Raw genomic sequence first — 288,358 nt, 5'->3', positions numbered from 1 at the left:
GGGATGGGTGAGGATACAGTAGGTCAGGGTACAGCAAGTCGTGCAGCTTTATGCTGGAGCGATGGTTACCGCAGATTGTATGCTTTTCACAAGAAGTGGGCCTTCAGCTTCCTTTTCAAGGTTTCCATGGTAGGCGAGAGTCTGATGTGTTGGGGTACAGAGTTACACAGTAGCGGAGATGCACGGGACAAGTCTTGCATGCGATTGTGACAAGAAGAGATAAGAGGGAAGTAGAGAAGGAGATCTTGGAAGGATGGGAGGTTGTGTGCAGGTAACTAGAACAGGGAGACTAGGTCACACATGTATGGAGGAGACAGCTTTTCGATGGCTTGGTATGCCAAAGTTAAGCTTTTCAACTGGAGTATCTGGGCAACAGGGAGCCAGCACAGGGATTGACAGAGGGTAGAAGCCTGGGAATAGTGGGGTGACAAGTTGATTAATCGGCCAGCGCAGAGTAGGATAGATTGGAGGGGTGCGAGAGTGGAAGAAGGGAGTCCACAGAGCAGGAGCTTGTAGTAGTTGAGGTGGGAGATGATGAGGGCATGCACTGGTGTTTTTCTAGATTAATGGTTGAGGAATGTGTGAATCCCCGAGATACTTTGGAGTTGGAGTCAGCAGCAAGTGGAAAGGGCTTGCATCTGACGTTTGAAGGACAGATCAGAGTCAAGCTTGCAGGGGGGCATGTCTAACCACTGAGGGAGAAAGTCACACTTTGCAGAGCTCCCAGTTTGAACCCTATTTTTTAAACCTTTTCTGGGTTTTTCTTCCCAATTGGACCCAATCGGGCACCTCAAGAGTCACTGTGGGCTCATCTGGCCCTGTATAAATCTTTTTTTCAATAGAAATCCCGCTTTGAAATTTTGGGCCTACTGAGAAGCCCGGGACCACAGCCTTTCCTGCGATTGTGCGCACACCGGAAGGACGACCCGTGGGATAGAATTAACAGCTACGTGGGTGGTTGACCTGACCGCTGCCTGGTTTGACATCCAGTGATCAGAGAAAAGCTGGCCCAGTGACGCTGCTGCTGAGCGCTGCTGCGGAGCACTCCTGCCACCCAAACAGCCTGGGACACGTCTGGCTGAGACAGCAGGAAGGACCCGGTACGTGCGACGGCGGCCCCGTCCTCAGAAAGCTGCGACTACCCCTGGATCTAGACAGAGCCTGGGAGATGCCCGACGCAAGGTACCACAACCCCCGCTTCCACCCCACCACCATCTGCCGCACAAAGACCCGAAAACAGGAGGCATAAACTTACCTATTCCGGTCCCTGCTGCTGCAGAGGCCCACGCTGGGACTGGTGACATTGGTGGTTTGCCTGGGAGAGGTGAGGCTGACGGTCCGGTGAGTCCTTGCAGGATTGATTTGCCCGCCCTGCCTTGGCTGTCTGGAGCTTTTTCCCACCACAGGAACCGCCGCCATCTTAGAAGCGCCAGAGCACATAAGGGAGAAGGGCCCTGAACCACAAAAATAATAAATAAAAGCTGAAGATCATTAACCCTCTCTAAGACACATATAGAAAAATAGAGAGGCCTCAGCTGTATATCCATTCCTCCCTTCCTAACTCCTACAGATGTTCTTCATAAAACCCAGTCCTTTGTGGAGTTACATGCAAAGTGTAGAAGGATGACCCTCCCCCACCACAAACATCACAAACACCATGAATACAATAAATAATTTAGAGATCTAATCAATCAGAATCTTACCTTTTTTTATATAAACCTATAGATCTGACCAAGAGACATTGACTTTTTCTTATTCCTAATTGGAAACAGCATTAAAAGCCAGCAAAATTAATGTAGTAATAGTCTCAATTTACCAAAGCATCCTACTCTAAAAGATCTCTGGTGGCATCTAGTGGCTGAAGTTTGTTCTTTACAAAACAATTTTTCATCCCTCTTTTCTACAAATTTACTATTTTCTCTGAAGTGTCTCCAATTTGCTCCCTTCAGAAGAGGAAAAGTAATAATAATTAACAAACAACAGCCCAGATATCTCCTCTATGCTAACATCATGGTCTGAGTCACCACGTGGTAATTTGATGTAACTTCTAGAACCGTCCACCTCAAAAAAAGTTTTTTACAACTCAATTACTCTTCTTCAACTCAATTGATAATATGTGAACTTTACAAAATTCAACATAGAACTCTAATATTAATCTATAACTGAGGACCTCTTGCAAAATGGTCAAAATAGGAGGAGGACCCTCAAGAGACGCAAACCTACACTCAAAGAATGTGAAAGGAGACATGGAAAGATTTATTAAAAAATCTAATATTCCTCCTTCAGTGTCATCTAACAAAACTTCACCCCCCTTGAAAGTCTCTACTCCAACTTTAAAAAGTTCTTTAAATGAAGACCAAGATAGTGACACAGAAGAGACTGCACAGGATACAAGACCGGTGTCTCACTACTTTATTCACAAAGCTCTTCAATCGGCACTTGATCCTCTCATGAAGGAAATAAAAGATCTAAAGCAAGAAATCACACAGGTCGGATCCAGAGTAGATACACTTGAAACAACTCAAGAGTCTTTATGCAGCTTCTCTGTAGCAACTGTGGACAGTCTCCAGAAATGCCAACACTATCTAAACTCGGCCTTTGAAGCCCTTGAAGACCAAGAGAACCGAGGTCACCAGAACAACCTCCGAATTAGAGGCCTCCCAGAAACCATCCTCCCAGAATCCATCCCCTCTACGATAAAAAACTTCTTTATCCAAATCCTAAGTGAGAACTACCAGGAGGAGATCGTAATAGAAGGAGCTCATAGGGCTCTGAGGAAAAAACCTAAACCCTCCGAACCACCTAGAGACATAATATGTTGCCTCCTGAACTACAAAGTTAAAGAGGACATCCTTAAAAGCTCCAAGAGTTCAGACTGCATTTATTTTGAAGATACGCGCATCCTGATCTTTCAAGATATCTCCCCTCAAACTCTCCAAACTCTCCAGAAAAGAAGGATCTTGAAACCACTTACAGATGCCCAAAGACAAAAGAAAATTCTTTATTCCTGGCTATTCCCTTTTCGCATCTCATTTACTGTAGAGGGGAAAAGAATGATCATTCGCACTAAGGAAGAGTTGGAAGAGGCTCTTACACGCTTAAACCTCCCAGATATCCACATAGAGAACTGGAATATCGTGCAGGACCTGGCGACTTTGCTTCCAGTCCCTCCTCCTGCATGTTGACACTGATGACAGTGTGAATTTACTCTAATGTTTTGCACTGTATCTTTAAGTGCCCTTAGTTATACAAGAAACTTAATCATATGTTTTCTTATTAGATTCAATGTTCCTGCTGAACAATGGTTTGCTTTTCTCCCCCCCAACTGTCTACCTTCCTACTTTTCCCAATGCCTGTTCCCTCTCCTCTTGACCTCCCAAACAGTCTGATTTTCTATTACAAATAGATATATCCTACCCCGTCAATCAAGGATGCCGAATCATCAAATGCACTCAGATTGTCGCTTCTCTCTACACCTTCACTCAGAACACTCATCCAGCCGTCCCGAGAATCTTCTAGACCCACACTTATGTAAGTATGGCGAATGTTAAAATTTTGTCTTATAATATTAGAGGTATTAATTCCCCATCTAAACGTGGCCAAGTCATTAAATACCTAAAAAAAAAGAAGTCAGACTTCTGTCTAATACAAAAAACCCATTTTAAAGACGGACACATCCCATCCCTTCCCAACTCTCCTTTCTCCAAGTGGATACACAGTCCCTCTATATCAGGGAAGTCAAAAGGAGTGAGCATTGGTATAAGCAACCAAGTACCTTTTACCCTTCTTGACCAACTGAAGGATAAAGATGGCAGATACGTCTTTATAAAAGGCAAAATAGGTTCCACCCCTTTAACAATTGCAAACATATATGCACCAAACAATGATAAGATTAATTGGCTTATTAAAACCATTGATATACTTCAAGAATTCTTAGAAGGGATCCTAGTTCTGGGAGGAGATCTAAATATTGCCCTTGAACCTAATATTGATGTCTCCTCAGGAAAATCAGCTATCTCTCAGAAAGCGCTAACCAAACTTAGACACAAGCTTCATAATATGAATCTAGTTGATCTATGGAGACTCGCTAACCCCAAAATTAAGGATTTTACCCATTTTTCAGCCCCCCACAACTCATACCAAAGGATTGATTACATTCTGGTACAAACACAATATGTAAACCAATTCTCTAACCTGGAAATAGGTTCCCATATATTCTTGGACCGTTCCCCAATCGAAGTTCATCTCTCTTTCCCCCACTTGCCAAAGAAAGAATTTTGTTAGAAATTAAACGAATATGTGGCGCCCCTGAGGGTTCAGTCGCCACAGAGGTACTGCACCTCACCCAGAGGTGTGGTGTCTCCTTCTCTCAGGTAAGGAGGGAGTGCTGCCCGGAATCCCAACACCTGCATCCAACACTACACTGCTCCAGGCCGGCTGGAGGGGCAAGACGCAATGTATGTTCCTGCTGAGCCCTTACCCTGGCTGGAGTGGGGGGAACCCAAAGGTAGGGGGAACCAGTAGTGGGTGTGGGTGGAGGAAGTAGTTAGGGGGGGCACTTTAGTAGGAGTATAAAATAGGGAAGCCATCTTAGGGTGGCAGACTAGTAATTGGTGAACAGTCCGGGAGCAGAGTCTCAGTAGGAGCTCTGCTCCACAAGTAGGGCCTAGTGTCAGAGGTCCTGGAGGGGAGCAGGGAGTAGGCTCCGTTCTAAGAAGGGATCCTAGGGGGTACGGCAAGTGCAGGAAGGCACCCGTACGCAACGCATCGGTCAGAAGACAGAGGGATCATAGGCCACAGGAAGGGGACCGGCCCCTGGCCCAGTCGTGTACTTCAAGTCCCGGCTGGAAAAACTGGAGGCTCCTGGTTTATATAGTCAGTTGCCGAAGCCTCATTCTAATCCCCGTGAGGGTCAAGCAGGTCCAGGAACTCCGACGGACAGGAGGGACTTCAGAGTACCCGAGCAGGATTGAGAGTGGGAAGTGCAGGGCAGGAAGGAGAAAGACCCAGCGTGAAGACGGTCTAGATAGGAACACGCGAAAGTGGGGTTCTGCCAGGTACCCCTGATCTACCTGAGGAAGTGCTGAACCCCTGCCTGGTGAATGCAGCAAGACATGGGAGGCTGACACCTGTACAGTGCACCAATGGAACCATCATAAGAACTGTGAGTAAAAACTTGGATGACTGCACCGCACTGCCTCCGTCCATTCTTTGATCTGCACCACCGTTCCCTCCCTGCACTACAACCCCCAGTGCAACCCACACCACCTTACACTGCCCTGGAGCTAGCTCTACCTGTGGAGAGCCACACCATCCCTGCTGCCGTAACAACAGCTCCAGAGGACTGCTCCTCAGCAGCGGCACCCTCTAGCCGCAATCCACAGGTGGCGTCACGAAAAATCCCCAAAACCCCATATAAAAATATTCCCCCTTATACTGACCGCCCTGGGTCACGGACCGGGCCAGCCACCGTGATAACCCCCGGCAACCAGAGGCCCGGCTGCCGAGTACCCCACGGCCCTGGGGGCGCATCAAATACATCCTAAAAGATATAGATAATTGTAAAGAAATAACCCAAAAATTAACAGAATTCTTTCAAATAAATGACAACGGAGAAGTTTCCCTCCAAATGGTATGGAAAGCCCACAAGTCCTTTATTAGAGGAGAATTCATCTCACTTGCTGCTTACAAAATAAAGAGAGAGAAAGAACAACAAGAATTACTCAACAAAATTCAACACATTGAAAAACAACATAAACAGACCCTGCTTCTCTCCCAATATACCCAACTAAGCAAACTCAGAACCAAACTATGCAATCTCTTAAATTTACAATCCGCTAAAAAACTATTTTTACTCTAAATATAAATATTATGCCCACGGTGACAGACAGACTAGGTTTATGATGGCTCAAGTCAAACAAAGAAAAGCGAAATCTTTTATCCCCCGGCTGAAATCTGATACCGGATGTACTGTTTTTAAAACAGATGAGATAACATACGAATTTAAAAAATACTTTGAGTCATTATACAATCTAGGCGCGCAATCTCAAGAACTCATTAGTGATAAAAAAGACAAAATCAAAAAAAAGTCTCAGATAAGTACCCTCTGCTCCCCGATCACAGAAAAATAAGTTGCTGATGTGTGTGGGACTTGTTCTATTAGTCCATCTATACTAACCTCCACCAGGTTGCAAATTCAATATAATTTTAATCTGCATCTAACCCAGCCAATACTTTTGGGCTAATACCACAGTTTGGCCACTCAGCTCTGCTCGGTTCCCATCCACTGTTTTTTGTGCAAACGACTCCAGAGTTGTGAATTAGTTAATCACCAAAATGAGTGGAAAAAGGCCTGCTGCTGGTGGAAAGGGGAATAGGCGTGTTGGGAAGGGAAAAAAAGGTTGTGTCCGTGGGGTAGGTGTTAAAGCAATAATAACATCTGCAGAAGAAAGACCATCTTCCAGCCAAACTAAGATGTCTACTTCTTTTAGCGGACAATGTGATAAGATCCCTTTCTTACGGCCACGCCAATCGCTACAAATTCCAGATGAGGCACAAAAACAGCAGGTGCTTCAACGGATATCAAGTGCTCCTTTAAGTGGGCTCTCCTCCACCTCAACTTCAACATCACAAATACTCCAGTCCTCAGAGGTGTCACCCCAATCGCATTTGCTTCCTCACAGCTCCCAAGTCTCCAGCAGCCCGTCTGAGTATGGGGTAGAACAGATGGTTGAGTCTGCAGAGCTGTTTACTCATACTATAGCCTGGGAATCAGAGGTCAGCTCCAGAGCTTCTGTGAATCCAGACGAGGAAATGATCTGCACTGATGCCCAGACTCTTTATGAGTCGGATCCAGGACCAGACGCAGAAGGTTCTGACCATAATGTAGACCCTCGTTCCCAAACTGTAACTCCTGTTGGTGGAGACAATGAGGAAGACGATGATGAGTCTCAAATACCTGATTGGAGCGACAACTTTAGTTTTTTGTCAGGGCAGGAAGAGGTTGGCTCTGAGGACGACGGGTGTGATAACACACAGGGTGATGATGACGAGGTTGGAGATCCCACTTACTGTCAACCCACAGTCAGCCAAGAGATGAGGTCAGCAGAGGAGGTGGAGGAGGATGCTAGTGACGACGAGGTCAGGTTGCGCCTTCCTGGACAGAGACGTAATACTGGAAGCACGTCAACAACTGCATCCTCAAACACAACTCTGCCTCTGACCACAAGTCGTGGTGGCTCTTCAGGTCGCATGGGTGCTAAGCCTTGCATAGCCTGGGCATTTTTTCAGATCGATAAAGATGACCCAACTCGTGTTATCTGTAACATTTGTCAGCAAAAGCTAAGTAGAGGCCAAAAAATACATAGTTTGAGTACTTCATGCATGAACCAGTACATGGATGTGAAGCATAAGTTGCAGTGGGAAGCTCACTGTGCTACAATGCGGCCTAGCCGGCGGGGCCAACCACCATCTGCCACATCTTGCTCATCCGTGGCCTCTTCATCCTCTGTGACTGGGGGGACAGCAGTCACACCTGTTTTGGGTCGCAGACCTGCCACCTCTTTACCCGCAACAGCCAGCGTGATTGGCAGGTCATCATTTTCTTTGGAGGTGGAAACACCAGCTGGTGTTCAGCGCTGTCCGACATCGATAGCACCACCTTTGGATCAAGGCAACCTAACATGTCCGCCTGCATCTTCCTCACAGACCGTCAGTTTGCCGGGGACACCCTTCTCAACCCCGTCTAAGCACAACAGCCAGCCCTCGGTCCCTCAGATGTGGACAAGTAAAAGACCATTTCCTCCTAGCCATGAGAAATCTAAGAGGTTGAATTTCACCATCTGCAAGCTCTTGGCTACAGAAATGCTGCCTTTCCGCCTGGTGGACACAGAGGATTTTCGAGACCTTATGTCCGTCGCCGTGCCCCAGTACCAGATGCCCAGTCGGCACTACTTCTCAAAGAAAGGTGTGCCTGCGCTCCACCAGCAGGTCGCACACAACATCACCGCTTCTTTGAGAAACTCTGTGTGTGACAGGGTGCATTTCACCACAGACACTTGGACGAGTAGGCATGGACAGGGGCGTTACATGTCGCTGACTGGGCACTGGGTAACTATGGTGACAGCAGGACAAGGGGCTGCTGTCCAAGTCTTGCCGTCCCCACGAGTTGTGCGTCAATCCTCTTTATCTCGAAGTTCCTCCACTGCTTCTGCCTCCTCAACCGCCTCTCGGACCTCCACCTGCACCCAAAGCCTGTCTGGTCATGTCACAAGCTTTCTAACTGCGCAGAAGGGATCCTGCACACCTCCTTACTATGCTGGCAGCAGGGCTCAACGTCATCAGGCGGTTTTTACTTTGAAATGTCTGGGAAATGTGAGTCACACAGCTGAGGAGTAGTGGTCAGCTCTGGAGAACCAGTTTCATGAATGGTTGTCTCCACTGGACCTGAAACAAGGGAAGGCCGTGTGCGACAATGCTGCAAACCTGGGTGCGGCCCTTCGCCGGGGCAATGTCACACACGTGCCTTGTATGGCTCACGTGTTGAACCTGGTTGTCCAGCAATTTTTAGCCCACTATCCCAGACTAGATGGCCTTCTGCAGAGGGCACAGTCGCTGTGTGCTCACTTCCGCCATTCGCATCCCGCAGCTCAGCGACTTACATCTCTACAGAAGTCGTTGGGCCTGCCACTTCACCGGCTAAAATGCGATGTGCCTACCCGGTGGAATTCAACTCTGCACATGTTGCAGCGACTGTGGCAGCACCGACAAGCCCTGGTGCAATACGTTGTGACGTATAGCCTGGGCCAACGAGATCCAGAGGTGGGATAAATCACGCTGGAGGAGTGGTCTCAGATCAGGGACCTATGCTCCCTTCTGCACAGTTTTGAAATGACGACGAAGATGTTTAGTGCTGACGATGCCATTATCAGCATGACTATTCCGGTGATTTACATGCTGGAGCACATGTTAAACAGAATTTGGAGTCAGGTGGTGGCACAAGAGGAGGTGGAGGAAGTAGAGGAGGAGGAGTTGAATGCGGAAGGGCTAACATCTGCAAGGTCCAGACGGTCGGCAGCACCATGGCGGCAGGCATGTGAGGGTGGGGGAGATGGTTTTACCAGGGCGCATGGTAGCAGCCAAACTAGTGAGGAAGGTGCAGGAGCCCAGGAAGAATTGGAGGACAAAGTGATGGAAGACTCATCAGATGAGGGAGACCTTGATCACATTTCTGTTGTGTGAGGTTGGAGGGAGAGGGCAGGAGAAGGAAGCATGATTGTTACCTCGCCACCAACACAACAGGGACTTGATGCTCCTGGATGCGCAAGGCACATGAGTGCCTTCTTGCTGCACTACCTGCAACATGACCCTCGAATTGAGAGAATTAGAACTAATCCTGACAACTGCGTTGTCACACTGTTAGATCCGCGGTACAAAAGTAAATTTGCAGAAATTATTCCTGCCATAGAAAGAGATGCACGCATGCAGGAGTATCAGCAGAGACTGTTGCAGAATCTTACATGTGCTTTTCCCAAAAACACTAGTGGTGCACGTAGTGAATCTCACAGTTCCAACTTGCCAACCGTGGGACCGTCGAGTGTTCAGCACTCAAAACGTAACAGAAACACAGTATCTGCTGGTAACATCAATTTAGCGGAATCATTTCACCACTTTTTTAGCCCATCCTTTGCAAGGCCACAGGAGACAAGAAGTCTGACACATAGTCAACGCCTAGAGACGATGGTACAGGAGTATCTCCAAGTAAACATTGAAGCCATGACTGTGTCACTGGACCCTTGCTCTTTTTGGGCTTCCAATCTGGATAAATGGCCGGAGCTCGCCACTTACGCCTTGGAGATCTTGTCATGCCCCGCAGCCAGCGTTCTGTGTGAACGTGTGCTCAGCGCTGCTGGTGGTGTGCTGACAGATAAGCGCACGTGGCTCACCACTGATAATGTAGACAGACTCACGTTCATAAAGATGAACAAATCATGGATCCGAAACGACTTTTCGACCCCTGTGTCATCCTGGGGAGAGTAAAAGCTTGATGATTTGTTAAAATCACCTCACCAACCGTTTTAAGCTTTCAAATTACTAATCATGTTTATCTGTATCTTGGCTGGAAAATAATTTGGGCCTTGTAGCAGTGTGCAGTACTGATTCTATTAGGCCATCTATACTAAACTCCACCAGATTTAAAATTACTAATCATGTTTATCTGTATCTTGGCTTGAAAATAATTTGGGCCTTGTAGCAGTGTGCAGTACTGATTCTATTCGGCCATCTATACTAAACTCCACCAGATATAAAATTACTAATCATGTTTATCTGTATCTTGGCTGGAACATGATTTGGGCCTTGTAGCAGTGTGCAGTACTGATTCTATTAGGCCATCTATACTAAACTCCACCAGATTTAAAATTACTAATCATGTTTATCTGTATCTTGGCTGGAAAATAATTTGGGCTTTGTAGCAGTTTGCAGTACTGATTCTATTAGGCCATCTATACTAAGCTCCACCAGCTTTCAAATTAATAATAATATTTAGCTGCATCAAGCCCGGAAAATTATTTTGGGGCTCCTAAAAGTGCAAGACACATGAGTGCCTTCTTGATGCACTACCTGCAGATTGTCAGAATTCGAAATAATCCTGACTACTGGGTTGCCATACTCTTAGATCCCACACACTCTTCGATCAATCTTTTCCTTTTAATAAAGAACAAAAAAATGGTCATTTTTGAAATTATATGTAAAGAGAGGAGAGAACAAGGCGCAATGGGTGACTCAGTATTGCAATTGTTAGAGGGGTGTGAGGATGGCTACTAACCTTATGAAGTTGTGCACCTCTGCACAACCCCAGTGTAAAGCTCCACAAGCTCCGCTCTGTTGGTGGCTGTCATCTATTTCCAGCGGCGTTCACAGATCCTGATCTCTCGGTGGTGGATCACGTGGTCAGGTTAGTTGCATGTAACGCCGAGATGGACGCCCAGCTACACCAACACCCCCGGCAGCGTTCCGGAGGGGTTAGGGCAGCGCAGCTTGAAAAACCAGGGTAGTGATTCTAATTAAATTCCTCCCACAGGTGAAAGAACAATAAGTTAAAGGCAGCTCTACCGCACCCCAACAGGGGGAAAGGGACAATAAATGGATATGAATAGCGGTACCTGAGCGCCAATAACAGGGCAAAAATATTAAAAGGACTGATTTATTAATATACACACAACGCGTTAGTAACGGCTTTCCCCTACATAGTGTTTCTAATCATTTCTTAAAAGAACATCAAAAAAATCCTAATAACCTAAAACTAACTATCATTGATCATATAGTTGATACACACCCTGATAGACTAAATCGTCTCATTACACGTGAAAATTATTGGATTTTCAAAATGGGAACCTTGTCTCCTGAAGGTTTGAACCTTAATATAGAGAAGACAACTTTTTAAATAATTGTTTTCATATTTTAGCAAATTTATTATATATATCTTTTATATGTAGGAGGAGGGGGGAGGAGAGAGAGAAGGAGGGAAGAGGGGAAAGGAGAGAGGGAGGGGATGAGGGAGGAGAGAGAGAGAAGGGAGAAAAAATTTAAAGAAAATTTTTTATTTTTTTTATTATTATTTTTTTTTTATTTTTTTTTTTTTTTATTTTTTTTTTTTTTTTGGGGGGGGGATTTTTTTTTTTTTTTTTTTTTGGAATTTTTTTTTTTTTTTTTCTCTTTCCTTTCTTCGTCTACTTTTCCTAATTATAATGATAGAAACTGATTGTAATTTTATACTTTATATTTATGCATTGTTTTATGTTGTATGTAAAAATTATTATTATTTTTTTATATAATCTAAAATATAGGGTGGTAGATGACAATATATCCTATGAAGTATTAAGATTATAGGATTCACAAGTTGTTGTTTTTTTACAGCGAATCCTTTTTATAAGAACCCTATATGCTTCATTAGGCATTATTTTATAACAATCCTTTTTACTCTATTGAGCATATATGAACTCAAGGGGTTAATATAGAGGTATTACTCTGTATCTGGCCCCGCCCCTTTTAAGTAATTGTATACCTAGTCAAATGTATATAAGGATCAATTGTTTGCTGCTTGTCACACCTGATGAAGGTGGCTGTGTCCACCGAAACGCGTTGTGTGTATATTAATAAATCAGTCCTTTTAATATTTTTGCCCTGTTATTGGCGCTCAGGTACCGCTATTCATATCCATTTATTTTTGAAATTATAAGCATTAGCAGGTTATTACAAACTGAAATCAAACAGTTTTCAACTCAAAACTTTATTCTAGGTGATGTTACATTTGCACATAGGACCCCTTGTTCGAAAGGAGCTTCTGAACTCTCTCGTCCATTGAATTTGTCAGGTTTTGGGTGGTTTCTGCTTCAATTGTTTTGCATGAGGACAGAATACCCTCCCAGAGCTGTTGCTTAGATGTGAACTGCCTCCCGCCATCATAGACACTCCTTTTGATGATGCTCCAGAGGTTCTCAATCGGGTTGACGTCAGGGGAGCATGGGGGTCACACCATAAGTTTGTCCCCTTTTATGCCCATATCAGCCAGAGATGCAGATGTGTTATGTGCAGCATGAGACGGTGCATTATCATGCATGAAAATGATCTTGCTGCAGAATGCACGGTTCTTCTTCTTGAACCATGGCAGGAAGTGCTGTTTGAGAAACTCCACATACATTATGGAGTTCATCTTTACCCCTTCAGGGATCCTAAAGGGGCCGACAATCTCTCTCCCCATGATTCCAGCCCAAAACATTACTCCACCTTCTTCTTGTTGGCTCCGTAGCCGTGTTTGCGTGGGGTGTTCATCAACCAGCCATCCTCCACTCCATCCATCTGGACCATGGAGCATTGCACGGCACTCATCGGTGAACAAAACAGTTTTGAAGTCAGTCTTCATGTATTGTTTGGCCCACTGGAGCCGTTTCTGCTTGTGTACAGTGGATAGAGGAGGTCGACAGGATGGCTTACGCACAGCTGCAAACCTCTGAAGGACCCTGCATCTTGTTGTTCGGGGGACGTTGGAGGCACCAGCAGCTTCAAAAACTTGTCTGCCGCTATGTCAAGGCTTTTTTGCCGCTGCTCTTTTAACCTGACGTAAGTGCCTGTAGGAAAGAGTCCTCAATTTTCCCTTATCAGCACGCACATGTGTGTACTGTGTATCAGCTACATACTTCTTGATTGTGCGATGATCAGGATGAAGTGTCTTGGCAATGTTGATTGTAGTCAGGCCTTGACCTAAACACTCCACAATTTGTTGCTTTTCAGCAGCCGACACATCCTTTTGCTTTCCCATTTTGGCAGAAAATGTGGGCTGCTTAATAATGTGGGACAGCCTTCTTAAGTAGTCTTGCCTTTCATTGGACACACCTGCCAAACTAATTAGCACAGGTGTCTGCAATTGCTTACAGAGATATGAAGAACCCTGACACACATCACCATCAATGAGTTTAACTGACAAACAAAAAAATTCTTCCCTTATCACTCCTAAACACTTTTTGCATAATAATTTGGAACACAGTGTACATGTGCTTTTCCACAAAACATCAGTGGTTCACGTAGTGAATCTTACAGTTCTAACTTGCCAACCGTGGTCTGTATGGAGTTGTTCAATAATGGGCCCAAAATTAAGATAACATAGATAGGAGATGTCTCTATGAATATGAATTCATAAGTATTTGATACCCTGTGAGGGCCAGGCAAAGGGAAAGTTGGACTGGATGGAATCCTGTATGGATTTGGGGAGGGAGACATCGAGGGCCTCAGACTTCGCTGCATTGATTTTAAAATTTGACCATGTAACAAAGTGATCTATTTCAGCCATAACAGCAGGGATGGATATATTTGATTGAGTGATATATACTAGGACATCATCAGCAAATGCAGAGCACTTGTACTCGGTGCCTCCCACCTCCATCCACCTAATATTGGGGTTATGGCGAATTGATGAGAGCAGATGCTCCGTCACTAGGATGTATAAGAGAGGGGACAGAGGACATCCCTGCCTTGTCCCATTGGTGATTATGAAAGGTGATGAAAATGTTACATTTATCTTCAGCCTAGGTGACGTATTACGATACAGGGCCGTGATTTTGCCTATAGAAGGGTCCCCTAGACCCGTACCCCAAGCTTTTTAAGAGAATAATATATGGCATGCCAGGAGACTCTATGGAATGCTTTCTCAGCGTCCAACGAGAGTATCTAATTACAAATTTTTAACTGCATCTAGCCCAGGAAATACTTTGTGCCTAGTAGCAGTGTCTGCTAGTCAGCAGATTATCCCAGCTGTTAAGCAAGCTACACCACCTGTAGTTTGGACACTTAATTTTTTCAAAGGAAATGCTTCGGGCCCCTGGGACACTCAACGAAGAGCATCGGGAGGCACCCTAAGGCACAGGGGCTGGGACTGGCGGTAGGACGCCTTGCGGTGGACCGCCAAGCTCGATCCTTATAAAAGCTTTTTAACTGCAGCAGCTTTAGTGGACGCTACTGGAGTTGGAATTCCCGCAGCTGCTGGCATCAGACTTGCCCTCCAATAGATCCTTGTAAAAGGATTTAAAGTGTACTCATTCAAATTAGAGAGACAATTTAAGTTAAAAAGCTTAGACCTGCCTCCACCGCAGGGGGGCTCGCTCGACCCACCAGCGGACAGGCACCAGTATTGGGAGAGGGGGGCTAGCCGTCAGGGTCCACCGCAGCTCTGGCACAAACCCGGCGACACGGAGGTCGCACGGGCAGGAACGGGCTGGCCGTGTCGGCTTCGCACTTTTTTGGCTTTAGAAGGGCATGACATGCCTATATCTGTGTCTCCCCCTCCTTTTACTCTTCCACCTCTTTTCTTTTCGCATGACTATATGTACTTGTCACTTTTCCATGTGTTAGTTGTGTCTTCTGAGCAGTTTGTCAGGTTTTGGACACCTTTGAAGGTGTTTTCTATGTGCTTCTATGTGTTTTTGTTTGCCTGCCATTGGTTTTAACGGTGTTCGAAGGTGTTCGTCGAACAGTTCGACGAAGAGTTCGGCGAACATACGGGTGTTCGACGAACCGAACCAAACTCGAACACTACGGGGGTGGCTCAACACTACCAGAGAGGTAGATCAGTTAGTCATCAGCATAGAGGTGCTACTGAAAGCCGTGAGACCATGAGCGGTCCCAGGCGGAAGGTGTAGATGGAGAAGAGCTTGGGTCCTACAACTGAACCTTAGGGGACACTGACACATGGGGGTGAGATGAGGTGGTGTGTGAGTGGGAGACACTGAATGTCCTGTTGGTTGGGTATAAAAAAATCCAAGACAGGGCCAAGTCTGTGATGTCGAGAGATGAGAGTCTGTAGTAAGAGGGTATGGTCTACTGTGTCGAAGGCAGATGCCAGGTCTAGGAGAAGGAAGACAGAGTAGTCTGGCTTGGATTTGGCAGTTAGTAGGCTGTTGGTGACTTTAGTCAGGGCAGTTTCAGTGGAATGGTGAAGTCGGAAGCCTGATTGTAAGCAGGAGGAGAGGTGGGAGGACAGTTCAAAATAGCCGTGTTGATCCAGTAATTTGGAGGCATAGAGGAGAAGTGAGATGGGGCAATAGCTAAACATAGGATGGGTCAAGGGAGGGTTTTTGGAGGATTGGTGTGATCAAGGTATGCTTGAATCAGGAGGGGAAGATGCCAGTTGTTAGTGACAGGTAGAAGAGGAGGGTTAGGCTTGGGATGAAGACTGTGGTACGGTTTGGAATGAGGTGGGATGGTATTAAGTCAAGTTCACAGGTGGTGAGATGTGATTTGGAGAGTAAAGATGATCTTCTGTAATGGCGGAGCAGCTGGTTTTGGAGGAGGAGAGTTGAGTCGTTATGAGAAGGGGCTGTTGGGATTTTAAGAAAAAGCTTTGCCCTATGTTGTCAATCTTCTGCTTGCAGAATGAGGTTAAGTCTTCAGCTGAGATGAGAGAAGAGGAGAGGGGGGGGCTGGTGGGCAGAGGTGGGACGTGAAAGTAGTGAATACCTCTTTAGGGTTGTGAGACACGTATGATATGAGAGATGAGAAGTTAGGTTTGTTTTGCTGCATTGAGCAATTGTGCAGCATTTTGAAAACTTCTGTTACTGGACTCCACTCCATTTCTTTGGCAGTCGCACAGCAGTACACCTTGTAGATGTTTGGCAGGAAGAACATGTGCTCCAGTAGATGACAAGCGCTGCATCAAGTGGCCTCTGCTCCTCTTCCTCCACCTTAACATGAGGTGCCACCCCAATTACCCTTGTTTTCACCCACATCACAACTCTCCAACCGGCCCACTCTCTATGGGGAAGCACATATTGACGAGTCTGCAGAGCTGTTCACACATTTTATTCCGGGCCATCAGAGGTCTGATCCAAAGCTTCACAGACTCAAGAGGGGGAAAGCATGTGTAGCGATGCCCAAATTTTTTTTCAGTTGATCCAGGCCCGGACGAAGTAGGGTCCGAGAAGAATCCAAACCCTCGTCACCACACGTTAACCCCTGGGGATGGGCATGGATGGTTTGGAGAAAGAAATAAATACACACCAGAACATGGAGAACTAAACTAATATACAACAGGGGTTGGAGATCTAAACTACTAAACAGCTAAGGTTGGAGAATGAAACAAATACACACCAGAATATGGAGAACTAAACTAATAGAAAACAGGGGTTGGAGAACTAAACTAATAAGACAAAAGGGGTTGGAGAACTAAACTACTAAACATCTAAGGTTGGAGAATGAAACAAATACACACCAGAACATGGAGAACTGAACTAATAGAAAACAGTGGTTGGAGAACTAAACTAATAAGACAACAGGGGTTGGAAAACTAACCTACTAAACAGCTGGGGTTGGAGAACTAAACAACTTCACACCAGGGGATGGAGAACTAAACCACTAGACACCAATGGGTCACTAGACAGCAAGTGTTGGAATCCCCAAAGCTTGTGGGACAAACCTCTGTATCTAACACTTCCTCCAGTGCTTCAGCATTTTCCACCTCCTATAGGGCTTCCACCTGCGCCCTCAACCTCTGCTTTACTGAGACACATGTTCCAACAATGCAGAGATAATCACTCACACCTCTGTACTGCACAGCCAGGTCTCACCACAATCAGGCAGTGTTAAAATTAATATGCCTTGGAGATCGCAGTCATACAGCTCAAGAGTTGTGGACAGCTCTCCAGGTCGAGTTTGAGCAATGGCTGTCTCCACTGAACCTGGAGCAAGGGAAGACCATGTGCGATAATGGTGTAAACCCGGTGATGGCCCTACGCCGGGGCAACCTCAGACATGTGCCTTGCATGGCTCGCATCCTCAACCTGATGGTTCAGCAATTTCTCCTCCACTATCCCAGCCTGGATGCACTGCTGCAGAAACCACGGTCTCTGTGTGCTCACTTAAAACTATAAAAATGAGCAAGATCTTTAGTATAAAAGTCAGACTACTAGACAACGAGCAAACTCCTTAATGATGGAGGCCACCATCTCCTTATCTTGCTGGTACTTTTCTGTGAGAATGAGCTTGTCTCCAACCAGCCAGGAATATCCAGTGAATGGCACACCACGGTTTGGTATTAGCACCCAGTACAAGATGCAAAGCCATCCACAATTTCCATATTCAGGAATTTTATTTGGTACACTGGCTGAGCAAACATTAGTTTCTCACAAAGAAGTTGAAAACACTGAGTGGCAGTAGGTGCAAGTTTCTCCAGCATGACCTGTTTGTTATTGTTCGATATCAGAGGGAGAACATAACTGGGCTTTGCCAAGGTGCTATATTGCATCTTCAGTCTTATAGACCATGCACTTGCGGCCTTACATTGTACAGGATGGCGGGGAAGGATACAGTAGGTTGTGGAGTTGCATTAGCTTCGGTGGTGTTAAGGTAAGGTGACAGCGAGGCAATGGCAGGCTGTAGGTTGTCTTGAAGAGATGGGTTTTCTGGTTGTGTCTGAAGGATCCGAATGTGGTGGCTAATCGGACATGTTGAGGCACAGAATTCCAGAGGATGGGGGATATTTGGTATACGTATTGGAGGTGATTGGGTGAGCAACAAATAAGTGTGGAAAGAAGGAGGTCTTGGGAGGACCGGAGATTACATAAGGGAATATATTGCGAGATTAGTTCATAGATGTATGGAGAAGAAAGGTTATGGATGGCTTTGTACGTCAGTGTTAGTAGCTTGAACTGGATACGCTGGGCAATTGGGAGCCAGTGAAGAGATCTTATAGATTGCATTCATATGGATTGCTGGAGCCAGTCTACAATAAAAAAGCAGCCATAGAGTGTCTTGGAACCTTCCCACACACTTTTCTTAGCCAGGACTGCTTCTCAGCAAGGTTGGACGGGCCCACCAGAGAACCAGAGAATCTTCCGGTGGGCCCAGGATTCTCCATCACGAAAGTTCATAGCACAAAACTTTCAGGTTCTGATGATGATGAGGCCATCCATCTCCTTAGTTTTCTGTTACTTGAAATGGAAGCGCAAGTATGCAGCCAGCCACCCACGCTCCCACAGGCCGCAATACTAAACTGCCATATTTCAGGACAGCTGCTTGCACTTGAAATGTTGCCTTTTAGGCTTGTGAAAGCGGAAGCTTTTCACAACCTCATGGCGGCGGCCGGGTCTCCATACTCAGTCCTCAGCCGCCACTATTTCTCCCGGTGTCGTCACCACCTTCCACAAGCACGGGTCCCAGAACATTACCCATGCCCTCCCCAGTGCACTTACTGGGAGGGAATGGTTAACCAGAAACATGTGTACAAGTGAATGTGGCCAGGGACAGTACAAAGCCAGTCCACAGTAAAAAAAACAGCCATAGAGTGTCCGGGAGCCTTCGCATATACTTTTCTTAGCCAGGGATGCTTCTCGGCAGAGTTGGACGGGCCCACCAGAGAAACGGAGAATCCTCCGGTGGGCCCTGGCTTCTCCTTCAGGAAAGTTCATAGCGCAAATCTTGTAGCTGCTATGGGGCTTTTTAGTGGGGGAGAAAGGTGGTCCCTCAGAATCAAATCATCTGGTGGGCCCAATGTTCTTCAGTCTGACGCTCCCAGCATCCAAAATGCTGTTTGTTGCCGTTTCTTTTCTGTATAGATCCGTCTTGATCATATCGTCCGCATCTCTCCGGATCATAATATCTAGGAATGGGATGTAATTCTTAACTGTTCCTTTGCCGGGTTGATATACTGCTTGGAATGTACCTGTGGACTAAAATATGTGGGGAAGACCACTATAGACTTGAAAACTCGGGTGAGGGAACACATCAGGAGTATTATTAATTTTGATAAAGATGAGCATATGAGTCGGGAACAATGAAGAGTCTTCACACCTACCCCCATCGCGAGATATTTTAAGAATAAACTTGACCTGGGGTGGAAAGTACTTAAGGGGTGGGCCATCTACCAACCGAAATTAAACATCAGGGGCGGAGACTTGTACTCAATCCTTGAAGAAGGAAAGTGAATGGATTTTCAGGTTAAATTCGGTTAGCTTTTACGGACTAAATGAGAACTTTAACCGTGAGCCCATTAGCAGACTGTAGTGGTACTAGGTGATCAATGCTGTTGGAACATTACCTGAGAATCCTTAACTTACCTACCTCTGCGGTTCGATAAGAACCCTTGAAATGAACCCTTAAAAACCTCTCATGCACAAGCACTATGCTAGCACAACTGTTAAAAATGCTGTAGCTGCCCCGCAACCACGTAACCACACAAATTCGTCGAACGTTACCGATTTTCCCAAATGTAACAAATTTTGCTCGCCTTTCTCATCATGAATCTGAATGTGCCGCATTAGTGTCGAACTTCAGTTTGGAGATCAGATTTCGAACATATTCGCTCATCACTAGTCAGTAATAACAGTAATAGGATGGACAGCCCCTCCAACCAATGTCGCCATTCTTCGAACGCCAATTTGATCGCCAAAAGTTCCCTATTACCCACATCATAATTTCTTTCAGCCGAAGATAATTTTTTAGAAAAGAAGGCGCATTTACCAGGAGATTGACCCTGAGACAACACAGCCCCAACCCCCACATCTGACGCATCAACTTCCACAATATAGGGTTGGGAAACATCGGGCTGATTGAGTATAGGTACAGTGGCAAAATGATTTTTTAAGGAAGATAAAGCCTGGAGGGAGGCATCCGACCATTTGGAAAAATCAGACCCCTTCTTATTCATGTCAGTAAGGTATTTCACAACTGCTGAGTAATTTTGGATGAATTTCTAGTAAAAATTAGTAAAGCCCAGAAAACGTTGTAGAGCCTTCAAGTTCTCGTGATAGTCCCAATCAAGAACTGCACAGATCTTCTCAGGAACCTGAAGATGACAAGTACCCCAAAAACTGCACCTCCTGAACAGCGAAAACACATTTCTCCAGTTTGGCATAAAGTTTGTTATCCCTTTATATCTGGAGCACCTGTTTAACATGCCCCTGATGTGTCTCAAAATCAAGTGAGTAAACCAAAATATCATCCATATAAACCACCACAAACCTCCCCACCAAATGATAGAAAATATAATTTATGAAATGCTGGTATACTGCAGGTGCATTGCTCAAACAGAAAGGCATAACCAGACTCTCAAAATGCCCTTCCAGGGTATTGAATGCTGTTTTCCATTTCTCTACTTCTCTGCTTCTAACCAGATTGTAGGCTCCCCTTCAATCCAACTTGGAGAATACCTTAGCTCCTACAACGTGGCTGAACAAATCAGTAATCAGAGGAAGAGGGTATGGATCACAGATAGTAATTTGATTTAATTCCCGGAAATCTAAACAGTGACTGAGACCGCCATCTTTTTTCTTCACAAAGAAGAACCCTGCCTCCATGGGTGAAGATGAGGGTCTGATATGTCCCTTCTCCAGACTTTCTGCAATGAAATCCTTCATGGCTTGTCTCTCAGGGCCAGAAAGATTGTACAGTCTGGACTTCAATAGTTTAGCTCCGGGGGTCAGGTAAATAGGACAGTCACATGCATTTTGAGGAGGCAAATCCTGACACCCCCTCTCAGAAAAAACATTCTCAAAACCAGACAAAAAAGCAGGTAATATTTCTGTAGAGATAGTAACAAGGGAAATATCTAAACAGTTCTCATGGCAGTAATCTCCCCATTCAATAATCTCCCCGGTTTGCCAATCCACCAATGTTTCACCAGCCAGGGAAAACCCAAAACAATAGGTGTGGGAAGACTGTCCAGGACATAGCAAGGGATTATTTCACAATGAACCGACCCCAGCCACAGTTTTACATTCTGTACAATCTGAGTAAATGCTTTCTGTGCAAGTGGCGCCGAGTCGATGGCGAAGGTGGAAATAGGTTTAGCTCAAGTACAGCAAGAAAGACCATGAGTTTTCACAAACTCAGCATCAACCATGCTGACTCTGGCTCCACTATCAACAAACACAGAAATTTTCTCGGTTTTTCTCTCTAGCACCACCTCTGCTGTCAGGACAAACCAGGAACTACAGGTTGGCAACAAATGCACCCCTTGTTTATCCAAATCCAGACTACCAAGCATTAATCGAGTCTCCTTTTGTTTAAGAATTGAAGGACAGGTCACAATAAAATGTCCCTTTTTCCCACAAAAAAACACCTTTTTTCTTGCGAATCTCTGGGGAATTGTATGATGTCGAGGCACCCCCTAACTGCATGGGTTCCTCCATCTCCCCCAGTACTGGTTTACTGCCAGACCGCTGCCCGGCAGAGGTACATAACCTCGAAAAGAAGGCCCTGGAGAAGGTGTTCTCACTCGCCTATCCCAAAGGTGTCTATCAAGACATATGGCCACGACATGGCAGCCTCCAAGGACTGAGGGGTTTCATATACTACCAAGGCATCTTTCAACCTTTCAGTAAGACCCTCACAAAATTGACTTCTAAGGGCTGAGTCATTCCATTTTGAATCTGTTGCCCATCTACGGAATTCAGAACTGTACATTTCCACTGATCGATTCCCCTGCTGAAGACGACATAACCTAGACTCAGCCAAGGCGACTCAGTCAGGGTCATCATAGATGAGGGCCAGAGCCCCGAAAAACCCCTCTACAGACTGGAGACAAATCGAATCCTGTGATAAAGAAAATGCCCACGATTGAGGATCTCCCTACAGTAGAGAGATCACAATTCCAACCCTTTGCTCCTCATTTCCAGAGGAGTAAGGACGAAGTTTAAAATACACTTTGCAGGCCTCCTTGAATACAAAAAACTTGTCCCTACCTCCTGAAAACCTGTCCGGGAGGGCAACCTTGGGTTTAGGCTAGACAGGTCTACCTTCAGAGACCCCTACATTAGCGACCTGTAGCCACTGATGCTGTTGCTGAACCTCACAGTAGAGGTCATTCCCCTCCAGAGACAGACTGCGTAGCCGCTCTGCGAGCTCAGCAACTGAACACATACCAAGGGAGAAAGAAAAAAAAAACATGCCCGAAAAAAAGCACACAAACCCAAGTGTCAGGTTTGTTTTTTTCTCTAAATGTGCATGGCCGGTGATAATGTCACACACCGTGTAGGAAAGACAAAATGCTACACGAAGGGATGAGGGGAAGGAAGCCCAGACCCTAAGGACAGAGGGGGTGGAGACCTCCTAGTCTGATCTGATATCACCCTGTCCTTCCCTACCAACCCTTTAATGGTTGCTGACCAATCGCTGAGCAGGAACCTAAAACACTGTCTCTCCCTAGAGCTAGGGTCTGGCTAGGGAACGGGTGGGATGAGCGCTAGCCAGTCTCCACTAACACTAAAGCTAGCAAGGGGAGACAGATAGAGGAGAAGTAGCTTAGCTTGAGTTGACTTCAGAGAGATTGCACACACGTCCTCTTAGCACCAGAGAGGAAGGAAGAACTGCACTTGCTTCAAGCCTTCACAAGGGGTCACGTGAATATCACCAGCGCCTCCCTATTGCGAAGTGAAGGTATTTATACACCCAGGCCAGGGTGTTAATTAGCAAAAGGATGGTAGCCGCTGGGTCCTAGAGTGAGACAGATCTAAGAAGGTGTCTGTAATGCCAAACAAAGAGATCTCCTGCAACCAACTGCAGGGCGACTGTCTGTCACATCTGACACACCAGTGACACCTACACAGTACTGACATAAAATGGCCTTCCTTGGCCAGCCCCCATATTTTATACTGCCTGTGATAGCCCCTCTGATTGGCTGTAGTACACCATGTGATCAGATTGCTGTAAGGCATCACGGGAAAGCCAGCACTGCTGCATCAAATGCCATCAGCCTGCTCACTGAGTGAGCAGCTTGTGTGTAATAGAGCTGGGCAGTTTTTTTTGCCGCTGCTCGCAAATAAAATTGCAGATTGTATGAATTTGCATAGAACTGCGTATTTCATAAAATTCTACTTGAATTCGATCCTCTTATTTCTGGGATGGAGCCATAACAACACAAGTCCATTCACTGTGCAGTGGACAATTTTGAGAACTGCAACTCAGCCTCTACTGAAGTGAAAAGGAGCTGAGCTGCAGTATCTGCGTACAGCCACCTCAGTATGCCGCCTTTGTACATTGTGTATGTCCAGCTGTTGGTAGCACTCCAAACAGCCGATCAATGGGGTGTCGGGTCAGCACCCAGCTAATGATAGGCCTTCAATAACTAGGCAGCGCACATCCCCTTTAATGTGTGATGCTATTTGACCAACTATTATGTGAAAACTATTATGTATAACATTATTAACCCGTTCAACCCCGAGACTGCTTTCACCTTTCAATTTATGTGGTAATAACTCTGGAATGCTTCAAAGTACCACAGTGACTCTGAGAATATTTTTTCAAGAAATATTGTTCTTCATGTTATTGGTAAATTTAGGCCAATATTTTTTTTGCGTTTATTTGTGAAAATATCAGAATTTTGATGAAAATGTTGAAAATTTTGCTATTTTCAAACTTTCTTTTTATATCCTAAAACCAGATAGTTATATCACACAAAATAGTTAATAAATAACATTTATCACGTCTACTTTACATCAGCATCATTCATTAAATATATTTTTTTTGTTGGGAAATTAGAATCAGCAATTTCTCAATTTTCCAGCAAAATTTACTAAACCAATTTAGGGGGAAATTAAGGGCCGCAACACATTTGAAGTTACTTTGAGGGTTCTACATGACAAAAAATACCCAAAAGTGATACCATTTTAAAAACTGCACCCCTTAAAGTACTCAAAACCACATTCAATAAGTTTATTAACCCTTCAGGTGCTTCACAGGAATTAAAGCAATGTGGAAGGAAAAAATGAAAATGTTCCTTTTTCTCTCAAAAATGTTGATTTAGCCTTAAGTTTTGCATTTTCACAAGGGTAACAGGAGAAAATAGACCATATAATTTGTTCTGCAATTTCTCCTGAGTATGCTGATACCCCGCATGTGGTGTAAAACTACTGTTTGGGCACACAGGAGGGCTCGGAAGAGAAGAAGCACCATTTGACATTTGGAACGCAAAATTGACTGGAATGCATAGTGTATGCCATGTCGTGTTTGCAGAACCCCTGACATGCCTAAACAGTGGAAACGCCCCACAAATTACCACATTTTGGAAACTACACCCTCAAGGAACTTATCTAAAGGGGTGGTGACCACCTTGAAGGTGCATCACAGAATATTACAACGTTGAACAGTGAAAATGAAAAAATACATTTATCCTGCAAAAATTTTGGTTTTGCCCCAAATTTTTAATTTTCACAAGTATAACAGGAAAAAATGGAATATACAGTTTGTTGTGCAAATTCTCCTGAGTACGCTATATGTGGTGGAAAACTACTTTTTGGTCGCACAGTAGGGATCGGAAATAAAGGAGTGATGTTCTGGAGCGTAGACTTTGATGGAATGGTCTACTGGCATCATATCGCGTTTGGAGAGCCCCTGATGTGCCTAAACAGTGGAAACCCCCCAGAAGTGACCCCATTTTGGAAACTAGACCCATCAAGAAATGTATCTAAATGTGTGATGAGCAACTTGAACCCACAGGTGCTTCACATAATTTACAACATTGAGCCCTAAAAATGAAATAATAAATTTTTTCTGCAAAAATGTTGGTTTTTGCCCCAATTTTTTAATTTTCTCAAGGATAAGAGGGAAAATGGACAATGCAATTTGTTGATCAATTCCTCCTGAGTTCAAAAATACACCATATGTGGTGGAAAGCTACTGTTTGGGCACATGGCGGGGCTTGCTAGCGAATTAGCACCAACAGCATTCTGGAGCTCAATTTTTCAGGAATAGATTATGGATGCCACGTCATATTTGAAGAGCCGCTGACATGCCAAAACAGCAGAAACCCCCACAAGTGACCCCATTTCTGAAAGTATATCTCTCAAGAAATTCATCTAGGGTTTTAGTGAGAATTTTTAATCTTCAGGCAATTCACAGAATTGTATAACATTAACCTGAGTAAATGGAAAATTTAAATTTTTTCCGCTAAAATTTTGTTTGGCCCCAAGGTTTTAATATTCAAAAAGGATAATAGGAGAAAATGAATGTATAATTTGTTACTGAATTTCTCCCGAGTATTGCAATACCCATATGTGGTCAAAAATGACTTTTGAGACATAATGCAAAGCTCAGAAGGGAAGAAGCACCATATTGGAGTTCAGATTTGGTGGAATGATTTGAGGGTGCCATGACAAATTGGCAGAGACCCTCAAGTGCCAGAACATTAGAACTCCTCCATAATTGACCCCATTTTGCAAACTGCACCCTCCAATTAATTCACTAGGGTGCATTCACCATGTTGACGCTATATGTGCCTCTCAGAATTTTATACCATTGGGCGGTAAAGAAAGAATAATTACATTTTTACAACTAAAATGTTGTTTTAACCCCAAGTTTTTAATATTTTTAAGGGCTTATAGGAAAAAAATTACCTCATAGTATGTTGTGCAATTTATCTTGAGTGCACTAATACCCTACATTTAATCAGGAAATACTATTCAGGCACAATGGAAAGCTCAGAATTGAAGAAACACCATATTATAGTGCAGATTTTGTTGATATGTGTGCGGGTGCCATGTCACATTGGCAGAGCCCCTGAGGAGCCAGAACAGCAGAACAACCTCAGAAGTGACCCCATTTTACAAACTACACCTCTCAATGTATTCATCTATGTGTGCAGTGATCATATTGACATTATGAGTGTATCACATAATTTTATATCATTGGGCGGTAAAGAAAAAATAATTACATTTTTACCACCAAAATTTTGTTTTCGCCCCAAATTTTTCATTTTCACACTGAAATGGGTAAAAATGGCACCAAAATTTGTCACACAATTTATGCTGAAATATCCCACATTTGCATGTCCAGTACTGCTTAGATAGACAGCGAGACTTGGGAGGGAAGGAGCGGTATTTAACTCTTGGAGAACAAATTATCATAAAATAGTTTGCCGACTCCATATACAGAGCCCTTAAGTGCCAGAAGTGTTGAATCACCTCTCCAGTGACCCCATTTTGGAGAGTACACCCCTCTTAGAATTTATCTACATGCGTAGTGACGGTTTTGACTCAATGGGTGTTTTTGAGAAAAAAGCAGCAGTGGATGTTGCGGAGTGAAAATTTAAAATCTGCCAGTGTAGTGCCCAGTACATTGTAGTGTCCAGTACATTGTAATGCCCATACATTATACCCAGCACGTGATTCTGGAATCATGCACCTATAAATTAAGGGGGGTCCCATTGCTACAGAAATGCCAAACATGTAGATGCTAAATGTGATTTAGGTACACTGTGGGGCTCAGAAGGGAGAGAAACATTTGAATTTGGGAATGCAGAATTTGCTGGATTTCTTTTGGGGGACGAGGAGCCATAGCACTTTTCCAGAGTTTTTGTATTGCCAATAACGTGGAAGCCCTTTTTATTTACATTGATGATGGACCTAAGTGGGCACTTGCTGTTTTTGTAGATTGAGTTGAAGCTTTTATTGGGAACATTTTACATAACATTTTGGATCACATTTGTCCAATACTCTATGCTGAGCACTTACATAGCGGTTTCAATCTAAATCTCCGAATGACGAGATTCAGATGAAACCCCGAGGGATCCATTCACAATAATGAGGCAGCACAGTTACTCTGTACTCTGTCTGGCTTCTGTTCAGTGGGGTCCTTCTTTTCAGAGGTGCACAAAAATATGACCAACCGCGCTTTTATGCACGCATAAAAAGACGGACACCACTGGATCATAGGTCAGATGGCATCCACAGTGTTTCCATCTGCCTCATTATAGAGAATCTTCCATCAGGGATTCCGTCTGAATCACGTAATTCAGAGATTGACATGGAAACCCTGGTCTAAGCGCAGAATAAATGTGGGCCGAACCTTACTGCAATCTTTTGGGAGACAGGATGAACAAATCAAAAGCAGGTCAAGAATTTGTTCTATTTATTTTTTACCCCATTCCCCATGCGGTATAATTGATTAGACTACTTTATTCTTCGGGCCAGTACGATTACAGAGATACCAGATTTATATAATTTTTTTTTATCTTTGGCTGCTACCAAACACTAGTGTTGAGCCACCCCCGTAGTGTTCGAGTTCGGTTCGGTTCGTCGAACACCCGTGTGTTCGCCGAACTGTTCGTCGAACTGTTCGTCGAACACCTTCGAACACCGTTAAAACCAATGGCAGGCAAACAAAAACACATAGAAACACATAGAAAACACCTTCAAAGGTGTCCAAAAGCTGACAAACTGCTCAGAAGACACAACTAACACATGGAAAAGTGACAAGTACATATAGTCATGCGAAAAGAAAAGAGGTGGAGGAGTAAAAGGAGGGGGAGACACAGATATAGGCATGTCATGCCCTTCTAAAATCCAAAAAGTGAGAAGCCGAGACGGCCAGTCCGCTCCTGCCCGTGCCACCTCCGTGTCGCCGGGTTTGTGCCAGAGCCGCGGTGAACCCTGACGGCCAGCCCCCCTCTCCCAATACTGGTGCCTGTCCGCTGGTGAGTCGAGAGAGCCCCCCTGTGGTGGAGGCAGCTCTAAGCTTTTTAATTTAAATTGTCCCTCTAATTTGAATGAATACACTTTAAATCCATTTACAAGGATCTATTGGAGGGCAAGTCTCATGCCAGCAGCCGCGTAATTCCAGCTCCAGTAGCGTCCACTAAAGCTGCTGCAGTTAAAAAGCTTTTATAAGGATCGAGCTCGGCTGTCCACCGCAAGGCATCCTAGTGCCAGTCCCAGCCCCTATGCCTTGGGGTGCCTCCTGATGCTCTTCACTAAGTATCCCGTGGTCCCGAAGCATTTCCTTTGAAAAAATTAAGTGTCCAAACTACAGGTGGTGTAGCTTGCTTAACAGCCGGGATAATCCGCTGACTAGCAGACACTGCTACTAGGCACAAAGTATTTCCTGGGCTAGATGCAGTTAAAAATTTGTAAGTAGATACTCTCGTTGGATGCTGAGAAAGCATTCCATAGAGTCTCCTGGCACGCCATATATGATTCTCTTAAAAAGCTTGGGGTAGGGGTCTAGGGGACCCTTTTATAGCCAAAATCACGACCCTGTATCACAATACGTCACCTAGGCTGAAGATAAATGGAACTGTAGCACCGAGGGCTCGGTTGCTACAGACGTATTGCACCTCACCCAGAGGTGTGATATCTCACTCTCAGATAAGGATGGAGTGTGGATCAGGACCCGACACCTGCATGCATTACACCACATTGCCGTGGGGCAGGGCGACCAATATGCCCCTGAGATGGGCACGACAGTCCCTGTCCCTGGCTGGAGTGGGGGGAGGGAACACTGAGGAAGGGGAACCCTGCAGTGCAGGAGCAGGGAGGAAGCAGTTCCTGGGTGCATTGAGAAGGGAGTATAAAAGGTGGGCACCATCTTAGTTCAGTGCAGAGAAGTCTGAGCAGAAGTGGCAGGGAGCAGGGGCTCTGCATGAGCTCTGCTCCGGAGGCGGGCCTAGTAACAGAGGCCCAGGCCTGCAAGAGGGAGAAGGAAGGAAGAGGAGCGGAGAAGGCTCCAGGAACGAGGAATGAAGGGATCCCAGGGGTGCGGACGGGCGAGTCGCCACCGTACGCCCGAATCCACCTGCGTGGAGGGGTCAGGCCAAAGGGGGAGACCGGTCCCCGAACTAGTGGAGGCAGGAAACGACCCTCAGCTAGAAACCGGAGGCTCTGACATTTTATGTGGCGCGGCCCCTTGCTCCACCCGCTAGGAAGGCACCACATAGGGTCAGGGAAACTGGCGCCAAGTTTACCAAGAGGAGGCCCGAGGCAGCCGGACAGAAGTGTTGGTAAGAAAGGCCAGACAAAGGACACACAAAGGGGGTCCTGTGAAGCGCTCCAAAGTTATCTGGGAGTTGTCTGAGCCCCTCACCTGGTGAGCACAGTACGACGTGGGCAGCCGTTACCTGCAGACGTGGTCTGGATAATAAGAACTGTGAGTAAAGGCCCTGAACTGCATCACTGACTCCGTGTCGTTACTGCTGCTGCCCTGCACCATCACCCCCATCCTCCGCATACACTGCCCTGAGGCTATACTCCTCCCGTGGGGAGTTATGCTACGCTCTGCTGCACCCACAACACCAGCCTTAGTGGTCTGCCCTGTAGCGGCGGTTCACTCTGACCGCAATCCACGGGTGGCGTAGTCGGACATTTAAACATTAAAACCACATAAATAGTTCCGCCACTGGTTTGACCGCCCTGAGCCACGGAACCGGATCGCCGCCACGAAGACTACAACCACCAGCATCCACCAAAAAGGGTCCGGCTCCGGGTGTCCCAAGGCCCAGGGGGTGCGTCAGAACATTTTCATCACCTTTCACAATCACCAATGGGACAAGGCAGGGATGTCCTCTGTCCCCTCTCTTATACATCCTAGTGACGGAGCACCTGCTCTCATCAATTCGCCATAACCCCAATATTAGGTGGATTGAGGTGGGAGGCACCGAGTACAAGTGCTCTCTATTTGCTGATGATGTCCTAGTATATATCACTCAATCACATATATCCATCCCTGCTGTTATGGCTGAAATAGATCACTTTGTTACATGGTAAAATTTTAAAATCAATGCAGCGAAGTCTGAGGCCCTCGATGTCTCCCTCCCTAAATCCATATAGGATTCCATCCAGTCCAACTTTCCCTTTGCCTGGCCCTCACAGGGTATCAAATACTTAGGAATTCCTATTCATAGAGACCTCTTCCATCTATGTTATCTTAATTTTGGGCCCTTTATTGAACAATTCCATACAGACCACGGTTGGCAAGTTAGAACTGTAAGATTCACTACGTGAACCACTGGTGTTTTGTGGAAAAGCACATGTACACCGCGTTCCAAATTATTATGCAAAAAGTGTTTAGGAGTGATAAGGGAAGAATTTGTTTGTTTGTCAGTTAAACTCATTGATGGTGATGTGTGTCAGGGCTCTTTATATCACTGTAAGCAATTGCAGACACCTGTGCTAATTAGTTTGGCAGGTGTGTCCAATGAAAGGCAAGACTACTTAAGAAGGCTCTCTCACATTATTAAGCAGCCTACATTTTCTGCCAAAATGGGAAAGAAAAAGGATGTGTCGGCTGCTGAGAAGCAACAAATTGTGGAGTGTTTAGGTCAAGGCATGACTACAATGAACATTGTGCGATGATCAGGATGAAGTGTCTTGGCAATCAAGAAGTATGTAGCTGATTCACAGTACACACGTGTGCGTGCTGATAAGGGCAAATTGAGGACTCTTTCCTACAGGCAATTACGTCAGGTTGAAAGAGCAGCGGCAAAAAAGCCTTGTCATAGCAGCAGACAAGTTTTTGAAGCTGCTTGTGCCTCCAACGTCCCCCGAACAACAAGATGCAGGGTCCTTCAGAGGTTTGCAGCTGTGCATACGCCATCCTGTCGACCTCCTCTATCCACTTCACACAAGCAGAAACGGCTCCAGTGGGCCAAACATTACATGAAGACTGATTTCAAAACTGTTTTGTTCACGGATGAGTGCCGTGCAGCGCTCGATGGTCCAGATGGATGGAGTGGAGGATGGCTGGTTGATGGACACCCCACGCAAACACGGCTACAGCGCCAACAAGGAGGAGGTGGAGTAATGTTTTGGGCTGGAATCATGGGGAGAGAGATTGTCGGCCCCTTTAGGATCCCTGAAGGCGCTAAAGATGAACTCCATAATGTATGTGGATTTTCTCAAACAGCACTTCCTGCCATGGTTCAAGAAGAAGAACCGTGTATTTCACAGCAAGATCATTTTTCTGCATGATAATGCACCATCTCATGCTGCACATAAAACATCTGCATCTCTGGCTGATATGGGCATAAAAGGGGACAAACTTATGGTGTGACCCCCATGCTCCCCTGACCTCTACCCCATTCAGAACCTTTGGAGCATCATTAAAAGGAGTGTCTATGATGGCGGGAGGCAGTTCACATCTAAGCAACAGCTCTGGGAGGGTATTCTGTCCTCATGCAAAACAATTGAAGCAGAAACCATCCAAAACCTGACAAATTCAATGGACGAGAGAGTTCAGAAGCTCCTTTCGAACAAGGGGTCCTATGTGAAAATGTAACATCACCTAGAATAAAGTTTTGAGTTGAAAACTGTTTGATTTCAGTTTCTAACAACCTGCTAATGCTTATAATTTCAAAAATGACCATTTTTTTGGTCTTTATTAAAATGAAAAGGTTGATCGAAAAGTTTGGGGGATCTAAGAGTGTGGCAACCCAGTAGTCATGATTACTTCGAATTCTGACAATATGAGGGTCATGCTGCAGGTAGTGCAGCAAGAAGGCACTTATGTGTCTTGCGCATCTCGGAGCCCCAAAATTATTTTCCGGGCTAGATGCAGCTAAAAATTATTTTTAATTTTAAATCTGGTGAAGCTTATTATAGATGGCCTAATAGGATCAGTGCTGCACACTGCTACAAAGCCCAAATTATTTTCCAGTCAAGATACAGATAAACATGATTAGTAATTTGAAAGCTTAAAACGGTTGGTAGGGTGATTTTAACCAATCATCAAGCTTTTACTCTCCCCAGGATGACACAGGGGTAGAAAAGTCGTTTCGGATCCATGATTTGTTCATCTTTATGAACGTGAGTCTGTCTACATTATCAGTGGAGAGCCGCGTGCGCTTATCTGTCAGCACACCACCAGCAGCGCTGAACACACGTTCAGACAGAACGCTGGCTGCGGGGCATGACAAGATCTCCAAGGCGTAAGTGGCTAGCTCCGGCCATTTATCCAGATTGGAAGCCCAAAAAGAGCAAGGGTCCAGTGACACAGTCGTGGCTTCAATGTTTACTTGGAGATACTCCTGTACCATCGTCTCTAGGCGTTGACTATGTGTCAGACTTCTTGTCTCCTGTGGCCTTGCAAAGGATGGGCTAAAAAAGTGGTGAAATGATTCCGCAAAATTGATGTTACCAGCAGATACTGTGGTTCTGTTACGGTTTGAGTGCTGAACACTTGACGGTCCCACGGTTGGCAAGTTGGAACTGTGAGATTCACTACGTGCACCACTGGTATTTTGTGGAAAAGCACATGTAAGATTCTGCAACAGTCTCTGCTGATACTCCTGCATGCGTGCATCCCTTTCTATGGCAGGAATAATTTCTGCAAATTTACTTTTGTACCGGGGATCTAACAGTGTGGCAACCCAGTAGTCAGGATTATTTCTAATTCTCACAATTCGAGGGTCATGTTGCAGGTAGTGCAGCAAGAAGGCACTCATGTGTGTTGCGCATCCAGGAGCACCAAGTCCCTGTTGTGTTGGTGGCGAGGTAACAATCATGCTTCCTTCCTCTGTCCTCTCCCCCCAACCTCGCACAACAGAAATGTGATCAAGGTCTCCCTCATCTGATGAGTCTTCCATCAGTTCGTCCTCCACTTCTTCCTGGGCTCCTGCACCTTCCTCACTAGTTTGGTTGCTACCATGCGCCCTGGTAAAATCATCTCCCCCACCCTCACATGCCTGCCGCCCTGGTGCTGCCGACCGTCTGGACCTTGCAGATGTTAGCCCTTCCGCATACAACTCCTCCTCCTCTACTTCCTCCACCTCCTCTTGTGCCACCACCTGACTCCGAATTCTGTTTAACATGTGCTCCAGCATGTAAATCACCGGAATAGTCATGCTGATAATGGCATCGTCAGCACTAAACATCTTCGTCGCCATTTCAAAACTGTGCAGAAGGGTGCATAGGTCCCTGATCTGAGACCACTCCTCCAGCGTGATTTGCCCCACCTCTGAATCTCGTTGGCCCAGGCTATACGTCAGAACGTATTGCACCAGGGCTTGTCGGTGCTGCCACAGTCGCTGCAACATGTGCAGAGTTGAATTCCACCGGGTAGGCACATCGCATTTTAGCCGGTGAAGTGGCAGGCCCAACGACTTCTGTAGAGATGTAAGTCGCTGAGCTGCGCGATGCGAACGGCGGAAGTGAGCACACAGCGACCGTGCCCTCTGCAGAAGGCCATCTAGTCTGGGATAGTGGGCTAAAAATTGCTGGACAACCAGGTTAAACACGTGAGCCATACAAGGCACGTGTGTGACATTGCCCCGGCGAAGGGCCGCACCCAGGTTTGCAGCATTGTCGCACACGGCCTTCCCTGGTTTCAGGTCCAGTGGAGACAACCATTCATGAAATTGGTTCTCCAGAGCTGACCACAACTCCTCAGCTGTGTGACTCACATTTCCCAGACATTTCAATGTAAAAACCGCCTGATGACGTTGAGCCCTACTGCCAGCATAGTAAGGAGGTGTGCAGGATCCCTTCTGCGCAGTTAGAAAGCTTGTGGCATGACCAGACAGGCTTTGGGTGCAGGTGGAAGACCGAGAGGAGGTTGAGGAGGCAGAAGCAGTGGAGGAAAAATGACATAAAGAGGATTGACGCACAACTCGTGGGGACGGCAAGGCTTGGACAGCAGCCCCTTGTCCTGCTGTCACCATAGTTACCCAGTGCCCAGTCAGCGACATGTAACGCCCCTGTCCATGCCTACTCGTCCAAGTGTCTGTGGTGAAATGCACCCTGTCACACACAGAGTTTCTCAAAGAAGCGGTGATGTTGTGTGCGACATGCTGGTGGAGCGCAGGCACACCTTTCTTTGAGAAGTAGTGCCGACTGGGCATCTGGTACTGGGGCACTGCGACGGACATAAGGTCTCGAAAATCCTCTGTGTCCACCAGGCGGAAAGGCAGCATTTCTGTAGCCAAGAGCTTGCAGATGGTGAAATTCAACCTCTTAGCTTTCTCATGGCTAGGATGAAATGGTCTTTTACTTGTCCACATCTGAGGGACCGAGGGCTGGCTATTGTGCTTAGACGGGGTTGATAAGGGTGTCCCCGGCAAACTGCCGGTCTGTGAGGAAGATGCAGGCGGACATGTTAGGTTGCCTTGATCCAAAGGTGGTGCTATCGATGTCGGACAGCGCTCAAGACCAGCTGGTGTTACCACCTCCAAAGAAAATGATGACCTGCCAATCACGCTGGCTGTTGCGGGTAAAGAGGTGGCAGGTCTGTGCCCCAAAACAGGTGTGACTGCTGTCCCCCCAGTCACAGAGGATGAAGAGGCCACGGATGCACAAGATATGGCAGACGGTGGTTGGCCCGGCCGGCTAGGCCGCATTGTAGCACACTGAGCTTCCCACTGCAACTTATGCTTCATGTCCAAGTGCCGGTTCATGCATGAAGTACTCAAACTATGTATTTTTTGGCCTCTACTTAGCTTTTGCTGACAAATGTTGCAGATAACACGAGTTGGGTCATCTTTATCGATCTGAAAAAATGCCCAGGCTATGCAAGGCTTAGCACCCATGCGACCTGAAGAGCCACCACGACTTGTGGTGAGAGGCAGAGTTGTGTTTGAGGATGCAGTTGTTGACGTGCTTCCAGTTCTACGTCTCTGTCCAGGAAGGCGCAACCTGACCTCGTCGTCACTAGCATCTTCCTCCACCTCCTCTGCTGACCTCATCTCTTGGCTGACTGTGGGTTGACAGTAAGTGGGATCTCCGACCTCATCATCATCACCCTGTGCGTTATCACACCCGTCGTCCTCAGAGCCAACCTGTTCCTGCCCTGACAAAAAACTAAAGTTGTCGCTCCAATCAGGTATTTGAGTCTTATCATCGTCTTCCTCATTGTCTCCACCAACAGGAGTTACAGTTTGGGAATGAGGGTCTACATTATGGTCAGAACCTTCTGCGTCTGGTCCTGGATCCGACTCATAAAGATTCTGGGCATCAGTGCAGATCATTTCCTCGTCTGGATTCACAGAAGCGCTGGAGTCGACCTCTGATTCCCAGGCTATAGTATGAGTAAACAGCTCTGCAGACTCAACCATCTGTTCTACCTCATACTCAGACGGGCAGCTGGAGATTTGGGAGCTGTGAGGAAGCAAGTGCGATTTGGGTGACACCTTTGAGGACTGGAGTATTTGTGATGTTGAAGTTGATGTGGAGGAGAGCCCACTTAAAGGAGCACTTGATATCCGTTGAAGCACCTGCTGTTTTTGTGCCTCATCTGGAATTTGTAGCGATTGGCGTGGCCGTAAGAAAGGGATCTTATCACATTGTCCGCTAAAAGAAGTAGACATTTTAGTTTGGCTGGAAGATGGTCTTTCTTCTGCACCTACCCCACGGACACAACCTTTTTTCCCCTTCCCAACACGCCTATTCCCCTTTCCACCAGCAGCAGGCCTTTTTCCACTCATTTTGGTGGTTAACTAATTCACAACTCTGGAGTTGTTTGCACAAAAAAACAATGGATGGTAACCGAGCAGAGCTGAGTGGCCAAACTGTGGTATTAGGCCAAAACTATTGGCTGGGTTAGATGCAGAAAAAAAATATTTTTAATTTGCAACCTGATGGAGGTCAGTATAGATGGACTAATAGACCAAGTCCCACACACCGCTAGAAGCCCAAATATTTTTTCAGAGCTAGATGCAGAAAATTTTTTTATTCAATTTGCAACCTGATGGAGGTCAGTATAGATGGACTAATAGACCAAGTCCCACACACTGCTAGAAGCCCAAATATTTTTTCAGAGCTAGATGCAGAAAAAAATTATTTTTAATTTGCAACCTGATGGAGGTCAGTATAGATGGACTAATAGACCAAGTCCCACACACCGCTAGAAGCCCAAATATTTTTTCAGAGCTAGATGCAGAAAAAAATTATTTTTAATTTGCAACCTGATGGAGGTCAGTATAGATGGACTAATAGACCAAGTCCCACACACCGCTAGAAGCCCAAATATTTTTTCAGAGCTAGATGCAGAAAAAAATTATATTCAATTTGCAACCTGCTGGAGGTCAGTATAGAAGGACTAATAGAACAAGTCCCACACACTGCTAGAAGCCCAAATATTTTTTCAGAGCTAAATGAAGAAAAAAATTATTTTTAATTTGCAACCTGATGGAGGTCAGTATAGATAGACTAATAGACCAAGTCCCACACACTGCTAGAAGCCCAAATATTTTTTCAGAGCTAGATGCAGAAAAAAATTATTTTTAATTTGCAACCTGATGGAGGTCAGTATAGGTGGACTAATAGAACAAGTCCCACACACTGCTAGAAGGCCAAATATTTTTTCAGAGCTAGATGCAGAAAAAAATTATATTCAGTTTGCAACCTGATGGAGGTCAGTATAGATGGACTAATAGAATGATGCTATGCCCAAAAGATTTTACTTCACTAGGTGCAGTAAAAAAATTGGTATTCTATACACAGGTGGTATATCTTGCAACACAGATAGGCTACTCCACTGACTAACACACTCTGCAATAGGCCAAAAAGGATTAGCTTTGCTAGATTCAGCCAAATGCTGTGAAAAAAACTTGCACAGCACTGGCACAGACCTGCCTGGCAAAAACTGATAGGAACTGATGTAACCTAGTCCTGAAAAGGACTCCAATTACAATTAGTCTTTACTCCCACAATCTATCTATTTAAGAGCACAGACCTGCCTGATAAAAGTCGTAGGAAATGCTGTAACCTAGTCCTTAAAAGGACTGCAATCACAACTATTCCCTACTCCCAAGCTATCTGTATATTTGTGCGAAAATTGGCTTGAAATTAACAAGGTATAGCGCACACAGCAACAGCGGTGCCGTCTAACACGCAGCTGCAGCAGTGAGAAAATGGTGGCGACGGGGAAAATGGCTTGGTCTTATAGGGCAAGGACATGTGACATACACTGCCAATCACACATGCCCTTGCTTGTGTGAAAAAAAGCACTTCGTTCCGTGTGTGCGCTGCTGATAGGCTGACAGATTGCACCTCCCCACTGCAAATGCGGGAAAGAGAAAAAAAAATGGAGATCTTCATTGTTCCTGCAGAGATCCATCCCCTGCCCCTCCCCCCGCCCCGCTGTACACTCAAACTGCGTATTAACATTAATTTTCATCATTACTGAGAAAAAATCCAGTTATGATTTTGGTGCACGAACAGTTATCGAACATAACCTCGAACAGCCGAATTTTTCTCAAATTGTTCGTGTTCGCCGACCGGCTCGAACACCGCCCAAAACAGCTTGAATTTGAGATTGGCGAACAGTTCGAGTAGAACAACGCTCATCTCTACCAAACACTAAAATATGCTTTTTTTTGCAAAATAAAGTTCTTGCATCACCATATTTTGAGAGCTATAATTTTTCGATATTTCTGCCGACAGAGCCATAAGAGGGTTTGATTTTTGTGGGACGAGTTGACAATTTTATTGGTACCATTTTCGGACACATAAATGTTTTTGATCTCTTTCTATTCCAACTTTTGGGAGGCAGAATGAACAAAATTGTTTTAATTATGTTATTTTTAATTATGTTGTCAATAAAAATTCATTGATTTTATTTGATGGATTGCTTCGTGGCTCAGTCTTTATACTTTAGCTGAGTTTTGTGGTAACTGTGATTAGAAGTGCCTCTGGTATTTTGAGAACATTTTTCTTCATATGGAGGCTTCAAAACATCTGCACTTGGTTAGTTGAGTATTTCCTTTTCTCCCCTCCCTATGTTTAATTCACTGATGGAATGTTTGTGAACTCAGTATGGGGAGCGAGGGTGATGGTATGTGTGCGGACACAGTATGGGAAGTCGGGGAAATGTGTGAGGAGAAAGTATGGAGAGCGAGGGGGTAAATATGTGAGGAGACAGTATTGTTTGCAGGAGAAACATGAGAGGAGACAGTATGAAAGAGGGGAAAAAGTGTGAGGAGACTATTGAGTGGAATAGTGTGAGGAGACAGTATTGGGAAGAAAAGTGTGAGTGGGCACAGAATAGAGACTGAGTAGTGTGGGGGGATAGCATGGGGGGACAGTGTAAGTGCACAGCCAGGAGGGGACAGTATGCTAAGGAGGGGGAGTGTGATGAGAGAGCACAGTATAGAGACTGGGCTCTATAGGGAGGACACAGTGTGAGAGCACAGTGTGAAGAGGGGGCCCATTATTGAAAGGAGTGGGCAGTGTGGAGAGCATGTACAATAAGAGGGACAGTGTGGGGGTCATATTTTGTGAAGAGAATATAGCGAGTGGCAATTATTTATTCAGGGGTTCAGCATAGGGCAGATATTTTTAATAAGTAGCATTATAATGACACTGTTATCTTTAATGTCATTGTGTGGGGATGAGCTGTAGAAAACCAGAGGAGATAGAAGTCTGCAGAGACAAGCTGTGGATGAAAAAAGTCATCATGGCGTCTGGACAAGAGGAAGAAAAGAAAGAGAATGACTCCAGAGACAACGTCATCTATCAGGTACCTGGATGTAAATGATTTTTTGTGATACTGACTAATGTTCATGTTTTTATTTATGTTAAGAGCATTAGAGGGGTTGTCCACATTTGTGATGAGTCTGCAGTCATTCTATGTGACTGCAGACTTCTGAATTTTCACAATGCGCACTGCACACTGTCAGGATTCTCTCATGCCTGCGATTTGCATACATGCATTCACATGCCGACTAGACATGTGTGGCCTCACTCAATGAAAATGAATTGAGCGAGGCCGGACAGGTCTAGTGGGAATGTGGCCAGAAGTATACAAATCACATATTTGTGCTGATATGAGCGTCCACTCTTGCCACTAGCAAGGGATAATCCTAAAAGAGTGCAGTGCCTGCGCTGTAAGAAATCAGAAGCCTGCAGTCACATAGAGTGACTGCAGACTTTCATCTCAAACCTGGACAAGCCCCTTAATTCTAAAATGAAGCTCTGCAGCATACCAATCCTAACAGCATGTGGTATACTCACTGTCAGGATTCAGCTGTGTTTGCTGGTACCATCAGTCATCACATGGCTACTTCACTCATATGCGATTTTCATACTGAATTCTTGCCCCCGATGCTAGAAAACCTAGATATACCTCTGGGTTTAAGACCCTTAAGGAGACTTACAAATATAGTAAAAAGTGGAAAAAAAAAGGTTTTCAAAATATTCAAAAATTAATCCCCCCCCCATTTAAAGATCTTAAAAGAATAAAAAATCACATATATGGTATGAGTATCAATAGGTCCATAAAAGTCCAATCTATCAAAATATAAAATTAATTAACCCACTCAGTAAATGCTGTTAAAAAAAATCAAAATGGCAGAATTGCAGTCTTTTTGTCACCACAATGCCTCAAAAAATGCAATTAAAAGTGATTAAAATGTCTTATCCACCTCAAAATAGTATCAATGAAAGCATTGGGTCACCCTGCAAAATACAAACCTCACACAACTCTATCAAAATGAAAAAGTTGCAAGCCTTGGAAAATGGCGACATAAGCAATTTTTTTCCTATAAATGTAATTTTTTTTTTCACCATGTAAATTAAAAAAAACTATGCAAATTTGGTATTCCTACTGACCCGGAGAATCAAATTTGCAGGTTATTTTTAGTGCACAATGAACACCATAAAAACAAAATAAAAAAAAACAAATATGGGATTGTGAATTTTTTTCAATTAAAAAAGATATGGCTCTTGGAAGAATGAGAGGAAAAAATTGAAAGCACAAAACTCCAAAAAAATCACCCAATCCTTAAGAGGTTAATGTAGTAATTTAATCACTTTTTTAATATACCATAACAAAACTTTCCCTTTTGTTCTCTCTCTGTTCTTGTTTTTTTTTTAATTCTGCTCTCATGATGTTTTATTTGTCATTCTCCAGTGCATGCTGTGATACTGAAATGGGATGCCTTTGGGGGCTGGGGTTGCCTTTCCCACTCAGAAACAAAGCATCTTCAGTGATGTCTATTTGAGAGGCTGGGCCAGTCTTTGCTCTACTTTGCTCACTCACTCCCTAGTTGGGTCTAATGAGAAGTGACGAGCCAGCAAGAGAGCACACTGTCAGTGTGCATTGAAAAGGAGAGAATGCAGTGAGCAGGAAGAACAGTGACCAGCCCCGAAATCAGACCTCACTGACAGACTGACAACTGTTTTGGGGGCTGAGTTGGTCTCTGATCACCCAGCTCACCGCATTCTTTCTTTTTATATGCGCACTGACAGTGCACTCTCTTGCCAGCTCTTCACTTCTGATTAGACGTAGCAACAAAGCACCCTGTCACTGCACATTCAAAGAAATATTGACCAATGAGTAGGGACTGTAAATTGAGCATGCATTGGAATTGACAATCGACACATGCCCAGTAGAGCAAGGACTAGACTAGCCCCTGAAATGAACATCACTGATGATGCCTCCTTTCAGGGTGGGAAAAGTAGCTCCGGCAGTGACAGCAGAAATGGCAACCTGGGGATGTATTTTAGAAGTGAGTTATTTATTTTACTCACTTATATAGCGTCATTAATTCTACAGCGATTTACAGACATCAGCATCTAGCCCTGTCTGCTGGCAATTCCAGTTTTCGGGCCTGGATATGAATGGAATGATAGGCAGCTTTGGTAATGAGTAGAGATTAAATGAGCTTGAGTCGAATTTCCTGAAATAAACAGATTCACACAAATTCAAACATTTTGAGATCCAATTTGTGCTTCACAAAAAAAACGTACTCGGTACCATTTACCTTACGGCTGAAGCATCAGAGAGCAGGCTGACATCATTTTAAGTTGCCGTGCGGGCCTCCCCATAATTCCCTGCAGTTATGACATCTGATAGATATCATACCTTGTCAGTATGGTAGGTCAGTATCTGAGCCAGCTGAGATTACCGGTAGTGTTGAGCCACCCCCGTAGTGTTCGACTTCGGTTCGGTTCGTCGAACACCTGTGTGTTCGCCGAACTGTTCGTCGAACTGTTCGTTGAACACCTTCGAACACCGTTAAAACCAATGGCGGGCAAACAAAAACACATAGAAACACATAGAAAACACCTTCAAAGGTGTCCAAAAGCTGACAAACTGCTCAGAAGACACAACTAACACATGGAAAAGTGACAAGTACATATAGTCATGCGAAAAGAAAAGAGGTGGAGGAGTAAAAGGAGGGGGAGACACAGATATAGGCATGTCATGCCCTTCTAAAATCCAAAAAGTGAGAAGCCGACATGTTCAGTCCGCTCCTGCCCGTGCCACCTCCGCGTCGCCGGGTTTGTGCCAGAGCCGCGGTGAACCCTGACGGCCAGCCCCCCTCTCCCAATACTGGTGCCTGTCCGCTGGTGGGTCGAGCGAGCCCCCCTGTGGTGGAGGCAGCTCTAAGCTTTTTAATTTAAATTGTCTCTCTAATTTGAATGAATACACTTTAAATCCATTTACAAGGATCTATTGGAGGGCAAGTCTCATGCCAGCAGCCGCGTAATTCCAGCTCCAGTAGCGTCCACTAAAGCTGCTGCAGTTAAAAAGCTTTTATAAGGATCGAGCTCGGCTGTCCACCGCAAGGCATCCTACTGCCAGTCCCAGCCCCTATGCCTTGGGGTGCCTCCTGATGCTCTTCACTGAGTATCCCGTGGTCCCGAAGCATTTCCTTTGAAAAAATTAAGTGTCCAAACTACAGGTGGTGTAGCTTGCTTAACAGCCGGGATAATCCGCTGACTAGCAGACACTGCTACTAGGCACAAAGTATTTCCTGGGCTAGATGCAGTTAAAAATTTGTAATTAGATACTCTCGTTGGATGCTGAGAAAGCATTCCATAGAGTCTCCTGGCACGCCATATATGATTCTCTTAAAAAGCTTGGGGTAGGGGTCTAGGGGACCCTTTTATAGCCAAAATCACAGCCCTGTATCGCAATACCTCACCTAGGTTGAAGATAAATGGAACTGTAGCACCCTGAGGGCTCGGTTGCTACAGAGTTATTGCACCTCACCCAGAGGTGTGATATCTCACTCTCAGGTAAGGATGTAGTGTGGATCAGGACCCGACACCTGCATGCATTACACCACATTGCCGTGGGGCAGGGCGACCAATATGCCCCTGAGATGGGCACGACAGTCCCTGTCCCTGGCTGGAGTGGGGGGAGGGAACACTGAGGAAGGGGAACCCTGTAGTGCAGGAGCAGGGAGGAAGCAGTTCCTGGGTGCATTGAGAAGGGAGTATAAAAGGTGGGCACCATCTTAGTTCAGTGCAGAGAAGTCTGAGCAGAAGTGGCAGGGAGCAGGGGCTCTGCATGAGCTCTGCTGCGGAGGTGGGCCTAGTAACAGAGGCCCAGGCCTGGAAGAGGGAGAAGGAAGGAAGAGGAGCGGAGAAGGCTCCAGGAACGAGGAATGAAGGGATCCCAGGGGTGCGGACGGGCGAGTCGCCACCGCACGCCCGAATCCACCTGCGTGGAGGGGTCAGGCCAAAGGAGGAGACCGGTCCCCGAACTAGTGGAGGCAGGAAACGACCCTCAGCTAGAAACTGGAGGCTTTGACATTTTATGTGGCGCAGCCCCTCGCTACACCCGCTAGGAAGGCACCACATAGGGTCAGGGAAACTGGCGCCAAGTTTACCAAGAGGAGGCCCGAGGCAGCCGGACAGAAGTGTTGGTAAGAAAGGCCAGACAAAGGACACACAAAGGGGGTCCTGTGAAGTGCTCCAAAGTTATCTGGGAGTTGTCTGAGCCCCTCACCTGGTGAGCACAGTACGACGTGGGCAGCCGTTACCTGCAGACGTGGTCTGGATAATAAGAACTGTGAGTAAAGGCCCTGAACTGCATCACTGACTCCATGTCGTTACTGCTGCTGCCCTGCACCATCACCCCCATCCTCCGCATACACTGCCCTGAGGCTATATTCCTCCCGTGGGGAGTTATGCTACGCTCTGCTGCACCCACAACACCAGCCTCAGCGGTCTGCCCTGTAGCGGCGGTTCACTCTGACCGCAATCCACGGGTGGCGTAGTCGGACATTTAAACATCAAAACCACATAAATAGTTCCGCCACTGGTTTGACTGCCCTGAGCCACGGAACCGGGTCGCCGCCAAGAAGACTACAACCACCAGCATCCACCAAAAAGGGTCCGGCTCCGGGTGTCCCAAGGCCCAGGGGGTGCGTCAGAACATTTTCATCACCTTTCACAATCACCAATGGGACAAGGCAGTGATGTCCTCTGTCCCCTCTCTTATACATCCTAGTGACGGAGCACCTGCTCTCATCAATTCGCCATAACCCCAATATTAGGTGGATTGAGGTGGGAGGCACCGAGTACAAGTGCTCTCTATTTGCTGATGATGTCCTAGTATATATCACTCAATCACATATATCCATCCATGCTGTTATGGCTGAAATAGATCACTTTGTTACATGGTAAAATTTTAAAATCAATGCAGCGAAGTCTGAGGCCCTCGATGTCTCCCTCCCCAAATCCATATAGGATTCCATCCAGTCCAACTTTCCCTTTGCCTGGCCCTCACAGGGTATCAAATACTTAGGAATTCCTATTCATAGAGACCTCTCCCATCTATGTTATCTTAATTTTGGGCCCTTTATTGAACAACTCCATACAGACCACGGTTGGCAAGTTAGAACTGTAAGATTCACTACGTGAACCACTGGTGTTTTGTGGAAAAGCACATGTACACTGCGTTCCAAATTATTATGCAAAAAGTGTTTAGGAGTGATAAGGGAAGAATTTGTTTGTTTGTCAGTTAAACTCATTGATGGTGATGTGTGTCAGGGCTCTTTATATCACTGTAAGCAATTGCAGACACCTGTGCTAATTAGTTTGGCAGGTGTGTCCAATGAAAGGCAAGACTACTTAAGAAGGCTCTCTCACATTATTAAGCAGCCTACATTTTCTGCCAAAATGGGAAAGAAAAAGGATGTGTCGGCTGCTGAGAAGCAACAAATTGTGGAGTGTTTAGGTCAAGGCATGACTACAATCAACATTGTGCGATGATCAGGATGAAGTGTCTTGGCAATCAAGAAGTATGTAGCTGATTCACAGTACACACGTGTGCGTGCTGATAAGGGCAAATTGAGGACTCTTTCCTACAGGCAATTACGTCAGGTTGAAAGAGCAGCGGCAAAAAAGCCTTGTCATAGCAGCAGACAAGTTTTTGAAGCTGCTTGTACCTCCAACGTCCCCCGAACAACAAGATGCAGGGTCCTTCAGAGGTTTGCAGCTGTGCATGCGCCATCCTGTCGACCTCCTCTATCCACTTCACACAAGCAGAAACGGCTCCAGTGGGCCAAACATTACATGAAGACTGATTTCAAAACTGTTTTGTTCACGGATGAGTGCCGTGCAGCGCTCGATGGTCCAGATGGATGGAGTGGAGGATGGCTGGTTGATGGACACCCCACGCAAACACGGCTACAGCGCCAACAAGGAGGAGGTGGAGTAATGTTTTGGGCTGGAATCATGGGGAGAGAGATTGTCGGCCCCTTTAGGATCCCTGAAGGCGCTAAAGATGAACTCCATAATGTATGTGGATTTTCTCAAACAGCACTTCCTGCCATGGTTCAAGAAGAAGAACCGTGTATTTCACAGCAAGATCATTTTTCTGCATGATAATGCACCATCTCATGCTGCACATAAAACATCTGCATCTCTGGCTGATATGGGCATAAAAGGGGACAAACTTATGGTGTGACCCCCATGCTCCCCTGACCTCTACCCCATTCAGAACCTTTGGAGCATCATTAAAAGGAGTGTCTATGATGGCGGGAGGCAGTTCACATCTAAGCAACAGCTCTGGGAGGGTATTCTGTCCTCATGCAAAACAATTGAAGCAGAAACCATCCAAAACCTGACAAATTCAATGGACGAGAGAGTTCAGAAGCTCCTTTCGAACAAGGGGTCCTATGTGAAAATGTAACATCACCTAGAATAAAGTTTTGAGTTGAAAACTGTTTGATTTCAGTTTCTAACAACCTGCTAATGCTTATAATTTCAAAAATGACCATTTTTTTGGTCTTTATTAAAATGAAAAGGTTGATCGAAAAGTTTGGGGGATCTAAGAGTGTGGCAACCCAGTAGTCATGATTACTTCGAATTCTGACAATATGAGGGTCATGCTGCAGGTAGTGCAGCAAGAAGGCACTTATGTGCCTTGCGCATCTCGGAGCCCCAAAATTATTTTCCGGGCTAGATGCAGCTAAAAATTATTTTTAATTTTAAATCTGGTGAAGCTTTAGTATAGATGGCCTAATAGGATCAGTGCTGCACACTGCTACAAAGCCCAAATTATTTTCCAGTCAAGATACAGATAAACATGATTAGTAATTTGAAAGCTTAAAACGGTTGGTAGGGTGATTTTAACCAATCATCAAGCTTTTACTCTCCCCAGGATGACACAGGGCTAGAAAAGTCATTTCGGATCCATGATTTGTTCATCTTTATGAACGTGAGTCTGTCTACATTATCAGTGGAGAGCCGCGTGCGTTTATCTGTCAGCACACCACCAGCAGCGCTGAACACATGTTCAGACAGAACGCTGGCTGCGGGGCATGACAAGATCTCCAAGGCGTAAGTGGCTAACTCCGGCCATTTATCCAGATTGGAAGCCCAAAAAGAGCAAGGGTCCAGTGACACAGTCGTGGCTTCAATGTTTACTTGGAGATACTCCTGTACCATCGTCTCTAGGCGTTGACTATGTGTCAGACTTCTTGTCTCCTGTGGCCTTGCAAAGGATGGGCTAAAAAAGTGGTGAAATGATTCCGCAAAATTGATGTTACCAGCAGATACTGTGGTTCTGTTACGGTTTGAGTGCTGAACACTTGACGGTCCCACGGTTGGCAAGTTGGAACTGTGAGATTCACTACGTGCACCACTGGTATTTTGTGGAAAAGCACATGTAAGATTCTGCAACAGTCTCTGCTGATACTCCTGCATGCGTGCATCCCTTTCTATGGCAGGAATAATTTCTGCAAATTTACTTTTGTACCGGGGATCTAACAGTGTGGCAACCCAGTAGTCAGGATTATTTCTAATTCTCACAATTCGAGGGTCATGTTGCAGGTAGTGCAGCAAGAAGGCACTCATGTGTGTTGCGCATCCAGGAGCACCAAGTCCCTGTTGTGTTGGTGGCGAGGTAACAATCATGCTTCCTTCCTCTGTCCTCTCCCCCCAACCTCGCACAACAGAAATGTGATCAAGGTCTCCCTCATCTGATGAGTCTTCCATCAGTTCGTCCTCCACTTCTTCCTGGGCTCCTGCACCTTCCTCACTAGTTTGGCTGCTACCATGCGCCCTGGTAAAACCATCTCCCCCACCCTCACATGCCTGCCGCCTTGGTGCTGCCGACCGTCTGGACCTTGCAGATGTTAGCCCTTCCGCATACAACTCCTCCTCCTCTACTTTCTCCACCTCCTCTTGTGCCACCACCTGACTCCGAATTCTGTTTAACATGTGCTCCAGCATGTAAATCACCGGAATAGTCATGCTGATAATGGCATCGTCAGCACTAAACATCTTCGTCGCCATTTCAAAACTGTGCAGAAGGGTGCATAGGTCCCTGATCTGAGACCACTCCTCCAGCGTGATTTGCCCCACCTCTGAATCTCGTTGGCCCAGGCTATACGTCAGAACGTATTGCACCAGGGCTTGTCGGTGCTGCCACAGTCGCTGCAACATGTGCAGAGTTGAATTCCACCGGGTAGGCACATCGCATTTTAGCCGGTGAAGTGGCAGGCCCAACGACTTCTGTAGAGATGTAAGTCGCTGAGCTGCGGGATGCGAACGGCGGAAGTGAGCACACAGCGACCGTGCCCTCTGCAGAAGGCCATCTAGTCTGGGATAGTGGGCTAAAAATTGCTGGACAACCAGGTTCAACACGTGAGCCATACAAGGCACGTGTGTGACATTGCCCCGGCGAAGGGCCGCACCCAGGTTTGCAGCATTGTCGCACACGGCCTTCCCTGGTTTCAGGTCCAGTGGAGACAACCATTCATGAAATTGGTTCTCCAGAGCTGACCACAACTCCTCAGCTGTGTGACTCACATTTCCCAGACATTTCAATGTAAAAACCGCCTGATGACATTGAGCCATACTGCCAGCATAGTAAGGAGGTGTGCAGGATCCCTTCTGCGCAGTTAGAAAGCTTGTGGCATGACCAGACAGGCTTTGGGTGCAGGTGGAAGACCGAGAGGAGGTTGAGGAGGCAGAAGCAGTGGAGGAACTTTGACATAAAGAGGATTGACGCACAACTCGTGGGGACGGCAAGACTTGGACAGCAGCCCCTTGTCCTGCTGTCACCATAGTTACCCAGTGCCCAGTCAGCGACATGTAACGCCCCTGTCCATGCCTACTCGTCCAAGTGTCTGTGGTGAAATGCACCCTGTCACACACAGAGTTTCTCAAAGAAGCGGTGATGTTATGTGCGACATGCTGGTGGAGCGCAGGCACACCTTTCTTTGAGAAGTAGTGCCGACTGGGCATCTGGTACTGGGGCACTGCGATGGACATAAGGTCTCGAAAATCCTCTGTGTCCACCAGGCGGAAAGGCAGCATTTCTGTAGCCAAGAGCTTGCAGATGGTGAAATTCAACCTCTTAGCTTTCTCATGGCTAGGAGGAAATGGTCTTTTACTTGTCCACATCTGAGGGACCGAGGGCTGGCTATTGTGCTTAGACGGGGTTGATAAGGGTGTCCCCGGCAAACTGCCGGTCTGTGAGGAAGATGCAGGCGGACATGTTAGGTTGCCTTGATCCAAAGGTGGTGCTATCGATGTCGGACAGCGCTCAACACCAGCTGGTGTTACCACCTCCAAAGAAAATGATGACCTGCCAATCACGCTGGCTGTTGCGGGTAAAGAGGTGGCAGGTCTGCGCCCCAAAACAGGTGTGACTGCTGTCCCCCCAGTCACAGAGGATGAAGAGGCCGCGGATGCACAAGATATGGCAGACGGTGGTTGGCCCGGCCGGCTAGGCCGCATTGTAGCACACTGGGCTTCCCACTGCAACTTATGCTTCATGTCCATGTGCCGGTTCATGCATGAAGTACTCAAACTATGTATTTTTTGGCCTCTACTTAGCTTTTGCTGACAAATGTTACAGATAACACGAGTTGGGTCATCTTTATCGATCTGAAAAAATGCCCAGGCTATGCAAGGCTTAGCACCCATGCGACCTGAAGAGCCACCACGACTTGTGGTGAGAGGCAGAGTTGTGTTTGAGGATGCAGTTGTTGACGTGCTTCCAGTACTATGTCTCTGTCCAGGAAGGCGCAACCTGACCTCGTCGTCACTAGCATCTTCCTCCACCTCCTCTGCTGACCTCATCTCTTGGCTGACTGTGGGTTGACAGTAAGTGGGATCTCCGACCTCATCATCATCACCCTGTGCGTTATCACACCCGTCGTCCTCAGAGCCAACCTGTTCCTGCCCTGACAAAAAACTAAAGTTGTCGCTCCAATCAGGTATTTGAGTCTTATCATCGTCTTCCTCATTGTCTCCACCAACAGGAGTTACAGTTTGGGAATGAGGGTCTACATTATGGTCAGAACCTTCTGCGTCTGGTCCTGGATCCGACTCATAAAGATTCTGGGCATCAGTGCAGATCATTTCCTCGTCTGGATTCACAGAAGCGCTGGAGTCGACCTCTGATTCCCAGGCTATAGTATGAGTAAACAGCTCTGCAGACTCAACCATCTGTTCTACCTCACACTCAGACGGGCAGCTGGAGATTTGGGAGCTGTGAGGAAGCAAGTGCGATTTGGGTGACACCTTTGAGGACTGGAGTATTTGTGATGTTGAAGTTGATGTGGAGGAGAGCCCACTTAAAGGAGCACTTGATATCCGTTGAAGCACCTGCTGTTTTTGTGCCTCATCTGGAATTTGTAGCGATTGGCGTGGCCGTAAGAAAGGGATCTTATCACATTGTCCGCTAAAAGAAGTAGACATTTTAGTTTGGCTGGAAGATGGTCTTTCTTCTGCAGATGTTACTGTTGCTTTAACACCTACCCCACGGACACAACCTTTTTTCCCCTTCCCAACACGCCTATTCCCCTTTCCACCAGCAGCAGGCCTTTTTCCACTCATTTTGGTGGTTAACTAATTCACAACTCTGGAGTTGTTTGCACAAAAAAACAATGGATGGGAACCGAGCAGAGCTGAGTGGCCAAACTGTGGTATTAGGCCAAAACTATTGGCTGGGTTAGATGCAGAAAAAAATTATTTTGAATTTGCAACCTGATGGAGGTCAGTATAGATGGATTAATAGAACAAGACCCACACACAGCTAGAAGCCCAATATTTTTTCAGAGGTAGATGCAGGAAAAAAATATATTCAGTTTGCAACCTGATGGAGGTCAGTAAAGATTGACTAATACAACAAGTCCCACACACAGCTAGAAGCCCAATATTTTTTCAGAGGTAGATGCAGAAAAAAATATATTCAGTTTGCAACCTGATGGAGGTCAGTATAGATGGACTAATACAACAAGTCCCACACACAGCTAGAAGCCCAAATATTTTTTCAGAGGTACTGTAGATGCAGATAAAAATTAGTTTTAATTTGCAACCTGATGGAGGTCAGTATAGATGGACTAATAGAGAAAGTCCGACACACTACTAGAAGGCCAAATATTTTTTCAGAGCTAGATGCAGAAAAAAATTATATTCAATTTGCAACCTGATGGAGGTCAGTATAGATGGACTAATAGAGAAAGTCCGACACACTACTAGAAGGCCAAATATTTTTTCAGAGCTAGATGCAGAAAAAAATTATATTCAGTTTGCAACCTGATGGAGGTCAGTATAGATGGATTAATAGAACAAGACCCACACACAGCTAGAAGCCCAATATTTTTTCAGAGGTAGATGCAGGAAAAAAATATATTCAGTTTGCAACCTGATGGAGGTCAGTATAGATGGACTAATAGAGAAAGTCCCACACACTGCTAGAAGGCCAAATATCTTTTCAGAGCTAGATGCAGAAAAAAATTATATTCAGTTTGCAACCTGATGGAGGTCAGTATAGATGGACTAATAGAGAAAGTCCCACACACTGCTAGAAGGCCAAATATTTTTTCAGAGGTAGATGCAGAAAAAAATATATTCAGTTTGCAACCTGATGGAGGTCTGTATAGATGGATTAATAGAACAAGTCCCACACACAGCTAGAAGCCCAATATTTTTTCAGAGGTAGATGCAGAAAAAAATATATTCAGTTTGCAACCTGATGGAGGTCAGTATAGATGGACTAATACAACAAGTCCCACACACAGCTAGAAGCCCAATATTTTTTCAGAGCTAGATGCAGAAAAAAATTATATTCAATTTGCAACCTGATGGAGGTCAGTATAGATGGACTAATAGAATGATGCTATGCCCAAAAGATTTTACTTCACTAGGTGCAGTAAAAAAATTGGTATTCTAAACACAGGTGGTATATCTTGCAACACAGATAGGCTACTCCACTGACTAACACACTCTGCAATAGGCCAAAAAGGATTAGCTTTGCTAGATTCAGCCAAATGCTGTGAAAAAAACTTGCACAGCACTGGCACAGACCTGCCTGGCAAAAACTGATAGGAACTGATGTAACCTAGTCCTGAAAAGGACTCCAATTACAATTAGTCTTTACTCCCACAACCTATCTATTTAAGAGCACAGACCTCCCTGATAAAAGTCGTAGGAAATGCTGTAACCTAGTCCTTAAAAGGACTGCAATCACAACTATTCCCTACTCCCAAGCTATCTGTAGATTTGTGCGAAAATTGGCATGAAATTAACAAGGTATAGCGCACACAGCAACAGCGGTGCCATCTAACACGCAGCTGCAGCAGTGAGAAAATGGTGGCGACGGGGAAAATGGCTTGGTCTTATAGGGCAAGGACATGTGACATACACTGCCAATGACACATGCCCTTGCTTGTGTGAAAAAAAGCACTTCGCTCCGTGTGTGCGCTGCTGATAGGCTGACAGATTGCACCTCCCCACTGCAAATGCGGGAAAGAGAAAAAAAAATGGAGATCTTCATTGTTCCTGCAGAGATCCATCCCCTGCCCCTCCCCCCACCCCGCTGTACACTCAAACTGCGTATTAACATTAATTTTCATCATTACTGAGAAAAAATCCAGTTATGATTTTGGTGCACGAACAGTTATCGAACATAACCTCGAACAGCCGAATTTTTCTCAAATTGTTCGTGTTCGCCGAACGGCTCGAACACCGCCCAAAACAGCTCGAATTTGAGATTGGCGAACAGTTGGAGTAGAACAACGCTCATCTCTAGTGCTGAACACTTGACGGTCCCACGGTTGGCAAGTTGGAACTGTGAGATTCACTACGTGCACCACTGGTATTTTGTGGAAAAGCACATGTAAGATTCTGCAACAGTCTCTGCTGATACTCCTGCATGCGTGCATCCCTTTCTATGGCAGGAATAATTTCTGCAAATTTACTTTTGTACCGGGGATCTAACAGTGTGGCAACCCAGTAGTCAGGATTATTTCTAATTCTCACAATTCGAGGGTCATGTTGCAGGTAGCGCAGCAAGAAGGCACTCATGTGTGTTGCGCATCCAGGAGCACCAAGTCCCTGTTGTGTTGGTGGCGAGGTAACAATCATGCTTCCTTCCTCTGTCCTCTCCCCCCAACCTCGCACAACAGAAATGTGATCAAGGTCTCCCTCATCTGATGAGTCTTCCATCAGTTCGTCCTCCACTTCTTCCTGGGCTCCTGCACCTTCCTCACTAGTTTGGCTGCTACCATGCGCCCTGGTAAAACCATCTCCCCCACCCTCACATGCCTGCCGCCTTTGTGCTGCCGACCGTCTGGACCTTGCAGATGTTAGCCCTTCCGCATACAACTCCTCCTCCTCTACTTCCTCCACCTCCTCTTGTGCCACCACCTGACTCCGAATTCTGTTTAACATGTGCTCCAGCATGTAAATCACCGGAATAGTCATGCTGATAATGGCATCGTCAGCACTAAACATCTTCGTCGCCATTTCAAAACTGTGCAGAAGGGTGCATAGGTCCCTGATCTGAGACCACTCCTCCAGCGTGATTTGCCCCACCTCTGGATCTCGTTGGCCCAGGCTATACGTCAGAACGTATTGCACCAGGGCTTGTCGGTGCTGCCACAGTCGCTGCAACATATGCAGAGTTGAATTCCACCGGGTAGGCACATTGCATTTTAGCCGGTGAAGTGGCAGGCCCAACGACTTCTGTAGAGATGTAAGTCGCTGAGCTGCGGGATGCGAACGGCGGAAGTGAGCACACAGCGACCGTGCCCTCTGCAGAAGGCCATCTAGTCTGGGATAGTGGGCTAAAAATTGCTGGACAACCAGGTTCAACACGTGAGCCATACAAGGCACGTGTGTGACCTTGCCCCGGCGAAGGGCCGCACCCAGGTTTGCAGCATTGTCGCACACGGCCTTCCCTGGTTTCAGGTCCAGTGGAGACAACCATTCATGAAATTGGTTCTCCAGAGCTGACCACAACTCCTCAGCTGTGTGACTCACATTTCCCAGACATTTCAATGTAAAAACCGCCTGATGACGTTGAGCCCTACTGCCAGCATAGTAAGGAGGTGTGCAGGATCCCTTCTGCGCAGTTAGAAAGCTTGTGGCATGACCAGACAGGCTTTGGGTGCAGGTGGAAGACCGAGAGGAGGTTGAGGAGGCAGAAGCAGTGGAGGAACTTTGACATAAAGAGGATTGACGCACAACTCGTGGGGACGGCAAGACTTGGACAGCAGCCCCTTGTCCTGCTGTCACCATAGTTACCCAGTGCCCAGTCAGCGACATGTAACGCCCCTGTCCATGCCTACTCGTCCAAGTGTCTGTGGTGAAATGCACCCTGTCACACACAGAGTTTCTCAAAGAAGCGGTGATGTTGTGTGCAACATGCTGGTGGAGCGCAGGCACACCTTTCTTTGAGAAGTAGTGCCGACTGGGCATCTGGTACTGGGGCACTGCGACGGACATAAGGTCTCGAAAATCCTCTGTGTCCACCAGGCGGAAAGGCAGCATTTCTGTAGCCAAGAGCTTGAAGATGGTGAAATTCAACCTCTTAGCTTTCTCATGGCTAGGAGGAAATCGTCTTTTACTTGTCCACATCTGAGGGACCGAGGGCTGGCTATTGTGCTTAGACGGGGTTGATAAGGGTGTCCCCGGCAAACTGCCGGTCTGTGAGGAAGATGCAGGCAGACAAGTTAGGTTGCCTTGATCCAAAGGTGGTGCTATCGATGTCGGACAGCGCTCAACACCAGCTGATGTTACCACCTCCAAAGAAAATGATGACCTGCCAATCACGCTGGCTGTTGCGGGTAAAGAGGTGGCAGGTCTGCGTCCCAAAACAGGTGTGACTGCTGTCCCCCCAGTCTCAGAGGATGAAGAGGCCGCGGATGCACAAGATATGGCAGACGGTGGTTGGCCCGGCCGGCTAGGCCGCATTGTAGCACACTGAGCTTCCCACTGCAACTTATGCTTCATGTCCATGTGCCGGTTCATGCATGAAGTACTCAAACTATGTATTTTTTGGCCTCTACTTAGCTTTTGCTGACAAATGTTACAGATAACACGAGTTGGGTCATCTTTATCGATCTGAAAAAATGCCCAGGCTATGCAAGGCTTAGCACCCATGCGACCTGAAGAGCCACCACGACTTGTGGTGAGAGGCAGAGTTGTGTTTGAGGATGCAGTTGTTGACGTGCTTCCAGTACTACGTCTCTGTCCAGGAAGGCGCAACCTGACCTCGTCATCACTAGCATCTTCCTCCACCTCCTCTGCTGACCTCATCTCTTGGCTGACTGTGGGTTGACAGTAAGTGGGATCTCCAACCTCATCATCATCACCCTGTGCGTTTTCACACCCGTCATCCTCAGAGCCAACCTGTTCCTGCCCTGACAAAAAACTAAAGTTGTCGTTCCAATCAGGTATTTGAGTCTTATCATCGTCTTCCTCATTGTCTCCACCAACAGGAGTTACAGTTTGGGAATGAGGGTCTACATTATGGTCAGAACCTTCTGCGTCTGGTCCTGGATCCGACTCATAAAGATTCTGGGCATCAGTGCAGATCATTTCCTCGTCTGGATTCACAGAAGCGCTGGAGTCGAACTCTGATTCCCAGGCTATAGTATGAGTAAACAGCTCTGCAGACTCAACCATCTGTTCTACCTCATACTCAGACGGGCAGCTGGAGATTTGGGAGCTGTGAGGAAGCAAGTGCGATTGGGGTGACACCTTTGAGGACTGGAGTATTTGTGATGTTGAAGTTGATGTGGAGGAGAGCTCACTTAAAGGGGCACTTGATATCCGTTGAAGCACCTGCTGTTTTTGTGCCTCATCTGGAATTTGTAGTGATTGGCGTGGCCGTAAGAAAGGGATCTTATCACATTGTCCGCTAAAAGAAGTAGACATTTTAGTTTGGCTGGAAGATGGTCTTTCTTCTGCAGATGTTACTGTTGCTTTAACACCTACCCCACGGACACAACCTTTTTTCCCCTTCCCAACACGCCTATTCCCCTTTCCACCAGCAGCAGGCCTTTTTCCACTCATTTTGGTGGTTAACTAATTCACAACTCTGGAGTTGTTTGCACAAAAAAACAATGGATGGGAACCGAGCAGAGCTGAGTGGCCAAACTGTGGTATTAGGCCAAAACTATTGGCTGGGTTAGATGCAGAAAAAAATTATATTCAATTTGCAACCTGATGGAGGTCAGTATAGATGGACTAATAGAACAAGTCCCACACACAGCTAGAAGCCCAAATATTTTTTCAGAGGTAGATGCAGAAAAATTTTTTATTCAGTTTGCAACCTGATGGAGGTCTGTATAGATGGATTAATAGAACAAGTCCCACACACAGCTACAAGCCCAATAATTTTTCAGAGGTAGATGCAGAAAAAAATATATATTCAGTTTGCAACCTGATGGAGGTCAGTATAGATGGACTAATAGAGAAAGTCCCACACACTGCTAGAAGGCCAAATATTTTTTCAGAGCTAGATGCAGACAAAAAATTATTTTGAATTTGCAACCTGATGGAGGTCAGTATAGGTGGACTAATAGAACAAATCCCACACACTGCTAGAAGGCCAAATATTTTTTCAGAGGTTCTGTAGATGCAGATAAAAATTATTTTTAATTTGCAACCTGATGGAGGTCAGTATAGATGGACTAATAGAGAAAGTCCCACACACTGCTAGAAGGCCAAATATTTTTTCAGAGCTAGATGCAGATAAAAATTATATTCAATTTGCAACCTGATGGAGGTCAGTATAGATGGACTAATAGAGAAAGTCCCACACACTGCTAGAAGGCCAAATATTTTTTCAGAGCTAGATGCAGATAAAAATTATATTCAATTTGCAACCTGATGGAGGTCAGTATAGATGGACTAATAGAACAAGTCCCACACACAGCTAGAAGCCCAAATATTTTTTCAGAGGTACTGTAGATGCAGATAAAAATTATTTTTAATTTGCAACCTGATGGAGGTCAGTATAGATGGACTAATACAACAAGTCCCACACACAGCTAGAAGCCCAATATTTTTTCAGAGGTAGATGCAGAAAAAAATATATTCAGGTTGCAACCTGATGGAGGTCAGTATAGATGGAGTAATAGAACAAGTCCCACACACAGCTAGAAGCCCAAATATTTTTTCATAGGTAGATGCAGATAAAAATTATTTTTAATTTGCAACCTGATGGAGGTCAGTATAGATGGACTAATAGAGAAAGTCCCACACACTGCTAGAAGGCCAAATATTTTTTCAGAGCTAGATGCAGATAAAAATTATATTCAATTTGCAACCTGATGGAGGTCAGTATAGATGGACTAATAGAGAAAGTCCCACACACTGCTAGAAGGCCAAATATTTTTTCAGAGCTAGATGCAGATAAAAATTATATTCAATTTGCAACCTGATGGAGGTCAGTATAGATGGACTAATAGAACAAGTCCCACACACAGCTAGAAGCCCAAATATTTTTTCAGAGGTACTGTAGATGCAGATAAAAATTATTTTTAATTTGCAACCTGATGGAGGTCAGTATAGATGGACTAATACAACAAGTCCCACACACAGCTAGAAGCCCAATATTTTTTCAGAGGTAGATGCAGAAAAAAATATATTCAGGTTGCAACCTGATGGAGGTCAGTATAGATGGAGTAATAGAACAAGTCCCACACACAGCTAGAAGCCCAAATATTTTTTCATAGGTAGATGCAGATAAAAATTATTTTTAATTTGCAACCTGATGGAGGTCAGTATAGATGGACTAATAGAGAAAGTCCCACACACTGCTAGAAGGCCAAATATTTTTTCAGAGCTAGATGCAGATAAAAATTATATTCAATTTGCAACCTGATGGAGGTCAGTATAGATGGACTAATAGAGAAAGTCCCACACACTGCTAGAAGGCCAAATATTTTTTCAGAGCTAGATGCAGATAAAAATTATATTCAATTTGCAACCTGATGGAGGTCAGTATAGATGGACTAATAGAACAAGTCCCACACACAGCTAGAAGCCCAAATATTTTTCAGAGGTACTGTAGATGCAGATAAAAATTATTTTTAATTTGCAACCTGATGGAGGTCAGTATAGATGGACTAATAGAGAAAGTCCCACACACTGCTAGAAGGCCAAATATTTTTTCAGAGCTAGATGCAGAAAAAAATTATATTCAGTTTGCAACCTGATGGAGGTCAGTATAGATGGACTAATAGAGAAAGTCCCACACACTGCTAGAAGGCCAAATATTTTTTCAGAGGTAGATGCAGAAAAAAATATATTCAGTTTGCAACCTGATGGAGGTCTGTATAGATGGATTAATAGAACAAGTCCCACACACAGCTAGAAGCCCAATATTTTTTCAGAGGTAGATGCAGAAAAAAATATATTCAGTTTGCAACCTGATGGAGGTCAGTATAGATGGACTAATACAACAAGTCCCACACACAGCTAGAAGCCCAATATTTTTTCAGAGGTAGATGCAGAAAAAAATATATTCAGTTTGCAACCTGATGGAGTTCAGTATAGATGGAGTAATAGAACAAGTCCCACACACAGTTAGAAGCCCAAATATTTTTTCATAGGTAGATGCAGATAAAAATTATTTTTAATTTGCAACCTGATGGAGGTCAGTATAGATGGACTAATAGAGAAAGTCCCACACACTGCTAGAAGGCCAAATATTTTTTCAGAGCTAGATGCAGATAAAAATTATATTTAATTTGCAACCTGATGGAGGTCAGTATAGATGGACTAATAGAGAAAGTCCCACACACTGCTAGAAGGCCAAATATTTTTTCAGAGCTAGATGCAGAAAAAAATTATATTCAATTTGCAACCTGATGGAGGTCAGTATAGATGGACTAATAGAATGATGCTATGCCCAAAAGATTTTACTTCACTAGGTGCAGTAAAAAAATTGGTATTCTATACACAAGTGGTATATCTTGCAACACAGATAGGCTACTCCACTGACTAACACACTCTGCAATAGGCCAAAAAGGATTAGCTTTGCTAGATTCAGCCAAATGCTGTGAAAAAAACTTGCACAGCACTGGCACAGACCTGCCTGGCAAAAACTGATAGGAACTGATGTAACCTAGTCCTGAAAAGGACTCCAATTACAATTAGTCTTTACTCCCACAATCTTTCTATTTAAGAGCACAGACCTGCCTGATAAAAGTCGTAGGAAATGCTGTAACCTAGTCCTTAAAAGGACTGCAATCACAACTATTCCCTACTCCCAAGCTATCTGTAGATTTGTGCAAAAATTGACTTGAAATTAACAAGGTATAGCGCACACAGCAACAGCGGTGCCGTCTAACACGCAGCTGCAGCAGTGAGGAAATGGTGGCGACGGGGAAAATGGCTTGGTCTTATAGGGCAAGGACATGTGACATACACTGCCAATGACACATGCCCTTGCTTGTGTGAAAAAAAGCACTTCGCTCCGTGTGTGCGCTGCTGATAGGCTGACAGATTGCACCTCCCCACTGTAAATGCGGGAAAGAGAAAAAAAAAATGGAGATCTTCATTGTTCCTGCAGAGATCCATCCCCTGCCCCTCCCCCCACCCCGCTGTACACTCAAACTGCGTATTAACATTAATTTTCATCATTACTGAGAAAAAATCCAGTTATGATTTTGGTGCACGAACAGTTATCGAACATAACCTCGAACAGCCGAATTTTTCTCAAATTGTTCGTGTTCGCCGAACGGCTCGAACACCGCCCAAAACAGCTCGAATTTGAGATTGGCGAACAGTTCGAGTAGAACAACGCTCATCTCTAATTACCGGTTCCTAGTGAAGCATAGTTTGTATGGTAAAGTCGTTTTCCATCTCCAGAGTCACTGGGTAACTCTCTATCCTGTAGAGTTCAAACTCTTAAGGTTAGTGGAGTCCTATCTTTCTCTCTTTCCTGTAGAGTGCAAGCTCTTATGGTCAACAAGGTCCTCTCTTTCTCTCTCCTGAGGAGTGTAAGCTCTTATGGTCAGCATGATTCTCTCTTTCCCTCTCTCGTGTAGCGTGTAAGCTCTTATGATCAGTGGTGTCCTCTCTCTCTCACCTGTAAAGTGTAAGCTCTTATGGTCAACGGCATTTTCTCTATTTCTTCTCTGCACAAAGTGTATTTTCCAAGTAATTACAAGCTTTCCAATGTTGAGATACATGAGAAATTATTAACTACAAATCAAATTTTGGGGAAAATTCAGTCAGTGAATTAACATTTCAAAAGATCTGCTCTGCTCATCTTGAGAAGTGGGGACTGTTATTTCTTTTTTTTTCTGGCCTGGTTTTATCTCTAGCCCTTCTTAGAAAGATGTGCACTTTAGTTGTCTGAAGAGGCATCCAAAAGTTTCTGTTGCTGAGGTCTGTGTCTCCGGTTGGTGCTATTGATGTGAGGTAACACACAATTCTTTGTTGGGTGGTGGGTAGTAAACCACCTGTATAGTCAGGAAAGCTGATGTAAAGACTTTGCATATATTTTGCACATCAACAATACAAATACTAAAACAGCAGAAGCCCTGTTTGAACCAAACCTCTGTGATACTGTCTGATTGCATTGATCCCATTTTGCATATTGTTATGCAGCTAATCATATATATATTGTGTTTGAACAAAGGCAAATTAAAACAATCTAGAAGGGAATCTGTCAATAAGTTTTACGTTTTCACCTCATTGGAGAGCAGTATAATGTAGAGACAGAGACCCTGATTCCAGTGATGTGTAATTTACTGGGTTACTTGCTAGAATTTTGATAAAATCACTATTTTATCAGAATGAGATTATCACTAGAGGACTAGTAAACCGGCTGCCATGTCATTCTCCATATTCATGAGCTCTGTATAACCCCGTTCTTATCAAGCTGTCAATCAGTGGTGTGGATGAAGTTGAATAGAGCTCAGCATTAAGAGAATTTATTATATTTTATTTTTACACAGGGACACTGCGGGAGCAGACTACTACTACCATCATCATTGTCCCTGCTGGTGCTGATCACAGCGCCGGCAGGGAACCATGATGAGGACAGTGTTCAGCACCCAGCGCTTGATAACAGCGCTAACTGTAGTGCTGATTCCCAGGCGCCGGAACTTGTCACATGGATGACACACGGATGTCATCCGTGTGAGACGTTTTGTGGACCGTGCATCCGCAAAAAAACGGACATGTCAGGGTGTGGAGCACATGGACACAAGGTCTTTGGAAACACACTGACGTGTGTGCATGTGTCAGTGTCTCCAATACATGTGGAAACTGTCACCACACAACCTGGAAACACGGACGTGTGAAAGCAGCCTTAGAGAGATAGAGTGCTTTTCCAGCAACCAAAAAAATTAAACAAGTTAATTCACACATACCCAGTCAGGACTGACCAGGACCACAGTGCTGCACCACTCAGTAGGCCCAGAAGTAGTGACTACGATGCTATAATTTACCTAGTCGTGCACCCACCTAGTGCGGTCACCAAGCTTTAACCTGAGACTCTGGAACAATCAAATGAATGTCTGGGATGGCCTATTGGTGATGCAGCACAGCAGCTCACAAACTTAACGAAATGATTCTAAATTCATCTCTCCCCATTGGTGGGTAAACAAGTAGTGCTCAGCCGAAGTTGGTAGGCATGGTGGGAGGGGGGAACTCTCCTAGGTAGCCAAGGTGCCAACAATTTTGCCCTGCCCATTTTTGGGGTTTTGTGTGAAATTATGTCCAATTTTCCCTTTTTTCTCAGATTTTTTGTGTTGTTCCAATATATACAAAGGAAATAAGCATGTATAATTGTAATAATTTTCTGGGAGAAATACTTAATTTTCTGGAACAATTTCAAGGGTGCCAACACTTTCAGCCATAACTGTGTGTATGTATGTATATATATATATATATCTCCTATACACAAGTTCCAACAAAGAGTCTATAGAGGAGTAATGGGAAATAGTGGCCCCCTATCTGTGGCCGGTGGTTAGAACTGTAGACAACTAGTGTTCTTAATGTCCATGCAGTGCACCATATACTGTACATTGCTATAGAAAAAGAACAGCAGCTGTAAATAGAATGCTAGTGTCATGCAAGCAGTTAATGGTGGGTGACAAGTCAGTGGCATATTCCCCATCACATCACATATACACATTGTCAGCAAAAAAAACACAAAAAACATTAAGGTTTAATACAGGATATGATTCAAGTCTGGTTTCAATCTTTAGGCTCAAAGCAAAATGGTAACTATAGCGTCAATGCAATTAAACAAAACTGATAAATCAGCAAAAATGAAGATGTACGCTCAAAAAATATAATGTGGCCTTTGTAGTGTCAGTAAAGATTGCATTGGTCATGTCACAATAAAGAGAAAGTAAACCTTTGATATATAACATATTGTATGGGTGCCATTTCAATTTCAATCAGATCAGAGAAAATCACAACAGACCTCGGTTAAGTGTGCAGCTGTGAAGACTAGAGCGCACAGCCCCTGTCTGAGAGCACACACTGAGATGAGTATGAATACAATAGAAAGCATAGCATATACGCACCTTCAGGTTGGAGCTGTTTGCTCCTTTTTCCTGAGCTGAGCACATCTCGAGGAGGGGTGAGCGATTGACCCCCACCAATCTACTTGCAACTAAAAGGGAACACTTGTAAAAAATAAGGTATCACATTTTTCCTTAATTTTTTAATTCTTTTGTGTTTCCCACATAGCCATTTTAATAGTATGTCCGTTGTTGTCCCAGCATCATCCAACCTTAAAGGGGTTTCCAGTTATAGAAAATCCTTGTCCCCATACATATTTTTTTTTTATAACGCTATACTTTACTCACACTCCCCAGGTCCAGCATTGAGTCTTCGCTGGTGCTCCCATTGTCTGTTATTGTCTGCAGCAAGGACATCACATCAACAGCGCTGCTGCCAATTAGCAAGCTCAGCAGCCTCTGAGCAGCTTGTGTCATCTACTCTGCCAAAGCTCAATGTCGGAGAGCTTCATTATATTGATGGTACCATGAATTCACAGATGTACTGCTCTAATTGAAAGAGAAGAAGCTATCATCTCTCCGTGCCCTTGGTAGACGTGCACTTTTCCAGAAACCTATGGCAAATTCTGATTTCTGAAGAGACAAGTTGAGCATCACTCTCCATCCAGAATCCAGGCTGTAAAAAAGGTCATTCTTGATGAATGGAAAAAGATAGATGTTGCAGTGTGTCACCAACATGTCTATTTCATGCCTAGAAGAATTGGTGCTGTCCTTAAAATTCATGGCAGTCATACTAAATTCTAGATTTAGTTATTTTTGATGTGGGGTGTATTAATTTTTTGTATCAACTAATTTGAGTAAAACTAAAGATTTTGAAATGAAAGTTAAATTATTAACCTTACTTTCATGTTATGGGGTAGAAAATTTTGGAAATAGTTTTTGTGTTCAGTAACATATTGATTAATATCTTACTCTTAAAAGGGGGTGTACTCATTAAGCTACGCACTGTACATGGCAATATTTTATTCTGATTATCTGAAAATATACACTGCATAACAGAAAATTTGCATCGTTTGGGTGATTGCATACACTGCGTCTTGCTACATGCATACATTCTGAAATTCCGCCCACTCAGAACACAATTTTGAAAGTAAATCATTCAGCCACAAGGTATCATGGTGGCTAGAGTTTCAGATGCATGCATGTCTTCATGTAGCCGAGGCCTAAAATACACAGTATATTGTTGCATAAAGCTACAGTTTTGATTTTAATGATACATAATAGTGCATTCCATCATGGTGGGCTCGTCACGTTCTTCTTACACTCTTTATTGACCAGTTGTTCTAAGTTGATGTTTGAGAAGTGGAGATGATGACAGCTGCTTTCCAAACACTGGAAAAAAAATGGAAACATAAATTGTTCTTCTTTGGTTGTGTCTTTTTCTCAAACGAGAATTAAAAGAGGAGTCTAAAACTGTATTAGTACAGCAATATTTTGGCTTCATCCAAATGTTCAACAGTATGCTAAGATTCATTCTGAAGGTTAAGCAGAGATGTCAAAGATCATGTTATAGTGAGAAGAAAATCATCTTTCAGAGAGACGGTTATGGAATAAGAGGTATCTTTCAATATTTTTTTTTATGATAAGAGGCCATTAGTGATGAGCAAGCACTAAAATGCTCGGGTGCTCGAAGCTCGGGTCGAGCACATTGGAATACTTGGGTGCTCGACCCGAGCAAAGAGCCCAATGTAAGTCTATGGGAAACTCGAGCATTTTTCTGACGGTCCCCCCCGGCGGTCTGCAGAAGGTCAAAAATTGCCCAAATCGATGGGAACAGTGCTCAGTCAGGCAGAATATATAGGCAGACAGGCAGGGTATATAGGAGGGTGCATGAAAAACATAGCAGGGCACTTGGAACACACTAGTGCCCTCCGATTTTCATGCACCCTTCTCTTTAAAAAAGCCGGCAATTCAGCAGCGGCATACACCGGTACCCGACAATTTAGAACAGAAAGAATAGAGCATCACACATAGATTAGATAGATAGAAACATGTCAGTCACATATATAATAATTACAGTGACAGTGTTGGTTACTGTACTTGTCATTTAGTGTTAAAATAAAGGATTTATTAAAAAATAATAATAGTGTTTTCATGCACCCGTCTCTTTGTCAAAAAGCCGGCAATTCATCAACGGTACCCAACAATTTAGAACAGAAAGAATAGAGCATCACACATAGATTAGATAGATAGAAACATGTCAGTCACATATATAATAAGAATAGTGACAGTATTGGTTACTGTACTTGTCATTTATTGTTAAAATAAAGGATTTATTTAAAAAAAATTGGCGTGGGGTTCCCCATAATTTTAGTCTCTAGTGGAGGTTAAGCAGACAGCTGGGGCAGATGTTTGAAGCCTGGGAAGGGAGTAATACCCACGGAGCTTCCCAGGCTACTAATATCAGCCCCCAGCTGAATACCTAGCCTTTGCTAGCTATTAAAATGGGGGACCCCAAAAAAAATGACTTGGGGTTCGCCCTATTTTAATAGCTAGCAAAGGCTAGGCAGACAGCTGGGGGCTGATATTAATAGTCCAAGAAGGGTGCCATGAATATTGACCCCCTCCCAGGCTAGAAACACCAGCCGTCAGCTGCCCCAGAAATGGCGCATCCATAGGATGTGCCAATTCTGGCACTTAGCCTCGCTCTTCCCACTGCCTTGTAGCGGTGGCAGTGGGGTAATAGGGTTGGGGTTGATGTCAGCTTATAATGCCAGCTGACATCAAGCCAGGTTAGTAATGAAGAGGCGTCTATAAGACACCGCCATTACTAACCCCATAGTCAAAGTTAAAAAAAACACAAACACTCAAAATAAAGTCCTTTAATTGAAATAAAGACACATTCCTTTAATGTTCTAAATTAAACCCTACTTACCGTATCACCCATTCCACCCGAAGCCAACGATCTCCTGCAATAAAAATAAAATAATAAACCAACCTCATTCTTACCTTTCCATGGTTCCCAGGACAGCTTCAGCTCTGCTACATTGACATGACAGGCTGGAGCGCAGCAGAATGCTGCCATCCAGCTTGCCATGCCGCAGACACTGAGAAGCTCCTCAGTGAAGCTCCTCAGTGTCTGGCTGTGACGGCATCCAGATGAGCCGTGTTCATGTCCAATGAACTCAGCTCACCTCATGCACATCACTGACAGCGTGGGAGAATTCTCCTGCGCTCACTGCTTGAGAAGGAGAATTCTCTCAAGCTGGGATGGCATTGAGATGACAAGCTGGATCGCAGCAGAGAGCTGCCATACAGAGACACTGCAGATTTTAATAAATCCTATATTTTGACACTAAATGACAAGTACAGTAACCAACACTGTCACTGTAAATATTATATATGTGACTGACATGTTTCTATCTATCTAATCTATGTGTGATGCTCTATTCTTTCTGTTCTAAATTGTCGGGTACCGGTGTATGCCGCTGATGAATTGCCGGCTTTTCATGTTTCACTGTGAGCACTGTTCCCATCGATTTGGGCAATCACTGTAATGCCACAACCACCATGGCTGCGGCATTAAAGTGAGTGGTAGACAATCCCTGCATGATTAGTGCTCTAAATAGCGCCAGACAAGCAGGACGGGGACCCGAGCTCCCGCCCGAGCATCTCAAAAGTACTCGGCGAGCTCCGAGCATCTCGAGTACTGAGATGCTCGGGCGAGTACCGAGCAGTGGCGAGCATGCTCGCTCATCACTAGAGACCATCAATGCCACCCATAGTCCCATAAATATGATTGTGGCTATCAGGGTACATGGGATCTGTTCCTTGTGCTGTTCTAACTTAGGTCCCTAGCTATCACTGTACTCTCACAGATGCCAAGGCAGGTAGGCTTTGAAAGGGGAGCACTCTCTTTGTTGATGGGCATTTAACGTTACTCTATGGAAATGGAAAAATGTAAAATGGGTTGCCCACTAAAGGTCAACCAGGTTGCTGCATAACTACTGGTGATGTTCATTGCACTTAACTCTGTGTCCCCAATCGCTCTCCTGACATAAGCAGTGTCAACCTTTACATATCCAAGTAGAAGAAACAGGAGGAAAGTATTGATTTTATTTAACGTATGCAACATCCCTGGGCCAGTAAAAAGGGATTGTCCAGTATTCGACAACCCCTTTAATACTAATGACTTTCTTATGGCTTAGTATGCAAAAACTGATATGTGCAGTGTAGCAATGTTGATCCAATAATAATGAAAACAGAACATGAATGATTATGTAGATAGAAGGTGATCCAAATAGTTACCCTGCAAATATTCTGTATTATTGCACACATTCTTTTCCAGAACAGGAAAAACATTGAGAAGGTCCAGGTCCCCAGCAACCATCATCAGAACATAAAGGATCACATATTTTTCCTTCAGCATCTAGGGAAAAGTAATATAAATATTAAAGCTAATCTTACGTGAAAGTATAAAGTCAGTGCTCAGTAGTAAAATGTACTCAAAGAGGACCTTTCAAAAATTTGGACATATATTGATCACATCATGGCAAAGTGGCTGCAAAACTGGGTAAAACATAGTTTTTATTTTCTAATTTCTCTTCTCAGTTGCAGAGATATTAGCTTGTAAAGTTTAGGTTATTATAATTTATGATAAGCCCAACTGGGCATTACAAGAGCCATATCTTTGGCGGTGTGTATTTCTTCCCCTGTGTGAGGCTGACCAATCATTGATTGTCATGCAGGGGAAAAAGACCACTTAGCCAGAAGGTCAGAAGAGCATGAATTCTTCTGTATGTAACGATAGGCAGGTCTGCTCACAGCCCTGATTTCAGCAGCTACTGTGTAGTTGATTGTGATTATAAGGACTTTCATCCTTCAACCTCAGGCAGACAGTGTGGGGGTAGTACCAGTATATTGAGCAGCCCGCCATACTATTTTGGACCAGTCATTTCATGAGATAAGAACCCATGACACCAGTGCTGTAGTGAAACAATGCTAACCAATGATTCACCCAGCTATCTTCATTTCTACAGCACTTGCTTTTCATTAAAATAAATAGACTCACAACAAGTTGTTGTTACTACAATATTATACATGTGAACTTGTATAGTACAAAAATACATTACAACAAAGGATCACTTACCACATTCTTCTGGGCTTTTGTTTGACATTTTTATTTTTTGTTGTTTTGTTCGGAAAATTTTAGTCCAGTTAATGGTATCAGAGTAGCAAAGATCCTTATTGTGTCTTATAACAACATCACCATCACTCACTTCTTTAAGCGATTTTAATCCCAGTGAAGATATAGATACACTTGTTACAGCAAGTGCATATTTCCAACTAAAATGCAAAAAAAGACACATTGAGAGTCTATAAAACACAAAACTAATGTTTTTCATTTTTGGGTAAATGTGAATACTTTTTGGACCACAACTTTCCAAACTACAGCTGTCATCTGAGGCAGTGCTCATCTGTGAGTTTTTCCTCAGCTCTAATCGGATGGAGAAAAATATTGCAGCATGCTGCGATTGCACTGGTATATGGAACTAGACTCTCCAATGCAAGTCAATGGGTGCGTGAAAAAAATCGAGCGGCACACGGATCATGTATTTCCCCTCCGATTTTTACGCACGCATCTCATAGGAACCACGAAATTTCATCAGTCAAGTTTAATAAATTCATAGCCAGAATCCACGGAATAGATAGAAGATCAACAGATAGATAGAATAGATACATATGATAGATACATAGAATAGATAGATATACAATGGTTTGTGAAAGTCGCCCTCCTTGGCTTTTTACCTATTTTGTTACATTACAACCTGAGTTTAAATATTTTTGTAAACCGATTTGTGTGTGATGCATCACCCCTAAATAGTCTACGTTAGTGAAGTGAGAAAAATATAGGCATAAATTAAGCTTATGGTATCAAATAAATAAAAATTGGCATGTGTATATGCATTCACGCCTTTTGCTATGAAGCCCCTAAAAATTTCAGGTGCAAGCAATTACCTTCATAAGTCACATGCTTAGTGAAAGGAAGTCCACCTGTGTGGAATCTAAGGGTCACATGGTCTGTTAGTATATACACACCTTTTCTGGAAGTCCACAGAGGCTGCAACACCATTAAGAAGCACCACTAACCAAACATCACCATGAAGACCAAGGAGATCTCCAAACAAATCAGAGACAAAGTTGTTGAGGAGTACAAGTCAGGGTGGGGTTATAAAAATATATCCCAATCTCTGATGATCCCCCAGAGCACCATCAAACTCATTATCATCAAATGGAAAGAACATGGCACCACAACAAACCTGCCAAGGGCCGCTCACCAAAACTCTCCACCCAGGCAAGAGCATTAATCAGAGAGGCAGCACAGAGACTAAAGGAGCTGCAGAGTTTCCAAGCAAAGACTTGAGTATCTGTCCATATGACCACAATAAGCTGTACACTCCATAGAGGTAGCCTTTATGGAAGAGTGGGCAGAAAAAAGCATTTACTTACACACAAAAATTGTAAGGCTCATTTTGAGTTTCCCAAAAGACATGTAGGAGTCTCCCCAAATGTATGGAGGAAGATGCAGTGGTCAGATGAGACCAAAATTGAACTTTTTGGCCACCAAGGTAAACGCTATGTCTGGCGCCAAACCAACACAGCTCATCACCCCAAGAACACCATCGCCACAGTGAAACATGGTGGCAGTAGCATCATGCTGTGGAGATGTTTTTCGGCAGCAAGGACAGGGAAAATTATCCGAGTCGAGAGGAAGATGGATGGTGCAAAATACAGGTATATTGTAAATGTTTTGGAGCGGCCCAGTCAAAGCCCAGACCTTAATTCAATTGAGAATCTGTGGTAAGACTTGAAGATTGCTGTTCACCAGAGAAAACCATCTTACTTGAAGGAGCTGTAACAGTTTTGCCTTGAGGAATGGGCAAAAATCCCAGTGGCAAGATGTGGAAAGCTCATAGAGACTTAACCAAAACTGTTCATGCCATGAAAGGAGGCTCTACAAAATACTGACTTTAGAGAAATGTATAGTTATGCATACTGATGTTTTCTGTTATTTTGTCTTATTTGTTGTTTGCTTCACAAGAAAAATGTTCATAGTTGTAGGCATGTTCTTTACATGAACTGCAAACCCTCAAAAAAAACTGTGAAATTCAAGGTTGAGAGGTAGCAAAACACGAAAAATGCCAAGGGGGTGAATACTTTCGCAAGCCACTGTAAATGTTGCAAATGGTAGCTAAGTGCCTTTACATTGTACATATATTACACACAGCTCAATTACTTACGATAATTTTGGTCTGCCACGGATAACTTCAAGATTTTCAAAAAGACTTAGATCAGTGTACATTTCTGGCAACCACATAACCACTAAATGACCTGCAACACAAAGGCTGTGCATTATTGATCTATGTCTATTAAGCCATGATAGACTGTTGCAGTTCACATTCATCGAAAATGCTGTGGATTTTCTTTCAGATTTCCAGGCAGTGGAATACAGTAGAAGTGGATGAGAAAGATGGAAAGATATATACATGTACAGTACAGACCAAAAGTTTGGACACACCTTCTCATTTAAAGATTTTTCTGTATTTTCATGACTATGAAAATTGTACATTCACACTGAAGGCATCAAAACTATGAATTAACACATGTGGAATTATATACTTAACAAAAAAGTGTGAAACAACTGAAAATATGTCTTATATTCTAGGTTCTTCAAAGTAGCCACCTTTTGCTTTGATGACTGCTTTGCACACTCTTGGCATTCTCTTGATGAGCTTCAAGACGTAGTCACCGTAAATGGTCTTCCAACAATGTTGAAGGAGTTCCAAGAGATGCTTAGCACTTGTTGGCCCTTTTGCCTTCACTCTGTGGTCCAGCTCACCCCAAACCATCTCGATTGGGTTAAGGTCTGGTGACTGTGGAGGCCAGGTCATCTGGCGTAGCACCCCATCACTCTCCTTCTTGGTCAAATAGCTCTTACACAGCCTGGAGGTGTGTTTGGGGTCATTGTCCTGTTGAAAAATAAATGATGGTCCAACTAAACGCAAACCGGATGGAATAGCATGCCGCAGCAAGATGCTGTGGCAGCCATGCTGGTTCAGTATGCCTTCAATTTTGAATAAATCCCCAACAGTGTCACCAGCAAAGCACCCCCACACCATCACACCTCCTCCTCCATGCTTCACGGTGGGAACCAAGCATGTAGAGTCCATCCGTTCACTTTTCTGCGTCGCACAAAGACACGGTGGTTGGAACCAAAGATCTCAAATTTGGACTCATCAGACCAAAGCACAGATTTTCACTGGTCTAATGTCAATTCCTTGTGTTCTTTAGCCCAAACAAGTCTCTTCTGCTTGTTGCCTGTCCTTAGCAGTGGTTTCCTAGAAGCTATTTTACCATGAAGGCCTGCTGAACAAAGTCTCCTCTTAACAGTTGTTGAAGTGTCTGCTGCTAGAACTCTGTGTGGCATTGACCTGGTATCTAATCTGAGCTGCTGTTAACCTGCGATTTCTGAGGCTGGTGACTCGGATAAACTTATCCTCAGAAGCAGAGGTGACTCTTGGTCTTCCTTTCCTGGGGAGATCCTCATGTGAGCCAATTTCTTTGTAGCGCTTGATGGTTTTTGCAACTGCACTTGGGGACACTTTCAAAGTTTTCCCAATTTTTTGGATTGACTGACCTTCATTTCTTAAAGTAATGATGGCCACTCGTTTTTCTTTACCTAGCTGCTTTTTTATTCCCATAATACAAATTCTAACAGTCTATTCAGTAGGACTATCAGCTGTGTATCCACCGGACTTCTGCACAACACAACTGATGGTCCCAACCCCATTTATAAGGCAAGAAATCCCACTTATTAAACCGGACAGGACACACCTGTGAAGTGAAAACCATTTCCGGTGACTACCTCTTGCAGCTCATCAAGAGAATGCCAAGAGTGTGCAAAGCAGTCATCAAAGCAAAAGGTGGCTACTTTGAAGAACCAAGAATATAAGACATATTTTCAGTCGTTTCACACTTTTTTGCTAAGTATATAATTCCACATGTGTTAATTCATAGTTTTGATGCCTTCTGTGTGAATGTACAATTTTCATAGTCATGAAAATACAGAAAAATCTTTAAATGAGAAGGTGTGTCCAAACTTTTGGTCTGTACTGTATATTGGAAGGTTGTGGGGATTTTAGCATGCCAGTTCTTTCTGTGTGTTGGTCACGGGTTTGTTTGCAGATTTTCCCCATGGAGTTCAATAGGAAAGTGAAAATTTGCAACAATCCCAAGTTATGGCAGATTATTGCAGATTAACTGTGGATTTGCAGCAAAATCTCAAGTCCAGAAACAAAATTCCTCTTTCTTTCAAGTTTTAAATAACCCCCTCCCTCCCATCACTATACTCCCCTCCCCTGGCCTCCCCTGGCTCTTGAGTAACTACCTTGTCTGGTGGCCTGCAGGCTCTAGCTCTTTTATTGTCAACCTCATTGCCTTCCATGATGTCTCATTTTATGTGACCACCGCAACCATTCATAGGCTGCAGCAGTAATGGGATAAGATGACATCACAGGCAGCAGTGTTCACAAGGTGACATCACATCAGGCCAGGATGTAGAGAAGCAGGAAAAGAAACAAACAAGAGAATCACAGAATTATAGTGTCTGTTTTTGGCTTGTTCGTTTTTTTATTTTACAATCTCTGACCCTTTGCAGTTTTCTGAATTTAGCAGCAAAATCTACAGACTACTATCAACATAATTTAGTAAAACTTTGCCTTTGTGGATGTTCCTGCAAATTCTTGTAAAATTCTGCAGTTTTCTTTTGCTATAGACTGCTACAGAAATCCTGCTACATAAGCAAGTACCCTTATGTTTGGATTGTTTTTCACAGATTTTCTTAGGGAAAACACCTGTTGCCGCTTTGGCAACATTTCCCTTTTTCTCTGTTTCTCACAGTTACTGTATCTGTATCTCCAGTCTCTAGAGATAATTATGTACAGCCAGCCTCCACAGATAATGTGTCATCTTCACATGTGACTGCTGCAGTCTGTGACTGGCTGCAGCAGTCAAGTGGTGATACGACACATCAATGCTGTATAACCAGAAAGAAAAGTATAATGTAAAGGTTTTAATATCTTCCATGTTTTGGACCCACTACAGATTTTGGCCTACAAATACCAATGAAAAATTTTGACCAAAATATGCTTATGCAAAAACAGCCTTAAAAGGGTTGTCCATCTTAATTTCATTTTAATCTCACATACTTTCTCTGAAATTAACAACGTTTGCTGTACTTCACAGCGACATCATGTGACCACTGCAACCAATTAATGGACTCAGCCGTCTTTTGCTGTCTACATCGGCATCATCAATGAGCCGAGTGATTGGCTATAGAGGCCATGTGATGTTTTCATGACATTACCACGGCTGCCAAGAGGGGGCATGTACCGCTCACTTGAGTCACTTTGTTATTTTTACAAACATGAAGCCTATGGAATTAAAAAATCTAAGACGGACAGCTCCTCTAAAGACAACCTGTCAACTCCTCTACCCCACCATGACTGTATATAAGCTTATTGTAACATTACATCAATCTTCTTCATGTGTTATAAATCTTGTTTGTGCTGAGCAATATAACCAGGACATTGATTCCCTCAGTCTAGACTGGCCTTCAATCTTGTAAGCACACCCTCAGGCATAATTGACTTCCAAAACAGCGACGACATCACCATTGTGTTCCTGCGTGACGTACTGCCTCCCTGAGTACACAGTTATTGAGTGTATGTACACTCTCTGGCTTCATTGGCACATTGTGCAGGACAAGTGAAGCAGAACTTAAAGCAAGGATTGATTTCATTGTCGCTGCTGTGCTTAATGTCCATCACACTCCGGGTGTCACGCCAGGTGTGGTAAAGACTTAGTGCAACACAGAAGGAAGAGGGAAAGGGAGCCCAGACACAAGGGAAAGGGGGAAGTGGAGACCTCCTAGTCTGGTCTAGTGTCACCCTGTCTCAACTACCGTCCCTATATTGCCCCTTCAGATATCGCCGCATGCGTGCCTCGCCCTGTCTTTCCCTGGCATATGGCTAAGGCTATGGAAGAGAGGAGATGAGCACTGGTCGATCTCCACTAAACTCTATAGACAACAAGGGTAGTCAAACAGGGGGTAATGCTTAGCTTTAGACGACTCCAGACAAATGCGCACACGTCCTCAGGCTCCAGAGAGGACGAAGTACTGCTCTTGCTAAGGCTTCACAAGTAGAAATGAATATAGCCGGCACGTCCCTCCACACCAGATATATATACACCCAGGCCAGGGAGCTAATTACCAGAGGGATGTAGCCGTTAGGTCCTAGAGACAGCCTCTCATCTAAGAAAATGTTTGTAATGCCAAACGTAGAGATCTCCTGCAACCAACTGCATGGTGACTGTCTGTCACCTCTGATACACCCGTGACACCGGGATTGTGATTACAAGGACTGAAGACAGACTAGTCTGGGGAAAACAACGCCCCACCAAACTAGTCATGGTTAATTTGCATAACGCAAGTGAGATTTAAAGTTCAAACAATTAGATCTTAAAAAAAAATTTCCATCTATAAATTTGTGAACCCCTTTGGCTTTCTGTTAAAAATAATTTAATCAGCTGTACTCTCCTTCCCCTGTTGCAGTGCTGCTCTCTTCCAATGCTCCCAGTGACTATTTTCAGGCTGTGGCAGTGACACCACAACCACAGTGGACATGACCGCTGTTGTCAGCCACAGGGCTCAGCAGTTCTGCCAATGTAGATGGCATATGCTGCTGAGAAGCGATTGGCTGCAGTGGTCACACAATCATGATGTCACTGCTGCAGCTAGTAAACAATCACTGGGAACAGTGGCAGAGAGCCAGCACTGGAATAGGAAAAAATTAACACAAGTGATTTTATTATTTTTTAAACTACAGCAAACTAATAGGTTTAAGAAAAGAATAGATGGAAAACCCCTTTAATGCCTCAAAATACTTAGAACTAAGAAATGTAAAAAAGATTTATATTTGTGGAAAAGCAAAGTTTGTATAATTATTTCTAATGTAAATATACACTTAATACAATAATAACTCCTTCATGTGTTTATCAAGTACAAATAATATATAATATCGATCTTGTTCTGTAACTAACCTGTTATTTCTCGAATACTTCTTAAGATATTTAGTTTTGCTGGGTCTATTACAGGAGTTTTGGTGAAAGCGTCACTAAAATAAATATAAAACTACATTTTAGTAATTGTGTTTGTATTATTTAAAACAAAATCAATCATTTATTAATAGATGATAACCAAAATAAGACAAAGATTAGCAAATCATATGGCTTGTGCCATAAGACACATGAATGTTGTAGCAAGGGATCTCATGTTTGGAACCCCCTATTTGGTGCAGCAAAACAGAAATTGTCAGGCTATGTTCCCACAATGAGTTTTTGGTGACTTTTGTACTTTTCGAAAAAATTCAAGTAACCTATTTTACTTAATGGATGCAGAAATGGTGCAAAAACCCTGCAGCACCAAAAGCTCATTGTGGGAATGTAGCCTTATTCTTTAATGTCCATTCACTAAGCTGTGCTGAAACTCCTACCACACTACCCACTAACAAGAGGATTGTCATGCAGCAGAAAATTCTTAATGCTGCACCAATCCCACTAGAGTCATAGTGTAACATCTGTGCCGTCTCCTGTCCTTTTTGTTCCTACTTCAGCCTTCAAGGCGGCGCCATGCCTTTGTTGCGGGTGATGCGTGACAGCATCAGTCCTGTTTTATTTCTAGGATTGGTACTGCCAGATCAGGGAGATATGGGGTTAATTGGCTGTTTTTTTTATTACTCCTTTCTGAGAGCCTTGGACAGGGCTGACTGCTACTTATCCCCTGGGTCTCTGTATTCCACTGCCGGTCAATTGGTTTTGCTACTTGCCTTGTGCTATAGTCCTTGTTTTTGTTGTTTTCTTGATTACTCCAGTTTTCTCACCTCGGCGTGAATTTGAGACCATCCTCTTGTCTTTATGATTCTATTCCTGACGTGACTTCCTGGATCTGACCCAGCTACCTGACTATCCTTGCCAGCTTGCGCCACCAAACAGCAGCTGACTCTATGGCTCTATGGCTCTTGCCTAAGGACCCCTTTGTAAGTCCAGATCCCTGTACAGGGGTTAAAGGTTGAAGGCCAGGGCAACCTTTGGAGCTGCCAGGTGACACATACAATCTCCGAATAAGATTGACTACAAATTAAAAATTAAAGATTTAGAAACGCCATCCTAAGAAGTACAGTAATTGTATAACGCTTCACTTCTCAAAACTTGATTGCTATGAGCAACAGTTATCTACAGTCCACGGAGGTAAATGATATCCATATTGAGAGAAATACTCACTCTCCTCCATTGTGACAATTGAAGCTCTCCATCTCTGCTGTTTATATCAGATCCTCTTTAAAAAGTGTCACACATTCAGTGGTAACTAGTGTTGAACATTCCGATACTGAAATATCGGGTATCGGCCGATATTCGCGGTATCGGAATTCCGATACTTAATTCCGATACTTTTGCAATATCGTATACCGGAATCGGAAGTTCCCATAATGCAATGAGCCATTTTCATTTTATTCAGCCAATGAGGATCCTAAGAAGTGTGGGCACATCCTGTTAGGCATGTAGGCATCTTAACTAATGGCATGGCTGTGATTGGCTGCTGAAATGATGTCATGATGCACTATAAAAGCCGCCGCCGCCATTTTGAGCTCACTCTGCTGTGAATTCAGTTAGGGATAGGATGCTGTTGTTCTGAGGGACAGTTTTAGCTACCTATTTGGTCTATTCTGCTTTACCCAAGCTACTTTATAAATCGCTGTGCCTTGCAGCGCTAGTGCACAGTTCTCTGTGCTGTTCACCGCTTTCTGCAAGGTCTCTGTGTGTGAGTGCAGCTCACCCTGTAGTGTGTGCTTCAGCCACGTCTGGTTGTAGTGCACTCAGTGTGTGTCACTGCCTCATACATTGTCCTTTTTTGCCAATTCATAATTTTTCCTGATATCTCCTATTAGTGTGGTGGTTCCATCCGTATTCAGCTAAATTGGTTCCAAACACACTATATAGGAGTAGATAGAGAAATTTTTTTGGTCTTGCAGCGCTAGTGCACAGTGCTCTGCATCTGTACAGTTCACCGCTGTCTGCAAGGTCTGGTGTGTGAGTGCAGCTCACCCTGTAGTGTGTGCTTCAACCACGTCTGGTTGTAGTGCACTCAGTGTGTGTCACTGCCTCATACATTGTCCTTTTTTGCCAATTCATAATTTTTCCTGATTTCTCCTATTAGTGTGGTGGTTCCATCCGTATTCAGCTAAATTGGTTCCAAACACACTATATAGGAGTAGTTAGAGGAGCCTTTCTGCAGCATTGGGCCCTGCAGCCCCAGCCAGATTAGTATTAGCCTATTTTTTGCAGCCTCATCTATTGCATTGTAGGTTACCTTCCTACATTGTAATAGCTACAAAAAGTTTGTGATACTATCTTTATTACATCTTTAGGCACATCCAGTGTCTTTTTGTGACAAAAAAAAACTAAATAAAGTTCACCAAACACTCCACTTTACAGTTGTGTAGGCCACATTAGCTCATATTAAAGTCTAGTCCGCACTTTATAAAATTAGTGTTTCTTATACCTGTTAGCAGCTGTTCAGGAATAAGCACACTAAGCCCTTAGTACTTTTCTGCCTATCTTTATCAGTCTACCAAGATGAAGAAGGCAGGGAGTAAGGCATGTGGTCGTGGGCGTGGGCGTGGAGTTTCTGCAGGGAGAGGACGTGAGGATTCTGTGCCTGCAGGGAGAGGACGTGGGGATTCTGTGCCTGCTGCGGGCACTAGTGACTCAGCATCCCCCAGTTTTACCAGGGAACAGTCCTTTATGCGCAGCTTTGTAGGAGCTAGCCGTACCCCACTGCTGCGGGAGGACCAAATTGAAGCCGTTGTTGGATGGATGGCAGCTAACGCATCGACTTCAATTAGTTCCAGATCCTCTCAGGTCCTGAGCACTGAAGAGTAGAGATGAGCGTTGTTCTACTCGAACTGTTCGCCAATCTCAAATTCGAGCTGTTTTGGGCGGTGTTCGAGCCGTTCGGCGAACACGAACAATTTGAGAAAAATTCGGCTGTTCGAGGTTATGTTCGATAACTGTTCGTGCACCAAAATCATAACTGGATTTTTTCTCAGTAATGATGAAAATTAATGTTAATACGCAGTTTGAGTGTACAGCGGGGTGGGGGGAGGGGCAGGGGATGGATCTCTGCAGGAACAATGAAGATCTCCATTTTTTTTTCTCTTTCCCGCATTTGCAGTGGGGAGCTGCAATCTGTCAGCCTATCAGCAGCGCACACACGGAGCGAAGTGCTTTTTTTCACACAAGCAAGGGCATGTGTCATTGGCAGTGTATGTCACATGTCCTTGCCCTATAAGACCAAGCCATTTTCCCCGTCGCCACCATTTTCTCACTGCTGCAGCTGCGTGTTAGACGGCACCGCTGTTGCTGTGTGCGCTATACCTTGTTAATTTCAAGCCAATTTTCGCACAAATCTACAGATAGCTTGGGAGTAGGGAATAGTTGTGATTGCAGTCCTTTTAAGGACTAGGTTACAGCATTTCCTACGACTTTTATCAGGCAGGTCTGTGCTCTTAAATAGATAGATTGTGGGAGTAAAGACTAATTGTAATTGGAGTCCTTTTCAGGACTAGGTTACATCAGTTCCTATCAGTTTTTGCCAGGCAGGTCTGTGCCAGTGCTGTGCAAGTTTTTTTCACAGCATTTGGCTGAATCTAGCAAAGCTAATCCTTGTTGGCCTATTGCAGAGTGTGTTAGTCAGTGGAGTAGCCTATCTGTGCTGCAAGATATACCACCTGTGTATAGAATACCAATTTTTTTACTGCACCTAGTGAAGTAAAATCTTTTGGGCATAGCATCATTTTATTAGTCCATCTATACTGACCTCCATCAGGTTGCAAATTGAATATAATTTTTTTCTGCATCTAACTCTGAAAAAATATTGGGCTTCTAGCTGTGTGTGGGACTTGTTCTATTAATCCATCTATACAGACCTCCATCAGGTTGCAAACTGAATATATTTTTTTCTGCATCTACTTCTGAAAAAATATTGGGCTTCTAGCTGTGTGTGGGACTTGTTGTATTAGTCCATCTATACTGACCTCCTTCAGGTTGCAAACTGAATATATTTTTTTCTGCATCTACCTCTGAAAAAATATTGGGCTTCTAGCTGTGTGTGGGACTTGTTGTATTAGTCCATCTATACTGACCTCCATCAGGTTGCAAACTGAATATATTTTTTTCTGCATCTACCTCTGAAAAAATATTGGGCTTCTAGCTGTGTGTGGGACTTGTTCTATTAATCCATCTATACAGACCTCCATCAGGTTGCAAACTGAATATATTTTTTTCTGCATCTACCTCTGAAAAAATATTGGGCTTCTAGCTGTGTGTGGGACTTGTTCTATTACTCCATCTATACAGACCTCCATCAGGTTGCAAACTGAATATATTTTTTTCTGCATCTACCTCTGAAAAAATATTGGGCTTCTAGCTGCGTGTGGGACTTGTTGTATTAGTCCATCTATACAGACCTCCATCAGGTTGCAAACTGAATATATTTTTTTCTGCATCTACTTCTGAAAAAATATTGGGCTTCTAGCTGTGTGTGGGACTTGTTCTATTAATCCATCTATACAGACCTCCATCAGGTTGCAAACTGAATATATTTTTTTCTGCATCTACCTCTGAAAAAATATTGGGCTTCTAGCTGTGTGTGGGACTTGTTCTATTAATCCATCTATACAGACCTCCATCAGGTTGCAAACTGAATATATTTTTTTCTGCATCTACCTCTGAAAAAATATTGGGCTTCTAGCTGTGTGTGGGACTTGTTCTATTAATCCATCTATACTGACCTCCATCAGGTTGCAAATTGAATATAATTTTTTTCTGCATCTAACCCAGCCAATAGTTTTGGCCTAATACCACAGTTTGGCCACTCAGCTCTGCTCGGTTCCCATCCATTGTTTTTTTGTGCAAACAACTCCAGAGTTGTGAATTAGTTAACCACCAAAATGAGTGGAAAAAGGCCTGCTGCTGGTGGAAAGGGGAATAGGCGTGTTGGGAAGGGGAAAAAAGGTTGTGTCCGTGGGGTAGGTGTTAAAGCAACAGTAACATCTGCAGAAGAAAGACCATCTTCCAGCCAAACTAAAATGTCTACTTCTTTTAGCGGACAATGTGATAAGATCCCTTTCTTACGGCCACGCCAATCGCTACAAATTCCAGATGAGGCACAAAAACAGCAGGTGCTTCAACGGATATCAAGTGCTCCTTTAAGTGGGCTCTCCTCCACATCAACTTCAACATCACAAATACTCCAGTCCTCAAAGGTGTCACCCCAATCGCACTTGCTTCCTCACAGCTCCCAAATCTCCAGCTGCCCGTCTGAGTATGAGGTAGAACAGATGGTTGAGTCTGCAGAGCTGTTTACTCATACTATAGCCTGGGAATCAGAGGTCGACTCCAGCGCTTCTGTGAATCCAGACGAGGAAATGATCTGCACTGATGCCCAGAATCTTTATGAGTCGGATCCAGGACCAGACGCAGAAGGTTCTGACCATAATGTAGACCCTCATTCCCAAACTGTAACTCCTGTTGGTGGAGACAATGAGGAAGATGATGATAAGACTCAAATACCTGATTGGAGCGACAACTTTAGTTTTTTGTCAGGGCAGGAACAGGTTGGCTCTGAGGACGAAGGGTGTGATAACGCACAGGGTGATGATGATGAGGTTGGAGATCCCACTTACTGTCAACCCACAGTCACCCAAGAGATGAGGTCAGCAGAGGAGGTGGAGGAAGATGCTAGTGACGACGAGGTCAGGTTGCGCCTTCCTGGACAGAGACGTAGTACTGGAAGCACGTCAACAACTGCATCCTCAAACACAACTCTGCCTCTCACCACAAGTCGTGGTGGCTCTTCAGGTCGCATGGGTGCTAAGCCTTGCATAGCCTGGGCATTTTTTCAGATCGATAAAGATGACCCAACTCGTGTTATCTGTAACATTTGTCAGCAAAAGCTAAGTAGAGGCCAAAAAATACATAGTTTGAGTACTTCATGCATGAACCGGCACATGGACATGAAGCATAAGTTGCAGTGGGAAGCTCAGTGTGCTACAATGCGGCCTAGCCGGCCGGGCCAACCACCGTCTGCCATATCTTGTGCATCCGCGGCCTCTTCATCCTCTGTGACTGGGGGGACAGCAGTCACACCTGTTTTGGGGCGCAGACCTGCCACCTCTTTACCCGCAACAGCCAGCGTGATTGGCAGGTCATCATTTTCTTTGGAGGTGGTAACACCAGCTGGTGTTGAGCGCTGTCCGACATCGATAGCACCACCTTTGGATCAAGGCAACCTAACATGTCCGCCTGCATCTTCCTCACAGACCGGCAGTTTGCCGGGGACACCCTTATCAACCCCGTCTAAGCACAATAGCCAGCCCTCGGTCCCTCAGATGTGGACAAGTAAAAGACCATTTCCTCCTAGCCATGAGAAAGCTAAGAGGTTGAATTTCACCATCTGCAAGCTCTTGGCTACAGAAATGCTGCCTTTCCGCCTGGTGGACACAGAGGATTTTCGAGACCTTATGTCCGTCGCAGTGCCCCAGTACCAGATGCCCAGTCGGCACTACTTCTCAAAGAAAGGTGTGCCTGCGCTCCACCAGCATGTCGCACATAACATCACCGCTTCTTTGAGAAACTCTGTGTGTGACAGGGTGCATTTCACCACAGACACTTGGACGAGTAGGCATGGACAGGGGCGTTACATGTCGCTGACTGGGCACTGGGTAACTATGGTGACAGCAGGACAAGGGGCTGCTGTCCAAGTCTTGCCGTCCCCACGAGTTGTGCGTCAATCCTCTTTATGTCAAAGTTCCTCCACTGCTTCTGCCTCCTCAACCTCCTCTCGGTCTTCCACCTGCACCCAAAGCCTGTCTGGTCATGCCACAAGCTTTCTAACTGCGCAGAAGGGATCCTGCACACCTCCTTACTATGCTGGCAGTATGGCTCAATGTCATCAGGCGGTTTTTACATTGAAATGTCTGGGAAATGTGAGTCACACAGCTGAGGAGTTGTGGTCAGCTCTGGAGAACCAATTTCATGAATGGTTGTCTCCACTGGACCTGAAACCAGGGAAGGCCGTGTGCGACAATGCTGCAAACCTGGGTGCGGCCCTTCGCCGGGGCAATGTCACACACGTGCCTTGTATGGCTCACGTGTTGAACCTGGTTGTCCAGCAATTTTTAGCCCACTATCCCAGACTAGATGGCCTTCTGCAGAGGGCACGGTCGCTGTGTGCTCACTTCCGCCGTTCGCATCCCGCAGCTCAGCGACTTACATCTCTACAGAAGTCGTTGGGCCTGCCACTTCACCGGCTAAAATGCGATGTGCCTACCCGGTGGAATTCAACTCTGCACATGTTGCAGCGACTGTGGCAGCACCGACAAGCCCTGGTGCAATACGTTCTGACGTATAGCCTGGGCCAACGAGATTCAGAGGTGGGGCAAATCACGCTGGAGGAGTGGTCTCAGATCAGGGACCTATGCACCCTTCTGCACAGTTTTGAAATGGCGACGAAGATGTTTAGTGCTGACGATGCCATTATCAGCATGACTATTCCGGTGATTTACATGCTGGAGCACATGTTAAACAGAATTCGGAGTCAGGTGGTGGCACAAGAGGAGGTGGAGGAAGTAGAGGAGGAGGAGTTGTATGCGGAAGGGCTAACATCTGCAAGGTCCAGACGGTCGGCAGCACCAAGGCGGCAGGCATGTGAAGGTGGGGGAGATGGTTTTACCAGGGCGCATGGTAGCAGCCAAACTAGTGAGGAAGGTGCAGGAGCCCAGGAAGAAGTGGAGGACGAACTGATGGAAGACTCATCAGATGAGGGAGACCTTGATCACATTTCTGTTGTGCGAGGTTGGGGGGAGAGGACAGAGGAAGGAAGCATGATTGTTACCTCGCCACCAACACAACAGGGACTTGGTGCTCCTGGATGCGCAACACACATGAGTGCCTTCTTGCTGCACTACCTGCAACATGACCCTCGAATTGTGAGAATTAGAAATAATCCTGACTACTGGGTTGCCACACTGTTAGATCCCCGGTACAAAAGTAAATTTGCAGAAATTATTCCTGCCATAGAAAGGGATGCACGCATGCAGGAGTATCAGCAGAGACTGTTGCAGAATCTTACATGTGCTTTTCCACAAAATACCAGTGGTGCACGTAGTGAATCTCACAGTTCCAACTTGCCAACCGTGGGACCGTCAAGTGTTCAGCACTCAAACCGTAACAGAACCACAGTATCTGCTGGTAACATCAATTTTGCGGAATCATTTCACCACTTTTTTAGCCCATCCTTTGCAAGGCCACAGGAGACAAGAAGTCTGACACATAGTCAACGCCTAGAGACGATGGTACAGGAGTATCTCCAAGTAAACATTGAAGCCACGACTGTGTCACTGGACCCTTGCTCTTTTTGGGCTTCCAATCTGGATAAATGGCCGGAGCTAGCCACTTACGCCTTGGAGATCTTGTCATGCCCCGCAGCCAGCGTTCTGTCTGAACGTGTGTTCAGCGCTGCTGGTGGTGTGCTGACAGATAAGCGCACGCGGCTCTCCACTGATAATGTAGACAGACTCACGTTCATAAAGATGAACAAATCATGGATCCGAAACGAATTTTCTACCCCTGTGTCATCCTGGGGAGAGTAAAAGCTTGATGATTGGTTAAAATCACCCTACCAACCGTTTTAAGCTTTCAAATTACTAATCATGTTTATCTGTATCTTGGCTGGAAAATAATTTGGGCTTTGTAGCAGTGTGCAGCACTGATCCTATTAGGCCATCTATACTAAAGCTTCACCAGATTTAAAATTAATAATAATTTTTAGCTGCATCTAGCCCGGAAAATAATTTTGGGGCTCCGAGATGCGCAAGACACATAAGTGCCTTCTTTCTGCACTACCTGCAGCATGACCCTCATATTGTCAGAATTCGAAGTAATCATGACTACTGGGTTGCCACACTCTTAGATCCCCCAAACTTTTCGATCAACCTTTTCATTTTAATAAAGACCAAAAAAATGGTCATTTTTGAAATTATAAGCATTAGCAGGTTGTTAGAAACTGAAATCAAACAGTTTTCAACTCAAAACTTTATTCTAGGTGATGTTACATTTTCACATAGGACCCCTTGTTCGAAAGGAGCTTCTGAACTCTCTCGTCCATTGAATTTGTCAGGTTTTGGATGGTTTCTGCTTCAATTGTTTTGCATGAGGACAGAATACCCTCCCAGAGCTGTTGCTTAGATGTGAACTGCCTCCCGCCATCATAGACACTCCTTTTAATGATGCTCCAAAGGTTCTGAATGGGGTACAGGTCAGGGGAGCATGGGGGTCACACCATAAGTTTGTCCCCTTTTATGCCCATATCAGCCAGAGATGCAGATGTTTTATGTGCAGCATGAGATGGTGCATTATCATGCAGAAAAATGATCTTGCTGTGAAATACACGGTTCTTCTTCTTGAACCATGGCAGGAAGTGCTGTTTGAGAAAATCCACATACATTATGGAGTTCATCTTTAGCGCCTTCAGGGATCCTAAAGGGGCCGACAATCTCTCTCCCCATGATTCCAGCCCAAAACATTACTCCACCTCCTCCTTGTTGGCGCTGTAGCCGTGTTTGCGTGGGGTGTCCATCAACCAGCCATCCTCCACTCCATCCATCTGGACCATCGAGCGCTGCACGGCACTCATCCGTGAACAAAACAGTTTTGAAATCAGTCTTCATGTAATGTTTGGCCCACTGGAGCCGTTTCTGCTTGTGTGAAGTGGATAGAGGAGGTCGACAGGATGGCGCATGCACAGCTGCAAACCTCTGAAGGACCCTGCATCTTGTTGTTCGGGGGACGTTGGAGGCACAAGCAGCTTCAAAAACTTGTCTGCTGCTATGACAAGGCTTTTTTGCCGCTGCTCTTTCAACCTGACGTAATTGCCTGTAGGAAAGAGTCCTCAATTTGCCCTTATCAGCACGCACACGTGTGTACTGTGAATCAGCTACATACTTCTTGATTGCCAAGACACTTCATCCTGATCATCGCACAATGTTGATTGTAGTCATGCCTTGACCTAAACACTCCACAATTTGTTGCTTCTCAGCAGCCGACACATCCTTTTTCTTTCCCATTTTGGCAGAAAATGTAGGCTGCTTAATAATGTGAGAGAGCCTTCTTAAGTAGTCTTGCCTTTCATTGGACACACCTGCCAAACTAATTAGCACAGGTGTCTGCAATTGCTTACAGTGATATAAAGAGCCCTGACACACATCACCATCAATGAGTTTAACTGACAAACAAACAAATTCTTCCCTTATCACTCCTAAATACTTTTTGCATAATAATTTGGAACGCAGTGTACATGTGCTTTTCCACAAAACACCAGTGGTTCACGTAGTGAATCTTACAGTTCTAACTTGCCAACCGTGGTCTGTATGGAGTTGTTCAATAAAGGGCCCAAAATTAAGATAACATAGATGGGAGAGGTCTCTATGAATAGGAATTCCTAAGTATTTGATACCCTGTGAGGGCCAGGCAAAGGGAAAGTTGGACTGGATGGAATCCTATATGGATTTGGGGAGGGAGACATCGAGGGCCTCAGACTTCGCTGCATTGATTTTAAAATTTTACCATGTAACAAAGTGATCTATTTCAGCCATAACAGCATGGATGGATATATGTGATTGAGTGATATATACTAGGACATCATCAGCAAATAGAGAGCACTTGTACTCGGTGCCTCCCACCTCAATCCACCTAATATTGGGGTTATGGCGAATTGATGAGAGCAGGTGCTCCGTCACTAGGATGTATAAGAGAGGGGACAGAGGACATCACTGCCTTGTCCCATTGGTGATTGTGAAAGGTGATGAAAATGTTCTGACGCACCCTCTGGGCCTTGGGACACCCGGAGCCGGACCCTTTTTGGTGGATGCTGGTGGTTGTAGTCTTCGTGGCGGCGACCCGGTTCCGTGGCTCAGGGCGGTCAAACCAGTGGCGGAACTATTTATGTGGTTTTGATGTTTAAATGTCCGACTACGCCACCCGTGGATTGCGGTCAGAGTGAACCGCCGCTACAGGGCAGACCGCTGAGGCTGGTGTTGTGGGTGCAGCAGAGCGTAGCATAACTCCCCACGGGAGGAGTATAGCCTCAGGGCAGTGTATGCGGAGGATGGGGGTGATGGTGCAGGGCAGCAGCAGTAATGACACGGAGTCAGTGATGCAGTTCAGGGCCTTTACTCACAGTTCTTATTATCCAGACCACGTCTGCAGGTAACGGCTGCCCACGTCGTACTGTGCTCACCAGGTGAGGGGCTCAGACAACTCCCAGATAACTTTGGAGCACTTCACAGGACCCACTTTGTGTGTCCTTTGTCTGGCCTTTCTTACCAACACTTCTGTCCGGCTGCCTCGGGCCTCCTCTTGGTAAACTTGGCGCCAGTTTCCCTGACCCTATGTGGTGCCTTCCTAGCGGGTGTAGCGAGGGGCTGCGCCACATAAAATGTCAGAGCCTCCGGTTTCTAGCTGAGGGTCGTTTCCTGCCTCCACTAGTTCGGGGACCGGTCTCCCCCTTTGGCCTGACCCCTCCACGCAGGTGGATTCGGGCGTGCGGTGGCGACTCGCCCGTCCGCACCCCTGGGATCCCTTCATTCCTCGTTCCTGGAGCCTTCTCCGCTCCTCTTCCTTCCTTCTCCCTCTTCCAGGCCTGGGCCTCTGTTACTAGGCCCGCCTCCGGAGCAGAGCTCATGCAGAGCCCCTGCTCCCTGCCACTTCTGCTCAGACTTCTCTGCACTGAACTAAGATGGTGCCCACCTTTTATACTCCCTTCTCAATGCACCCAGGAACTGCTTCCTCCCTACTCCTGCACTACAGGGTTCCCCTTCCTCAGTGTTCCCTCCCCCCACTCCAGCCAAGGACAGGGACTGTCGTGCCCATCTCAGGGGCATATTGATCGCCCTGCCCCACGGCAATGTGGTGTAATGCATGCAGGTGTCGGGTCCTGATCCATACTCCATCCTTACCTGAGAGTGAGATATCACACCTCTGGGTGAGGTGCAATACGTCTGTAGCAACCGAGCCCTCAGGGTGCTACAGTTCCATTTATCTTCAGCCTAGGTGACGTATTGCGATACAGGGCTGTGATTTTGGCTATAAAAGGGTCCACTAGACCCCTACCACAAGCTTTTTAAGAGAATCATATATGGCGTGCCAGGAGACTCTATGGAATGCTTTCTCAGCATCCAACGAGAGTATCTAATTACAAATTTTTAACTGCATCTAGCCCAGGAAATACTTTGTGCCTAGTAGCAGTGTCTGCTAGTCAGCGGATTATCCCGGCTGTTAAGCAAGATGCACCACCTGTAGTTTAGACACTTAATTTTTTCAAAGGAAATGCTTCGGGACCATGGGATACTTAGTGAAGAGCATCAGGAGGCACCCCAAGGCATAGGGGCTGGGACTGGCAGTAGGATGCCTTGCGGTGGACAGCCGAGCTCGATCCTTATAAAAGCTTTTCAACTGCAGCAGCTTTAGTGGACGCTACTGGAGCTGGAATTACAGCGGCTGCTGGCATGAGACTTGCCCTCCAATAGATCCTTGTAAATGGATTTAAAGTGTATTCATTCAAATTAGAGAGACAATTTAAATTAAAAAGCTTAGAGCTGCCTCCACCACAGGGGGGCTCGCTCGACCCACCAGCGGACAGGCACCAGTATTGGGAGAGGGGGGCTGGCCGTCAGGGTTCACCGCGGCTCTGGCACAAACCCGGCGACACGGAGGTGGCACGGGCAGGAGCGGACTGGCCGTGTCGGCTTCTCACTTTTTGGATTTTAGAAGGGCATGACATGCCTATATCTGTGTCTCCCCCTCCTTTTACTCCTCCACCTCTTTTATTTTCGCATGACTATATGTACTTGTCACTTTTCCATGTATTAGTTATGTCTTCTGAGCAGTTTGTCAGCTTTTGGACACCTTTGAAGGTGTTTTCTATGTGTTTTTGTTTGCCTGCCATTGGTTTTAACGGTGTTCGAAGGTGTTCGACGAACAGTTCGACGAACAGTTCGGCGAACACACGGGTGTTCGACGAACCGAACCGAACTCGAACACTACGGGGGTGGCTCAACACTAGTGCCTACCCGGTGGAATTCAACTCTGCACATGTTGCAGCGACTGTGGCAGCACCGACAAGCCCTGGTGCAATACGTTCTGACGTATAGCCTGGGCCAACGAGATTCAGAGGTGGGGCAAATCATGCTGGAGGAGTGGTCTCAGATCAGGGACCTATGCACCCTTCTGCACAGTTTTGAAATGGCGACGAAGATGTTTAGTGCTGACGATGCCATTATCAGCATGACTATTCCGGTGATTTACATGCTGGAGCACATGTTAAACAGAATTCGGAGTCAGGTGGTGGCACAAGAGGAGGTGGAGGAAGTAGAGGAGGAGGAGTTGTATGCGGAAGGGCTAACATCTGCAAGGTCCAGACGGTCGGCAGCACCAAGGCGGCAGGCATGTGAGGGTGGGGGAAATGGTTTTACCAGGGCGCATGGTAGCAGCCAAACTAGTGAGGAAGGTGCAGGAGCCCAGGAAGAAGTGGAGGACGAACTGATGGAAGACTCATCAGATGAGGGAGACCTTGATCACATTTCTGTTGTGCGAGGTTGGGGGGAGAGGACAGAGGAAGGAAGCATGATTGTTACCTCGCCACCAACACAACAGGGACTTGGTGCTCCTGGATGCGCAACACACATGAGTGCCTTCTTGCTGCACTACCTGCAACATGACCCTCGAATTGTGAGAATTAGAAATAATCCTGACTACTGGGTTGCCACACTGTTAGATCCCCGGTACAAAAGTAAATTTGCAGAAATTATTCCTGCCATAGAAAGGGATGCACGCATGCAGGAGTATCAGCAGAGACTGTTGCAGAATCTTACATGTGCTTTTCCACAAAATACCAGTGGTGCACGTAGTGAATCTCACAGTTCCAACTTGCCAACCGTGGGACCGTCAAGTGTTCAGCACTCAAACCGTAACAGAACCACAGTATCTGCTGGTAACATCAATTTTGCGGAATCATTTCACCACTTTTTTAGCCCATCCTTTGCAAGGCCACAGGAGACAAGAAGTCTGACACATTGTCAACGCCTAGAGACGATGGTACAGGAGTATCTCCAAGTAAACATTGAAGCCACGACTGTGTCACTGGACCCTTGCTCTTTTTGGGCTTCCAATCTGGATAAATGGCCGGAGCTAGCCACTTACGCCTTGGAGATCTTGTCATGCCCCGCAGCCAGCGTTCTGTCTGAACGTGTGTTCAGCGCTGCTGGTGGTGTGCTGACAGATAAGCGCACGCGGCTCTCCACTGATAATGTAGACAGACTCACGTTCATAAAGATGAACAAATCATGGATCCGAAACGACTTTTCTACCCCTGTGTCATCCTGGGGAGAGTAAAAGCTTGATGATTTGTTAAAATCACCCTACCAACCGTTTTAAGCTTTCAAATTACTAATCATGTTTATCTGTATCTTGGCTGGAAAATAATTTGGGCTTTGTAGCAGTGTGCAGCACTGATCCTATTAGGCCATCTATACTAAAGCTTCACCAGATTTAAAATTAATAATAATTTTTAGCTGCATCTAGCCCGGAAAATAATTTTGGGGCTCCGAGATGCGCAAGACACATAAGTGCCTTCTTGCTGCACTACGTGCAGCATGACCCTCATATTGTCAGAATTTGAAGTAATCATGACTACTGGGTTGCCACACTCTTAGATCCCCCAAACTTTTCGATCAACCTTTTCATTTTAATAAAGACCAAAAAAATGGTCATTTTTGAAATTATAAGCATTAGCAGGTTGTTAGAAACTGAAATCAAACAGTTTTCAACTCAAAACTTTATTCTAGGTGATGTTACATTTTCACATAGGACCCCTTGTTCGAAAGGAGCTTCTGAACTCTCTCATCCATTGAATTTGTCAGGTTTTGGATGGTTTCTGCTTCAATTGTTTTGCATGAGGACAGAATACCCTCCCAGAGCTGTTGCTTAGATGTGAACTGCCTCCCGCCATCATAGACACTCCTTTTAATGATGCCTCAAAGGTTCTGAATGGGGTGCAGGTCAGGGGAGCATGGGGGTCACACCATAAGTTTGTCCCCTTTTATGCCCATATCAGCCAGAGATGCAGATGTTTTATGTGCAGCATGAGATGGTGCATTATCATGCAGAAAAATGATCTTGCTGTGAAATACACGGTTCTTCTTCTTGAACCATGGCAGGAAGTGCTGTTTGAGAAAATCCACATACATTATGGAGTTCATCTTTAGCGCCTTCAGGGATCCTAAAGGGGCCGACAATCTCTCTCCCCATGATTCCAGCCCAAAACATTACTCCACCTCCTCCTTGTTGGCGCTGTAGCCGTGTTTGCGTGGGGTGTCCATCAACCAGCCATCCTCCACTCCATCCATCTGGACCATCGAGCGCTGCACGGCACTCATCCGTGAACAAAACAGTTTTGAAATCAGTCTTCATGTAATGTTTGGCCCACTGGAGCCGTTTCTGCTTGTGTGAAGTGGATAGAGGAGGTCGACAGGATGGCGTATGCACAGCTGCAAACCTCTGAAGGACCCTGCATCTTGTTGTTCGGGGTACGTTGGAGGCACAAGCAGCTTCAAAAACTTGTCTGCTGCTATGACAAGGCTTTTTTGCCGCTGCTCTTTCAACCTGATGTAATTGCCTGTAGGAAAGAGTCCTCAATTTGCCCTTATCAGCACGCACACGTGTGTACTGTGAATCAGCTACATACTTCTTGATTGCCAAGACACTTCATCCTGATCATCGCACAATGTTGATTGTAGTCATGCCTTGACCTAAACACTCCACAATTTGTTGCTTCTCAGCAGCCGACACATCCTTTTTCTTTCCCATTTTGGCAGAAAATGTACGCTGCTTAATAATGTGAGAGAGCCTTCTTAAGTAGTCTTGCCTTTCATTGGACACACCTGCCAAACTAATTAGCACAGGTGTCTGCAATTGCTTACAGTGATATAAAGAGCCCTGACACACATCACCATCAATGAGTTTAACTGACAAACAAACAAATTCTTCCCTTATCACTCCTAAACACTTTTTGCATAATAATTTGGAACACAGTGTACATGTGCTTTTCCACAAAACACCAGTGGTTCACGTAGTGAATCTTACAGTTCTAACTTGCCAACCGTGGTCTGTATGGAGTTGTTCAATAAAGGGCCCAAAATTAAGATAACATAGATGGGAGAGGTCTCTATGAATAGGAATTCCTAAGTATTTGATACCCTGTGAGGACCAGGCAAAGGGAAAGTTGGACTGGATGGAATCCTATATGGATTTGGGGAGGGAGACATCGAGGGCCTCAGACTTCGCTGCATTGATTTTAAAATTTTACCATGTAACAAAGTGATCTATTTCAGCCATAACAGCATGGATGGATATATGTGATTGAGTGATATATACTAGGACATCATCAGCAAATAGAGAGCACTTGTACTCGGTGCCTCCCACCTCAATCCACCTAATATTGGGGTTATGGCGAATTGATGAGAGCAGGTGCTCCGTCACTAGGATGTATAAGAGAGGGGACAGACGACATCCCTGCCTTGTCCCATTGGTGATTGTGAAAGGTGATGAAAATGTTCTGATGCACCCCCTGGGCCTTGGGACACCCGGAGCCGGACCCTTTTTGGTGGATGCTGGTGGTTGTAGTCTTCGTGGCGGCGACCCGGTTCCGTGGCTCAGGGTGGTCAAACCAGTGGCGGAACTATTTATGTGGTTTTGATGTTTAAATGTCCGACTACGCCACCCGTGGATTGCGGTCAGAGTGAACCGCCGCTGCAGGGCAGACCGCTGAGGCTGGTGTTGTGGGTGCAGCAGAGCGTAGCATAACTCCCCACGGGAGGAGTATAGCCTCAGGGCAGTGTATGCGGAGGATGGGGGTGATGGTGCAGGGCAGCAGCAGTAACGACACGGAGTCAGTGATGCAGTCCAGGGCCTTTACTCACAGTTCTTATTATCCAGACCACGTCTGCAGGTAACGGCTGCCCACGTCGTACTGTGCTCACCAGGTGAGGGGCTCAGACAACTCCCAGATAACTTTGGAGCGCTTCACAGGACCCCCTTTGTGTGTCCTTTGTCTGGCCTTTCTTACCAACCCTTCTGTCCGGCTGCCTCGGGCCTCCTCTTGGTAAACTTGGCGCCAGTTTCCCTGACCCTATGTGGTGCCTTCCTAGCGGGTGTAGCGAGGGGCTGCGCCACATAAAATGTCACAGCCTCCGGTTTCTAGCTGAGGGTCGTTTCCTGCCTCCACTAGTTTCGGGGACCGGTCTCCCCCTTTGGCCTGACCCCTCCACGCAGGTGGATTCGGGCGTGCGGTGGCGACTCGCCCGTCCGCACCCCTGGGATCCCTTCATTCCTCGTTCCTGGAGCCTTCTCCGCTCCTCTTCCTTCCTTCTCCCTCTTCCAGGCCTGGGCCTCTGTTACTAGGCCCGCCTCCGGAGCAGAGCTCATGCAGAGCCCCTGCTCCCTGCCACTTCTGCTCAGACTTCTCTGCACTGAACTAAGATGGTGCCCACCTTTTATACTCCCTTCTCAATGCACCCAGGAACTGCTTCCTCCCTGCTCCTGCACTACAGGGTTCCCCTTCCTCAGTGTTCCCTCCCCCCACTCCAGCCAGGGACAGGGACTGTCGTGCCCATCTCAGAGGCATATTGATCGCCCTGCCCCACGGCAATGTGGTGTAATGCATGCAGGTGTCGGGTCCTGATCCACACTCCATCCTTACCTGAGAGTGAGATATCACACCTCTGGGTGAGGTGCAATACCTCTGTAGCAACCGAGCCCTCAGGGTGCTACAGTTCCATTTATCTTCAGCCTAGGTGACGTATTGTGATACAGGGCCGTGATTTTGGCTATAAAAGGGTCCCCTAGTCCCCTACCCCAAGCTTTTTAAGAGAATCATATATGGCGTGCCAGGAGACTCTATGGAATGCTTTCTCAGCATCCAACGAGAGTATCTAATTACAAATTTTTAACTGCATCTAGCCCAGGAAATACTTTGTGCCTAGTAGCAGTGTCTGCTAGTCAGCGGATTATCCCGGCTGTTAAGCAAGCTACACCACCTGTAGTTTAGACACTTAATTTTTTCAAAGGAAATGCTTCGGGACCATGGGATACTCAGTGAAGAGCATCAGGAGGCACCCCAAGGCATAGGGGCTGGGACTGGCAGTAGGATGCCTTGCGGTGGACAGCCGAGCTCGATCCTTATAAAAGCTTTTTAACTGCAGCAGCTTTAGTGGACACTACTGGAGCTGGAATTACGCGGCTGCTGGCATGAGACTTGCCCTCCAATAGATCCTTGTAAATGGATTTAAAGTGTATTCATTCAAATTAGAGAGACAATTTAAATTAAAAAGCTTAGAGCTGCCTCCACCACAGGGGGGCTCGCTCGACCCACCAGCGGACAGGCACCAGTATTGGGAGAGGGGGGCTTGCCATCAGGGTTCACCGCGGCTCTGGCACAAACCCGGCGACACGGAGGTGGCACGGGCAGGAGCGGACTGGCCGTGTCGGCTTCTCACTTTTTGGATTTTAGAAGGGCATGACATGCCTATATCTGTGTCTCCCCCTCCTTTTACTCCTCCACCTCTTTTCTTTTCGCATGACTATATGTACTTGTCACTTTTCCATGTGTTAGTTATGTCTTCTGAGCAGTTTGTCAGCTTTTGGACACCTTTGAAGGTGTTTTCTATGTGTTTCTATGTGTTTTTGTTTGCCTGCCATTGGTTTTAACGGTGTTCGAAGGTGTTCGATGAACAGTTCGACGAACAGTTCGGCGAACACACGGGTGTTCGACGAACCAAACCGAACTCGAGCACTACGGGGGTGGCTCAACACTACTGAAGAGCACCCATCTGTCTCTTCACCACCTGCCAAATTGCTCAGGCAGTCAGAGAGCCCTGGACAGGAGCCATCTGTACTTCTGTTCTCTGAATCTCTTGGCTTGGAAAGAGGGGGCCAGCCAAGCAGAATTCGAGAATTTGAAGAAGAGGTAGTATGCAGTGATGCGCAACCGTTTTGTCTCTCTGAATCTGAAGAGGCGGGTGGGCCAGTGCCTATGGTCAGCAGCACACCTCAGTACGCATCTGATGATGAGACTCAGGTGCCACTTTCTGGTGCGTACTGTGCTGTCGAGACTACCCAGGAGAAGCAGTTGTTTGAAGAGGGTGGTGTAGATGATGAGGTCCTTGACCCATCATGGCGTGAGGGACAGGAAGGTGGTGGGAGCAGCTCTGAGGAAGAGATTCCCCGAACAGCCCAAAAGGAGGGAGTGGGAGGGGGCAGACTTGGTTGCCTGTAGCCTCCACTTCGGCACCCATTAGGAGCATGGATCTTCCAAAATCCAAAGCGGGCGCTCCCAAGACTTGCAGTGCCTGGTCCTTTTTTGACACAGTTGCAGATGACATTTGCTTTGTCAAATGCAAGCTGTGTAATCAGAAGGTGAAAAGAGGGAAAAGTGTCAGCAACCTCAATACCACAAATATGTGGAAACATGTGCGGACCAAGCACGTGGTGGAGTTACAAAAACACACTGAAGACCTAGGCCAACCTACAGCGCCACCTACCACCTCTTCAGCTCATGTTGTAGCCTCTTCCACCAGCTCACACACAGCTGGTTCGGCTTCCTCACAGGATCGCCATGGAAGAATCTCTGGCACTGTTGTACAGAGACACAGTGTAATTCCACCCACAGCACCACTTTCCCAGTCATCCTCACACTCCCAGGCCAGTCTACAGCCATCATTAGCACAGGCATGGGAGAAAAGGCGCCCATACTCGGCAAACCACCCCCGAGCACAGGCTCTGAATGCTGGCATTGCTAAACTACTGGCCCTTGAAATGCTATCATTCAGGCTGGTGGAGACTGACACATTCCGTAACTTTATGGCATTGGCAGTCCCACAATACAACGTGCCCAGCCAATTTTATTTCAGCAGGCAAGCCGTCCCTGCCCTGCAACATCATGTGGAGGGAAAAATTAAACATGCGCTACAAAACGCCGTCAGTAGCAAGGTCCACCTGACCACCGATGCGTGGACCAGTAAGCATGGACAGGGACGATACCTTTCCCTCACTGCCCATTGGGTAAATGTTGTGGAGCCGGGTACAGATCTTGAGAGTGGCGCTGTACGTGTTCTGCCAACTCCAAGGATTGCAGGAATCCAGTCTGTACACATTGACTCCTCCTCACACTCCAGTTCCTCTGAATCAGCGCTGCAGGAGCCGTCACGGTCTACCTCCACATCGACCCGTGAACGGTTACCTGTTATGGTGACCAATATGAGCACAGCCGTGGCCAAACGTCAACAGGCCGTATTAAAATTAATTTCTTTGGGGAATCGAAGCCACACAGCGCAGGAGCTCTGGAATGCCATCAAGCAGCAGAGCGACGTGTGGTTTGTGCCAGCGAATCTCCAGCCAGGCATGGTAGTGTGTGACAATGGCCGAAATCTGGTGGCAGCTCTGGGCCTAGGCAACCTCACTCACATCCCATGTCTGGCACATGTGCTCAACTTGGTCGTGCAGAGTTTTTTGAGGGACTATCCGGATCTTGATGCACTGCTTCACAAGGTCCGCATAGAGTGCGCTCACTTGCGGCGTTCCAGCAATGCAAGATCACGCATTGCAGCTCTGCAGCGCCGATTACGTCTTCCAGAACATCGCATCATATGTGACCTACCCACCAGGTGGAATTCAACGTTACATATGTTGGAGAGGTTGTGTGAGCAGCAGGCAGCAGTAATGGAGTACCAGCTGCAGCAGGCACAAAGAAGTCGCAGTGCGCGCCGTTCACACTTCACCACCACTGAGTGGGCCTCTATGAAGGACATTTGCCACGTTTTGCGTGCCTTCGATTATTCCACGCGGATGGCGAGTGCAGATGATGCACTAGTCAGCATGACTATCCCCCTTATCTGCCTGCTTGAAAAAACACTGCAAGCACTAAGGGACGAGGTTTTGGAAGAGGTGGAGGATGAGGAGTCACAAATGCCATCTGCTTCTCTACAGTCTGCGCAACGTGGTTCCTCACAAAGGCCTAGGCAGGGGACACTTTGTGAGGAGGATGAGGACGAGTCAATGGATGAGGAAGACATCTGTCCAGAGGAGGGAGGTACACAATGCTCTAGTAGTCAGTATCTAGAGCGAGGGTGGGGTGATGCAGAGCAGGCAGAGATCACGCCTCAAGCAGGGGACAGCGTTTCTTGGCTAGTTGGCAGTCTGCAGCACATGGTTGATTTCATGCTGCAGTGCCTGAGAAACGACCGCCGCATCGCCCACATTCTCAACACGGCTGATTATTAGGTGTCCACCCTCCTAGATCCTCGCTACCGGGACAACTTACAAAGCCTCATAACACCGTTGAACCGGGAGCGTAAAATGCGGGAGTACCAAGACGCACTGGTGCATTCCATCATGTTCTCCATTCCAACCGAGAGCAGTGCTGCTAGTGCTTTACAAAGCAGCTCAGTGCGTCGAGGCAGTGGAGGAAGCTCTGCACAAAGAGGGAGCAGAAGCAGCGCCTCAGCACAAGGCAAGACCAGTATGGCCGAAATGTGGCAAAGTTTTGTGTCCCCGCCGCCACAAATGTCTACACCATCACAGATGGCTCCAGTCAGCAGGAGGCAACGTTTCCGTCAAATAGTGACAGACTACATGTCTTGCCCTCTTAGTGTACTCCCAGACGGCTCTTCTCCCTTCAAGTTTTGGGTCTGTAAGCTAGATACATGGCCAGAGCTAAGTCAGTATGCATTGGAGGTGCTAGCTTGCCCTGCTGCTAGTGTATTATCGGAACGCGTCTTTAGTGCCACAGGTGGTGTACTAACAGACCGTCGCATGCGACTATCCTCAGATAACGTTGACCGGCTTACTTTTCTCAAAATGAACAAGGCCTGGATCTCTCATGAATTTGCCAGTCCTCTTACAGAATAAATAATTGTTGGTAAAAGTATCCAGGTCTCCTGTTCTGTTCATGTTTCTACCACCTGAACTGTAATCCCTGAGCTCCAACACCGCCAGTTGGCGCTCGGAAGTGCCGTCTGCACAGTCAACACTTGCTGCCGTGTCATTGGGGTTCAGTAACGTCAGCTGTTCCCCGGCTGTGCGGACGACAATTTCTCCTGCTCTGTCCACATTCTCACTACTACAGATTTTAAAGTTGCTCCAATTACACCTCTGGCTCCTCTGTTTTCAGTATTATCCCTGAGCTCCAACACCGCCAGTTGGCGCTCGGAAGTGCCGTCTGCACAGTCAACACTTGCTGCCATGTCATTGGGGTTCAGTAACGTCAGCTGTTCCCCTGCTGTGCGGACGGCAATTTCTCCTGCTCTGTCCACATTCTCACTACTACAGATTTTAAAGTTGCTCCAATTACACCTCTGGCTCCTCTGTTTTCAGTATTATCCCTGAGCTCCAACACCGCCAGTTGGTGCTCGGAAGTGCCGTCTGCACAGTCAACACTTGCTGCCGTGTTATTGGGGTTCAGTAACGTCAGCTGTTCCCCTGCTGTGCGGACGGCAATTTCTCCTGCTCTGTCCACATTCTCACTTCTACTGATTTTAAAGTTGCTCCAATTACACCTCTGGCTCCTCTGTTTTCAGTATTATCCCTGAGCTCCAACACCGCCAGTTGGTGCTCGGAAGTGCCGTCTGCACAGTCAACACTTGCAGCCGTGTTATTGGGGTTCAGTAACGTCAGCTGTTCCCCTGCTGTGCGGACGGCAATTTCTCCTGCTCTGTCCACATCCACTGTACTACTGATTTAAAACCTCCTCCAAATACACCTCTGGCTCCTCTGTTTTCAGTATTATCCCTGAGCTCCAACACCGCCAGTTGGCGCTCGGAAGTGCCGTCTGCACAGTCAACACTTGCTGCCGTGTCATTGGGGTTCAGTAACGTCAGCTGTTCCCCTGCTGTGCGGACGGCAATTTCTCCTGCTCTGTCCACATTCTCACTACTACAGATTTTAAAGTTGCTCCAATTACACCTCTGGCTCCTCTGTTTTCAGTATTATCCCTGAGCTCCAACACCGCCAGTTGGCGCTCGGAAGTGCCGTCTGCACAGTCAACACTTGCTGCCGTGTTATTGGGGTTCAGTAACATCAGCTGTTCCCCTGCTGTGCGGACGGCAATTTCTCCTGCTCTGTCCACATCCACTGTACTACTGATTTAAAACCTCCTCCAAATACACCTCTGGCTCCTCTGTTTTCAGTATTATCCCTGAGCTCCAACACCGCCAGTTGGCGCTCGGAAGTGCCGTCTGCACAGTCAACACTTGCTGCCATGTCATTGGGGTTCAGTAACGTCAGCTGTTCCCCTGCTGTGCGGACGGCAATTTCTCCTGCTCTGTCCACATTCTCACTACTACAGATTTTAAAGTTGCTCCAATTACACCTCTGGCTCCTCTGTTTTCAGTATTATCCCTGAGCTCCAACACCGCCAGTTGGCGCTCGGAAGTGCCGTCTGCACAGTCAACACTTGCTGCCGTGTCATTGGGGTTCAGTAACATCAGCTGTTCCCCTGCTGTGCGGACGGCAATTTCTCCTGCTTTGTCCACATCCACTGTACTACTGATTTAAAACCTCCTCCAAATACACCTCTGGCTCCTCTGTTTTTAGTATTTACCCTGGGCTCCAATACCGCTAGTTGCTGCTCAGAAGTGCCGTCTGCACAGTCAATGCTTGCTCCAGTGTTATTGGGGTTCAGTAACGTCAGCTGTTCCCCTGCTGTGTGTCCGGCAAATTCTCCTGCTTTGTCCACATCCACTGTACTACTGATTTAAAACTTGCTCCAATTACACCTCTGGCTCCACTCTGTTTTTAGTATTTACCCTGGGTTCCAGCACCGCCAGCTGGTTCTCGGTAGTTCCATTTGCTCTTGTACCTTCTACTATCCATCCGGGTTCCAGTACCGTCAGCTGGTTCTCGGCAGTGCCTTTGGATTAGGTGCCTCCTTCTCGTTATCCAAGTTCCACCAACGTCTGCTGGTCCTTGGTAGTGCTTTCTGGCACAGGTACCTCCTGCTTAGTAACCGAGTTCCAGTACCGTCAGCTGGTCTTCGGCAGTTCCATTGGCTCTTGTACCTTCTGCTACCCATCTGGGTTCCAGTACCGTCAGCTGGTCCTCGGTAGTTCAATTTGCTCTTGTACCTTCTACTACCCATCCGGGTTCCAGAACCGTCAGCTGGTTCTCGGCAGTGACTTTGGCACGGGTACTCCCTCCTGCCCAGCCTGGTTCCAGCACGCCAGCTGTTTCCGGGTAGTGTCAACGTCACTTTGCCTCCAATGCGTTGTCCTGTCGTGTTGCGGTCGGGTTAGCCGACTCTATGGTGCCTGCAGTTTAGGTGACTCCTATGTGGGCTGCGGGATCTGGCAATGAAGGCTGGTTCCATAGTGCCAATAGGACAAGCACCCCCTGTAGGACTGTTGGTTTTGGTAACTGCGGCCGGCTCGCGGCCTTGAACTTTTTTTTACATGGGTACCTTCTGCTACCCATCCGGGTTCCAGTACCGTCAGCTGGTTCTCGGCAGTGCCTTTGGATTAGGTGCCTCCTTCTCGGTATCCAAGTTCCACCAACGTCTGCTGGTCCTTGGTAGTGCTTTCTGGCACAGGTACCTCCTGCTTAGTAACTGAGTTCCAGTACCGTCAGCTGGTCTTCGGCAGTTCCATTGGCTCTTGTACCTTCTACTACCCATCCGGGTTACAGTACCGTCAGCTGGTTCTCGGCAGTGTCTTTGGCACGGGTACTCCCTCCTGCCCAGCCTGGTTCCAGCACGCCAGCTGTTTCCGGGTAGTGTCAACGTCACTTTGCCTCCAATGCGTTGTCCTGTCGTGTTGCGGTCGGGTTAGCCGACTCTTTGGTGCCTGCAGTTTAGGTGACTCCTATGTGGGCTGCGGGATCTGGCAATGAAGGCTGGTTCCATAGTGCCTATAGGACAAGCACCCCCTGTAGGACTGTGGGTTTTGGTAACTGCGGCCGGCTCGCGGCCTTGAACTTTTTTTTACATGGGTACCTTCTGCTACCCATCCGGGTTCCAGTACCGTCAGCTAGTTCTCGGCAGTGCCTTTGGATTAGGCGCCTCCTTCTCGGTATCCAAGTTCCACCAACGTCTGCTGGTCCTTGGTAGTGCTTTCTGGCACAGGTACCTCCTGCTTAGTAACCGAGTTCCAGTACCGTCAGCTGGTCTTCGGCAGTTCCATTGGCTCTTGTACCTTCTGCTACCCATCTGGGTTCCAGTACCGTCAGCTGGTCCTCGGTAGTTCCATTTGCTCTTGTACCTTCTACTACCCATCCGGGTTCCAGTACCGTCAGCTGGTTCTCGGCAGTGACTTTGGCACGGGTACTCCCTCCTGCCCAGCCTGGTTCCAGCACGCCAGCTGTTTCCGGGTAGTGTCAACGTCACTTTGCCTCCAATGCGTTGTCCTGTCGTGTTGCGGTCGGGTTAGCCCACTCTATGGTGCCTGCAGTTTAGGTGACTCCTAAGTGGGCTGCGGGATCAGGCAATGAAGGCTGGTTCCATAGTGCCAATAGGACAAGCACCCCCTGTAGGACTGTGGGTTTTGGTAACTGCGGCCGGCTCGCGGCCTTGAACTTTTTTTTACATGGGTACCTTCTGCTACCCATCCGGGTTCCAGTACCGTCAGCTGGTTCTCGGCAGTGCCTTTGGATTAGGTGCCTCCTTCTCGGTATCCAAGTTCCACCAATGTCTGCTGGTCCTTGGTAGTGCTTTCTGGCACAGGTACCTCCTGCTTAGTAACCGAGTTCCAGTACCGTCAGCTGGTCTTCGGCAGTTCCATTGGCTCTTGTACCTTCTGCTACCCATCCGGGTTCCAGTACCGTCAGCTGGTTCTCGGTAGTTCCTCAGCTTTCTTGTACCTTCTGCTACATTTCCAAGTTCAAGCTTTTTGAAATGGTTCTTGGTAATCACTCTGGATCTCCCTGACGAGGACCCTGAAGACGAGGACCCTGAAGACCAACCCTAAGAAGACAAGGACCCCGAAGACAACGACCCTGAAGACGAGGACCCTGAAGACCACCCCGAAGAAGACGAGGACCCTGAAGACCACCCCGAAGAAGACGAGGACCCTGAAGACCACCCCAAAGAAGACGAGGACCCCGAAGACGAGGACCCAGAAGACCAACCCGAAGAAGACGAGGACCCCGAAGACGAGGACCCCCGAAGACGATGACCCTGAAGACCACCCCGAAGAAGACCAAGAAGATGACCCTGAAGAAGTTGACCAAGAGGACAAAGAAGAGAAGACAAGCACCAAGATACAGAAGAACAAGAGACAGAAAACCAAGAAGCAGAAATACAAGAAGCTGCAGAACAAAAAGCGGAAGAACATTAAGCATAAGACTAAAAATCAGAGCAAAAGATAATATCTAAATTATAAGCAGAAGATGACTAAGCAGTGTATGGGGGTGAGTCCGTTCCTCCTCGTGGTGCCCCTGGAAAAGACCTGCTGCTGTAGGCCAAACTGAACGCGGACAAATCTGGTTGTAAATCTTTTGTGACGGGCAGAACGAAAGGTGTAATGTCCAACCTTTTATAGATAACAACTACAGGAATGCCTGTCACAAATAAGAATATGATGAAGTAGAAGAATATGAAGAAGATGAAGAAGTAGAATATGAAGAATGTAAAAAAAAAGAATAATACGAAGAAGGTGAAGAAGAAGAAGATGAAGAAGGTGAAGAAGAAGAGGATGAAAAAGATGCTGAGGATGATGAAGGAGAAAGTGTGGGAGAAGTAAAAAAGAAGGTGAAGAGCATGGAAGTAGTGAAACATAAATATCTGACAAAATATAAAAATACTTAACATAGTCAATATTTCCGTAACTCAGAACGTCTTAAAAAAAATATTAATTCCTGCTATTCCATTTGATTTGGCTAAACCTCTATGCCTTTATTGTCTCCCCCACCTCCTCCAATACATTCTACATTATTCTTAGTTGTTTTCCTTCATGTAGAATTAACCTACAAGGAAAGAAAGGGTTTATTTTCATTCCGATATTTCTGTCCCATTGACTTGCATTGGTTTCCGGTATCGGAATCGGCGATATCCGATACTTTTTCGGTATCGGTCCGATCCAATCCGATCCGATATTTCCCGATATCGGAAGGTATCGCTCAACACTAGTGGTAACACATGCAGGGAAGGAGATTCCCACGCCTCCCATCCAACATCTCTATTGCTGCAGAGTGCATCTCTGCCATCCAGACTGGCTTTTTGATCTAGCCGGATTTTCAGTGGAACTGGCAACACCTATGGTGAGGGAGACTCTCCTCCCAAATGATGTCTCAACTGCTGCAATGACCTGTATATCTTAAAATTGGATAGAGTATAGAAGACTTCCCTCCTTCCTGCTGTCGGTCACTCCCTGTGATGGCCTCCCTGCCCTGACGGACACATCCATGTGGACAGTCACTGTTGGGGGATATCACGGTGGCTGGCCCGGGGCGGTCAGTGCAAAAGGGGGGAATATTATTATGGAAAAGTCCAGACAGTTTGTGACGCCACCTGTGGTGTCTGGTGAGGATCACCAGCACTGCAACAGTCCTCTGAGGCATATGTTAGGGCAGCTCAAGATGGTATGTCTCCCCACAGGTGGAGCAGGCCTCAGGGCAGTGTAGGTAGGTGGAGGGTGCACTGGGCGTGGTAGCGCAGGGAGGGAAATGGCGCCAGTGAAGAAATAGACAGAGGCAATTCAGTGCAGTCGTCCAGGATTTTACTCACAGTTCTTTAGGCAATCTACAAGTGCACTTTATAGGTGAAGGCCTCCTGCGTCACACTGCGTTCACCGGGCAGGGGTTCAATCCTTCCTCAGGAAGTTTAGGAATGCTTGGCAGAACCCTGCGTTCTCGTGTTCCTACTTTGACCGTTTTCACTCTTGGTCCTTCTCCCTGCTGCCCTGCGCTGCCCACTCTCAATCCCGCTCGGGTATGCTGAAGTCCTTCCTGTACATCAGATCCGGGACCAACCTGACCCCCTGGAGATTAGAGCGCAGCAACCAATCCCTCTGTCTTCTGAAAGATGCGGGGCATACGGGTGCCGTCCTGCATGCGCCGTACCCCCTGGGAACCCTTCTCAGAAACGGAGCCTACTCCCTGCTCCCCTTCGGGGCCTCTATCCTGGGCCCTAACTGTGGAGCAGAGCTCCTGCTGAGCCTCTGCTCCGAGACAGTCCTCACTGACCGTCTGTACTGTACTGATCACATCCTGTTCTCTCCTGCCACCCTAAGATGGCTTCCCTATATATACCTCTTTCTACAAGTGCTCCCTCTAACTGCTTCCTCCACCCACACCCACCACTGGTTCCCCCCACCTTTGGGTTCCCCCCACTCCAGCCAGGGACAGGTCCCAGCAGCTGCGCTCTGCATGTTGCCCTTCCAGTTGGCCTGGAGCCGTGTAGTGTTGGATGCAGGTGTTTGGGGTTCCATGCAGCACTCCCATCTTACCTGAAAGAAGGGAGACACCACACCTCTGAGTGAGGTGCAGTACCTCTGTGGCGACTGAACCTTCAGGGGCGCCACACAGTCATTGGTCTGGACTATCTTATGGGCCTCCATGACAGCCAGCTGTGAGAGCGCTTTAAAAAGTTTGCAGTTCAGTCATCCTTACAGGGGTTGTCCAGGTTTACCACAAAAGTGTGGAGTCACTGCAGGCTTATGAATTCTCACAGCGCACACAGTGCATGCTGTTAGGATTCTTTGGTGCTGATGCCGGGAGCAGGAAGTCATGTGACCGTCAGTATACAATATTCATACTCCTGGCCACATTCCGACTAGACGTGCACAGCCTCACTCAAGGCTACACACATCTAGCTGGAATGTGGGTAGTGGCAAGGCATTAAATAATTATAGAGAAAAAAATAAATTGTGTAAAAAATAAATAAATCAAGGCAGCAAGGATTGAGACAGACAGGCTCATTGCTAAAGAAAGTAAAAATAATTCAAAAATATTCTTTAATTACATGAACAGTAAAAGACTTAAAAATTATAGCGTTGGCCTCTCAAATATAATTTTAGTGGAATGGTGGAAGAGGATGAGGGTAAGACCTCTATACAGTACTAAACGCTTTCTTCTCTACAATATTTAGTCAAAAAAATATGTCATGATCAGGGATACCATAAGTTCTCCATTAAAGGTCACCCACATTACACAGCAGGAAGTACTGGGCCGACTCAAAATCACTAAAGTAGACAATTCATCGGGCCCGGATGGCATACACCTCCAAGTACTGCAGGAATTAAGTATGTGATAGAGAAATATTTCTGATATTCAAGGATTCCATAATAACCGGGACTGTACCACAAGATTGGCGCATAGTAAATGCATGCCTCTCAACTTTCACAGAACACAAACCAGTGCATAGCCATAGCATAAATTTACCACGCTCCTAGCTACACACTCAATCCATACCCATTTACAATTTATTTCTACCCTGGCAGGAGGAGATGTTAGAGGGGACATGGTAACATTGAGGGATACTCAGCGGACCACCCAGGACAGCAGGGCATAGACACAATTCCGGGACTGTCCCGCAGTATCTTAGATCTGGAAAGGGAGTTTGGATTTATTTTTTTGTTCATATGCAAATTGCCTCTACAGAGAAAACGAGGACTTGAACTCTATAGCGCCACCTATTGGAAGCAGCAATTCTACAAGTTACAATCAACCCTTTAACGAGTCGTCAATATGACTTAGGATAAAAGCCAAATCAGAATCTCAATTTGCAGACACGGTGTTTCGGGCTGTTTTCCCTCATCAATGCAAAGTATGAGAACTGATTTGGCTAGATGAGATGCTCTGGACTGAGGTCTAAGGGGTAACGTTTCTCCTTGCAGAGAGTGACATGTTCATTCATTCACACACTGTGCACAATTATTAGGCAATTTGTATTTTTGATTATTAATTTTAGTATTGAACAACTACAGTGCTGTCAATCAGTCCAAAAGGTTAATAAACCTGAAACCTGAATATCTAATAAAGTAAAAATGAGGTTTTGTCTTTCTTAGGAGAATATCTATTTGTGTCATTTTAGTGTGCAGAATTATTATGCAGCTAAGTGTAAAACGTAAATTTTCCCATCTTAATTTTATCTGTTAATGTGAGACTAATAATCAAACAAATCAAAATTAACAAAAATACATTTCTGACATTTAATTAAAAAAATCAGTGACCAATATAGCCACCCTTCTTTTCACTAACAGCCATAAGCCTTCCATCCATGGAGTCTGACAGTTTCTTAATTTGTAATCAACCAACGTTTTGGGCACCACCAAAACAGCCTCCCAGACACTGTTCAGAAAGGTGACTGATTTCCTTCACCATAAATCTCCCATTTCAGAAGGATCTACAAGTTCTCAATAGGGTTTAGTGACTTTTTTAAAAGTCACAATTGATGAATCAGGTGATAACATCTGGAATCACTAAACTCCACCCACAAAGCGGAAAACAAAAAAACAAACAAGAATGTGAGCACATATAAAAATGTCTTTAAAAAATGCAGATAAAATAATGAATTAGGTATAAACAAAAATAGGCACAAAACTAGACAAAAAAAACAGGCGCAAAAGCAATGATGAGTCGGGGCCACGATGTTGTTGTAGAAATCATCCAACTTTCATTTTTGCGCAAGCTTTATTATACTAGGTTTTGCTTTTTGTGCCTCTAAGGCTGTGTTCATATGTTGCATAAATACTGTTTTTTTTCTGCACCAGTCTGCACCAAACTGCGCAATAACAGTTTTCTCTACTCATGGGAGTAGATTCCGTGAAAATAATACTTTGTTAGGCCACAGCCCCACAATCAATATTTGGTCAGTAGTTTTTCTCAGGAGTGGGAGCCAAAACCAGGAGTGGGTGATAAATCAAGAATTGGTGACTTGTTTGTTATTATACCTTTTCTATGATTGTTCCTCACCTGGTTTTGGCTTCCACTCCTGAGCAAAAATACTGACTGAATACTGACCAAATACTGACAGTGGGGCCATGGCCTTATTGAGCGTATCAGACCCCGAAAGTTGCACCAGAGCCTGCAAGCCAGCAGAAAAAGGCGCAACAAAACAAAAGCTGAAACAAAAACTAGCCCTCTTGGCTATACCAGGCCCATCTGGCCTCGACAGTGTTCCAAACAGTCCTTCTTTCTCTCTAAGGCCACAGCCCCACTATCAGTATTTGGTCAGTATTTTTTCTCAGATGTGGGAGCCAAAACCAGGTGAGGAACAATCAGAGAAAATGTAAAATAAGAAAAAGTGCACCAATTCTGTATTTTCACCCACTCCTGGTTTTGGCTTCCACTCTTGAGAAAAAATACTGACCGTTTACTGACCAAATGCTGATAATGGGGCCGTGGCCTAAGGGAGATAAACAGGTTTTCCGGCTAAAAAGGTTACATCAATCCTTTCATTTTTTAAATAAAATAGAGGCGGGATGCCTCAAACTGGAGTCCTGAGACCTGACTGTCATTTCCCATTTTACCAAACTTTCATGGATATCTAGCCAACTACTAGAACGTGTAAAGGGCATTTCTGCCTATGGCAACCTTCTCTCTTCATGGTTTCCCCAGAGACTTCTGTTTCTCTTTCATGAAGGTGGCCCAGGCAGTGGGGGAAGGTGGTCTCTTCCATTTTCAGGGTTGGTCTGGGTACTTGACCTGCCCTGAATCATACCCCCCAGACACAGAGCTGCCATAGCTCTCTTGGGTCAGCCCATAACTGGTGACCTCAAAGGACCACTTGCCTTGCGGTTGCTCCGGTTGTCTCAGCTGACTCCTGCCCTGCCACCGGCTTCAGATGTCTCAGACCTTCCTCCCCTGTACTTGACAATGTCTGCTGAGCTGCCTGGATGGCCTGTTCGGGAGTAGTGTTGAGCCACCCCCGTGGTGTTCGAGTTTGGTTCGGTTCGTCGAACACCCGTATGTTCGCCGAACTGTTCGTCGAACCGTTCGTTGAACGCCTTCGAACACCGTTAAAACCAATGGCAGGCAAACAAAAACACATAGAAACACATAGAAAACACCTTCAAAGGTGTCCAAAAGCTGACAAACTGCTCAGAAGACACAACTAACACATGGAAAAGTGACAAGTACATATAGTCATGTGAAAAGAAAAGAGGTGGAGGAGTAAAAGGAGGGGGAGACACAGATATAGGCATGTCATGCCCTTCTAAAATCAAGAAAGGCTGGAGTAAAAATCTAAAATCAGCCTACCAACACCCAGACGTCGTGACAAGAAAATTAAAAAAAGAAATATCTTTAGGTAGAATGGCGGTTCCATTCAGAACACTTTCCTTACAAGACGTAGTGGTATCCCCGTTGTGAGTTGTGCCAAAAACGGAACCCAATACATTCGGACTAATCCACTATTTGTGATATCCAAGGGGCAGGTCCGTAAACGACAACATCGACGTGGAACCAAGTACAGTAGTATATACTGTACATCCTTTGACAAGGCAATCAGGTGGATCAAGAAGTTGGGAAGAGTCACCCTAATGACCAAAACAGACATTGATGCGGCGTTCCGGTTACTTACTACCTGTGCCTCCGAATAGTGTCCACCTATTGGGCTGCTTCTGGGAAGGAGCATACTATATAGATCGCTGTTTGCCCATGGGGTGCTCCAGATCCTGCTCACTATTTGAGGCGTTTAGTTGATTCCTCGAATGGGTTGTAATGGACGTTTCTAAGGGGGCTCATATTATCCATTTCCTCGACAACTTCTTATGCCTGGGCCCAAAAGATTCGCCACAGTGTGAATACACGCGGTAGTCCACCTGTGAGAAGGAGAGAGCTGGAGGGAGAGCGGACACCACAGAGCCGAGGGGTTAGATGGAGAACAGAAGAAGGAAAGAGGGTGAGGGAGGTAAGGGAGTACAGTGGAAGGCCGACCTGAGCTCCCCCACGTTCCTGCTGGGCGGGGAACAGCCCTGGGAGGAAAAGCCGCTTGCGCATCCCTTTGAGGTTACGGGCGCGAGAGGGCAGAGGGACTACGCTGGAGTGCCAAGCCGACACGGCCAGTCCGTTCCTGCCCGTGCGACCTCCGTGTCGCTGGGTTTGTGCCAGAGCCGCGGTGGACAGTGACGGCCAGCCCCCCACTCTCCCAATACTGGTGCCTGTCCGCTGGTGGGTCGAGCCCCACCGCAGTGGGGGGGGGTAACATCTGCAGAAGAAAGACCATCTTACAGCCAAACTAAGATATCTACTTATTTTCGTGGACAATTTGATACGATCCCTTTCTTACGGACACGCCCATCGCTACAAGTTCCAGATGAGGCACAAAAACAGCAGGTGCTTCAACGGATATCAAGTGCTCCTTTAAGTGGGCTCTCCTCTACCTCAACTTCAACATCACAAATACTCCAGTCCTCAGAGGTGTCACCCCAATCGCACTTGCTTCCTCACAGCTCCCAAGACTCCAGCTGCCGGTCTGAGTATGGGGTAGAACAGATGGTTGAGTCTGCAGAGCTGTTTACTCATACTATAGCCTGGGAATCAGAGGTCGGCTCCAGAGCTTCTGTGAATCCAGACGAGGAAATGATCTGCACTGATGCCCAGAATCTTTATGAGTCGGATCCAGGAACAGACGCAGAAGGTTCTGACCATAATGTAGACCCTCGTTCCCAAACTGTAACTCCTGTTGGTGGAGACAATGAGGAAGACGATGATGAGACTCAAATACCTGATGGAGTGACAACTTGAGTTTTTTGTCAGGGCAGGAAGAGGTTGGCTCTGAGGACAAAGGGTGAGATAACACACAGGGTGATGATGATGAGGTTGGAGATCCCACTTTCTGTCAACCCACAGTCAGCCAGTCGATGAGGTCAGCAGAGGAGGTGGAGGAGGATGCTAGTGACGATGAGGTCAGGTTGCGCCTTCCTCGACAGAGACGTAGTACTGGAAGCACGTCAACAACTGCATCCTCAAACACAACTCTGCCTCTGACCACAAGTCGTGGTGGCTCTTCAGGTCGCATGGGTGCTAAGCCTTGCATAGCCTGGGCATTTTTTCAGATCGATAAGGATGACCCAACTTGTGTTATCTGTAACATTTGTCAGCAAAAGCTAAGTAGAGGCCAAAAAATACATAGTTTGAGTACTTCATGCATGAACCGGCACATGAATATGAAGCATAAGTTGCAGTGGGAAGCTCACTGTGCTACAATGCGGCCTAGCCGGCCGGGCCAACCACCGTCTGCCCCATCTTGTGCATCCACGGCCTCTTCATCCTTTGTGACTGGGGGGACAGCAGTCACACATGTTTTTGGACGCAGACCTGCCACCTCTTTACCCGCAACAGCCAGTGTGATTGGCAGGTCATAATTTCATTTGGAAGTGGAAACACCAGCTGATGTTGAGCGCTCTCCGACATCGAGAGCACCACCTTTGGATCAAGGCAACCTAACCTTTCCGCCTGCATCTTCCTCACAGACGGGCAAGTTTGCCGGTGACACCCTACTCAACCCCGTCTAAGCACAACAGCCAGCCCTCAGTCCCTCAGATGTGGACAAGCAAAAGAAAATTTCCTACTAGCCATGACAAAGCTAAGAGGTTGAATTTCACCATCTGCAAGCTGTTGGCTACAGAAATGCTGCCTTTCCGCCTGGTGGACACAGGATTTTCGAGACCTTATGTCCATCGCAGTGCCCCAGTACCAGATGCCCAGTCGGCACTACTTCTCAAAGAAAGGTGTGCCTGCGCTCTATCAGCATGTCGCACACAACATCACCGCTTCTTTGAGAAACTCTGTGTGTGACAGCGTGCATTTCACCACAGACACTTGGGCGAGTAGGCATGGACAGGGGCGTTACATGTTGCTGACTGGGCACTGGGTAACTATGGTGACAGCAGGACAAGGGGCTGCTGTCCAAGTCTTGCCGTCCCCACGAGTTGTACATCAATCCTCTTTATCTAGAAGTTCCTCCACTGCTTCGGCCTCCTCAACCTCCTCTCGGTCCTCCACCTGCACCCAAAGCCTTTCTGGTAATGCCACCTCCTTTCTAACTGAACAGAAGGAATCCTGCACACCTCCTTACTATGCTGGCAGCAGGGCTCAACGGCATCAGGCGGTGTTTATTTTGAAATGTCTGGGAAATGTGAGTCACACAGCTGAGAAGTTGTGGTCAGCTCTGGAGACCCAGTTTCATGAATGGTTGTCTCCACTGGACCTGAAACCAGGGAAGGCCGTGTGCGACAATGCTGCAAACCGGGGTGCGGCCCTTCGCCGGGGCAATGTCACACACGTGCCTTGTATGGCTCACATGTTGAACCTGGTTGTCCAGCAATTTTTAGCCCACTATCCCGGACTAGATGGCCTTCTGCAGAGGGCACGGTCGCTGTGTGCTCACTTTCGCCGTTCGCATCCCGCAGCTCAACGACTTACATCTCTACAGAAGTCGTTGGCCCTGCCAGTTCATCGGCTGAAATGCGATGTGACGACACGGTGGAATTCAACTCTGCACATGTTGCAGCGACTGTGGCAGCACCGACAAGCCCTGGTGCAATACGTTCTGATGTATAGCCTGGGCCAATGAGATCCAGAGGTGGGGCAAATCACGCTGCAGGAGTGGTCTCAGATCAGGGACCTATGAAGTTGACGCGCCCCCTGGGCCATGGGGTTCCCTGAGCCGGGCCGGTAGACGCTGGTGGTTGTAGTCACTGTGGCGGTGACCCGGTCCATGACCCGGGGCGGTCAATCCAAGGGTAATTTGTATATATGGGTTTTATAATGTCCGACTACGCCACCTGTGGAGTGCGGCCAAAGGGGCCGCCGCTGAGGAACAGTCCTCTGAAGCTGGTGGTTTTGAAGCAATGGTATTATTACTCCCCACAGGAAGAGTGTAGCTTCAGGGCAGTGTGGGTGGATGATGGGGGTTGTAGTGCAGGGAGTCAGTAATGAACACAGAGTCCGTGTGATGCAGTCCCAAGATCTTTACTCACAGTTGTTGCAGTCCAGATTACAGGTACCAGAGCAATCTCCCCCATCGTGCTGTGCGTACTCAGTGAGGGGCTCAGTCCACCCCCAGATAGTTCCGGAGTACTTAGCAGGACCCCCTTCTGTGTGTCCTTTCTCTGGCCTTCTCCTTATCTGGCCTGACCCCTCTACCTCCTGGTAGCAGAAGGCGTACGGGTGGCCTTCTGCACGGCCCGTACCCCTAGGGTTCTTTCGGTTCCTGGAGCCTTCCTGCTCCCACTCCTCTCTTCTCTCCTTCAGTCCTGGGCCTCCCAGGCTAGGCCCACCTCTGGAGCAGAGCTCATGCAGAGCCTCTGCTCCTGTCACTTCTCCTCCTCTGACTGGCTTGCTCTTTCTAAGATGGCTTCCTATTTATACTCTCCCTGTCATGTGCTCCCCTAAGCTGCTTTCTCCACCCACACCCACTACATAGGACCCTCCCGCCAGCTAGGGACCTGGGACTGTGCTCTCCCTTAAGAGCAATCTCGCCCTATCCCCACTGCAGGTATGTGTTGGATGCTGGTGTTAGGGTCCCTAGCCATACTCCTTCCTTACCTGAGGGTGAGATACCACACCTCTGGGTGAGATGCAGTACTTCTGTGGTGACTGAACCCTCATGGGCGCCACACACCCTTCTGCACAGTTTTGAAATGGCGACGAAGATGTTTAGTGCTGACACCGATGCCATTATCAGCATGACTATTCCAGTGATTTACATGCTGGAGCACACGTTAAACAGAATTCAGAGTCAGGTGGTGGGACAAGAGGAGGTGGAGGAGGTAGAGGAGGAGTCGTATGCGGAAGAGATAACATCTCCAAGGTCCAGACGGTCGGCAGCACCAAGGCGGCAGGCATGGGAGGGTGGGGGAGAGGGATTAACCAGGGCGCATGGTAGCAGCCAAACTGTTGAGGAAGGTGCAGGAGCCGAGGAAGAAGTGGAGGACGAACTGGCGATGGGCATGTAAGACTCATCAGATGAGGGAGACCTTGATCACATTTCTGTTGTGTGAGGTAGGGGGGAGAGGGCAGAGGAAGGAAGCATGATTCTTACCTCGCTACCAACACAACAAGGACTTGGTCCTCCTGGATGCGCAAGACACATGAGTGCCTTCTTGCTGAACTTCCTGCAACATGACCCTCGGATTGTCAGAATTCGAAGTAATCCCGACTACTGGGTTGCCACAATCTTAGATCCCCGGTACAAAAGTAAATTTGCCGAAATAATTCCTGCCATAGAAAGGGATTCACGCATGCAGGAGTATCAGCAGAGGCTCTTGCAGAATCTTACATGTGCTTTTCCACAAAACACCAGTGGTGCACGTAGTGAATCTCACAGTTCTAACTTGCAAACCGTGGGACTGTCGAGTCTTCATCACTCAAACCGTAACAGTAACACATAAAATGTCACAGCCTCCGGTTTCTAGCTGAGGGTCGTTTCCTGCCTCCACTAGTTTCGGGGACCGGTCTCCCACTTTGGCCTGACCCTCCACGCAGGTGGATTCGGGCGTGCGGTGGCGACTCGCCCATCCGCACCTCTGGGATCCCTTCATTCCTCATTCCTGGAGCCTTCTCCGCTCCTCTTCCTTCCTTCTCCCTCTTCCAGGCCTGGGCCTCTGTTACTAGGCCAGCCTCCGGAGCAGAGCTCATGCAGAGCCCCTGCTCCCTGTCACTTCTGCTCAGACTTCTCTGCACTGAACTTAGATGGTGCCCACCTTTTACACTCCCTTCTCAATGCACCCAGGAACTGTTTCCTCCCTGCTCCTGCACTACAGGGTTCCCCTTCCTCAGCGTTCCCTCCCCCCACTCCAGCCAGGGACAGGGACTGTCGTGCCCATCTCAGGGGCATATTGGTCGCCCTGCCCCACGGCAATGTGGTGTAATGCATGCAGGTGTCGGGTCCTGATCCACACTCCATCCTTACCTGAGAGTGAGATATCACACCTCTGGGTGAGGTGCAATACCTCTGTAGCAACCGAGCCCTCAGGGTGCTACAGTTCCATTCATCTTCAGCCTAGGTGACGTATTGCGATACAGGGCCGTGATTTTGGCTATAAAAGGGTCCCCTAGACCCCTACCCCAAGCTTTTTAAGAGAATCATATATGGCGTGCCAGGAGACTCTATGGAATGCTTTCTCAGCATCCAACGAGAGTATCTAATTACAAATTTTTAACTGCATCTAGCCCAGGAAATACTTTGTGCCTAGTAGCAGTGTCTGCTAGTCAGCGGATTATCCCGGCTGTTAAGCAAGCTACACCACCTGTAGTTTGGACACTTAATTTTTTCAAAGGAAATGCTTCGGGACCACGGGATACTCAGTGAAGAGCATCAGGAGGCACCCCAAGGCATAGGGGCTGGGACTGGCAGAAGGATGCCTTGCGGTGGACAGCCGAGCTCGATCCTTATAAAAGCTTTTTAACTGCAGCAGCTTTAGTGGACGCTACTGGAGCTGGAATTACGCGGCTGCTGGCATGAGACTTGCCCTCCAATAGATCCTTGTAAATGGATTTAAAGTATATTCATTCAAATTAGAGAGACAATTTAAATTAAAAAGCTTAGAGCTGCCTCCACCACAGGGGGGCTCGCTCGACCCACCAGCGTACAGGCACCAGCATTGGGAGAGGAGGGCTGGCCGTCAGGGTTTACCGCGGCTCTGGCACAAACCCGGCGACACGGAGGTGGCACGGGTAGGAGCGGACTGGCCGTGTCGGCTTCTCACTTTTTGGATTTTAGAAGGGCATGACATGCCTATATCTGTGTCTCCCCCCTCCTTTTACTCCTCCACCTCTTTTCTTTTCGCATGACTATATGTACTTGTCACTCTTCCATGTGTTAGTTGTGTCTTCTGAGCAGTTTGTCAGCTTTTGGACACCTTTGAAGGTGTTTTCTATGTGTTTCTATGTGTTTTTGCTTGCCTGCCATTGGTTTTAACGGTGTTCGAAGGTGTTCGATGAACAGTTCGACGAACAGTTCGGCGAACACACGGGTGTTCGACGAACCGAACCGAACTCGAACACTACGGGGGTGGCTCAACACTAATCACTAAACCGCCTCTGTCTCTTCTAAATTTTGCCATCCGAATATTTATTACCCGCCTTGTCCGTTCGATGGCCGAGATGTCTTGCGCACCTTGCCATACCGCTATCGGCGCAATCTTTGACCATACTACCTATATTACCCGACCCAGTGTACCGTTTGTGGGTTGTAGAAGTACCCAAGTGCCCCTGCCCGCTGGAACCGTTTTCGATTGGCGTATGCGTAGACATATTACATAATTGGCTATGACTACGTCTTGGTGTAATAAGCCTCCACTGGTGGTAATTTTGGATTGAGGGACTAATTCGCTTATGCATAGCGCCTCGAAGAAGGCGATCGCAAATGCAGTAGACAGTAGTGTTGCTTCAAATTGTGAGTGTCATGTTAATGGTGTTAGGGATATGATGTGAGAAATCAGTTTTAGTGACACGGGACGGGACGTCTACACTCCTGACTTGTCTGACCCCTTTTTCACCCTTTTATGGATTGTCTGACGATGAAACTCTTTGTCACATCTCCCCAATTCAGTAGTTGGAAGTGAAATGCTACTCCGGTCAGACACCGCTGCGCTGACGCCCCTGATATGCCCCTCATCATTAGCTGGTGGAGAAATTCTATGGTGACTTGTGATCTGGCTTGTTCACATTGGTCAACCCATCTGCCTGCTACTAGTCGTGTCCACTCTTCCCATGCCTTACCGTATGCTTGCCACGTCGACGGGGCAACTGACGCTCTGATTAATGGCATCAACTATTGGCCACTAGATCCCATAGGGAGGGTGGGCAACTGTTGCCCGATGGGTGGGCGTTGGGGAGGAGCTCTGTGAAAATCTGCCAATTGAATTGTGATAAAGCGTTAGCAGCAGCTTTAGACCCCTCAGCATCGTGGCTAGCGCGGACCCATACACTGTGTTTTAGGCACAGGAATGCTAGCCGGCGTAGTAGGCCTAGCACTGGGAGAGACGATGATGCCATCTTATTAATGCATTGCGTTAGGCTGGTGTTTTTTGTTATGAAGCGTATATTTTTGTTAGCCAGGCGCGCCCCCATGTTTCTATTGCTACCAATATTGGGGAAAAAAATTATTTTCCGGGCTAGATGCAGCTAAAAAATTATTATTAATTTCAAAGCTGGTGGAGCTTGGTATAGATGGCCTAATACAAAGAGTACCACACACTGCTACAAGCCCAAATATTTTTTCAGAGCTAGATGCAGATAAAAATTATTTTTAATTTGCAACCTGGTGGAGGTTACTATAGATGGACTAATAGAACAAGTCTCACACACTGCTACAAGCCCAAATATTTTTTCAGAGCTGGATGCAGATAAAAATTCTTATTAATTTGCAACCTGGTGGAGGTTAGTATAGATGGACTAATAGAACAAGTCCCACACACTGCTAGAAGCCCAAATATTTTTTCAGAGCTAGATGCAGATAAAAATTCATATTAATTTCAAAGCTGGTGGAGCTTGGTATAGATGGCCTAATACAATGAGTACCACACACTGCTACAAGCCCAAATATTTTTTCAGAGCTAGATGCAGATAAAAATAATTTTTAATTTGCAACCTGGTGGAGGTTAGTATAGATGGACTAATAGAACAAGTCCCACACTCTGCTACAAGCCCAAATATTTTTCAGAGCTAAATGCAGATAAAAATTATTTTTAATTTGCAACCTGGTGGAGGTTAGTAAAGATGGACTAATAGAACAAGTCCCACACACTGCTATAAGCCCAAATATTTTTTCAGAGCTAGATGCAGATAAAAATTATTTTTAATTTGCAACCTGGTGGAGGTTAGTATAGATGGAGTAATAGAACAAGTCCCACACACTGCTTCAAGCCCAAATATTTTTTCAGAGCTAGATGCAGATAAAAATTATTTTTAATTTGCAATCTGGTGGAGGTTAGTATAGATGGACTAATAGAACAAGTCCCACACACTGTTACAAGCCCAAATATTTTTTCAGAGCTAGATGCAGATAAAAATTCTAATTAATTTCAAAGCAGGTGGAGCTTGGTATAGATGGCCTAATACAATGAGTACCACACACTGCTACAAGCACAAATATTTTTTCAGAGCTAGATGCAGATAAAAATTATTTTTAATTTGCAACCTGGTGGAGGTTAGTATAGATGGACTAATAGAACAAGTCCCACACACTGCTACAAGCCCAAATATTTTTTCAGAGCTAGATGCAGATAAAAATTATTTTTAATTTGCAAGCTTGTGGATGTTAGTATAGATGGACTAATAGAACAAGTCCCACACACTGATACAAGCCCAAATATTTTTTCAGAGCTAGATGCAGATAAAAATTATTTTTAATTTGCAACCTGGTGGAGGTTAGTATAGATAGACTAATAGAACAAGTCCCACACACTGCTACAAGCCCAAATATTTTTTCAGAGCTAGATGCAGATAAAAATTCTTATTAATTTCAAAGCTGGTGGAGCTTGGTATAGATGGCCTAATACAATGAGTACAACACACTGCTACAAGCCCAAATATTTTTTCAGAGCTAGATGCAGATAAAAATTGTTTTGAATTTGCAACCTGGTGGAGGTTAGTATAGATGGACTAATAGAACAAGTCCCACACACTGCTACAAGTCCAAATAGTTTTTCAGAGCTAGATGCAGATAAAATAATTTGTAATTTGCAACCTGGTGGAGGTTAGTATAGATGGACTAATAGAACAAGTCCCACACACTGCTACAAGCCCAAATATTTTTTCAGAGCTAGATGCAGATAAAAATTATTTTTAATTTGCAACCTGGTGGAGGTTAGTATAGATGGACTAATAGAACAAGTCCCATACACTGCTACAAGCCCAAATATTTTTTCAGAGCTAGATGCAGATAAAAATTAATTTGAATTTGCAACCTGGTGGAGGTCAGTATAGATGGACTAATAGAATGATGCTATGCCCAAAAGGTTTTACTTGGCTAGGTGCTGTAAAAAAAATTGTATTCTATACACAGGTGGTGAAGCTTGCAACACAGATAGGCTACTCCACTGACTAACACACACTGCAAAAGGCCAAAAAGGATTTTCTTAGCTAGATTTAGCCAAATGCTGTGAAAAAAACTTGCACAGCACTGGCACAGACCTGCCTGGCAAAAGGTGATAGGAACTGATGTAACTTAGCCCTCAAAAGGACTGCTTTTACAATTAGTCCCTACTCCAAACCTATCTATTTAAGAGCACAGACCTGCCTGATAAAAGTCGTAGGAAATTATGTAACCTAGTTCTCAAAAGGACTGCAATCACAACTATTCCCTACTTCCAAGCTATCTGTAGATTTGTGCGAAAATTGGATTGAAATTAACACTCAAAGTATAGCGCACACAGCAACAGCGGTGCCGTCTAACACGCAGCTGCAGCAGTGAGAAAATGGTGGCTACGTGGAAAATGGCTGGGTCTTATAGGGCAAGGACATGTGACATACACTGCCAATGATACATGCCCTTGCTTGTGTGAAAAAAAGCAGTTCGCTCCATTTGTGCGCTGCTGATAGGCTGACAGAATGCACCTCCCCACTGTAAATGCGGGAAAGAGAAAAAAAAATGGAGATCTTCATTATTTATGCAGAGATCCATCCCCTGCCCCTCCCCCCACCCCGCTGTACACTCAAACTGCGTATTAACATTAATTTTCAGCATTACTGTGAAAAAATCCAGTTATGATTTTGGTGCAAGAACAGTTATCGAACATAACCTCGAACAGCTGAATTTTTTTCAAATCGTTCGGGTTCGTCGAACGGCTCGAACACCGCCCAAAACAGCTCGAATTTGAGATTGGCGAACAGTTCGAGTCGAACACCGCTCATCTCTATTCGGGAGTTCAGCTGCTCCCCCAAGACTCCTGAGGGGCCTCTCCAGCCTTCCTTGATGGAGGCTCTTTCCGGAACTCGTCCTCTCACCGATGGGGATCACTGGCCCTGAGAACCGGAATAATCCCTTTAGGGGCCTTTTCAGTCCACCACTTCCAGGCTTGTATTCTAGCCTTCTCCTCCAGTATTCCTCCTCCCACTGCTCAACATCAGTGTCCTTAATGGGCCAGACCAGTGCTGTCATACCAGCCTTTGCAGCACCAACATTTTATAAACTTTACAATTTCTCCCGGGTACAAACTATAGAGCCATTGGGGCAGATATTTTTGCTTAACAGCGCTCCGATTCACATAAACCTAGTCCCCGGTCACGGAAAACGAGAAATGCTACTGCACATGTGCTGGCAGCCGCGGCGGCCATCTTGTGGCATATAAATTTTAATTTGACACAGAAATTACAAAGTCAGTATGTAAAATAGTAGGCAGGTCACTGAAAGCACAGTGACCAGTCACAAGGCACAGATAGCAATACATGAATACATAATGAGAGCACAAGAGCACATGCATATTATTATGTCAGAAATGAAAATAAAGATTACACAAGAACCACTGGATGGATTTCATCAACAAAGGTATCATTTTACTCAGTATAACAGCACCCAGCTGACAGTGTATGTGGTTTACTGAACACAATCCTGCTCACAGGTGCACTTTAAGAAATATAATATTACAGGTTAGATTTGTGCAGGGGTGTTGATCCAGGGAACTAGTCTGATTGCTATACGGTATATGGAGCCATTAATGTCTGCCCTATGGGATTTTTGTCTTCCTCTGGATCATGTTAGGTTATATGTTGTGCGTAATCAACTTCTGTTTTCTTTCCATTTCGAAGCTATGAAAACATGAAAGCTTGCTGTGGACCATTTTGTTGTTAACCCACTGTGTTGTATTGAATGTTCTTCCTAATCCAACCATGGTACCCATAAGATGACGATCATGCTAGCTAATTTGCTCCTGAGATGTTGTGAATGATAATAATATAGTTAGTAGCTTAGAAATCCATAAACAATTAACTTACCTCAATGTGACCATGGAGAGGATTACACTTCCTAGTACAATGGTACAGTTTTCAAAGTCATCAATATTAGAAGCATTAATTGCAAGAGCTTGCTTTAACTTTCCATGTCCAATACCGTAACATATTTTTCCTAAAAGAGAAAATCACAATGATAGCAAATAAGGATATTTACAGACATGGTTGATTTGCATAGAGAATTGCCCACCACAGAACTGTGGCACCCCAGGGGTCTGGTTGCCACAGTAATAGAAATATTATGTATGAGAGCAAGTGGGAGGTTTCTCTGGTCAGGAGCCCTAAGCATGCAACACGGCCCACCCAGACCTGGGAGGGGAGGAATCTGCCCTTATAAACTGGGTCTGGGGCGGGATTAGACAGAGAAGTCCCAGACAGAGACGCAGTCAGGTCTGGAGGACAGCAGACACAGGGAAAGTGACAACAGGAGCTCTGTAGGAGCAGGAGCGAGTGCCAGAGGCTGGAAGCTAGAAAGCTCACCTTGGCTGAAGACACTAAACCCGGACACGGAGTCCGAGGCTGTGGGGACATCCAGGTCCAGCAGCAGAATCCAACCGGCAGGGGATTCCATGTCCTCTGGCCTTAGAAGCCTGGAGGCACGGTCACAAGCAAGGGACCAGCACCGCCATCGTGAAGCGGAGGCTAACGGAAGGCCCCAAGTCACCGGCCATACGGGTGAGCACCACACGGTATACTCAGGGACGTGGGCTACTTCTACCCGCATAGAGCAAGGTAGCCAGGAAAGAGTGCAGATAGTCAGGGAGGCCTACAACTCCACCTGGCCAGGGGAGATCCTACTTGCTTACAGACTGACCTGGCCCTTACTGCTAACCAGTACTCCCGGGAGGGTCTGTGTTATACCATCAGTAAAGACCCTGAACTGCACCACACGTCTCTGTGTTTCATCGCCGCACCAGCACCATCAGTCCTGGGACGCTCACACCATGACTCCCATCATCCACACTAGCTGCCCTGAGGCAATACTTCTCCCGTGGGGAGTTATTCCATACTCGGCTGCGCAAATTACATCAGCCTCAGCGGTCTGCAGCGCAGCGGCGGTCTCCACTGACCGCAATCCACGGGTGGTGTAGTCGGACATTGTTATTACCTAAGACTGCCACTGGTTTGACCGCCCTGGGCACGGACCGGGTCACCGCCACGGAGGACTACAACCCCCAGCGATCCGGCTCCGGGTATCCCCTGCACAACACAGGCCCAGGGGGAGCGTCAGAACCACAGCCATTTACAATATTCAGAACCTTTTTCAGTGGAAAAAAACTATCCATGGAAATCAGTTCATCAGGAGAGACAGCGTTAATTAGCAATTTAAATTAATATGTATGAATCATTTACATATGGCTGTGGCCTAAATTGATGAACTTGGCTGCATCCTGCATAAAAATAAATGTACCGTGCCAAAAAATATATATAATGTATATGAGATATTGGTAGTGGTTGTTTTATCAGTATTTTCCACCTGTTTTGTCTCCGCCCTTTATCAAGGGGGGATGCTGCATCCTGTTAGTGCATCAGTTTCTGTGAACTATGCTGGTAAATACACCACGTTCAGAAGTATTATGCAAATTAGATTTAAGTATCATAATGATGCGTGTAATTTTCTCAGGGCTCTTTGGATCACTGATATCAATCTCAAACATCTGTGATAATTCGTTTTCTAGGTGAGCCCAATTAAAGAAAAAATACTTAAGAAGGACGTTCCACATTATTAAGCAGCCACAGGCTTCAACAGCCATGTCATGTTTCCTGTCTATGAACAGGTAAAATCCCGATAAACAACATAGTGGCAGTATCGAGCTCCTGTGATTGGCAGGAGTGAAGATTTTGTGAATGAGGTAAATAATTTTCTAATATTGAAGCCACCTCCCATGACCAGCCCTGTTGTGAGTCATCAAGGGGAAGTATATGGGTATAACTTAGGTGCTGATTGTTAGAACCCTCCTGTTTGCTTTTTTCCATCTTGTGTTTTGCAGTCACGTGACCATCTGCCTTTATATTCCAGCTCCGCCCTTTTGCCTGTGCTGGACTTCAGCGTTTGACTGTTTCTCTAGCCTGGGGCTTCGGTGCCTTTCTCTGTAAGTACGCTTGGTTCTACTGGGACCTTTATTACCTTTTTGTCAGTTTGTCTTTTTGTGTTCTGCAACAACTTCTCTTTTAGGAGGTGTCCCATTTTTGTCCCAGTCCTTAGTTCTTTTAGGGACTCCTTTCTTTATGCTATAGGTCTTCGTTCAGACTAGCCGAGGACTAAGGCGGGTCTGTTCGCTAGGAACAGACAGCCCGCTACATCGTAGGGATTCAGCTTAATCTTACTGTAGGGACAGCCTTCACCTTTCTTTCCTTAGTACATGTTGCAGATCATAACAGTAAGTCCAGCCCAAAAAACTAAAAGGAAAGAAATTCGGGGATCAGTATTGTTTCCTTCCAGGATTTGGATCAACGCCTGCAGGGATTGTCTCTGGAGGTGGCCGAGCTTCATAAACACGTGAGTAGCTGTTCTGGAGCGCATTTTGTTGAACCCAAGGTAGGACTGCCTGATGTTTTTTATGGGAAACAGCAAGATTTTTTTTCCTTTAAAAATGCTTGTTTGTTATATTTTCGTTTGAGACCAAGGTCCTCTGGGAATGAATCACAGTGCATTGGTTTTATTATGTCACTTTAGCTCAATGAACCACAGGGGTGGGCCTTTTCTCTCCAACCTAATGATCCGTGTTTAAGGTCTGTAGAAGAATTTTTTCTGCTATGGGTCTATTATATGATGATCCTGACTGAGTCTCATCTCCTGAGGCAGAACTCAGGCATTTGAATAAGGGGTCAGGTGATGATGAAAATTATTGCACACACTTCAGGAGTAGGGCCTCAGAAGTTAAATGGAATGATCCTGCGCTGAAATGTTTATTTCTTGCTGGTCTGAGTGAAAGGGTTAAGGATTTGCTAATTGCATTCCCCGAACCTGAGTCTCTGCAGGATGCCATGCAGTTAGCTGTTCGTGTGGACAGGAGACTGAGGTCCAGGGTAAATGAGGTAAAGACTCCTGTAATGTCAGGTCCTAGTCCCCAGAAAATCTGCTCTGACGGCGGAGAACCGATGGAGGTTGGGGCAATGTCACTCCGCTCTCAGGAAAGAGACCGGAGGTTCACCGAGGATTGTGTCTTTATTGTGGTAAAGCTGACCATTTGATTAAGTATTGTGAGCGTCATTTAAGTAAAGAAAAAAAACGTTCAGTTACGCCCATATAGCTTGTTTACGCTCCGCAGGAGTATTTATTTCTGGGAGTACTACTCTGCAGGCAGATTTGATTGAATTTCAGGTATTTGTGGATTGTGGTTCAACACTTAATGTGATTGATAAAGGGTTTTTGGAAAAACTTTAACTGAAATCCAAACCTTTGTCATCACCTATTTCTGTGATTGCTATTGATAACACTCCCTTGAAATGTATTACTCACAAGATTGCTGCATTTCCGCTCATTATCAATGGAGTTCACCAAGAAATTTTGGACTTGGTTGTATTACATAATTTACCCTCTCCGGTTATTTTAGGTTTGCCTTGGTTAAAACTGCACAATCCTTTACTGGACTGGTCTACTAATGTGATTAAGTCTTGGAGTCCGAAGTCCTATGATAAATGTTGTAATGGTCACATTGTGGCTATGGAAAAAGGGGAATTACCTGTACCTATTCAAGATTTTTGGAGGGTTTTTTCAGAGGAGGAGTAATAAGTTTTACCTCCTCATAGGGATTATGATTGCGCCATTGAGTTTGTTCCTGGAGCTACTCTTCCCAAGAGTCGCTTGTTTAATCTGACTATTCCTGAAAGAAAGGCCTTGGAGGAGTACATTCAGACTAGCCTGGCTGCTGGTCACATTAGACCTTCTAAGTCGCCTGTGGCAGTTGGATTTTTCTTTGTTAAAAAAAGTATGGGGGATACGTCCATTTCTGGATTTTCGTGAAATTAATAAGATGACCATACGCAATTCCTACCCATTGCCATTAATTCTGACTTGTTTAACCAGTTGGTGGGGGCCAAGTGGTTCTCTAAAATTGATCTCCGGGGGGGCATACAATTTGTTACGAGTGAAGGAGGGTGATGAATGGAAAACTGCCTTTAACACTCCGGTAGGTCATTTTGAGAATCTGGTAACAAAGAAAATGACGGCACTTCCACAAGTGGAAGTGCCGTCATTTTCTTTGTCTAGATTCAGCGTTGACTGAGCACTCCACCCCCACCCCCATGCCGCAGGTGGTTTTAAATGCATCAGGATCTGTCTTTCCCACACATAAGCAGACGGAGGTCTCTTAGAGAGGTATTCACATTGATAGGTCCTGACATCGAGAAACGTCTTACCGCGGCTGTCAGGTACACATGAATTGGCCCATTTATGCGCTAAGATTTCTCATTTATTTACAGCAGTAATGCTATTCATTTTCCATACTTCATATTTACATGCGCTAAAAAAATTAAAAAAAAATTCTAATTTTTTTTTTTTTTTTTTTTTTCATTTATTTCTATTTTCTACAGCAGTTATGCTATTCATATTTAATATCTATATACTCAGTGTTACAGTGTGCTACTTTATTTGTTCATTTTGAGAATCTGGTGATGCCTTTTGGTCTTACCAATGCACCTGCATTTTTTCAGAACCTTATTAATGACATCCTGAGACTTTTGATTGGTAAGAATGTGGTTGTGTATTTGGATGACATTTTGATTTATTTGCCAGATTTAGAGTCCCATTGGCACAGTGTATGTGAAGTTTTGCAGTTATTGAGTGATAATTCACTCTTTGCTAAGCTGGAGAAATGTGAGTTTGCTGTGCAGAAAATTAGTTTTTTGGGCTACATTGTCTCCAGCGAGGGCTTTGAGATTTACCCGGTGAAGGTTCAGGCTGTGCAGGAATGGCCTAGGCCTATTGGTTTGAAATCTATACAGAGATTTTTGGGTTTTGTCAATTATTACAGGAAATTCATTAAGAATTTTTCTATAATTGTTAAGCCTCTGTCCGATCTCACCAGGAAAGGTGTGAATACGGTCCAGTGGACTACTGAGGCCATTGAAGCGTTTGAGTATCTCAAAGAGAGGTTCAGTTCTGCCCCTATCCTTATGCAGCCTGATGAGACCAAGCCTTTTTTGGTCGAGGTCGATGCTTCATCTGTGGGGGTCAGAGCAGTTTTGTCTCAGGAGACTAAGGGTGGAGTACATCCTTGTGCCTTCTTTTCGAAAAAATTTTCGGAAACCGAACTGAATTATGATGTTGGAAATCGGGAGTTGCTGGCTATTAAACTCGCGTTTGAACATTGGCGTCATTTTTGGAAGGCGCTAGATTTCCTATTCAGGTATTCACAGATCATAAGAATTTGATCTATCAGGATGCTGTCAAGCGCTTGAATGCCCATCAAGCTAGGTGGGTACTTTTTTTTTTCTCGGTTTAATTTTTCTGTTACCTATATCCCTGGTACTAAGAATGTTAAAGCCGATGCTTTATCTCGCAGCTTATCATCTAAGGTCGGTGCCGAGGAGGAGGAGAGCATTTTACAGGAAGGAGTTGTGGTGGCGGCATTGGACTCCGTTTTGGAGAATGGGATTCTGAAAGCTCAAGATGATGCTCCATCTAACACTCCCCATGGGAGGTTGTTCGTGCCTAGAGCCTTTAGGAGAGATTTGTTTGTGGAGTGTCATGAGTCGGTTGGCAGGTCATCCAGGAATTTTGGAGACTAAGAAACTTATCAGTCGCAGTTTTTGGTGGCCTGGATGACAGAAGGAAGTCATCAAGTTGGTGCGTCAATGTACTATGTGTGCTAGGTCAAAGGCTTCACATACTCCTGCTGCGGGGTTGCTTTGCCCTCTGGAGGTTCCTAGTGTGCCTTGGACGCATCTCACAATGGATTTTATTACTGATCTTCCTGTGTCGGAGGGTTTTACTGTCATCTGGTTGGTCGTGGACCGTTTTAGTAAGATGTGTCATTTGGTTCCATTCATTAAGTTGCCCTGCGCCAAGACACTCGCTAAGGCATTTGTTAAGGAGATTGTCAAGCTCCATGGCGTTCCCACGGATATTGTTTCTGATAGAGGACCTCAGTTTGTGGCTTGCTTTTGGCGTGCTTTTTGTGACAGGTTGGGAGTCCATTTGTCATTTTCGTCTGGTTATCATCCTGAGTCTAATGGACAGACTGAAAGAAAGAACCAGGATGTTGAACAGTTTTTGCATTGCTTTGTGGCGGACAATCAAGAGGTGTGGTCTGAGTTTCTGCCTCTCGCAGAATTTGTTCTTAACAATCATACATCCTCCTCTGCTGGGTGTTCTCCTTTTTTTTGTTGTACTGGGAGACATCCGTCTTTTGGTTCGTTCTCCAAATTTGGGTCAGTGGTGCCAAAGGAGGAGAATTTTTCCCGTGATTTGGAGAGAGTTTGGACTAATGTACGTTGCAACCTTCAAGAGGCTTACAAGAAGTCCAAGAAGTATTTTGACAGGAAACGTACGGAGGTTTTGTTTACTGTGGGTAACATGGTTTGGTTGTCCTCGAAGAACCTGCGGTTGAGGATTCCCTCTAAAAAAACTGGGTCCTAAGTTTGTGGTTCCATTTAAAGTGCTTCAGGTTGTTAACCCGTCTGCTGTTAGGTTGGATGTCCCTACTTCCTGGAAAATTAATCCTGTGTTTCATGTTTTCTTGTTGAAAAAGGCTGATGTATCTGATAGGGACGCCACTGTCACAGTTCCTCCTGTGGTGGAAGGCGGCGAATATGAAATTTCTCGTATCTTGAATTCTAGATGGCATAGAGGGAGATTACAGTATCTTGTCTCCTGGAAGGGTTTCGGTCCCGAAGACAACTCCTGGGTAAGGACGGATGATGTCTCTGCTCCAAGGCTTGTTAAAGCTTTCCACAAGAGGTTTCCGGATAGGCCTGGGATGGAGGATCCGGAGGATCCTCATAATAGAGGGGGTACTGTCAGAACACTCCTGTTTGTTTTTTTCCATCTTGTGTTTTGCTGTCACATGACCATCTGCCTTTATATTCCAGCTCCGCCCTTTTGCCTGTGCTGGACTTCAGTGTTTGACTGTTTCTCTAGCCAGGTGCTTCGGTGCCTCTCTCTGTCAGTTTGCTTGGTCCTTCTGGGACCTTTAGTATCTTTTTGTCAGTTTGTCTTTTTGTGTTCTGCAAGAACTTCTCTTTTACGAGGTGTCCCATTTTTGTCCCAGTCCTTAGTTCTTTTAGGGATCCCTTCCCTTTACTCTATAGGTCGTCGTTCAGACTAGCCGAGGACTAAGGCGGGTCTGTTCACTAGGAACAGACAGCCCGCTACTTCGTAGGGATTCAGCTTAATCTTACTGTAGGGACAGCCTTCCCCTTTCTTTCCTTAGTACATGTTGCAGATCATAACACTGATAAAAAGTCAAGGTGAATTATGATCTGCATTCAATGCTGAGAAAGATACATATCGGTGTAGGCTTGATCCACATTAATGAGATGTTTTTAATCAGATAGCTTCCATCCAATAAGCTGAGCCATCTCTGTGACCAGCATAGTAAGTTTCTCTGTGAATCCATTTTATTGTATGTAATTATATACACACGTGGTCACAATTGTTGGTACCTCTCGTTTAATGAAAGAAAAAACCCACAATGGTCACAGAAATAACTTGAATCTGACAAAAGTAATAATAAATTAAAACTCTATGAAAATGAACAAATGAAAGTCAGACATTGCTTTTCAACTCTGCTTCCACAGAATTTTTAAAAAAATTAAACTCATGAAATAGGCCTTCACAGAAATGATGGTACCCCCCCTGAAAATAATGTGACAAAAGGGACATGATAAATCAAGTTGTGTACATTAATTAGAACCACAGGTGTCTACAATCTTGTAATCAGTCAGTGGGCCTGTATACAGGGCTACAGATACTCACTGTGCTGTTTGGTGACATGGTGTGTACTACACTCAACATGGCCAGAGGAAGCAAAGGAAAGAGTTGTCTCAGGAAATTAGAAGGAAAATTATAGATAAGCATGTTAAAGGTAAAGGTTATAAGACCATCTCCAATCAGCTTGATGTTCCTGTGATTACAGTTGCACATATTATTCCAAAATTTATGATCCATGGGACTGTAGCAAACCTCCCTGGACGTGGCCGCAGGAGGAAAATTGATGGCAAATCAAAGAGACGGATAATACGAATGGTAACAAAAGAGCCCAGGATAACTTCTAAAGAGATTAAAGGTGAATTTCAAGCTCAAGGAACAACAGTGTCAGATTGCACCATCCATCGCTGTTTGATCCAAAGTGGACTTCATGGGAGATGACCAAGGAGAACACCATTGTTGAAAAAAAATCATAAAAAAGCCAGACTGGAGTTTGCCAAACTACATGTTGACAAGCCACAAAGCTTCTGGGAGAATGTCCTATGGACAGATGAGACAGAAATGGAAGTTTTTGGCAAGGCACATCAGCCCTATGTTCTCAGACAGAAAAATGAAGCATATCAAGAAAAGAACACTGTCCCTATTGTGAAACATGGAGGAGGCTCTGTTATGTTCTGGGGCTGCTTTGCTGCATCTAGCACAGGGTGTCTTGAATCTGTGCAGGGTACAATGAAATCTCAAGACTATCAAGGGATTTTAGAAAGAAATGTGCTGCCCAGTGTCAGAAAGCTTGGTCTCAGTCACAGGTCATGGGTCTTTCAACAGGATAATGACCCAAAACACACAACTAAAAACACCCAAGAATGGATAAGAGGAAAACATTGGACTATTCTGAAATGGCCTTCTATGAGCCCTGACATAAATCCTATTGAGCATCTTTGGAAAGAGCTGAAACATGCCGTCTGGAAAAGGCAACCTTCAAACACGAGACAACTGGAGCAGTTTGCTCATGAGGAGTAGGCCAAAATACCTGTCGAGAGGTGCAGAAGTCTCATTGAAAGTCACAAAAATCATAATTTTTGATTGGCTCAAAAGGTTCTTCAACAAAATATTAAGTTAAGAGTTATTTTTTTTTTAATTCTGTGGAAGCAGGGTTGAAAAGCAATGACTGACTTTCATTTGTTCATTTTCAAAGATTTTCAATTTATTATTACTTTTGTCAGATTCAAGTTATTTCTGTGACCATTGTGGGTTTTTCTTTCATTAAACGAGGGGTACCAAAAATTTTGACCACGTGTGTATACTGAATTGTTTTGTACCCTTTTGTATAATCTTTTGTATATTTTTATAAACCTTGCCTAACCTTCTGGATTAAATTTAATATTTAATAGTTCTGTTCCTTTTGTTCTGTAAACCACATACTGAAAGCCATACGCTACCAGAACCCAGGCATTCAATTGGTATAAACGATGGGTAGTGGCAGTGAGTAGCTCTTGGGTTACAGTGACTGTACCAGGGTATAAATATTCCCTGTGTTGGAATCGCAGGTGTATATACTATATGCTCACTGTTAGTTTCCCAATAACCTGCCTAGTAGTGGAAACAGCCGCAGCCTCCTCTGTTAATCTTCGGTCAATTGTGTAATTGTCCTGATAATAAAGGGCAACAGAGGGCTGTTCGTGACAATAAGATAAAAGCATTTTGGGGGTAGTGTGACCCCCCTCCGATGCGATCTATGACAATTGGTGGCAGCAGTGGGATGTCTCCAGCATCATCCTTGACAGCACGGATAAGAGATGATGTGAAATATTCCTAGTTCTTGACTATTATTTTTAGAACCATAAAGAAAAAAAAACACATATATATATATATATATATATATATATATATATATATAGTACAGACCAAAAGTTTGGACACACCTTCTCATTTCAAGGTTCAAATCTTTAAATGAAAAGGTGTGTCCAAACTTTTGGTCTGTACTGTATATATATATATATATATATATATATATATATATATACAGTGCCTTGTGAAAGTATTTGGCCCCCTTGAACTTTTCTGCCTTTTACCACATTTCCATTTCTGGCTTCAAACATAAAGATATAAAATTCTTATTCTCAAAATAAATTATAGACATTCAGCATAAACTAGATTTTTCTGGGAACACTCTTTCTAATTTCACATGCGTATAATATTACCTTGTAATCAATCTTTCATGTACCTCCAGTAAGTTAGCACACATGGAAAATTTTAATGTCCAATTAATAGTATTGGTCCTTTGTTCAGATGAGTATTTTTCCTGGTTGATTATCATAAATCTCATGAATATAGATATGGGGGAACTGCTTAAAGGGAATATGTCAGTAGGATCAACCCCCCCTAATCTATCTATATGAACATGCAGGTCCTAGGAAGCAGAATAATAGGAAGCATAATATAGTGATACCTTGAGATCTGCAAACTGATATCTTATTCCAGAGAAATTATGAACTGTAGTAGCATTTCTGGCATACAAAATGCTGGCATTTTTAACAAATTGGATGAATGGGCGTGGCCATGCCATGTTCGGACCCCTTTTCCTCCTCGGCTCCTCCATTTCAGCTGAGCTGCTTCAAACTGAAATAAAACTGCCAAACGTTGCAACATGTTGGTGCAACTGCAATGCACAAAAATGTTGCAATTTCTCAACGTTTTTACGACAATTTTCTGGAGTCAAATCTTTGATAAACTGACCCCTTAGTGTGCATACAAATAGAATAGCTTGACATATGTAAAAAAGACTGTAACATGTGTATCCTTACTGTACAGTCTAGCTGTATTGAAGAGAGCACTCAACTGGACTATATAATACATTTGTGAACTGCAGGATCCTGACATATGCTAGACAATCCGTTGCAAAAAAGGGTATTTTTACCTTCAGGACATGGCCCATCACATTTTTTACAGCGGAGTGCACCATATTCCTCTACCATATATGAATCTTTGCTGCATTTTTGAACACAAGTCCCAGAATCTGTCACCATATAGTCGACTGTAAAATATTAAAACAATTCGTAATGCAGTGGAATATCAAATCTATTACATATAACAACAACAGGATACATTTCATTGCTTTCACATTGCACTTTTCTCCACGTTTGTGCGTCCTGTTAGAGCTTGAGTCCGAACCCCACAGCAAAATGGGATTCGGATGTATGTGCTGACGGGGCTATAGACTATAATGGTGCCTGCAGAGCAAACAATGTGGAGGGAGCAGAGTGAGGGGCAATTATTTAGGAGCACAGTTTAGGGCATATATTTTTATTCCAGAGCATTTTAATAACCTGATTATGTATTTCTGTACTGTTGATGGTTTTACTGATGGATTTCTTTACTTTTTGTGCTTCTGTTAATGAATTTTTTTCTGTTGGTCGTGTGATGATGAATTCCTGTACTGTTATTGGCTCTGATCCTGTATACATGTGTCAATCCATAACTTGTCAGATAACTCGATACATCACATGATGACTACTGAAACAGATAAAGCTGCTTATGGGAGATATTACCAAACTGAATTTTTAACCTGTGTGCAGGAAAACCTATCTTCTCCTCTAGTATTATGCAGGCCAGGCAAAAGAGGAGAACACAGCTGCTTCTAAATGGTCAGTCTGCAAGCATGAATCTGAATATGCAACTACATACAGGTGCATTTCACTAAATTAGAATATCATCAAAAAGTTAATTTATTTCAGTTCTTCAATACAAAAAGTGAAACTCGTCATTACAAACAGAGTGATCTATTTCATGTGTTTATTTCTGTTAATGTTGATGATGATGGCTTACAGCCAATGAAAACACAAAAGTCATTATCTCAGTAAATTACTTTTTGATGATATTCTAATTTAGTGAGATGCACCTGTACATACTGTGCACAGACAGAAACAGTCACAACACACTGAGCAGAAGTTTCTGTTTCTAATCTTATTCTCCTCCTCTACCACACACTTGAAACCTTCTTACATTTCTTCTTTCATAACTATACTTAGCATGAAGTAAGAAGTAGTCATAGATCTCACATGTTTTACTCATACTGTACTCTCCAGTCTCCTCAGACATATTTGTATCTGTTTCCATTACTGATAATTGATTACGATTACAAATAATAAAAAAAAAACAGCTTTATCTTAGGTGCTGTATCTTTTAAAAGATAGTGTGCCCCTAATATTCCTTCAGCAAAACCTTGTGGTGTCCTAGTATTTTGTGATACAGTAAAAATTATTTTTAATGATGATTGACTTTACAATCTGTTGTAAAGAATAGCACTAAAAGAGTTTGACTTACTTGGACATTTTATCACACATGAGTCTCCCTTTATATTACTTTCCACTGGAAACGTGTCATTAAATGTATCCAGAGGAGGGCAGAATTCCAGACATTTGTCATAATTGTCACGAACTAATTTGCAAGCCTTTGAAGGAAAAACACATGCCTTTATTAGGGAAAAAAGCTTCTGAAGATCTGATAAATTAGTAAAAAATTAATTGAAAATATATTCATGTATTTAAATATATTGTTTTTACCAGGCAGTCTGTTTCTTTGGGACCTTTGCAACCAGCTGCGCACTTACAGTCACAGCAATCACTGGGCTTTGGTCCCCTACATCGTCCAGGACATGTTTGGTCACATGTAAGCTTTGTAACTGAAAGAAACGAGAGAAAGGTTCAGTATGGAAGAAAAATCAATGTGATTTCTTCCTGTCAAAAGAACAAAGTGGCAATATTGTTAGGAAATCACCATTCATTTGTAAACAGTTACATTTTACATTATCACGTGGCCGCATGGTTGCTGATTATACTCAGTCCCTAACGATAAAAGGGGCTGGGCACCTTTTGCACAATTTTTTCTATTGAATACATGCATTTTGGGCTAAAAATATCTTTGCAATTGGGTTTCATTACAAATTTTGCACCATTTGGCTTTTTCAGGCTTTGTTTAATCTTTAATATAGTCCAGTGGCGGACACAGCCAGAAGAGGACCCCTGTTCAGGAACAATAAATGGGCCCTTTGTAGTCCAATAGCTCTTCATAATGCACTATTCCACCTGCTTTGGAGGTGGAAGTGGGCTACCTTACCGTTTGGACCCCTATTCGACTGCACAGGTTGCACCAATGGTATGTCTGCCCTTGTTGTAGTCTGTGGCCATAAACCAGCTGAGATGAGCTCAAAAAGAGACACAGAGTTACAAACATGCTTGTAAGACTGTCAGAATGAGCTCACTGACAGATTCATAGTTGGATGTTTGTCACTTTCTCTGGTTAGTGCATCTTTCCTCACATACTGATCAGCACTTCTGTCCATAAAATGGCAACTATTGGACAATCATGTCACCAAACCTGTCCATTAGTCTCCTATAGTGATGGGCGAACCCGAACACTAAAGTTCGGGGTCCGTACCGAACACCTTACTGTTCGGGTATTTCCTGCACTGTCATATGCGTGACAGTGCAGGATCACAGGCTCTGATCGTACATGGTTACCGCAATCAGAGCGCTATGGAATCATGCTGACAAATGTCAGCATGATCCCACAGCTGTGACAGTGACCTGCGGTAAGACGCTTACAGCGGGTGATAGGCACCAGCTGATGGGACTTCTACCACCATCAGCTGGCGCCTGCTGCCATAGAAAATAGCGAGCTGAATGAGAGCAGTAGACTCTTGTCAGCAGCACCTGGGCCGAAAGTAAAAAAAAAAAATGTTAAAATTAATAAAAAATATTCAAATAAAAAAAAAAAAAAACACATTACACTTACCTACACATTGTCTCTGATGCCCTCATCCCCTAAAATAAAAAACACCATATACTCACCTTATACCTAGTCCCTGAAGCCGTTGTCCCCTGTAATAAAAGTAAAATAATAAACCAACTTCATCCTCACCTGTCCGCCGTAGTCCATATAGTGAGTGTCCCATATCAATCTCATGAATAGAACGGCCACATCAGAAAATGTGACCGCTCTATTCAGCAGCCGCGATACATTGACAGGAGCATGATCGCTCCAGTCAGTGTACAGGCTGAGCTGTAGGGAGTGAGATCACACGAGTTCATCATGAACTTGTGTGACCTCACTTTCGGCTGTACTGCTACATGAGAATTTCTCAAGTGCATCTTATGAATGCACCTTTTCTGGGGCAGCTGAGAGCTGATATTATTAGCCTCGGGGGGGGCAGTATCCATGGCCCCTTCCCTGGCTATTAATATCAGCCCCCAGCTGTCTGTTTAGCCTTTACTGGTTATATTTTATAGGGGAACTCTATGTCATTTTTTTCTGGGGGCCCCTGTAAACTATGTATCTATCTATTATCTATCTATCTATCTATTAATCTATTATCTATTGACGTGACCATCCAGCCTGCCATCCTTTAGAGACACTGAGGGGCGCATGCTTGCTTGACGTCACTGCGAGAGTGGGAAAGTTCTCACCGCACATGCGCTGATGTTATTTGCCGTCACTGTGAGCGTGAGCACTTTCTCATGCTCGCGCTAACGTCAATGAGTTGTCCGCAGCTCAGTCTGTACACTGACTGGAGTGATCGCACTCCTGTCAGTGTATCGCGGCTGCTTACTAAAGGGGTCACATTTTCTGATATGACCGTTCTATTCATGAGATCCATGTGGGACCCTCGCTATATGGACTATGGTGGACAGGTGAGGATGAGGTTGGTTTATTATTTTATCTCTATTACAGGTGACATTGGCTTTGGGGACTAGGTGCAAGGTGAGTATATGGTGTTCTTTTATTTTTTATTTTTTGCAGGAGAAGAGAACACAAGGGACAAGGTGTAGATAAGTGTAATGTGTTTTTTATATTTGAATATTTTTTTATTAATTTTAACATTTTTATTTTACTTTCAGCCCAGGAGCCGCTGACAAGAGACTATTGCTCCCATCCAGCAGCGCCTGGTGGTAGTAGTCCCATCAGCTGGCGCCTATGACCTGTGGTAAACTTCTTACTGCAGGTCACTGTCACATCTGTGGGATCACGCTGACATCTGTCAGCATGATCCCACAGTGCTCTGATCACAGGAACCATATACCGCCAATCAGAGATGACAGCGCGGGAAACCAGGTATGTTTGGCTCCTCCATTCATATGAGTGGGGTCCGTGTTCGGGTTTGGGTACTGTTCTGGTACCCGAATCCGAACTTTTAATAAACTGTTCGGCTCAATTAGCCGAACTCGAACTGTCACGGGTTCCCCCATCACTAGTTTCCTCCAATAGAAAAGCAGCTTACCCCTGTGAGGTGTTTTACCATAGGAGCAGGCTTATGGACTGGCCTGGTAACATGCTCCTCTACCACCATTATATGCTGGTCAGTTTCTGTGGAAAGCTACACTAACAAGAAAAAGTGGCCAACTTCTTTACCTGAGAATCTGTCAGTGAGCTCAATCTCACAGACTAACAGGAAAGTTTGTAACACTTTTATCTGTCTTTTTCTGAGCTCCTCTCAGCTGATTTATGACCATAGACTATGTTAAAGTTGAATGTGCAGGGAAACAAAGAGTCTGTAAAAAGTCTGTTTGTAATGAAACCCAATTGCAAAAAATATTTTTGACCCAAGACACATGTTGTTAAAAATAAAAAATCCTGAAAGGCGACCAACTCCTTTACTTTACATCTTATATCACATTCATTATAGAAGTTTGAGGGCAAATGATCAGAACATGTTCTGGTCATTTTAAACATGCAGCATTGTGTGCTAAATACTTTGCCAAGATTTCTATCACAAAGAAAGAAAGTTTTCGCTGTCTAATTGTTAGACAGAATTGATAAATAAAAAAAAAGTTGGTAGATTTAGATTTTCTGTTGCCTGTGCTCTTCCCATGCTGCTTTCACATGTCCCTTTTCTTCCCACTTTCTAGAACAGTGTTCCCCAACTCCGATTCTCAAGAGCCACTACCAGGTCATGTTTTCAGGATTTCCTTAGTATTGCCCAGGTGATAATTGCATCACCTAGACAGGCAATAATTCCATCAACTGAGCAATACTAAGGAAATCCTAAACACATGACCTGTTGGTGGCTCTTGAGAATCAGAGTTTGGGAACACTGTTCTAGCATATAGCAAATTCACAGCTGACCTCTATCTGCTTCTCTTCTGTCGGATCATGGATGATGTGCTCATTCTCTACCTGTGTCTACCATCACAACAATTTGTGAGTGGCTGAATCTCCTACTTGTTAAACGCTCTACATGAACACTAGCTAATATTTGTTACATGATGTGTCAGTTAACAAGATGCCAATATACCATATGGGTAAGATATGCTAGTGACAAATGCCTAACAGTGGCGCCCATCATTCATAGGTAACATTGTCATTCAGTTAATAGATAGGTCATGATAAATATATATATATCCATTAAACAGATACTATATTAATCTATGGATGATGGATACTATTGTCATTTATCACAGTAATAATTTACACAAATGCTATAATGGCATTCATTTAACTCATAATATATAAGCCTTACCTATGAAAAAAACTATAAAAAATACCAAATTTCCCATGTAAAGGGTGCTCATAGCCTGTCTTATCTGCTTAGTTTGTGCTATTTTTGTAACTGCTTTGAAGTGCTGCTCTAGCAAGAATCTGAAGTCAAACACTATTTACAAACATACTCCCTGTCTAAACATTGAGGAGGGGGGCAAAGAAGTTCACACAGCGAGAGGGTTTGTAAATACTGTTTGAGTATGGATTCATTCTAGAGCAGCAGTTCAAAGCAACCACTAAACTTATCACGGGTTTACTGCAACAGAGAGGAGCCAGAAGACCGCAGTGTCTGATTCCTCCCACTCCTGCATTCACTAGAAGCCTTTCTCCTTCATATTAAATGGCGCAGGTTTCTTTCAGCAGTGCAAGGATTAATCAGCTCAGTTGTGAGCTCCTGGAAGCTTATGCTGCATAGTTCTAGGAGTGTGGTGGAGTGTTGTTGTTTGAAAAGGTGTTTGGAGGATTTAAGCTTAGACTGTTGAGTGGTTTAGGTTGTGTACAATCCTCTTCTTCCCCTATATTGTTTATTTTCCCATCCTCCACTCCCCGGTGTTTACCTCTGTTGCGTGTATGCATATATTTGTATGATTGGTATTTTCCTTTAGCCCTGTTTGTATTACCTTGTTAATCTGGTTGGTGTACTGCCATGCACTACTACTCCCCTTTTCCCTGGGAAGGGAACAGACTAATTGAGGAGCTCAGACAAGGTACGTGACCCCGGCGTCTTCACCTTCAAAAATAATCTGGGGAACAGGGCCAGCCAGGACGCCCCTAGCATTAGGGACAGGGATGGAGCCCCCGGCCCTGGGATACCCGACAACAGAGTCGTGACAAAACTAGTATGAACTAGGCAGATAAACCAGTATTTCAGCATCATATTTGAGAGAGGAGGAAGGAAAATAAGGTAATAGAGTATATTACAAAATTTCATAAGGGCAAAAGCTGGTCAATAAATAAAGAAAATTAAAGTGTAGTTACTTTTTTTAAACTACAAGAAAAACTTTTATTGTACTTACAAATTTGACAGTTATCTGGACCAGAGCCCCAACACGAGCCATGACATGCAATGTCGCATTGAGAACCTGCAAATATTTTGGATATTGGTAGTGGTTTTTTCATTCTTTAAAAACAAATAGCTGGATATGGGTACAACACATACAATTTAACAACATCTTGGATTATTAAAATGGATTTTATAATGTTTCCAGTTTTATCTAAAGTAGACAAGCAGATGGCAGAATCCTGGATACGAGCTAATGAGAGGGTCATTTTGGACCGATAGATGAGTCCAGGTTTGTTAGGAATGATTAGATGAGATAGGGCTAGTCATTCCCACCCTGCAATCCAGGAGGAGCAGCTGGTTTAAAAAGTTAGTTGCGCTGTTCATTCCTTGTCTGGGAGTTAAGGTGCAAACACCTCTGGTATTTGAGTCTCTGTGTAAGCAAGGTGGAAGACCCGTGAAAGTTGCTTAGACTCTAAAAGTATTGGACTTTGAATATTGAGCAGCTGAACCCCTCTCTGTCTCATACTGCTGTATGGACTCTCTTTTTTGTTATTACTTTCTACTAGAAGTTTATGAAGTTAATAAACCTTCCTGTTTGGACAAGAAACTGCGTGCCTGTGTGAACGCTACCAAGTACCAAAAAGCTAATTCCCTACTCTAGGAACATAAAAAGTCTGTTCTAGGCAAATGACAGAGCATGAGGCCAATCACAGCTTGCCACAGTTCCTTGGTAAGGTCACTAAAACAAACCTTGTTTGACGCTCACATAGTAGAGGAGATTTATCATGAGGGGAATGTTGGAAGTCAGTTTTGCTGCATACTCTAATGCCTTTATTTGTGCACAATATTGGAAATAAAAAGGTAGCTTTTTACAGTATAAAACAGTTGCATATGTCTTATTAAATACCCTCGCCCCTTTATTGTGTTGCCCATTGGTGTACAATCATTCCAGCAGCTACTGAACAAGATGAGTCTTGTGTTAGGGGGTCCATGTGCACAACAGTGATGGGGAAATGGAACATATTTTTAAAGGTCCTTTCTAGTTTAATAGTAATGATTCTCAATCACCAAATGTTAAAAAGGTATATGACTTTCGAATGCAATGTTTCTTTTATTATTTTCTAAATATTTTCATTATATTTGCTAACTGTCGACGAAGAAAAATGTCCTGTTTACACTCATTTACAAGTGACATTTACATATATTTTTATTCATTACTCTATTTGTCCATCATCGAACTCTATTATGTTTCTCTTGAGCACTGGTGCCCAAAATGGTACACAAAGGTCGATCCGCAACTGTACAAGCTAAAGTGTTTGGCAATTAAACGTAAAACGCATGAATAACATACTAAAAAAATGTTTTTCAGACTTGAATATAATGGTAGGAATACATACAGTTTGCAAGAGATGAGTAGTTCATAGATATGCTATAGTTTGAGTGAACAATATCTTTCCAATTAATTGTATGTAAATTGCAAAGTCTAGGATTTTTTCTGATGTTAATGTCACCACGAATGATCTCTATAAAATGAAGAAAGTTTGATTCAGGTTTGGCTTGAGTTTAGAAACAGTTTTTAAAGCAGAAAAGTAGCAGAAACTGTACAATAAAAATATATGCTTATTAAATTTCCCACCAATCTAGCACCAAAGCGCTGTACAATGATTCCACTAGTGATCTCTGCTGGCCAGTAAGTGACCATTGATTTAAAACAGCTCCTTTAAAAATAGGGAACATACCCAGAGGAGTATTTGGTAATGGTTAAAAATGCAAATATATTTAAGAAAGGGGTTTTTTTTATGCTTTTTGGTTATGCAATGTGAAACTGAGGTTCCATTCAGCAGATCAAGTTTTCCTCTACCAGCACTGAATTTAAAGGGAATCTATCAGCAGGTTTTTGCTATGTAATCTGACAGTGGCATAATGCAGGGACAGAGACCCAGATTCCAATGCTGTATCACTTAGTTTACCGGGTGCAGTAGTTATGTCCGGTCCATTTTTGGGGTTTTGTGTGAAATTATGTTCAATTTGCCTTTTTTTTGTGTTGTTCCAATACACACAAAGGAAATAAACATGTGCATAACAAAACACGTGTAATTGCAATCATTTTCTGGAAAAAATACTTGATTTTCTGGAAAAATTTCAAGGGTGCCAACACTTTCAGCCATGACTGTATATATATTGATTTATGTTTTTCTAATGACTTTACTGTATTAGAATCGATGTTGAGCATATCAGATATATGTTGAAAGTGCTGAACATCACTGGTGCACGTTAATAAATATTAGATTACCTTGCAATTGTCTCATTGGAAGCTCCTTCAGACCATCGGTCGAATTTGGTTTATAATTTGAAAAAATGGACAGTGAAGTGTTTTTGTACAATGTTTCCCCTCTAATGACCCTGAGGTTTACCAGTGGAATTGACTTTACTTCATTAACAGCAATGAGAACATATCCTCCTACTTCTTGTATATCCTAGAAAGAAAAAATCATCATAAAACATCATCGTTTTCTTGACTTAATGCCTTACATTGAGGTATGTTATATTTTTCGACCAAAATGTATAGACTGGACAATAATGACAATTTATGAGATAAATATAGTAATTAGTATAACACTCCCTTTCCTAAACTGCAGGTGGAGCAACAGTACAACAGTGCAGGCAAATGAGGCCAGAGGGACATATAAACTTACAAAAAATCCCTAATGAGAGAAACCCAAAGTGTGTCTCTACCTAATGTTGTTTCCTCAGTGGTCTGATGCAGCTGCATTATTTATTGCTCTCTTGGCAGCAAAAATACTAAGTTCAAAATGCCCATTTTGCATTTTCTTGCAGCTTTTTAATGGAGTTTTTGCAGCGTTTCTTAGGTGCAGATTACATGTGTGCTTGGAATACAGTACTTTATACTTTGTATCAGCATTGCTATGTATAGTGAAAATTACGGTCTCCTATGAAAGCCAGCTAAACTCGCCTCGTTGAGCGTGTGAAATAACATGACCCCCTGCTGACGAGCATGAAATATCGTCGTCAGAATTTGACGACAGCCTTTAATAGATTAACACCAATGGGTGGAACTCCCGAGGCATATGATGACTGAATAATTCAGCCATCATCTGTCGAGAAAGATGCGGGCTCAACTTGTGAACCCGCATCAAAGTCAAAGACCAGACATATGCTGTAACTGTACATCTTATTTTGGAAAGAGGTTAAAGAGGGAGCCCACAAGCTCTTTTAATCATCTAAATGCCATTGTCATTATTGACAGCAGCATGTTATGGGTTAAATGGCCATGGTCGATGCCAATACTGATCATGGCTGATGCAGCAGAGTGTCAGCTATAGCGTCCAGCTAACAGATGCTGCATGTTCACTCATCAGGGAAGCTATTCGCTAATATCTCATGTCAGTAAAATTATGTATTGCCGGTCAATAAGGTGTTAAGAAAAGTTACTAATTCTTTGTGAAATACTGCACATAGTCACAGGAGGTCCTAGCTAAAACAATGCAAGTGCCACATTCACACAGTGCAGATATGATCAGCATTTTGCATTTGTATCTATAAGCTCAAACAGCAGTGGATCCACCTAAATACTTTAAGAGTATAAAATAAGCAATTATGTTTGTTCTCTTTTTATATGCTGTGCACCCCAAAATTCAGCTTAAAAGTGGATGCAAAATACTGATCAAATCTGTGCTGTGAAAAAGAGTGAGCTAAAACAGTATACAGAATACTCTGGTCAGTTAAGGAAAAAGAAAGAAAGTTAAATTCAATTTCGACAAAGTACCTTGAAGAAGGAAACATCAGCACCTGCTTCTACATGGGTAATTTCCAAATTTCCAAGTACAATTTTACATCCCTGGTAAATGTTCTTTAGGAAGTTGTAATGGTTTTCAACTCCACCTATCTGAGTCAAGAGATTTCGAGACCCTGAGCAAACTTAAGATAAAAATAAAGACATATATTATTTATATTAAAGCATGATGGCGTTGTCATTGTGTTTTTAAAGGGTTATTTCCATCTAATACACATCTATAAATGCCATATATCTCTGCTAAATGTGACTCCTCTAACCTCCGTCGCATGGCCATTGTTAGTGGAGAGGTAGATAGCTGTGCTTGTATGTCTCAATTCACATTGAATGCAGTTCCATAAAAATCCTTGAACAATCTTACTCTGCTATTTTCAGAACTTAAATAGGAATAAGTGACAAGAGCTGCACATGTGCAGCCACATCTCTGTACACAGCGGCCACAAGAGACAAGGTGAATAGGCTGAAAGTGAATGTATCAGAACTGGGGGAATAGCAAAGAATACGGCACCAAACATCCAACTCAGCCCAACTGTTCTGTTACTTATGGACGTGTTTTTCCACCAGACAATCGGGATCTCGGGTGCAGCACCAAAACACAAAAGTTAAAACCTAGATGCAGGAGAGTTTTTGGACACTGCCGTTTTGCGCCTTCCTACACTTCAATGGGTTCTGGATTCCCGTTCAAGCACTGGAAGGTGCGAAACGGCCGTCATCCACCATGTGTCCAACAAACTCTCCTGCATCAATCTTTTAATTTTTGTGAAATAAAGTATCTTTCAAGAGACAGTGAGTGCCTCCTTTCTTTTTGGCAAGTTTTGGATTGTATCAGAACAGTGGTGTAACATGAAACTCATGTGCCCCAATGCAAAATCTCCAACAGGGCCCCTAAAACACAAGTATTCATTTGTAATGGCATTTTTATATGGGCCAAATGGACCTTTTGGGCGTTCCTAAGCTCCAGGACACAATTACGAGTTACGACCCCTGCACTTATTAAAGCTAATCCTCTGTATCAGAAATTCATAGCATATATCAATTATCCAATGGTGTCTATATAATAAGTTAATAGAACTTCAGATCAACATCATATACAGGTAGATTAGACTGAATAGAGATGGCGTCCCCCCTCACCCCAATGTGCATTTCGCCACTAACTTCTTCTGGGGACGCCGAAAGAAACTAGTGGCGAAATATGCATAGGGGTTGGGGGGTGTCGATATCTCTATCCACTCTTATTTACTCTGCCCTTAGTCATACCTTCTATACAGGTAATATACATCACTAATACTATTTACCATTTTTTGGATAGTCCTTATGTGAATCACTGATTTTTAATCTGTGGTTTAGGCTTTTTACATTCATTATACCAACTATTGTAGCCATTTAATAGCTTTAAGTCTTTAATCTACAGTCTGTGATTCTATGCACATCTCACCGTATAGTTCTATCTTTTATGGACTTGGAATGTCAGTTTATACTGCTAATTTTGGAATTCCATTCTCATTTTATATCATATGTTGTCATCTAGAACATTCTTTATAACTTTAATAGTGGTTATCATTTAGATATATTAGAAACTGTTATGATTAGGAGGGAAATTCAGCATGTGCAGCAATAAAGGCACTCCTAATTAATACTTGGTTGCACACCCTTTGGCATTGATGACAGCCTCCAAACATTTCTTGTAGTCATCTATAAGCTTCTTTCACTTCTCAACTGGAATTTTCTCCCACTCTTCCTTTGCAGTTTGTTCAAGCTCTTGAATGTTTGCAGGGTTCTTTTTCCCAATGGCAGATTTCAGCTCACCCCAAAGATTTTCAATGGGATTGAGGTCAGGACTAGTGTTGAGCGATACCTTCCGATATCAGGAAATATCGGATCGGATTGGATCGGGCCGATACCCAAAAAGTATCGGATATCGCCGATTCCGATACCGGAAACCAATGCAAGTCAATGGGACACAAATATCGGAATGAAAATAAACCCTTTCTTTCCTTGCAGGTTAATTCTACATGAAGGAAAACAACTAACAATAATGTAGAATGTATTGGGGGAGGTGGTTGCCCAAATCGATGGGAACAGTGCTCACAGTGAAACATGAAAAGCCGGCAATTCAGCAGCGGCATACACCGGTACCCGACAATTTATAACAGAAAGAATAGAGCTTCACACATAGATTAGATAGAAACATGTCAGTCACATATATAAGAAGTACAGTGACAGTGTTGCTTACTGTACTTGTCATTTAGTGTAAAGGATTTATTTAAAAAAATATTAGTGTTTTAATGCACCATTTCTTTAAAAAAGCCGGCCGGCAATTCAGCAGCGGTACCCGACAATTTATAACAGAAAGATAGAGCATCACACATAGATTAGATACATAGAAACATGTCAGTCACATATATAAGAAGTACAGTGACAGTGTTGCTTACTGTACTTGTCATTTAGTGTAAAGGATTTATTTAAAAAAATATTAGTGTTTTCATGCACCGTCTCGTTAAAAAAGCCGGCCGGCAATTCAGCGGTGGTACCCGACAATTTACAACAGAAATAATAGAGCATCACACATAGATTAGATAGATAGAAACATGTCAGTCACATATATAATAAGTAGAGTGATAGTGTTGGTTACTGTACTTGTCATTTAGTGTTAAAATAAAGGATTTATTTAAAAAAAAATTGGCGTGGGGTTCCCCGTAATTTTAGTCTCTAGCGGAGGTTAAGCAGACAGCTGGGGCAGATGTTTGAAGCCTGGGAAGGGGGTAATACCCACGGAGCTTCCCAGGCTACTAATATCAGCCCCCAGCTGAATACGTAGCCTTTACTAGCTATTAAAATGGGAGACTCCCCCAAAAAAATTACGTGGGGTCCCCCCTATTTTAATAGCTAGCAAAGGCTAGGCAGACAGCTGGGGGCTGATATTAATAGCCCAGGAAGGGTGCCATGAATATTGGCCCCCTCCCAGGCTAGAAACACCAGCCGTCAGGCGCCCCAGAAATGGCGCATCCATAGGATGCGCCAATTCTGTCACTTAGCCTCGCTCTTCCACGCTGCCCTGGTGCAGTGGCAGGGGGTAATAGGGTTGGGGTTCATGTCAGCGCCAGCTGCCATGAAGCCCAGGTTAGTAATGATGGGCGTCTATAAGACACCCACATTACTAACCTACAAAGTGTTAAAAAGAAAAAACGCACAGTACACCCAGAAAAAAATAATTTATTTGAAATAAAACTCACCATTTTATTTAATTCTTAGTTTACTAAAAAAAATAGTTACCTGTCCACGTTCCTGCGCTGATCTCCCATGCACAGCTGTCACATCTGGAGATGGTGACAGCTGTGCATGGTAGCTGTAAGCTCACACTGCCGGGAACACGTCCGCTCCCGGCAGCGGGAGCCACTGACTGAGGTCACCGGAGTGCATTCAGTCAGCACAGCTCCGGAGACCTCCTTTACGGCACTGCTGTACCGTGGGAATTTCTCACGGTACAGCAGGGCCGTAGAGGAGGTCACCGGAGCAGCGCTGCCTGAACTCCGGCGAACCCGCTCATGCAATGACGGGGCTGCTTTACGGCCCCGTCATTCTAGCGGCGGCAGCGTTTCAGAGCGGTCACATTCTATGTGGCTGCTCTAAACTGGAGATCTTCGTGGGACACTCGTGGACTACTACGGAGGGGTAAGGATAAGATTGTGGTTTATTATTTTATATTTTATTACAGGAGATCGATGGCTTCGGGGAATTAGGTGTCTAGGTGAGTATAGGTGTATTTTTTTATTTTTTACTTTATTTTAGGTGGCGATCGGCGGGGACAGGTAATGTATAAACTAATTTATTTTAGGTAACCACTGGCCACCAATGACATGTATTTAAAATTTATTGGGGACACAGTAGGGCAATTTAAATAGCAGGATCAGGCTGATGGGAACTACTGCTCCCATCGAGCTGATCCTGCTGGCACGAGTGGATGGGGGACAGACATAGGCCGATGGGAGTAGTAGTGTCACATCGGCCTATGTCTGCCTGCACGCACACACCCACAGACATCGCACAGACACCCGCACACACCAATCATGACGGGCTGATGGTCTGCGAGGTGTGGCTGACCTGTGCGGCCATGGGAAAGTTCATGTGAGTTCATGCAATGCAGTCAAGCATGAACTCACATGAACCCTCTGAGGGCACCGCGGCTACTTCAAATGAACAGCTGATCAGCATCACCTGATACCTCAGCTGTTCATTTGAAATAACCGGCGGGAAAGCGCAGCACAGAACAGGAAAGTCGGCGGTGAAGTGTTTTCATTGCCGGCTTCCCCGCCCGGGTCCTTCGCTCCCTGCTCCTTGGTGCTGTGCTCCCCGCCCGGTCCTAACTTACGATCGGGATGGGAGGTGGCGAGGGGAGCGGAGGATCGGGGTGGGAGGCTGCGGGGAAGCGAGAATGGGGCTGAGTGATTGTTTAAAAGCCGGCGGGCGGTAAAAAGCCGCCGGCTTTTAAACAATCAGGAGAATTCTCCCACGCTGGGATGGCATTCTGATGACAGGCTGGATCGCAGCTAAGCGCTGCCATCCAGCTCGTCATCCTTCAGAGACACTGCAGAGCGCAGGCATTATGGGAACTTCCGATTCCGGTATCCGATATTGTAAAAATATCGGAACTCAGTATCGGAACTCTGATACCGCGAATATCGGCCGATACCCGATATTTCAGTATCGGAATGCTCAACACTAGTCAGGACTCATTGCTGGCCATTTTAAAACAGTCCATTTTTTCTTTTTCAACCATTCTTGTGCACCATGCTTAACTGCTGATAAGGTGTTCTTTTCCTTATAGGCTTCATTGCGCCGTCTGTAAACAGCCTGTTGCTTTGCATTGCCAAAAAGCTCTATTTTTGTTTCATCTGTCCACAGAACATTTCCCAGAAGGATTGTGGTTTGTCACTGTACTTTGGCAAAGATCATTTTTTCCTTTTTATGTCTTTTCTTCAGCAATGGTTTCTTTTTTGGCCTTCGCCCATAAAGCTCTGCTTGGTTTAGTGTGCGGTGTGTGGTACTTGTTAAAACTATGACCCCAGACTGTTCTAGGTTGGCCTTCAGGTCTTTGGATGTTTGACGTGGTGTTTTTTCCACCATTTGCATCAATCTTCGAAGACATCTCTTGTCAATTTTCCTTTTCCCCCACATCCAGGGAGGTTCTTGACGGTTCTATATGCTTGGCAAACTTCTTAATAAAATTGTGCCCTGTTGAAACTGCAATACCAAGGTCTTTGGAGATGGCCTTATACCCTTTGGAAGTCTTGTGTGTGCTAATAATAGCAGTTCTGATGTCCTCAGATAGCTCTTTTATCTTCACCATTGTGACAAAGGAACAGGGTCTACCATGTGGCTTTTTAAAACATTGAAGACATCATTCATTTACTAATTCATGCCACATGGGCACCGGCAATTAATCACAGGAGAATCTGTTTTGTGATTTACCACAGGCGAGTCAAAATGTGTTTCCATACTAAATTAATGTAAAAGGTGCCAATACCAGTGACACAGCAAGCTTTAGGTTTTTCTATTTTTCCCTCTCATTGTTTTTTATTTTAAACTATTGCTTATCATTTGCTCTTTTGCATTTCACACCAGTGCTCTATACAAAAAAACTGTTTCACTTGATTAATTTTTTTCAGGAGATATTCCACATTATGTACTTAAACTTCATGGGTGCCAATAACGATGAGCAGGACTGTATATCAGCCAAACAAAAATTAGCAGGACACTCTTTTGGCCTCCATTTGGCAAGAGCCCTATGAATTTGTTTAACACCTACTTCGGGAGTTTTCCCAGTGTACATGCTAAATAAAGAGCACAAATGCAATGTAAATGTAGCCTAATTCATAAGGAAAATTCTGTACTACAAGAGCTTACCTTTTTTGTTATTCGTATGTAAGACATGAATAGCATTTAAGACATCTACTTTAGGTCTGTCCACTTTGGAAGTGATGTTATAACTGTAGCAAAGATAGAGATTGTTTTCAAGTTAAGCGATACAGAAATGAACTGAACAGTGATGTTTTTATTTCATTTTCCTAGATCATGATTGATTGTGTTAATATTAGGGCAGCACGGTGGCTCAGTGGTTAGCACTGTTGCTTTGCAGCGCTGGAGTCCTGGATTAAAATCCCACCAAGGACAACATCTGCAAGGAGTTTGTATGTTCTCCCCGTGTTTGTGTGAGTTTCCTCCGAGTACTCTGGTTTCCTCACACAGTCCAAAAATATACTGATAGGGAATCTAGATTGTGAGCCCCGATGGGGACAGTGATTATAATGTCTGTAAAGCGCTGTGGAATTAATGGTGCTATATAAGTGAGTAAAATAAATTAAAATAAAATAAATATGAATTATACTTTCCTTATAAGGTACTTATTAGCAATGTCTAAAACCTTATTCTTTTGACAATTTATAATTCGAAGTTCAAGAAGACTACTACAATTTGCTTTGCTTAGGTCCCTTCATGCTTCATTAGCCTAGAAGTCATGCCCATGTAATTGTGAGGCTGTGGTGTCCCTCCACCATCAGGCCGGAGGAAGATGTAATGAGAATACAGTGTGCACAACTGAGTGGCTACTTGATCTCCTACATCCACTATATCACTAAACTAAAAGTATCTTATAGATGTTCTTTATTAACCCCTACATGATCAGGTGATATTTTGTTTTTTCCTCTCCCCTCTTCTGAAAGTTAAAACCATCTTATTATTCCATTGATCTAGTCATATATGAACTTGGATTTTAGTAGGTGATTTGTGGTTTTGAAAGACACCTTTCCTTTTACCATACAATGTAGTGGAAAATGGGAAAAAAAAATTCCAAGTGTAATGAAATAGTGAAAAAAAAAATCTGCAATTCTCCCACTTGTGTTTTTGGCTTTCATTTCTCCGAAACTCAGTGTACGTTAACAATGACATATTAGCAAGATTCTTCGGGTCACTATGAGTACATTAATACCAAACTTGTAAAGTTTTCTTTATATTAAAGTAATGTAGTAATGAAAAAAAATTCAAACATTTGTAAAAGAAAAAAAAATTGGTTTGTGTCGCCATTTTCTGAGACCGTAACATTTTTGTAATTCTGGCAATGCAGGTTTTATTTTTTGCAAGGCGAGGTGATGTTTTTATTGTTAGACACAATGTTTTGATCAATTTTTGTTGCATATATTGGTGGAACAACCAAAAAGCTGCATTTCTACCATCTTAATATTCTGTCTATTTATTATTTTAATGTATGGTCTTATTATCTTTCATATAAAATACTTTATATCTTGGACTTTTACAGATGCGACCATGCCAAATATGTTTATTTTGTTTGCCTTTTTTTTTTTTTTAAATTAATAAAAGGATGGCTATTAAAATTTTTATACTATTTTAATTTTTATATTTTAAAATATAAAAATATCTGCTGTTAAAGGTAGATGCTGGCTGTGCAACACAGCTGGCATCGGCTGAACAAACCAGCGAGCATCGGCTGGGTATGGTGCTTGCTAAGCTCCTCAGTCGACTCTATACACAGTCAGCCAACACTGGACGTACAAATAAGTCCAATGTTGGTAAGGGGTTAAAGTGGATCAATCACTAGGTCAAAAGTGGAAAGTTTTTGCTCTCATGTTATTCCTGCTGCTCCCCTAAGTATTCAGTTTTTTTCTTCTTTTTCCTTAAATGCACATATCATACAGTTCCAGAGATATTGGCCTTTTTATGTAGTAATAATTTTTCTGATCTTTACCAAGGGGGCGTGGTCAGGATTCTCTGGGGACATGCCCTTAGGCTACTCTGCAATATTACCCTTTGTGCACACCCCCTTGAAAAGACCAAAAAAATTGCAAATTTAAAGTGGTCTATCTGTCTTTCTAGTCATAGATTCCATTGAAAGGAATTGTGCACTACTGGACACCCCATATTAATAGCCTCAGAGTGCAGCAAAAACTAAAAATACACTTACCACCCATAACGGAGACTTTCATCAATTCCCCATGGTCACCTGACTACTGCAGTAAATTGGCAGCCATCAGGAGTTAACATCAATTTTTTTTTCATTTTATGCTGCATCCTCAGGCTATTGTTGAGAATCCACTGTTGGACAAAAACTCCTTTATCAAGGGATTTAATGTCTTTAATTTAAGACATAAATATAACTTGCTTTATACTTGAAATACTAGTCCCCGCTCTGCCTACATGTTTCGAGGATCTCACACCCTCTTAGTCGTAGCTTGTGATCTGAGATAGGACGAGGTCTAAAATACATGTGCCAATTAGTAATCCAATTATGTACATGCAAATCCACTGAGAACAATAAAATCAATTTCCACTAATAAATACATAAATAGATAACATATCATTATAACATGATCAATAATAGTGCGTAATATGCCTACACAAATTTACTCCCGATGGAAAACTTATGACAAGATAGAAAAACCAGAAGGCCTCCAGGTTTTACTGACGTAGCCACTGTTTTTTTTTTCTATACTGTATGTTTGAAAATATCTAGTTCTGCCATAGTGAACATCAATGAAATGTTTTTATGTATTTGTTGTTTGATATATCATTGAGATGCTTCAGTATTCCTTTGTTTAAATGGTGGATTGTGCATCCAAAGTATAACTAATTACATTCGGAGAAATTAGTGTACAACCCCTAAGTATATTAGTCCTGCAAGAGGCTTATCAGGGTTAATGTAAATCTAATATAGTATGATTTTTCTTTCAAATATCAAATTTATTTATGGCAGCTTATATTGGTAGAAGCTACTATACTTACGTTTCTTTTCGCGGTTTCAGGATATATGTATTTTCCTTTAGAACATTGTTTATAGGTGTATCTCCAAATTTAGTCCAATCACTTTTTAGAGCTGAAAGTAAGTAAAAACAGTATTGATTTAAATCGTAAATGAACAACATTTTTATCATTAAATACAGTCCCCTGAAAAAAAAAATCAGCAGCCAGAACTATTTTTTTTTGTTAAAAATATGCCAGAGATAAGCTGTAATAAAAGACAAGGTTATTCAAAAAGGATGATGCAAAATGAAAACCTTGGCATTCATAACCGTAACACAAATTTATTAACATGAGAAGAAACATTATCTATCGTACTTTTATCTATACACTACAAATGTTCAAACTGATTTAATTTGTGACACTGCAGATATTTAGGTGGTAGTCCAGTTCTGTCCACATGTGTGTCAACATATCCTCACATATGGACACCGTCATGATGCATTGTCTCAGATCGATTAACCAATTTTCCCTGGCCTCCACAATCACCACTTCTAACAACTTTAAAAACTTGCATCCTCTTTAAGTGGGACTTCAGTGGACATACTGTAAAAAGTTCCTGTTCATCTTCAGCTTTTTAGGAGAGACCAGAAGATTTCATTGCAAAAATTGACTGATATATTTGGAACTGTGTTAGTACCTAGTGTTACTACGTGAACCCTTTCCTATGCTAACACTATACTAATAGCTTGGTGTTCAGAGCTTACATAAAATAATTTAACTCTTCCTTTCTTTATAATGCATTCTTAGCGATGAAAATGTATACCACTGCACTTACTTCAATTCATCTAGCCATTGATCAAACATTGATGTCCCATTCATTCAGTCATCTGACACCTGGGACCACTAATTAACTGCAGAATCAGGTGACTGATGACTGAGATGTCATCAGTTCTGGTGGAATGATATCCCATCCAACAATTACTTGATATATGTAATGGAGAGGTGAAATAAAAAAACATGTTTTATCCCGCTCTGTAGCCACTTTTACATCGTGTGTCCAGTTCAACATGAATAAAATTGGTGGAAGGTCCTCTTTAAATGCATGTGTTTTGGTTAAAGGTCTTGTTTTTAAATGTTAAAAATCGGAAGTGTTTGGCTTTTATAGCCTCTAATGTTTCACTATACATAGCTGGCTACAGACAGAGTTAACAGTAAGTAAGTATGTATGTCAGTAAGCGTGTTCTGACTGCAGAATTTCTAATTCTTATCTTTCTTCTCCTGAAGTCCTCTAAGCTGGTTTCATGATGACATCAAAGTTGAGCTGTAGTTTGATGTAGTCATAATCAGCTTAGAGTTGATCAACTGAAAAACCAAGGACTTTTAAATGACTTTGAAGAAAAGTAGTCATGCAGTCTCTATTATAGATTGCAACTTTACTCAAGCTAGTATTATTTTATTATATTATTATTAACTTTAAATGGTAAAATGGCTTTTTTCTTCATCCCTAGCAGAATAGAAACTATTACAAAATAATGGCCAAATGATGCCTAGCTGGACTATCAGATAGTTACTAAGAAGAGGTAAACATACTCGGAAGGGGACCAAAGACATGTCTTTAGAAAATGACCAAGGTAAATGTTTTTGGAACTGATGGCTTCAAAACTGTATTGTGTCACAAAGGTGAGAAATACAAAGAAAAATGCATGGTGCCTACAGTGAAACCTGGAAGTGGCAGTGTAACACGACGGTGGCTTCATAAGCGTCACTGGTGTCAGTGAGCTACACTTCATTGAAGGTATCATGAATTCACAGATGTAATGCTCTTTACTGAAATAGAAGATGCTACCATCACTCCATTCCCTTGGTAGACATGAACGTTTCCACAATGACAATGATCCAAAACACATATATGCTGCATTTCTGAAGAACAGGGTGAAAGTGATTCAGTGGCCAGGTGTCTCCTGATCTCAACCTAATTTAACACCTTCATCTTCATCCAGCATCCAGAGGTCGTTCTTGAAGAATGGGAAAAGATAGATGTTGCAATATGTTGCCAACATATACACAGAAAAAGAAATATGCAAAGAGAGGAATCACCTAAAAATTATCAATATTTATTAACAAACAAGCCAAACTAGCCAACTTGCTAGTAGAGGCTATAGTGCTAGGGTCTAACCTGTCTATTGGTAAGATAACGTAGGAAACCAAAAGTAAAACCTCAGTGCTAATAGAATGCATATAAAAGGATGATAGTGATTCATCGGTCTATTAGGTCTCTTGATCTGAACCTAATGTCACGCAAGGTGAAAGAAAGACTAAGTGCACAACGATGGGAAGAGGGGGAGGAAGCCCAAACACAAGCGAAAGGGGGAGTGGAGACCCCTAGGCACATCTGACAACACCCTAACTTCCCTACCGACCCTAAATAGGTTCCGCACAAATTGCCGAGCAGGGAACCTAATCCTATGGGTGAAAAAACGCTCAAAAAACGCTGAAAGAAGTGACATGCTCTATTTCCAAAAAAACATGCAAGGCACAAAATCCTGAACAAAAAAAAAGATGTGTGAACAGAAAATTCTGGTTTCTCATAGACTTTGCTGGTACTGCAAAACGCAGCTGAAAATTTGCATAAAAAAGTCATAACAAAGTCATTCACACTTAGGTCCAGACCTGGCAAGCGTTTCCTGTTAGCCATACGTTTGCACCTGTCTCCCATGATCTTTAAATACACAAAAGAGAGAGACGAAACAAAACGTTCTTCCTCAGGAACTCCTGAAGCCCCTCCCCCACTAAAAGAACCAAACTGTGGATGGAAACCGTATGCACCAAAGAATGGTGACCTGCCGGTAGATCCTTGACGATGATTATTAATAGCAAATTCTGCCAACGGTAAATAAGATGCCCGATCCTCCTGGTTTTCAGAGACAAAACACCTAAGGTAAGTCTCCAGATTCTGGTTAATGTGTTCCATCTGCCCATTTGACTGAAGATAGTAGGCAGAGGAAAAGGACAGCTGCACCCCCAGTCGAGAACAGAAAGCTTTCCAGAACTTGAAAACAAACTGGGTCACTGATCTGACACCACATTGGAGGGAACCCCGTGAAGCTTCATGATCTCACTTATAAACACCTAAGCAAGAGTTTTGGCATTCAGAAGTGTCGGTATTGCGATGAATTGAACCATTTTACTGAACCTACAACCACCAAAACCACAGTTTTGCCTGCAGATACCGGTAGGTCAGTAATAAAATCCATGGACAAGTGTGACCATGGCCTGCTAGAAATTAGGTAGAGGAAGAACAGTACCAGACAGACGGGTATGCGATACTTCAGAATGCGCGAAAATACTACAAGCAGACACGTGCTCAATCATATTCCGATGCAACGCTGGCCACCAAAAATGCTGAGAAAGGAGGTTCGCAGTTGCCTTACCACCTGGATGACGAGCAAGCACAGAGTTGTGATGTTCCCTAATTACTTTGCGGCGCAGATTAGACGGTACAAATAACCTTCCTGAAGGGCAGGAGGTAGGGGCGTTTTCCTGAGCCTCCAACACCTCACCCTCCAGTTCAGGGTACAATGCCGAAATGACTAGCCCCTTCTGCAAAATCGGGGCAGGATTCTCATGGTCACCCCCACCAGGAAAGCTCCGGAACAAAGCATCAGCCTTGACTTTTTTGACCCCTGGACTGAAAATGACAACAAAATTGAATCTATTTAATTGCCAAAAGTTCCCTATAACCCACGTCATAATATCTCTCAGCCGAAGATAATTTCTTAGAAAAGAAAGAGTATGGACGCGATTTACCAGGGGACAGACCCTAAGACTACACAGCCCCAATCCCTACCTCCGACGCATCAACTTCCACAATAAAGTATTGGGAAACATCGGGTTGACAGAGTATAGGAAAAGTGGCAAAACAGTTCTTTAGGGAGGAAAAAGCCTGCAGGGCGGCATCTGACCATTTAGAAAGAACAGATCCTTTCCTTGTATTGTCAGTGAGGAGTTTCACAATTACTGAATAATTTAGCATAAATTTCAGATAAAAATTAGTAAAGCCCAGAAAACGTTGTAGAGCCTTCAGGTTCTCTGGATGGTCTCAATCAAGGACAGCACAGATCTTCTCTGGATCCATCCGAAAACCCAAAGATGACAACAGGTACCTCAAAAACTGCATGTCCTGAATAACCAGACTCTCGAAATGCCCTTCAGAGGTATTGAACGCTGTTTTCCATTCATCCCCTTCTCTGATTCTAACAAGGTTGTAGGCTCCCCTTTAAATACAACTTGGAGAACACCTTAGCTCCCACAACCTGGCTGAACAAATATGGAATCAGAGGAAGAGGGTATGGATCTCGGATGGTAATTTGATTTAATTCCCGGAGATCTAAACAGGGACGTAGACCACCATCTTTTTTCTTCATGAAGAAGAACCCTGCCACCACGAGCGAAGATGAGGGTCTGATACTGTATGTCCCTTCTCCAGACTTTCCACAATGAAATCCTTCATGTCTTGTCTCTCAGGGCCAGAAAGATTATACAGTCTGGACTTTGGTAGTTTAGCTCCGGGGGTCAGGTTAATAGGGCAGTCATATGCACGATGAGGAGGCAAATCCTGACACCCTTTCTCAGAAAAAACATCCTCAAAACCAGACAGAAAAGCAGGTAAGGTCTCTGTAGCGACTGTAGAAAGGGAAATGTTTAAACAGTTCTCATGGCAGTAATCTCCCCACTCAATGATCTCTCTGGATTGCCAATCCACCAACGGATTATGTTTCACCAACCAGGGTAGAACAAGTACAATTTGCGTGGGAAGACCGTTCAGGACATAGCAAGGGATTATCTCACAGTGAACTGACCCCACCCTCACTCTTACATTATGCACACTCCTCCCATTTGGCACAGGCGATTTTAATTAGCAGGAGACTGCAAAGAGGGTCTAGCCTATTTTTGCTTTCACTTGAGAGCTTAAGGAAGGTGAGTCACAATGCTCCTTTCATGTGGTGTTGGTGCAGTGTGTCGGCCATTGTTGCTGTGGTTTTGTGCTTGTGGAGCGGCGTGGCCTGGAGTCATGGGGACTCAGTCTTGCAGCATGGGCGCTGTGAGGCACCAGGCCACCCGCCCTGCTGGTGCACTGTCGCTGTGGCAGTGGTTGGCGCACGGCTCCGCTCCCGTTCAGGCAGGAAATGTTAGGACCCACTAAGAAGTTTGCCGTGACGTGGCAGTGGGCTTCATACAGTCTGATCAGAATGTTAAACTAAGAACCTCATGTTCAGTTTTATATATTCTTGCCGAGAGGCATTAGATCAACGTATGTTTTTGGAGGTGCTGTCCATTCTTTTTTTCAGCTCAATGCACAATCTGAGTTAGAGCTTTCAGTGCAAGTGGCACTGAGTCGATAGCGAATATGGGAATGTGCGTAGCTAAAGTACAGCAAGCAAGACTATGAGTTCTCACAAACTCAGCATCAACCATGCTGACTCCAGCTTCATTGTCAACAAGCACAGAATTTTTTCAGTGTTGCTCTCTAGCACCACCTCTGCTGTCAGGACAAACTGAGAAAGGCAGGATGATGATAAACGCACCCCTTGATTGTCCAACTTCAGACTACCAAGGGTTAATCGGGTCTCCTTTTGCTTAGGAATCAAGGTACAGGCCCCAATCAAATGTCCCTTTTTCCACAAAAAAAACACATGCCCTTTTTTTTTGTGAATATCTAGGGAAACGTACGATGCAGAGGCACCCCCTAACTGCATGGGTTCTTCCACCTCCCCCAGTAGTGGTTCACCGCCAAACCGCTCCCCCGGCAAAGGGGCATTACCTTCAAAAAAGGGCTCCGGAGAAGGTGGTCTCACTCACCTATCCCGAAGGCGTTTATCAACACGTATGGCCAAAGACATGGCAGCCTCCAAGGACTCTGGGGTTTCATACACTGCCAAAGCATCTTTCAACCTTTCAGTAAGGTCCTGACAAAATTGGCTTCTGAGAACCGGGTCATTCCATTTTGTATCAGTTACCCATCTGCGGAATTCGGAGTTATACGTCTCCAGTGACCGATTTCCCTGCTGAAGCCAATGCAGGCTGGATTCAGCCAATGAGATTCAGTCAGGGTCATCATAGATGAGGGCTAGAGCTCCGAAAAACTCCTTCGCATACTGGAGACAAACCAAACCCTGCAGCAAAGAGTGCAGGATTGAGGATCTCCTTGCAATAGTGAGATTACAATCCCCACTCGCTGCTCCTCACCTCCAGAGGAGTAAGGACAAAATTTAAAATACAGTTTGCAACTTTCCTTGAACACAAAAAAATTGACCCTACCTCTTGCAAACCTGTCTGGGAGGGCAACCTTGGGTTCAAGCTGGACCGGCCTACCAGCAGGGACCCCAACATTGGGGACCTGCAGCTGCTGCTGCTGAACCTTTGAGCAGAGGTCAGTCACCTCCAAAGACAACCTGTGCAGCTGCTCTGCAAGCTCTGCAACAGGATCCATGAACCAGAAGAAAAAAAAAAACACACCAGAAAAAAAACACAAATAAAACCGTGTCAGTTTTTTTTTCTATTTATGCATGGCCGGTGATAATGTCACGCAAGGTGTGGGAAAGACTAAGTGAAACACGAAGGGTAGAGGAGGAAGGAGCCCAAACACTAGGGAAAGGGGGAGTGGAGACCCCTAGGCAGATCAAATAACACCCTGCTTACCCTACCACCCTATATTGGTTCAACACTAATCACCCAGGACCCTAAACCCTGTATATCCCTAGAGCTAGGCCCTATATAAGGAGAGGGAGGAGTGAGTACTGGTCAGGTCCCAATACAAACTAAAGACAACAAAGACAAATAAAGGGGATTAACTTAGCTTGAGCAGACACCATAGGAGTAACGCCAACTGTCCTCCAAGAGCACCAGAGTCAGTCAACAGCTAGTGCTCCAAGCATGCACAAAAGAACATAGAAGTATCACCAGCGATTGCCTAAATCAAACTGAGAGTTTTTAACTCCCATGCAAGGGTGTGTCAAACAGCGGCAGGAGGGAGGTACCAGGGGAGGAGTCCTGAGGAGATAATTTGCATATTCCCACTGCATTTTGGGGTAAGTGAAGAGTCTCCGCGAGCTCAAAGAACACTGGATTTTGGCTGTTGGAGCTGAAAAGAGGACATCGGTAAACCGCGCGCCTACCGGCACGCGCATTTTGAAGCTTTTTTTTAAGCTTTTTTCACTGTTTTCAGAACATTAACAATAAGAACATGGAAGAGTCCAGGAGCCATTTGGTGAGCTGCATATCCTGCTACATGTTCACAGACTTGCCAGTGGAAAAGCCAGACTTCACATGCCAGAAATGCAAGCTTGTGTCCCTGTTGGAGGAAAAGTTGCGAAATCTAGAAGAGAGGTTAACTACCTTGAAAATCATTAAGGAAGGTGAAGAGTTCTTAGACAGAGCAGAATTATCTCTTCATGATTCAGAAAGAGAAGAAATTCGAACTGCACCTGACGAAACAGAGGAATGGAAGCATGTGACCCACAGAAGCAGGAGGATCGAGAGGCAGTCAGCACCCATACTGCTCAGGAACCAGTACCAGGCTCTCACACAGGAGAACCATGAAGAAATACAGCAAGATAAGACTTTGCCAGCAATGAATAACCTTGTAAGCCCTCAGAATCCTCCTGGATGGAGAAAGAAGAATGTTGTGAAGAAAAAACGGAGAGTGGTGGTCATGGGGGATTCCCTGTTAAGAGGAACAGAGGCCGCTATCTGCAGACCAGACATAACCTCAAGAGAAATGTGCTGTCTTCCAGGAGCAAAAATTAAAGATGTGTCTGACAGGATATCAAGACTCTTCAGACCTACAGATCACTACCCATTCCTGCTAATACATGTGGGGACAAATGACACCGCAAGAAAGGACCTGGAAACCATCTGCAGTGACTTTGAAGACTTAGGCAAGAAAGTGAAAGAATTGGGAGCGCAGGTGGTCTTCTCATCCATCCTCCCAGTGGATGGCCATGGAACAATGAGGTGGAATAAGATTCTACAGGTGAACAACTGGCTACGTCGATGGTGCCGTCAACAAGGATTTGGATTTCTGGATCACGGAATGAATTACCTATACGATGGACTACTTTCTAGAGATGGGGTGCACCTTACGAAGACTGGAAAACATGTATTTGGAAGTCGCCTTGCTACACTCATCAGAAGAGCTTTAAACTAGAACAATGTGGGAAGGGAAGCAAAAGGCCAGAAAAAGCCATACAGCTGACAAATACTATTGAGATCTCTGCTACTGGAAGTGGAAAAGAAGAACAAATACAAAAAAATCTAAATAATAAAAATATGGGAGGAAGAGAAACCAATCACAAACTAAAATGTTTTTATACAAATGCACAAAGCATGGGCAACAAACAAGGAGAATTGGAACTACTAATGCAGGAAAAGGAATATGATGTCATTGGAATCACTGAAACTTGGTGGGACGATACACATGATTGGAATAAAAGGCTAAAAGGATACAACTTATTTGCAAGAAACAGACTTGATAAACGAGGAGGAGGTGTTGCATTGTATGTTAGAAAAGCGTATATCTGCACAGAGATTGAAGCTTCAGAGACTGGGAGTTCTGTGGAAACTGTTTGGGTAAGAATACAAGGAGAGAACAACGGAAAGGACACCATTGTAGGCATTTACTACAGGCCACCTGGGCAAGCTGAAGATATGGATGAACTCTTTATGTATCAAATGACCAAGTTCTCCAAAAAATATGACGTAGTGGTCATGGGAGATTTCAACTATCCAGACATTTGTTGGGAATCTCTCTCAAGTAAAACTAACAGGTCAAGCAAATTCTTATCCTCTCTTGCTCACAACTTTATCTTCCAAAAGGTAGGGGAGAAAACAAGGGGATCTGCTACTTTGGATCTAATTCTTATAAACAGGGAGGAAATGGTTGAGGAGGTAAAGGTGGCTGGGACCCTAGGAGGCAGCGATCATGCTATTATAGAATTTTGGATAACTAGAGGAGGAAGACATGTGAAGACTCAAACTTCAAGGTTAGATTTTAGAAAGACAGATTTTAAGAGACTCAGAAAGAGAATAGGAGGGATCCAATGGCTGGATGTCCTTAAGGACAAAAATGTCCAGGAAGGATGGGAAATTTTTAAAAATGAGATTCTCAAAGCACAATCGTTAACAATCCCGAAAAGTAGGAAGAATGGGAAGCATTTAAGGAAACCAGGATGGATGAACACAGAACTTAAACACATGCTAAAAAGAAAGAAAGAAATGTTTATTAAATGGAAAGAGGGAGGCATATCTAAAGAAGATTATAATGCAGTCTGCAGATCCTGCAGGGCACGTATCAGGTTAGCTAAAGCTGACAATGAATTAAGGCTTGCAAGAGATGTCAAAAGCAATAAAAGAGGATTTTGGGGGTATGTCAAAAGTAAAAGAAAAGTCAAAGATGCTATAGGATTTTTACAGGATGAAAATGGAGAAATGGTAAGAGAGGATGTTGAGAAGGCCGAACTTTTTAATTCCTATTTTGCATCTGTTTTCTCTCAGAAAGAAAATGTAACATCAACTGATCTTCACTGTCCTTTTAAAGGAATAGAGGAATCCAAGTTATCAGTAAACAGAAAGATTGTGAGGGAATATTTAGCTAACATAAATGAGTTCAAGTCTCCAGGTCCAGATGAATTACACCCCAGAGTACTGAAGGAGATTGTAGAAGAAATTTTAGAACCACTCTCCATAATCTTTGAAAATTCTTGGAGAACAGGAGAAGTCCCAGAAGACTGGAGAAGAGCAAATGTTGTTCCTATCTTCAAAAAGGGGAAGAAGGTGGACCCAGGGAACTATAGGCCGGTGAGTCTGACTTCTATACCAGGAAAGATCTTTGAACAAATTATTAAACAACATGTATGTAAGTACATGGATAAGAATGAAGTGATTAACCAGAGTCAGCATGGGTTTGTAACTAACAAGTCATGTCAGACTAACTTAATTTCCTTCTATGACAGAATCACTGACTGGGTGGATCAGGGAAATGCTGTAGATATAGTATATCTTGACTTCAGCAAAGCATTTGACAAAGTATCTCACATCATCCTTATTGAAAAAATGACCAAGTATGCAATGGACCAGGCAACTGTTAGGTGGATTCATAACTGGCTTAGTGATCGGACTCAAAGGGTGGTTGTAAATGGCTTCACATCCAGCTGGATGAATGTCTCAAGTGGGGTACCACAGGGCTCCGTCCTGGGACCTGTATTGTTCAACATCTTTATCAATGATTTAGATGAAGGAATTGAGGGTAAACTGATTAAATTTGCTGATGACACAAAGCTAGGAGGGATAGCTAATACTAGAGAAGAGAGAGAGAGGATTCAAAAAGACCTAAATAAACTGGAGCAGTGGGCAGCAACCAACAGAATGGTTTTTAACAGGGAAAAATGCAAAGTACTACATCTGGGCAATAAAAATGAAAAAAGCATATACAGAATGGGAGGAATAGAGCTAAGCAACAGTACATGTGAAAAAGACTTAGGTATACTAATAGATCATAGACTGAACATGAGTCAACAGTGTGATGCAGCAGCAAAAAAGGCAAATACAATTCTGGGATGTATTAACAGAAGCATACAGTCTAGATCACGTGAAGTCATTATCGGTCTTTACTCCTCTTTGGTCAGATCTCATCTGGAATACTGTGTACAGTTTTGGGCACCACATTTTAAAAAAGACATAGACAAACTGGAGCAAGTTCAGAGAAGAGCGACCAGAATGGTGACTGGTCTGCAAACCATGTCCTATGAGGAACGGTTGCAGGATTTGGGAATGTTTAGCTTGCAAAAAAGAAGACTGAGAGGAGACTTAATAGCTGTCTACAAATATGTCAAGGGCTGTCACATTGTAGAAGGATCATCTTTATTCTCATTTGCACAAGGAAAGACTAGAAGCAATGGGATGAAACTAAATGGGAGGAGACACAGATTAGATATTAGAAAAAACTTTTTGACAGTTAGGGTGATTAATGAGTGGAACAGGCTGCCACGAGAGGTGGTGAGTTCCCCTTCAATGGACGTCTTCAAACAGAGGCTGGACAGACATCTGTCTGAGATGATCTAGTGAATCTTGCTTTGAGCAGGGGGTTGGACCAGATGACCCAGGAGGTCCCTTCCAACTCTACCATTCTATGATTCTATGATTCTATGATTCTATGATAGGTAGCCTCTGGGTCTTAAAGGAAGAAGGATTAAGAAGGTGTCTGCAATGCCAAGCGCAGTGACCTTTTACAGCTAGATCCAGAGTGACTGTCTGTTACACCTGACACACCCGTGAAAGGTACAGAGGAAACAAGCTTGAGTGTTATCAACACACCATGGACTTGGGTCTCATGGAAGTGCCCGACAAATGAGTGCCTTCTTGCTGCACTATCTGCAACATTATGCTCGTATTGTTAGGATTAGAAATAGTGCTGTCTACTGAGTTGCCATTCTGTTACATCCTCGGTACAAGACTAAATTTTGCCAGATGCTGCCCCCCTGGAAAGGGACGTGCGCATACTGGAGTATTGAAGCAAATTTGTAGACCATCTTAAGAGTGGTTTTCCTCAAGATAGCAGTGAGGCACACAGTGTGCATCACAGATCTAGACTTCAAACCCTGGGGATGTCGAGTCATCAACACAAAAACATTAGCAGCAGCAGTGTAAGTGGCAGAATCAATTTCTGTGAGTTGTTTCACACATTTTTAGACCAGCCCGTGCACCAGCAGAACAGAGTACAAATCTGACACAAAGTGAACGTCTGGAGAGGGTGGTGCAAGAGTATCGAGCTCAATATCAATGCCATCAGGGGAGGTTTGGACCCTTTTTCATTTTGGTCTTCAAAAATGGAAGAGTGGCCTGAGCTCGCCTGTCACGCCTTGGAGGTTTTGTCATGCCCAGCAGCCAGCGTTCTCTCAGGACGTGTCTTCAGCCCTGCTGTTGGTGCCCTGACGAATAGGCGCATCCGGCTGTCCCCAGAAAGTGTAGACCGCCTAACTTTCATCAAGATGAACAAGTCATGGATCTCAAAGGACTTTTTCACTCCAGACGCAGACTGAACAGACTAGGCAATGGTGTTGTTTTTAGTGTGTTGCATTGATCTCGCGTTATTGCAGTCTGTGACACCTTTGCCGTGGCTTCTGTGCCTGCTGTTGCTACTGCTGCTGATGTTTTCAACATTTTTTGAAATGTGGAGACTCCTAGTTGGGTCTCCATCTGGTGCGCTGCCTGTAGTGGAAGGTGGGGGTGTCAGAGCCCGATTATACTATTTCTACTCTGGGGAAATTGATGTCACTTTAGTGGTGTCTGCCCCTAATATTTGGAAATGTTTGGACTCCAAGTTGGGTCCCCTTCATGTGTGTTGCCGGTAACAGTCGGGCTCCCAGACCAGCAGGCCTGCACTTACTTTCAGTCAACTACCGGTGTTACTATCCTTAAATTTTTCTAACAATCATAGTCTTCGAAGCTGATATTTGTGCCACCTGAGTGTGGCTGAGTAGAAAAGCCGTTTGAGCTGTTGCATGAGGTATCAGGGCTCCCAGCACAGCAAGCCTAGACTGATCCCTCACCCACCTCTTAATTTGAACTTAAATTCAAAGCTGTAAATGCTGGTCCAGACCCTGATACCTCATGCATGAACCCAGTGGGTAAATTGATGCCACTTTTCCTGGTGTCCGCTCCAAATTTTTGGAAATGTTTGGACTAAAAATTGGGTCTCCTTCATGTGTGTTGCCTGAATTTTGCAGGGCTCTCAGAGCACCAGGCCTACATCTGTCACTCATCCACCTGTTACTGATAAATGTTTAAGCTAGAAATGCTGGTCCAAGCCCTGTCCCAGGCCCTATCCCATGCATCCAGGCTGAGCAAATACACTATTTGAACTTTGGGTCAATTGATGCCACTTTTCCTGGTGTTTGCCCTTAATTTGAGCTGTTTTGGCAGCTTTTAGGCCCCCCTGAAGGTATTCTCTATGTGTTTGGTTTTGCCTCCCATTGAATTCAATGGGGTTCGGATGAGTTTGCCAATCCGAACCGAACTGAACCTTTAGAGGTTCACCCATCTCTAGTAGTAAGGACACTTTTTCAGGCTATTGTTACTCTCCCATGTAATAAACAGCCTGGGTAGGATAATCAACAATTCCCTGATGTGTCGCCCATGTGAACTAGCACCAGGCTGGCGAATCAAAGGAAGAGCTGTGGATGCCATCAGGTAAGAGGTGGTATTCCCATCCAATTCCAGGTGCCACAGACCACTGTCGTGGCCAATGGGATGGGACGTTCAAATCAATCCTTACCAACTCTGAATAAAATATATTTTTTAAATACTAGTTTTACTATAGGTGGCAAGGGTAAGTTACCTTTTTCACATGGTTCTTCATAATTTTTACAATTATAAACATTGTTTTCTCCTATTTCAAAAGTATTCAAATCACAGGGATGTGTACAAGATCCGGAATCTGATACAACATATTTATCTAAAAAAAATAAAAAAGAAAGCATTTGTTTAATGAATCACAATACATCAATGAAAGTAAAGAACGCAGTATGAAGTGTACAATTCTAAGGGCAATTTACTCTACTATTTAGGATTCAAATAATATCAGAAAGCAGGATCTCTGCTTCCTGCCTATAGTATGTCTTTGCAGACTACAGGAGAAAACCCCATACACTGTCAGGTGGGCGACATTACACTGATTAAAATGATACCTTGGTTGATTAAAACCATCCTGTGGTACTTGTGTAATCTTTACTTTCAGTCTGGAGATAATGATATGCTCGTACTTCAGGGCGGCCAGTGGGGGGCGCTCGATCTGGTGCTCTGCTTAATATTCATCTGTATGCTCTTATGACCGCTCACTGATCATTCACTGATCTGCCTCCTATTTTACCTAGCTCCGCACTACTAGATGCATTATGTAAAATAGGAGGCAGGTCAGTGAACACACAGTGAGCTGTAATAGGAGCATGGAGATGAATATATAAGCAGAGCACCAGATAGAGAGCCCCCCACTGGAGCACGAGCATATCATCTCCAAACTGAAAGTAAAGATTACACAAGAACCACGGAACAGATTTCATCAACCAAGGTATATTAATCAGTGTAATGTTGCCCACCTGACAGTGTATGTAGTTTACTGAGCACAATCCTGCTGACAGGTGCGCTTTAAACATTTTTAAAAAGAGCTAATGGCAGCCAACAAATAGAATTGTAAGTCAGGATTTCAAAATAGAAAGAGAAAGGAATAATAACAAGCTCGGACTGGCCAATAGGGGAACAGGGGAATCCCCTGGTGGGCCCCTGTGCAAATATGGGCCCCCAATCTCACTGTATGGACAGTACAGAAAAAGCAGCTTCTCATCATTTGTTATCCAAACTACCAAGTTTGTTATTATATGGAGATATAGGTTAATTTGTGAACAAGGGTAGTGAAATATTTGCATGCAGGTGAAAAGTGGGGACCTCCCCAAAGTCAATGTTACTGGTGGGCCCTTGGCACCCCAGTCCGTCACTGAATAATAATAATACAATATGAGAAAAGAGGTGATCAGACTTTATTTCTACTGGGTATCAGTGTCGTTGCGAATACTGAAAGCATAAAAATGGCACAAGCTCTGATTCCCAAAAGTCTGCCTGTGAATTGGACAGTGATGGACACTGATCAACTGACAAATGCTTTTTTCTTTTTTTCATAAAAAAAAACCTGTCGTGGGATGAAAGATGAACTGCTGGAGGGGGGCCCAAAATACTTAAAAACCTAGGGAACAGGCAATGGTCTAAAATAACCCTAAATGCAGATCACAAATATAGCCCCCAAAATTAATACATACATTAAACTAGACCCTAGAATATCTAGAGACCCCTGATAAACATATACCACCAAAAATATACAGACAGAAATAAATACAAACTGCCTAAACAAAAACTGACCCGAGACTAAACCTAAATAAATACATAGCCCATAATAAACTTATTATTTATTTAAACCTATTAGCAAATAGACTCCAGACTAGGCTCTCAAATAAATGTGGACACATAATACCCCCTAAATACCCAGACCAGACTAACTTAAAGGGGTTTACCCACGAATAAAAGTTCATTTTAATCAATAGATCTTGGAAAAATAATAAGTTCCACAATTGGATGTGTTTAAATAAAATGTTCCTGTGCTGAGATAATCTTATAAATGTTCTCCTGTGTAATGGCTGTGTAATGACTGTGTTGTATCGTGTGCAGAACATGGTCTGATCATACTACATCTCCTGGGCAGGGGAGGAAGGAAAAGAGTATAAAGATACATTACAGCAGGGGATTGCAGCTGATTTTTTCTTTGAAGTAATACATTGTTTAAAAACAGGCAGTGAAATGTTTTACTTCATAAAAAGAATCAGCTGTGATCCTCTGCTGTAATGTCTGTATACTCTTTTGCTTCCTCCCCTGCCCAGGAGCTGTGGTATGATCAGACCATGTTCCTGTACGGTCAGACACAGCCATTACACAGGACACGGCAGGGGCACATTTATAAGATTATCTCAGCACAGGAACATTTTATTTAAACACATCCAATTGTGGAAGTTATTATTATTCCAAGATCTATTGATTAAAATGGAGTTTTCTTTGTGGGAAAACTCCTTTAATAAAACCAGATCAGACCCCAAAATAATTACATGCGCCTAAGTTAGGACTCCAGACTCTTTGACAGAACTTCTCCACTCTCTTCTCTGTGGAGCTTTGCACCTACGGAAAATGCCTTGAGGACCTGCACAGTACGGTTATGTGTTCATATCTCTGCAAGTCCTTCAACAGTAAAAGGTCCTGCACAAACATGAGATCATGGTACAATGCAGTTTGATAACATTATTTTTTACTTATTTTCCAAGCCCAAGTATATAGTGCAAATCTCCCAATCTTTGGTGGGAAATTACACAGTTTGGTTTAAGAATATTGATGCAAAATACTAACCAAAACCGTATTGTGTGAAAAACTGAATTTTTTTATCGGACAGATCTCGGACCCACAGAGTCTCACAGATCCATTCACACATCCATGAAAATGACAGATCTGAGAATGAGATTGGTGAAACTCATAGCACGTCCTATTTTGGTCCTATATTGAGGATCAGAATAGAATGCATTCTGTGGGTCTGTGTTCTGTCCGATAAAAAATCAGGCAGCACACAGACTTTTACAAGGGTGTGTGAATGCACCCTAAGGCCTAAAGAATACATATTCGTGCATAAAAGGAGAAACATTTACTTACATGGACACTTTTTCACACATGTGAAACCACAACTATACTTTTTGGTGCCAGCTTCTACTAGATTTTTCCTTAAGTTATAAGTATTCGTCGAAGAGCAGCTTTCCAGGCATGTGTTACCATCACGAAATTTGAGGCATGCCTTAAAAAAAGCAATGATACGTGAGCGATACAATTTTGAAAATTATACTAAGTGTTAAGCCACAGAGTAGTGAACTCAAAGTGAGACCAAAGAATGAACACCATCAAGAGAAACCACTACCTGAAAATGAACAATACTGCATCTCCATCAAAATCTGAAGATTAATATGAATCTCTCACTTGATTCATGCTGTTCAAACCAGTATGAATAAGAGCCTGGCTGCATTATTGTAACCAGGTATATTTTTCTCTGAAAAAATCTGGCATTTCAGAGAAAATATACTTTAAAGGTCCAGCCGGGGACCATAACCAAACATGAGACTAGTCTGACTCCTCCCTGGTTGGCTCTTCCCTGTGTTGCTCTAGGTGATTGACCGATCTCTCCCTATACATGTCAATCACATGCATTAGCACTGGTCAGAGCTGCACTCCAGCTATGGTCTCCGGATGGATTTGTAAAGTATACTTCCTCTGTAACACCGGAGCATTTCAGAGAAAAAAAAATATCCGGCTCCAAATGTGCAGCCAGGCGGTTTATTCATCTGGAGGCAGGTTCCGTTTAATCTGCTGGGAAGTCATAAAGTAGAAAACACAACCTGGATACAGTAGCTAATGGACATATCCATGTTACTTGACAATGTTACCTTCTGCTAAAGCATCACTTCTATCCGCCCCCACCGCCACCTTCCACATCCCCTCCACCAATCACTGCTCATCCATACAAATTACAATTTATGAGTTTGGAAAATGCTGGACAGTCATTTTTGGCTTTGGAAAGCCCCTTTGACATGTGTATGCTAAACATATTTACATAACTAGAAAGAGGCAAATATAGTGTGTATAATATTTCATCCATATCTATACCGACAAGGCATTGAAGCAACCTACTACAAGCTGTGTGTATTACCAGGCAGTCTGTTTCTTTAGGACCCGTACAGCCAGCTGCGCACTGACTGTGACAGCAATCACTAGCCTCCGGTCCCCTGCACCGTCCAGGACACTGCTGAGCACAAATGAGCTTTGTGACTGAAAGAAATAAGAAAATTTTGACTTTTGGCCACACAGAACAAAATGTTTACAGGTAACTTTTATTATGAATAGAAATTCTCAATTATCTGATGGTAAATAATGTAAGGTAATTTCCGGATGCAAACCTCCAACATTCAAAAAAAGAATATAGTGCAGTATACATTTTTTCTTTGCTTCATCCCTCTTTATATGATGGTGGAGACTTTCTTAAAGTTCATTTACGCTGCAAGATAATTGTGAACAAGTCTTGGTAAAAATGCTTTACAATTATCTTGGCAAGTAAACAAGCTGCCGATCACCTGTGATTGAGCAAAAAGGTCGTTCATCTGGTGAAATGATCCTTTGTGCAGCATAAAAGATCATTGTTCTTGGCAGTGCATTGTCCTGTGTAAACAGGACTCACACTGCCTAGAACCATGGAAGCCTAAGAGCATTGAGCAATGCTGTGTGTAAACATGCAGTCTAAAGCCCCCATCTCACATAGCGAGATCGCTGCTGTGTCACGGTTTTGGTGACGCAACAGCGACCTCACCAGCGATGTCGCTATGTGTGACACTTTGCAACGATCAGGCCCCTGCTGTGAGGTCGCTGATCGCTGCAAAGTGTCCTGGACCATTTTTTGGTCGTTGCTCTCCCGCTGGTCAGCAAACATCGCTGTGTGTGACCAGCGGGAGCAGCGATCAGGCTGGTAACTATGGTAAACATTGGGTTACTAGGGGCACACACGCACCTAGTAACCCGTTGTTTATCATGGTTACGAGCCTGCTAAAGTGAGCGGTAACCACCCGCTCACTGTAGCAGGGTGGTAACCATGATAAACAACGGGTTACTAGGAGCGCGTGTGCCCCTAGTAACCCGATGTTTACCATAGCTACCAGTCTGCTCCTGCTTCAGCAGACTTGAAACCAGGAGCAGGACATCGTGGAAAGATTCTTTCCACGATGTCGCTGCTCCCCTGATCGTTGGTGAGCCTGCCTGTTTGACAGCTCACCAGCGACCACATAGTGACGCAGCAACAATCCCTGACAGTTCTCCTTGTAGGGGGGTTCTAAAAGTGTCACCAACCAGTAATGACTGTCACCCAACATTTTGACAACGCGAGGGTCACGGTTAAGGCAGCGTAACATAAAGTTAGCCATGCGTGCCAGACTGGTAACAGGCAAGACTTCCGTGTCCTCACCAAGATGACGACTGACCATGCTCTCCTCCTCCTCTTCCCCCCTGTCCTCAGGCCACCTACGCTGAACCAACGGTATGACAGTTGTACAGGTACTACAGTCTACAGCGCATGATACAAGCTCCTGTTCTTCCTCCTTCTGTTCTTCCTCCTGTGTGTAATCGACCGCTATGGCTTCTTGATCCATCTCATCATACTCTGGCTGCAATGCCTCCTCTTTAATTCTCTGCAGAGAGCGTTGCAAAAGACAGACAAGTGGAATGCTGACGTTAATGATGGAGTCATCGCCACTCACCATCTTGGTGGACTCCTCAAAGTTTGTCAAGATGGTACATATGTCAGACATCCAGGTCCACTCCTGAGGTCTTATGTGTGGAGTCTGACCTGAATATCGATGGCCTTGTTGCAGCTGGTACTACACAACTGCTCTCTTCTGCTCACAAATCCTTTGCAACATGTGGAGGGTAGAGTTCCAACGTGTGGGGACATCACACACCAGACGGTGTGACGGAAGCTGCAAACGCTGCTGCAACACAGCAAGGGCGGCGGAACTGTAGTCAACTTGCGAAAATGAGCTGACAGGCGGCGTACTTTGACGAGCAGATCTGGCAACTCGGGGTACGATTTAAGAAACTGCTGAACTACGAGGTTAAGCACATGAGCCAGGCATGGTACATGTGTGATCTCGCCTCGCCTCAGAGCCGCCACCAGGTTACGGCTATTGCCACACACGACCATGCCTTGATGTAGGTTCAGCGGTCTCAGTCACAGATCTACCTGCTCTTTCACAGCTGTCCACAACTCACAAGCAGTGTGAGGTTTATCACCTAAGCTTATGAGTTTCAGCACAGCCTGTTGCCGCTTGGCGGAGGCAGTACTGCAGTGCTTCCAGCTTGTAACTGATGTGGTGATATTTGAGATGGAGGCTGAACATGAGGAGGAGGAGGAGGATGATGCGCATGAGCTGTACACTGTGGGGGCAACTCTGACTGACATAGTGCCCGCAATCCTCGGTGTGGGGAGGATGTGTTCCGTCCCAAGGTCCGTCTGGGTCCCGCCTTCCACTATGTTTACCCAGTGTGCCGTCAGGGAGATGTACCGTCCCAGGCCACAAGCACTTGTCCACGTGTCCGTTGTCAGGTGGACTCTCCCAGTAACTGTGGTGTTGAGGGCATGGCAGATGTTTTTGGACACATGCTTGAGTAGTGCGGGGATGGAACACCGGGCAAAATAGTGTCGTCTGGGTACCGAGTACCAAGGGACGGCCACCGCCATAAGGTTGCGAAAGGATTCCGTCTCCATCAGCCTAAAAGGTAGCATTTCCAACGCAAGCAGTCGTGAAATGAGCGAATTTAGGACTGTGGCCTATGGGGCGTTGGCTGCGAATTTCCACTTTCGTTCAAAGGTCTGGGATATGGGCAATTGAACGCTGCAGTGGGACGTGGACATGGACGTAGATGCTGTTTCTTGAGAAACTGCCATAACAAGTGAAGACTGAGAGGAGGGGGCATCTTATCATGCAGTATGGACAGGGGATTGCCTTGCACACACAACAGGGGGTTCTATTGCACGTGGAAGAAGCAGTGGTGACACCCGCTGACACTGGTCGTGGACCCTGGGGTTCACCCCACAAAGTCGGGTGCTTTGCTACTATGTGCCTGATCATGCTGGTGGTGGTCAGGCTGGTAGTTTTGTCACCCCTGCTGATGCTGGTATGGCAGATGGTACAAATGGCCTTTTTTGGGGTTATCGGCAGAGTCTTTAAAAATATTCAAGACTCTGGAAGACCTACAGGTTTTACTGGCAACGTCCCTCGTGTTGGTGTTACAGGGAACTGTTGCCTGCCTTCTGTGTGCAGCCACCACACTGCTTCTTCCTACCTGTTGGGGTACTCTGCCTCCCTCACCCTGTGTGCTGCTGGCCTCACTCTGCATGTCCTCCTGCCACGTTGGGTCAGTTACTAGATCATCCACCACCTCCTCCTCTTCCACTTGCGCACCACGATCCTCCTCCTCACTTCCTGGCAATTGTGTCTCGTCATCGTCCACCTCTTGTGACAAATTGCCAGGGTCGACTTCCTGTGTCTGTGGCTGTTCAAATATTTGGGCATCGCTACATGGGATCTCCTCTTCCACCACTTCAAGCAGAGCAGGCGAGGGGCACAAATCTGGAAATGGACCAGTGAACAGCTCTTCAGAGTGTCCAAGTGTGGGATCAGTTGCTGTCTGACGACACTCGGCATGGTGGGAGGAAGAAGCATCAGGGTGAGGAGGAGTATGCGGTCAAGACTCACGGCTACTAAGATTTGACTGTGTGGAAGACAGACCGGAGGTGGTGGTGCCCAGGTAACTGGAAGTATTATCTGCTATCCAATTAATAACCTGTTCACACTGATCAGTTCTCAATACTGGTGTTGTTCTGTGCTTCCCTAGTAATTTGGTCAAGAAGTGGGAGCGAGAAGATGTGGCTTTTGGTTGTGGCACATTTTCACCTTGGTCACGGCCCCGTCCTCTGCACGCACCATCACCAGAACGTCCAGTTACACGTCCCTTGCCACGCGCCTTGCCCATTGTAAAGGAAGTAAAATAGCTTACACTCGCACTGTCAATGGAAAAAGGGTAATAAAAAGTAGATTAGAACCGTGGAAGAGGAAAACCAAAGTTCTATTTCTCTGGCCTACACCCGACTCTTTTAAACAATCTGAACAATCAGGGAGAAACTATTACTGTTTTTCTTTACGGAAAAAATACCAAAAGCTGAATAATAGAGATTTTTTACCGTGGAATGGCAAAACCACAGTTATTGTTTACTGGGGTATACCATTTTAAATAGATATATTTGCGGCTGAACAGTGAGCGACACACTCAAACTATTTTTTTTTTAGGTAAAAATGGCCCAAAAGTGGATAATACAGAGGTTTGAACCATGGAACTGCAAAACCACACTTCTATTTCTCTGGCCTACACCAGACTATTTTCAACAGATATATTTGTGTCTGATCAGTCAGGAGACACTATTACTGTTTTTCTTTACAGCAAAAAATCCAAAAAGCAGGATAATACAGAGATTTGACCCGTGGAACTGCAAAACTACAGTTCTATTTCTCGGGCCTACACGAGACTATTTTAAACAGATATATTGGTGTCTGAACAATCAGGAGACACTATTACTGTTTTTCTTTACGGCAAAAAATGCCAAAAGCAGGATAATACAGAGATTTGACCCGTGGAACTGCAAAACACAGTTCTATTTCTCGGGCCTACACCAGGTTATTTTCAACAGATATATTTGTGTCTGAACAATCAGGAGACACTATTACTGTTTTTCTTTATGCCAAAAAATGCCAAAAGCAGGATAATAGAGATTTTTCACCGTGGAACGGCAAAACACAGTTGTAATTTACTGGTGTATACCAGGCTCTTTTAAACAGATATATTGGTGTCTGAACAATCAGTAGACACTATTACTGTTTTTCTTTACGGAAAAAATACCAAAAGCTGGATAATAGAGATTTTTTACTGTGGAACGGCAAAACCACAGTTATAATTTACTGGTGTATACCAGACTTTTTTAAATAGATATATTTGCGGCTGAACAGTGAGCGTCACACTCAAACTGTTTTTTTTTTAGGTAAAAATGGCCTAAAAGTGGATAATACAGAGGTTTGAACCGTGGAACTGCAAAACCACACCTCTATTTCTCTGGCCTACACCAGACTCTTTTAAAAATATATATTTGTGTCTGAACTGTCACAGACACACTTTTTTTTTTTTTTGGGGGGGGGACACACCAAAAGGTTAATAAGATGGGTATTTGTACAGTGTGAAGGAGAAAAAAAAAAAAAAGAGGATTTAGATGAAAAAAAAAGGATTTTTCCTGGCCCCCGAGACCTGGAGCTAATTTCAGCAACAGGAGCACACAGGACTGTAATGCAGCATTTGCTGGTATAACCACTGCGTCTCCTATACAGCCTGCCTGCCTGATATCTGGGATGGATATTAGTTCTGAGAAGGACTGTTTGTTTGATCTGGCAGCCTTTACAGACCCTACACTAAGTATTTTGCAGTATATATCTCTCCCTAAATCAGCAGCGCTGTCCCTACACTGTCTGATCCCAGCCGTCTGTGTCCAAGATGGCGGCGCCCGGTTTTAAATACTCGAGGTGACGCTGTGAGGCCAGCCAATCAATGTAATGCCCACAACCAACATGGCTGCGGCATTACAGTGACTAGCTGGCAATCCCTGCACGTTCACTAGCTCTGTAAAGAGCGCCAAACATGCAGGGCGGAGACCCGAGCTCCCGCCCGAGTAACCCGGAAAGGCTCGGTGCTCGCCGAACATCCCGAGTAGCATGATGCTCAGGCGAGTACCGAGCAGTGTTGAGCATGTTCGCTCAACACTATTCCATATATGTCCCCTCTCTTTACGATCTTCACATCTCTGTCAGTCTATAGTGTACTCTGACCTTTCATACTGATCTTTATTGAACCTGTTATGCACGTGCCCTCGGCGCAGTCGCAGTCTCTTCGCCTGCGGCCTGGCGTCTATATAATCGTACACACACAGCATCCCTGCTCATCCATGATCATGACGGCCGGGCGTGCGGTGACGTGGGACGGTCTGTGCCGTACGCATGCACCATTCAAACAGTGTTATTGGCTATTATCCAGTCACCTGGTCTTAAAAGGTCCTGTCATCACAAAAATATATCTTCCCTTGAGAAAGCTCTTTACAGTCCACGCGAAATGCGCATTGGGAAGCAAGGTGCTCGTGTACCAACCCTCCTGTGCGTCATTCGCTCTATAGCTGGGTAAGAAAGCTGGCGCTTATATCTATATGGACTATATATTTCTAACGCATATGTCACTGGCTCTGTACTATTTAAGACTGACACCGTGTCTGAAACCAGCAATTATTGTATTGAATTCTGTGATACTCTATCTTTGTTCCATATTTCTACCCGCCAGCTTTTTCTTCCCAGACGTGCATTACAAATATCCACACCCCCAGATTTGATTGCACATATCCATTGCTTATTTATTATAATGTATTGATCTTACTATATGTACTTAATAAAGATTTATATATTTTTAATATAACCACAAAGCTCTTTCCTCTCTTGTTTATCTCTTGATACTCTATGGAGTGGTTTTTCGGTGGTAACACACACATATTTTTATGTTGATGTGCTAACCACTAAAATGCAATGGGTATTTGTTTATTAGGTCTTGATTAGATGTACCTGACTTACTTTGATTAAGAACCAGAGCCTGTATTCACTAGGTGTGGCAGTCTGCTGGATGGAGCAGAGTTGAGTGTGCTGCTGGTGAGTGACCAGCCAAAATGTGAGCTGTAGCTGACAGAGAGATGTGTTGGGGTCTTTCTCTGAATGGAGACTGAATGGGTCAGCTAGGAAAGCTGAGAACTCTGGGTGTGCAGAGAACCATGTGGAAGCATTTTTATTGGAATATGGTCTCCCATGCTGGTATGTGCTGCCCCCATCCTGTCCCCACCATCCAATTCCGGTATGCGTGGCTCCCCTCATCCTCGTTCCCGGTATGCGTGGCTCCCCTCATCCCCGATCCCGGTATGCGTGGCTCCCCTCTTCCCCGATCCCGGAATGCGTGGCTCCCCTCATCCCCGATCCCGGTATGCGTGGCTCCCCTCATCCCCATTTCCGGTATGCGTGGCTCCCCTCATCTCCAATTCCGGTATGCGTGGCTCCCCTCATCCCCATTTCCGGTATGCGTGGCTCCCCTCATCCCTGTTTCCGGTATGCGTGGCACCCCTCATCCCCATTTCCGGTATGCGTGGCTCCCCTCATCCCCATTTACAGTATGCGTGGCTCCCCTCATCCCCATTTTTGGTATGCGTGGCTCCCCTCATCCCCATTTCCGGTATGCTGTCGCTCCCCTCATCCCCATTTCCGGTATGCGTGGCTCCCCTCATCCCCATTTCTGGTATGCGTGGCTCCCCTCATTCCCATTTCCGGTATGTGTGGCTCCCCTCATCCCCATTTCCGGTATACGTGGCTCCCCTCATCCCCATTTCCGGTATGCGTGGCTCCCCTCATCCCCATTTCCGGTATGCGTGGCTCCCCTCATCCCCATTTCCGGTATGCGTGGCTCCCCTCATGCCCATTTCCGGCATGCGTGGCTCCCCTCATCCCCATTTCCGGTATGCGTGGCTGCCCTCATCCGCATTTCTGGTATGCGTGGCTCCCCTCATCCCCATTTCCGGTATGCGTGGCTCCCCTCATCCCCATTTCCGGTATGCGTGGCTCCCCTCATCCCCATTTCCGGTATGCGTGGCTCCCCTCATCCCCATTTCCGGTATGCGTGGCTCCCCTCAACCCTATCCTGGTGTGTATGGTATCCCTCATCCTGGTATGCATGGCACCCTATCCCTCACTCCCAATCCCGGTATGCGTGGCACCCCTCACCCCCAATCCTGGTATGCGTGGCACCCCTCACCCCTCAATCCTGGTATGTGTGGCCTCCTCAATCCCCCATTCCTGGTATGTGTGGCCTCCTCAATCCCCCATTCCTGGTATGTGTGGCCTCCTCAATCCAAGTATCCTGGTATGTGTGGCCTCCTCAATCCCCTAATCCCTGGTATGTGTGGCCTCCACAATCCCCCATCCCTGGTATGTGTGGCCTCCTCAATCCCCCATTCCTGTTATGTGTGGCCCCCTCAATCCCCTAATCCCTGGTATGTGTGGCCTCCTCAATCCCCCATCCCTGGTATGTGTGGCCTCCTCAATCCCCCATCCCTGGTATGTGTAGCCTCCTCAATCCCCTAACCCCTGGTATGTGTTGCCTCCTCAATCCCCCATTCCTGGTATGTGTGGCCCCCTAAATCCCCTAATCCCTGGTATGTGTGGCTTCCTCATCCCCCATTCCTGGTTTGTGTGGCCTCCTCAATCCCCCATCCCTTGTATGTGTGGCGTCCTCAATCCCCCATTCCTGGTATGTGTTGCCTCCTCAATCCCCCATTCCTGGTATGTGTGGCCTCCACAATCCCCCATTCCTGGTATGTGTGGCCTCCTCAATCCCCCATCCCTGGTATGTGTGGCCTCCTCAATCCCCCATTCCTGGTATGTGTTGCCTCCTCAATCCCCCATTCCTGGTATGTGTGGCCTCCACAATCCCCCATTCCTGGTATGTGTGGCCTCCTCAATCCAAGTATCCTGGTATGTGTGGCCTCCTCAATCCCCTAATCCCTGATATGTGTGGCCTCCACAATCCCCCATCCCTGGTATGTGTGGCCTCCTCAATCCCCCATCCCTGGTATGTGTGGCCCCCTCAATCCCCTAATCCCTGGTATGTGTGGCCTCCTCAATCCCCCATCCCTGGTATGTGTGGCCTCCTCAATCCCCCATCCCTGGTATGTGCGGCCTCCTCAATCCCCCATCCCTGGTATGTGTGGCCCCCTCAATCCCTTAATCCCTGGTATGTGTGGCCTCCTCAATCCCCCATCCCTGGTATGTGTGGCCTCCTCAATCCCCCATCCCGGGTATGTGTGGCCTCCTCAATCCCCATTCCTGGTATGTGTTGCCTCCACAATCCCCCATTCCTGGTATGTGTTGCCTCCACAATCCCCCATTCCTGGTATGTGTGTCCTCCACAATCCCCCATTCCTGGTATGTGTGGCCTCCTCAATCCCCCATCCCTGGTATGTGTGGCCTCCTCAATCCCCCATTCCTGGTATGTGTTGCCTCCTCAATCCCCCATTCCTGGTATGTGTGGCCTCCACAATCCCCCATTCCTGGTATGTGTGGCCTCCTCAATCCCCCATCCCTGGTATGTGTTGCCTCCTCAAACCCCCATTCCTGGTAAGTGTGGCCTCCACAATTCCCCATCCCTGGTATGTGTGGCCTCCTCAATCCCCCATTCCTGGTATGTGTGGCCTCCTCAATCCCCAAATCCTGGTATGTGTGGCCTCCTCAATCCCCCATCCCTTGTATGTGTGGCCTCCTCAATCCCCCATTCCTGGTATGTGTGGCTTCCTCAATCCCCCATTCCTGGTATGTGTGGCCTCCTCAATCCCCCATCCCTGGTATGTGTGGCTTCCTCAATCCCCCATTCCTGGTATGTTTGGCTTCCTCATCCCCCCAATCACTGCACACATAAAACAATAAACACTTATGCTCACCTTCCTTCCTCACCTCTGCTCCAGTGCTGTGTCCTGTCTGTAGCAGCAGCTGCCGGCACATTCACGCTTCTCCATGCCGGGACTATGGGCGTGGAGAAGCGTGAATATGCTTTCACTTTAGCGGCGGCCACTGACAGCAGGAGCCGGGGCTCAGCGCTCCTCCGTGGCCGCTACTAAAGAGAATGAATATTCCGTCTTCTCCACGCCCATGGGAGTGGCCTCAGAGGGAATATTAATTTCCTTTTAGCAGCGGGCACAAGTGGTAGTGTGCTCCGCTCCTCCACTGCCGCAACCCGCCCCTCTGCCACCGCAACCTCCTACTCACCTATCCTCCTCGTTCCCACGCTGCTTGGGGCCCTCACGGGCCCCCTCCGGCCACGGGCCCGAGCCCCATAGCAGTGGCTGTCTTACCTGTAACGGCTGGATGCGGTCTTCTGTCTGGAGCCAGACTGCGCGTCACGCATGCGCAGTCTATCGAGGCTTCGGACAGAGTCACGCTTCTGCCGTTATATTCTAGATACCACAACAGATACAACATAACCATTCAACAAAAATCATTTTATATACATTAAAATACATATGAGATCATGCAATAAAATGTATATGAACAGAACAAATATTTCATATATATTCACAGGATATTCACACTAAATTCCTTAATATTACCACTCAATATACAAACAGCCAAATCATCCAATGGTGAAGTATAAACAAGTGCTATTCAAAAACATATCCACTGTTCAGTGACACTTCCTAGGTAATAATTGAAATAAACAGTCTACTTACGTATTTGACAGCTCTCTGGACCAGAACCCCAACATGAACCATTGCAAGCTTCTAAACATGTAGGACCTGCAATTTTAAAGGACAGTTGATGAAACAACATACAGATTATAGTGTTACCCATGATAGTACAATTGCCTGGTATTTTGAGATATCTCTTTATCTTATCTATCAAAAACAACAGCACTCTATAATTGCAGTGAGTCAAAAAATATCCTTCATTGACCAATATCCCATTACATTAAGGAGTTTGCCCCATCAGGAGCCAATCCAAATTAATGTAAAAGCGTCGTCCTTGGAGTTCTGAACACACTCATAGAATCATAGAATCATAGAATGGTAGAGTTGGAAGGGACCTCCTGGGTCATCTGGTCCAACCCCCTGCTCAAAGCAGGATTCACTAGATCATCTCAGACAGATGTCTGTCCAGCCTCTGTTTGAAGACGTCCATTGAAGGGGAACTACTGTATATCAGTGAAACTATTGAGTACTAGCATATCTTCAGTGCCATATTGTTCATAATCTCAGCAGGCACCAGTGTGCCAACATGTTTCCTTCAGGAACCGCCATCTTGGATGCTGGAAGACAAAGTCAGGGGCAATGCGTGTAGCCCTTACAATTACACATATGTTCTAGTGTGGATGTAGCAGTCAGACAAATTACAGTATGACAAGCTTCTGGGCATGAGCAAAAAGTCTTATGAAAGTAAAAATTATTCATAGTAAGTGTATCATAATACCTCTTATGTTGGGGTCAACTCCCTAAATTAAATTATAGATCTATTTCACCTGTGGTTTACTAAGAAACTCTTAGGCATCTTACATAAGACTGAAATAACGCATATATTATTGCACAGTTTTGACACAATGAACTTTCCAATACATTTTTGTGATAAAATTTATAAGGATATTGCTCTTTATGTATGCAGTGTATATGCATGAGATTTGTTAATGTAATGTAATTTTCACACTATTTAAACTTGTCTGTGCACCACTGGTTGAAAAAGGTTCCAGGTGGATCCCGGTTATAAAACGTTGCCCAGCACTGGAAACAGGTGAATAAAGGATCTTTATTATTGCTTTACTTTTGCTTTTCTGCCATTTTTTTGCAGGACAATTATAGCAGATGCACAGTCGGTGTCCTGGGATTTATCTACGAGTATCTATCTATGTATCTGTCCTATCAGTAAAAAAGTAAGCAGCACTCCAATAGTTACCAAAACAAGTGGACTTTATTCAGCCCATGTGGCGATGCTTCGGTTCAAATGAACCATTCTCATTTTTGATATCTAACTATCTAAAGTTGTGCTCAAAAGTTTACATACACCGGCAGAATTTTTCCTTTCTTGGCCTTGTTTCAGAGAATATGAATGATAACAAAAAAACTTTTTCTCCACTCATGGTTAATGGTTGGGTGAAGCAATTTATTGTCAAACTACTGTGTTTTCTCTTTTCAAATCTTAATCACAACCAAAAACATCCAAATGAGCCTGATCAAAAGTTCACATACCCCAGTTCTTAATACCGTGTATTGCACCCTCTGACATCAATGACAGCTAGAAGTCTTTTGTGGTAGTTGTGGATGAGGTTCTTTAATTTTTCAGATGGTAAAGCTGCCCATTCTTCTTGGCAAAAAGCCTCCAGTTCCTGTAAATTCCTGGGCTGTCTAGCATGAACTGCACGCTTGAGATCTCCCCAGAGTGGCTCAATGATATTGAGGTCAGGAGACTAAGATGGCCACTCTAGAACCTTCACTTTGTTCTGCTGTAGCCAATGACAAGTCGACTTGGCCTTGTGTTTTGGATCGTTGTAATGTTGGAATGTCCAAGTATGTCTTATGCGCAGCTTCCGGGCTGATGAGTGCAAATTTGCCTCCAGTATTTTCTGATAACGTGCTGCATTCATCTTTCCTTCAACTTTTACCAAGTTTCCTATGCCTTTGTAGCTCACACATCCCCAAAACATCAGCGATCCACCTCCGTACTTTACAGTAGGAATGGTGTTCCTTTCAACATAGGTCTTGTTGACCTCTCTCCAAATGTAATGTTTATGGTTGAGCCAAAAAAGAAAATTTTGGTCTCATCATTCCAAATTACCTTGCTCCAGAAGTTTTGAGGCTTGTCTCTGTGGTGCTGTTTGGCGTATTGTAGGCAAGATACTTTGTGGCATTTGCGCAGTAATGGCTTTCTTCTGGCGACTCGACCATGCAGCCTATTTTTCTTCAAGTGCCTCCTTATTGCAAATCTTGAAACAGCCACACTGCTAGTTTTCAGAGTCCTGAATTTCAACTGATGTTACTTGTGGGTTTTTCTTTGCATCCCGAACAATTTTCCTGGCAGTTGTGCCCGAAATTTTAGTTGGTCTACCTGACCGTGATTTGGTTTTTACAGAGCCCCTGATTTTCCATTTGTTAATCACAGTTTGAACTCTGCTGACTGGCATTATCAATTCCTTGGATATCTTTTTCTATCCCTTTCCTGTGTTATACAATTCAACTACCTTTTCCCGTAGATCCGTTGACAATTCTTTTGCTTTCCCCATGACTCACAATCCAGAAACGTCAGTGGCTAGATGAAAGATGCAAGAGTCTCTCTGGATCCCAGAAACTCACTCAGCTTTTATGCACACACACTGATTGCAAGCAAACAGGTCACAGGTGAGGATGTTACCTTTAATAACCATTCAAAACCATTCTGTGCATATCATCAGGCCAAAATCACCAGGGTATGTGAACTTTTGATCAGGGTCATTTGGATGTTTTTGGTTGTCATTAAGATTTAAAAAGAGAAAACACAGTAGTTTGACAATAAATGGCTTCACCCAACCAATAACAATGAATGGAGAAAAAGTTTTTTTGTTATCATTCTTATTCTCTGAAACAAGGCCAAGAAAGGAAAAATTCTGCCGGTGTATGTAAACTTTTGAGCACAACTGTATCTATTTCCAATCAGGTGTTTTAGTCACACCCGTTGCAGGAGCATAAAAACAAGCAACCAGCCATTCAATTTCAATAGTTAAACAATACTAGTAGTGTAGGTCATACTGAAGCATTCAGTGGCTTTAAACATGGACTCTCATAGGATGCCACCTTTACCACAAGTTCGTTCATACAATGTCTGATCTCCATAACCCATTCTGGTCAGCCACAAATGGAATTTCACCTAGATGCTTTGACTTTTTATTAAGATGAAGTACTGTATCTAGGAAAAACAATAGCTCAGCCTTAAAGTAATGGACCACACAAACTTATATGTCAGATGTGAGTGCTGAAGATTATGATTTTTAAAAAAAATGCCTATCCACCATTGGGGCACTCAGTATACACTTCCAAACTCTCTTGTAAGTGTGTCAAGAGCTTTGTGAAATTATCATCTACAGTGATAGAAGGCACTCCTCTGACTCCGGTGCAGGGGAAACATGTTATTCAGAGAGTGATGAATAATGTTACACTGTCTAGTAGTCTGATGAGTGAAACTTGGTTTGGAAGATGCCTGTTGAATGCTACCTGCCAAAAAATATAGAGTATATATTGTAAAATTTGGTGAAGGGATAATAGTATTGGCATGTTTTTCAGGGATTAGGCTAGGTTTGTTTATTTCAGTGAAGGGTGATTTTATTTTACAACATACATTTTAGACAACTGTAAGTTTCTGAGTTTGCGGCAAAAATTTGAGGAAGACCCTATCCCAGGCCTGCACAACATACGGACTGAAAGAGTTTGCTACAGCCCCCGAAGCTGTCCAGGAGATGCTGCTCCCTCCTTCCTCTATTCAAATGTATTTGCATCTTTCAGATGTCAATACACTCGAACAGTGTATCGCCAGGACTGAGGCAGAGGAGCACTTGTCAGCCCCAATCTCGATGCGCAGCAGCGTGATGAGATCAGCATGCAGCTGACCTCATCACGCTGCCAGCACCGCAGAAGAAGTGGATGTGTTGGGCACCAGTAAGCGCTCCATAGAGGAGCTGAAATGTCATGTTATTTTAGATGAGGGGGCAAGGAGAGGGGATGGTAGTGTTACTACGAGTGTATATAATGGGACACATTATGGAGTATATTATGGGGCACTGATGGATATTATGGGGCACATTATGGGACACTGGGGTATGATTTTGGGCACATTATGAGGCACTGGAGGATATTATGGGGCACTAGGGGATATTATGGTGCAATGGGGATATTATGGGGTAATTTGGAACATTGTGGGGCAATGGGAGGCATTATGGGGCAATTAGGGGGATTGTGAAATGGTGCATAGTATAGTGTGTCACCCCAGGCCTGGATGCCACAAATATTAAAGGAGGCAGGTTCCCTGGTCAGGGACAATTAGCATACAGCACCTCCTGTCCCAGGCCAGTAGGGGGAGCTGGCTGCCCCTATAAAAGCTGGTACTGGGGGCAGAGTTAGAGACAACTGGATGACCTAGCTCAGGACTGAGACTGGTCCCAGAGAAGCAGGGACAGTTCAGCTGTAGCCGAGGAGTCCGTGAGGCAGAGGAGAAGCTGCGAGCCAGGGACAGAGGCGACGAGAGCCGGTCCTGGCTGAGAGAACTACACAACCGGACATTGGGGTCCGAGGCTGTCAGGGTTGCAAGCCCAGCAGCAGAGAACCAACCCGCGAGGGATTTCAGGTCCCTTGGCCTAAGAAGCCAGGAGGCTCCGCCACACAGAGGGACCAGTACAGCTCGAGGAAGCAAAAGGTACCTAAGGCCCGAGTCGCAAGCCATACAGGCGAAGTACACGGCCAGCTCAGAGACGTGGGCTATTACACCACAAAAAGGGGGATAGTCAGCAAGGGCAGAGAGAGAACGGTAGGCCTTCACACTCACCCTGACCAGTGGGGCTCACCCGAATGCTCTCAGATACCCAGGCCCATTCCTAACCGGTACTCCTGTTGGGTCAGTAATAATATCTGCAGTAAAAGACCCTGGACTGCATTATTGGACTCTGTGTGATTTCTGCTGCGTCTGCACCATCACCCCCAGCATCCTATTACACTGCCCTGAGGCTACACTCTTCCCGTGGGGAGTTATCCTACCCCTGTGCTGCACACCAACACCAGCCTCAGCGGTCTGCCTTGCAGCGGCGGTTATCTCTGACCGCAATCCACGGGTGGCATAGTCGGACATTCATAAATCTATAAATAGACTGCCACAACATTTGGTCTGACCACCTCGAGCCACGCGATCGGGTTGTCACTACTACTCCCATCATCACACTGAAGCCCGGTTCCGGGTACCCCACGGCCCAGGGGGCGAGTCAATAGCAAAGGGCATTGAGGTGGGAAGGGACTTTATGTAGAGGGGCAGTGTGGGGGAGATGTGGAAAGGTGTAGTTTGGAGGGATATTATGGAGAGGGGCAGTGTGGGGGGATATTTTGGAGAGGGACAGTGTGTGGGTATATTTTGGAGAGGGGCAGTGTGGGGGGTTATAATAGAGAGAGGCAGTGTGGGGAAATATTATTGGGAGGGGCAGTGTGGGGGTCTATTATAGGGAGGTGCTGTGTGGGGGGATATTATACAGAGGGTCAGTGTGAGGGGATAATATGGAGAGGGGCTGTGTGTGAGGAATATTATGGAGAGGGACTGTATGTGGGGAATATTATGGAAAGGGGCAGTGAGGGGAGAATATTAGAGGGGCTGTCTGGGGACATTATGGAGAGGGGCATTGTGGGGAGTATATTAAAGAGAGGGGCTGTATGTGTGGATATTATGGAGTATGGGAGGGATATTTTGTGCATGTAGCACAGTGAGGGGCAATTATTTATTCAGGGGTGCAGCATGGGAAATATTTATATTTATGGAGCACTATATACTGTAATGCAGCGACTTGCTGGCTTTACGGTAATGGTCCAGGATGTGTTTTACCTGACCATATACCTTCCCCCTCAGGTGATTGGTCACATGACTGTGACATCACACAGGTCCTGTATGCACAGTAAAGGTCTGTACACATGACTGGGACAGCACACAGGACCTATACACACAGCTGACTGATCACATGACTGTGACATCAGCAAGGTCCTGTCAGTATGTGTGTGTGCACAGGATATAAAAACCCTGGTAATTTGAGACAGGTGTGTTCGGTGTGAGGCATGAGGCCTGTGCTCCGTGTGTGTGGGACACCGTTTGTGAGAGGCCTAGAGAGGCCGAGAGTGAAGCCTGGCAGCCTGAAAGACCGAGCCTGGATCCTGTGCGTGGATGTCAGTGGCCTTTGAGGGAGAGCCGGCTTGGTGAAGAACCCTGAAAGGCACAGGCTGGATGTCAAGTGTGGAAGACATACCAGTAGCCTATGAGGGGACGACGGCTAGAGACCCCCACCTGGGAAAGCCGCAAAGCCACAGTGGTGGCGGAATAAATGGACTGTAGCAGCCAAAACCCGCTAAAGGTAAAACGCTGCGTTATATGGACATTTATGTTGTTGCCTAGCCGAGGGCTATAACGGGAGTCAAGTGGACGTATCTCTCGCTGGAAAGGCTCCCGAATTGTGCTGTGTGTAATATGCCGGTCTGCCATTTGAGAAGCTCCCGGAGGTGATAGGTGTAAACATGCCGGGCGTATACTAAGATGGACTGTGTGATTAGCGGTTTATGACGAAATAATAAACTGCATTGTGAAATATCGGAAGGACATTGCTTATGTGCCTTAATTGACCCGGTGCAGCGAGTAACCCCCATTATGATGACTAGCGCTGACTTACAATACATACTTTTATTTTTAAAGGCACCATGCTGGGAAGTGTTGCTGAAGATGGAGAAGAGGGAAGTCTGGGTGGTGTGAAATCTCATCTTGGTGTCTGTACTACGTAGAGACAAAAGGGATGGGAACGACTTCATTCACAGAAGATGCCATCTATAAGGTACCTGGATGTAAATGTTTATTTGTAATATTGACTACATTTCATCAGTACTTTGATTCCTGTATGGTCCGCAGTCTGATGATGGCTGGTAACAACACCCATTATCTCCTTACCGTTGTTAAGGAAATACTGAGAATTGTAGGTTCATGTGATACAATTGTATACAGGGCTGACGTGACATTACAATTGATCACTTTACTTAGCTTGGTGATGTGTGCATGTACTGAAGGTGGTTATGGTGATGCATTCCTGTACTGACTGTGTTTCTGGCACTGCATTCATGTATTGATGGTGTTTCTGGTGCTGCATTCATGCACTGATGGTGATTCTGGCGCTGCATTCATGCACTGAACTCATTTACTGACAGTGGCTCTGATCTTGTAAACATGTAGCAATTAGTGATGAGCGAGTATGCACACAGCACGATTAAAACATAACACTCGAGCACGCTGAAGATATTCGGTGTTCGCCCGAGCATACTCGCTGAAAGGGTTAACAGAACATACTCGCTCATCGCTAGTAGCAATCCATAACATGCTTCATGGCTATATTAACCCCTTTACGACATAGGGCGTATTAATACGTATCTGTGTGACTAGCCCAGGGGATGGGGACGACTCGGTACCCGGGCCTTGGGGATGTCGCGGTGGTCGGCTCCCGGGCCTGTACCCTGGGGTCACTCTTTTAAATGGGTGGTTAATGTTGTAGAAGTTCGTGACGCCACCTGTGGTATTTGGTGAGAATCACCAGCGCTGCGGCAGCCCGCTGAGGCCGGCGATAAGGCAGCTTGGTGGTATAGCTCCCCACAGGTGGAGCTTGGCCTCAGGGCAGCGTGCGAGGGGGAAGCAGGATGGGGAGGCCCAGCCGGGCCTACGGAAAGATAGGCAAAAACACAGTTCTCTTCAGTACCTTTTACTGGTGGAAATTCAGGCACATCCTGGAGCACTGTAGGGTGAAGGGTGCATTTCAGGATTCTCCCCAGGGAGCGGGTGTAGGGCCTCCTGTTTCTTGCCTTTACGTAGTAAGATTCTGACCTGCCTGGAGCTAGGCCTAACTTTGTCTATGTCCTGCACCGGCTGACTTTGTGGTAGGGCCTTCTCTTGGAGTACATGCTCCCAGCTTATGGGGCCTCTAAGTCTCCTGGCTCTGGTACATATCAGCGCTTTGGTGTTCCTGGGACCTGTAGTTCTCCAGGGATTCCGGTTGCTTCTTACTGGGTCATAAAGATCCGGTAAATTCTTCGGGGTGAGCTGGTTAAGCTCCTCTGCCCCCTATGTTACTCACTTTCCACTCGCCTTCGGCCACGCTCCAGGCCCTAACTCGGCCACAAACACTAACGGCAGCTTGCCGCGCTTCACTGCTCTTATGGCGTCGGTACACCTTAAGCTCACTATTCTGAGCTACAAATGAGTCTGGACTGTGCTCCACTGCAGCTCACTCCTCTCAGGCACGTTTACTGCAGGAACTCTCTCCACAGACTCCCGGTCTAGACTGAACTGCCTAGCTCCACCTTCCCTACTTATATCCCTAACGGGCTCCCTCTAGTGGTCTGAGGTGGAAGGTGGAGGTGTGTGTATGCTGTGGGGGCCTCTTGTGGAGGAATCCGTTCATGCACCCTTCTAGGATCTGTGGTACCAAGGGCAGCTGGGCACTACATTCCCCCCTAGCAAAGCTCAGCATTCCCGGGCTGAAGTACATTTTGAAACAACAACAATAACATGAACAATAACAATCTTCCCTTTTTGAGAGCCACTTTGACTTGAACGTTACACATAACATTAGTAAGTAACAAATATATACATATAAACCATAAGAAACCTCAGAATTTAAGTCTCTTTTTGTGAGGTTCCCCGAAAGGATGTCAATCTCACAGGGTAGAGTAATTGGTAGCTTGAGGGACCTGTCCCAAACCCTCAACGTAGGCCCTGGGGTGGCTGCAGGGCATGGAGATCCTGAGTTGGACCTCCGGCAGAGCCACTCCAGACAGGTTTTTCTTCTGAGGTCACGTAAAGGGGCACTCCAGGGAGTGCAAATATTTACAAAGTAAAGTTCTTGGGCTGCACACAGTCCTCAGCCATAAAGTTCTTAATGTGAATAACAAAGGGAGTAATTAGGCAAAGTGTCCATATCACTTGAATTGTTCATTGCAAACATAATATAAAGTAATACATATAAGAAAGTACACAATATAATACAATACATTACAATTTAATACCCCAGGGGTAACTATCTACACTTGTCAGAAGTTTAACTATTTTACTGATTATACCTGACAGGGGGTTGACCTTTAGTACTACGCGTGGACCTGCGTGGTACTGGAATGCGTGAGGCACTAGTAGGTGCTCTACCTCCCAATGTGTCAGTACTAGGTGTGGAGGGGCTACAAGGCTGCATTGACCTCTCGACAGGACTGGCAAGTATACCATTGGCTGGGCCCTTTTGCTCTTCTCCTACCGGGGATCCTTCGTCCGGGGACTCTCCTTGAGCTGGCTCTTCTGCAGCACTTACAGGTTCTTCTTGCTGTGAGTAGAAGGTGATTACAGGGCTGATTACTGCTCCTCCTAGTTGGGGCCAATCTGCCGGGAAATCTCCTAAGTCAGTTTGGAGTACTGCTTCTTTAGGCTCCTCCGGTACGGTGAGAGGCACATCTTCTTGGGGTTTCAACAGGTCTGGACACAACTTCAGGTGGTCCCTGGATACTGTTGCGGACGTTCTTCCTCCGTCTCTGCTAATTAGGCAGGTCTTCCTATTATCAAACCTGGAGTTTAACACAGCGTAGGGTTCTTTCTCCCACTGGTCATCAAGTTTATGGTTTCTTCTTTTCCTTTTTGGTACTACTTCACCAGGTGTGAAGGGTTCTGCTTGGGCACCTCTGTTATACTGAGCTTCCTGCTTGTCCCTCACCCGAGTGAGACTATCCTCGATTCAGGCTTGTACTCTTCTGTACTGCTCCTGTCTAGTCGTGTCCCAGTCCTCAGTGGTCATATCAGCTTCAGGCTCGACAACACCAAGCTCCAGGTCCATGGGCAGCTTCCCTGACCTTGCCCGCATGAGATATGCCGGAGAGCAGTTGGTGGAACTTACTGGTATGTGATTGTACAGATCTACTAGGTCAGGTAGTAGGTCTGGCCACTGGTTTCTCTCCTCAAGTGGTATGGTCTTCAGCAGGTCGATGATCATGTTATTCATCTTTTCACAGAGGCCGTTGGTTTGGGGGTGGAACGGTGTAGTTCTTATCTTTTTACACCCGTAGAGATGGCAGAACTCTTTGAACAACTCAGCCTCAAAGTTGGTCCGTCAGCACCTGCTCAGGGTATCCATGAAGTCTGCAGAAACACGCCAGGAACGTTTTTGCTGCTGCCTCTGCCGTCAGGTCTTTGACGTGGGCGACCACCAGGAACCTAGAGTAGTGATCCACCATGGTCAGGGCATAGGAATACCCTGACCTGCTGGGTGACAAGTTGACATGGTCCAGGGCCACGATCTCCAGGGGTCGAGTCGTTTTGATTGGTTGCAAGGGTGCTTTCTGGCTGCTGTAGTCTTTTCTTCTGAGGCTACAGGGTCCACAGTCTCGGCACCACCGCTCAATGGAGCTGCGCATTCCTACCCAGTAGAATTGACACTTCAGCAGGGTGTCTAGCTTTTTCCAGCCAAAGTGTCCCACCTGATCGTGGTAGGCCTCCAACGCCATTTGGATGTCTGTCTCTGGGACTACTATCTGCCATACCATTTCATGGGTTTTTGGATTGACGTACCTCCGACACAGCTTCTCACGGTAGATAAACAGCCGACTTCTTTCATTCCACAGCTGCTTTGCTTGGAGAGATGTTTCCTTCTCCAGGGAGGAACCTTCCTGGGTTATCAGTTCCTTAATAGGGCTGACAACCTGGTCGCTGTCCTGGGTCTCCTTTCAGCTGTGGTGAGGCAGAGGGTTTAACGTCTTCCCAAACTGCCTCCTGGAGGCTCGTTGCTCGTGGATCATCTCATTCTGATGAAAGGCAGGTAGCTCAATCTCCTCCAGGTCATCCATTTCCTCTTCGGAGTCTGACTGGTGAGGCATCCTGGACAGGGCATCGGCGTTGGCGTTCTTGCGGCCCGCCCGGTATTTAATTGTGAATTGGTAATTTGACAGCCGAGCCATCCATTGCTGCTCCAGGGCTCCTAACTTGGCTGTTTCAAGATGAGTCAAGGGATTGTTGTCAGTGTAGGCAGTGAACTTGCTGGAGGCTTGGTAGTGCTTAAACCTTTCAGTGATGGCCCAGACCAAGGCCAGGAAGTCTAACTTAAAGCTGCTATAGTTCTCTGGGTTCCTCTCGGTCGGGCGGAGCTTCCTGCTTGCGTATGCGATCACTTTCTCTTGGCCATTCTGCTTCTGACTTAGGACAGCGCCTAGCCCTTCGCTGCTGGCATGAGTATACAGCAGGAACGGTTGGCAGTAGTCAGGGTAGGCTAGGATCTCATCGCCTGTCAGGGTCTCCTTCATCTCCTGAAATGACTCGGCTTGCTCTTTACGGGGGATTTCTGCCTTTGGGGGACTGTCCTACCAGGAGGTCTTGCAGAGGGGCTGCTTTCTTAATATAGTCTTTTACAAACCTCCAGTAGTTTCCTACTAGTCCCAGGAACTGACGCACCTCCTTGAGGTTCTTCGGCTCCGGCCACTTCTGGATGGCAGTGATTTTCTCCGGGTCTGGTGCTACCCCTTCTGGGTTGACAATGTGCCCCAGGTACTGTACCTTTCTCTTGAGCAGGTGGCACTTTGAGGGCTTCAGCTTCATCCCGTACCAGGACAATGACTCAAATACCTCCGCCAGGTGCTTCAAGTGGTCCTCATATGTCTTGGAGTACACTATCACATCATCCAGGTAAAGTAACACAGTCTCGAAGTTGCGGTGTCCCATGCAGCACTCCATCAATCTCTGGAATGTTCCGGGGGCATTGCAGAGTCCAAATGGCATACTGTTGAACTCGCAGAGTCCCATCGGGGTAGTGAAGGCCGTCTTCTCCCGATCCTCCTCAGCCACAGCTACTTGCCAGTACCCACTAGTGAGGTCAAGGGTGGAAAAGTAATTTGCAGACTTTAAGGCAGCCCGGGACTCCTCTATGCGTGGTAAAGGGTATGCATCTTTATGTGTAATGCGATTTACTTGTCTGTAATCCACACACATTCTCATGCTCCCATCCTTCTTCCTGACAAAAACTAGGGGAGCTTCCCAGGGGCTACAACTATCCCTTACTACCCCTGCCTTCTTCATGTCATGCAACATCTCCTTTGTCTTCTGGTAGTGAGCTGGTGGTATAGGCCTGTAACATTCTTTGATTGGGGGATGGTCGCCTGAACCACCCGGTGTACACCCTGTTTCTGATGAGCAGGAGTGGTGTCTGTCTCAACATGGAGCTGTTGACACCAATCCTCCACCTGGGTTGCAGGGTCATTATCATCCACTTCGTCTGGTGAGGCTAGGGACTCCGCCGTGTGAATGGAGTTGTTATTTACAGCATGTAACTTAGCAACAGTGGCATAGCGTGGTAATCTGACCTCATCTTCCCCATAGTTGAGAAGATGGACGGGCACCCTCCCATTGCGTACTTCCACGACCCCTCTAGCGGTTAAGAGCGTGGGTCTGTGCTCTGAGCTAAGGGGTTCTACTACCGCCTAGTAGCTCTGCCCTCTAAGACCTATTGCTGTTCTACACCAGATAAGCATTTCAGTTATTGGGGGGATCACAATGGGTATGGGGTCAGTCACCCGTACATTACCAATTTCACCACCTGTTAACTTTACTTGCTGCTGGCACATCAGGACTCGGATTTCCCTTTGCAGCGCCCTTCTCTGCCCTGGTCTGGCAGTGTCAGCTATCTGTTGGAGCAAGAACACAACTTCTCCCAAACAGTTACCAACAATGTTAGTGCCAAGTACCATATACAAATTGGTATCATCAGGATTAGTTTCAACTAGAATTAGTCCCTGGTCCTTCAGCTCCACTCTCCCCACCTTCACTGTCACATTCTTAATCCCTATTAGGTTAAGGGGGAGTCCGTTTGAGGCATAAATGGAAAGATTTGGAGCTGGCGGGCTTAGATCGTCCATGGACCAGAACCTCCTGTAGAGGATGTCAGGCATGATGGTTACCTGAGATCCTGTGTCCAGCAGAGCGTGCGTCGGGATGTCGTCCAGCACAATGGACAGGAAAGGTCTTCCTCCGACGAACCTGTTGTACCAGTCTGATGGGCCTGGGGACTCTACTCCTGGCTGTCGGCCCTCGGCCCCAGGGTTTTCTCATTTAAAGGACAGCTCTGGACGATGTGGCTGGACTTGTGGCAGTGGTGGCAGACGGGGTCCCTCGGTGTACGGCGTTGGTCACTGATCCTCGTAGAGGGTGGTGTTGTCCTCCTCCTCCTTTACATCCAGGGGACATCCTCAGGGCTGTCGGCTAGCAGGATCCTTCCTTCTTCTTCGGGCTCCGTCCGCAGCTGCAGGGCACTCAGCACAGTGGTCAGTGTTTTGCTCAACTGACGCACCTCAGAGTGTAGGCTGTCCAGCTCACTAGGGGACATTGCTGGAACTTTGGCTTCAGCAGCCACCGGGGAAAAGGTGGGTGTTGCAGGCACTGGGGTGACCCCACCTGGTAACATTGGATGACATTTGTTTCCAGGGGTTGCAGTCCTTTTATAGCCATGTCCTTAAGGTAGTCAAAGGTGGCATCTGGATGATCCAGGGACCACCAACCCACAGTCCTGCTCTCCTCTGGAGACCTCAGTCCCCGGATAAACTGTTCCTTCAGCATTTTGTTTTCATTGTCGATGCTGGTTGGACTAACCTGTTTCAGAGCTCGCAGAGCCCCTTGTAGACGCCAGGCATAGTCCCGAACATTATCCTCCGGTTGCTGAGAGCAGTTGTAGAACCTCATCCGGAGGTCCGTCTCAGTATGATCCTCAAAGACAGTCTGTAACTTTTTAAAGATTGCGGACATTGACTCCTGGTCTGCGGCCGACCACGTTTCTACTTCCCGCTCCGCAGCACCAGTCAATTGTCCCAATACAACAGCGGCTCTCTGTTTGCCTGTCATAGAGTACATGTCCAGGATACCGCAGATTTTCCGTTTAAATCCAGACAGGGTATCTGGTTTACTGCTGTACTGGGGGAGCCACTTCGCTCCAGGGATGTACGGTAGGGCCATGGGTACGACAGGGGTTACAGGCGCTGCTGGTGGAGCGACTGCTTCGGCTTGCCCAGCGTCGGGCTCGGGATGAACAACAGGGCCGTCTACCTGTGCTCCGGCGTTTTGCTGTACCTCGGACATTCTGGCGCCCCCCTTGCGAACCGTGGCCTAGCTTCGTAGTTTTTCTTCCGGTAGGCTGCAGCTCCGCAGGTGACGGTCTTCTTCAGGACTTTGCGTTGCGTGTGTCCTACGTCAGAGCACTCGCCGGGGCTCCTTCCAGGACCTGGCGCTTCCTGGTTTGACGTCGAGGCATGGGGCGTGTCCGGGCCTTGGCGCGCTTTTGCAGGTACGCCCCTCAGTTTCCCGCAGTTACGCCCGTCTTCTTGCTCGGCGGCCCCACAATGGCGGCAATCTTCACCACAGTTTAAGACACAGTTTTTGATTAAAGACGCACAGTACCCGGTGGCAACGGGCATAACACTCCGTCGTTGCAGCGGGCACGGAATCCTGTTCGTGACGCCAAGAAGCGATGACTAGCCCAGGGGATGGGGAGGACTCGGTACCCGGGCCTTGGGGATGTCGCGGTGGTCGGCTCCCGGGCCCGTACCCTGGGGTCACTCTTTTAAAAGGGTGGTTACTGTTGTAGAAGTTCGTGACGCCACCTGTGGTATCTGGTAGAATCACCAGCGCTGCTGCATCCCGCTGAGGCCGGTGATAAGGCAGCTTGGTGGTATAGCTCCCCACAGGTGGAGCTTGGCCTCAGGGCAGCGTGCGAGGGGGAAGCAGGACGGGGAGGCCCAGCCGGGCCTACGGAAAGATAGGCAAACACACAGTTCTCTTCAGTACCTTTTACTGGTGGAAATTCAGGCACATCCCGGAGCACTGTAGGGTGAAGGGTGCATTTCAGTATTCTCCCCAGGGAGCGGGTGTAGGGCCTCCTGTTTCTTGCCTTTGCGTAGTAAGTTTCTGACCTGCCTGGAGCTAGGCCTAACTTTGTCTCTGTCCTGCACCGGCTGACATTGTGGTAGGGCCTTCTCTTGGAGTACACGCTCCCAGCTTACGGGGCCTCTAAGTCTCCTGGCTCTGGTATATATCAGCGCTTTGGGGTTCCTGGGACCTGAAGTCGCGGTGATAGCATTAAAATTCCGGTGCCATCTTACCTTAGGGTAGATGGCGCCGGCATCTCGGGGGGTGTCGCCGCCCCTTCATACCCACGATTGCTGTGATTGGCTGTTCAATTCTGAACAGCTAATCACAGCATTTCTCACTGTTTCCGGCAAGCAGATTGCCGGAAACAGTGATGTGCAGCCTAGGATCGGTGCTCCTAAGAGTCCCCATCCTAGGCTGTTGCCTAGTAATCCCAGCCCTCTCCCCAAACTGCTAGGATTGGTGCGATCGCCGATCAAATCGATCGCACCGATCACAGCGGGACCGCGCAGTAACAGGGCGGTCACGGGGTGGTGACCGGCTTGTGACCTGCCTGTCACCTCCCCATGACCCCCTGTGATGTCATAGATCCCCCAGTCAGCCCCCCAGCCAGCGCTGATTGGAGCGATCGATGATGACATCGATCGCTCCAATCAGAGTACCTGAACACAGGTGCCGAGAGTTGATTGGTGACATAGTTCACCGATCTGCACTCGTGCTCGCTGTTTGCACCACCTACGGTAGTTCCTTTTTATCAGAAAAAAAAGTTCACACCAAGCACACTGACACACACACACTCTAAATAAAGTACTGACACACACGCACCACATACACGAGAAAAAAAAAATGTCCGACTCATCCCGAACTCGCTATTCAGCGGAGGAGGCATACGCTATTGTTGCCTCCGACACTGAGACTGACAGCGAGGGCGAGGATCCCACATTTCTTTACTTTTCCGACGCCTCATCGTCCTCCTCTTCCTCCTCTTCCTCCTCTTCTTCCTCCTCTTCCTCCTCTTCCTCCTCAGGTGCTGCTGGACCGCCCCGCAGTCGTCGCAGGAGAGAAGATGTTCCAGCGCCCCCCACTACTGATCCCGTATGGACCTTGCCCCCCGAAAATTTTGAGGGACTGCTTCCTGATTTCGTGGCAGAATCAGGAATCAAGTTTGACACCACCGACCTCACAGAAATAGACTTTTTCAAAGTCTTTTTCTCTGAGGATTTTATAAACCTCATGGTGGGCCAAACTAATTTGTATGCTCATCATTTTCTAACTGGTCTCCTGTAGACGCAGAAGAAATGATGACGTTTTGGGGCCTGGTCCTTCATATGGGGATGCTGAAAAAACCAGAGGTTCGGCAATACTGGAGTGTTGACGTTTTGTATAACACTCCAGTGTTCCGAATGGTCATGACCCGGACACGTTTTGAGGCCATTCACAAGTTCTTGCATTACCAAGATAAAGCAAGGGGTCCTGCACGCGATGACCCGAACTTTGATCGTCTTTTCAAAGTTTGGCCAGTCATCGAGCACTTCAACAACAAGTTTGGTGAAGTGTACGTGCCCCAAAGGGACATCTGCGTGGATGAGTCCTTAATTTCTTTTAAGGGGCGGCTTGGATTCCGGCAGTACCTGCCCAGTAAAAGATCCAGGTACGGGATCAAGCTGTATAAACTTTATGAGAGTACCTCAGGGTACACTCGCAAGTTTAGAGTTTATGAAGGGAAGGACTCCCGGATTGAACCCCCTGAATGCCCCCCTGTTCTGGGAGTGAGTGGGAAAATTGTGTGGGACTTGGTGCACCCACTGGATAAAGGTTATCACCTATACGTGGATAACTTTTATACAAGTATCCCGCTCTTCAAGTCCCTCTCTGCGCGACATACCGCAGCTTGCGGTACTGTCCGCAAAAATCAGAAAGGCCTCCCAAAGACGCTAATTGGGTAGCTGCTCAGAAGGGATGAGAGCAGAGCCCAATGTAGCGACCGCCTGTTGGTGGTCAAGTACAAGGACAAGAGGGATGTCCTTCTCTTGACCACCATACATGGTGATGGCAGCACCCTCAGCACTGTAAGAGGTTCCACTACACAGGTCGCCAAACCAGACTGTGTAATGGGGTACAACAAGTACATGGGGGGAGTTGATCTCTCCGATCAAGTCCTCCAGCCGTACAGTGCTTTGAGAAAGGCCAAGGTATGATATAAGAAGCTGGCTGTGCACATTGTTCAGATGGCAATGCACAACGCTTTCCTTCTGTCAAAATGTGCAGGCCAGACTTCAGCGTCGCATCTTCACTTTCAGGAGACAGTTATCAAGGCCTTGATATTCGGCAGTGGGCCCCACTACTTCTGCAACTGAAGGACCTCGAATTGTACCGGGCCAGCATTTCCCGGGGCAGATCGCTCACAGCGGAAAAAAAGGTAAGTCACAAAAGAAGTGACGAGTGTGTTACCGAAGGGGAATACGCAAGGACACCATTTACCAATGTGACACCTGCCCCGACAAACCTGGCCTCTGCATGAAAGACTGCTTCAAAAGGTACCATACTTCCATGGACTATTGAATTAATTTCTGACATATGACAACCTGACGAACACTACACAGCTGACGTAGTGTTCGTCAGGTTGTCATACTTCAGTTGTGTAGTGTTTGTCAGGCTGTCCTACACAACTGGTATATGACACTACATTATAAAATTGACAAATCAGGTGTCTGCTCCAAAAAGGGGGCACTTGTTGGGCATTTCCACTGTTTAGGCACATCAGGGGCTCTGAGAACGTGACATGACGCCCGCAGACCATTCCATCAAAGTCTGCATTCCAAAGCGTCACTCCTTCTCTTCCGAGCCCTAATATGCGCCCAAACAGTAGTTTTCTCCAACACATGGGGTATCAGCGTACTCAGGAGAAATTGCACAACAACTTTTGGGGTCCAATTTCTCCTAGTACCCTCGTGAAAATAAAAATATTGCGGCTAAAAGAGCATTTTTGTGGAAAAAAAATGTTTGTTTTTTTTCACGGCTCTACGTCATAAACCTCTGCAAAACAGTTGGGGGATCAAAGTGCTCACCACACATCTAGATAAGTTCCCTGAGTGGTCTAGTTTCCAAAATGGGGTCACTTGTGGGGGAGCTCCAATGTTTAGGCACACAGGGGCTCTCCAAACGCGACATGGTGTCCGCTAACAAATTGGAACCATGTCGCGTTTGGAGAGCCCCTGTGTGCCTAAACATTGGAGCTCCCCCACAAGTGACCCCATTTTGGAAACTAGACCCCCCAAGGCACCTATCTAGATGCATAGTGAGCACTTGGAACCCCCAGGTGCTTCACAAATTCATCTGTAAAAATAAAAAAGTGTTTTTTTTTCCACTTTTTTATTTTTAAGAATCAATTTGTGAAGCACCTGGGGGTTCCAAGTGCTCACTATGCATCTAGATAGGTGCCTTGGGGGGGGTCTAGTTTCCAAAATTGGGTCACTTGTGGGGGAGCTCCTATGTTTAGGCACACAGGGGCTCTCCAAACGCAACATGGCGTCCGCTAATTATTCAAGCAAATTTTACATTCAAAAAGTCAAATGGCACTCCTTCCCTTCTGAGCCCTGCCGTGCGCCCAAACAGTGTTTTTTCCCCACATATGGGGTATCTACGTGCCCAGAGGAAATTGTACAACAAATTTTGGGGTCCATTTTTTCTTGTTATCCCTGCAAAAATAAAAAAAATTGGGTCTAAAGTAACATTTTTGTGAAAAAAGTTAAATGTTAATTTTTTTCTTCCACATTCCAAAAATTCCTGTGAAGCACCTGAAGGGTTAATAAAGTTCTTGAATGAAGTTTTGAGCACCTTGAGGGGTGCAGTTTTTAGAATGGTGTCACTTTTGGGTATTTTCTGTCATAAAGACCTCTCAAAGTGACTTCAAATGTGATGTGGTCCCTAAAAAAATGGTTTGTAAATTTTGTTGGAAAAATGAGAAATCGCTGGTCAACTTTTAACCCTTATAGCTCCCTGACAAAAAAAAATTTGGTTACAAAATTGTGCTGATGTAAAGTAAACATGTGGGAAATGTTATTTATTAACTATTTTGTGTGACATATCTCTCTGATTTAAGGGCATAAAAATTCAAATTTTGAAAATTGCTAAATTTTCAAAATTTTTGCCAAATTTCCGTTTTTTTCACAAATAAACGCAAGTGATATCGAATAAATTTTACCACAATTATGAAGTACAATATGTCATGAAAAAACAATCTCAGAATCAGGGGGATCCGTTGAAGCGTTCCAGAGTAATTACCTCATAAAGTGACAGTGGTCAGAATTGTAAAAATTGGCCTGGTCATTAACGTGCAAACCACCCTCGGGGGTAAAGGGGTTAAAACTCAAAAATCCTCAACACTAAGAGATTTGAGATTATGTTCCAAAAACTCATCTTAAGTTAGTCTGTGCCAACATTGATTTTGTTTGGAGCAGAAACTCCCCAAATCCTACTCAAATACTCAAAACTTTGTTCTGGTGATGTATTAATGCACTGATGGTCGTTCGGGTGATATATACTGAGAAAATTATGCCAAATATTGGTAAACAGCAAATGTCACACATCAAATCTTATTATATAAGTACTATTTTATCCATTATTATAAATACATACAATTTGAAATGGAACTCTGTTTGATGTCAATGTCATTTCCTGAGTGAACAATGTCATTCCACTTGATTATATCCAGGTAGCATAGTTTAGGATTGTTTGCAATGGTAACTCCACCTTCAAGGATTTCTGTTTTTTAAAATAAATAAACATTCAAAAATAAGTATTTTGGCTACCACATTAACATAACAAAGATGTCTTCATTTCATACCCTTAAGTCGTCTCATTGGCAGCTCCTCCAGACCTTGAGCAACATTATTTTCATCAATATTCGATGAAATGTAAAGCGCAGAGTTCTTATATAAATTGATCCCTCTGATAATCCTAAGATTGATTAGTGGAATGGTTTTCACTGAGTTAGCCACAATAAGAACATATCCTTGAACCTCTTGTATTTCCTATAAAGAAAAAAACATTATGCACTTCCTGGAAAAGGACAATCATGCAAATCATAATGCTAGGGCAATAGTGTTTTAGAAACAGTTCAAATGTTTTATTTAATCTCTAACTATTAAAAAGAACATCACCGTATGGCCGTCTCCTTCTGTGCTAGTAATTGCTGGGTTATTCCTCTTACATCTTCACCGAAGGCCTTTTAAGGTCGGCTCAAGCAACCAGTGCTGTCTGAGTATTCAGGTAGTCTAACTTTTAATTATACCATGTCATTTAGTTATCATGTCTCCAGAAGACTCCTGCTTGCTATTCTACAATCTTAAACTACTTCCTAGCTCATTCTTGTGAGTTGTGGTGCTATTTCACCTTCAGCTGTGTTGCTACATTTACATGTAACCAGACTCATCTCAGCTAATACTGATGCTGTTCACACCAAAGTTTGTGCCAGCAAAGTACCTGGTTGTTATTGGATTGGTCTTTATTATTATTTCTGTGTGTAATCACATCTATGCAAGCAAGTAATCAGTTTTACTATTCATTACTGCTATCCTGCAGTTAAAAATTTACCTACTTTGAGTTTCTGTTTGCATACTTCTAAGTTTCTTACTGCTTATGTCCCAGCTATTAACTATTTACCTGCTTAATCTGCACACCTAGCTTTACGTCATCTGGTGCTTTCTGTCCTGCTTGTCTGTCTTCCCTCTTGCATATATTGTTGTTCTGGCCGTCACTGACCCATGTACAAACCATCAAGTCCTGTACTGCTGCACCATATGGTCCGTACTGCTTACTCTGAACTAGGGTAAAAAGAATCCACCTTACCAGCTAAGTCCTAACAAAATGCTCAGATCATGGCCTACAACTCCATTGCCGTTGGATACAGGGATAGAGGGGACTTATCTGAACTGGTTTTTTAACGTTCTGTGAACCAACATGAGGTTGTCCAGGCTGTGTGTAACTGCTCAGTATGTATGAAAGCACTTCTTCAAACTCCTGCTGTTACACTTCTGCCTTTGCAACACCTGCCACAGCCATCTTCTAATCCAGGACATTCTTCTTGGGGAATATCTCCACATTTGCAAATTACTGACTGCTTTAAAGGAGATTCTAAGGTGTGCCAAGGTTTGTAAACCAATGCACGATACATTTTGAACTGTGTCCCCAAAAATTTCTTTCTGACAGGTCAAAAGTGACATATACTTTGTCTTTGTTGTCTGGAGATGTCCTGGTTTGGACTGCACCATTATGGGAATGGGCTATCCTATTATGCATTCTCTACCTTCCTTCTGACTGCGTTCTATAGAGTGTTTGAAGAGCCAGGTCATGTCCATTTACCTGCTGCATACTGAAAACTTAGACAAGGGACTAACTCTGTGAGACATTTTGCCATTTTCTACTCCAAGAAAGTACCTCTAGCAGAACGGAATCATTCCATTGATTATAGTGAACTACTAGCCATAAAATTGGCTCTAGAGAAATGGCAATATCTGGTTGAAGAAGGTAAAGTTTCCAGTAACCCTCTTTGCTGACCATAAAAATCTGAAATATATTCAGTCAGCTCATAGACTGAATCACCGTTTAGCTTGACAGTCACTCTTCTTTTCGTGGTTTGACTTAATCTTTAACTACTGCTGGGAAACTGCAGGGATGATGCCCTTTCCAGGCCTTTGATCTATGTGATAACTCTGAGGCAGCGCCCTCACATGTATTTGAACCCAAACATATCCTTGCTACCATATTTTCATATTCCCATTCCTCATGTAAAGGATTTCTTGTCTCAAAAGCACTCTGCAAGAAAGTCTTAACTTGGGCTCATTGTTCTCTTCTCTTCGGTTACCCAGGTATAAAAGTAGCTATTGAACTCCTTTCTCATTTCCACTGGTGGCCTATGTGAAAGAATTCACAGCATCTTGTCCTTAATGTGCGCAGTTCAAGCCTCTTTTGTGGTATGATCATGATAGAATAATAATTTGGAGCAAATTAGTATTAATTAGGAATAAACACATATTAAATCACAATAAAATATGTTACTTCAAAAAAGACATGGTTTATTTTGACAACAATACAATGACACACAGCCTAAAGGGCCCCATACACAACAGATAGCTCTTGATAGCTATTAGATCTGCATCTCTCTCCTGACTCCTACATACAGAGGAACACTCGCTCCGCCGAGCGCTGCTGTGTTCTCTATGAGAGAACTGGTGCCAAACTTTTATGACGTTGGCTTATCTTGCCAAAAACAAAAGGACCAGATGTCTAAAATGGAGCATCACATCTTTTCCCCATACAGTAAGTAGACTGTCTGCTGAGCCCACCGATATTGGTGTATTCTTCCTACATCAGTCTAATGTGTAATGGGGCCATTAAAATGAAGAAAAAAAACACTATTGAGACATCATCACTAGTGATGAGCGAGCATGCTCGCTACTGCTCGGTGCTTGCCCGAGCATCTCACTGCTGTCAGTGCTCGGGTATTTCCGGGTTGCTCAGGCGGGAACTCGGGTTCCCTCCCTGCATGTTTGGCGCTCTTTAGAGAGCCAATGAACATGCAGGGATTGTCTGCCATGCACTGTAATGCCGTAGCCATGTTGGTTGTGGGCATTACAGTGATTGGCTGGCCGCACAGCATCATCAGGTCTATATCAGACCTGGCGCCGCCATGCTCGTCACAGTCACTCCTGATCAGAGAGCGTAGGGAGAGCTGCTGCTGTGTCAGGGAGAGATTTGCTTGTGTATTAGGTAGTGTAGGGAGAAAAACCGTACATTACAAATATTCATCTTAACAAACAGTCCTTCTGAGGACTAATCCATCTGCAGAGATATCAGGTAGGCAGGGTGTATAGGCAGGCAGTGTATATAGCAGACTGCAGTGCATATAGCACAAGAGGCTCCATTCCAATTCTGCCTACTGCTGCTGTTAGATATTTCTAGAAATAGTCCCAAGTCTCAGGGGCCTGGAATACTTTTCTTTGGATCTTAATCCTCATTATTTGCTTAAAAAACAATCCAGAGAACACCATTTTTTCTGCACCATTTGCTTGTTGGCACTGCAGAATAAAGCCAGGTCCTTTCCACATTAGAACGCTAGAAATCCAGCTATTTAAAACTGTTTTTTCTCCGTCAAACGGATCACATATACGTTGTCAGAAAATACAGCCATTTCTGGCCTCCATTAAAAATTTCCTTTAGTATGTCAGTGAAGTAATTCACAGCAGTTTGCTGTTCAAACTATTTACCTACAGGCCAGGTATTTAAAACTCTGTTTTCTCTATCACACGGATCACATATAAGTTGTCAGAAAATACTGCCATTTCTGGCCTCCATTAAAAATTTCTTTCAGTGTGTCATTGAAGCAATTCACCGCAGTTTGCTGTTCAAACTACTTACCTACAGGCAAGGTATTTAAAACTCTGTTTTCTCTATCACACGGATCACACATAAGTTCGCTCCAAACTAAGTCATTTGTAGTGAGCAGGGAAGATACTGTCCTCCATTTAAAATGGGCAAGGCACGTGGCAAGAGTCGGGGAACTGGACGTGATGGTAATGGTGCATGCAGAGGCCAAGGAGAAGGCCGTGGGCAAGCCGAAATTGTGGCACAACAAACACCCACATCTTCTCGTCTGACCTTCCTGTCCCAATTTCTAGGGGACCGCAGCACACCACTATTGAACCCAGAACATTGTCAAAAGGTTGTTGGTTGGATAGCGGATAATGCTTCCAGTCACTTGGCCACCACCACCACCACCCTGTCTTCCACACGGTCAAGTCTCAGTAGCCGTGAGTCTGGACCGCATATTCCACACCCCGATCCTCCTTCCTGCCACCATGCCGAGTACCCAGAGACAACTGATCCCACACTTGGACACTCTGAAGAGCTGTTCACTTTTCCATTTATAGATTCGGGCCTCTCGCCCGGTCCACTTGAAATGGGGCAAGAGGAGATCGCGTGTAGCGATGCCCAAATATTTGAGCAGCCACGGTCACACGAAAGCGACGGTGGAAAAGTGTCACAAGAGGTGGAAGATGATGAGACACAATTGCCAGAAAGTCAGGAGGAGGACCAGGGTGCAGAAGTGGAAGACGAGGTGGTGGATGATATAGTAACTGACCCAACCTGGCAGGAGGACATGCAGAGCGAGGACAGCAGCACACAGGGGGAGGGAGGCAGAGCACCCCAACAGGCAGGAAGAAGCAGTGTGGTGGCCGCAGACAGAAGGAAGGCAACCGTTCCCCGTAACACCAACACGAAGGAAGTTGCCAGTACAACTGTTAGGTCTTCCCGAGTCTGGATGTTTTTTAAAGACTCTGCCGATAACCCCAAAAAGGCCTTTTGCACCACCTGCCAGGCCAGCATCAGCAGGGGTGGCAAAACGACCAGCCTGACCACCACCAGCGTGATCAGGCACATGGTAGCAAAGCACTCAACTTTGTGGGCCGAACCCCAGGGTCCAGGAACAGTGTCTGCGCGTGGCACCATTGCTTCTTCCGCTGTTGTGCATGCAAGCCAATCCCCTGTCCATGGTGCATGCGAAGATGCCTCCTGCCCTGCACCTGTCATTGCACACTCTCAAGTAGCAGCATCAGGAAGCACGTCCATGTCCTTGTCCCAGTGCAGTGTTCAGTTGTCCATACCCCAGTCCTTGGACCGCAAGCGCAAATATGCAGCCAATGCCCCACAGGCCACACTACTAAATTCTCACATTTCATGACTGCTTGCGCTCGAAATGTTGCCTTTTAGGCTCGTGGAGTCTGAAGCATTCCGCAACCTGATGGCGGCGGCCGTCCCTCGGTACTCAGTCCCCAGCCAACACTATTTCTCCCGGTGTGCCGTCCCCGCATTACACAAGCACGTGTCCCAAAACATTAGCCGTGCTCTCAACAACGCAGTTACCGGTAAAGTCCACCTAACCACGGACACATGGACAAGTGCTTTGTGGGCAGGGATGGTACATCTCGCTGACGGCACACTGAGTTAACATAGTGGAAGCTGGGACCCAGTCAAACCTTGGGACAGAACATGTCCTCCCGACGCCAAGGATTGCTGGCCCTAGGTCAATCAGGGTTGCCCCCACAGTCTACAGCTCCTGCACCTCATCCTCCTCAGCCCCCTCCTCCTCTTCAGCCTCCATCTTCCGAAATGACCACATCAGTCACAAGCTGGAAGCACTGCAGCACTGCCTCGGCCAAGCGGCAACAGGCTGGGCTGAAGCCTAATATGCTTAATTGAAAAACCGCACAACGCTGAAGAGTTGTGGACAGCTCTGAAAGAGCAGGCAGATCTGTTACTCACACCACTGAACCTACAGCCAGGTATGGTCGTGTGTGACAATGGCAGGAACCTGGTGGCGGCTCTGAGACGAGGCGAGCTCACACACGTACCATGCCTGGCCCATGTGCTTAACCTCGTGGTTCAGCGGTTTCTCAAATCCTACCCGGAGCTGCCGGATCTGCTTGTTAAAGTACGCCGCCTGTGTGCCCATTTTAGAAAGTCAGTTACAGCTTCCGCCGCCCTTGCAGTGTTTCAGCAGCATTTGCAGCTTCCGACTCACAGACTGGTGTGTGATGTCCCCACACGTTGGAACTCTACACTGCAGATGTTCAGAAGGATTTGTGAGCAGAAGAGGGCAGTTGTTGAGTACCAGCATCAACAAGGCCGTCGGTATTCAGTTCAGACTCCACACATAAGACCTCAGGAGTGGACATGGATGTTAGACATATGTACCATCCTCCAAAACTTTGAGGACTCCACCAAGATGGTGAGCGGCGATGACGCCATAATTAGCATCACCATCCCGCTTCTCTGTCTTTTGAAACGCTCTCTGCTCACAATCAAAGAGGATGCATTGCAGGCGGAGCACGATGAGATGGAGCAAGGAACCATACAGGGTGATTACACACAGCCAAGCCTCATCTCATCCCAACGTGGATTGGGTGACAATGAGTAAGAGGAGGTGGAGGAGGAAGGTCAGGAGCTAGTTTTATGCACTATAGATGGTACTACCTGCACAGCTGTCATACCGTCTGTTCAGCGTGGATGGCCAAAGGACAGAGAGGAGGAGGAGGAGGAGAGCATGGTCAGTCATCCTCTTGGTGAGGACACGGAAGTCTTGCCTGTTAGTAGTCTGGCAAGCATGGCTGAGTTTATGTTGCGCTGCCTTTCCCATGACCCTCGCATTCTCAAAATTTTCGGTGACAGTCATTACTGGTTGGTGACACTTCTAGACCCAGACTACAAGGAGAATTTTCTATCTCTTATTCCTGAGGCGGACAGGTGTACAAAAATGGGGCAGTACCAGAAGGCCCTTGTTGCGGAACTATTAAAAAAATTCCCATCTGAAAATGCTGGCGGCAGAGGGCACACTTCGTGGGATAACCAAGGAGTACAGGCGAGAGAGACAAAACTTCAATCCAGCAGAGGCAGGGGAACACTGTCAAAGTTCTGGGAGAATTTTCTCAGACCCTCCCATCGCACAGGCCCTGAGGCGCGGGGTACTCTCACAAGAAGTGCAAAGTTTGGGAAGATGCTGAGGGAGTACCTTGCCGACCGTACCAACATCCTCCGTGATTCCGCTGTGCCTTATAATTATTGGGTATCCAAGCTGGATACGAGGAATGAACTGGCTCTTTATGCCTTGGAGGGTCTGGCCTGCCCTGCCACCAGTGTTTTATCAGAGCGGGTTTTTAGTGACGCTGGTGGAATTATAACTGATAAGCGCATTCGCCTGTCAACTGAAAATGCTGCCAGGCTGACTCTTATAAAAATGAACAAGGGCTGGATTGGGCCAGACTTCTCAACGCCTCCGAATGATAGCAGCGTAACATAAACTCAAATCCAGTGTCTTTTCTTGGGAGGTGTATTCCCATGCATCTTTTCACACCCACACATGGGTATACGCTTCCTGATTTTGGCTTTTTGCTCTTGTCCTCCTCCTTCTCCTCATCCTCCACCACCATATCACCAGGGTGACCGTGGTCCGTGATGCAACACCCACATAATTTTTTAAAAGGGTGTTTATGATGCCCGTAAAAAAAATTTTTTATACAGTATGTTCATGCATACCCCCCAGGGGTAAATGTTTGTCAGCCCATACACTTAGTGCATGGTCATTACAAGTAAAGGAGGCCTGCTCCTTTCTAATGGGAACTTTTTTTTATGAGGCCCTCTTCCACGTCTCCTCCAAGGGTCATTGAAGTGCCTCCAAATTTTTGGCAGCCCTTGCATTCACTGCATAGGCCAACACTATAGGAGACTCTCTCCTTTCTAATGGGAATTTGTCGCTACTGTGGCCCTGCTCTATGTGTCTTTAAATTCTTAGTGGGGTTTTTCCTAAAATTGGTCAGTCGTTGGACTCACTGCATACCCTATAACTGTATAGCAGACTCTCTCCTTCCTAATGGGAATTTGTCATTACTGTGGCCCTGCTCTATGTGTCTTTAAATTCTTAGTGGGGTTTTTCCTAAAATTGGTCAGCCATTGGACTCACTGCATACCTTATAACTGTATAGCAGACCCTCTCCTTTCTAATGGGAACATGTCGTACCTTGCTACTGTGGCCCTGCTCTGTGTGTCTTTAAATTCTTAGTGGAGATTTCCTAAAATTGGTCAGCCGTTGGACTCACTGCATACCCTATAACTGTATAGCAGACCCTCTCCTTTCTAATGGGAACATGTCGTACCTTGTTACTGTGGCCCTGCTCTGTGTGTCTTTAAATTCTTAATGGGAATTTCCTAAAATTGGTCAGTCGTTGGACTCACTGCATACCCTATAACTGTATAGCAGACTCTCTCCTTCCTAATGGGAATTTTTCGTTACTGTGGCCCTGCTCTATGTGTCTTTAAATTCTTAGTGGGGTTTTTCCTAAAATTGGTCAGCCGTTGGACTCACTGCATACCCTATAACTGTATAGCAGACTCTCTCCTTCCTAATGGGAATTTTTCGTTACTGTGGCCCTGCTCTATGTGTCTTTAAATTCTTAGTGGGGTTTTTCCTAAAATTGGTCAGCCATTGGACTCACTGCATACCCTATAACTGTATACCAGACCCTCTCCTTTCTAGTGGGAACATGTCGTAACTTGTTACTGTGGCCCTGCTCTGTGTGTCTTTAAATTCTTAGTGGGGTTTTCCTAAAACTGGTCAGCCGTTGGACTCACTGCATACCCTATAACTGTATGGCAGACCCTCTCCTTTCTAATGGGAATTTGTCGTTACTGTGGCCCTGCTCTATGTGTCTTTAAATTCTTAGTGGGGTTTTTCCTAAAATTGGTCAGCCGTTGGACTCACTGCATACCCTATAACTGTATAGCAGACCCTCTCCTTTCTAATGGGAACATGTCGTACCTTGTTACTGTGGCCCTGCTCTGTGTGTCTTTAAATTCTTAGTGGGAATTTCCTAAAATTGGTCAGTCATTGGACTCACTGCATACCCTATAACTGTATAGCAGACTCTCTCCTTCCTAATAGGAATTTTTCGTTACTGTGGCCCTGCTCTATGTGTCTTTAAATTCTTAGTGAGGTTTTTCCTAAAATTGGTCAGCCGTTGGACTCACTGCATACCTTATAACTGTATAGTAGACCCTCTCCTTTCTAATGGGAACATGTCGTACCTTGTTACTGTGGCCCTGCTCTGTGTGTCTTTAAATTCTTAGTGGGAATTTCCTAAAATTGGTCAGCCGTTGTACTCACTGCATACCCTATAACTGTATAGCAGACTCTCTCCTTTCTAATGGGAACATGTCGTACCTTGTTACTGTGGCCCTGCTCCGTGTGTCTTTAAATTCTTAGTGGGGTTTTTCCTAAAATTGGTCAGCCGTTGGACTCACTGCATACCTTATAACTTTATAGCAGACCCTCTCCTTTCTAATGGGAACATGTCGTACCTTGTTACTGTGGCCCTGCTCTGTGTGTCTTTAAATTCTTAGTGGGGATTTCCTAAAATTGGTCAGCCGTTGGACTTACTGCATACCCTATAACTGTATAGCAGACCCTCTCCTTTCTAATGGGAACATGTCATACCTTGTTACTGTGGCCCTGCTCTGTGTGTCTTTAAATTCTTAGCGGGGATTTCCTAAAATTGGTCAGCCGTTGGACTCACTGCATACCTTATAACTGTATAGCAGACTCTCTCCTTCCTAATGGGAATTTGTCATTACTGTGGCCCCGCTCAATGTGTCTTTAAATTCTTAGTGGGGTTTTTCCCAAATTTCGGCAGCCCTTGCAATCACAGCATGGGCATTACCACTATAGGAGACCCGCTCCTTTATAATGGGAACATTTTTTTACTATGCCTCTCCTCTATGTCTCTTCAAAGGGGTATTGGGTTGCGTCCAAATTTTTGGCAGCCCTTGCAGTCACTGAATAAGCAATAAAAGTATAGGAGACCCACTGGTTAATAATGGGAACAACAAAGCATAGCCGGGTGATGGCTCTCTATCAATAGCTAGGGCCGACTGCTGGCCTTTTAAGAATAGTAAGGGCTGTCTGATGTCCCTATAAAAATAGGCTTTATGACTTTCAGAGTCCCTCCATCATAAATAACACAGGATGTGTCTGATGATGTGTCACACACCACATTGCCAGATAAGGTTGTAAAATGGTAAAATGACATTTCCCGGTGAATGCATTTGTCTTAAAAGATAACGTAAAAAAAAAAAACAATAGGATCTTTCTTTAGTATAAAAAACAGCGTCACCAATTTAACCTCAATGTAATCACATTGTTCAGCTCATGCACCTCCTCCTCCATCTCCGAAATGACCACATCAGTCACAAGCTGACAGCACTGCAGCACTGCCTTGGCCAAGCGGCAACAGGCTGTGCTGAAGATAACATGCTTAATGCTTAATTGACAAACCGCCCAGCGCTGCAGAGTTGTTGAAAGCAGTAACACAGCAGCCTGATCTGTGGCTCTCACCGCTGAACATACAGCCAGGCATGGTTGTGTGTGACAATGGGCGGAACCTGGTGATGGAGAAATGACAGCCGGGGTAGATACGGTTTCCCTCTATGCCAGTTCTTTCACCGAGCTAAAGAATATGGCTGTGGTGAAATACAACTGCCACTGAGAAGCTGTTTCAGATTGAAAAACATTGTGCCCACCAGAGGATTCGATTCTGAGGACTAACCTTTCTCACCCGTCAAGAGCCCCATAGCAGCTGCAAAGTTAGCGCTATCATGAACTCTCCTGAGGCAGAAGCCAAGGCACACCAGAGGATTCTCTGGTGGGACCGTCCAACCCTGCCGAGAAGGAGTCCTGGCTAAGAAAAGTGTGTGGGAAGGTTCCTGGACACTCTATGGCTGTTTTTTTACTGAGGAGGAAACACACGCAAACATGGGGAGAACATACAAAGTCCTTGCAGATGTTGTCGTTGCTGGGATTTGAACCCAGGATCCCAGCGCTGCAAGGCTTCAGTGCTAACCACTGATCCAATGTGCTGCCGTTCACCCTCTAATATCTAACAGGCTGGAGAAACTTGCACCTACTGCCACTCTATCTTCAGCTCCTTTGTGAGAAAATGTATTTGGGCAGACACTCAGTCTACCAAATAAAATTCCTGAGAAGGAAATTGGGGATGGCTTCGCTACTGGTACTGGGGGCAGTGCTAATACTAGGGCGTCGTACCATAGTTTGCTGGAAATATTCCAGGCTGGTAGGAGGCAAGCAAATTCCCAGAGAAAAGTACCAGCAGTAATGTTCAGGCCACATTTCAAGTGCAAGCAACTTTAGAGGACTTCCTGGGAGAAATGACACGCAGGGTAGATACGGTTTACCTCTATGCCAGTCCTTTCACCGAGCTAAATACAACTCTTAGAAAAAAAAGTTGTGGACTGGCTCTGTACCGTCCCTGGCCACATTCACCAGTCCACGTGTTTATGGTTAGGCGGTCCTTCCCAGTAAGTGGACTGGGGAAGTGGAAAAAGTGGAAAAAAAACACTTTTTTATTTTTACGGATTAATTTGTGAAGCACCTGGGGGTTCCAAGTGCTCACTATGCATCTAGATAGGTGCATTGGGGGGTCTAGTTTCCAAAATGGGGTCACTTGTGGGGGAGCTCCAATGTTTAGGCACACAGGGGCTCTCCAAACGCAACATGGTTCCAATTTGTTAGCGGACACCATGTCGCGTTTGGAGAGCCCCTGTGTGTCTAAACATTGGAGCTCCCCCAGAAGTGACCCCATTTTGGAAACTAGACCCCCCCAAGGCACCTATCTAGATGCATAGTGAGCACTTGGAACCCCCAGGTGCTTCACAAATTGATTAGTAAAATGAAAAAGTGGAAAAAAAACACTTTTTTATTTTTACGGATTAATTTGTGAAGCACCTGGGGGTTCCAAGTGCTCACTATGCATCTAGATAGGTGCATTGGGGGGTCTAGTTTCCAAAATGGGGTCACTTGTGGGGGAGCTCCAATGATTAGGCACACAGGGGCTCTCCAAACGCGACATGGTTCCAATTTGTTAGCGGACACCATGTCGCGTTTGCAGAGCCCCTGTGTGCCTAAACATTGCAGCTCCCCCATAAGTGACCCCATTTTGGAAACTAGACCCCTCAGGGAACTTATCTAGATGTGTGGTGAGCACTTTGAACCCTCAAGTGTTTTGCAAAGGTTTATGACGTAGAGCCGTGAAAAAAAAAATAATTTTTTTTCCACAAAAATGCTCTTTTAGCCGCAATATTTTTATTTTCACGAGTGTACTAGGAGAAATTGGACCCCAAAAGTTGTTGTGCAATTTCTCCTGAGTACGCTGATACTCCATGTGTTGGAGAAAACTACTGTTTGGGCACATGTCAAGGCTCCGAAGGGAAGGAGTGACGCTTTGGAATGCAGACTTTGATGGAATGGTCTGCGGGCGTCATGTCACGTTCTCAGAGCCCCTGATGTGCCTAAACAGTGGAAATGCCCAACAAGTGCCTCCTTTTTGGAACGGATACCTAATTTGTCAATTTTATAATTTTATATATGCCAGTTGTGTAGGACAACCTGACAAACACTACACAACTGAAGTATGACAACCTGACGAACACTACGTCAGCTGTGTAGTGTTTGTCAGGTTGTCATACGTCAGAAATTAATTCAATAGTCCATGGAAGTATGGTACCTTTTGAAGCAGTCTTTCATGCAGAGGCCAAGTTTGTCGGGGCAGGTGTCACATTGGTAAATGGTGTCCTTGCGTATTCCCCTTCGGTAACACACTCGGCACTTCTTTTGTGATTTACCTTTTTTTCCGCTGTGAGGGATCTGCCCCGGGAAATGCTGGCCCGGTACAATTCAAGGTTCTTCAGTTCCAGAAGTAGTGGGGCCTGCTCCGCCACCACTGCCAAATATCAGGGCCTTGATAACTGTCTCCTGGAAGTGAAGGTACGACGCAGAAGTCTGGCCTGCACATTTTGACAGAAGGAAAGCGTTGTGCATTGCCATCTGAACAATGTGCACGGCCAGCTTCTTATACCATACCTTGGCCTTTCTCAAAGCACTGTACGGCTGGAGGACTTGATCGGAGAGATCAACTCCCCCCATGTACTTGTTGTACCCCACTACACAGTCTGGTTTGGCGACTTGTGTAGTGGAACCTCTTACAGTGCTGAGGGTGCTGCCATCACCATGTATGGTGGTCAAGAGAAGGACATCCCTGTTGTCCTTGTACTTGACCACCAACAGGCCTTTCTGATTTTTGCGGACAGTACCGCAAGCTGCGGTATGTCGCGCAGAGAGGGACTTGAAGAGCGGGATACTTGTATAAAAATTATCCACGTACAGGTGATAACCTTTATCCAGCAGTGGGTGCACCAAGTCCCACACAATTTTCCCACTCACTCCCAGAACAGGGGGGCATTCAGGGCTTTCAATCCGGGAGATACTCTCACAAAGTTTATACAGCTTGATCCCGTACCTGGACCTTTCACTGGGCAGGTACTGCCGGAATCCAAGCCACCCCTTTAAAGAAATTAAGGACTCATCCACGCAGATGTCCCTTTGGGTCACGTACACTTCACCAAACTTGTTGTTGGAGTGCTCGATGACCGGCCGAACTTTGAAAAGACGATCAAAGTTTGGGTCATGGCGTGCAGGACACCTTGCATTATCTTGGTAATGCAAGAACTTGTGGATGGCCTCAAAACGTGTCCGGGTCATGACCATTCGGAACACTGGAGTGTTATACAAAACGTCAACACTCCAGTATTGCCGAACCTCTGTTTTTTTCAGGATGCCCATATGAAGGACCAGGCCCCAAAACTTCATCATTTCTTCTGCGTCTACAGGAGACCAGTTAGAAATTGATGAAGAGGGGTTTTGTTCCAAAAATTGATGAACATACAAATTAGTTTGGCCCACCATGAGGTTTATAAAATCCTCAGAGAAAAAGACTTTGAAAAAGTCTATTTCTGTGAGTCCGGTGGTGTCAAACTTGATTCCTGATTCCGCCACGAAATCAGGAATCAGTGGCTCAGTAGTGGGGGGCGCTGGAACATCTTCTCTCCTGCGACGACTGCGGGACGGTCCAGCAGCACCTGAGGAGGAAGAGGAGGAAGAAGAGGAGGAAGAGGAGGACGATGAGGCGTCAGAAAAGTAAAGAAATGTGGGATCCTCGCCCTCGCTGTCAGTCTCAGTGTCGGAGGCAACAATAGCGTATGCCTCCTCCGCTGAAAAGCGAGTTCGGGATGAGTCGTACATTTTTTTTTTTTCGTGTATGTGGTGCGTGTGTGTCAGTACTTTATTTAGAGTGTGTGTGTGTCAGTGTGCTTGGTGTGAACTTTTTTTTCTGAAAAAAAAAGAGAAAAAAAGGAACTACAGTAGGTGGTGCAAACAGCGAGCACAAGTGCGGATCGGTGAACTATGTCACCAATCAACTCTCGGCAGCTGCTGGGTGTGTGCGCGGATGTGGTGCAAAGGTGGGGGGGGGGAATTGACAGGGAAAAGAAAAAGTCCTAAAAAGCAGCGAGCACGGACGTTGATCAGTGACGTAGACACTGCTCAGCGCTCGGCCGCTGCAGGACGCACGAAAAAAAACAAACTGGGGGGGAGGAGGATTGGGGGTAAAAGGAGGGGGGGAGAGGAGGAGTGGGGGAGAGGGGTGGATGAGGGGAGAACAGAGATGGACTTACCAAAGTCTTCTCTGTTCTTCTTTCAGCAGGATCAGCAGCAGGTTCTGGAAGAGGCTCTGAAGCAGGATCCGCAGCAGCAGGATAAGGAGCTGGAGACCCAGCAACCTGGAGACAGCAGCAGGACGCCGGAGCAGGAGATCCAGGACCCTGGAGGCAGCAGCAGGATGCCGGAGCAGGAGACCCAGGACCCTGGAGACAGCAGCAGGACGCCGGAGCAGGAGATCCAGGACCCTGGAGACAGCAGCAGGACGCCGGAGCAGGAGATGCAGGACCCTGGAGACCGCAGCAGGACGCCGGAGCAGGAGATGCTGGACCCTGGAGACTGCAGCAGGATGCCGGAGCAGGAGATGCAGGACCCTGGAGACAGCAGCAGGACGCCGGAGCAGGAGATGCAGGACCCTGGAGACCGCAGTAGGACGCCGGAGCAGGAGATGCAGGACCCTCGAGACCGCAGCAGGACGCCGGAGCAGGAGATGCAGGACCCTGGAGACAGCAGCATGACGCCGGAGCAGGAGATGCAGGACCCTGGAGACAGCAGCAGGATGCCGGAGCAGCAGCAGCGACAGGAGCAGGTAGGAGAAAGGTCTTGTAGTGTAACAGAAGATTCTGTGGCACTACAAGGCCCAGCACAGCGCAGATCAGACGTGACCACTCTGTAGAAATCCCCACCACGTGTGAGGTTCTGCAGGGCGGTCACAGGGGGGTGACAGGCAGGTTACAGGCCGGTCACTACCCGGTCAGGTACTCTGATTGGTGCGATCGATGATGACATCGATCGCACCAATCAGAGATGGCTGGGGCCTGGGCAGCATCACTGGGGGTCACAGGGAGATGACAGGCAGGTCACAAGCCGGTCACCGCCCTGTGACCGCCCTGTCACCTGTGTTCAGGTACTCTGATTGGAGCGATCGATGTCATCATCGATCGCTCCAATCAGAGCTGGCTGGGGCTTCTATTACATCACAGGGGGTCATGGGGAGGTGACAAGCAGGTCACAAGCCGGTCACCGCCCGGTGACCGCCCTGTTAGCGCGCGGTTCCGCTGTGATCGGTGATCGCACCGATCCTAGCAGTTTGGGGAGAGGGCTGGGGTTACTAGGCGACAGCCTAGGATCGGTGCTCTTAGGAGCACCGATCCTAGGCTGCACATCACTGTTTCCGGCAATCTGATTGCCGGAAACAGTGAGAAATGCTGTGATGGGCTGTTCAGAATTCAACAGCCAATCACAGCGATCGTGGGTGGGAAGTGGCGGCGACACCCCCCGAGATGCCGGCGACATCTACCCTAAGGTAAGATGGCACCGGAATTTTAATGCTGTCACCGTGACTTTGGTCGTGGTGCCGCATTAAAGATAGGGCGTATTAATACGTATCTGGTCCATAAGGCCCAGGGCACAGATACGTACTAATACATCCTATGTCGTAAAGGGGTTAAAGTTGAAGACAACCAAGGCATAAATACAAACATAGCAATAAAACACAAATTAATCCTTTGTGACATCATCATGATAGAATATAGACTTGGAATATTAACACAATTTATTTATTTTGCTTATATAATGTGATCATATTCCACAGCACTTTACATACATTTATCATCATTGTCCCCATCAGGGCTCACAATCTAAATTCCCTATCAGTATGTCTTTGGAGTGTGGGAGGAAACTGGAGAACCCAGAGGAAACCCATGCAAACAAGGGGGGAACATACAAACTCCTTGCAGATGTTGTCCTTGGTGGGATTTGAACTCAGGACCCCAGTGCTGCAAGGCTACAGTGCTAATCACCGAGCCACCATGCTGCCCACTATTTGTAGCATAATCACAGTAGAACATAATCTAAAAATAAACACTACTATAAAATGTATTTAATATATTAACAAACAATATTGTTGCATGATCACAGCCTATGAATAAGGATACGGACCTTACGGAGCAGAGGTTTAGGTTTCACTTGGGTCCTGAAGTCATAAGTTTCCCAATGGATTCTCCTGCCCATATGACAAGACCCTTACATTAAACTACACACTATAGGATGCACTGGTTCAGATTTTTCATTACAAACTTTACACTATGCGTATAAATAAACGCACACACTGAGTATCATCACAATAGATCATGCCTTATATATTAATAGGCCATGTACTGAAATACATGGCACCAGATTTTGACTGTTACTGAACTGAATATAGACATGTACCTTTAGAAATGAAGTATCATGATGCGATTGTAAATGGGTGATTTCCAGATTTCCCAGGACAATTTCACAGCCACCATAATTGTCTTTGAGCTGATTGTAGTGCTCTTCCGTTGTTCCTAGCTTAGTAGACTTGTAATTTGTTCCCAAACACACTGTGAAAAATTTAATATTTTTTGAAGTACAATATGCAACAAACCATAATATAACAGTTATATATTAGTAATAGTATATATTACTAATAACTATATACTTAGAATAGTTTGGTGAGAGTTTCATCACTTTTTCTCAGATGAAAAAATTATTTGATGGAATGTTTTCAAACTTCTATGAAACAGTTCATGAAAAACGGCAGCACATAGATGGCATCTGAGTGCTGTCTGATTTTTACACGGTTAGGTTTGCACTGGTGAGATTGAATAGATATTCAATGAGTCTTTGTAATTTTGTGCGGACCACTCGGTCTGAGGAAAAAATATTGACATAGTACGATCTCCCTTAGTTTAAAACATTTATCACAATAAATTATTTTTGATACAAAAAATAGACCTCTCATTCCATTTTCTTTGTTTTCTTTCCTTCTGTCAACTCATTCTTCCTTTCCACTTTTATATCTGATATCTAAATCCTTTTTTAACTCATTTCACTCATCATCAAAAGTGTTTTTTTTATTCATTCACTTTTTAGCTATATTCAGTCTTGCTGCAAATAGTAATTTAGTTAGTGCTGTTTTTGCCCGACGCAAAAATCTAATAGATTCCATGTCTCCATATAAACAGATTTATGTTTATTACCATTACTAACACCAAAAATTTTACTTTTTAAACCTACTATTTCTTTCCAATAATTACATAACCTTTTACTGAGCAAAATCATATGGTAAAAATTGACACTCTACATCTAGGGCATCTGCCTTCATCATCCCCCAAATGTCATTATTACCTTTGGTGTATAATAATAGTTATTATTTATAAAAAAACAACCAAACAAAAAAAAACACTGTTTTATTGTAATAAACAATATGCCGTTCTATGTTTTTGACATCCTTTCCAATCATCTAATGTTCCTAAATTTCCTTAATTTTATCTGATTATTTTATTTTTATTATAGTAATACCACCTCTTTTTATGTTCAAGTCCCAGAACCATGTTTAACATAAGACCTCATTCAGATGTCCGTGTTGCACCTACAGTGGTGGGAAAAAGTGTTTGCCCCCTTCCTGATTTCTTATTCTTTTGCATGTTTGTCACACTTAAATGTTTCAGATCATGAAACAAATTTAAAAACTAAACAAAGATAACACAAGTAAACACAAAACACAGTTTTTTAAATGAAGGTCTTTATTATTAAGGGAAAAAGAAATCCAAACCCACAAGGTCCTGTGTGAAAAAGTGATTGCCCCCCCCCCCTCCCTTAAAACATAAATTAACTGTGGTTTATCACATCTTTGGGAAGCTGAGCTCAATTTCCCAAGCCATACACAGGCCTGATTACTGCCACACCTGTTCACAATCAAGAAATTACTTAAATAGGACCTGCCTGACATAGGGAAGTAGACCAAAAGATCATGAAAAGCTAGACATCATGCTGTGATCCAAAGAAATTCGGGAACAAATGAGTAATAATAATAATCTTTTTATTTATATAGCGCCAACATCTTCCACAGCGCTGTACAATTCAGACAATTTACAGACAATATCGGCACTGTCCCCATTGGGGCTCACAATCTACATTCCCTATCAGTATGTCTTTGGAGAAACAAAGTAATTGAGATCTATCAGTCTGGAAAAGGTTTTAAAGCCATTTCTAAAGCTTTGGGACTCCAGCAAACAAGAGTGAGAGCCATTATCCACAAATGGGGAAAACATGGAACTGTGATGAACCTTCCCATGAGTGGCTCATATACAGTGTGCTTATCGCACTGGCCGTCTCTATTCCCTGAGGCATGGCCCCCAGGTCACACTCTGCATCGTACATCTATGCTGGACGTAACGGCCCACCAAAACTGCCCTCCTGATACGGCCGGATCATCTCCCAAGCTTGGCTTGGTCACGGTCTTCTACTGGCGCTGCTTACGGTCTTCTACTGGCGCTGTGGTCGCTATATTCCGATACTGTCATAACATACTGTATATATAGATCAGAACACTGAAATATGGACACAGGAAATAATAATAAACGAAAAGGAAAATAGTAATATGGAAAACACAGGCGAAAATGAGTATATAGATAGTTTCGCTGGTATTACGGTCGGGGGTCAATTGGAAATTTTACCTGTAATCACAGAGACATCAAATGTTAATATGTATGCACCTCAAAAGGAAAGAAATTCCAATGAAGGTAACTTACTAAAGTCTATTATCCAAACAAACCTAAAAGACTCAAAAATCACTCAATTTTTTCGGGTGGCCCCAGGGCGACACCCCAAAAGAAAAAGAGAACAAGAGGGTGTAGAGGCAGTGGAAGAACTAGAAGGAGAGAACCCCACGGCACAGAGCACCACTCTGAAAAAGACGAAATCAGGTTAAACCCAATAAGCATGATACAAATAGGGAAACCTGATGATCAGGATAGTGGTATATACAACTTATCGAGCTATACACTTACTAATGATGAACGCTCCCTTCTTAGTAAGGGGCTCTTATTTTGTCCCACAGCAGAAATAGACACATTCTCGCTTTATCTTGACTTTAATGAGTTTTTTAGGAAACTCACCGTACAAAGACATTTTTTACTTGAAGAAAAAAATGGTAAAAATGTTAAGAGAAAACACCCCCATGATGAACAAGAGACAGAAAAGGATAGAACCACAATAGATGAAATAGTACATGTAGACATCAAACACCCAAATAAAAAATTTTATCCTCAACACCATAAGGGGTCACATATTGAGGCATTCCAACAATTAATATTAAAGGAAGTAAGATCAATTCCCTGCATGAAAATGAGGGATAATTTGAAAAAAGAAGAGAGAGCAGCCATTGAATCTATCAGAGAAAATAATGATATTATCATTCGTAATGCAGATAAGGGATGAGGAATTGTCCTTATGGACAGATCTTGGTATGTGGAAGAGGGCATGAGAATATTGAGTGATACGGAATTTTATGAGAGGTTGGAGGATGATCCTAATATCAGTATCTTTATAAAGTATAATCTTCTAATTAAGAAGGCTTACGAAAAGGGGATACTCAATAAAAAAGAAAATAACTTTTTAGATATTGCGCAATATAGAATACCTTTTTTCTATTTTCTGCCCAAACTGCATAAAGATCCAAAAAATCCTCCTGGACGCCCAATAATATCAGGGATCCAATCCATTACAAGTAATCTATCGCATTATGTAGATTTATTTTTGCAGACATATGTGCTGAGATTAACATCATATCTAAAGGACTCGTCACAATTAATTAAAGAATTAAGGGCTCTACCACCCATGGAGGGATGCGTTTTTCTCTCTCTGGATGTAGTGGCCCTCTATAATATTTCACATACGTTGGGAATAAAGGTCATCAAAGAGGTTTTAACTGGAGACACTAATATGCCTATAAACCAAAGAGAATTCATTCTGAACGCAATAGCGTTCATATTGGAGAACAATGTGTTTTCCTTTGAGGATGGATTATATAAACAGATCAAGGGCTGCGCGATGGGGACGAGATTCGCACCAAGCTATGCTAACCTTTTTATGGGCGCGGTGGAATCCGTCCTCATCGCGCAGCTAGGATCATCCACGAGTGGAGTACTTTTCTATAGGCGTTTTATAGATGATTTATTCATTATTTGGCATGGATCAATGGAGGAGGCATTGAGCTTTGCGGATAAACTAAATAACAACGATTGGGGGTTAAAATTCACGGCCACAGCATCATCCACTTCTCTCCAATTCTTGGATCTATGGGTGCAGTTCGACCACCTGGGGAGAATATTCACATCCACGTTTTTTAAACCAGTGGATGTGAATAGCTACCTCAAATTCAACAGTGGACACCTTCCTGGATGGATCAAAAATGTCCCTTATGGGCAGTATTGGAGAGTCAGGAAAAATTGTACTCTGGATTCTGACTTTAAGGTGGAATCCAAGATTCTCAAAAAGAGATTCTTGGAAAAAGGCTATCCAAAAAAACTTTTAAAAGATGCATATAAAAGAACGTGCACCCTATCACAAGATTCGTGCTTGGACAGAAGGGAGAATCCGGATAGGGCTTCTGTAAGAACAGAGGAAAAGACAAAGAGGAGTTTAATTACTACATTTTGCCAATCCAGGTCAGTAGTACGGGAGTTATTACAGAAACATTGGTTTATTTTAAAAGGTGACCCCATTCTCTCCAAAAGTATTCCAGAGAAACCAAATATTATCTTCAGGAAGAATAGAAGTTTAAAAACCTTACTTGCTCCCAGCAACACGAATAGAAAGAAAAAAATAAGGGATGTGACGACTAATCCTAACACAGGAGGCTGCTTCACATGCAATACACCTAAATGTATGTGTTGTGGCGTTATAACCAATAATGCAAAAACCTTTAAATCTAATACCACTAATGAGGTTTTCCAGATCAAACAGAGATTAACATGCCAATCCACCTATGTAGTATACCTGTTGGAGTGCCCTTGTGGCTTGCAATACATAGGCCGGACAATTCAGACGGCCCATGCCCGATTAAATAAACATAGATCTAATATAAGGGCAGGATATCAATTACATAGTGTCTCTAGACACTATGCAAACCATCACCACAAAGACCCGAGTAAGATGAAAATAACCATTATTGACCACATTGTGGATAATGGACCAGAACGACTGAGTACACTTATAAAGAAAGAAAGTTTTTGGATGTACAAAATGGGTACTTTGTACCCTGAGGGTTTGAACCTTACGATTGAAAACACATCAAACCATTAAATCTGAGAAGGTTTAATGTTGTCCCTCTCATATCTTTCCCGGGTTGTCATCAGCCGTTTAATGATGGCTTGCGGGGTTACCTGCACAGGATTAAAGGTATGGTATGACGTAGCATAGCAGGAGATTTGCTTGCCCTTTCGGGTTGGTATTTAGTTAATTTTTCCTATTGTCGTCAGTTACTTAGTTTACTGGAAGCATAGGTTTCGATCATGTTAATGGATAGCATTGGGTTTTATGAGCTTTATAATAGCAGTGGGCAATTGTACAAGGTTATTTTCGGCCATTTTATATGAAAGTGTACTGTCTCTTTAAGAAACTTAACTTTTGAATTGGGGGTTGGTAATCGTAGTATAGCATTGTCAGGACACCCTGGGAATGTTCCTAGGGTGTTTTTAAACATTTATGGGGTTTATAATCGCAGTGGGTAATGGTACAAGGTTATTTTAGGCCATTTTATATGAAAGTGTACTGTCTCTTTAAGAAACTCAACTTTTGAATTGGGGGCTGGAAACTGCAGTATAGCACTGTCAAGACACCCCACGAAGGTCCCCAGGGTGATTTTAATAATTTTTAATAGTTGGTAATAAATATTAAAAAAAAAAAAAAAAAATGTTATTTATTTTTTTAAACACAAATAGGAAGTTTTTATTAAGAATTGTGATTTTATGAATCCATGTAGGGATTTTTTAGTGCACAATGCTGTTTCCAGGGGAAATAAGAGGTTAATTGGTTAAGAATGCATTATATGGAGTTTTTCAATGAAAGGGTTAATTGATTACAACACGTGGTCTAAATTATATAAAATACCACCCCTTTATAAAGCTGTCATTGTAACATTCTCCTTTACCCCACCTGATGAAGACGGCTTAGACCATTGAAACGCGTTGTGGCAGTGGTATTGGAGGAAGAATAAAAGTCGGTTGCCATCTATTAAATTGTCCAGTATTCCTTTGGCGCTCCCTGAGACCGCTGCACCATTGTTTACTTGTGAAATATCTCCATACGGAGCCAAAGCGGCAGGAGCAGCCTGGTCTATTTGGATGTGTGAGGACCTGCGGTTATCCAGCCACCGGGTTAAACTACTGAGGACCTGCGGTGATGTGGTATCTGGTCCGGCAGGATCGTGTGACCACTTGAGGAGAACGGAGTTGCGAGGCAAACACCGACAGGATGGAACTACAAATAGAGGTGACCCGGAGCCTCATTAATCACACGCTTAATCTTGGTTGTGTAGACGTACACAACCATCACAGGTGAGTGTACTGGCACTTTTTAAATTATTTAAATAGCCCTGTGAGTCTACACATGCGCCCTTTCTTTTCTTTTCGCATAACATACTGTATTGACCTTGCTACTGTTATCCATAATATAGTGCTTACTTGTGTGTATGTGTGTGTGTAGATATATATGTATATATATATATATATATGTACAGTAGAGACCAAAAGTTTGGACACACCTTCTCATTTAAAGATTTTTCTGTATTTTCATTACTATAAAAATTGTACATTCACATTGAAGGCATCAAAACTATGAATTAACACATGTGGAATTATATACTTAACAAAAAAGTGTGAAACAACTGAAAATATGTCTTATATTCTAGATTCTTCAAAGTAGCCACCTTTTGCGTTGATGACTGCTTTGCACATTCTAGGCATTCTCTTGATGAGCTTCAAGTGGTAGTCACCGGAAATGGTTTTCACTTCACAGGTGTGCCCTGTCAGGTTTAACAAGTGGGATTTCTTGCCTTATAAATGGGGATGGGACCATCAGTTGTGTTGTGCAGAAGTCTGGTGGATACACAGCTGATAGTCCTACTGAATAGACTGTTAGAATTTGTATTATGGCAAGAAAAAAGCAGCTAAGTAAAGAAAAACGAGTGGCTATCATTACTTTAAGAAATGAAGGTCAGTCAGTCAGAAAAATTGGGCAAACTTTGAAAATGTCCCCAAGTGCAGTTGCAAAAATCATCAAGCGCTACAAAGAAACTGGCTCACATGAGGACCACCCCAGGAAAGGAAGACCAAGAGTCACCTCTGCTTCTGAGGATAAGTTTATCCGAGTCTCCAGCCTAAGAAATTGCAGGTTAACAGCAGCTCAGATTAGAGACCAGGTCAATGCCACACAGAGTTCTAGCAGCAGACACATCTCTTCAACAACTGTTAAGAGGAGACTTTGTGCAGCAGGCCTTCATGGTAAAATAGCTGCTAGGAAACCACTGCTAAGGACAGGCAACAAGCAGAAGAGACTTGTTTGGGCTGAAGAACACAAGGAATGGACATTAGACCAGTGGAAATCTGTGCTTTGGTCTGATAAGTCTAAATTTGAGAGCTTTGGTTCCAACCACCGTGTCTTTGGTGACGCAGAAAAGGTGAACGGATGGACTCTACATGCCTGGTTCCCACCGTGAAGCATGGAGGAGGAGGTGTGATGGTGTGGGGGTGCTTTGTTGGTGACACTGTTGGGAATTTATTCAAAATTGAAGGCATACTGAACCAGCATGGCTACCACAGCATCTTGCAGAGGCATGCTATTCCATCCGGTTTGCGTTTAGTTGGACCATCATTTATTTTTCAACAGGACAATGACCCCGAACACACCTTCAGGCTGTGTAAGGGCTATTTGACCAAGAAGGAGAGTGATGCGGTGCTACGCCAGATGACCTGGCCTCCACAGTCACCAGACCTAAAACCAATCGAGATGGTTTGGGGTGAGCTGGACCGCAGAGTGAAGGCAAAAGGGCCAACAAGTGCTAAGCATCTCTGGGAACTCCTTCAAGATTGTTTGAAGACCATTTCCGTTGACTACCTCTTGAAGCTCATCAAGAGAATGCCAAGAGTGTGCAAAGCAGTCATCAAAGCAAAAGGTGGCTACTTTGAAGAACCTAGAATATAAGACATATTTTCAGTTGCTTCACACTTTTTTGTTAAGTATATAATTCCAAATGTGTTAATTCATAGTTTTGATGCCTTCAGTGTGAATGTACAATTTTCATAGTCATGAAAAAGACAGCACAAAGTTTAATAAGACAAAAACAAAGGGCACTTAAAATTTTGATGCCCGAAAATATTGAGTATAAAGATGTAAATAAGAAATGTAAAAAAGAAATCAAGCTAGCAAAGTTATCTACAGAGAAACAAATCGCCAGCGACATTAAAATAAATCCCAATTTTTTTTTATAAATATATGAATGCCAAAAAGAAAAAAAACAGAAGGCATCGGCACTTTAAAAGACGATAATAAGATAATTATAGAGGACAAAGAAAAGGCTGAGATATTAAACAGGCACTTTTCATCCATGTTTACCAACAAACCGTCTGTTCCTGGGATCTTTCAACAAGGCAAAAATCAAAGTTCACTACCTGATAGTTTAAAACAAAAAAACTACGTCTGAGTCTGAGCAAACTAAACATTGACAAATGCCTCGGCCCAGATGGCATTCATCCACGGATACTGAGGGAATTGAGCTTAGACCACTGTATCTCATATTCTTAGACTCTCTAGTAACAGGGGTGGTGCCACAGGATTGGAGGATAGCTAATGTGGCACCGATATTTAAGAAAGGTAAGAAGGTGGATCCAGGTAACTATCGTCCAGTAAGTCTGACATCGGTAGTGTGCAAAGTTTTTGAGGGCATCATAAGAGATGACCTGCAGAGAATAATATAATAAATGGTAATCAGCACAGATTCATGAAAAATAGGTTGTGTCTAACCAACATGTTGGGGTTCTATGAGGAGGTAAGTGCAATTCTGGATGTTGGTAATGCAACTGATGTGATTTATCTGGACTTTGCAAAGGCATTTAATACTGTACCACATAACAGCCTTATACTGAAGCTACAAAAGCAAGGACTTGGGGGAACTATATGCAGATGGGTAAGGAATTGGCTAAATGATAAGAAACAAAGAGTCGTCATAAATTCTACAATCTCTAAATGTGATATAGTCAGCAGTGGGGTGCCACAGGGATCTGTGCTAGGACCGATTCTGTTTATGTCTCTCATCTAGCATTATGGCATAAGAGTGGAATTAATACATTAGCAGATATATTTGACGGCTCAGTTCTTATGCCATTTGATGTTATTAGAAATAAATATTCTTTGAGCAAAAGTTATTATCAATATTTACAAATCAGATATTTCCTAGCATTATGTTTCCTAGATAAAGGAAATACTAGAGGTCCGTGTCAAATTTTTTTAAAGGAATGTCTTTAATCTATAAAATCTTAAATAGTTGACTAGAAGAGGGGAAATTGCTGTATATGCTTAAGTGAGAAACGAATCTAGATATATTAATACCAATTCAGAATTGGCATAATGCGATTGCCTGGATACAAAAAACATCAAGATGTATTAATCATCTTCAACAACTGATGAAGATCCATATGACATGGTATCTCTTTCTGTCTAAATTAGCACATTGTAGTCCGAGTTATTCAAATAAATGTTGGAAGGAGTGTCTTCACGTTGGTACATTACGCCATGTATGGCGGTTTTGTCCTAAGATAGGACTCTTTTGGTCTTTGGTTTTTGGGCTGATCTCTGGTTTAATAGGGGTTCAACTAGAACCGAATACAGCATTTAGGCTGCGTGCACACGATGCGTTTTTCATGCGTTTCCGCTGCGGAATTTCCGCAGCGGAAATGCTTCAAAACCGCATGGTAATCCGCACCCCATGGTCCCCAATAGCATTCCGCAATGTCAGTGCACATGCTGCGGATTTTTCCGCAGCGTTTCTGCAGCGCTCATAAATCCGCAGCATGTTCATTAATTTTGCGGAAGCGCAGCGGAAGAGCCGCCATTGACTTGCATTGAGACGCATAGAATCTGTGTCTGTACATTTGTACAAGCGGATAACATGTGTCTCAATGTGCGGATGGTACCCAGTTCTGGAGGAGAGGAGACTCTCATCCAGACCTGGGTACCATTGTACCTGTAAAAAAAGAATAAAATAAAAAATAAAGTTTATATTCACCTGTCCGGCAGCTTCTCTCTGCTTGCCGGCAGCGCTTCTCCTTCCAGGACCTGAGATGACGTCGCGGTCATGTGACCGCACGCTGTCTCGCGATGTGCCAGCAACCCGGAAGAAGCCAGGACGAGCGCAGCAGCACACGCCAGGGCATCGGGGGTGAGTATAGCTTTATTTTTTTTATTTTTACGGTCACACTGTATAAATCCATGCCGTTTGCATGGATTTATACAGTGAGACCTAGTTGTCAAGCACTTTCCAAGTGATGCTATCGCCTGGAAAGTGCTTTAACGCATGTGGATACGCATATAAATCCGCATGTATTCCGCATGTATTCTGCAGGAAAAACGCATGCACAATCTGCATGCGTTTTTTCTGCCAGGGAGATGCAGAAATGCTGCAGAAATTTTCTGCTTCATTTCTGCATCGTGGGCACATAGCCTAACAGTGCTGAATATTGGAAAAGATACAATTCCACATAAGTTCAGATGGATAGTGTGATACATGTTTTCATTTCAGCCAGACAATGCATAGCACTGAAATGGAAATATTCTTTCATTCCCACAATAGAAGATTTGATTGGGAAAATTAACACCTATTATCATTATGAATATATGTTAGCATTCTCGCAACAAAAAAGAAATTCATGGATAGATGGAAATTGTACACTCTGTCCCCATGGGCCATTCCTAAAAACACATGATGATTTAAGTGAATTTATGCTGTTTAGTAATGTTATATATTGCATTAAATGTTGCACACCTTTTATGATTTTGAAATATTGAACTTTTTGCTTTTGAAAAAGGAAGTGTATTTGTATGTTTATGTTTTATGTTCTATGTATACTTAAGGGTGATGTATTTAATTTTTGGTGCTGTAAAAATTGGAAAATTTATTAAAGAAAAAAATGTAAATGACTAAACCTAGGGCTTGGTGTCAGCGACACCTAATCTGTTTGGTTAGCCCTTACTAGCTAGTTTACAGGAGGACCCCAGAAAAAAATTTACGTATGTTCCCCCTATAAAATCTAATCAGCAAAGGCTAATCAGACAGCTGTGGGCTGATATTAATAGCCAGGGAAGGAGCCATGGACACTGGTCCCTCCAAGGCTAATAACATCAGCCCTCAGCCACCCCAGATATGGCGCATCAATAAGATGCTTCAAGGCGCTTAGTCTCCGCTCTTCCCACTTCCCCTGGTGCAATGCCAAGTGGGTAATAGGGTTGGAGTTCATGTCAGCCTTGCATTTGCAGGTGACAAGAAGCCCAGGTTAGTAATGTAGAGGCATCCATTACTAACCCCATAGTAAAAGTTTGAAAATAATCACATGGCTTGAAAAAAATCATTTATTTGAAATAAAAGTATACGGTTTTATTCATTTATTTAAAAATAAAAAACACAGTATACTAACTTAACGCCTAATCCCCTGAAGCCATTGTCCCCTGTTAAAAACAAAAAATAAAAAAGCAATCGTATACTCACCTAACAGCTGATGAACTCGTGTGACCTCTTTCACGGCAGCTCAGCGCTATACACTGCGCAAGCGATTATACTCCTATCAGAGTATCGTTGGGTAGAGAAGTCACATCACTTGATGTGACTGTTCTACAAATGATCTGATCGCCGTGGGACACTGCGGATTACGGCAGATAGGTGAGTGATATGGTGGTTTATTATTTTTGATTTTTTACAGGTGACATGGGCATTAGCGATTTGATAGTAGGTGAGTATAATGTGTTTTTTGATTTTTATTTCAATATTTATTTATTTATTTATATCAAGTTTTTTATTTTCTTGACCACGGGTCACAGGCACCGGCTGATGAGAGACTACTTCTCCCATCAGCGTCACCTGCTCTCGCTGTTAGCAGCGGAAGCAGGCGTAGACTGATGGGAGTAGTAGTCTCTCATCAACACGCCTGTGACCTGCAGTCAATTCTCTGTGCATTTTTGCCGCGTTTTTGACCCATTGACTTCAGTTGAGTCAGTCAAATCTGCAACAAAAATCCTGTCATGGGTGTGTCGCCACGAAGATCGTCGCGACTACACAGCTTGACTTCTCGCAGCTGAGTTTTTGGTGCTTTGTGTTTTTTGGTTGTGAGGGAGTTAATTCTCTCTCTCTGTGCTTGACGAGGCTCAGCCTCGCCCAGCTGCAGTTAATGCTGCAGTATTGGGATTCCTTCAAATACCTGCTGGTCTGATAGGGAAGTTGTCGGTGAAAGCATTTCTTGCAGACCTTCAGAGTGGATCGTTGTTTGGTGGAGTTCGGAGCGAGGAGTATGCGGTGTGGTTTGTTCCCTTCCTCCCTTTATCATTTATCTCCTAACCTGTTGTTGTTCCCTCTGTATTTGTGGTGTTAGTTTTTGTATGCAAGGTGGTTTTTGGTTTTCCCCTTGTACTGTCTCGTTTGTCTAGTACTGTGTTTTGGGCATTTTCTATCCAGTTCCCCATTGTTGTGATTGGGGTCCTTCTCAGGACTAGATTACTTAGGTTCAGGGATATTCAGGAGTTTAGGGTTACGCTGGCGGCCTGGACCTCTGTACCATTAACAGTACTTCCAGGTTGAGGGATTAGTCAGGGCCCCCGTCTAGGGTCAGCTCAGGCCCCTGACCCCCCTGTACGCTGAGACAGCGTGACATTTCCGCAGCAAATCCGCAAACATTTTTATACCTGCGTTTTTGCTGCGGATTTGACTGGCTCAATTAAAGTAAATGGGTGAAAAACGCGGCAAAAACGCAGAAAGAATTGACATGCTGCAGATTTAAATGCACTGCAAATACTCAAAGGAAAATTACTGATCATGTGCACAGCACTTCAGGATTCTTATTTAATTAGCTGGCAAACGGATTCCCTAGTATTTTTGCCCCAATTCCGAACGGAAAAAATTCACTGGAAACGCACAGTGTGCACAGAGCCTTAAAATCCTATAAAACCTGGAGTTTCTGCTCTGCAAAAAGACTCTGTGTGCATATAGCCAAATGTTATGTGGACAAAGAGTATTTTGAGAAGTTTTTCAAGTAGGAATTGAGTGGAAACTATAAGTATATGCTCCAAATCTCAAAACTCCTCAGAAACTGTGAGTTTATACTTAGTTTATGCTATGAAAGCTCAGCAAAAAGACTCCATGTGCATATACCTTTTGGGTTTGAGCAAACAATGTCTTATAAGCTCATGCTAACCTGCCAAATTTTTCAAAGTCACAAAAGATGCTTCAAGAAATTCTGCTATTCTATTTCCAAAGTGCTTTTGTGTAATTTTTTGGTCGCTTCCCTGAGTATTTTCCAATGATTTGGTCATTGGCATTTTTTGAAGAGTTTTCCTATGGTTTTTGTGATGTTTTTTTTTCCTGTCGTTTTCTGAGCGAAAACTCTCCAAATCCTCCTCAAAAACTAAAAATGTAGGAGTTTGCTTTCAGTTTCTGATCTAAAAACTCAGCGTGCACATACCCTAAGGGTATAAGCACACCACTTCTTTTAAACACCAGCATATCCACATTATTTTTGCTGTAGGAAGATGCCTCAGGAAAAAGCCCCTAGTATTTTTCTTGAAACGTCTCTTGTGACCTATGGACATCTTTTGGCACGGCATTGTTATTTTTTACACTTTGTATATAAAATGGCGGCAACTTCCAAGCATATGCTGCCAGAAAAAATGAACATGTTACTTCTTTTAGCTGCTTCATGACTTTTTGAAGCCTGAAACAGTTAAAATAAGCTTCAAAAGTTGGAACATATGGAGAGCAAGTCGTCTTCACATTGTTGTACATTATATTCATTCTTTTTACCAATTTTTTAGTGCTTTTTCAGGTGTGTTACAGGTGAAATCTGTCTGGAAAAGATGTCTGCACACACCCAAAAACAGGGATATTATTCAATAGTTTTCCAAGTTCATTAAATCTTGGTCTATTTTTCTAAGTTATTGTGTATTCACACATCGAAGTGTCAGTAGGGCCCAAATCAATAGCTACATTGCATACTTTTACTAGTTTAGGAATCATTATTTCATTGTATTTTTTACATATCTTAAACAGGAGGCAATGTAAGCCAAGGGGCTTTTGATTCCAGGGCTGATTTCGTCACTGCTTTTATTCCCTACACTGTAATTCTTTTTTCCAACTGTTTTTTTTTTTTATACTTAATTTACGGACATTAACCTTTCCTAGGTATTTATTAATCTGATTTACTATTTTTCAATACGATTTCTATCAATTATTTATGGTTTTCAAGATTTTTGCTTACAGTCATTCAATATGAATTTCTAATAAATAAAAGCAAGCAGAGATAATGAGAAATTTAGACAGACAGCATACTGAATCACTTTTTATTGCAGAAAGAATAACAATTATTTGCCGAAAAACTGAAATACCTATCTAACATTATCAATCATATGGTTATCATACAGACAAGGATTACTCTGTAACACTGCAGCCAACCAAGACAGCAAACACTAATTCCTATATCCCACTGATTTAACCAACAGAGCTTTAAAAAAAAAAAAAAAGGTAGAAAAATTGGTACTATTATTGCTGGCAAAGGCGAAGAGACTAATATAGTCCTCTGTGCTGAATCACGGTGGTGCCACAATATATATGAAGCTTCATAACAATGTTTCAATGTAAAAGTAAAAAATAGTGGCACTCACCAAATCTGTAATCCTTTACTTATTCATGAACATGTGGTACGCAAAATAACACAAGAATTTGAACTTCCCCATAGGCTATAATGGGTACAGTATGTATGCAAGCATTGAAAAACAAGTATAGAACATGTACATGAAAAAACATGTCTGAATGACGCCTAATGTAGACTTAACATTCAAGTTATGTCTGCCTGTTGCAATTGAAGTGAAGCTAATCACTATGAGCAATCAATATACCTATAATTTTGTAAGAGAACACAAAACATTATAGTAACAATAATATACAGAATACATAACGATGTTACAGCATAAAAAACACAATTCTTACCTTTTTTGTCTACATCAGCATTACAAGACTGGCTGATAAACAGCAGGAAAATGGTCAGGAATATGGAAAGTCTTTGGTGTTCGAGATCTAGACTGAATGCTTTCATTTTTAGCTGTAACTTTTAAAAAATAAGAATAGGCTGACAAATCCTATGTCAATGGTAATTAGTCTTAAAGACAAAAATACAAAGACTTCCTCTAGTATCTAAAGTCACTGATGATACAGCTACAGAATTTCCCCAGACTTTAAAGAACCTGCTTCTATCACTGAGGAGGTCTGGAGCATTTGTGATGTGCTGTCCAATCCAATTGCTGATAATACTCTGTCCAGAATATATTTTGATGCCCACCCACTGTCCAGACTTTATAGTCACATCCCACAAATGTCAGTAGTGTCAAGTGGAGATATGATATGAAATGCCAGTGAAGTGGACAAAACAAACAAAGGCAACCTCCACTCGGAATTAAGCAAACAAGAAGAGAACAACATGTTAACAGGCCAGCTCTCCTGAAATGACTGATCAGTAAAAACTTATATTCCTCATGACATTTTGGAGCATCTTTTTTTTCTTTTTAGAATACTGCATTGTGATCTTTCTTCATTGTTTCTCCTGAATATCTTCAAATTAATTGACAACTGGATGTGATTGATTGACAGCTTGTGGTGAATAGATGCAGAGCACAGCCGGCTGTTAATGTGCCTGAGTGTGCTTACAGTTGCCGCTCAAATTATTGTGAGGGGTGCTGTGAGGAGTGATTTTAGCTGCTTTGTTCATACATCCAAGACTGAAAATCAGCAGTGCCCAGGAAGAGATAAGTTCATTTTCTCCCATAGCCACACTTTCAGCATTTTCCAGGTTTTTGCTTTTAACTCTTTTGCCACTCTACCATGTGCTTAAATAGGTTTTAGAAGTTTTTACTGATGGGTAAAAGTGATAAAAAATGTTTTGTCCCAATAGGAGACTTGAACCTACAATCAATTGACCTAAAAATAATGATTTACAGTAGTATACTCAGTATTTTAGTGTCTTATTTCAGGTGAGCACCTTGCATAGCCTAACAGGGAGATGACTATAGGCATAGATGGAAGTCTTTGTTAAGCTGCCAGTTACCTTGGTAACATATTTGTCCCATTTCTGTAGAACTTCTTAGATGTCATGGTCTTTGATGAGTTCTCTATTTTTTGCTCCTTTAATTAAAATCTCAACTCACATCAGGACTACAAGATCTCAGGTACTTTCAGCTGCATCACATCTAATGTGGTGTACTTAATTATATGTACCAAATGTCCAACTAGGGGTCTGTATGTAGAGGAGACAGGGATAAACTTAGAACAAGGATGAATTCTCATCGCCACACAGTAAAAGAAAAAAGAATAGCTCTACCTGTGTGTCACGGGTGTGTCAGATGTGACAGACAGTCGCTCTGCAGTTGGTTGCAGAAGATCTCTTTGTTTGGCATTACGGACACCTTCTTAGCTGTTTCACTCTAGGACCCATCGACTACCTCCCTCCTGCTCTAATTGACACCCTTGCCTGGGTGTTTAAATAGTTTCACTTTGCTACAGGGCGGTACCAGTGATATTCACATGTTTCCTTGTGAAAGCTTGTAGCGAGTGCAGTCTGTTTACTTCCTCTCTGGTGATAAGAGGACGTGTGTGTTATCTCTCTGAAGTCGGCTCAAGCTAAGTTATCTTTCCCCCGTGTGTTGTCCTTGTTGTCTTTAGTAGGAATCGACTAGTGCTCTTTCCCCCCTTCCTTATCCAGGGCCAAGCGCTAGGGAAATACAGGGATAGATCTCTGTGCGGCGATTGGTGAAGAACCAATATAGGGATAGTAGGGGAGACAGGCTGATATCAGATCAGGTCTAGGCAGTCTCAACTCCCCCCGCCCCCCCCTTTCCTCAGAGTCTGGGCTCCCTTCCCCTCTTCCCTTTGTGTTGCACTTAGTCTTTCCCATACCTTGAGTGACACTGTGGCCAAACATTTTTGAATGCCTGATCACCGCATCATGGACATGAAATTACTGGTATTGATATGAAAATTTCCTCTTCAGAGAGAAAGTGGACTTGAACTCTATAGCTGCACCTATTGGAAACAGCAATCCTACAAGTCACAATTGACCTTTTAATGAGTTTTGCAATATGAATTAGGATAATAACCAAATCAGAATCTCAATTTGCAGACACGGTGTTTTGGGCTATTGGCCCTAGTCAGTGCAAAGTATGAGAACTGATTTGGCTAGGTGTGAGGCTCTGGATAGAGATCTAAGGAGTAATGTTTCTCCTTGTGGAGAGTGACATACCGGCTCAGGCATGTCAAGTTAAGGAGGATTACTCGCCATACAATGCTCCTCTGGGAAATTTAATATGCAAATTGCCTCTTCAGAGAGAAAAAGGACTTGAACTCTATATATTAAAAGGTAACTTCAAATCTCAGAGAGATAGGAGAGTCTGGGAATACAAACTAATGACATTTGACACACTCAGTGCAGGAATGAATGTGTCGCATGGATTTATGTCTTTCTATATCAACTAAAGAATGTGCTCCTCAGACCTGTGGGGGCATCAAAACCATGGACCAGACCTCAGTCACAGGACAATAAAACTTTCACACTTCTTTTCTATGAACTGTTCCAATATTTACGGCCATAACTGTTTATTCCTTTCCCATAATGATAGTTCTGCTTCACGTCACTTGTCTCATCTATTGCATTATTTCTTTGTCTTGTTGTGTATAAATATGTGACTCTTCAGATTTTGGGTTATACCATGCCTGATGAAGAGACCTGAGTAGCTTGCAATTTGTTACCATCTTTTCAGTTATCCATTAAAAGGTATCAACCACTGAGGACTCTCAAACCTAAATATTTTTCTATCCACTGGCTAACACGGTACAAAGATACAGATATACTGTATATACACTGCTCAAAAAAATAAAGGGAACACTTAAACAACATAATATAACTCCAAGTAGATCAAACTTCTGTGAAATCAAACTGTCCACTTAGGAAGCAACACTGATTGACAATCAATTTCACATGCTGTTGTGCAAATGGAATAAACAATAGATGGAAATTATTGGCAATTATCAAGACACCCTCAATAAAGGAGTGGTTCTGCAGGTGGGGACCACAGACCACATCTTGGTACCAATGCTTTCTGGCTGATGTTTTTGTCACTTTTGAATGTTGGTTGTGCTTTCACAATCGTGGTAGCATGAGACGGACTCTACAACCCACAGAAGTTGCTCAGGTAGTGCAGCTCATCCAGGATGGCACATCAATGCGAGTTCTGGCAAGAAGGTTTGCTGTGTCTGTCAGCGTAGTGTCCAGAGGCTGGAGGCATTACCAGGAGACAGGCCAGTACATCAGGAGACGTGGAGGGGGCCGCAGGAGGGCAATAACCCAGCAGCCGGACTACTACCTCCGCCTTTGTGCAAGGAGGAACAGGAGAAGCACTGCCAGAGCCCTGCAAAATGACCTCCAGCAGGCCACAAATGTACATGTGTCTGCACAAATGGTTAGAAACCGACTCCATGAGGGTGGTATGAGGGCCTGACGTCCACAGATGGGAGTTGTGCTCACAGCCCAACACTGTGCAGGATGCTTGGCATTTACCACAGAACACCAGGATTGGAAAAGTCACCACTGGTGCCTTGTGCTCTTCACAGATGAAAGCAGGTTCACACTGAGCACATGTAACAGACGTGACAGAGTCTGGAGACGCCATGGAGAGCGATCTGCTGCCTGCAACATCCTTCAGCATGACCGGTTTGGCAGTGGGTCAGTAATGGTGTGGGGTGACATTTCTTTGGAGGGCCGCACAGCCCTCCATGTGCTCGCCAGAGGTAGCCTGACTGCAATTAGGTACCAAAATGAGATCCTCAGACACCCTGTGAGACCATATGCTGGTGCGGTTGGCCCTGGGTTCCTCCTAATGCAGGACAATGCCATGTGGCTGGAGTGTGTCGGCAGTTCCTGCAAGATGAAGGCATTGAAGATATGGACTGGCCAGCCCGTTCCCCAGACCTGAATCCGATTGAGCACATCTGGGACATAATGTCTCGCTCCATAACGTCACTTTGTACCACAGACTGTCCAGGAGTTGGCGGATGCTTTAGTCCAGGTCTGGGAGGAGATCCCACAGGAGACCATCTGCAACCTCATCAGAAGCATGCCCAGGCGTTGTAGGGAGGTCATACAGGCACGTGGAGGCCACACACAACACTGAGCCTCATTTTGACTTGTTTTAAGGACATTACAGCAAAGGTGGATCTTTGTGCGATGCAGAAAAAGTGAACGGATGGACTCTAGACTCTACATGCCTGGTTCCCACCGTGAAGCATGGAGGAGGAGGTGTGATGGTGTGGGGGTGCTTTGCTGGTGACACTGTTGGGGATTTATTCAAAATTGAAGGCATACTGAACCAGCATGGCTACCACAGCATCTTGCAGCAGCATGTTATTCCATCCGGTATGCGTTTAGTTGGACCATCATTTATTTTTCAACAGGACAATGACCCCAAACACATCTCCAGGCTGTGTAAGGGCTATTTGACCAAGAAAGAGGGTGAAGGGGTGCTGCGCCAGATGACCTTGCCTCCACAGTCACCAGACCTGAACCCAATCGAGATGGTTTGGGGTGAGCTGGACCGCAGAGTGAAGGTAAAAGGGCCAACAAGTGCTAAGCATCTCTGGGAACTCCTTCAAGATTGTTGGAAGACCATTTCCGGTGACTACCTCTTGAAGCTCATCAAGAGAATGCCAAGAGTGTGCAAAGCAGTCATCAAATCAAAAGGTGGCTACTTTGAAGAACCTAGAATATAAGACATATTTTCAGTTGTTTCACACTTTTTTGTTAAGTATATAATTCCACATGTGCTAATTCATAGTTTTGATGCCTTCAGTGCGAATGTACAATTTTCATAGTCATGAAAATACAGAAAAATCTTTAAATGAGAAGGTGTGTCCAAACTTTTGGTCTGTACTGTATATAGCGCCGGCCTCGGGAAAATGGCCACAGCCACCGGAAGCCGCACACGCTGCTCTGCCGCACCGCCGGACACCATTCACAGCCCGGCAGAGGCCCCGGCTCCTCTGCCTCACCGCCGGACGCCACTCACAGCCCGGCATAGGCCCCGACTCCTCTGCTTCACCACCCGACACCAGCACAGGTACAGGCCCCGGCTCAAGCCGCATCTCACCTCTGCCGCTGCCGGAGGACCCTGCGATCCCCACTCCACCACCACCGGTAAAGTACCGCTCGGACCATAAGACGCACCCCCCATTTTCCTTCCAAATTTTGGGGAAAAAAAGGGCGTCTTATGGTCCTAAAAGTATGGTAATCCGATCGGTAAATAGCGTAATGAGAAAAAAAAAACAGAATTACTTCTTTTGGTTGCCGGAATATTGCAATAAAATACAATAACAGGCGATCAAAACATTGTATCTACCCCAAAATGTTATCAATAAAAAACATCAACTCAAAAAATAAGCCCCCACCCAGTCCCAGACCATGAAAAATGGAGACCCTATGGGTCTCAGAAAATGGCACCATTTTTTTTTTTTTTTTACAAACTTTGGATTTTTTTTCACTATTTAAATAAAAAGAACCTATACATGTTTGGTATCTGTGAACAGCAGTAGGCCAATATACATGTACTATTTATTGAGCCCGTTCTACGCCCGGGTGGTGAGCATTTTTATTGGTATATGGTCTCCCATCCTGGTATTTGTGCTGCCCCCATCCTGGTATTTGTGCTGCCCCCGTCCTGGTATTTGTGCTCCCCAATCCTGTTCCTCCATCCTGTTATGTGCAGCCCTGATCCATATCCTGGTATGCATGGCATGCCTCATCCCTATCCTGGTATGAATGGCACCCTCACCACTAATCCTGGTATGCATGGCACCCCTCACCCCCAATCCTGGTATGCATGGCACCCCTCACCCCCAATCCTGGTATGCATGGCACCCCTCACCCCCAATCCTGGTATGCATGGCACCCCTCATCCCCAATCCTGGTATGCATGGCACCCCTCATCCCCAATCCTGGTATGCATGGCACCCCTCATCCCTAATCATGGTATGCATGGCACCCCTCATCCCCAATCCTGGTATGCATGGCACCCCTCACCCCCAATCCTGGTATGCATGGCACCCCTCATCCCCAATCCTGGCATGCATGGTGCCCCTCATCCTGGTATACATGGCTCCCTCACACCCAATCCTGGTATGCATGGTACCTCATCCCTATCCTGGTATGTATGGTACCACTCATTTTGGTATGCATGGCACCCCATCCCTCATCCTGATATAGATGGTACCCCTCATCCCTATCCTGGTATACATGGTCCCTCATCCAAATCCTATTATGCATGGCCCCCCAGATCCCTATCCTGGTATGCATGGCACCCCTCATCCCAAATCCTGGTATGCATGGCACCCCTCATCCCCAATCCTGGTGTGCATGGCACCCTTCATCCCCAATCCTGGTATGCATGGCCCCCTCATCCCAAATTTGATATACATGGCACCCCTCATCCCAATCCTGGTATGTATGGCACCCCTCATCCCCCAATCCTGGCATGTATGGTACCCAATCCCTCATCCTGGTATGCATGGCTTCCTCATCCCCAATCTTGGTATGCATGGTACCCCTCATCCCCAATCCTGGTATGCATGGCACTCCTCATCCCTATCCTGGAATGTATGGTACCCCTCATCCTGGTACACATGGCACCCCATCCCTCATCCTGGTATGCATGGTACCCCGCATCCCTATTCTGGTATGTATGGTACCCTTCATCCTGGTATACATGGCACCCCTCATCCCAATTCTGGTATGTATGGCCTCCTCATCACCCAATCCTGATATGCATGGCACCCAACCCCTCATCCTGGTATACATGGCACCCCATCCCTCATCCTGGTATGCATGGTACCCCGCATCCCTATTCTGGTATGTATGGTACCCTTCATCCTGGTATACATGGCACCCCTAATCCCAATTCTGGTATGTATGGCCTCCTCATCACCCAATCCTGATATGCATGGCACCCAACCCCTCATCCTGGTATGCATGGCTCCCTCATCCCCAATCCTGGTATGTATAGCCCCCTCATCCCTATCCTAGTATGCATGGCACTCCTCATTCCCCAATCCTGGTATGCATGGTACCACATATTCCTATTCTGGTATGCATGGTACCCCTCATCCTGGTATGCATGGCACTCCATCCATCATCCTGGTATGTATGGTACCCCGCATTCATATCCTAGTATGCATGGTACTCCTCATCCCCAATGCTGGTATGCATGGTACCCCTCACCCCCCAATCCTGGTATGCATGGCCCCCCTCATCCCCCAATCCTGGTATGCATGGTACCCCTCATCCCCCAATCCTGGCATGCATGGTCCCCTCACCCCCAATCCTGGAATGCATGGTCTCCTCACCCCCCAATCCTGGTATGCATGGTACCCCTCATCCCTATTCTGGTATGCATGGCCCCCCTCATCCCCCAATCCTGGTATGCATGGTACCCCTCATCCCCCAATCCTGGCATGCATGGTCCCCTCACCCCCAATCCTGGCATGCATGGTCCCCTCACCCCCAATCCTGGAATGCATGGTCCCCTCACCCCCCAATCCTGGTATGCATGGTACCCCTTATCCTGGTATGCATGGCACCTCATCCATCATCCTGATATGCATGGTACACCACATTCCTATCCTGGTATGTATGGTACCCCTCATCCCCCAATCCCGGTATGCATGGTACCCCTCATCCCCCAATCCAGGTATGCATGGTACCCTCACCCCCCAATCCTGGTATGCATGGTCCCCTCACCCCTCAATCTTGGTATGCATGGTCCCCTCATCCCCCAACACTGGTACGTATGGTACCCCTCATCCCCCAATCCTGGTATGTGTGGCCCCCTCCCCCACCAATCCTGGAATGTATGCTACCCCTCATCCCCTATCCTGGTATGTGTGGCCCCCTCATCCCCCTATCCTGGTATGTGTGGCCCCCTCATCCCCCAATCCTGGTATGTGTGGCCCCCTCATCCCCCAATCCTGGAATGTGTAGCCCCCTCACCCCCCAATCCTGGTATGTATGGTACCCCTCATCCCTTTCATGCTGCACACATCCAAAAAAAAAACCCACTTATACTCACCTTTCTTCCCTGTGCTTCAGCGCTGCTGTGTGCTGTTCTGCCGGAGGCCGGGGGAGGAGTGTGGCGCTGGAGTACGTGCGTGCCCATACCGCGCTGTCCAGCGCCATTTTGCTGAAGACACACTGCAAATGTGTCTTTAGTAAAATGGCGCCGGATAGTGCTATGCGCATGCGCCGACTCCGATGCCTTCACTCCTGCCCCGGTCTCCGGCGAGAAGAGAGGCGCCACGGCAACGCTTCTCCCGGTCAGGTAAGTATGTAAGTATGGCGCCGGAGATCACGGTATGCGTTCAGTGTCTACGCATACCGTGATCTCCGGCGCCATACACTCCTCTTACCTGTAATGGCTCCATGCATTCTTCTGTCTGGAGCCAGACTGCGCGTCGCGCATGCGCAGTCTATAGAGGCTTCAGACAGAGGGACGCTTGCAGCGTTATATTATAGATTTGGTATAAATACTTTGTTGTGCTTCAAATTTCAGCTCCACTCTCCTTATCTAAGAAAATACTAGTATATAATTCAAAAACAAGTTTTCAAATTCATGTTATTCTATTGTAGTCTTCATGTCTTGCAGAAAACATTATCAATCAGGTAAAGTACAGTGACCATGTATTAAGTGCAACAAACTACAGTTTACTAACATGAAAGGAATAATGCATTTTGTTGCTGTTGGAAAACTTCCTAGATGGGATGACTAACACATTGAGAAATATTTGTCTGTAAACAGTTGTGTTTGATTTTGTGGGTCACTGCAGGTTTAAACTTTTGGTTAACCATTTAGGTTCACTATGGGGGGCCCAGAAGCAACATTTAGTTGTATGCCAATTTGGCTATGTTTTTTTTGTACCTCAAGATACCAAAAAGTAATGTCCTATGAAGTACGCAACCATCAGAGGGTCTGACTTATGAATTTGCGGACACATTTATAAATCTGTTACTAGATTATATTAACCCCTTTCTGACGGTGTCAGTTTTAACACACGCGGAACGGCATAAAAAACATCCCAAAAAAACAATTCCTGAATTGTTGGTTTTTGATTATTCTGCCTCTCAAAAATCGGAATAGAAAGCGATCAAAAAATGTCATGTGCCCAAAAATGGTACCAATAAAAACGTCAACTTGTCCCGCAAAAAACAAGCCATCACATGACTCTGTCTGCCAAAATCTGGAAAAATTATAACTCTCAAAATATGGCGATGCAAAAACTAGTCTTTGCAAAAAAAAGAGTCTTCTAGTGTGTGACAGCCGTCAATCATAAAAACCCGATATGAATCTGGTATCGCTGTAATTGCACCGACCCGAAGAATAAAATCATCTAATCACTTATACCGCACGAGGAAAGGCATAAATAAATAAACTCTAGAGTTAGGGTTGTGTTGGGGTTGGGATTTTTTCAAAAGTAAAGAAAAAAAAATGATGGCGACCAGTGTGCAGCGCAAGTGCTCGCTACTTGAATTTGTATCGGGTGCACTGAGTATCACGGTGTTCGAGTGACATACTCGAGTCTCCGCCCCACATGCTTCACGGACAAAAAAAATGTTGCTGGGATTGCCTGCCATGCACGAGATCCCACTGATTCTGAGACTGTTTTTTCATGACATATTGTACTTCATGATAGTGGTAAAATGTATTCGATATGACTTGCATTTATTTGTGAAAAAATCAGAAATTTAGTGAAAATTTCGAAAATGTTACAATTTTCAAAATTTTAATTTTCATGCCCTTAAATTAAAGAGATGTCACACAAAATAGTTAATAAATAACATTTCCCACATGCCTACTTTACATCAGCACAATTTTGGAACCAAATTTTTTTTTTAAGGGTTAAAAGTTGACCAGCGATTTCTCATTTTTCCAACAAAATTTACAAAACCATTTTTTAGAGACCGCATCACATTTCAAGTGGCTTTGGGGGGCCTTTATGACAGAAAAAAAATGACACCATTCTAAAAACTGCACCCCCAAGGTGCTCAAAACCATATTGAAGAAGTTTATTAACCCTTCAGGTGCTTCACAGGATTTTTTGGAATGTGGAAGAAAAAAATGAACATTTAACTTTTTTCACAAAAATGTTACTTTTGACCAAAATTTTTTATTTTCCCAAGGGTAACAGGAAAAAGTGGACCCCAAAATTTTTGTGCAATTTCTCCTGAGCATGCCAATACCCCATATGTGGGGGAAAACCACTGTTTGGGCACACTGCAGGTTCCGGAAGGGAAGGAGCGCCATTTGACTTTTTTAACGTAAAATTTGCTTGAATAATGAGCGGATGCCATGTTGCGTTTGGGGAGCCCCTGATGTGCCAAAACAGTGGAAACCCCCACAAGTGACACCATTTTGGAAACTAGACCCCCTCAGGGAACTTATCTAGATGTGTGGTGAACACCCTTAACCCCCAGGTGCTTCATAGAAGTTTAAAACATGGAGCCGTGAAAATAAAAAAATCTAACTTTTTCCACAAAAATTATCTTTTAGCTCCAAATTTTTTTATTTTCACAAGGAGAAAATGGACCCCAAAATCTGTGCAATTTCTCCTGAGTACACCATATGTGGGGAAAATAGACTGTTTGGGTGCACAGCAGGGTTCAGAAGGGAAGGAGCACTGTGTGACTTTTTGAACGCAAAATTGGCTGGAATCGAGAGCGGCACCATGTCGCGTTTGGAGAGCCCCTGATGCACCTAAACAGTTGAAACCCCCCACAAGTGACCCCATTTTGTAAACTATACCCCTCAAGGATTTTATCAAGGGGTATAGTGAACATTTTGAACCCAGAGGTACGACACAGAATTTGATAACATTAGGTCATCATATTGAATAAGTTGTCATTAGTCTTGAGTGCAAGTGCTCGCTACTTGAGTTAGCATCGGGTACTTGGGTATGCACCATGTATCGCAGATGCTCAAATGATGTGCTCGAGTCCCCGTCCCGCATGTTTCATGGTTGTTAGACACCAAAATAAACATGCGTGGATCGCTCATGCATGGCAGGCAATCCCCGTGAGGTTTTTTGGCTGTAAAACAGCAGTGAAACATATAGGGCGGAGACTCGAGCATGTCACTCGAGCACCCATGATACTCTGTGCATACATGAGTACCTGATGCAAATTCAAGTAGCGAGCACTTAAGCTTAACACTAGAGATGAGCGTTGTTCTACTCGAACTGTTCGCCAATCTCAAATTCGAGCTGTTTTGGGCGGTGTTCGAGCCGTTCGGCGAACACGAACAATTTGAGAAAAATTCGGCTGTTCGAGGTTATGTTCGATAACTGTTCATGCACCAAAATCATAACTGGATTTTTTCTCAGTAATGATGAAAATTAATGTTAATACGCAGTTTGAGTGTACAGCGGGGTGGGGGGAGGGGCAGGGGATGGATCTCTGCAGGAACAATGAAGATCTCCATTTTTTTTTCTCTTTCCCGCATTTGCAGTGGGGAGCTGCAATCTGTCAGCCTATCAGCAGCGCACACACGGAGCGAAGTGCTTTTTTTCACACAAGCAAGGGCATGTGTCATTGGCAGTGTATGTCACATGTCCTTGCCCTATAAGACCAAGCCATTTTCCCCGTCGCCACCATTTTCTCACTGCTGCAGCTGCGTGTTAGACGGCACCGCTGTTGCTGTGTGCGCTATACCTTGTTAATTTCAAGCCAATTTTCGCACAAATATACAGATAGCTTGGGAGTAGGGAATAGTTGTGATTGCAGTCCTTTTAAGGACTAGGTTACAGCATTTCCTACGACTTTTATCAGGCAGGTCTGTGCTCTTAAATAGATAGATTGTGGGAGTAAAGACTAATTGTAATTGGAGTCCTTTTCAGGACTAGGTTACATCAGTTCCTATCAGTTTTTGCCAGGCAGGTCTGTGCCAGTGCTGTGCAAGTTTTTTTCACAGCATTTGGCTGAATCTAGCAAAGCTAATCCTTTTTGGCCTATTGCAGAGTGTGTTAGTCAGTGGAGTAGCCTATCTGTGTTGCAAGATATACCACCTGTGTATAGAATACCAATTTTTTTACTGCACCTAGTGAAGTAAAATCTTTTGGGCATAGCATCATTCTATTAGTCCATCTATACTGACCTCCATCAGGTTGCAAATTGAATATATTTTTTTCTGCATCTAGCTCTGAAAAAATATTGGGCTTCTAGCTGTGTGTGGGACTTGTTCTATTAATCCATCTATACAGACCTCCATCAGGTTGCAAACTGAATATATTTTTTTCTGCATCTACCTCTGAAAAAATATTGGGCTTCTAGCTGTGTGTGGGACTTGTTCTATTAATCCATCTATACAGACCTCCATCAGGTTGCAAACTGAATATATTTTTTTCTGCATCTACCTCTGAAAAAATATTGGGCTTCTAGCTGTGTGGGACTTGTTCTATTAATCCATCTATACAGACCTCCATCAGGTTGCAAACTGAATATATTTTTTTCTGCATCTACCTCTGAAAAAATATTGGGCTTCTAGCTGTGTGTGGGACTTGTTGTATTAGTCCATCTATACTGACCTCCATCAGGTTGCAAACTGAATATATTTTTTTCTGCATCTACCTCTGAAAAAATATTGGGCTTCTAGCTGTGTGTGGGACTTGTTCTATTAATCCATCTATACAGACCTCCATCAGGTTGCAAATTGAATATAATTTTTTTCTGCATCTAACCCAGCCAGTAGTTTTGGCCTAATACCACAGTTTGGCCACTCAGCTCTGCTCGGTTCCCATCCATTGTTTTTTTGTGCAAACAACTCCAGAGTTGTGAATTAGTTAACCACCAAAATGAGTGGAAAAAGGCCTGCTGCTGGTGGAAAGGGGAATAGGTGTGTTGGGAAGGGGAAAAAAGGTTGTGTCCGTGGGGTAGGTGTTAAAGCAACAGTAACATCTGCAGAAGAAAGACCATCTTCCAGCCAAACTAAAATGTCTACTTTTAGCGGACAATGTGATAAGATCCCTTTCTTACGGCCACGCCAATCGCTACAAATTCCAGATGAGGCACAAAAACAGCAGGTGCTTCAACAGATATCAAGTGCTCCTTTAAGTGGGCTCTCCTCCACATCAACTTCAACATCACAAATACTCCAGTCCTCAAAGGTGTCACCCCAATTGCACTTGCTTCCTCACAGCTCCCAAATCTCCAGCTGCCCGTCTGAGTATGAGGTAGAACAGATGGTTGAGTCTGCAGAGCTGTTTACTCATACTATAGCCTGGGAATCAGAGGTCGACTCCAGCGCTTCTGTGAATCCAGACGAGGAAATGATCTGCACTGATGCCCAGAATCTTTATGAGTCGGATCCAGGACCAGACGCAGAAGGTTCTGACCATAATGTAGACCCTCATTCCCAAACTGTAACTCCTGTTGGTGGAGACAATGAGGAAGACTATGATAAGACTCAAATACCTGATTGGAGCGACAACTTTAGTTTATTGTCAGGGCAGGAACAGGTTGGCTCTGAGGACGACGGGTGTGATAACGCACAGGGTGATGATGATGAGGTTGGAGATCCCACTTACTGTCAACCCACAGTCAGCCAAGAGATGAGGTCAGCAGAGGAGGTGGAGGAAGATGCTAGTGACGACGAGGTCAGGTTGCGCCTTCCTGGACAGAGACGTAGTACTGGAAGCACGTCAACAACTGCATCCTCAAACACAACTCTGCCTCTCACCACAAGTCGTGGTGGCTCTTCAGGTCGCATGGGTGCTAAGCCTTGCATAGCCTGGGCATTTTTTCAGATCGATAAAGATGACCCAACTCGTGTTATCTGTAACATTTGTCAGCAAAAGCTAAGTAGAGGCCAAAAAATACATAGTTTGAGTACTTCATGCATGAACCGGCACATGGACATGAAGCATAAGTTGCAGTGGGAAGCTCAGTGTGCTACAATGCGGCCTAGCCGGCCGGGCCAACCACCGTCTGCCATATCTTGTGCATCCGCGGCCTCTTCATCCTCTGTGACTGGGGGGACAGCAGTCACACCTGTTTTGGGGCGCAGACCTGCCACCTCTTTACCCGCAACAGCCAGCGTGATTGGCAGGTCATCATTTTCTTTGGAGGTGGTAACACCAGCTGGTGTTGAGCGCTGTCCGACATCGATAGCACCACCTTTGGATCAAGGCAACCTAACATGTCCGCCTGCATCTTCCTCACAGACCGGCAGTTTGCCGGGGACACCCTTATCAACCCCGTCTAAGCACAATAGCCAGCCCTCGGTCCCTCAGATGTGGACAAGTAAAAGACCATTTCCTCCTAGCCATGAGAAAGCTAAGAGGTTGAATTTCACCATCTGCAAGCTCTTGGGTACAGAAATGCTGCCTTTCCGCCTGGTGGACACAGAGGATTTTCGAGACCTTATGTCCGTCGCAGTGCCCCAGTACCAGATGCCCAGTCGGCACTACTTCTCAAAGAAAGGTGTGCCTGCGCTCCACCAGCATGTCGCACACAACATCACCGCTTCTTTGAGAAACTCTGTGTGTGACAGGGTGCATTTCACCACAGACACTTGGACGAGTAGGCATGGACAGGGGCGTTACATGTCGCTGACTGGGCACTGGGTAACTATGGTGACAGCAGGGCAAGGGGCTGCTGTCCAAGTCTTGCCGTCCCCACGAGTTGTGCGTCAATCCTCTTTATGTCAAAGTTCCTCCACTGCTTCTGCCTCCTCAACCTCCTCTCGGTCTTCCACCTGCACCCAAAGCCTGTCTGGTCATGCCACAAGCTTTCTAACTGCGCAGAAGGGATCCTGCACACCTCCTTACTATGCTGGCAGTAGGGCTCAACGTCATCAGGCGGTTTTTACATTGAAATGTCTGGGAAATGTGAGTCACACAGCTGAGGAGTTGTGGTCAGCTCTGGAGAACCAATTTCATGAATGGTTGTCTCCACTGGACCTGAAACCAGGGAAGGCCGTGTGCGACAATGCTGCAAACCTGGGTGCGGCCCTTCGCCGGGGCAATGTCACACACGTGCCTTGTATGGCTCACGTGTTGAACCTGGTTGTCCAGCAATTTTTAGCCCACTATCCCAGACTAGATGGCCTTCTGCAGAGGGCACGGTCGCTGTGTGCTCACTTCCGCCGTTCGCATCCCGCAGCTCAGCGACTTACATCTCTACAGAAGTCGTTGGGCCTGCCACTTCACCGGCTAAAATGCGATGTGCCTACCCGGTGGAATTCAACTCTGCACATGTTGCAGCGACTGTGGCAGCACCGACAAGCCCTGGTGCAATACGTTCTGACGTATAGCCTGGGCCAACGAGATTCAGAGGTGGGGCAAATCACGCTGGAAGAGTGGTCTCAGATCAGGGACCTATGCACCCTTCTGCACAGTTTTGAAATGGCGACGAAGATGTTTAGTGCTGACGATGCCATTATCAGCATGACTATTCCGGTGATTTACATGCTGGAGCACATGTTAAACAGAATTCGGAGTCAGGTGGTGGCACAAGAGGAGGTGGAGGAAGTAGAGGAGGAGGAGTTGTATGCGGAAGGGCTAACATCTGCAAGGTCCAGACGGTCAGCAGCACCAAGGCGGCAGGCATGTGAGGGTGGGGGAGATGGTTTTACCAGGGCGCATGGTAGCAGCCAAACTAGTGAGGAAGGTGCAGGAGCCCAGGAAGAAGTGGAGGACGAACTGATGGAAGACTCATCAGATGAGGTAGACCTTGATCACATTTCTGTTGTGCGAGGTTGGGGGGAGAGGACAGAGGAAGGAAGCATGATTGTTACCTCGCCACCAACACAACAGGGACTTGGTGCTCCTGGATGCGCAACACACATGAGTGCCTTCTTGCTGCACTACCTGCAACATGACCCTCGAATTGTGAGAATTAGAAATAATCCTGACTACTGGGTTGCCACACTGTTAGATCCCCGGTACAAAAGTAAATTTGCAGAAATTATTCCTGCCATAGAAAGGGATGCACGCATGCAGGAGTATCAGCAGAGACTGTTGCAGAATCTTACATGTGCTTTTCCACAAAATACCAGTGGTGCACATAGTGAATCTCACAGTTCCAACTTGCCAACCGTGGGACCGTCAAGTGTTCAGCACTCAAACCGTAACAGAACCACAGTATCTGCTGGTAACATCAATTTTGCGGAATCATTTCACCACTTTTTTAGCCCATCCTTTGCAAGGCCACAGGAGACAAGAAGTCTGACACATAGTCAACGCCTAGAGACGATGGTACAGGAGTATCTCCAAGTAAACATTGAAGCCACGACTGTGTCACTGGACCCTTGCTCTTTTTGGGCTTCCAATCTGGATAAATGGCCGGAGCTAGCCACTTACGCCTTGGAGATCTTGTCATGCCCCGCAGCCAGCGTTCTGTCTGAACGTGTGTTCAGCGCTGCTGGTGGTGTGCTGACAGATAAGCGCACGCGGCTCTCCACTGATAATGTAGACAGACTCGCGTTCATAAAGATGAACAAATCATGGATCCGAAACCACTTTTCTACCCCTGTGTCATCCTGGGGAGAGTAAAAGCTTGATGATTGGTTAAAATCACCCTACCAACCGTTTTAAGCTTTCAAATTACTAATCATGTTTATCTGTATCTTGGCTGGAAAATAATTTGGGCTTTGTAGCAGTGTGCAGCACTGATCCTATTAGGCCATCTATACTAAAGCTTCACCAGATTTAAAATTAATAATAATTTTTAGCTGCATCTAGCCCGGAAAATAATTTTGGGGCTCCGAGATGCGCAAGACACATAAGTGCCTTCTTGCTGCACTACCTGCAGCATGACCCTCATATTGTCAGAATTCGAAGTAATCATGACTACTGGGTTGCCACACTCTTAGATCCCCCAAACTTTTCGATCAACCTTTTCATTTTAATAAAGACCAAAAAAATGGTCATTTTTGAAATTATAAGCATTAGCAGGTTGTTAGAAACTGAAATCAAACAGTTTTCAACTCAAAACTTTATTCTAGGTGATGTTACATTTTCACATAGGACCATTTGTTTGAAAGGAGCTTCTGAACTCTCTCGTCCATTGAATTTGTCAGGTTTTGGATGGTTTCTGCTTCAATTGTTTTGCATGAGGACAGAATACCCTCCCAGAGCTGTTGCTTAGATGTGAACTGCCTCCCGCCATCATAGACACTCCTTTTAATGATGCTCCAAAGGTTCTGAATGGGGTACAGGTCAGGGGAGCATGGGGGTCACACCATAAGTTTGTCCCCTTTTATGCCCATATCAGCCAGAGATGCAGATGTTTTATGTGCAGCATGAGATGGTGCATTATCATGCAGAAAAATGATCTTGCTGTGAAATACACGGTTCTTCTTCTTGAACCATGGCAGGAAGTGCTGTTTGAGAAAATCCACATACATTATGGAGTTCATCTTTAGCGCCTTCAGGGATCCTAAAGGGGCCGACAATCTCTCTCCCCATGATTCCAGCCCAAAACATTACTCCACCTCCTCCTTGTTGGCGCTGTAGCCGTGTTTGCGTGGGGTGTCCATCAACCAGCCATCCTCCACTCCATCCATCTGGACCATCGAGCGCTATACGGCACTCATCCGTGAACAAAACAGTTTTGAAATCAGTCTTCATGTAATGTTTGGCCCACTGGAGCCGTTTCTGCTTGTGTGAAGTGGATAGAGGAGGTCGACAGGATGGCGTATGCACAGCTGCAAACCTCTGAAGGACCCTGCATCTTGTTGTTCGGGGGACGTTGGAGGCACAAGCAGCTTCAAAAACTTGTCTGCTGCTATGACAAGGCTTTTTTGCCGCTGCTCTTTCAACCTGACGTAATTGCCTGTAGAAAAGAGTCCTCAATTTGCCCTTATCAGCACGCACACGTGTGTACTGTGAATCAGCTACATACTTCTTGATTGCCAAGACACTTCATCCTGATCATTGCACAATGTTGATTGTAGTCATGCCTTGACCTAAACACTCCACAATTTGTTTCTTCTCATCAGCCGACACATCCTTTTTCTTTCCCATTTTGGCAGAAAATGTAGGCTGCTTAATAATGTGAGACAGCCTTCTTAAGTAGTCTTGCCTTTCATTGGACACACCTGCCAAACTAATTAGCACAGGTGTCTGCAATTGCTTACAGTGATATAAAGAGCCCTGACACACATCACCATCAATGAGTTTAACTGACAAACAAACAAATTCTTCCCTTCTCACTCCTAAACACTTTTTGCATAATAATTTGGAATGCAGTGTACATGTGCTTTTCCACAAAACACCAGTGGTTCACGTAGTGAATCTTACAGTTCTAACTTGCCAACCGTGGTCTGTATGGAGTTGTTCAATAAAGGGCCCAAAATTAAGATAACATAGATGGGAGAGGTCTCTATGAATAGGAATTCCTAAGTATTTGATACCCTGTGAGGGCCAGGCAAAGGGAAAGTTGGACTGGATGGAATCCTATATGGATTTGGGGAGGGAGACATCGAGGGCCTCAGACTTCGCTGCATTGATTTTAAAATTTGACCATGTAACAAAGTGATCTATTTCAGCCATAACAGCAGGGATGGATATATGTGATTGAGTGATATATATACTAGGACATCATCAGCAAATAGAGAGCACTTGTACTCGGTGCCTCCCACCTCAATCCACCTAATATTGGGGTTATGGCGAATTGATGAGAGCAGGTGCTCCGTCACTAGGATGTATAAGAGAGGGGACAGAGGACATCCCTGCCTTGTCCCATTGGTGATTGTGAAAGGTGATGAAAATGTTCTGATGCACCCCCTGGGCCTTGGGACACCCGGAGCCGGACCCTTTTGGTGGATGCTGGTGGTTGTAGTCTTCGTGGCGGCGACCCGGTTCCGTGGCTCAGGGTGGTCAAACCAGTGGCGGAACTATTTATGTGGTTTTGATGTTTAAATGTCCGACTACGCCACCCGTGGATTGCGGTCAGAGTGAACCGCCGCTGCAGGGCAGACCGCTGAGGCTGGTGTTGTGGGTGCAGCAGAGCGTAGCATAACTCCCCACGGGAGGAGTATAGCCTCAGGGCAGTGTATGCGGAGGATGGGGGTGATGGTGCAGGGCAGCAGCAGTAACGACACGGAGTCAGTGATGCAGTCCAGGGCCTTTACTCACAGTTCTTATTATCCAGACCACGTCTGCAGGTAACGGCTGCCCACGTCGTACTGTGCTCACCAGGTGAGGGGCTCAGACAACTCCCAGATATCTTTGGAGCGCTTTACAGGACCCCCTTTGTGTGTTCTTTGTCTGGCCTTTCTTACCAAACCTTCTGTCCGGCTGCCTCGGGCCTCCTCTTGGTAAACTTGGCGCCAGTTTCCCTGACCCTATGTGGTGCCTACCTAGCGGGTGTAGCGAGGGGCTGCGCCACATAAAATGTCACAGCCTCCGGTTTCTAGCTGAGGGTCGTTTCCTGCCTCCACTAGTTTCGGGGACCGGTCTCCCCCTTTGGCCTGACCCCTCCACGCAGGTGGATTCGGGCGTGCGGTGGCGACTCGCCCGTCCGCACCCCTGGGATCCCTTCATTCCTCGTTCCTGGAGCCTTCTCCGCTCCTCTTCCTTCCTTCTCCCTCTTCCAGGCCTGGGCCTCTGTTACTAGGCCCGCCTCCGGAGCAGAGCTCATGCAGAGCCCCTGCTCCCTGCCACTTCTGCTCAGACTTCTCTGCACTGAACTAAGATGGTGCCCACCTTTTATACTCCCTTCTCAATGCACCCAGGAACTGCTTCCTCCCTGCTCCTGCACTACAGGGTTCCCCTTCCTCAGTGTTCCCTCCCCCCACTCCAGCCAGGGACAGGGACTGTCTTGCCCATCTCAGAGGCATATTGGTCGCCCTGCCCCACGGCAATGTGGTGTAATGCATGCAGGTGTCGGGTCCTGATCCACACTCCATCCTTACCTGAGAGTGAGATATCACACCTCTGGGTGAGGTGCAATACCTCTGTAGCAACCGAGCCCTCAGGGTGCTACAGTTCCATTTATCTTCAGCCTAGTTGACGTATTGTGATACAGGGCCGTGATTTTGGCTATAAAAGGGTCACCTAGACCCCTACCCCAAGCTTTTTAAGAGAATCATATATGGCGTGCCAGGAGACTCTATGGAATGCTTTCTCAGCATCCAACGAGAGTATCTAATTACAAATTTTTAACTGCATCTAGCCCAGGAAATACTTTGTGCCTAGTAGCAGTGTCTGCTAGTCAGCGGATTATCCCGGCTGTTATGCAAGCTACACCACCTGTAGTTTAGACACTTAATTTTTTCAAAGGAAATGCTTCGGGACCATGGGATACTCAGTGAAGAGCATCAGGAGGCACCCCAAGGCATAGGGGCTGGGACTGGCAGTAGGATGCCTTGCGGTGGACAGCCGAGCTCGATCCTTATAAAAGCTTTTTAACTGCAGCAGCTTTAGTGGACGCTACTGGAGCTGGAATTATGCGGCTGCTGGCATGAGACTTGCCCTCCAATAGATCCTTGTAAATGGATTTAAAGTGTATTCATTCAAATTAGAGAGACAATTTAAATTAAAAAGCTTAGAGCTGCCTCCACCACAGGGGGACTCGCTCGACCCACCAGCGGACAGGCACCAGTATTGGGAGAGGGGGGCTGGCCATCAGGGTTCACCGCGGCTCTGGCACAAACCCGGCGACACGGAGGTGGCACGGGCAGGAGCGGACTGGCCGTGTCGGCTTCTCACTTTTTGAATTTTAGAAGGGCATGACATGCCTATATCTGTGTCTCCCCCTCCTTTTACTCCTCCACCTCTTTTATTTTCGCATGACTATATGTACTTGTCACTTTTCCATGTGTTAGTTATGTCTTCTGAGCAGTTTGTCAGCTTTTGGACACCTTTGAAGGTGTTTTCTATGTGTGTGTTTCTATGTGTTTTTGTTTGCCTGCCATTGGTTTTAACGGTGTTCGAAGGTGTTCGACGAACAGTTCGACGAACAGTTCGGCGAACACACGGGTGTTCGACGAACCGAACCGAACTCGAACACTACGGGGGTGGCTCAACACTACTTAACACTAGTCACCATATCATCATCATTGTTTTTCTTTACTTTTGAAAAAATCTTAACCCCAACACAACTCTAACCCCAACCCTAATACAACCCTAACAGAACCCTAGCACATCCCAAACCCTAGCATAACCCTAACCCTAAGCCTAGCTCAGCCCTAACCCTAGCACAACCCTAACCATAACCTTAGCACAACCCTAACCCTAGCACAACCCTAACCCTAGAGTTTATTTTTTACACCGTCCCTTGTGCGGCATAAGTTATTAGACGACTTTATTCTTCGGGTCGGTGCGATTACAGCGATACCAGATTCATATCGGGTTTTTATGATTGACAGCTGTCACGCACTAAAAAAACCTTTTTTTGCAAAGACTAGTTTTTGTATCACCATATTTTGACAGCTATAATTTCTCCATATTTCAGCCGACAGAGTCATGTAAAGGCTTGTTTATTGAGGGACAAGTTGACATATTTATTGGTACCATTGACAAAAACCAACAATTCTGGAATTGTTTTTTTGTTCTTTTTATGCCGTTCTGCGTGTGGTAAACTTGATAAGGCAGCATTATTCTTCGGGTCAGTACATTTACAGTGATACCACATTTATATAGTTTTTTTATGTTTTGGCACTTTTACACAATAAAAACTATTTTATAGAAAAAATATTTTTTTTTGTATCGCTTTATTCTGTGAGCTATAACTTTTTTTATTTTTCAGCTGATGGAGCTGTACGGTGGCTTGTTTTTTGCAAGACAGAATGACGTTTTCCGTGGTACCATTTTTATTTACATTTGTCCTTTTGATCACGTTTTATTCCATTTTTTGTTTGGTGGTATGATGATAAAGCATAGTTTTTTGCTTCGTTTTTTATTTAATTTTTTACCATGTTCAATAAAGTTGTTAACTAGTGGGACAGTTTTATAGGTCAGGTCGGAGGCGGCTATACCAAATATGTGTACTTTTATTTTTTTATTTTTTTTTTTATAATAATATTTATTTATGGGTACAGTTGCTCTAGGGTTATGCTAGGGTTAGGGTTGTGCTAGGGTTAGGGTTGCGCTGGGATTAGGGTTGCGCTGGGATTAGGGTTGCGCTGGGATTAGGGTTGTGCTGGGATTAGGGTTGTGCTGGGATTAGGGTTGTGCTAGGGTTAGGGTTGTGCTAGTATTAGGGCTAGGGTTGTGCTAGGATTAGGTATAGGGTTGTGCTAGAGTTAGGGTTTTGCTAGGGTTAGGGTTGTGCTAGGGTTAGGGTTGTGCTAGGGTTGTGTTGGGGTTGGGATTTTTTCAAAAGTAAAGAAAAATAAATAATGATGTTATGTGCTCGCTACTTGAGTTTGTATCGGGTTATCGGGTATGCACCGAGTATCGCGGGTGCTCGAGTGACATGCTCAAGTCTCCACCCCATATGTTTCGCGGCTGTTATACAGCCAAAAAAAACATGCGGGGATTGCCTGCCATGCACGAGCGATCCACGCATGGTTTTTTTTTTGGTTGTCTAATAACCGTGAAACATGTGGGTCGGGGACTCGAGCATCTGTGATACTTGGTGCATACCCGATGCAAACTCAAATAGCGAGCAATTGCGGTCAAGTCTAATGACAACTTATTCAATATGATGACCTAATGTTATCAAATTTTGTGTCGTACCTCTGGGCTCAAAATGTTCACGAAACTCCTTGATAAAATGCTTGAGGGGTCTAGTTTCCAAAATGGGGTCACTTGGTGGGGTTTCCACTGTTTAGGTGCATCAGGGGCTCTCCAAACGTGACATGCTCTCGATTCCAGCCAATTTTGCGTTCAAAAAGTCACACAGTGCTCCTTCCACTTCTGAACCCTGCCGTGCACCCAAACAGTGGTTTTCTCCCACATATGGGGTATCGGCTCACTCGGGAGAAATTGAAAAACAAATTGCATGGTGCAATTTCTCCTGTTACCCTTATGAAAATGCAAAATTGGAGGCTGAAAAAACACTTTTGTGGGAAAAATTAGAAAATTGTATTTTTGCAACTCAATGTTATAAACTTCTGTGAAGCACCTGGGGGTTCAAGGTGCTCACCTCACAGCTAGATAAGTTCCCTGAGGGGTCTAGTTTCCAAAATGGTGTCACTTGTGTCACTTGTGGGGAGTTTTCACTGTTTAGGCACATCAGGAGCTCCCCAAACGCAACATGGCGTCCACTAATTATTCAGGCAAATTTTACATTCAAACAGTCAAATGGCGCTCCTTCCCTTCCAAACCCTGCCCTGCGTCCAAACAGTGGTTTCCCACCACATATGGGATATTGGCGTGCTCAAGAGAAATTGCAAAACAAATTTTGGGGTCCATGTTTTCATGTTACCCTTGCGAAAATAAAAAAAAATTGGGTCTAAAGTAGCATTTTTGTGAAAAAAGTTAAATGTTAATTTTTTTCTTCGACATTCCAAAAATTCCTGTGAAGCGCCTGAAGATTTAATAAACTTATTGAATGTGGGTTTGAGCACCTTGAGGGGTGCAGTTTTTAGAATGGTGTCACTTTTGGGTATTTTTTGTCATAAAGCATTTCACCACAATATAAACAATATACGGTGATGTGAAAAAGTGTTTACCCCCTTCCTGATTTCTTATTCTTTTGCATTTTTTTACACTTAAATGTTTCAAATCACAAAACAAATGTAATTATTAGAGAAAGATAACACAAACACAAAATGCAGTTTTTAAATGAAGGTCTTTATTATTAAGGAAAAAAGAAATGAAAACCTGCAGGGCTTTGTGTGAAAAAGTTATTGCCCCATAAACCTAATAACTGGTTGGGCCATCCATAGCAGCAACAACTGCAATCAAGCATTTGCGATAACTGGCAATGAGTCTTTTACAATGCTCTGGAGGAATTTTGGCCCACTCGTCTTTTGAAAATTGTTGTAATTCAGCCACATTGGAGGGCTTCCTAGCATGAACCACATTTTTAAGATCATGCCACAGCATCTCAATCAGATTAAGGTCAGGACTTTGACTAAGCCACTCCAAAGTCTTAATTTTTGTTTTTTTTAAACCATTCAAAGGTGGAGTTGCTCATGTGTTTTGGATCATTGTCCTGCTGCATAACCCAAATGCGCTTCAGCTTGAGGTTAGGAACAGAGGGACAGACATTCTCCTTCAGGATTTTCTGGTAGACAGCAGAATTCATGGTTCCATTTACCACAGCAAGTCTTCTAGGTCCTGACAAAGCAAAACAGCCCCAGGCCATCACACCACCATATTTTACTGTTAGCATGATGTTCCTTTTCTGAAATGATCGTTACTTCTACGCCAGATGTAATGGGACATACACCTTCCAAAAAGTTAATCTTTTGTCTCGTCAGTCCACAGATTATTCTTCCAAAAGTCTTGGTGATCATCAAGATGTTTTATGGCAAAACTGAAACGAGTCTTTATGTTCTTTTTGCTCCGCAGTGGTTTTCATTTTGGAGCTCTGCCATGCATGCCACTTTCTTTCTTACGGTGGAGTCATGAACACTGACCTTAACTGAGGCAAGTGAGGCCTGCTGTTCTTTGGATGTTGTTCTGGGGTCCTTTGTGACCTCTTGGATGAGTCGTCGCTGTGCTCTTGGGGTAATTTTGGTCGGCCAGCCACTCCTGGGAAGGTTCACCACTGTTCCATGCTTTCGCCATTTGTGGATAATGGCTATCACTGTGGTTCGCTAGAGTCCCAATGCTTTAGAAATGGTTTTCTAACCTTTTCCACGCTGATAGATCTCAATTACTTTGTTACTCATTTGCTCCTGAATTTCTTTGTATCACAGCATGATGTCTAGCTTTTGAGGATCTTTTGGTCTACTTTACTTTGTCAGACAGGTCCTATTTATGTGATATCTTGATTGGGAACAGGTGTGGCAGTAATCAGGCCTGTGTGTGGCTAGGTAAATTGAACTCAGCTTCCCAAAGATGTGATAAACCTCAGTTAATTTATGTTTCAAGGGGGGGCAATCACTTTTTCACACAGGGCCCTGTAGATTTGGATTTCTTTTTCCCTTAATAATAAGGACCTTCATTTAAAAACTGCATTTTGTATTTACTTGTGTTATTTTTATCTAATATTTAGATTTGTTTTGTGATCTGAAACATTTAAGTGTGACAAACATGCAAAAGAATAAGAAATCAGGAAGGGGCAAACACTTTTTCCCACCACTGTACATAGTTTTCAAAATCTCAACATTCAAGAAAAATAGCCCAAAAATGTAAAAAATAAATCAATGTGTCATACAGTTACAGACAATATGTAAATATTTTAAAAAGATCATTATAAAAGTCTGGTCAGAAAACCCCAAATTAGTCTTTCCCTAGGGCAAACAAAGAATATACACATATTAGAATAATACGAGCTGTAATAAATTTGCAAATTTGCAGGCTGTTTTCCCTCTTAGTACTGCATGCATTTAATTAATATTTAATTCAGTAATTTTAAACCGAAAAACTGGAATAGACAATAAACAACTATTATAGAAATATTTGCAATTAGCAATTATTTAATACCCTACAATTTGGATGTGGAAAATATTGTATCAATTTTATACCCATATGCTCATTAAAGGGAATCTGTCACTAGGTTTTGGCCATTTGAGAGCAGCATGCATGATGTAGGGGCATAGACCCTTACACCAGCGATGTATCACCTATTGGGTTGCTTGATGCAGTTTTGATAATATCAGTTTTATCTGCTGCATATTTACCAGTTCTCTGAATGGTGAGCTCTATATAACCCCGCCAACACCAATGATTGGTAGCTTTCTGTGTATGCTGTGCATGGGCAGAAAGCTGATAAAGTGTGTGGGGCTGGGGTCATACAGAACAATATGGAGGACTACATAGCATCAATTTTACTAGTCCTATAGTGATGATCTGTTGGTAAAACAGTGATTTTATCAAAACTACAGCAGATAGTCCAGTAAGTGACACATCACTGGAATCAGGGTGTCTGTCTCTACATTATGCTGCTTCCAGATTAGTTGGCAAAAGCCTGGTGGTAGATTACTTTTAAGGGCACAGTAAATACACTTATTTTCAAAACATTAATAAAACATATCTTTTAATCACCATGCGTAAACACAAATGTAGAACAAAACTAGTGTGACTTCTATACACACTGAATTTAAAATCTCAAAAAAGTGTTTCAATTAGTGTATAGATATATCAATATAAGTGCCAAAGGAGCAATAAGCAGATGTAGTCTGCTTTAGATGTTTCCTGATTTACGCCAATATCTTTGTTATTCACACTTATGACACACTATTCTTGATTTAAAATGTCAATGGCCTCCCAAACCCGTTTCACAGGAGGACCAGCTTCATCAGGGCTAGTGAAACTAGTGGTTTATGTTACGGGTGGTGGAACCTCTGTGCTGTGATGCAAGGAGGGACCAGTGGGGCGTGACTAAGTGACTACCCGGACTGACCCTGGCCACATGGCGGCTTAGTCGACTCCATGAACCAAGGAGGGACCGGGAAGATGAACCAGGTGCCACTCTGGGACCGACCTTGTGTGAGAGCAGGTGACTCCCATGGGTCAGATGGCTGAAGCTGACAAGCACAGCAGATGAGCACGGCTGGTAGACAGGCAGGCGGGCACGGCTGATAGACAGGCTGGTGGACACGGCTGATAGACAGGCAGGCGGGCACTGGAACCTGAGGGCTGAGGAGAGTGTTAGCACACAAACAACAACCTTGCACAGGCTCCTCCATTTTGGAGGAGGTGCTAAATATAGGAGTAGTCCTCCGGTCATTGGCCGCAGACTCTTTAGGACGGTGCGCGCGGACCCTTTAAGAGGGAGCACGTGCGTCCTAAGCACAGTGCCAAGGAAACTGTGCGCGGTGCACGCACCCCGGGCAGAAGCAGCAGGGGAGCTGGAGGATGTCGGACCGGGACTGCGAAGGTGAGGGGATCGGCATCTCTGCCCGGCAGGAGGCAGAGGCGCCGACGCTACAGTTCATAAAACACCAAATTAGTCTTTCTCTAGGGCAAAAACTATAAACATATTTAGAATAATATGAGCTATAATAAATTTGCAGGCATTTTCTCCTTAATATGGCATTAATAACATAGTACACCCTATTTAAAGGGGTTTTCCAGTACTATTGATAATGCCCCAATGTATTATTATGGTGAAAAGTTTCTTTGTAAATACCTTGTGCTGCTGTTTCTGCCTGTGAACAGCACTATCGCTGGCCGCTCACAGGCATCATGTGACGCTGCAGCCGGCTCTTCCTTCCTCTGGTGTCACGTCAAGTGAGGGTTGACATCAATGACGCGGTCCCCGCGGTGGATTCTGGGTTGTGAGTGAGGTTACCCTGCGCGTCACACCCAGTATCCACCGCGCGCTTTCCCAATGAATAAAGAGAGGGAAAGCGCGTGGTGGATGCTGGGTGTGACGCACGGGGTAACTCCGCTCACAACTCAGAATCCACCGCGGGGACTGCGTCACTGATGTCACGTTACTTTAGACCCAATTTTTTTATTTTCGCAAGGGTAACATGAAAAATGGACCCCAAAATTTGTTGTGCAATTTCTCTTGAGCACGCCAATACCCCATATGTGGGGGAAAACCACTGTTTGGGCACACGGCAAGGCTCGGAAGGGAAGAAGCTTCATTTGACTTTTTGAATGTAAAATTTTCTTGAATAATTAGCGGACGCAATGTTGTGTTTGGGGAGCCCCTGGTGCTGCTTAAACAGTGGAAATCCCATAAGTGACACCATTTTGGAAACTAGACCCCTCAGTGAACTTATCTAGATGTGTGGTGAGCACATTGAACCCCCAAGTGCCAAATGCCAGAGGCTCGCGTGTCGCGATTGGTGAAGAACCAATATAGGGACATTAGTGGAGACAGGGTGATATTAGTTCTACCTAGGAGGTCTCCACTTTACCCTTTCACTAGAGTCCTTTCCCCCTTCCCTTTTGTGTTGCACTAAGTCTTTCCCACACCTTGCGTGAGACAGAGCCCCTAAGGTGCCAGAACAGCAGAACCCCCCCCCATAAGAGACCCCATTTTAAAAAATACACCTCTCAATGAATTCACCTAGGGGTGCAGTGAGCTTCTTGACACCACATGTGCCTCACAGAATTTTACACCATTGGGCGGTGAAGAAAGAATAATTAAATTTTTACCACCAAAGTTTTGTTTTAGCCCCAGATTTTACATTTTCACACTGGGAAATGGGTAAAAATGGCATCAAAATTTGTCACACAATTCTTGCTGAATGTAGAAATATCCCATATGTGGCTGTATAGTACTGCTTAGCCACACGGTAAGACTCGGGAGGGACGAAGCGCTATCTGCCTCCTGGAGCATAGATTCTCCTAGTATAGGATGCAGACTCCATATACACAGCTCCGACATAATTCAGATGAACCCCCGAGGGATCCATTCACTATAATGAGGTAGCAGAGTTAGGTCTCTTTCACATGTCAGTGTGTCCGGTATGTGTGGTGACAGTTTCCACATGTACCAGAGATGAACCAGAGACACATACACACGCAAACCCGTTCAAATGAATGGGTCTGTGCACAGGTCAGTGTGATTCCACGGACCGTGTGTCTGTGGGCAAAACACTTTGACGTGTCCATTTTTTTCACGCTGCACGGGCAGCAAAACGTCCCGCACTAGTGACACGTAGCGGCTCCCGGAAATCAGTGTACAGTTAGCGCTGTTCCCAAGCGCCGGGTGCTGAACGCTGCCCTCAACATTGTCCCCTGCTTGAGCTGCGATCAGCGTGAGCAAGGGACAATGATGAGAGTATTATTCTGATCCCGCTGTGTCCTGGTGTAAAAATAAGAATAAAATTAAAAAATCCTTATTTCACCAGTACAAAGATGTCCACTGCTGTAATCCACTTGACCGCTCATGCAGAGGAGCCGGGGAGAATGACTCGCTCCAACGAATGAGCCCCGAAGCTGCGCTGAGCACAGTGAGTGACAGGACAGCGCTCGATGAGCGCAGCCCCGGGACCCACTCGCTGGAGCGAGTCATTCTCCCCAGCTCCTCGGCGTGAGCAGTCAGATGGGCTACAGCAGGGGACATCTTCGAAGAGGCGAGTATAAAGATTTTTTTTATTCTTATTTTTACACCAGGACACAGCGGGAGGAGAATACTACTCTCAACATTGTCCTTTGCTAGTGCTGATCGCAGTGCTGACAGGAGACAATGATGAGGGCAGCGGTCAGCACCCGGTGCTTGGGAACAGCGCTAACTGTACTGCTGATTCCCAGGTGCCGGTACGTGTGCTCCTGATGCGGCACACGGTTGCCACACAGATGCCACACAGGTACACACAGATATCTCCGGTACTGTTTTTTCCAGCACCGCAAATACCAGGACGTGTGACGCCTTACTCTGGACTCCGTCTGGCCCCTGTTTAGCGCTATTATTTTTTTCAGAGGTTCACAAAACTGGCCGACGGCACTTTTATGCACGTCTAATAAAAAGACGGACACCGTGGGATCACAGGCAAGAAGGCGTCCACTGTGCCTCCATCTGCCTCCTTACAGGGAATCTTCCGCCGGGGGTTCCATTTGAATCACGTATTTCAGAGATTTACATGGTGTAAGCGCTCAGCGCAGAGCACAGGATAAATGTGAGCCGAGCCTTACTGCAATCTTTGGGAGGCAGAATGAACAAATCAGCAGCAGGTTAAAAATTGGTTTTATTTATTTTTTATGCTGTTCCTCATGCGGTATAAGTGATTAGGCGACTTTATTCTTCGGGTCAGTGAAATTACAGAGATACTAGCTTTATATCGGGTTTTTATATTTGGCAGCCATCACACACTAAAAAACGTTTTTTTTGCAAAGACCAGTTTTTGCATCGCCATATTTTGAGAGCTATAATTTTTCCATATTTTGCAGGACAAGTTGATGTTTTTATTGATACCATTACCAGACACGTGACATTTTTTGATCGCTTTCTATTCTGATTTTTGGGGGGCAGAATAAACAAAAAACAACAATTCAGGAATTGTTTTTTTTTTTTTATGCCATTCCGCGTGTGGTAAAATTGATAGGGCAACTTTATTCTTTGGGTCAGTACGTTTTCAGCGATACTACATTTATATTGTTTTTTGATGTTTTGGTGCTTTTACACAATAAAAACTATTTTATAGAAAAAACTTTTTTTTGCATCGCTTAATTCTGAGAGCTATAACATGGCGGCTTGTTTTTTGCGGGGCAAGATTATGTTTTCAGCGGTACCATTTGTATCTACATTCATCTTTTTGATCACGTTTTTTTCCAATTTTTGTTCAGCGGTAAGATGATGAAGAACCGTTTTTTGCTTCGTTTTTTTTTTTTTTACGGTGTTCACGAAAGGGGTTAACTAGTGTGACGTGGGTCAGGTCGTTCTGGACGTGGTGATACCGAATATGTATACTTTTATTGTTTTTTTTTCCATAATAATATTTATTTATGGGTACAATATATATACCGTATTTTTCGTACTGTAAGACGCACTTTCTTCCTGCAAAATTTTGGAGGAAAGTGGGGGGTGCGTCTTATAGTCTGAATACTAGCCATAGTATATACTATATACTTCGGGTGGTGGTGGTGTGGGGGGAATCGGCAGTGGGGGATGAGCGGGGCACAGGAGGCAGCAGCCGCCTACTGCAGCCTAAGCTGTGCCTGCTGCTAAAAAAACTTAATATTCACTGGTCCCCATGCCCATAGTGAATATTCATGGTCTTCAATAGCGGGCACACAGACCGCAGAGCGGCAGCAGGAGCCGCGCTGCGGCTCCAGTGTGTGCGCTGTTGAAGAAAGTGAATGGTCACTGCTCCCCACGCCCATAGTCCTGGCGTGCATTACCAGGATGGGGATAAGAAGGCCATGCATTACCAGGATGGGGATCAGGGGGGCCATGCATTACCATGATGGGGATCAGGGGGGCCATGCATTATCAGGATAGAGATAAGGGGGGCCATGTATTACCAGGATAGGGATCAGGGGGGCCATGAATTACCAGGATGGAGATAACAAGGCCATGCATTACCAGGATGGGGATCAAGGCGTGCCATGCATACCAGGATGGGGATGAGGGGTGCCATGCATATGGGGATGGTGGCCACGTATAACAGGAAGGAGGGGGATATATACCAGGATGGGGGATATTAACAGAATTGGGGGACATTACCCCTAAAACAGTGTCAGCAGCAGACCCCACCCCCTTAACAGTGCATCATGACCACATTTTTTGCTTCATTTTTTTCTATTTTCCTCCTCTAAAACCTAGGTGCGTCTTATAGTCTGAAAAATACGGTAGGTGGATCTCACTAAATTAGAATCTCGTCAAAAAGTTAATTTATTTCAGTTCTTCAATACAAAAAGTGAAACTCATATATTATATAGAGTCATTACTAGAGATGAGCGTTGTTCTACTCGAACTGTTCGCCAATCTCAAATTCGAGCTGTTTTGGGCGGTGTTCGAGCCGGTCGGCGAACACGAACAATTTGAGAAAAATTCGGCTGTTCGAGGTTATGTTCGATAACTGTTCGTGCACCAAAATCATAACTGGATTTTTTCTCAGTAATGATGAAAATTAATGTTAATACGCAGTTTGAGTGTACAGCGGGGCGGGGGGAGGGGCAGGGGATGGATCTCTGCAGGAACAATGAAGATCTCCATTTTTTTTTCTCTTTCCCGCATTTGCAGTGGGGAGGTGCAATCTGTCAGCCTATCAGCAGCGCACACACGGAGCGAAGTGCTTTTTTTCACACAAGCAAGGGCATGTGTGATTGGCAGTGTATGTCACATGTCCTTGCCCTATAAGACCAAGCCATTTTCCCCGTCGCCACCATTTTCTCACTGCTGCAGCTGCGTGTTAGACGGCACCGCTGTTGCTGTGTGCGCTATACCTTGTTAATTTCAAGCCAATTTTCGCACAAATATACAGATAGCTTGGGAGTAGGGAATAGTTGTGATTGCAGTCCTTTTAAGGACTAGGTTACAGCATTTCCTACGACTTTTATCAAGCAGGTCTGTGCTCTTAAATAGATAGATTGTGGGAGTAAAGACTAATTGTAATTGGAGTCCTTTTCAGGACTAGGTTACATCAGTTCCTATCACTTTTTGCCAGGCAGGTCTGTGCCAGTGCTGTGCAAGTTTTTTTCACAGCATTTGGCTGAATCTAGCAAAGCTAATCCTTTTTGGCCTATTGCAGAGTGTGTTAGTCAGTGGAGTAGCCTATCTGTGTTGCAAGATATACCACCTGTGTACAGAATACCAATTTTTTTACTGCACCTAGTGAAGTAAAATCTTTTGGGCATAGCATCATTCTATTAGTCCATCTATACTGACCTCCATCAGGTTGCAAACTGAATATAATTTTTTTCTGCATCTAGCTCTGAAAAAATATTTGGGCTTCTAGCAGTGTGTGGGACTTGGTCTATTAGTCCATCTATACTGACCTCCATCAGGTTGCAAATTAAAAATAATTTTTTTCTTCATTTAGCTCTGAAAAAATATTTGGGCTTCTAGCAGTGTGTGGGACTTGTTCTATTAGTCCTTCTATACTGACCTCCAGCAGGTTGCAAATTGAATATAATTTTTTTCTGCATCTAGCTCTGAAAAAATATTTGGGCTTCTAGCGGTGTGTGGGACTTGGTCTATTAGTCCATCTATACTGACCTCCATCAGGTTGCAAATTAAAAATAATTTTTTTCTTCATTTATCTCTGAAAAAATATTTGGGCTTCTAGCAGCGTGTGGGACTTGTTCTATTAGTCCATCTATACTGACCTCCATCAGGTTGCAAATTAAAAATAATTTTTTTCTTCATTTATCTCTGAAAAAATATTTGGGCTTCTAGCAGCGTGTGGGACTTGTTCTATTAGTCCATCTATACTGACCTCCATCAGGTTGCAAATTAAAAATAATTATTTTCTGCATCTAGCTCTGAAAAAATATTTGGGCTTCTAGCAGTGTGTGGGACTTGGTCTATTAGTCCATCTATACTGACCTCCATCAGGTTGCAAATTAAAAATAATTTTTTTCTTCATTTATCTCTGAAAAAATATTTGGGCTTCTAGCAGCGTGTGGGACTTGTTCTATTAGTCCATCTATACTGACCTCCATCAGGTTGCAAATTAAAAATAATTTTTTTCTGCATCTAGCTCTGAAAAAATATTTGGGCTTCTAGCAGTGTGTGGGACTTGGTCTATTAGTCCATCTATACTGACCTCCATCAGGTTGCAAATTAAAAATAATTTTTTTCTTCATTTATCTCTGAAAAAATATTTGGGCTTCTAGCAGCGTGTGGGACTTGTTCTATTAGTCCATCTATACTGACCTCCATCAGGTTGCAAATTAAAAATAATTTTTTTCTGCATCTAACCCAGCCAATAGTTTTGGCCTAATACCACAGTTTGGCCACTCAGCTCTGCTCGGTTACCATCCATTGTTTTTTTGTGCAAACAACTCCAGAGTTGTGAATTAGTTAACCACCAAAATGAGTGGAAAAAGGCCTGCTGCTGGTGGAAAGGGGAATAGGCGTGTTGGGAAGGGGAAAAAAGGTTGTGTCCGTGGGGTAGGTGCAGAAGAAAGACCATCTTCCAGCCAAACTAAAATGTCTACTTCTTTTAGCGGACAATGTGATAAGATCCCTTTCTTACGGCCACGCCAATCGCTACAAATTCCAGATGAGGCACAAAAACAGCAGGTGCTTCAACGGATATCAAGTGCTCCTTTAAGTGGGCTCTCCTCCACATCAACTTCAACATCACAAATACTCCAGTCCTCAAAGGTGTCACCCAAATCGCACTTGCTTCCTCACAGCTCCCAAATCTCCAGCTGCCCGTCTGAGTATGAGGTAGAACAGATGGTTGAGTCTGCAGAGCTGTTTACTCATACTATAGCCTGGGAATCAGAGGTCGACTCCAGCGCTTCTGTGAATCCAGACGAGGAAATGATCTGCACTGATGCCCAGAATCTTTATGAGTCGGATCCAGGACCAGACGCAGAAGGTTCTGACCATAATGTAGACCCTCATTCCCAAACTGTAACTCCTGTTGGTGGAGACAATGAGGAAGACGATGATAAGACTCAAATACCTGATTGGAGCGACAACTTTAGTTTTTTGTCAGGGCAGGAACAGGTTGGCTCTGAGGACGACGGGTGTGATAACGCACAGGGTGATGAAGATGAGGTCGGAGATCCCACTTACTGTCAACCCACAGTCAGCCAAGAGATGAGGTCAGCAGAGGAGGTGGAGGAAGATGCTAGTGACGACGAGGTCAGGTTGCGCCTTCCTGGACAGAGACGTAGTACTGGAAGCACGTCAACAACTGCATCCTCAAACACAACTCTGCCTCTCACCACAAGTCGTGGTGGCTCTTCAGGTCGCATGGGTGCTAAGCCTTGCATAGCCTGGTCATTTTTTCAGATCGATAAAGATGACCAAACTCGTGTTATCTGTAACATTTGTCAGCAAAAGCTAAGTAGAGGCCAAAAAATACATAGTTTGAGTACTTCATGCATGAACCGGCACATGGACATGAAGCATAAGTTGCAGTGGGAAGCTCAGTGTGCTACAATGCGGCCTAGCCGGCCGGGCCAACCACCGTCTGCCATATCTTGTGCATCCGCGGCCTCTTCATCCTCTGTGACTGGGGGGACAGCAGTCACACCTGTTTTGGGGCGCAGACCTGCCACCTCTTTACCCGCAACAGCCAGCGTGATTGGCAGGTCATCATTTTCTTTGGAGGTGGTAACACCAGCTGGTCTTGAGCGCTGTCCGACATCGATAGCACCACCTTTGGATCAAGGCAACCTAACATGTCCGCCTGCATCTTCCTCACAGACCGGCAGTTTGCCGGGGACACCCTTATCAACCCCGTCTAAGCACAATAGCCAGCCCTCGGTCCCTCAGATGTGGACAAGTAAAAGACCATTTCCTCCTAGCCATGAGAAAGCTAAGAGGTTGAATTTCACCATCTGCAAGCTCTTGGCTACAGAAATGCTGCCTTTCCGCCTGGTGGACACAGAGGATTTTCGAGACCTTATGTCCGTCGCAGTGCCCCAGTACCAGATGCCCAGTCGGCACTACTTCTCAAAGAAAGGTGTGCCTGCGCTCCACCAGCATGTCGCACACAACATCACCGCTTCTTTGAGAAACTCTGTGTGTGACAGGGTGCATTTCACCACAGACACTTGGACGAGTAGGCATGGACAGGGGCGTTACATGTCGCTGACTGGGCACTGGGTAACTATGGTGACAGCAGGACAAGGGGCTGCTGTCCAAGTCTTGCCGTCCCCACGAGTTGTGCGTCAATCCTCTTTATGTCAAAGTTCCTCCACTGCTTCTGCCTCCTCAACCTCCTCTCGGTCTTCCACCTGCACCCAAAGCCTGTCTGGTCATGCCACAAGCTTTCTAACTGCGCAGAAGGGATCCTGCACACCTCCTTACTATGCTGGCAGTAGGGCTCAACGTCATCAGGCGGTTTTTACATTGAAATGTCTGGGAAATGTGAGTCACACAGCTGAGGAGTTGTGGTCAGCTCTGGAGAACCAATTTCATGAATGGTTGTCTCCACTGGACCTGAAACCAGGGAAGGCCGTGTGCGACAATGCTGCAAACCTGGGTGCGGCCCTTCGCCGGGGCAATGTCACACACGTGCCTTGTATGGCTCACGTGTTGAACCTGGTTGTCCAGCAATTTTTAGCCCACTATCCCAGACTAGATGGCCTTCTGCAGAGGGCACGGTCGCTGTGTGCTCACTTCCGCCGTTCGCATCCCGCAGCTCAGCGACTTACATCTCTACAGAAGTCGTTGGGCCTGCCACTTCACCGGCTAAAATGCGATGTGCCTACCCGGTGGAATTCAACTCTGCACATGTTGCAGCGACTGTGGCAGCACCGACAAGCCCTGGTGCAATACGTTCTGACGTATAGCCTGGGCCAACGAGATTCAGAGGTGGGGCAAATCACGCTGGAGGAGTGGTCTCAGATCAGGGACCTATGCACCCTTCTGCACAGTTTTGAAATGGCGACGAAGATGTTTAGTGCTGACGATGCCATTATCAGCATGACTATTCCGGTGATTTACATGCTGGAGCACATGTTAAACAGAATTCGGAGTCAGGTGGTGGCACAAGAGGAGGTGGAGGAAGTAGAGGAGGAGGAGGAGTTGTATGCGGAAGGGCTAACATCTGCAAGGTCCAGACGGTCGGCAGCACCAAGGCGGCAGGCATGTGAGGGTGGGGGAGATGATTTTACCAGGGCGCATGGTAGCAGCCAAACTAGTGAGGAAGGTGCAGGATCCAGGAAGAAGTGGAGGACGAACTGATGGAAGACTCATCAGATGAGGGAGACCTTGATCACATTTCTGTTGTGCGAGGTTGGGGGGAGAGGACAGAGGAAGGAAGCATGATTGTTACCTCGCCACCAACACAACAGGGACTTGGTGCTCCTGGATGCACAACACACATGAGTGCCTTCTTGCTGCACTACCTGCAACATGACCCTCGAATTGTGAGAATTAGAAATAATCCTGACTACTGGGTTGCCACACTGTTAGATCCCCGGTACAAAAGTAAATTTGCAGAAATTATTCCTGCCATAGAAAGGGATGCACGCATGCAGGAGTATCAGCAGAGACTGTTGCAGAATCTTACATGTGCTTTTCCCCAAAATACCAGTGGTGCACGTAGTGAATCTCACAGTTCCAACTTGCCAACCGTGGGACCGTCAAGTGTTCAGCACTCAAACCGTAACAGAACCACAGTATCTGCTGGTAACATCAATTTTGCGGAATCATTTCACCACTTTTTTAGCCCATCCTTTGCAAGGCCACAGGAGACAAGAAGTCTGACACATAGTCAACGCCTAGAGACGATGGTACAGGAGTATCTCCAAGTAAACATTGAAGCCACGACTGTGTCACTGGACCCTTGCTCTTTTTGGGCTTCCAATCTGGATAAATGGCCGGAGCTAGCCACTTACGCCTTGGAGATCTTGTCATGCCCCGCAGCCAGCGTTCTGTCTGAACGTGTGTTCAGCGCTGCTGGTGGTGTGCTGACAGATAAGCGCACGCGGCTCTCCACTGATAATGTAGACAGACTCACGTTCATAAAGATGAACAAATCATGGATCCGAAACGACTTTTCTACCCCTGTGTCATCCTGGGGAGAGTAAAAGCTTGATGATTGGTTAAAATCACCCTACCAACCGTTTTAAGCTTTCAAATTACTAATCATGTTTATCTGTATCTTGACTGGAAAATAATTTGGGCTTTGTAGCAGTGTGCAGCACTGATCCTATTAGGCCATCTATAATAAGCTTCACCAGATTTAAAATTAAAAATAATTTTTAGCTGCATCTAGCCCGGAAAATAATTTTGGGGCTCCGAGATGCGCAAGACACATAAGTGCCTTCTTGCTGCACTACCTGCAGCATGACCCTCATATTGTCAGAATTCGAAGTAATCATGACTACTGGGTTGCCACACTCTTAGATCCCCCAAACTTTTCGATCAACCTTTTCATTTTAATAAAGACCAAAAAAATGGTCATTTTTGAAATTATAAGCATTAGCAGGTTGTTAGAAACTGAAATCAAACAGTTTTCAACTCAAAACTTTATTCTAGGTGATGTTACATTTTCACATAGGACCCCTTGTTCGAAAGGAGCTTCTGAACTCTCTCGTCCATTGAATTTGTCAGGTTTTGGATGGTTTCTGCTTCAATTGTTTTGCATGAGGACAGAATACCCTCCCAGAGCTGTTGCTTAGATGTGAACTGCCTCCCGCCATCATAGACACTCCTTTTAATGATGCTCCAAAGGTTCTGAATGGGGTAGAGGTCAGGGGAGCATGGGGGTCACACCATAAGTTTGTCCCCTTTTATGCCCATATCAGCCAGAGATGCAGATGTTTTATGTGCAGCATGAGATGGTGCATTATCATGCAGAAAAATGATCTTGCTGTGAAATACACGGTTCTTCTTCTTGAACCATGGCAGGAAGTGCTGTTTGAGAAAATCCACATACATTATGGAATTCATCTTTAGCGCCTTCAGGGATCCTAAAGGGGCCGACAATCTCTCTCCCCATGATTCCAGCCCAAAACATTACTCCACCTCCTCCTTGTTGGCGCTGTAGCCGTGTTTGCGTGGGGTGTCCATCAACCAGCCATCCTCCACTCCATTCATCTGGACCATCGAGCGCTGCACGGCACTCATCCGTGAACAAAACAGTTTTGAAATCAGTCTTCATGTAATGTTTGGCCCACTGGAGCCGTTTCTGCTTGTGTGAAGTGGATAGAGGAGGTCGACAGGATGGTGTATGCACAGCTGCAAACCTCTGAAGGACCCTGCATCTTGTTGTTCGGGGGACGTTGGAGGCACAAGCAGCTTCAAAAACTTGTCTGCTGCTATGACAAGGCTTTTTTGCCGCTGCTCTTTCAACCTGACGTAATTGCCTGTAGGAAAGAGTCCTCAATTTGCCCTTATCAGCACGCACACGTGTGTACTGTGAATCAGCTACATACTTCTTGATTGCCAAGACACTTCATCCTGATCATCGCACAATGTTGATTGTAGTCATGCCTTGACCTAAACACTCCACAATTTGTTGCTTCTCAGCAGCCGACACATCCTTTTTCTTTCCCATTTTGGCAGAAAATGTAGGCTGCTTAATAATGTGAGAGAGCCTTCTTAAGTAGTCTTGCCTTTCATTGGACACACCTGCCAAACTAATTAGCACAGGTGTCTGCAATTGCTTACAGTGATATAAAGAGCCCTGACACACATCACCATCAATGAGTTTAACTGACAAACAAACAAATTCTTCCCTTATCACTCCTAAACACTTTTTGCATAATAATTTGGAACGCGGTGTACATGTGCTTTTCCACAAAACACCAGTGGTTCACGTAGTGAATCTTACAGTTCTAACTTGCCAACCGTGGTCTGTATGGAATTGTTCAATAAAGGGCCCAAAATTAAGATAACATAGATGGGAGAGGTCTCTATGAATAGGAATTCCTAAGTATTTGATACCCTGTGAGGGCCAGGCAAAGGGAAAGTTGGACTGGATGGAATCCTATATGGATTTAGGGAGGGAGACATCGAGGGCCTCAGACTTCGCTGCATTGATTTTAAAATTTTACCATGTAACAAAGTGATCTATTTCAGCCATAACAGCAGGGATGGATATATGTGATTGAGTGATATATACTAGGACATCATCAGCAAATAGAGAGCACTTGTACTCGGTGCCTCCCACCTCAATCCACCTAATATTGGGGTTATGGCGAATTGATGAGAGCAGGTGCTCCGTCACTAGGATGTATAAGAGAGGGGACAGAGGACATCCCTGCCTTGTCCCATTGGTGATTGTGAAAGGTGATGAAAATGTTCTGACGCACCCCCTGGGCCTTGGAACACCCGGAGCCGGACCCTTTTTGGTGGATGCTGGTGGTTGTAGTCTTCGTGGCGGCGATCCGGTTCCGTGGCTCAGGGCGGTCAAACCAGTGGCGGAACTATTTATGTGGTTTTGATGTTTAAATGTCCGACTACGCCACCCGTGGATTGCGGTCAGAGTGAACCGCCGCTACAGGGCAGACCGCTAAGGCTGGTGTTGTGGGTGCAGCAGAGCGTAGCATAACTCCCCACGGGAGGAGTATAGCCTCAGGGCAGTGTATGCGGAGGATGGGGGTGATGGTGCAGGGCAGCAGCAGTAACGACACGGAGTCAGTGATGCAGTTCAGGGCCTTTACTCACAGTTCTTATTATCCAGACCACGTCTGCAGGTAACGGCTGCCCACGTCGTACTGTGCTCACCAGGTGAGGGGCTCAGACAACTCCCAGATAACTTTGGAGCGCTTCACAGGACCCCCTTTGTGTGTCCTTTGTCTGGCCTTTCTTACCAACACTTCTGTCCGGCTGCCTCGGGCCTCCTCTTGGTAAACTTGGCGCCAGTTTCCCTGACCCTATGTGTTGCCTTCCTAGCGGGTGGAGCAAGGGGCTGCGCCACATAAAATGTCAGAGCCTCCGGTTTCTAGCTGAGGGTCGTTTCCTGCCTCCACTAGTTCGGGGACCGGTCTCCCCCTTTGGCCTGACCCCTCCACGCAGGTGGATTCGGGCGTGTGGTGGCGACTCGCCCGTCCGCACCCCTGGGATCCCTTCATTCCTCGTTCCTGGAGCCTTCTCCGCTCCTCTTCCTTCCTTCTCCCTCTTGCAGGCCTGGGCCTCTGTTACTAGGCCCGCCTCCGGAGCAGAGCTCATGCAGAGCCCCTGCTCCCTGCCACTTCTGCTCAGACTTCTCTGCACTGAACTAAGATGGTGCCCACCTTTTATACTCCCTTCTCAATGCACCCAGGAACTGCTTCCTCCCTGCTCCTGCACTGCAGGGTTCCCCTTCCTCAGTGTTCCCTCCCCCCACTCCAGCCAGGGACAGGGACTGTCGTGCCCATCTCAGGGGCATATTGGTCGCCCTGCCCCACGGCAATGTGGTGTAATGCATGCAGGTGTCGGGTCCTGATCCACACTCCATCCTTATCTGAGAGTGAGATATCACACCTCTGGGTGAGGTGCAATACGTCTGTAGCAACCGAGCCCTCGGTGCTACAGTTCCATTTATCTTCAGCCTAGGTGACGTATTGTGATACAGGGCCGTGATTTTGGCTATAAAAGGGTCCCCTAGACCCCTACCCCAAGCTTTTTAAGAGAATCATATATGGCGTGCCAGGAGACTCTATGGAATGCTTTCTCAGCATCCAACGAGAGTATCTACTTACAAATTTTTAACTGCATCTAGCCCAGGAAATACTTTGTGCCTAGTAGCAGTGTCTGCTAGTCAGCGGATTATCCCGGCTGTTAAGCAAGCTACACCACCTGTAGTTTGGACACTTAATTTTTTCAAAGGAAATGCTTCGGGACCACGGGATACTCAGTGAAGAGCATCAGGAGGCACCCCAAGGCATAGGGGCTGGGACTGGCACTAGGATGCCTTGCGGTGGACAGCCGAGCTCGATCCTTATAAAAGCTTTTTAACTGCAGCAGCTTTAGTGGACGCTACTGGAGCTGGAATTACGCGGCTGCTGGTATGAGACTTGCCCTCCAATAGATCCTTGTAAATGGATTTAAAGTGTATTCATTCAAATTAGAGGGACAATTTAAATTAAAAAGCTTAGAGCTGCCTCCACCACAGGGGGGCTCTCTCGACCCACCAGCGGACAGGCACCAGTATTGGGAGAGGGGGGCTGGCCGTCAGGGTTCACCGCGGCTCTGGCACAAACCCGGCGACACGGAGGTGGCACGGGCAGGAGCGGACTGGCCGTGTCGGCTTCTCACTTTTTGGATTTTAGAAGGGCATGACATGCCTATATCTGTGTCTCCCCCTCCTTTTACTCCTCCACCTCTTTTCTTTTCGCATGACTATATGTACTTGTCACTTTTCCATGTGTTAGTTGTGTCTTCTGAGCAGTTTGTCAGCTTTTGGACACCTTTGAAGGTGTTTTCTATGTGTTTCTATGTGTTTTTGTTTGCCTGCCATTGGTTTTAACGGTGTTCGAAGGTGTTCGACGAACAGTTCGACGAACACACGGGTGTTCGACGAACCGAACCGAACTCGAACACTACGGGGGTGGCTCAACACTAGTCATTACAAACAGAGTGATCAATTTCAAGTGTTTATTTCTGTTAATGATGATTATGGATTACAGCCAATTAAAACACAAAAGTCATTATCTCAGTAAATTAGCTTTAATAATGTTCCCATCCTAGGCCCCTTTACTTAATAATGTCCCCATCCTGGGCCCCTTTATTTAATAATGATCCCATCCTGGGCCCCTTTATTTAATAATGATCCCATCCTGGGCCCCTTTATTTAATAAATGTCCCCATACTAGGCCCCTTTATTTAATAATGTTCCCATCCTAGGCCCCTTTATTTAATAATGTTCCCATCCTAGGCCCCTTTATTTAATAATATCCTTATCGAAGGCCACTTTATTTAATAAATGTCCCCATCCTAGGCCACTTTATTGAATAATGTCCCATGCTAGGCCCCTTTATTTAACCCCTTTCCGACGTGGTCAGTAATAGTACGCACCACGTCGGAAAGGCCGGTTCAGCGGGGGCTCCGGCGCTGAGCCCACACTGAGCCAAGCACATGTCAGCTGATTATTACAGCTGACATGTGGCCGCAACAGCCGCGGGTGGAATCGCGATCCACCCGCGACTGTTAACTAGTTAAATGCCGCTGTCAATCTCTGACAGTGGCATTTAACAGCGCCGCGCCGGAAGCGCGTCACTTACCCCGCCCATCGATGACCCCGTCACGTGATTGCGGGTCACTGATGGGTGGGCATGACAACCCTGGGTCTGCAGCAGACCCCAGTGGTTGTCGTGTAAAGATTGCTATGAGCGCCACCTAGTGGTCAGCGCTCATAGCACAGGAGCATTTCTGCTACATAGAGGTGATCTGCTCATCACCTCGGACAGTTGCTGCTTCTAGTCTCCTATGGAGACTATAGAAGCAAGCAAAAAGTGTAAAAAAAATGTTTTCAAAAATATATATATTTTTTTTAAATATAAAAGTTTAAATCACCCCCCTTTTGCCCCATTCAAAATAAAATAATAAAAAATAAACTCCACGTACACATATTTGGTATCGTCGCGTTCAGAATCGCCTGATCTATCAATATAAAAAAATAATTAATTTTGATCAGTAAACGGCGTAATGAGAAAAAAATTCCAAACACCAGAATTACGTTTTTTGGTCACCGCAACATTTCAATAAAATGCAATAACGGGCGATCAAAACATCGGATCTACCCCAAAATGGTATCAATAAGAATGTCAGCCCGGCACGCAAAAAATAAGCCCTCAACCATCCCCAGATCCCGAAAAATGGAGACGCTACGGGTCTCGGAACATAGCGCATTTTTTTTTTTTTTTTTTTAGCAAACTTTGGAGTTTTGTTTCACCACCTGAATAAAAAAGAATCTATACATGTTTGGTGTCTACGAACTCATAATGACCTGGAGAATAATAATGGCCAGTCAGTTTTAGCATTCAGTGAACGTGGTAAAAAAAAAAAACAACTGTGGAATTGCATTTTTTTTGCAATTTCACCGCACTTGGAATTTTTTTCCTGTTTTTCAGTACATGATATGGTAAAACTAGTAATGACGTTTAAAAGTACAACTTGTCCCGCAAAAAATTAGTCCTCACATGGCCATATTGAAAAATAAAAAGGCTATGGCTCTGGGAAGAAGGGGGGCAAAAAACAAAAACTCAAAAACGGAAAATGCTCTGGTCATGAAGGGGTTAATAATGTCTTCATCCTAGGCCCTTTTATTGAATAATGTCCCCATGCTAGGCCCCTTTATTTAATAATATCCCCATACAAGTCCACTTTATTTAATAATGTCCACATACTAGGCCACTTTATTTAATAATGTCCCCATCCTAGGCTCTTTATTCAACAATGTCCCCATCCCAGGGTCCTTTATTTAATGACGTCCCAATACTAGGCCCCATCTGGGGCTCCTATGTTCCTCCGTTCCTGGTCCCTATTTCCAACATCTTTGGTCCCTATTTGTGTTGAGCGAGCATGCTCGACACTGCTCATTACTCGCTCGAGCATCACGCTACTCGGGATGTTCGGCGAGCACTGAGCATTTCCGGGTTACTCGGGCGGGAGCTCGGGTCTCCGCCCTGCACGTTTGGCGCTCTTTACAGAGCCAATGAACATGCAGGGATTGCCAGCCAGTCACTGTAATGCCGCAGCCATGCTGTTTGGGGGCATTACAGTGATTGGCTGGCCGCACAGCGTCACCTCGAGTATTTAAAACCGGGCGCCGCCATCTTGGACACAGTCGCTCCGGATCAGACGGTGTAGGGAGAGTGCTTCTGAGTTAGGGAGAGATATATAGTGTAGGGTCTCTAAAGCCTGCCAAATCAAACAAACAGTCCTTCTCAAGACTAATATCCATCCCAGATATCAGGCAGGCAGGCAGGCTGTATAGGAGATGCAGTGGTTATACAAGCAAACACTGCATTACAGTCCTGTGTGCTCCTGTTGGTCAAATTGCTAGACTTATCACCCCGGTCTCAGGGGCAAGGAAAAATCTTTTTTTTTCATATAAATCATGTATTTTTTTTTCCTCAGTCAGACTGTCCAAACAAGCGTTTTATTAACCTTTTGGTATTCCCCCCCCAAAAAAAAAAATTGAGTGTGTCTGTAACTGTTCAGAAACCAATATATCTGTTTAAAAGAGTCTGGTGTAGGCCAGAAAAATAGAACTGTGGTTTTGCAGTTCCACGGGTCAAATCTCTGTATTATCCTGCTTTTGGCATTTTTTGCAGTGAAAAAACACAGTAATAGTGTCTCCCTGACTGGTCAGACACCAATATATCTGTTTAAAAGAGTCTGGTATAGGCCAGAATAATATAACTGTGGTTTTGCAGTTCCATGGGTCAAATATCTGTATTATCTTGTTTTCGGCATTTTTTGCCGTGAAAAAAACAGTAATAGTGTCTACCTGACTGGCCAGACACCAATATATCTGTTTAAAAGAGTCTCGTGTAGGCCAGAAAAATATAACTGTGGTTTTGCAGTTCCACGGGTCAAATCTCTGTATTATCCTGTTATGGGCATTTTCTGCAGTAAAAAAAAAAAACAGTAACAGTGCTTCCCTGACTGGTCAGACACCAATATATCTGTTTAAAAAAGTCTGGTATACGCCAGAATAATATAACTGTGGTTTTGCAGTTCCACGGGTCAAATCTCTGTATTATCCTGCTTTTGGCATTTTTTGCCGTAAAAAAAACAGTAATAGTGTCTCCCTGACTGGTCAGACACCAATATATCTGTTTAAAAGAGACTGGTGTAGGCCAGAAAAATATAACTGTGGTTTTGCAGTTCCACGGGTCAAATCTCTGTATTATCCTGTTTTTGGCATTTTTTGCCATAAAAAAAAAACTGTAATAGTGTCTCCGTGACTGGTCAGACACCAATATATCTGTTTAAATGAGTATGGTGTAGGAGAGAAAAATATAACTGTGGTTTTGTATTTCCATGGTTCAAATCTCTGTATTATCTTGTTTTTGGCATTTTTTGCCGTAAAAAAACACTGCAATAGTGTCTCACTGACTGGTCAGACACCAATATATCTGTTTAAAAGAGTCTGATGTACGCCACATAACTATAACTGTGCTTTTTCAGTTCCACGGGTCATATCTCTGTATTATCCTGCTTTTGGCATTTTTTGCAGTAAAAAAAACAGTAATAGTGTCTCCCTGACTGGTCAGACACCAATATATCTGTTTAAAAGAGTCTGGTGTGGGCCAGAAAAATATAACTGTAGTTTTGCAGTTCCACGGGTCAAATCTCTGTATTATCCTGTTTTTGGCATTTTTTGCAGTAAAAGAAACAGTAATAGTGTCTCCCTGACTCGACAGACACCAATATATCTGTTTAAAAAAGTCTGGTATAGGCCAGAATAATATACTGTGGTTTTGCAGTTCCACGGGTCAAATATCTGTATTATCTTGTTTTTGGCATTTTTTGCTGTGAAAAAAACAGTAATAGTGTCTACCTGACTGGCCAGACACCAATATATCTGTTTAAAATAGTCTGGTGTGGGCCACATATCTATAACTGTGGTTTTGCAGTTCCACGGGTCATATCTCTGTATTATTCTGCTTTTTCCATTTTTTGTCGTAAAAAAACCCAGTAATAGTGCTTCCCTGACTGGTCAGACACCAATATATCTGTTTAACCAGTTCAGGACCGCCCACTGTACATAAACGTCGGCGCTGCCTGGGCTCTGTGCAGCGCCGACGTTTAAAAACGGTGGGTGGTCCCGCAGCGCTCAGGACCCCCAGGGTCCTGCTAGCGCTGCGGTACCGGTTCAGAGCGATAGCTCTGACATGTGGCATCATGGGGACCTGATTGGATCAGGTCCCCATGATGTTAACCTGTTCCTATCTTCTAGATGCCGCGATCCATAGCGATCGCGGCATTTAAAAGATAGGGACAGCCGGTGGTCGGCGATCGGGACCCCCCACATACCTGTCAGCGGCGGGGATCCCGGTGCTGTGACCTCTGACATCATCGAGACCTGATTGGCTCAGGTCTCGATGATGTCAGCGTCACACCAGCCAATCAGAGAGATCACCAGGGAAGTTTGTTTTAGAAACAAACTTTCCCGGGCGATCTGCCTGATAAATGCTGTTTCTCCTCCGATCTCAGTGAGAGAGCAGAGGAGAAACAGTGTGACAAGAGCTGTCAGCCTTGCCACTGTGAAAGTAAAAAAAAAAAAAAAAAAGAAAAAAGAAAGTAAGAGTTAGGGTTAGTGAGTCTGTCAGATCAGTCAGTCCTGTCAGATCTGTCAGTCAGATCTGTCAGTCCTGTCAGATCTGTCAGTCAGTCAGTCCTGTCAGATCTGTCAGTCAGTCCTGTCAGTCCTGTCAGATCTGTCAGTCAGTCCTGTCAGTCAGTCAGTCCTTTCAGATCTGTCAGTCAGTCAGTCCTGTCAGATCTGTCAGTCAGTCAGTCCTGTCAGATCTGTCAGTCAGTCAGTCCTGTCAGATCTGTCAGTCAGTCAGTCCTGTCAGTCCTGTCAGTCAGTCAGTCCTGTCAGATCTGTCAGTCAGTCAGTCCTGTCAGATCTGTCAGTCAGTCAGTCCTGTCAGATCTGTCAGTCAGTCAGTCCTGTCAGATCTGTCAGTCAGTCAGTCCTGTCAGATCTGTCAGTCAGTCAGTCCTGTCAGATCTGTCAGTCAGTCAGTCCTGTCAGATCTGTCTGTCAGTCAGTCCTGTCAGATCTGTCAGTCAGTCCTGTCAGATCTGTCAGTCAGTCCTGTCAGATCTGTCAGTCAGTCCTGTCAGATCTGTCAGTCAGTCAGTCCTGTCAGATCTGTCAGTCAGTCCTGTCAGATCAGTCAGTCAGTCAGTCCTGTCAGATCAGTCAGTCAGTCAGTCCTGTCAGATCAGTCAGTCAGTCCTGTCAGATCAGTCAGTCAGTCAGTCCTGTCAGATCTGTCAGATCTGTCAGTCAGTCAGATCTGTCAGTCAGTCAGTCCTGTCAGATCAGTCAGTCAGTCCTGTCAGATCAGTCCGGTCAGTCCAGTCCGGTCCCGTCCTTTCAGTCCGGTCCGTTCAGTCCAGTCAAAAAATATAAAAATAAAATGGCCCGTCAGACTTATACCGCAGAGGAGGTGTATGCCCTGCTGTGTTCTGACACTGATGACAGCGCAATCTCAGATGGAGATATGGATTTTGAGGGCTTTAGTAGCGGCGACACTGAGAGCCCAGAAATGAGCAGTGATTCTGTTCCATCCTCAAGCCCAAGGACCAGTACAGCAATAGGGGCAAATAGCGCTACTGGAGAAACGTCTCCAAATCAGGGAACACTGCCCAGTACAAGCGCTGTCCCTGCTACTAGTGAATTGGCGCACGCCAGTGTACAAGGGGCGTTGCCACATGATCTAGCATTTCCCAGATGGGAGGCTTCAGATTCGGCTGCTCCATTCAGCCCTGATTTCAACGCCATTCCTGGTATAAATGTGGAGGTGGAAGATTTTGGACCAATTCATTTTTTTAATTTGTTTTTTACAGACAGCTTGCTAGAGCATATTGTCGTGCAAACAAATTTATACGCGTCCCAATTCATAAGCCAGAATCCCCGATCTTACTATGCTAGGGCAAATTTATGGACACCAACGAATGTCCCGGAAATAAAAAAATTTTTAGGACTTACATTTGCCATGGGGCTTGTTAAAAAACCGAGCATTCGATCCTACTGGTCCAAGCACCCTGTTCAAGCCACCCCTATGTTTTCAGTCATTCTGCCTAGGACCCGTTATGAAATGCTCATGCGGTTTTGGCATTTTAACGACAATAGTCAATGCCTGCCCAGAAATGCCCCAGAACATGACAGGTTATATAAAATTAGACCCATCATTGAAAATTTGTCAGAAAAATTCTTAAGCCTCTACACCCCAACACAAAATATTTCTATAGACGAGTCCCTTGTAAAATTCAAAGGAAGACTGCACCTCAAGCAATTTATCCCATCTAAAAGGGCAAGGTTTGGAATAAAGCTCTATAAAATGTGCGAAAGTTCAACCGGATACACATCCGCTTTTCGCATATATGAGGGGAAAGATAGCCAACTAAACCCACCAGGATGCCCTACTTATCTGGGGACATCTGGAAAAATTGTTTGGGAGCTGATAAGTCCATTTTTTCAAAAAGGCTACAATCTATATGTGGACAATTATTACACCAGCATACCCCTATTTAAAAGTCTGGTTGAACACAACATCGGGGCTTGTGGGACCATCCGTAAAAACCGTCAGGGGTTTCCACAACCATTGGTCAACCAAAAGTTTCAAAAGGGGCAGTCAGGGGCTGTACGCAACGGAGAGCTGCTTGCCCTGAAATATAGGGATAAGAGGGATATTTTTGTCCTCAGCTCGATCCACACAGATGCCACAAGGGCCACTGTAGAACTAGGATCCACCACTCCGAAGCAAAAACCTGTGTCAGTCATTGACTACAACAAACACATGGGGGGTGTGGACCTTGCAGACCAGGTTCTACAGCCATACCAGGTATCAAGAAAGTCCTATACCTGGTATAAAAAGTTGGTTATTTATTTGTTTCAGGTGGCCACATACAATTCTTTTGTGTTGTACAAAAAAGCAGGAAATTCAGATCCTTTTCTTGATTATCAAGAAAAGGTAATTGAAAATCTTGTCTTTCAAAGTGTTAGCCCCGCTCATCCATTAGAATCTGAGAATGTGAAAAGACTCACTGAGCGACATTTTATTGCACTTATTCCAGCAACGGAAACAAGAAGGAACCCCCAGAAAAGATGTCGTGTATGTACTAAGAGAGAAATGAGGCGTGATACCCGCTACTATTGCCCACAATGCCCATCATTGCCAGCCTTATGCGTCACTGACTGCTTTAAAATCTTCCACACAGAACCACGTTTTTAAACTGTAAAAATGTATCCCAATTTGTCATTCAAACATTTGGTTCATTTAGTGAATGACACATTCGAGTAGAGCTCACTTAATTTCCAGGGGGGGTTCTCCAGAATCTAAACCTTCCATTGCGTGCTTGTTTCTGGAAATCATCCATTGAGTTAAAATAGTCACTAAACCCATAGATGAATTCCCAGAGGGGTTTCATTTCCAAAATGGGGTCACTTCAGGGGGGATTCTTTAGCTCTGGTACTCTGAAAAATGCCAGAACAGCATAATCCCCCCTGAAGTGACCCCATTATAGAAATGACACCTCTGTGGGAATTCATCTATGGGTTTAGTGACCATTTGCCTATCTACTTATTTTCCCACCACTAGATTAATTTATACAGAGGAGTAGATTGTAAAATTCGGTCACTTGTTGTGGGTTTCCTCTGTTTAGGCACCTCAGGGGCTCTCCAAATGCAACATGGCGTCCGCTATCCATTCCAGTCAAATTTCCATTCCAAAAGTCAAATGGCGCTCCTTACCTTCCAAGCCATGCCGTGCGCCCAAACAGTGGCTTTGCACCACATATGGGGTATCAGCGTGCTCAGGAGAAATTGCACAACACATTTTGGGGTCCATTTTTTCTGGCTGCCCTTGTGAAAATTAAAAATTTGAGGCTAAAGTAGCAGTTTTGTGTTAAAAATGTGTTTTTTTTATTTTCACACTTCAACATTATAAAATTCTGTGAAGCCCCTGGGGGTTCAAGGTGCTCACCACACATCTAGATAAGTTCCTTGAGGGGTCTAGTTTCCAAAATGGGGTCACTTGTTGGGGGTTTCCTCTGTTTAGGCACCTCAGGGGCTCTCCAAATGCAACATGGCGTCCGCTATCCATTCCAGTCAAATTTCCATTCCAAAAGTCAAATGGCGCTCCTTACCTTCAAAGCCATGCCGTGCGCCCAAACAGTGGCTTTGCACCACATATGGGGTATCAGCGTGCTCAGGAGAAATTGCACAACACATTTTGGGGTCCATTTTTTCTGGCTGCCCTTGTGAAAATTAAAAATTTGAGGCTAAAGTAGCAGTTTTGTGTTAAAAATGTGTTTTTTTATTTTCACACTTCAACATAATAAAATTCTGTGAAGCCCCTGGGGGTGCAAGGTGCTCACCACACATCTAGATAAGTTCCTTGAGGGGTCTAGTTTCCAAAATGGGGTCACTTGTTGGGGTTTTCCTCTGTTTAGGCACCTCAGGGGCTCTCCAAATGCAACATGGCGTCCGCTATCCATTCCAGTCAAATTTCCATTCCAAAAGTCAAATGGCGCTCCTTACCTTCAAAGCCATGCCGTGCGCCCAAACAGTGGCTTTGCACCACATATGGGGTATCAGCGTGCTCAGGAGAAATTGCACAACACATTTTGGGGTCCATTTTTTCTGGCTGCCCTTGTGAAAATTAAAAATTTGAGGTTAAAGTAGCAGTTTTGTGAAAAAAAGTTAAATGTTCATTGTTTTCTTCCACATTCCAAAAATTCCTGTGAAGCACCTGAAGGGTTAATAAACTTCTTGAATGTGGTTTTGAGCACCTTGAGGGGTGCAGTTTTTAGAATGGTATCACTTTTGGGTATTTTCTGTCATAAAGGCTCCTCAAAGTCACTTCAAATAAGATGTGGTCCCTAAAAAAAATGTTTTTGTAAATTTTGTTGTAAAAATGAGAAATCGCTGGTCAACTTTTAACCCTTATAGCTTCCTAACAAAAAAAATTTTGGTTCCAAAATTGTGCTGATGTGAAGTAGACATGTGGGCAATGTTATTTATTAACTATTTTGTGTGATATATCTCTCTGATTAAAGGGCATGAAAATTCAAAGTTTGAAAATTGCAAAATTTACAAAATTTTCGCCAAATTTCCAATTTTTTCACAATCAAACGCAAGTGATATCAAAGAAATTTTACCACTATCATGAAGTACAATATGTCACAAAAAAACAATCTCAGAATCAGGGGGAGCCGTTGAAGCGTTCCAGAGTAATTACCTCATAAAGTGACAGTGGTCAGAATTGAAAAAATTGGCCCGGTCACGAAGGCAAAAACAGGCTCTGGCGCGAAGTGGTTAAAAAAGTCTGGTATAGGCCAGAATAATATAAATGTGGTTTTGCAGTTCCACGGGTCAAATCTCTGTATTATCCTGCTTTTGGCATTTTTTGCCGTAAAAAAAACAGTAATAGTGTCTCCGTGACTGGTCAGACACCAATATATCTGTTTAAATGAGTATGGTGTAGGAGAGAAAAATATAACTGTGGTTTTGCATTTTCATGGTTCAAATCTCTGTATTATCCTGTTTATGGCATTTTTTGCCGTAAAAAAACACTGCAATAGTGCTTCCCTGACTGGTCAGACACCAATATATCTGTTTAAAAGAGTCTGGTATACGCCACACAACTATAACTGTGGTTTTTCAGTTCCAGGGGTCATATCTCTGTATTATCCTGCTTTTTCCATTTTTTGTCGTAAAAAAAACAGTAATAGTGTCTCCTTGACTGGTCAGACACCAATATATCAGTTTAAAAGAGTCTGGTGTGGGCCAGAAAAATAGAACTGTGGTTTTGCAGTTCCACGGGTCAAATCTCTGTATTATCCTGTTTTTGACATTTTTTGTCGTAAAAAAAAACAGTAATAGTGTCTCCCTGACTGGTCAGACACCAATATATCTGTTTAAAAAAGTCTGGTATAGGCTAGAATAATATAACTGTGGTTTTGCAGTTCCACGGGTCAAATCTCTGTATTATCCTGCTTTTGGCATTTTTTTCCGTAAAACAAAACTGTAATAGTGTCTACCTGACTGGTCAGACACCAATATATCTGTTTAAAACAGTCTGGTGTAGGACAGTAAAATATAACTGTGGTTTTGCAGTTCCACGGGTGAAATCTCTGTATTATCCTGTTTTTGGCATTTTTTGCCGTAAAAAAAACCCGTTGTAGCGTCTCCCTGACTGGTCAGACACCAATATATCTGTCTAAAAGAGTCTGGTGTGGGCCAGAAAAATATAACTGTGGTTTTGCAGTTCCACGGGTCAAATCTCTGTATTATCCTATTTTTGGCATTTTTTGCCGCAAAAAAAACCTATAATAGTGTCTCCCTGACTGGTCAGACACCAATATATCTGTTTAAATGAGTCTGATGTACACCACATAACTATAACTTTGGTTTTGCAGTTCCACGGGTCAAATCTCTGTATTATCCTGTTTTTTGCATTTTTTGCCGGAAAAAAAAAACTGTAATCGTGTCTCCCTGACTGGTCAGACACCAATATATCTGATTAAATGAGTCTGTAGTAGGCCAGAAAAATATAACTGTGGTTTTGCAGTTCCACGGGTCAAATCTCTGTATTATCCAGCTTTTTGCATTTTTTGTTGTAAAAAAAACAGTAATAACATCTCCCTGACTGGTCAGACATCAATATATATGTTTAAAAGAGTCTGGTGTACGCCACATAACTATAACTGAGGTTTTGCAGTTCCATGGGTCTAATCTCTGTATTATTCTGCTTTTGGTATTTTTTGCCGTAAAAAAACAGTAATAGGGTCTCCCTGACTGGTCAGACACCAATATATCTGTTTAAAAAAGTCTGTTGTAGGCCAGAAAAATATAACTGTGGTTTTGCAGTTCCACGGTTCAAATCTCTGCATTATCCTGTTTTTGGCATTTTTTGACCGTGACAAAAAACTGTAATAGTGTCTGCCTGACTGGTCAGACACAAATACATCTGTTTAAAAGACCAAGCAATGTGAACTGAGGTCTAAGATGGTAGACATGCAAGAAATAGGAGCATGTTCACACTAGCAAAAAGAAGCAAAACCTACAAAAGACAAAAATATATCTCATACCCTACCATCATTATATATAAATGTAAAGCAAAGTTGCATAATAAATATAGGGTACTTAGTGAACTATTTTTGATCAAAAAAAGTATACAAGCCGTCCCACCAGCGGCAAGGTGACCCTAAATTGGGACGGTACCTATACTGCCTATATTAAAAACCTTACTGTATATCAAAGTTGAAGTAATGCATATAAAAGGGTAGACAAATAGGACCGGGTCCCAACTCCAGACCACCTAGGCCTGTGGTAAGCTACATATATACTAATCAGCTCAACAAAGGGGATGCCACACCCTTAAATTGCACAGAATGCAAACAAGACAAAAAACCAAGCAATGTGAACTGAGGTCTAAGATGGTAGACATGCAAGAAATAGGAGCATGTTCACACTAGCAAAAAGAAGCAAAACCTACAAAAGACAAAAATATATCTCATACCCTACCATCATTATATATAAATGTAAAGCAAAGTTGCATAATAAATATAGGGTACTTAGTGAACTATTTTTGATCAAAAAAAGTATACAAGCCGTCCCACCAGCGGCAAGGTGACCCTAAATTGGGACGGTACCTATACTGCCTATATTAAAAACCTTACTGTATATCAAAGTTGAAGTAATGCATATAAAAGGGTAGACAAATAGGACCGGGTCCCAACTCCAGACCACCTAGGCCTGTGGTAAGCTACATATATACTAATCAGCTCAACAAAGGGGATGCCACACCCTTAAATTGCACAGAATGCAAACAAGACAAAAAACCAAGCAATGTGAACTGAGGTCTAAGATGGTAGACATGCAAGAAATAGGAGCATGTTCACACTAGCAAAAAAGAAGCAAAACCTACAAAAGACAAAAATATATCTCATACCCTACCATCATTATATATAAATGTAAAGCAAAGTTGCATAATAAATATAGGGTACTTAGTGAACTATTTTTGATCAAAAATAGTTCACTAAGTACCCTATATTTATTATGCAACTTTGCTTTACATTTATATATAATGATGGTAGGGTATGAGATATATTTTTGTCTTTTGTAGGTTTTGCTTCTTTTTGCTAGTGTGAACATGCTCCTATTTCTTGCATGTCTACCATCTTAGACCTCAGTTCACATTGCTTGGTTTTTTGTCTTGTTTGCATTCTGTGCAATTTAAGGGTGTGGCATCCCCTTTGTTGAGCTGATTAGTATATATGTAGCTTACCACAGGCCTAGGTGGTCTGGAGTTGGGACCCGGTCCTATTTGTCTACCCTTTTATATGCATTACTTCAACTTTGATATACAGTAAGGTTTTTAATATAGGCAGTATAGGTACCGTCCCAATTTAGGGTCACCTTGCCGCTGGTGGGACGGCTTGTATACTTTTTTTGATCAAAAATAGTTCACGAAGTACCCTATATTTAATATTTATTATGCAACTTTGCTTTACATTTATATATAATGATGGTAGGGTATGAGATATATTTTTGTCTTTTGTAGGTTTTGCATCTGTTTAAAAGAGTCTGGTGTAGGCCATAAAAATATAACTGTGGTTTTGCAGTTCCACGGGTCAAATCTCTGTATTATCCTGCTTTTGGCATTTTTTGCCGTAAAAACATACTGTAATAGTGTCTCCCTGACTGGTCAGACACAAATATATCTGTTTAAAAAAGTCTGTTGTAGGCCAGAAAAATATAACTGTGGTTTTGCAGTTCCACGGGTCAAATCTCTGTATTATCCTGTTTTTGGCATTTTTTGCCGTGACAAAAAACTGTAATAGTGTCTCCCTGACTGGTCAGACACCAATACATCTGTTTAAAAGAGTCTGGAGTACGCCACATAAATATAACTGTGGTTTTGCAGTTCCACAGGTCAAATCTCTGTATTATCCTGTTTTTGGCATTTTTTGCCATAAAAAAAACTGTAATAGTGTCTCCCTGACTGGTCAGACACCAATACATCTGTTTAAAAGAGTCTGGAGTACGCCACATAACTATAATTGTGGTTTTGCAGTTCCACAGGTCAAATCTCTGTATTATCCTGCTTTTGGCATTTTGTGTCGAAAAAAACAGTAATAGTGTCTCCCTGACTGGTCAGACACCAATATATCTGTTTAAAAGAGTCTGGTGTACGCCACATAACTATAATTGTGGTTTTGCAGTTCCACGGGTCAAATCTCTGTATTATCCTGCTTTTGTCATTTTGTGTCGAAAAAAAAAACAGTAATAGTGTCTCCCTGACTGGTCAGACCCCAATATATCCATTTATAAGAGTCTGGTGTAGGCCAGAAAAATATAACTGTGGTTTTGAAGTTCCACAAGTCAAATCTCTGTATTATCCTGCTTTTTGCATTTTTTGTCGTTAAAAAAAACAGTAATAATGTCTCCCTGACTGGTCAGACACCAATATATCTGTTCAAAAGAGTCTGGTGTAGGCCAGAAAAATATAACTGTGGTTTTGCAGTTCCACGGGTGAAATCTCTGCATTATCCTATTTTTGGTATTTTTTGCCATAAAACAAAACTGTAATAGTGTCTCCCTGACTGGTCAGACACCAATATATCTGTTTAAAAGAGTCTGGTGTACGCCACATAACTATAACTGTGGTTTTGCAGTTCCATGGGTCAAATCTCTGTATTATCCTGTTGGCCCCCTTAAAAATAGTCTGGGTGAAATGGTGGATGAGGATGAGGAAAAAGCCAATATGCTAAATGATTTTTTTTCAACCGTATTTACACAAGAAAATCGCATGACAGAAAACATGATTAGTGATAACAAAAATTCTCCATTAAATGTCACTTGCTTAACCCAGCAGGAAGTACGGCGGCGTCTAAAAATCACTAAAGTTGACAAATCCCCGGGCCCGGATGGGATACACCCGCGAGTACTGCAGAAATTAAGTAACGTCATAGATAGACCATTATTTTTAATCTTTAAAGATTCCATAATAACGAGGTCTGTACCACATGACTGGCGTATAGCAAATGTGGTGCCAATATTCAAAAAGGGGACAAAAACTGAACTTGGAAATTATAGGCCAGTAAGCTTAACCTCTACTGTGGGTAAAATCCTGGAGGGTTTCCTAAGAGATGCTATACTAGAGTATCTGAAGAAGAATAACCTCATGACCCAATATCAACATGGGTTTATGAGGGACCGTTCCTGTCAAACTAATCTGATCAGTTTTTATGAGGAGGCAAGTTCTGGACTGGACCAAGGAAATGCAGTGGATGTTGTGTATATGAACTTTTCAAAAGCTTTTGATACGGTTCCACACAAAAGGTTGATACATAAAATGAGAACAATGGGGATAGGGGAAAATATATGTATGTGGGTTAAGAATTGGCTCAGTGATGGGAAACAAATGGTGGTTATTAATGGAAAACACTCAGACTCGGTCTCCGTTAACAGTGGGGTACCACAGGGGTCAGTATTGGGCCCCCTTCTTTTTAACATATTTATTAATGACCTTGTAGGGGGCATTCAGAGTAATATTTCAATATTTGCAGATGACACTAAACTCTGCAGGGTAATCAATACAGAGGAGGACAATTTTATATTACAGGAGGATCTATGTAAACTAGAAGCTTGGGCTGATAAATGGCAAATGAGCTTTAATGGGGATAAATGTAAGGTAATGCACTTGGGCAGAGGAAATAAAATGTATAATTATATGCTTAATTGTGAAACACTGGGCAAAACTGTAACTGAAAAAGACCTGGGTGTATTGGTGGACGACAAGCTCACGTTTGGTGGCCAGTGTCAGGCAGCTGCTGCAAAGGCAAATAAAATAATGGATGCATTAAAAGAGGCATAGATGCTCATGAGGAGAACATAATTTTACCTCTATACAAGTCATTAGTGCGACCACACTTACAATATTGTGTACAGTTTTGGTCTCCGGTGTATAAGAAAGACATAGCTGAACTAGAGAGCGTGCAGAGAAGAGCGACCAAGGTTATTAGAGGACTGGGGGTCTGCAATACCAAGACAGGTTATTACACTTAGGGTTATTTACTGTGGAAAAAAGCAGGCTTAGGGGTGATCTTATTACTATGTACAAGTATATGAGGGGACAGTACAAAGACCTTTCTACTAATCTTTTTACTCTGAGGCCAGAGATGGGGACAAGGGGGCATCTTCTACGTCTGGAGGAAAGGAGGTTTAATCATAATCACAGACGCGGATTCTTTACTGTAAGAGCAGTGAGACTATGGAACTCTGTGGCGCATGATGTTGTAATGTGTGATTCACTACTAAAATTTAAGAAGGGCCTGGATGCCTTTCTTGAAAAGTATAATATTACAGGTTATATATACTAGATTCCTTGATAGGGCGTTGATCCAGGGAACTAGTCTGATTGTCGTATGGAGTCAGGAAGGAATTTTTTTCCCCAATGTGGAGCTTAGTGTTTGCCACATGTTTTTTTTTGCCTTCCTCTGAATCAACATGTTAGGCTGTGGGTTGAACTAGATGGACTTAGTCTTCCTTCAACCTTAAAAACTATGTTACTATGTTACTGCGACCTCCACCACTTTTCCAAGGGGCAATAAAGCTGTCTTGTTAAGCTACTGTGACCTCCACCACTCTTCCAAGGGGCATTAAAACCGTCTTGTTAAGCTACTGCGACCTCCACGTCTCTTCCAAGGGGCACTAAGACCGTCTTGTTAAGCTAATGCTACCTCCACCATTTTTCCAAGGGGCATTAAAATCGTCTTGTTAAGCTACTGCAACCTCCACGTCTCTTCCAAGGGGCATTTAAACCGTTTTGTTAAGCTTATGCGACCTCCACCACTTTTCCCAGGGGCATTGATATTGTCTTGTTATTCCACTGCGACCTCCATGTCTGTTCCAAGGGGCATTAAAACTGTCTTCTTAAGCTACTGCGACCTCCACCACTTTTTCCAGGAGCATTGATATGGTCTTTTTATTCCACTGCGACCTCCACGTCTCTTTCGAGTGGCATTAAAACCGTCTTGTTAAGCTACTGCGACCTCCACCACTTTTTCAAGGGGCATTGATATTGTCTTTTTATTCCACTGCGAACTCCACCATTCTTCCAACGGGCATGGCATTTCCTCCTAATTTTAGTCAGCTTTTGCTTTTCAATGCATAGGCGAACACTAAGGGTGACCCACTCCCCAATAATGGGTAGAAGGTTTTTAGTATGCTGTAATCCATGTCTGTTTCAAGGGGCATTGCAGTTTCTCATAATTTTTGGAAAGCCTTCCATTCACTGCTTAGTCCAACAGTGCACAGGAGACCCAGTTGCTATAAATGGAAAAAACGGTTTAGTTAAGGCCCTCTGACCTCCATGTCACTTCCAAGGGGCATTGGAGTGCCTCGAAATTTTTGGTAGGCATTGCACTCACTGCATGCCCTATAACTGTGAAGCCGAATCTCTCCTTTTGGTACAGAAACATATCCTACTAGACATGTGTGGTTGACTGGCCTGATATTGATGTGAATGGTCCCTGTCCCTCCTGCTCTTTCTCCTTTGCCACCACCTCATCAATCATTCATCACCTGAAGCTTTGTTTTAATGGGAGTCATAGAACTGGGATAGTAGCAGGAAAACATCCAGCAATCCTCGTAGGAGGTAGGATATGCGTCAAAACCCTGACCACCTCAGGCCTAGCCGCTACTACATACATGCGCTTGCATTCCAAGAAAACAAAGCAGATGCTAACTTCTATCATCATCATCATGCTCCTCACCTTGGCACTCTCAACTCCCCTGATGGAGAAGCCAGGGCCCACCGGAGGAGTCTGGTTCTCTGGTGGGCTCGTCCAATGCTGCCCTAAAGCAGGCCGGGCTAAGAAAAGTGTGTGGGGGGATGTTCCAAGGAGAAATAGGGGTGGCTGGGGACCGTGTGTGGACACCCGGACGCGGGGCGGCTGGGGACCGAGTATGGACACTCGACACCCGGCCGCCAGGCGGCTGGGGACTGAGTATGGATACCAGGCCGCCGACGCAGCCATGACATGGTGGCCGGCGTCTGCCTCCACATGCCTAAAAGGCCCAATTTCAAGTGCAAGCAAGCTAGCAATATGGTATTGCAGCCTGGGGTTGGGTGGGTGGCAGGTTGCACACTTATGCTTGCATTCCAAGAAAACAAAGCAGATGATAACTTTCATCATCATCATGCTCCTCACCTTGGCACTCTCAACTCCCCTGATGGAGAAGCCAGGGCCCACCGGAGGAGTCTGGTTCTCTGGTAGGCTCATCCAATGCTGCCCTAAAGCAGTCCGGGCTAAGAAAAGTGTGTGGGGGGATCTTCCAAGGAGAAATAGGGGCGGCTGGGGACCGTTTATGGACACCTGGCCACCCCCAGGCGGCTGGGGACCGTGTGTGGACACCCAGCCGCGGGGCAGCTGGGCACCGAGCGTTGGCCCCAGGCCGCGGGGCGGCTGGGGACTGAGTATGGATACCTCGCTGCCGAAGCAGCCATGAGGTAGTGGCCAGCTTCAGCCTCCTCCAAACTAAAAGGTCCCATTTCAAGTGCAAGCAAGCTAGCAGTATGGTATTGCAGCCTGGGGGTGGGTGGGTGACAGGCTGCATACTTGCGCTTGCATTGCAAGGAATGGGGGAGGTACAATTGAACACTGCCCTGGGACAAGGACTTGCACGGGGATAGTTGCAAGTCTGCATCTTCTGATGCGGAAAGGATCACTTCTGATGGGCACACTTTTAGGCAGTGACCTGGGTGTCAGAGATGCTTCCAGGGGTCTTCCCCATGCTGTTCCCATGTCTTTTCAGCACTGTATGCATGTGTCACACAGCACATGGCCAGATAAGATTGTAAAATGTTAAAATGACATTTCCCGGTGAATGCATTTGTCATGGTTGAAAGCAATACAAAAGTGCAAAAACGCATAAAAAATGCTACTTGTGAACATAGCCCAACGTGTGGAGGAGTATTTTTGTTTTTGGTTATTTATTTTACCTTATACACAAGTCTTTACCCTGGAAAGGAAGTTCCTTAACATGTTTCACAGGAAAACGGTTTCAGTTTCGTTTTTGAACATTTTATTGTGAGCCTGTAAAAGTGGCTTAATACCTCTGACCACGTTGTTGACAGCAGTGACCTGGGGGTCAGAAATGCTTCCTGGGGCGATCCCCATGCTGTCCCCATGTCATTTGAGCACTGTCACTATCGTTTTGGGCACTTTTTAGGCTTTCTACAGACTGCCGGGGATGCCGCCGCAAAAATGCTCGGGTCTCCCATAGACTAACATTGGGCTCGTTGCTCGGGTCGAGCACCCGAGTATCACGGCGAGCTCGGCCCGAGCTTCGAGCACCCGAGCATTTTAGTGCTCGCTCAACACTAGTCCCTATGTTCCTTTGTCCTGGGTCCCTGTGTCACCCATCCTAGGCTCCTTGCACCCCTGTCCTGAGCCCTTATGTCCACTACCCTGCCCATTCACAGAGGGGAAAAAAAAATTCTACTCACTTTCCAGCGCTCCCCTGGCGTCCTCTTACGCCTTCATATCCAGTGCGGTTGTTAAAATGGCCCATCAGAGACAGCGCGCTGACGTCAGTGTGTGGCGCATAGTGACATTAATAGGCCAGCGGACATTTATCATCACTGCTATGTGTCGCGCACTGACGTCAGCACCTGTTCAATGGCCGCCGGCCTAGCAAAGGCTGACGTGCGGCCATTGATAGGTCGGAGGCAATTTTAACATCACTATTATGTGCTGCGATCGGCCCGTGGTCGTTCTAACGGTGGCATTGGATCACACACTAACAAACTGGTGACAGGTTTCCTTCAGTGAAGAGATCCTGGTACCCGGGCTGAGCTTGCAGAAATGAAGAATCCTCGATGGTATAAAATGAAGGTGTTTATTACACAGCGCGTTTCGGCACCGGACTGGCGCCTGTTTCAAGGTTAAAAACCCCATTTGGGCTGCAGCCGTCACTTCCACCACGTGAAGTCACTTTTTTTTCCATCTTCTGAGGGACAGGTTGATAAAGACAAGGAGTGTTATAGTACAGGCGGCTGTGTCTGCCATAATGCTAAATGGGTCTTTTTTATTGTTGTTTGTTTTCTCATGTAATAACGTTTTATTGCTAGAATGGCATGTTTGTTTTTTGAGGCTTTTAGAAAAAGCTGATGTCATCTTGATGGAGCTGGATAATGCTGACACTAAAGGGGGAAAGACCACCTAGCAAAAGCGGCAGAATACACACGGGAATTATAGTATTTGTGATATTCCCGGGCAGCAGAACTTCTTCCACCACATTCGTCTCCCTGGTGCTGACGCGAAAAACGAGCCAGTGTTCCCAAACAAGAACAATAAAGTTGCAGGAAAAAAAAGCTCACTGTTCCCAACGCCAGCTCAGCGCCTAAAGACTCCGCCCAGAAAACCATAAAGATGGAGAGAAAAGCTGGAGCGTCTCTACTCCGTTCTTTCCGCATTCCGGTCTCACATCGACGTTCTCTCTTACTATTGGCTGATCTCAGGCGCACACGTGACATCCGGTGACGTCAGTCCTATAGAAGTCGGATCTCGGGCAGTGCGACGTGTCTCACTCAGCTGCTGTTGGACGGAGAAGAGCTAGAGGCATAACCGGTAACCAGCTCAGACGGCGGGCTCTTGTGTCCGGGGCCATTTACTTGTATCCGTCCTGTATGTGTACAGAGTCCTGTGAATATACTGGGGCCTGTAGCGTGAATGCAATAGACTCTCTATAGACCTGTGTGATGCTGGCGGCCCCTGTATTAGTGATGCGGGGGTCTCCCTGGCGGCCCCTGTATTAGTGATGCGGGGGTCTCCCTGGCGGCCCCTGTATTAGTGATGCTGGGGTCCCACTGGCGGCCCCTGTATTAGTGATGCTGGGGTCACTGTGGCGGCCCCTGTACTAGTGATGCTGGGGGCTCCTGTATTAGTGATGCAGGGGTCTCCCTGGCTGCCCCTGTATTAGTGATGCTGGGGGCCCCTGTATAAGTGATGCGGGGGTCCCCCTGGTGGCCCCTGTATAAGTGATGCTGGGGTCACTGTGGCGGCTCCTGTATTAGTGATGCTGGGGGCTCCTGTATTAGTGATGCGGGGGTCTCCCTGGCGGCCCCTGTATTAGTGATGCGGGGGTCTCCCTGGCGGCCCCTGTATTAGTGATGCTGGGGGTCTCCCTGGTGGCCCCTGTATTAGTGATGCTGGGGCCTCCCTGGCGGCCCCTGTATTAGTGATGCTGGGGCCTCCCTGGCGGCCCCTGTATTAGTGATGCTGGGGCCTCCCTGGCGGCCCCTGTATTAGTGATGCTGGGGCCTCCCTGGCGGCCCCTGTATTAGTGATGCTGGGGCCTCCCTGGCGGCCCCTGTATTAGTGATGCTGGGGCCTCCCTGGCGGCCCCTGTATTAGTGATGCTGGGGCCTCCCTGGCGGCCCCTGTATTAGTGATGCTGGGGCCTCCCTGGCGGCCCCTGTATTAGTGATGCTGG

General features: G+C 44.9%; 2 protein-coding genes across 2 annotated transcripts in view; one reads left to right on the top strand and one right to left on the bottom strand.

Annotated features, from left to right (window-relative positions):
• Positions 1 to 62,164: 62,164 nt before the first annotated feature.
• On the bottom strand, positions 62,165 to 226,364 carry LOC141265291 (epidermal growth factor receptor-like). The gene is made up of 23 exons (XM_073678190.1): positions 225,993 to 226,364; positions 211,157 to 211,308; positions 194,672 to 194,858; positions 194,464 to 194,589; positions 174,885 to 174,950; positions 164,646 to 164,764; positions 163,601 to 163,739; positions 160,701 to 160,817; positions 147,350 to 147,440; positions 144,461 to 144,543; positions 138,530 to 138,681; positions 137,036 to 137,219; positions 136,140 to 136,265; positions 134,756 to 134,821; positions 129,767 to 129,885; positions 129,528 to 129,654; positions 128,122 to 128,238; positions 117,317 to 117,446; positions 73,319 to 73,392; positions 68,458 to 68,548; positions 66,306 to 66,502; positions 65,465 to 65,585; positions 62,165 to 62,548 (listed from the first exon to the last, which is right to left on the bottom strand). Exons 1-22 carry the CDS (start codon positions 226,096 to 226,098, stop codon positions 65,482 to 65,484), a joined length of 2,673 nt encoding a protein of 890 aa, XP_073534291.1. The 5' UTR covers positions 226,099 to 226,364; the 3' UTR covers positions 62,165 to 62,548; positions 65,465 to 65,481.
• A 60,976-nt stretch (positions 226,365 to 287,340) lies between these two features.
• SEC61G (SEC61 translocon subunit gamma) overlaps positions 287,341 to 288,358 on the top strand; it is a 9,121-nt gene continuing 8,103 nt past the window's right edge. Inside the window, exon 1 of the mRNA XM_073678189.1 lies at positions 287,341 to 287,493. The gene's annotated coding sequence lies outside the window, so the exon portion shown is untranslated. The remainder of the gene's footprint in view (positions 287,494 to 288,358) is intronic.

Source organism: Phyllobates terribilis, unplaced genomic scaffold (genome assembly GCF_046119375.1).
Source record: "Phyllobates terribilis strain yellow unplaced genomic scaffold, ASM4611937v1 Scaffold_4__5_contigs__length_816908805, whole genome shotgun sequence".
In the NCBI taxonomy this organism is placed as follows: Eukaryota; Metazoa; Chordata; class Amphibia; order Anura; family Dendrobatidae; genus Phyllobates; species Phyllobates terribilis.
Note: the sequence above shows the minus strand (reverse complement) of the source record. Positions and strands in the feature narration are given on the sequence as shown.

Excerpts from the sequence above, each read along its gene's own strand:
- LOC141265291 (XM_073678190.1), bottom strand. The coding sequence starts at position 226,098 with ATGAAAGCATTCAGTCTAGATCTCGAACACCAAAGACTTTCCATATTC. Across the intron at positions 137,220-138,529 it reads CTGATGTTTCCTTCTTCAAG|GATATACAAGAAGTAGGAGG; the intron begins GTACTTTGTCGA and ends TTTTCTTTCTAG. Across the intron at positions 66,503-68,457 it reads CGTGGCAGACCAAAATTATC|TTGGAAATATGCACTTGCTG; the intron begins GTAAGTAATTGA and ends TTTGCATTTTAG.